At 32.8% G+C, this 288,358-nt stretch overlaps 2 protein-coding genes across 3 annotated transcripts; both read left to right on the top strand.

Moving 5' to 3' along the window:
• Positions 1-91,046: 91,046 nt before the first annotated feature.
• On the top strand, positions 91,047-92,660 carry LOC127553298 (kelch-like protein 1). The gene has a single exon (XM_051983903.1). The coding sequence runs from the start codon at positions 91,945-91,947 to the stop codon at positions 92,548-92,550; it is 606 nt and encodes a 201-aa protein (XP_051839863.1). The 5' UTR covers positions 91,047-91,944; the 3' UTR covers positions 92,551-92,660.
• Positions 92,661-98,150: 5,490 nt separating this feature from the next.
• LOC127553299 (kelch-like protein 1) lies at positions 98,151-276,310 on the top strand. 2 transcript variants are annotated; one of them, XM_051983904.1, is made up of 4 exons: positions 98,151-98,207; positions 98,584-98,689; positions 265,083-265,265; positions 275,984-276,310. In XM_051983904.1, exons 2-4 carry the CDS (start codon positions 98,661-98,663, stop codon positions 276,000-276,002), a joined length of 231 nt encoding a protein of 76 aa, XP_051839864.1. In that variant the 5' UTR covers positions 98,151-98,207; positions 98,584-98,660; the 3' UTR covers positions 276,003-276,310. The 2 variants fall into 2 exon arrangements, with proteins under 2 accessions (XP_051839864.1, XP_051839865.1); XM_051983905.1 differs by lacking the exon at positions 265,083-265,265 and adding an exon at positions 257,074-257,256.
• Positions 276,311-288,358: the final 12,048 nt, after the last annotated feature.

The following is a 288,358-nucleotide window of genomic DNA, read 5'->3' as shown; positions in this document are numbered from 1 at the left end:
AGATTACTCAAATGTGACTAAATAGTCATTTCTATTCCACAGACATTTATTAAATATTTGTTATATATGAGCACTGAGAAACATATAAAGATTTAAAAGTTTATGAATAAAGACAGAACATTGTGAAATGTTAAATGCATGATTTTGATTACATTAAAGTAATGGTTCAGGTATTTAAGAGAAATGACAAATGACTATTAAGTTTTTATCTTGTTACCACAGTGCCCAGCATAAAGTAGTTAGTAAATGCTTTTGGATTGATTCATAGTTACAAAGCATTTCACAATGTATAAAGTCCTTTTCTCAAAATTATAAGCTAGGTGGTAGAAAAATTATAATTTCTATTTTACAGATTTGACTTGCCCTTGGTCATTCATTACACATATGTGTCAGAACTGGAATTTCAACCCAGGTACATATATATATATATATATATATATATATATATATATATATATATATATATATATAATTTATATATATATATATACATTATAATGGAAACTGAGAATTAGTTGATAACCATTATAATTTTATGTTTTCTCACATGTCATCAATCTCCCACCTATAATTCCAACTTCTAATAACCCATTGCTATACATCAGGGAATCAGCCAGCTCCTGGAAGTCTATATACTATATATCAGTGTTATCTCAGGTGTTGTTATTTCAGAAACTTAATGGAGAACCAATGGACATAGAATTTGCAAATCAGAATTTAAAATTGCATCCTCCCCACCTGCCAACTAGAAAATAGTATCTTGACATTAAAAGGGGTTCAGTTATGAAGAGGGTGACTTGTCTTTTTTCACAATAGTTGAAACCACTAGATGAGTGAAATTTGTTCTTGTGTCAGAAAAAACTATATTAGTAAGAAATAAACTAAATCAGGAATGCAACATTTATTTGCTTAATTGGCAATACTTATCTTATTAGGTATCACTTACTTAGATATCTTAATAGATATCATTTACTAGTTGTGTGATCCTAGATAAATTTCTTAACTTTGGTCTGCTTTTTTTTTTAATTAATTGTTGTACCTAATACTCAGGGGAGTTGTAAGGATTAACTGAGATATATTTATAAAACATTTAATGACCTCTTGATATAGAGTAGGTGCTTAATAAATGCTTGATTTCTTCTTCCATTCTTTCTTGGAAGTTAAGGCCTTTATTTATCCCTTGTAGCTTCCAGAGACTATTTTTCTTCATCTGCCATTATCTCATAGATTCCCTGATTTCTGAATCTATCACCAGAAAGTCCACTGGGGACTTGGAAAATGCTTAATCCAATTGTTTTCTCTTTGCATGTGCATATTTGATTTATGATTGATTTTTTCAGATGTATGGCAGATTAAATTCCTCATTAAAAGAAAATGTTTGATAAATCAGCATTTCTTTTGAGCTAAAATCCCTGAAGTATGAATATGCATTATATTCTCATATATGGGATAAATATATTCTCCTGGCTCTGAAATGAAATTTATGTCTGTGATTTATTGGGGAGTAACATATAAAAATACAGCATTGCAAGGGCTGAAAGAACCCAGTCCTTTTAAGAATAATTCTGATAAAGCATTTCTGACATGACAGAAAGAAATCAGATGCAATGGAGTAAGTGGGAAGAACATTTAATGTATAATTAGAAAGTAGCATTAAATCCTCTTGCTACTATTAGTACGACAATTCTTATCCCTTATCTTCTTGTTCCTCCTTTTTCTCTTCTTTCTGCTTCTCTCCCATCACTAATACTTTTACTGCTAAAATACCTTCTACTTGCTCACATAATGCTCTAAGGTTACAAAAAAAGATTTTCATTTATTATCCAATTTGACACTTTAGACAAATCTATGAGGAAGTCATTATAGCTATTATCCACATTTTACAAATGAGGAAACAAAGACTCAAAAGTTTAATTGGCTTGTCTATAATGATGAATTATTTAACCTTTCTGGGACTGAATTTCTTCATCTGTATAAGTAATCAGTGGTTCTTGATAAATCAATTTCTTTCTGACATTCTCATGACCTTTATAAGATTCTTTTTGGGGTACTCCAAGAGTAAACATGTTGAAGAGGCAGGAGAGATGATACCAAGGTAAGAAGCAGAGGGCTTTGCTTTTTTTTTTTTCTGAAATTTGACCAAATAAAAAGAAATGAAAATACTATTGAGGGGATGAAGTAAATTGAGATATTGAATTGGGGTTAAGAGGAAACTCATAACAGATAATATCCATTTTCTCTGTAAACACTATAAGATACTTTACTGATATAATATGGTTTTAGATGGCTTGACAAGTTTTGTAGCATATTTTTATAAGTGTGACAGAAGCACAATCAATAAAGAGGGAGAGGACTGCCCAGTTTGGAGGAGTTAACAAAATCATGGCAGAACCAATCAGCATGGCAGTATGATTTTTCTTGTGGCGTTATAGCAGCATGGGTTAGCAGTAGCAGAAAAAGTAGATGTGAACAAAAACATAGGTTAGCATTGTAAGATGAATGACAACAGAGGAAAGATGTTGAAGGAAGACTAGAGTATAAATATAGGATTGACATTGTGAAAGTGGTAAAGCCAGGGTAAAGCACAGAGATAAAGATAAAAGACATGAAGGGATAAGATATAGGCACAATATGATAGAATGTAAATTTTAAAAGTTAAGGAATAAGAGGCTCACAATATTTGAGGAGATATCAATATTTAAACTGAAGTTACAAAATGAAGGGTAAAGGTTAACAAGAGTGAGAAGAAGACCATGAGACTAGATTTGAACTCTTTCAAAAAGAATGAAGAATGATCTGGGGACCAATATATAGAACTAATTAAGCTGTATATACACTGTGAAATAGATATATAGAATAAAACTCAAAAGAGAAAAATTGTTCAATAGGAGACAAGGGTTGTACCTACTTATTATTCTGGAACAATCAGATAGAGACATGAAAGAAGATGCATAATTCACTGAAAAAAGTGATGCAATGTGGGAGATAGAGATTCAATGAGAATAGAATAAGCATGAGAGTAAGAATTCTGAATTAAGAAAAGTTTGTTAACAAGAAAAGGGGATTTCAGAAGGTTTAATAGGAAAGGAAAGAGGATAGGGACACAGTGGTATCAGTGATGAGTGTGGATTTGAAAAAGAAAAAGAAAATTGAATTAACACCTTAAAATCTATCACTTTAAATCACAGGAATTGATTAAATATAGTGGTTTATTAAGCTTAGTGTCAAGATATAAGGAGTCACCCTGTTTTTCAGAGCTAAGACTCAGCAAGCTAGCTATGCCCTAACTTTGGCATAACAAGAATTCTTTGTACCCATTCTCTGGATAATCTCAGCTACAACAAAACCTGAAAATTCAGACTTAGCCTTATTTCCCAGGGACCCTGACCTCAGAGCTAGAATTACAACTAGTATAACACACAGAAAGTGATCAATCACATATCCTGACACTATACAATTCCTGTGGTTGTAACAACTTAGTGAACTAAACCCGGTGCTGCATTACTATTCCTAATACACTAACTCTTTTTTTTTACCCTGCTGAATGATTGTTAGGTTCAGCAACTCTTAAAACTTGAAACAATCCTAAGAATCTATGATTCTAATAACTTAGAGACTGTTTACAGAGGACCCAAGAATGCCTATATTATTCCAAAAAATGTTAAACTGATGGACTGTTTGCTCAATACTTAAAAATGATTGTGTAGGTTTCCATTTTTTTGTGGTTTTTATGCTTAAAAATCCTACCCCTACCCTCTGCCATAAAATCGTCATCTCAGGCGTACTTTTGCTTGAAAGTGTTTTCCTCACTTTAAAATTATACTTATTTGATTCCTGACTCTCCTGTCTCTGGCCTGCTTTGGTTAGCTTTAGATATCCACAAGTTAGTGACTAGTTCTGGTCCACTTGACATTAGGATAGTGAATTATAATTCCTTTCCTAATAAAACTATTTCTGATCCTGAATCCTAGCTCAAAAGTAATAATATAATCCCCTATTCCCACCCCTACAACCCCACCAGAATCCACATTTGCCTACTTTCTGAAGGACTAATCTGTATTGCTGTTATCTATGTCCCTTTCTATTTATGGAAAGCAGAAGCATGGTTAATTTACTTACCAATCTTTATTTGCTATTTCCTTATCTTAAATTGATCACTTTAAATCAGAAAAAAACTTTAGCAATAATATTTGGACAAACAGGAAACACAAGATTTAGCTGATTTTTTCATTAAATAATCAGAGAATATAATATTCTGAAGGGCAAAGAAACTAGGATTACAACCAAGAACCACCTATCCAATAGAAATAAGTATAATCCTTCAGGGGGAAAATGGATATTCAGTGAAATAGAGTAATTCAAATCGTTTGATGAAAAGACCAGAGCAGAAAATTTGTTTTTCAAATACAAGCTTCAAAAGAAGCATAAAAAGATAAAGAGGAAGAGGAAATAATAAGGGACTTTATAGACTATTTGCCTTCCTAAGAAAAGTTCCATAAGAACTTTCATATTAGTGGGTATAGAAACCTTTCTTTATCATACAGAAAAATAGGAGAGAAAGGATGTAATGGGGGATGGGATGACAAAAGGGAGGGCAAATTGGAATGGAGTATGTAGTGTTCTTCTCTAAAATATAATGTTCTCTGGGAGCAGGTTTCTTGGGGGGCTTCTGGAGGCAGCCTTAGTTTCAGTTTTATGTAATAATTATCTCAAATGCAGCCAGCTGTTAAAGTCCAAATCCTTTATTGCCTCCTTCAAAATAGCCCAGTTAGTTTTCTTAGAGGCCTATCTCTCTCCTTGGTTCCGAGAGTTCTTGCAGCTAGTCCTTTGTCTCTTCCAGCCTCTGCCTCCAGCTCCCTCTGAATCAAAAGCCTGCAGCCAGCACAACGTTGGAAAATGGAATGAATCTGACTCTTCCTCCGAGAGTGGGCTTGTGGACTTCTGACTTGTGAATCTCATGGACTCAATCCTGGTTGAGGTTCCTAACTTATATATGTGCTATAAAAGGTATGAATCTTAAAGGTTTGAAAGATGTGAACTCTAATAAGTATTAAGTTCATTAGTGAAGTAGAGAACTGTAAATTAGATAATTATTGTTTCTATCAATTCCAGTGACTTAGCACCTTGTAAGAATCCTAACAGAAGTAAATAGAAGCAAAACACTTTTGAGGAGGTACAGGGTAAAAGAAAATAGAACAAATGGAATGTGAAGAAATAAGATGAAGGGAAATAGAGCTAGCAATAGTATCTAAAAAAATTAAGCTTTTTTTTTTTTCTGATAAAGGCCTCATTTCACAAACATATAGAGAACTGAGTCAAATTTATAAAAATAAGAGCTAGTCCCCAAATGATAAATGATCAAAAGATATGAACATTTTTCAGATGAAGCAATCAAAGTTTTCTATAGCCATATTTTTAAAATGATTTAACTCACTATTGACTGGAGAAATGCAAATTAAAACAATTCCAGGTTACTACCTCACAGCTACGTATTAGCTAATATGACAGAAAGGGAAAATGACAAGTATTGGAAGGGATGTGAGAAAAATTAGGCATTAAAATGCATTGTTGGCGGAATCCTGAACTGATTCAATCATTTTGTAGAACTATTTGGAACTATTCTTAAAGGACTAAAGAATCATGCATATTCTTTGACCTAGCAATACCACTATTAGGTCTATATTCCCAAAGAGATTTAAAAAATGAAAAAGGGAAATAATTTATATATATATATATATATATATATATATATATATATAGTTATATTTCTGGTGTCAAAGGGTTGGAAATTAGGGAACTGGCTCTACAAATTGTGGCATTATGATAAAAAATGCTATGTCCAGAGAAAGAATCTATCATTTCTGAATTCATGTTGCAGGATACTTCTTTTTTTTTTTTCTTGAGGTTTTATTTTCTGTGTTTTGTTTCATAATGACTAATATGGAATATTTGCATGACTACACATGTGTCAAATTGTTTGCCTTCTTAATGAGAGAGTACGGGAAAAGAGGAAGGGAGGGTATTTGCAACTAAACAGTTGCAAAGCTGAATGATAAATTGTTTTTTTCTAGGTAACCAGTCCAAAATAAAATAGTAAATAAAAATAATAACCTATCCTAGATTCAAACAATGATATCAAAGTGCACTGTAAGTTTTTTGAAGTAACATAGGTGCCAATAAATACATTCTGTAGAGCCATAATTATTTAGAAAGTATTTAATCATATTGTTTCCATTAATCATCTTGGAATTTCTTGCCAATAGGAAGAAAAAAATCATACATTATGAATAGAACAAATATATTAAATTTTCTGTGTGTAATTTCCATTTGTCATCATTGATCAAGTCTTGTCTAAATTGCTTTCAGTATTCTTAAACAAAATCAACCATGGCATCATGGGGTTTGGTGAAAATATGAGAGAAAACAGAAAAAAACTATACATGATCCTATTAAAAAGAAAATTTCTGAAACTTGGCTGTCTACAAAGGGAGCTATGTCTCCATATGGTAACGGCATGCCTGATGTAAACATCCTTTATCTTAATCAAACAGCTCATCATCAAAATCAGTGTTATCAGAAACAATTGTTAATCACTTTCGTTTAAAATGACATAGTTCCAGATAATGGTAAAACAGCAACACAGATTTGCTCTGCCTTCTAATATGTCAGAAATTAAGATGCTGTAGTCTAAATCATGTGTCTATACTATTTAAAAACATTTTAGAAGTGGGGGAAAGGCATGAATAAGAGATCTGAGAACTATTAATACATAGTTATCATTGATTGAAATTTTTAATGGCTTCCTTCTGACAAGTCCATTTATTTTCTGATAAGCATAAAAATGGGTGTTTTAGAATCACTATATGATAAAATTGTCAATTCTACCTTCAAAAAATCTCTCATATCTATCCTCTTATTGCTCTCATAAACACCCTAAATCAGGGAGCTCTCCATTCTTGCTTAGATGTTTATGGCAAGCTCCAAAAGGAATGTCTATAATTTTATCCTGCCTTTTTCCAATCAGTCCTATACACAGCTGTCAACATAATGTGTTGCCCATTAGTCCAATTATGGTCATGATGCTGTCCTACTCTATTATCTCAAGTAACTCTTTTGTTCTTCTGAAAGACCTTAATTTAAAAAGGCCAAGGTCCCCCACTGCATTCAGAGTAATAGCCTATTGTCCTGATCCATATCTTGTCAGTGGACTTAGATCGCTCTGGAAATTAAAATGAGTCTGATGACTTAAATCCAGGTCACTTGTATCTTATGCTATCATTTCCCTGAAGTCATAGTTTATTTTGAGAATGTACAACAAATGTCAATTTCCTCTAAGATCAAATAATATGTTCCCAACTTTTCATCTAAAATCCTTTGTATTTTCTATCAATTCTACATTTCAAAGTCATTTTTTGCATATTACTCCTCTTCTCACTCTATATTCCAGCCAATTTGGCCTACTTGACATTCTCTTAACAATCTTTCTGCACCTACCATGCCATGCCTTGCAACAGTACCTTTGGGCAAACTTCCCTGAGTTTTGAGAAGGCTTCTTCTAAAACTTCTAAAATTAAGATCTTAGAAGTATTAATTTCATTTACAACTTAATTCATGAGCTATCTCTGATTGAGAAGCCTTTCTCAATTACCTTAGGAATTAGTAGTGTCACTTTCCTTCTCAAATCATATTGTGTACACGATTATGCAATATTTTCCCCCATATTTATTTTTTTTCATTCTGCCTTTATATTCTTTGGCTCTAACATGGTAATCTCCTCATGCAAAATGCCTAAAATGCTTTTTGGTACTCATTTTCATTGGAATAGAAATGATGAAATATAAATCTTTAGTGCAATATTTATTTTAAAACATACAGGTCAGTGTATAAAATGTGAAGAAGTTCACTTAAAAAATTATAGTGTTGAATTAAATTGTTTCTAACATTTATTCTGGGCTGTAAGTTGGCATAGTAAATAGAATTTGGGGACCAGATTCAGAGACTCATTTTCATGAATTCACATCAGACTTCAGATGTGTACTGGCTGTGTGATCCTAGGCAAGTCACTTAACTCTCTTTACCTCAATTACCTCATCTTTAAAATTAACTGGAAAAGGAAATTGTGAACCATCCCAATGTCATTGCCAAGAAAACACCAAATGGTCCCATGTAGAGTTGGACACAATTGAAAATTACTGAACAACAATATTTGTTCTAACTTCAAAATTCTGGTTTAATGACTTTAATACATATCAACCCAATTCTGTAAATTATTTTAAAAAAAAAAGCTCATATGCTAGAATCAGCAGAGTTAGTTGTCTATAATGGTTTAGTACTTTTGTTTTCCCCTAATACAGAGATCACTTTGAAGGAGCTATTTTTCTTTAATAAGCATTTATCATATCACACTAATTATCACTTACTCTTTTGGTGAACATTCTTTCCCAAAAAATAAGATGATCAAAAAAATTCAGTAGATAAAGAGGACCAAAAATTATCACCTAAGTTAGACTTTCCCTTCATTCTTTATCACATAATACAATTAACCTTTTGAGAACTAAAAGGTGAATCTTATATTCTATGCCTCCTCCATATCCCACTTTTCTTTCTTGGTTCTATGACCGGATAGTTGCATTTCTTTATTTTCAATATTTTATTTTTCCCTAATTGAATAAAAATCATTTAATTTTTTTTAAATTTTGTTTTGCATTCCAATTTCTATCCCTATCTCTCTGGCCTTCTTCCTGCCTAAGAATATAAGCACATATAGATTATCCCTATGCAATCATGAAAAACATTTCTATATTAATCACTTTGTAAAAGAAAACTGGAACACAGAAGTGTGAGAAACAGAGAAAAGGAAAAGATAGGGAGTGGAGAAGAAAAAATACTATGCTTTAATCTATATTCCTATACAATCAGTTTTTTTTTTCTCTAAAGATGGATAGCATTTTCAGCATAAATTCATTGGAACTGTTAGATTACTGTAGTGCTTAGATCATTCATACTTGTTCATCATACAATATTGCTGTTTCTGTGCTCATTGTTCTGGTTCTGTTCACTTCACTTCATGTCAGTTCAAGTAAATCTTTTTTAGGTTTTTTTTTTTTCTAAAATCATCCTGCTTATCTGGAATTATGCCCAAAAAGTATCAAAATGTGCATACCCTTTGATCTAGCAGTGCTACTACTGGGCTTATACCCCAAAGAGATACTAAAGAAGGGAAAGGGACCTGTATGTGCCAAAATATTTGTGGCAGCCCTGTTTGTAGTGGCTAGAAACTGGAAATTGAATGGATGCCCATCAATTGGAGAATGGCTGGGTAAATTGTGGTATATGAATGTTATGGAATATTATTGTTCTGTAAGGAATGATCAGCAGGATGAATACAGAGAGGCTTGGAGAGACCTACATGAACTGATGCTAAGTGAAATGAGCAGAACCAGGAGATCATTATACACTTCGACAACGATATTGTATGAGGATGTATTCTGATGGAAGTAGATTTCTTTGACAGAGACCTAACTGAGTTTCAATGAATAAATGATGGACAGAAGCAGCTACACCCAAAGAAAGAACACTGGGAAACAAATATGAACTATTTGCATTTTTGATTTTCTTCCCGAGTTATTTTTACCTTCTGAATCCAATTCTCCCTGTGCAACAAGAGAACTGTTCGGTTCTACAAACATATATTGTATCTAGGATATACTGCAACATATCTAACATATATAGGACTGCTCGCCATCTAGGGGAGAGGGTGGAGGGAGGGAGGGGAAAAATCGAAACAGAAGCGAGTGCAAGGGATAATGTTGTAAAAAATTACCCTGGCATGGATTCTGTCAATATAAAGTTATTATTAAATAAAATAAAATTTAAAAAAATAAAATAAAATCATCCTGCTTGTCAATCATATGCAGCTTGTTCAGCAATTTCCCAATTGATGGACATTCCCTCAGTTTTCAATTCTTAGCCACCATAAAAAAAGGTATGAATATTTTTGTACAAATTGGTTATTTTCTTTAAAAAAATCTTTATGATACACATCTAATAGTGAATTTCTGGAAAATATTGCCATGTGCATAACAGAATATGAGAGTATTCAAAGTTTGAGAAAATAAAATTTCATTTCAAGTAAGCTTACATAATAAATATTGTATTCAGAACTGTCCATCTTTTCTTTGCTTCTTTGTAAGCTTTCTTTTGTCCTCTGATGTGCACATTTTACCTTATTCTTTTTTCTCCTTTTCTTCTTTCTCCAATCTCCCCAAGAAGTCTACAATTGAGCAAAGACATAATCATTTATGCATAAATATATACACATACATATACATAGATATCTATAATCACACACACATATATATACATACATATATATATGTATGTATGTATATACTCATGTATATTGATATACATCTATATAAGGTTTTATTACACTTTTTGTATAATCCACCATTCATCACTTCCTACAATATAGCAATATTCCAATCTTATGCTATCTGGTTATTTTAAATAGTCTAAAACAATATTGATTAATATGGCTGACTGTTATGGGCCAGAACTCACTTAAAACAAGGATTTTTACAAGGTGCTAGCTCAGTGGAATTGATAATACAATGGTTATCTAATTTAGCATGATGATTAATAGTTCTCCAATTCAGTACATAGTACTTAATATAGTTCCACAAGATTGATACATATTCTACAAGATTAACACCTATGATAATGTAATTAGAATACAACATATAAGCTGGCACAAACTCAACCAGGATCAGAGCCAGAGAAGACAAGAAGACTGGAGGTGAAAGCTCTTGGAGCCAAGGAGAGATGGTCACTTCATCTGACACCACTGTGGTGGCTGGCCTCCTGCATTTCCCCCACTGAGACCAAGGCCAGTCTGAAAGGCTCTTCAGAAAGCTGCCCAGACCCAGGTAAGGAGACAATAAAGAATTTGGGCTTTAACACCCAGCTATTCTTGTGATGATTATTTTACTGAAATGAAGGCTAGTCCAGAGACCTCCAGAAAACCAAAAAGAACACTACATTTTGGCACCCAATGTGGGGCAGAAGATAGAAGAATTAAAAGAAGAATCAGAGCTGTTCATGAGAAGAATCCTTCCAGAGTTAAGAAAGAAGAGCCCCATAAGACTTTGTTAGTCAGGGTAATTAAATGGGCCAGCACATAAAAGGGCCGAGCCAGGAGACTGATGAGAGACTTAAATGCCTGTTCTGACTACAGTCATCTTCTCCATTTGAAAGTTTGTCTCAGTCAACACCTGCTAAAACCATCCGCTTGCCTTCCTCGATGTTCAGACTAGGCTGTGGGGGAGAAATAAAAACAAAAAAACAAAAAATGGGGAATTTTTAAGGGTCAATTCTCTGAGAATCTCCACAGCTGTAGATCATGACATCTGAAGAAGTTATAGGGCAGTCTTTGCTGATACAGGTGTTGTCGACTAGGAATGAGATAAATTGGAGGCAGAGGAAAGAGCAAAGAGGTCAGACAATGCAATAGCCTCTCAGGAGAGAGGTCAGAGAAGAGCAACTGCCTCTCAGTCTCCTTGTATCATCCTCTCACAAGAGGAGATCCATTCTGCAGGTCTGGGTTGGATCTCCAGCAGCCACTGTCAGGTGGCTCCTGTGTATTCCAACAGCTCCCAGTAGAACCCTACAGCTGACATATAGTGTGATTTCCTATTTATTTTCCTTTTGATTAAATCTAGTTTACCTTAAACTTAGTCCAAGGTCAATAAATACTAACCCTATTTTTTTCTAATAATTTCGATTCCCAATCATTATTATTTGTTGTGATCTTTTTCTTCTTGAAACACTGCCAGGTGATGAAAGTTCAGATCTTTTATTATCTCCAATATAGCCCGGTTAGCTTAGAGGCCTATCTCTCTGCTTGGTTCTAAGAGCTCTCTCCAAATGTTGCCAAATCCAAAGGTCTGGTCCTTCAGCCTCTACCTCTGCTTTCTTCAGCCTCCAGCCAGCTCCAACTCTTCATGTCATTCCGGTGAAATCTCGACTTGTAGCGTCTTCACTCTGAAGAACTTCTTTGACTGGCCCATTGAAGCTCTATTTATGCTCAAGAGAGGGATTGTGGGTTTTCTCCCATAGTGCTCTCTGGCCCAAAAAGCTTCAAGGGAGGTGTGAACTCATTGAACTCCAATGAGTAAAGGTGTGAACACAAGCCTTGTATTAATTAGTTCTACTTAGTACCTTGTTTCAGGTTCTGCCCAAAACATCTTCTTGTAAGATTAGATCAAATCTAATTAGTTAGCAGTTAGTAAGGATTCCAACATCTCCCCCTTTCTTTTGTTAGATGAAAACACCAAAGGAAATAGGAAATCTAATCAGATTAGTGGGTTTCTGAAGGGGTACACATAAATCCATCAATATGATATACATGGTATACATAAATCCATCAATATGGGAGGCATTATACATAATTTACATAAGCACATAGCAATATAACACAGGTTAGTAGTAATGTAACAACATGAATCAACCTGAAGATTTACATGTGTCCATAAGTCCTAGAAATAGTCCATAAGCAATCCATTGTCCACTTGTTCATGTGCCAGGAATCTAATAATTCTTGTAAGCTCTGAAGTACTGCAAAAGGTCTCATCAACAATTTTTCATCTCAGGGAACCCAATGATTTCTGAAGATTTTAAGAGTCCTTTTGTCAGTCTCATTGTCAGCCATCTGATTCTTTCTTCATCTGTGGAAATATAAGCAGATCCTCTTCCCCAAGCAGTTAATCTAATTCCCTTCTATTTACCAAATTTGGGATTTCTCCTCATCATCTGGTAATTACATTGGAGCTGTTTGCACTGGATATTGCCTTGTTGTCTTAAAAGGCCTGTATTCTTCCCAACTGTAATCCTGATTGCTTTTCTGTTGGTTGATGACATCAGAGTCCTGAATTTCTAAAGGCTCTCTGGGTGTAACCTCAGCTGCTATCATGCCCCACCTGTCCTTTGATTGATACTTTAGAGCTGGGCCCTGCCTCTTATTCCTCTGGGTCAATATACATTTAGAGGCCCAGTGAAAGCCTCCGTTACATTTTGGACACGGGGTTTTGGGTTTTCTCTCACCCTGTCTTCTCACTCTATCTCCATATCTACAATGAGCTCTCAAATGTCCAATTTTTCCACATTGAAAACATCGACGAGTTTCTCTATAACTCCTTTGCCAAGAAGGACCTTGTCTTTCCATGTTCATCATAGTCTGGGCATAATAAGCATTTGTGCCCACTGTGGCACAGCATCTTATGATTTCCTCTAAAGGAGCATCTTTGTCTAGCCCCCATATAATTCTTTTGCAAACCTCATTGGCATTTTCCTTAGCCAAATGTTTAGTCATTATTTCTGTTGCTGCATTGTCTCCAATGGTTCTTATTACAGCTGTTTGTAAACGTCCCACAAAATCTGCAAAAGTTTCATTGGGACCTTGCTCTATTTTTGTGAAAGCATTATTTCCATCTTTCTGTCCAGGGAGAGAATACCAAGCTTTTATTGCAGCCTTAGAAATTTGCTCATACACTGTTATGGGATAATAAATCTGTTCTGAACTCTCTGCATACTGACCTTGACCAGCTAGTTGGTCAAAAGTGTTTTGTCCAATAGTTCCTGTTTGCCTATTGTGTTGGGCTTGAATCCTACATAATTCATGAAACTCCGAAAGCCACAATAAATTTTGTTCCGGTTCTAGACAAGTTTTCGTTATGGATTTCCAGTCATTCGGGGTTAGGATTTCATAAGACAAATTATCTAGTAACATCTTCACATAAGATGATGTAGCCCCATAAAAGAGTGCAACCCTTTTTCAAATCTTTAATTTTTCCCAAATTAAAAGGAGTGTATTTTCTCTCTTTTTGACCTGAGGAGTTGAGCTCTTCAATCACAGGATATGCATTTATAAAATCAGATATATCTTCTCCTTCATTTTTTGCCTTAATTAATGCTTTTTCTAATCTTGTTAAATTCTGCTTTACAGGAGAAGCTGACTGTGTTTCTGTCTCTCTCCCTCCCCCTTGTTCCACCCATGAAGGGTTAATTGCGGGGGAAGGGTCATGAGATGTGGAATCACCTAATTCCTCCTGCTGTGAAGTATCATGCTCAGAATTGTAATTAACTCCATTCTCATCTGATTCATCCTCCTTTTCACCTAGTAAAGTTGGCACTTCTTCCTCCTGTACTTTCCTTTTCATCATTCTATCACTTAAATAACTTCTTATAGCCAATTGTATTACATTATATGTATTAATTATTGAGTTAGGCCCATTTTTATCATAGAATTGACAAAGATCCTCTCCAACCAATTTCCATTCATTTAGATCTAATTCCTTATCAAGAGAGAAACAAGGACATATGTCCTTTACAGTTTGTAAAAGTTCAGTGATTTGCTGTAAACTTATAATTAAACCTTGGCTTTCCATAACTTTGACAATGCTCTCTAAACATTTTCCTTGAACAGAAACAGGCTGTTTTCTAAATATCTGTCCCATCTTAGATGAAATTATACTTTAACTCTTCTAACAAAATTTCTTTGTTGCACTCACCCTAATTTCTGGGTTGAAGAGTCTTTTCCATTGGATCAGGATCAGAGGCTTTTCCACTTGAATCAGGATCGTAGCTTTTCCACTGAAATCCACTGAAGGGTCTGTCAGCCCCACGTTCAGGGCACCAAAATGTTGTGATCTTTTTCTTCTTGAAACACTGCCAGGTGATGAAAGTTCAGATCTTTTATTATCTCCAATATAGCCCGGTTAGCTTAGAGGCCTATCTCTTTGCTTAGTTCTAAGAGCTCTCTCCAAATGTTGCCAAATCCAAAGGTCTGGTCCTTCAGCCTCTGCCTCTACTTTCTTCAGCCTCCAGCCAGCTCCAACTCTTCATGTCATTCCGGTGAAATCTCGACTTGTAGCATCTTCACTCTGAAGAACTTCTTTGACTGGCACATTGAAGCTCTATTTATGCTCAAGAGAGGGATTGTGGGTTTTCTCCCATAGTGCTCTCTGGCCCAAAAAGCTTCAAGGGAGGTGTGAACTCATTGAACTTCAATGAGTAAAGGTGTGAACACAAGCCTTGTATTAATTAGTTCTATTTAGTACCTTGTTTCAGGTTCTGCCCAAAACATCTTCTTGTAAGATTAGATCAAATCTAATTAGTTAGCAGTTAGTAAGGATTCCAACAATTATTATGCTTATATGTATCTCTTATTTACTATCCATTTTCTTCCTCTGCTTTACTTCTACCTACTATCTTACCGTGCTATTACTTAACCTATTTTGCTTCCACGAATCTCTCCATTATCCTTTCTCCTGATGCTTTTCCTCTGTTAGCTCGTTCTCATTAATCTACACACTTCATCTCATCCTTCTTAATTTACACAACTTTTTATACCTTCCTTATCCTATTTCCTCTTTCTCTTATTTCTTTATAAATTTATAAGGCTTTTATATCATTCTAAATGTATAGGTATTGGTCCCTCTTTAACTCATTCCCAATGTGGGTAAGATTCCAGAACTACCAGTCCCCCTTCCCCATTAAATTTCTGTGTCAGTTATTGCTTTTGCATCTCATTCATCTTACATAATTATTCTATTACCTTTTCCTATGCGGTTTTGCATTTTTAAAAATGACCTCATACTCAGCTCTACACCAATTTCTCGTTTGATCTACCCAATTACTAATGGAAATCTTTGATATATGGCTTACATGTCTGTCTTCTTATAAAACATACACATTTTGTCCTTCTTGGGCCCCTTGAAATTAGTCTTTGATGTTTATCTTGTATTTCTCTTTGATCTTATATGTCAAATTTTCTGTTAAATTTAGGGTTATTTGGCAACAAAATCTTGAAAGTCTGTCAATTCACTGAATATTCTTTGTTGTTGTGGTTCAGAATTATGCTTAACTTTTCTGAGTATGATATTTTCATCCATAACATAACCCCAATTCTTTTGTTTTTCAATAGTGTTCCAATATCTTCAGTCTCTTAACATAGCCACTGCTAGATATTGTTTGATTCTAACCATGCTCTGCCATATTAAAATTGCCAGTTTTTTTCTCATTGTTTGTAATATTCTTTTTTTCATCTGGGGGTTTTAATATTTTTTTCATTTTATTATAGCTTTTTATTGACAAAACATATGCATGAGTAATTTTTCCACATTGGTCCTTGCAAAAACTTCTGTTCCAATTTTTCCCCTCCTTCCCTCCACTACCTCCCCTAGATGGCCAGTAGTGCCATACATGTTGAATATGTTGAAGTACATATTAAATACAATATGTGTATACATATTTATATAGTTATCTTGCTGCAAAAGAAAAACAGATTTAGAAAGAAGGTAAAAATAACCTTAGGGAAAAAATGCAAGCAAACAATAACAGAAAGAGTATAAATGCTATGTTGTAGTCCACACTCTTTTTTCATTGTTCTTTTGCTGGATGTAGCTGGGTCTGCTCATTATTGATTATTTAGAACTGATTTGAGTCCTCTCATTGTTGAAGAGAGCCACTTCCATTAAAATTGATCCTTGTATGTTAGAGTTCAAATGTTGGAGTTTGTTCTCAGAGGACAGCCGGTTTAGAGGCTTAGAGCCCTTCGGATGTCTCCAAATCCAAAGGTTCTGTCCTTCAGCCTCTGCCTCTGCCTTCTTCTGCCTCCAACAGAGATGGAAGATCTCTCTTATCTCCTTCTGGGGGGCCCAGCCACCAATTTGCCGCGGAGAGAGGGCTTCTGGCGTAGCTCCACTGAAGTCCGTCAAAAGTGTTCTCTGCAGCAGAGTCGTTTCTCTCGAGTCTAGCGCGATCAGCCAGCCAAGAGGAAAAAATGTATTCTGGAATGGCTGTCTCGCCTTATATCTGAACCTTCTGAGAGAATGGGATTATGGGTTTTCTCCCATAGTGCTCTCTGGCCCAAAGAGCTTTAAGGTGTGGACTTTGAGTAAAGGTGGGAACACAAGCCTTGTCTTGATTAGTTCTACTTAGTACCTTGTTTCAGGTTCTGGCCAAAACAACTTCTTGTAAGATTAGATCAACTCTAATTACTTAGCAGTTAGTAAGGATTCCAACACTTGTATAGTATTGTTGTTGAAGTTGAAGAATGATCTCTGCTCATTTCACTTAGCATCAGTAGATGGAAGTCTCTCCAAGCCTCTCTGTGTGGATGAATACATCCTGCTGGTCATTTCTTACAGAACAATAATATTCCATAACACTCATATACCACAATTTACTCAGCCATTCTCCAATTGATGGGCATCCATTCAATTTCCAGCTTCTGGCCACCACAAAAAGAGCTGCCCCAAACATTTTGGCACATACAAGTCCCTTTCCCTTCTTTAAGATTTCTTTGGGATATAAGCCCAGTAGTAACACTGCTGGATCAAAGGGTATGTACAGTTTGATAACTTTTTGATCATAGTTCCAAATAGCTCTCCAGAATGGCTGGATGTATTCACAACTCCACCAACAATGAATCAATGTCCCAGTTTTCCTGCATCCCCTCCAACATTCATATTATTTTTTTGTGTCATCTTAGCCAATTTGACAGGTGTGTAGTGGTATCTCAGAATTGTCTTAATTTTCATTTCTCTGATCAGTAGTGATTTGGAACACTTTCATGTGAGTGGAAATAGTTTCAATTTCATCATCTGAAAATTGTCTGTTCATATCCTTTGACCATTTATCAATTGGAGAATGGCTTGATTCCTTATAAATTAGAGTCAATTCTCTATATATTTTGGAAATGAGGCCTTTATCAGAACCTGTAACTGTGAAAATGTTTTCCCAGTTTGTTGCTTCACTTCTAATCTTGTTTACATTAGTTTTGTTTGTACAAAGGAAAATGTGCCTAACCTTTAACCCAGCAGTGTCATTACTGAGTCTCTATCCCAAGGAAATCATAAAGGAGTGAATAGAATTCACATGCCCCAACATGTTTGTAGCAGTTTTTTTTTTTTTTTTTTTTTTTTTGTGGTAGCAAAGAATTGGAAAATGAATTGATGTTCATCATTTGGGGAATGACTGAATATGTTATGGTATATTAAGATAATGTTATATAATGTTCTATAAAAATGATGAACAAGCTGATTTTAGAAAAGCCTGGGAAAATTTAAGTGATGCTTTTTGAACTGATGTTCTTTGGGAAATGATAAGCAAGATGCTCTCAGAAAAACCTCCGAAATATTCCACTAATTCAAGAAGAGTAAAATGTACTAAGTACAAAATAATGGTAATGTTCTGGGATGAACAATTATAAATGATTTTGTTATTCTAAGCAATACAGTGATCCATCACTATTTTGAAAGATTTATGATGAAAAATCTTATCTGTATCGAGATAAAGAACTGATTGTGTCTGACTATAAATTCAAATATTCTCTCTGTCTCTGTGTCTGTTTGTCTCTTGATGTGTGTCTCAGTCTTTCTAACTTTATTTTTTAAAGTATTTTAGGAGGTAAAGCTATCTATATCTATCTATATTTATAGCTATCTATCTATCTATATTTACAACATGACTTTTATAGAAAAAATCAAGTTTAATAAATCCATATTTTTATGACCTAAAATACTGTTTGTTGCTAAGCAAGATATATTAATATAATGCTTTATAAAATTTGCACTGATATCTTTTAATGTAGCCGACCACTAAGTTTCTTCTGAATTGTAATACAATTGATATGATTTATATTGGAAACCAAAAGAATCCGAGTTGTATCCCTACTTTGATTGCCCTTAATTGATATAACATAAAAAAATTTAGTTGAAATGGTTCTCAGAAATATTTTGTCTTTGCAATCAACACTTCAAAGATAATAATGCCCCAATTGGGACCAGATTAATAGGGAAGCATGTATGCTTTCCCTATGTACCTAATATACTATCACAGAAGACCTTAGATCAATGAAGTAAAAAAAAATCCATATATTTAATATATGAAGAAATACTTTAAAAAACTTTGACAGGAACTGTGGAACAAAGAGAGTGGCATACCAAATGTTAACATTTGTTGTATCTATGTTAGACTCTTAAAATTATGAATTACTTTCTGAATCAATAATTCTTAGCTTTTAAATTTTATATATTTAAATTGTAGCTTTTTACCTCGTCAATAAAGAAATATGGTTCCATAAATCTTAATGATACTTCTGAAGTGAAGCACTTTACATTTTTCCCCAGCATGAAAAAGTCTTAACTATTTTGATTTTTTTATCACTAGCAAAATGTCAAAGAAAAAATCAAAAGATTTATATTACAGTAGACAGCTATAAAGTTCTAATCTTCACAAAGAACAGTAGGTTTGGCTCATCATGCAGTTTTCCAACTCCTAAAAATGGTTTTCATTAAGTGAACTACAGCTGTTTTACTCCAGATGTCTGTTTTAACTTAATGACCATTAGGCACAGACAAGAAAGCAATTAGGAGTTCCCACCTCAGGAAAAAGAGATGAGTAAATAAAGACTTCTAATGGCAATTCTTGTGAGATGATATAAATAATATCTTCAATGAATGTTTCCCCAAGGAAAACACTTAAAGAGATTTTTTTTCCTTCGATTCCTGTGACAAAATTAGCTTAAAAATATTTATAAAAACACAAGATCTCCAAGTGGCAATAACTTATTATCTATTACAATGAGATCTGGTAATTGTATTTTGATATCTAATATTTTGGCTTCATTCTTACTCCAATGTAAAGGAATCCACCTTGTTTTTTGCCTATATGATTTGTCAGTTTGCCATAATGTACACTTGAAAAGAAATTGACAGTGTCCAGCAATTCCTAGTTCCTAGCACAGGCAGTACCATGGACCTCACTGGACATTTTCAGGGATTCTTAGCTCAAAATTAGACTTGTAATTAGAGGACAAATAGAAGGATACAATAGGAGAAGGCACTGTTTCTTGGTTATATTTCTATCTTCTTTGTAAATATCTCAATGAGTGTCATGTCTGGTTTTTGCCTCTTTGCTTTTATTTCATTATAGTTTTTTTTTCTTTTTTCCCCTATATATGGGGTAAGATTCTTCATGCAAAATAATAATAATTATTATTATTATTTACAACAATGATAATAATAAATCATCTAACCAACTTAACTACTGTAAGAATTCTTTCTATAAAATATCTGAAAATAGTCAACCAGCCTTAAACCAATCCAGTAGACTCTTTGAAGAGCATTTCAGAAATGTTTTCAAGAGAAACAAAGGTCAGGGTTAAAAAATGGAATCACATAATATGTTTTAAAAGTTGCTATTTGCATTATGAATTTATTTTACATCTATATTCTATTTTAGGGCTTATGAAATATTAATCAATAAGCATTTTAGAACATATCATTTAAGGCATATTTAAGTGTAGATAGCAGATAACTTGAAGGAATTTCTCTAATGAAACATATCACAAATTGTCCTTGTCCGCCACTGTTCAAAATTATTATCAGTGACTTGGATAAAAGTATTCATGGCACATTTATCAAATGTGCCAATGATATAAATCTGAGAGGAGTGATTTTAATAGACTATGAAAAAAATTTTAACTATCTAAAACAATGATCAATTTAATAAAAATAAAAATTTTATTAGGGCAAATGTAAGCCTCGACATTTGTGTTTTTCTAAATTCATTATACATAAAATGAGAAAGCCATGTTAAGAAAAAAGTTTGTATAAAACGTAACAGGTTTTTGGGGATTCCAAGTTTTATATTCAGATCTTAATACTGTAGCATTGAAGTTCCTATCCTCAACATTCTCTGCCCCCCCAAAAAAAGTGGGAACTTGGACTGCATTCAAATGCTGTCCAAAATAATGTAAATAATAGATACATTCTACCCTGCTTGGATCTTTTCTGGAGTGTTGTGCTGTTTCATGTACCATATTTTAGTAAGACCATTGATTAGCTGAAGAACATAATCCAGGAAGTTGATATATGCTTTATGAAATTAAGCTTAATTTCATAAAGCATATATCAACTTCTTGGCTTATGAAATTAGTTGAAGACACTAAGGATGATAAATCTGGAGAAAAAATATGATATGCCTTGGGTGTATATTTGTGTGCACACAAATGTGCAGCAATATGTCTAGGAATGATATGATGCATAATACTTCTATTGAGTTTTTGAAGATGTCAAAGAAAAATACATTAGATTTCTTCTTTTTGATCCCAGAGAGCAAAATAAAGATAAATGAGTAGAAATTACATGAAGTAAATGCAAATTTGATTTAAGGAAAATTCCTAAGAATTAAAGCTTTTTAAAAATGAAATGGGCTGCCTCTTGAGGATGTTAGTTTTTTTTTTTTAATCAATGTTAAGTTTTACAGCAGAGTCTCAATGATGACCTGTTAAGAAAATTATAAAAGAATCAGTTTCTAATAATTTACTGGTTTACTTCTATTTTGTCCTTGATTTTATTAGAAAGAATTTTCAGATAAAATCAGATCATATTCTTAAGACTGGAACTATATTATGATTTGACAAACCTCTTCTCCATATCAATGAAAAATAATATGGTGATAGAAAGGGTCAATAAAACAAGCAATTATCAAATATTTGCTTTGTGGCAGTCTCAGTTGAAGGAAAAAAATATAAAAATGAAGTATTCCATTCCCTCAAGGAATTTACATTCAATTGGGAAATATATGTGAATACATATAGATATTCAAAATAAATACATGTTTGATTGGGGAAAAAATTCTTCAAATAGTAGGTATTACTTAGAAAGTCATTGTGTATAAGGTGATACTTGAACTGAACCTTTAAGAAAGCTAGAAATTCTAAGATATGAAGGGGATAGTATAACACAGTGGGAAGATAAAACAAAAGAAAATTAGAGACCTTGTTCTGAAGTCAAAGAATCTAAATTCAAATCCTGCCTTAGATAGTCTTCTCTTTTGTTACCTTGGATAATTTAATTAATTTTCTTAGTCTTGTTTTCCTCAAAAACAAAAAGAAGAGGTTTGATTAGAAAAAAGAAACAGGAGATTTTTTTTTTAAATGATACCTAGAATTTATATAATACCTACTGTGTGCTAGATATCATCCTAATTGCTTTATCAATATTAGCTTTTTTGATCCACGCAACAAAACTGAAAGTTAAGTGTTGCTCTTGTTTTTATCCTCACTTTACAAATGAGAAAAATGGGATAAACAAGAATTACATGATTTGCCAAAGATAACATACATAGAAAGTATCTAAGATCAAATATGAAAGGTTTTCCCATCTCCAATCCTAGTCATCAGCCCATTTTGCCATTTAGTTACCATTTTGTAAATCAACAATACCAACCTAAGAGTTATTTAATTGTTGTTGTTGCTGTGTTATTTTTCTCATTTTATAGATGAAGAAACTGAGAAAATTGTTAAATGATTTTTCATAAGTCACATATATAGAAGTATTTAAGGCCAAATTTGAATTCAGGTTTTCCCACTCTGTCCACTTATATACAAAATTTTTATATGAAAAATAACAAGACCAGTTTTGCTAGATCATAGATTATGCAGGTAAAATAAGCTTGGATAGGTAACTTGGATACAGTTATTGGAGAGATCCAAATGCTAAACTGGGAAATCTACATTTAATTTTTTTATGAAATAGAATTACTGTGGTGGAGCTTATTGAGCAAAACAGATTGACACTAGAATATTGACGGCTAATCTACAAGTCTAGATATCCAATAGGTGCTGAAACCATTTACTTTTATTGTATCCATTCTGCTCACAACAATAGTAAGGAATACTTAATCAAAAGCTTTATTACAATCTGGCTAAATAATGTCTACAAGCACTCCTCATTTGTAATTTTACCAAAAATGGATGTTTAGTCTGCCATGAACTTTTCTCACAAAGCCAGACTCATTCTAGTTTTGCTTTCTTTTTTACTTTAATATAAACCATCTCTTGATCTGTTATAAACTTTCATGCTCAATGGCCAAAAATATCCACTTTCTTCCCTTTTCTTTTTAATATTTAGTTGGGTGGGTCTTCCCTGACTTTTCATGATCTTTCAGATATTTCTGGCAATACACCAGCTATTATGTCTGCCATCTTTTATGCTTACTATGTGATATTATTTACTTTTACTTTATTTTAATAATTTCTTTATATGACCAAGATTAGACAAGATACAATGTATTTGCATGTAACATAAACATTCTGGTGGGCATAATTTTTTTTCACTAAGTTTGTAACTCAATGTCAATGTAATACATACTTTTGTATATTATATAATATTTAATATTCATTGAAGTTCCATATATGTATTATTTAATAAATTTGAGGGAAAGATAAACATTAGGTGATAATTACATGTAAAATGATCATTATCATTCATCAATATAGCTACTATTATCATAAAAATCATTTTAGCAAAGCCTAATACAAAGTTATGTTCTAGTTCAATTCTAATTTATTCACTGAAAGATTTATTTAAACTATCATTGCATAAATAAAAATTTCGTAAAATGTTTTGTTTAAATTCAAATAACTTTAATGAGTATCATAAGTTCAAACTTCAGACTATATTTTTACTTTTCTTTCTTTTTGCTTTTTTAAGGCAATTGTGGTTAAGTGACTTGACCAGTCTCACACAGCTCATAAGCATCAAGTGTCTGATGTAATATTTGAACTCTGGTCTTCTTGATTTCAGGGGTACTACTTTATCTACTGCAGCACCTCATGACCCTCGAATTGTATTTCTCTTAGAAATCAGTAAAAAAAAAAAAGCAAAGTTACTTAAAATGGTGTAATATTAATACTTTGATCTAGACTCGCAAAATTATATAGTTGGAAAGAAACTTCAAAAGTAATGTGGACCTATGATACAAATGATACATGAATATATTCTATAACATTCTCAATAAGTACTTGAGAATTTTTATAAATACCTGCATTCATTGAGAATTCACTATTCCCAAAATAATCCTTTTCTATTTGGCTATAGTTCTGATAATTAAGCTGATTCTTTTAAAGTTCCATCTCTCTACCACTACACACTTCTCAGATTGGCTAAAATGACAGAAAAAGACAAGGACGAATGTTGTAGAGAATGTGGGAAAACTGGGATACTAATACATTATTGGTGGAGTTGTGAAAGGATTCAGCCATTCTGGAGAGCAATTTGGAACTATATTCAAAAAGTTATCAAACTGTGCATACTCTTTGACCCAGCAGTGTTTCTATTGAGCCTATATCCCAAAGAGATTTTAAACGAAAGAAAGGGACCCACATGTGCAAAAATGTTCATGGCAGCCTTTCTCGTAGTGGCAAAAACTGGAAATTGAGTTGGAAAATGGTTGAATAAGTTACGGTATATGGATGTTATAGAATATTATTGTTCTATAAGAAATGATCAAGAGGATGATTTTAGAAAAACCTGTAGAGACTTACATGAACTGATGCTAAGTGAAAGAACCAGGAGATCATTATACACAACATTAATATTATACTATGATCTATTCTGATGGACATGATTCTTTCCAACAATGAGATGACTGATGCCAGTTCCAATGATCTTGTGATGAAGAGAACCATCTACACCTAGACAGAGGTTTGTAGGAACTGAATGTGGATCAAAACATAACATTCTAAGTTTTTTTATTGTTTGCATTTTATTTACTTACTCATTTACTTTCTTTTTTGGGATCTGATGTCTGTTGAGAAATGTATAAATATGTTTATATATATATTGAATTTAACATATATTTTAACATGTTTAATATATTGAATTGCTTGTCATCTAGGGGAGGGGATGGAGTGGAAGAAGGAGAAAATCTGAAACACAAATCTATGCAAAGGTCAATGTAGTCAAATTATCCATGCATATATTCTGAATAAAGAAAAAAACTTTATTAAAAAAAGAAATATTAGCATTAGTAATGAGAGAAAAAAATAAATTAAAGCAATATAGTAAGTAATAAGGAACTAAATTATCATTCTTTGCAGATGATATGATGGTACACTTAGAGAATCTAGAGAATCAACTAAAAAAAAAAAAAAAACTACTAGAAACAGTTCACAACTTCATCAGAGTTTCAGTATACAAAATAAATCTGCATAAATCACCAGTATTTCATTACGTTACTAAGAAAGTCCAGAAGCAAGAGATACAAAGAGAAATTTAGGTAATATAAATATAGGCAACATAAAATATTTGGGAGTCTTACCTGCCAAGGCAAAGTCAGGAGTTATATGAACACAATTACAAAACACTTTCCATACAAATAAAGTCAGACCTAATCAATTGGAAAAATATCAAGTGCTCACGAGTAGACTGAGTTAATCAAAAAAAATTACAATACTACCTAAATTAACCTACTTATTTAGTGCTATACCAATCAAACTCCTAAGAAATTATTTTATAGAGCTAAAAAATATAATAATAATAAAGTTCATCTGGAAGAAAAAAAATATTGTCCCACCCGCAAAGTATATACATATGTTATATGTGACATACATGTGACATTTGTACTGATTTCTGAATATCTATGTGGTATATGTTGTATATGTATCATATAGGTTATATATTATATATGTAATGTTTATATTTATATCATATCTCCTTTTCCCCTTTTCCCCTTTTCCCCCATCCCCACTTTGGGGATAACTTTGTATGTCTGTTTGATAACCTTATCCTTGACCTTCATAATTATGCCAGACTCATATTTTTCACAGTCCATTGCATACCCAGCATGTATTTATTTTTAATAAAAGCAGAAATTTCCTTGGCATGAAGCTTTTCAAACTAATTGTTTGGAGTCTTATATTTGAAAGTCAAATTTTCTAGCCATCTTTGGCCTTTTCACTGGGAATATGTTTGAAATTCCTCTATTTCACTGAATATCCATTTTCCTCCTAAATAATTAAACTCAGTTTTGTTGAGTGGATGATTCTTGGTTGTAAAACTATCTTTCTTTTTCTCTCCAGAACATCATATTCAAAGTCCTTTGATTGTTTAATAAATAAGCTTCTAAATCTTATGTTATTCAGACTGTGACTCCATGATATTTGAACTGTTTTTTTCTGGTTCCTTGCATGACTTTCTCCTTCACCTGGAAGCTCTCAGATTAGGCTACAATATCACTGGTAGTTTTCATTTTGATATCTTTTTCATGAGATGGTCAGTGGATTCTTTTAATTTCTATTTTGCAATCTGATTCTAGAATATCAGGACAGTTTTCTTTGAAAATTTCTTGAATGGTGATGTGTAGGCTGCACTTTTTTTTTTTTTTTTTGCATTTTTGTTCATGGATTTCAGGTAATCCAATAATTCTTAAGTAGCTCTCCTTATTCTGTTTTCTAGTCATCTGTTTTTACAATTCACATTTTCTTCTGTTCTTTTTTTCTTATTCTTGATTTTTTTTATTGCTTTGTGATTTCTTGATGTCTCATAGAGTCATTATCTTCTTAATAAATTGTACTTTTAAAAGTTCTCTTCACTGAAATTTTGTGCACTTTTCCCCCCATTTGGTTAATTTTGCTTTTTATGTAGTAATTGATTTTTCCCATGATTTTCTTTTATCTTGATGATGCTGTTTCTTGATTTTTCCTCTACCTCTCTCATTTGATTTTTTAAATCACTTTTGAGCTCATTCAGAAAAGTGTTTCCTTTTCTTTCTTTTTTTTTTTCCTTTTTTTGGCCTAAGGCCAATTTATTTTTGAAAGCTTTGGCTATAGCAAAGTTTTTATTTAGTTATTTTTAATACGCATTGCTTTATGAATCATGTTGGAAGAGAAAAATCAGAACAAAAAGGAAAATATGGGTGGGAAAAAAAAAAGAAGTGAACATAGAATATATTGATTTGCATTCACTCTCCATAGTTCTCTCTCTGAATGCAGATGACATTTTGTATCCAAAGTGTATAGGGTTTTTCTTGAATCACTGAACCACTGAGAAGAACTAACTCTTTCATAATTGATTATCGCACATTCTTGCTGTTACTGGGTACAATGTATATCTGATTATGCTTATTTCATTCAGCATCAGTTCGAGTAAATCTTACCAGGTCTTTCCAAAATCAGTTTGTTCACCATTTTTATAGGACAAGAATATTCCATTAAATTCATATACCAAAATGTATTATATCCTGCAACTTTGCTAAAGCTCTTAATTGTTTCCAGAAGTTTTTTTAGATGATTTTCTAGGATACTCTAAGTATATCATTATATCATCTGCAAATAGTGAAAGTTTTATTTCTTCATTGCCTATTCTAATTTCTTTCATTTCTTTTTCTTATTGCTAAAGCCAATATTTCTAGTACAATGTTGAATAATAGTGTTGATAATGGGCATCCTTGTTTTACTCTGATCTTATTGGGAATGCATCCAGCTTCTATCTATTACATATAATGACTGCTGTTAGTTTTAGGTAGATACTGCTTATGACTCAATGAAAAGCTCTGTTTATCACTATGCTTTCTAATGCTTTTAATAATAATGGGTGCTGTATTTGGTCCAAAGGTTTTTTTTTTCCTGCATCTATTGAAATTATATGATTTCTTTTATTTTCTTAATAATATGGTTAATTATGGCAATAGTTTTCCTGATACTGAACCAGTTCTGCATTCCTGGAATAATTCACACTTGTTCATACTGTATTATCCTTGTGATAAGTTGCTATAATCTCTTTGATAATATTTGATTTAAAATTTTTGCTTTAATATTAATTAGGAAGATTGAGCTATAATTTTCTTTCTATGTTTTGACTCTTCCTGGTTTAGGTCTCAGTACTATATTTGTGACACAGAAAGAATTTGGGCAGGACTCATTCTATACCTATTTTTCCAAATACTTTATATGGTATTGGAATTAGTTGTTTTTCAAATGTTTGGTAAAATTCACTTATAAATCCATTTGAACCTGAAGAATTTTTCTTAGGGAGTTCATTAATGGTATGTTCAGTTTATTTTTCTAAAGTGGGACTATTTAAGTAGTTTATTTTTTCTTCTGTTAATCTGGGCAATTTATATTTTTGTTAATATTCATCCACTTCAGTTATGTTGTCAGATTTGCTGCCATACAGGTGGGCAAAATAGTTCCTAATTATTGATTTAATTTCTTTGTCATCAGTGGTAAGTTAACTCTTTTCATTTTTGATGTGAGTAACTTGTTTTTGTTTTCCTTTTTTTTTTCAAATCAAAGTAAACAAAGCTATTATCTATTTATTTAAATAAATCTATTTTTCATAAAACCCATTCTTATTTGTAGTAACTAGTTCAATAGCTTTCTTATTTTCAATTTTATTAATCTCTCCTTTGATTTTCAGAATTTTGAATTTTAGTGATTAATTTAAGGGTTTTAATTTGTTCTTTTTCTGGCTTTTTTAATTGCATGAATTCCAATTCATGGAATTCTCTTTCTCTATTATATCCATGTAGCATTTTAAAGATATAAAGTTTCTCCTAAGAATTGCTTTCGCTACATCGTATAGGTTTTTGTATGTTGTCTCATAAGTGTCATGGTCTTGGATGGAATTATGCTTTGTTTCTGTGATTTTTTGTTTGTCCCACTCAATATTTAGAATCAGATTATTTAATTTCCAATTGCTTTTTAGTATATCTTTCCCTACCCTTTCATTGAATATAATTTTTATTGCATTGTGGTCTGAGAAGGAAGCATTTACTATTTTTGTCTTTCTGTATTTGATTATCAGGTTTTTATGCCCTAATACATTGTCAATTTCTATGTATGCATCATGTATTCCTGAGAAAAATATGTATTCCTTTCTATCTCTACTAAATTTTCTCCAGAGGTCTATCACATCTAGGTTTTATAGGATCCTATTAACCTCCCTAGTTTTTAAACTATAAAACTATAAACTAATCTTCCTTATATTGTGGATATATTTGTCTGATTCTGAGAGGGGAAGTTTGAGGTCCCCCACTAGTATAATTTTGCTCTTTCTTTCTGTAATTGGCTTATTATCTTTGTTAGGAATATGTATGCTCTAGCACTTGTTACATATGCATTAAATATCATTACCACTTCACTGTTTATAGTACCCTTTATCAAGATCTTTTCTTCTTTATCTCTTTTAATTAGATCTGGTTTTACTTTTTCTTTATCTGAGATAAGAATTCCTACCCCTGCTTTTTTTTTTTTTACTTCAGCTAAAGCATCATTTTTTCCTAGCCTTTTTTCTTTATTTTGCATGTGTCTCTCTGTATCAAATGTATTTCTTGTAAACAACATATTGTATAATTCTGTTTTTTAATCCACTCTGCTATTCAATTTTATTTCATGAGATAGATCATTCCATTCACATTCATAGTTATAAATATCAGGTTCCTTCTAGCCTATTTTTGCTCTTGTATATTCTTTTGTTCTGTCCTTCCATGCTGTTCTTAGTAGCATTTTGTTTTGTTTTGTTTTTTGAACCAACCTATCCATATTTTATCTTCAATCATTCCTCTCCCTTTCCTTTACCTTTTTTCCTAGTATTTCTGCCTTCCCTTCTATCCAGCCCCTCTTTTTTTGTTGTTCTTTCTCCTCGTTTTTTAATAGAGTTAGATAAATTTCTATAACCAACTGAGTGATTATTACTTTTCTAAGCCATAAGTAATGAGATCAAGCTTTAGACAATGGTCTTCCCCCTCACTTCTTTCCCTGAATTGTAATAGGTCTTTTGTGCTTCTTCATGTGACCTAATTTGTCCATAACACTTCCCCTTTCCTCTTCTCCTAATATTGTAATTTTTCCATTCTTTGATGCCTTTTTCTTTGATAATGTCACATCAGAATCCATTCACAACCCCCCCCCCTTTCTCATGTAATGCCCCACCCCCAGTATATCCCAGTAACAGATAAAGTTCTTCAGGAGTTACATATATCATTTTCCTACCTAGGGATATAAACAGTTTAACCTTTATTAAATATATATAATATATATATTGCATTAAATGTACTATTGCATTATATATACATATATATGAAAATGTTACATTTATATATATAAACATATATTTTTGTATATTTCTCTTGAAGCTTGTTTTTAAAGATTGGATTTTCTGCTTTGTTCTTTTTTTTTAATATAAATAATTTAAAGATTCTTACTTTATTGAAGATTCTTTGACATCCCTAAAAGATAATGCTTACTCTTTCTGGGTAGTTAATTTATTGTTGTAATCCCAGTCCTTTGCCTTCCAGAATTATTGGTATTTTAGGCACTGATCCTTTGCTGTAGAAGCTGTCAGGTTCTGGGTAGTTCTGATTGTTGCTCTTTGATATTTGACTTGCTTTTGTCTCATAGCTTGGAGTACTTTTTTTTTTTTTTTTTTTACCCTTGAGATTGTAGTTCTGGAGTTTTGCAACAATTTCTTTGGGGCTTTCCTTGTAGGATCTCTTTCTGGAGGTGAATGATGGATTCTTTCAATAACTGTTTCCCCAACTGATACTAGAATGTTGGGATTTTTTTTTTCTTTTTGATCTCTTGATCACTTTTTTTTTTTTATTTTGGTCATGGCCTTCAGCTAGACAAATCATTTATAAAAGGTCTCTTCTGGATCTATTTTCCAGATCATCTTTTTCCACTGAGGTATTTTTTTTTCATTCTTTCATTATTTTTAATTTCTTTGATTGCTCAATGATGTCTCATAGTCATTACCTTCCATTTACCCCATTCTAGTTTTTAATGTGATTTTCTTCAGTTTGCTTTTGTAACTTTTTTTCCATTGATCAATTCTACTTTTGAAGGTATGTTCAAGAAGTTATGTGTATGGATTAGGGATTTGATTGGTATTTTGTTTGTTATCATGTTAAGTTCTGTGGTGATTAGAATTCTTAGCATAGTTACAATTGGGGCTGAGAGTTTTGTTAAGGTAGGCATGGTTGTTGGAATTATTGTGGTAGGAGGAATATTTGCTGTTAGGAGCAATCCTGCGAAGACACTTCCAAGGGCCAGTCATATAATGGGGTTGATTAGGTTTGGGTTCTTTTTGTTTCATGGTGATATACCGCTGATTTTTTTTTTTTTTTTTTTTTTTTACATTTGGCCAATTGTATTTTTTAAGGAATTGTCTTCCTCTTCTAAACTATTGAATCTTTCATGCATACCTCTCATTTCTTTTCTCATTTTTTCTTCTACTTCTCTTATTGTAATGTTCTGGTTGGTTTTCTGGAGGTCTCTGGACCAGGCTTCATGTCAGTAGAGTAAAATTCTTTATTATTTCCTTGCCTGGGGCCCAGGCTAGCTTGGTCTCAGTTGAGGAAATGCAGATCAGGCCAGCCACCACAGTGGTGTGAGATAGAGTGAATCTCTCTCCTTGGCTCTAAGAGCTTGAGCTCCCACCTCTACTTCTCTTGTCTTTTTCGAGTCTGACTCTGGCTGAGTTTGTTCCAGCTTATATGCTCTATTATAATTAGATCATTAATAATATACTGAGTATAAACCAATCATTATGTCACTAGGGAACCATTATTTGTGGTAAGATTAAATCAATCATACTAAAGTAGAGAACTATTAAGCATCATGCTAAACTAGATAAGCATTGTCTTATCAATTCCACTGAGTTGGCACCTTGTAAGAATCCTTGTTTCAAGTACAGAGTTCAGGCCCATAGCATCTTATTTGCCTTTTGAAATCTTTTATGATAATTTCCAAGAAGCCTCTTTGTCTTGAAGCCAATCTATATTACTCTGATATTTCTTCTGTTTTCATTGTCCTCATCTGAGTTTGTGTTTTGGTCTGTCCTGTCACCATAGTAGCTTCCTGTAATAAAGGATTTTTTTTTCTGTTTCTTGCTTATGTTCTTTCCTTTTCTTTTGGTATTTCCTCTTTTTTACTTTTAAGGTAAGGCTGTGCTCCTGGAATAAAGAGGGTTTTGTACCAAGCTTCCTATGTAGCTCTGAACCTTGGCTTTGAGCACAGGGCCTCTTCTGTCTGTACAGGATAGCTGTGCCTGCTCTTTCAGAAAATAGCCTGGTTTCCTAGAAAGTGCCTTTTGAGCTGGGACTGGGGACTCCTCTATTGGTTTGCTCCACTTCTAAGCCAGGATTGAGAGTCTCATTTGCTGATCTGCTGTGATTAAAACTCTTTCCCTGGCTTTGCCAGACTCCAAATGAGCTGTGCTAAATAACCCCTTTACCCCAGTGAGACTGAACTTCTTGAAGTTCGTCCAATATATTTTGATCTGGAGAGTGGTTTTATTCCATCAGACTCTGTTCAAAGACTTGGTTATATGTAGTTTTTGAGGGAAACTGGGATAACTTGAAAAGCTGCCTGGCTTCACTCTGACATCTTGGTCCTGGCTATAGCAATTTTGATTTTGTTGGATTTTGCTGGTTATATCTTGATCTTTCTTCTCATTTATGATTGGGATTTTTTTTTTTTTTACTTTCTTATGAATCTATCTTATCCCTTTTATTAATTATATCATTAACTTTTTTTGTATCACATCCATCGATATAGAAAAACAAATTTTCTGTTTTTTTCTAATTCTTCCTAAACTGTGTGGGACATGGTGAATTTTTATCTAAGTTTCTTTTATAGTGGAAAGCATTTACATCATATGATTATTAAATTGAGTTTTTTCTGTGTATTTATTTTACATTCTACTCTTAGTCCATTAAGTTCTACTCATATCTTTTTCATATTTAAATTATTTTTAATATAGTATTCTAATGTCTGGCTAGTCTTGTTTCTCCAAAGGTCTTTCACTTAAGATCAGGAAAAAAAAAACATAGAAATATAAATGAAATAGCAATGTCATGTGTTCATAGCTACATGGCATAGGGATAATATTAGGTAAGAAAACTGAAATATTCAACTAAAACTACTTTTACTTAGAATTCCAAATGTAGTTATTATCTCACTTCATACTTAAGTGATTGAGAGTATTTGAAATTTTTCATGAACTCTCAGTTTTAATTTAGAAGCAAATTTAAAAAATTTTATGACTATAAAGTAAACTGATAGGAAAAATATATATTTACTCCTCTAAAGTGAGAAGGGAAATGTTCCCTCCATCACACAAGTGATATTTTAATAAAACATTGTTAGAGTGTTGATTTTTAAAAATCCTAAAAAAAAGAATATAAAAACAATACAAACAGATTAGAGGATACAACAATAATATTTTAAATAAGAAAACAAATGGAATGATAAATCTTAAATCTATTTACTGAAGAGTTGCAAGAAAAATAAACAACATGATGAAAAAGAAGAGCTCAAAGTGAAAACACTAAAAATCTAAAATAGAAAAGGGAAATAAAAATGAAGACAGAAGAAATTAAGAAAAATATCAGAGATGGCTATATATAGATGCATGCTGATAAACATCAAAATATAAAAGAAATGTATGATGCTCTATAGCATCATAAAATATCTAAATATTTAAAACAAAAAAATCAATAAAATAGGGCAATAACAAAAAGAGAAATCGAATCTATAAGGGGATACTGGCTTTACATGAATTAATAAGTGAATTCTACTTAATTTTTGAAGAATATTTAGTTTTGACCTCTATACAGTAGGTTGTTTCAAAAAATAGATGAAACATTTAATCCCTCTACATTTTTGTGAGGCAAATATTTCAGTGGTTCCTAGTTTGAATAAAGATTTAAAAAATGACAGAAGATGGATTTACATGTGAATTCTACCAAACATTTAAAGAACAATTAGCCCCAGTGCTATATAAACTATTTAAAAAATAGGGAATGAAGCAGTCCTACCAAATTCCTTTTGTGACACAGACATGGTACTGATACCTAAACCAGGTAGGTAGAAAACAGAGAAAGAAAATTATACACCAATCTCCCTAGTGAATATTGATGCTAAAATCTTAAATAAGATATTAGCAAAAAGACTACAGAAAATCATCCCCTGGATAACACACCATGATCAAGTAAGTTTTATACCAGGAATGCAGGGCTGGTTCAATATTAGGAAAAATATTAGTATAATTGACCATATTAATAACCAAATTAACAAAAACCATATGATCATCTCAATAGATGCTGAAAAAGCATTTGATAAAATCCAACATCCATTCCTAAGGAAAAAAAAAATTAGAGTATAGGAATAAATGGACTTTTCCTTAAAATAATCAATAGCATCTATTTAAAACCATCAGTAAACATCATATGTAATGTGGATAATCTGGAACCTTTCCCATTAAGATCAGGAGTGAAACAAGGTTAACCACTATCACCATTACTATTTAATATTGTATTAGAAATGCTAGCTTTGGCAATAAGAGTTGAGAAAGAGATTAAAGGAATTAGAGTAGGTAATGAGGAAAACAAATTGTCACTCTTTGCTGATGATATGATGGTATACTTAGAGAACCCCAGAGTTTCTACTAAAAAGCTATTAGAAATAATCTATACTTTTTGCAAAGTTGCAGGATACAAAATAAACCCACATAAGTCATGAGCATTCTCATATATCACTAACAAAATCCAACACTCAGAGTTACAAAGAGAAATTCCATTTAGAGTAACTATCAATAGTATAAAATATTTAGGAATCTATCTGCCAAGGGAAAATCAGGAATTATATGAGCAAAACTACAAAACACTTTCCACACAAATAAAATCAGATCTAATCAATTGAAAAAATATAAAATGCTCTTGGATAGGGTGAGCAAATATAATAAAGATGAAATACCACCTAACCTAATCTATTTATTTAGCACTATACCAATCAGACTCCCAAAAAAACTATTTTAATGACCTAGAAAAAATAATAATAAAGTTCATATGGAAAAAACAAATGGTCAAGAATTTCAAGGGAATTAATGAAAAAAAAAATCAAATGAAGCTGTACCAGATCTAAAATTATATTACAAAGCAGCAGTTACCAAAACCATTAGATATTGGCTAAGAAATAGATTAGTTGATCAGTGAAATAGGTTAGGTTCAAAGGACAAAATAGTCAATAACTTTAGTAATTTAGCATTTGACAAACCCAAAGACCCCAGCTTTGGAATAAGAACTCACTGTTTGACAAAAATTTCTGGGAAAAATGGAAATTAGTATGGCAGAAACTAGGCATTGACCCACACAACACTGTACACCAAGATAAGTTCAAAATGGTTCATGACCTAGGCATAAAGAAAGAGATTATAAATAAATTAGAAGAACATAGGATAGTTTACCTCTCAGACCTGAGGAAGAGGAAGGAATTTATGACCAAAGTAGAACTAGAGATCATTACTGATCACAAAATAGAAATTTTGCCTATATCAAATTGAAAAGTTTTTGTACAAACAAAACTAACACAGACAAAATTAGAAGGGAAGCAATAAACTGGGAAAATATTTTTATAGCAAAGGTTTAGATAAAGGCCTCATTTCCAAAATATATAGAGAATTGAATCTAATTTATAAGAAACCAAACCATTCTCCAATTGATAAATAGTCAAAATATATGAACAGATAATTCTCAGACAAAGAAATTGAAACTATTTCTAGCCATATGAAAAGATGCTCCAAGTCATTATTAATCAGAAAAATGCAAATTAAGACAACTCTGAGATACCACTATACACCTGTCAGATAGGCTAGAATGATAGGGAAAAACAATGTGAAATGTTGGAGGGGATGTGAGAAAACTGAGACACTGACACATTGTTGGTGGAATTATGAATATATCCAGCCATTCTGGAGAGTGATTTGGAAATATGCTCAAAAAGTTATGAAACTGTGCATACCCTTTGATCCATCAGTGTTACTACTGGGCTTATATCCCAGAGATTTTAAAGAAGGGAAAGGGACCTGTATGTGCAAGAATGTTTGTGGCAATACTCTTTGTAGTGTCCAGAAACTGGAAACTGAGTGGTTGCCCATCAATTGGAGAATGACTGAATAAATTGTGGTATATGAATATTATGGAATATTATTATTCTGTAAGAAATGACTAGCAAGATGATTTCAGAAAGGCCTGCAGTGACTTACATGAACTGATGCTGAGTGAAATGAGTAGGACCAAGAGATCATTATATACTTCAAGAACAATACTATATGGTGATCAATTCTGATGGACATGGCCCTCTTCAACAATGAGATGAACCAAATCAGTTCCAATAGAGCAGTAATGAATTGAACCAGCTACAACCAGCAAAAGAACTCTGGGAGATGATTATGAACCACTACATAGAATTCCCAATCCCTCTATTTTTGTCCTCCTGCATTTTTTGATTTCTTTCACAGGCTAATTGTACACTATTCCTAAGTCCGACTCTTTTTGTACAGCAAAATAACTGTATGGACATGTATATATATATAGTACTTAACTTATACTTTAACATATTTAACATGTATTGATCAACCTGCCATCTGAGGAAGGGAGTAGAGGAAAGGAAGGGAAAAGTTGGAACAAAAGGTTTTGCAACTGTCGATGCCAAAAAATTACCCATGCATATATCTTGTAAATAAAAAGCTATAAAATAAAAATAAATAGATAAAATGACAAAACCATATATCAGAGGTTTTTTTTATGAATATTGATACAATACATACCTCTCTTTTGGTTGTTTTTGGTGAGGCAATTAGAGTTAAACGATTTTCCCAGGGTCACATAAGAAGTAAATATTAAGTGTCTGAAGCTGCATTTGAGCTCAGACCCTCCTGCTAGAGGGCCAGGGCTCAATCCACTGTGCCATCTAACTGCTTCACTCAATAAAATACTCTCAAGGAAAATATAGCCATACATTTATAAATTATACATCATGATAAAGTGTGATTTATAATTTGAATACTTGAAAATTGATCAATATAATAAATTCTATCAATAACAAATAAAGAAACATGCATTCATCTTTTGTAACAACAACAACAAAAACCCTGGGGGAGTATTGCATTCATTAAAATGGAAATAAAGTATTTTTTAAATATTAAAAACAAACTCCTGATTAAAAATTTGAAATAATATATAAAATTATATGTCATTTGCCAAGGTTTACCAAATACCTTTGAGCTCATGCTGACTACGTTCAGATCTTAGGGGCTTGACTCTAAAGGCTCAGTTTCCTTATTTCTCCCCATGCCTCATGAATCTTAATGAAAGTTCTCCAAAAATATCACTCAACTATGTCACAACTTCTTTGCATACACCATAAGGGAAGATTTCCATCCTGATAAAAGCCTGTGCCTTGTGACTCTTAGTCACCAATTATCTTTTAAATAATTGAAGTATGTTTGCTTATCAAACAAATAAATTTCTTGGGTCTTCTCAGCAAAGGGTCATGAATCATTTGTATTTCTAAAATCTATAACTTAACATAAGTCCAGACTCTTTAATCTAATTACTCATCAGATTGATCAGTGGCTTCCTAGCAACCCACATTACACATGTAATCAGCTTTAGTTTGTTTCTATGAATTATGTAGAATCCATATTTCTTATATAGTAAATATGAATTTCTACTTACTCTGAACAGAATCACTTTGTTTTGCCTTTACACAAAATATATTCCCAGAAAAAACTCCTACCAGACTGTTATAAACTAATTAGCTGAAAATTCTAGTAAGCTATTTTTCCCCTACTCCATACATTACTTCTCTACCTCCATCACCAAGAAATATGCTTCTATTCACATAAAATGAGTCATTTGCAATAAGGCAAAATAAATAATACTTATATAACCTCCAGAGATGGATTTGAAAATTTAGTAAATTAATTCAAACAGATGATAAGTAAAGAAGTTTGAGCTCTTCAAGAAAAATTCAGAAAACAAACTGATGACTTGGAATAAATCTAGAAAAAAAAAAAAAACAAGCATTCTTAAAGAAAGAAAAACAAATGAAGAGAACAAAACTAAAAAAAAATTAATGAATACCAATTATACATTGATGCACATATGATTAGTTAATATCAAAATATGAGGGAAAGCATTTCATAGCTTTATTTTATTTTTGACCTACTGCTTTCAAAGGAGCTTCTGGTAGTTCTTTAATCTTTCTTCCCCTGACACTGATCCTGCTGGGATCAAAGAAGGATAAAATAATCGAGTCTTATACCATCCAGCCTCATATAAGTAGAATTAGGGGGTGCTGTAAGGCTAGGACAGTAAGAATAAGAATTTGATTCTAAAAATTATGAAATTTTCATAGAAAATAGGAAATACAGGAAAAATTAGGAAAATAGCTATATCTCCTATTTCCTGCTTTTTTAAAGATAAAAATAAGGTTATTATAAGAATAGTATTATACTTCCTCTCCTAACTCCTCTTCTGCTCAGATGCCCATGGTTGGGGAGGAATCATTGTAGCATCCATCCCCTTTTTCTACAGAGCTGCCCTATACCATCCATCTCTATTTTTGGGGATGTTGCTTCCTTCTCTATTTCTTCATCATAGTTTCCCAGTCTTCTGAAGATTTTTCTAATTCCAGAAGTTCTGTATCTTCAGGAATCACCAGTATTCTTGGCTTTCATATTCCAGTTTCTTCAGTCTTAATCTCAGGTACTTCTGGAAGAGTCAATAAAGATACACTGAATCTGGCATCTTTGTCATTTCAGAGCACTGTTTGTTATGATGATCCCCATGGTACGTGTGGTGAAGCATGTTTGGGACCTTGCTTATATTTGAGTTCTATAGGCTTTGCCTTTGGTTTCATATATGACTAAGGGTTTTCTCGAAAAAAGGAGGTAGGAAGTAAGAGCAGAACCCAATAGCAAGAAACCCCACAAGTTAGTCTAGTTCTGAGCAGCTATGTAATCATGACAGATGGCCATACCTTCCCCCAATTTGAACTAGAATGCAGCTTTTGGAGAGATAATATCAAAGTTAAACATTTGTTTCAGGTTTTCATTAACTCTGGTATGGTTGATTATAATAACCTCTTAAATATTTTCCCCTCACATGTCTATGTTATTCACCATCCTTCTCACAGGTATGAGATTGACATTCCTAGTGAAAAAGTGGGACATATTATTCTCTTGAACAATATACTTTGTACTGACACTGTATAAATGTTATTTATTCCAATGGATTTTATGCCACTTGGGAAAAGAGATATTACTTTTAGATCCTTACACAATAATTCTAAATGAACACCTAATCTACAACAGACATAACTTTAAAAAATTGAGAACAGGAAAGATGGATCCTTCCCAATTACAGATGGGGGAAAATCATCAGAAGGGATAATTGAGGAAAAATGTTTAATATAAGATTGCCTTCTAAAATCTGGCGAAAAGTGTTGCAAATTTATTTTCTAAATCAGTTTTTAACATTTAAGTGTTCAAAAATATTAGTTTTCAAAAATAGCCTAAACTACCAATCCTCATCTGAAAAATTTCAAAATTACTAATAAAGATATATGCACATTGAAACAACCTTGCATTATCTCATAATTAATAAGATAAAAAGACACTAACAGACAGAAAAAAAAAAGTCATTATTAGTGGTTAGTGGAAATGTTGAACTACTGATAATTGCTTCTATTATTCTATAGATAGTTTGAAATTATAAAAAAAATATTAAATTCTCCATCCATTTTGACCATTTTGAATCCCTCATGATATTTTATACTACAGAGTATATTTAAGTTGAGAAAAGGCATATTTCAATGTAAATATTTTACATTATCAGAACTATTGGATATAAAAATATGCATTGTTTTCAATAATTCCCTTGAAATTCTTGAACTTTTGTTCTTCCAGATGAACTTTGCTATTGTTTTTCTAGCTCTGTAAAATAATATCTTGGCACTTTGAGTAGTATGGCACTTAATAAGTAGCTATTACTTATTTTTATTATATTAGCTCTGCCTACACATGAGCACTTGATATTCTTTCAATTGATTAGATCTGAGTTGTGTAGAAAGTATTTTGTAATTGTATTCATATAATTTCTGATTTTGTCTTGGTAGGTAGCCTCCCAACTATTTTATATTATGTAGAGTAATTTTAAATGGAATTTTTTTTTTGCATCTCTTTTTACTGGAGTTTGTACCAACAAATAACATATAGAAATTCTTAAGATTTCTATGGATTTATTTTTTTCAGGTTCAGAATATCAGTTTCCTTTATTGTTTCTGGTAATTTTTAAAGAACAAAAGTGTTGTTAGAGGAATTTTTTTAATTATAGCATTTTATTTACAAAACATTTGCATAGGTAATTTTTGAACATTGACCCTTGCAAAAGCTTTTGCTCCAAATTTTCCCTTCTTTATCTCCACTCCCTCCCCTAAATGGCAGGTACTACAATATATGTTAAATGTATTAAAATATATGTTAAATCCAATATAGGTATACATATTTATACATTTATCTTGCTGCAAAGAAAATTTGGATCTAGAAAAGAAAAGTAACCTGAGAAAGAAAACAAAAATACAAGCAAACAATAAGAGAAAGAGTGAAAATGCTATGTTGTGGTCCATTTAGTTCCCATTGTTCTCTCTTTGGGTGTAGATAGCGCTTTTCATTTCTGAACAATTGAAAATTGGTTTGAATCATCTCATTGTTGAAGAAAGCCATGTCCATCAGAATTGATCAGTGTATAGTCTCGTTGTTGCTGTATATGATCTCCTGGTTCTGCTCATTTCACTTAGCATCAGTTCATGTAAATCTCTCCAAGTCTCTCTGTATTAATCCTGCTGGTCATTTCTTATAGAACAATAATATTCCATAACATCCACATACCATAATTTATTCAGCCACTCTCCAATTGATGGACATCCACTCAGTTTGCAGTTTCTACCCATTATAAAAAGGGCTGCCACAAACATTTTTGCACATGTGGGTCCCTTTGTCTCCTTTAATATCTCATTGGAATATGAGCCCAGTAGTGACACTGCTGGATCAAAGGGTATGCAGTTTGATAACTTTTTGGGCATAGGTCCAAATTGTTTTCCAGAACTGTTGGATTCGTTCACAGTTCCATCAACAATGTATCAGTGTCTCAGTTTTCCCACATGCCCTCCAAATTCGTCATTATCTTTTCCTGTCATTTTAGCCAATCTCACAGGTGTGTAGTGGTATCTCAGAGTTGTCTTAATTTGCATTTCTCTGATCAATAGTGATTTGTAATACCTTTTCATATGACTAGAAATAGTTTCAATTTCTTCATCTGAAAATTTATATCCTTTGACCACTTATCAATTGGATAATGGCTTGATTTCTTATAAATTTGAGACAGTTCTTTATATATTTTGAAAATGAGGCTTTTATCAGAAACTTTGAATGTAAAAATGTTTTTTTCCCAGTTTTATTGCTTCCTGTCTAATCTTGTCCACATTGATTTTGTTTGTATAAAAACTTTTTAATTTAATATAGTCAAAATTATCTATTTTGTGATAAGTAATGATCTCTCATTCTTCTTTGGCCACAAATTCCTTCCTCTTACACAGATCTGATAGGTAAACTATCCTATGTTATTTGCATTTATTTATAATATCATTCTTTATGTCTAGTTCATGAACCCATTTTGATCTTATCTTGGTATATGGTGTTTGGTGTGGGTCTATGCCTAATTTCTGCGTACTAGTTTCCAATATTCCCAGCAGTTTTTTTTTTCTTTCAAATATTGAATTCTTATCCCCAATGTTGGGGCCTTTGGGTTTGTCAAATATTAAATTGCTATAGTCATTGATTATTTTGTTTTGTGAACCTAACCTATTCCTCTGATCAATTTCTCTGTTTTTTAGCCAATACCAAATAGTGTTGATAACCACTGCTTTATAATATAGTTTTAGATTTGGTGCAGCTAGGCTACCTTCATTTGATTTTTTTTTTTATTAGTTCACTTGAAATTTTTGGACCTTTTGTTCTTCCAGATGAATTTTTTTGTTTTTCTTTTTTTCTAGGTAAGTAAAATAGCTTCTTGGGAGTTTGATTGATATAGCACTAAAGAAATAGATTAGTTTAGATAGTATTGTCATCTCTATTATATTTATTCGACCTATCCAAGACTTGATATTTTTCCAATTGTGTAGATCTGACTTTATTTGTGTGGAAAGTGTTTTTGTAGTTTTGCTCATATAGTTTCTGACTTTCCCTTGGCAGATAGATTCCCAATTATTTTATACTATCAACAAACAGTTATTTTAAATGGAATTTCTCTTTGTTTCTCTTGCTGTTGGATTTTGTTAGTAATGTATAAAAATGCTGATTTATGTGTATTTATTTTGTATCTTGCAACTCTGCTAAAGTTGTGGATTATATCTAAAAGCTTTTCAGTAGAATTTCTGGGGTTCTCTAAGTATAACATCATATTATCTACAAAGAGTGAAACTCTGAATAGGTGTACTTGAATCAGACAACCGAGCACTTAAGGTTAATTACCTATTTTATATGAGACAATGATTCTATTAGTATATGTTTGGATAAATGACTCTTCTCACATATGATGCTTGCTGAATGTTTGTTGTTAAAATAATCTTAGGCAAGGATTAGAGCATGGGATGAGAGAGGCCAGAGTCACTTTGCAGCAGAAGGAAGAGAAGTTTGTGACTTTGGATTTGAGAATCCAGGATACATCATTAGCAAGCCTCTTGGCAGTTTGTCTGCCTCCTTCACTCTCTCCCTAAAGAACAAAGACTTTAATTTATCCTGACTCTAGCTGACCCTGAGGCCCTCCAAGGAACTAGCTCTTACTCCAAAGAGTCATAATTTGGTTTCCTCATTACCTACTCTAATTCCTTTAATCTCTTTCTCAACTCTTATTGCCAAAGCTAGCATTTCTAATACAATATTGAATAGTAATGGTGTTGGTGGGCAACCTTGTTTCACTCCTGATCTTATTGGGAATAATTCCAATTTATCCCCATTACATATGATGCTTACTGATGGTTTTAAATAAATGTTACTATTTTAAAGAAAAGTCCATTTATTCCAATAATCTCCAGTGTTTTAATAGGAACTGGTGTTGGATTTTATTAAAAGCTTTTCCTGCATATATTGAGATAATCAGATTTTTTTTTGTTAATTTGGTTATTGATATAGTCAATTATGCTAATAGTTTTTCTAATATTGAACCAGCCCTGCACTCTTGGTATAAATGCTACTTCATCATGGTGTATTATCCTGGTGATAACTTGCTGTAATCTCTTTTCTAATATTTCATTTAAGATTTTTGCATCAATATTCATTAGGGAAAAAGTCTATAATTTTCTTTCTCTATTTTGCCCTAACTTGCTTATTATCAGATAATTTCTGTCTCACTTGGGTGAAAGAGGAATGCAGCTCAGCATAGGCCTGATACAGACAATCTAGTAGGAGGCTCAGATTAACAGTCAAGGCTTCTCCATCCTGGCTCATCAGGTAAATAGTACAGAAAGCCACTTGTGAGGCCTCAAGCTCCAGCACAGAATGCAAATTGCCAGTTCTGGAACTCCTGCATAACAGGTGTAATTAGGTCAGGACAACACAGTGCAATGAGCAAGGTACCAGCATCTCTGGCCCCAGTGTGAAAAGTCAATGATAGGGGCCCTGTCCTAAAGCAATAAAACACTTGGAGCAGTGCCCCATTTGCCTAGGAACAGATTTTAACTTTTAAAAATGAGCAAGAAACAAAAAAGATTCCTGATCACAAAAAGGTAGGTAAAAATACAAACTCAAAAAAGACAGCAATGGCAAATGCCTACATGTCAAAACCTCAAGGGTTATCATAAATTGGTCTCAAGCTCAAAATTTTCTCTTACAAGAGTTCAAAAATGATTTTGAAATCAAGAGAGAGAATAAAAATTGGGAAAAGAGATGAGAGTTATACAGTAGAACTATGAAAAAAGGCAACAGTTTTGACAAGGAAGTACCATAATTGATGGAAGAAAACAACTCTTCAAAAATAGAATTGGACAAATGGAAGAAAATAATACACTATGGGAAACAACTTCCTTAAAAATAGAAATGTTCAAATGGAAAAAGAGGTTTTGAAAGCTGTAAAGAAAATTCTTTAAAAATTAGAATTAAGCAAGTGAAAACTAATGACTCTATGAGTAATCAAGAATCAATCAAACAAAATTAAAAGACTGAAAAAGTAGAAGAAAATATAACCTGATTGGAAAAAACCTGATTGGAAAACATGTTTAGAAAAAATTATTGGACTAACTGAAAGCTATGGCCAAAAAAAGAGCCTGAAGAACATATTAGGAAATTATCATGGAGAAGTGCAGAACCAAGATGGCAATGAGTAGCCAGGTATTTTTCTGAGATCTTCCTGATTTCCTTCAGATGAACACCAGATTAAGCCTCTGAACAGGTTTTGGAATGATAGAACCCACAAATATTTAGAGTATAACAAATTTCCACAAGGTGATATTTTGGAAGAACTTCAGCAAAGGCCTGTCTCAATCAGGCAGGGGTGGAGGCATCCCAGTGCAGGTGCATGTGAGAATGAGGGGCAAAGGCAACTCTATGAGCCAAGGGAATCTCCTGGGAGACTCTTAACCAAAATATAAGAGCATTATTTACTCTGTCCTGGTTCAGAAGCCAGCAGATCAACAGATTAGCTGTGAGACCTACAGAAAGATTGAGCCTCTGAAATCCAGCATAATACTTGGGACTTGGCCACACCCACCTAGAATGGTAAGGAAGCCAGCAGCACTAGCCCAGAGTAGTGTCTAAACCACTGTGGTCTGTAGAACAAGCTTAGGACAATTTCTCTTTTACTCTAATAGCAGATCTGAAATGAGCAAAAAAACAAAAAGAGCTCTGACCATAGAAAGCTATCATGGAGACAGGAAAAACAGACCTCAAACCCTGAGGGCATTAAAGGCAAAACAACTCCAAATAACGTCTCAAAGGATGATATGAAATGGCCTTCAACTCAAAAGGGTCTCCTAGAAGAATGTACAAATTTTAAAAGAGAATTAGAAGAAAAGTGGGGAAAGGAAATGACAGATTTGCAGGAGAGTTTGAAACAGTAAACACAGAAACTTTCTGAAAAAAAAATTACTCCTTAAAAAAAGATTTGGTAAAATGAAGAAAAAAAAAAAAAAAAAACTTCCTAAAGATAGAATTGGTGAAATGAAAAAAAGAAAATCCAATGAACAAAACAACTCATTTAAAAGTTTTGCTAAATGCAAAAGGAAGTAAAAAAGCTCACTGAAGAAAATAATTCACTAAAAATTAGAATTAAAACATGGAAGTGAATGATTCAATGAGACATTAAAAATCAATCAAACAAAACCAAAACCAAAAAAAAAAAAAGAAAGAAAGAAAGAAAAGAAAGAAAGAAAAGAAAAAAATAGAAGAGAATGTAAAATGCCTCATCAAAAAAAAAAAAACAAAAAACAAAAAACAAAACAAAACAAAACAAAAACAATAACAACAACAACAACAACAACAACAAAAAAAAAAAAAAAAACAAAAAAAAAAAAAACACTAACCTAGAAAGTAGATGCAGGAGAGAAAATCTAAGAATTATTGGAACACCTGAAAATCATGGCAGAAAAAAGAGCCCAGAAAATATTTTTCAAGAAATCATCAAGGAAAACTGTCCTGATGTCCTAGAACCAGAAGGTAAAATAATAATTGAAAGAATCTATCAATCATCTCCTGAAAGAGACTTCAAAATGAAAACTCCAAAGAATATCATAGCTAAATTCCAGAGTTATCAGATGAAGAAGAAAAATACTTCAAGCACCCAGAACAAAAAATATTCACATATCAAGGAGCCACAACCAGGACTACCTAAGACATAGCAATTTCTAATTTAAAGGACCAAAGGACCTGGAATATGATAGTCCAGAGAGCAAAGGAACTTAGACTGCTGCCAAGAATCAACTACCCAGCAAAATTAAGCATTATCTTTCAAGGGAAATGATGGACACTTGGGAATTTCATTTATTTTTTATGAAAAGATCAGAGCTGAATAGAAAAATTTGATCTTCAAATACAAAAGTCAAGAGAAACCTTAAAAGGTAAAATGGGAACAAAAAGATCTATGTTTTTCTTGAAGTTAAAAAGTTGTGGGAAGATGATATACTTAACTCCTAAAAACAGTATCTTTGTTAGTGATATATTTAGAGGGTGTAGGTAGACTTTATTGTGATGATATAAAAAAAAAAAAAAGAAACTGAGTATGTAAAAGAAATTGAACTGGTAGAAGAGGAAAGAAAAAGTAAAATGGGATAAATTACAAATCACATGAAGTGGTCAAAAAGACCTATTACAATCATGACAAAGAAGGGAAGGGGATGGGCATATTGTAACCCTTAATCTTATCATTGGCTCAAAATGAGAATATCAGATATGTTTAGTTTGATAGAGAAACTTGTTTTACTCCATAAGGAAGTATAAAGGAAAAGGATAAAGAAAGATGACAACACAAATAGAAAGGAGAACAGATATAGAAGGGGAAAGGGAAAAGAAAGGGACAGAGGCTGTAAAAGAGGAGGGCTGATTGAGGGAGGTGATGGTTAGAAGCAAAAATCTGCGGGGCAGAGTGAAAAGGGGAAGGGAAAGAGAAAAGAATAACTTGGGTAAAATAAGATGGCAGGAAATAGAGTTAGTAATTTTAACGTTGAATGTAAATGTATGAATTCTTCCCTAAAATGGAGATAGTAGACTGGATTAAAAGCCAGCATTCCATAATTTATTGCTTATAAGAAACACATCTGAAGGAGAGAGAAACATACAGAGTAAAGTTAAAAGACCAGATCAAAATATATTATGCTTCCCCTGAAGTTAAAAAATAAACAAACAACAACAACAACAACAATAAAAAAAAAAAAGGAATAATCTTGATTTCAAATGAAGAAAAAGCAAAAATAGATCTAATTAAAAGATAAAAAGGAAACTGCATTTTGCTAATGGGTACCCTAGATAATGAAATAATATCAATATTAAATATACATGTACCAAGTGGTAGAGTGTTAGAGTTCAAATGTTGGAGTTAGTTCTTCTCAAAGGCACAGCCGGTTTAGAGGCTTAGAGCCCTTCGGATGTCTCCAAATCCAAAGGTTCTGTCCTTCAGCCTCTGCCTCTGCTTTCTTCTGCCTCCAACCAAGACAGAGATGGAAGTCTCTCTTATCTCCTTCTGGGGAGCCCAGCTACCAACTTGCCGCGGAGAAAGGGCTTCTGGCGTAGCTCCACTGAAATCCGTCAAAGTGTTCTCTGCAACAGAGTCGTTCCTTTCGAGTCCAGCGCAATCAGCCAGCCAAGAGGAAAAAATGTATTCTGGAATGGCTGTCTCGCCTTATATGTGAACCTTCTGAGAGAATGGGATTATGGGTTTTCTCCCATAGTGCTCTCTGGCCCAAAGAGCTTTAAGGTGTGGACTCCCTTGAGTAAAGGTGGGAACACAAGCCTTGTCTTGATTAGTTCTACTTAGTACCTTGTTTCAGGTTCTGGCCAAAACAACTTCTTGTAAGATTAGATCAACTCTAATTACTTAGCAGTTAGTAAGGATTCCAACATCTACCCCTTTCTTTTGTTTTAAAACATAGGGGGTTTCTGAGGGGGTACACATAAATCCATCAATATGGGCCAGAACTTTGTAACAGATATACATGGTATACATAAATCCATCAATATGGGAGGCATTATACATAATTTACATGAGCACATAGCAATATAACACAGGTTAGAAGTAATGTAACAAATAACAAGAATCAATCTGAAAATTTACACATGTCCATAAGTCCTAGAAACAGTCCAATAGGATTCCATTGTGCATTAGTTCATGTGCCAGGAATCTAATAATTCTTGTGAGCACAATCAGCAACAGAATCACCCGATATTTCTTGGGTGTTCTCCTTTGTTTCAAGGGTCTGCTCCATCTTTCTGCGATGGACAAGGCGAATGCAGCTCGTAGGCACCCATCTGATTCCTTCTCCACCTGTAGAGATGCAAGCAAATCCTCTCCCCCAAGCAGTTAGCCTATCTGGTCCCTTCCATTCACCACTTTCTGGGTCTCTCCACATCACCTGGCGATTATCTAAGGATAGTGGAGCTGCTCGCACTGGACACTGCTCTTCTGGTGGGTTATAAAACCTGTCTGCTGGAGCCAGTGCATCTTTATCAAAGATTAAAAAATTAATGGTATAGAGAACTAAATTTAGAAGTTCTCTAGGGTTACCCGTGTACAGGAGCAGCTTGAATAAGGGCATTTACAACCTTCTCTAAGTCCTTGGAATTCACCAGTGTTCGTTGTAAAAAAGAAATCGGGAAAATGGAGGATGCTCACTGATTTAAGAAAAGTGAACGAACAGATGGAAACTATGGGAACTCTTCAGCCTGGACTTCCATCTCCTACTCAGCTTCCTAGAGAATGGCCTCTTTGGGTTATAGACATCAAGGATTGTTTCTATTCCATTCCTCTGGATAAGGAGGATATGAAGAGATTTGCCTTTTCAGTGCCCAGTGTCAATTTAGCTGAGCCTTATAAAAGATATGAATGGACGGTTTTGCCACAGGGAATGAAGAACAGCCCCACGTTGGGCGCCAAATGTTAGAGTTCAAATGTTGGAGTTAGTTCTTCTCAAAGGCACAGCCGGTTTAGAGGCTTAGAGCCCTTCGGATGTCTCCAAATCCAAAGGTTCTGTCCTTCAGCCTCTGCCTCTGCTTTCTTCTGCCTCCAACCAAGACAGAGATGGAAGGTCTCTCTTATCTCCTTCTGGGGAGCCCAGCTACCAACTTGCCGCGGAGAGAGGGCTTCTGGCGTAGCTCCACTGAAATCCGTCAAAGTGTTCTCTGCAACAGAGTTGTTCCTTTCGAGTCCAGCGCGATCAGCCAGCCAAAAGGAAAAAATGTATTCTGGAATGGCTGTCTTGCCTTATATGTGAACCTTCTGAGAGAATGGGATTATGGGTTTTCTCCCATAGTGCTCTCTGGCCCAAAGAGCTTTAAGGTGTGGACTCCCTTGAGTAAAGGTGGGAACACAAGCCTTGTCTTGATTAGTTCTACTTAGTACCTTGTTTCAGGTTCTGGCCAAAACAACTTCTTGTAAGATTAGATCAACTCTAATTACTTAGCAGTTAGTAAGGATTCCAACAGTAGAGCATGCAAATTTCTAGAGAAGAAGTTAAGAGAGCTTAAAGAAGAAACAAAGAAATCGACAGCAAAACTATACTAGTGAGGGATCTCAAACATGCTCTCTCAGACCTAAGTAAATCAAACCACAAAATAAATAAGAAAGAAATTAAGGTGGTAAATATAATGTTAGAAAAGTTAGGTGTGATAGTCCTTTGGAGAAAATTGTTTGAGGAGAGAAAGAAATATACATTTTTCTTGGTAATACCTAGAACCTATACCAAAATTGACCAGGTATTTTATGCCCATGTGTTTAGGGCATAAAAACCACAAAATCAATTGCAAAAAGACAGAAAGAGAAAATTCATCTTTTTCAGACCATGAGGCAATAAAAATTAAATATAATAAATGGCCAGGAGAAAATAGATCAAAATTAATTGACAATAAAATAATTTAATCCTAAAGAATGAGTGTGTGAATTAGCAAATCTTAGACCCAATTGATAATTTCATCCAAGAGAATGACATTAATGAGACAACATATCAAAATTTATGAGATGCAGCCAAAGCAGTTAGTAGGGGAAATTTTACATTTCTACAAACTTACTTGCATAAAATAGAGAAAGAGGAGATTGATGAATATGGCATGCAACTAAAAAAGCTAGAAAAATAATTTTACAACCTCAAATAAATCCCAAATTTGAAATAATTGAAAGTAAGAAAACTATGAAAAAATACAATAAGAATTCATTTTTATGAAAAAGCCAGCAGCATAGAAAAAACCTTTAGTTAATTTGATTAGAAAAATGAAAGAAGAAAATCATATTGCTAATATTAAAAATGAAAAGGCTCAACTTTTCACCAGTGAAAGAAATTAGAGCAATAATTAGGAGCTATTTTGCCCAAATATATGGCAATAGACCTGATAATGTAAGTAAAATGGATGAATGCTTATAAAAATATAGATTTCCCAGATTAACAGAGGAGAAAAAATTAGTTTAATACCATTTTAGAAAAATAAATTGAACAAATTATTAATCAAATCCCTAAGAATAATCTCCAGGACAGATGGATTAAATGTGAATTTTACCAAACATTTAAAGAGAAATTAATTCCAATACTATGCAAATTAATTGGAAAAATAGGGGAAGAAGAAGTCCTACCAAATTCCTTGATTGACACAGATATCCTATTGATATTTAAGGAAGGTAGTTTCAAAACACAGAAAGAAAATTATAGAACAATTTCCCTAATTAATATTAAGATTTCTATAAAATGATGCTAAGTGAAGTGAACAGAATCAAGAGAACACTGTGCACTGCAAAAACAAAATTATGTGTGATGATCAATTTTGTTTAAAGAGTTATAAAACTGTGAATACTCTTTAATCATTACTAGGCCTGTATCCCAAAGAAATAATAAAAAAGGGGGGAAAGGAACCATATAACAAAATTGCTTTTAGCATCTCATTTTGTTTGACAAAAAATTGGAAATTCAGGGAACAGCTTTCAACTGGGGAATAGATGAACAAATTATAGTATATGAACGTAATGGTATACTATTGTTCTATAAGAAATGATGAAGAGGCAGATTTCAGAAAAAAAAAAGACTTAAATGATTTGATGCTAAATGAAGTGATCAGAACCAGAAGAACATTGTACACTATAACAGCAACAATGTGTGATGATCACTATGAAAGCTTTTCTCAGCAATAGTGATCCAAAACAATCACAAGGGACTATAACTGAAAATTCAATCCATATACAGAGAAAGAACTATAAAGACTGAATGCAGATCAAAGCATTCTATTTTCAATTTTTTTTTTGAAAAAATGTTTTTTTCTTTCTCATAGTTTTGACTTTTTTCTGATACTTCTTTTGCCACATGATTTATGAAAATATGTTTGACATGATTGTGAAAGGAATATTTAGAAGACATCATTTCTCTAAAAAGTAAGTATGCTTGCTGTTAAATCATGCTCAGTTTTTCAAGATATCATTCTTAAATACAAGCTTTTTTTCTTTCTTTTTTCAGACTGTCATATTTCCTCTTTTTAAATTGTATTTCTAGAACTGTGATTCAGACTAATGTTTCCTAATATGTGGTATATTTTTCATAGCTATTTAAAGTGAATGTTCACATCTTTTATATAGGATGCTAGACTTAAGATCACATAAGTTTGTTTTACTTATAGGGTTTGTCTTCTGGTGAATTATGACTTACATCTCTCTTCATTGTCTTTTGATTTCTAAATAGATAATTTTCTGATTTCTAAAAATATTAAACAGATATTTTATTTCTTCAAAATAGAGTCTCTGCTCAAGGCTATGCCTCCAATTCTCACTTATGGGTTGGGTTTCACAAGGTATGACTAGCCTAAGTCCAGGGTATATTGGTCCCACCACCACCAGTGTCTTTATTGTCAATTATCCATCATTTGGCACAATCAGGTCAACAAAGATATTTACTGAAATTATATGGCATAAAAAGTAGTAGCAAAATATTTCTTCTAAAACCTAGTGCCCATTTACCCATAAAGCATCAGTGTAAAGACTAGATACACGTGGAGAAGAGATAGCAGAGAGGAATATAGAGCATAAATTGGACAAGGCATCTCACATCTCCATAATTGCAGGGTCGTATGGCATTATTTTTTTAAAAATCTTATGGCATTTTAAATTTCCATCTCTGGTAGCACTGTCTTTTCTGGAACTGATACTCTTTATTATGTCCTTGGGTACTCTTCTGTGTACTTCAACTTAATTGTATAATTGGACCCACTAGGTCAACTCCCTGGTATTCTATCAGGCAAATTGTTCCATCACAAAATTTTATTATTAACCTCAAGGGGAAAAAGAAACATATTTCTTTTTCTCCCCATCATCATAGTATGGAAGAGATGCAAAAGAAAAGGCTAGAACTCTGTTCTTACATAGTGGCTCTCTTCTCCATTGCCAGAGACTCTCTGATTCTTAAGTTTGCACTTAATAAGCTTGTTTTATAAAGGTCCTCAGATTGATATTTCAATCAGAAAACTTTTACTAGCCCTATAGTTCAATTAAATATGATAGAAAAGTTTCTGTGGTGATCTTTTTCTTCTCAAAACACAGCCAGGTGATAAAAGTTCAGATCTTTTATTGTTTCCAATATAGCCCGGTTAGCTTAGAGGCCTATCTCTCTGCTTGGTTCCAAGAGCTCTCTCCAAATGTCTTTAAATCCAAAGGTCTGGTCCTTCAGCCTCTGCCTCTGCTTTCTTCAGCCTCCCCAGCTCCAGTCTTCATGTCATTCCGGTGAAATCTCGACTTGTAGCGTCTTCCTCTCAAGACCTCTCCGACTGGCCCATTGGCCTATTTATGCTCCTTCCAGAGAGAGGGATTATGGGTAGTTCTACTTAGTACCTTGTTTCAGGTTCTGCCCAAAACATCTTCTTGTAAGATTAGATCAACTCTAATTACTTAGCAGTTAGTAAGGATTCCAACAAGTTTCTGCATACCTTTTGAAGAGGCAATAGAGGATAAACACTTCTTTTTACAACTGTGAATATGCTTTGCCCAGTTTCATGATCTTTATAAACTGGAATAGTCCACTAAGGTTGTGAACCAATTGATGTTTTATAATCTTTTACAACTCAGATATTGTGAAATAAGAAAAACTTCAAATTTTGTGAACTAAAAGAAAAAAATGATGCGTTCCATCTGAGACATCATACAACAATTTAAAGGAATGAATGAATGTGCTTCTGGCCACAAAAAACCAAAAATTTTAGATCAATGTTTTTCTGGTAATGTTTCTTGACTATAAATCATGGAATATCACAATTTTTAAAGGATGAAAATTACAAGTCACCCTAAAAAGTGGTAAAATCGGGCATTAGACTTAGAAGGGCCTAGAGCTCTACTGATAGGAATTTGGATGCAAGAAGCTACACTAAAAATATTTTTAAAGGCATGAATGATCTTTAAAAAAGTTTAGTAGCCATAAAGGAAGATCAAGAGGTTCTAAATAGAAGGCTGGCCCGCATGCTTCATTGATATCCCAGAAATATTAAAAAGTTCGAGAGGTAGGCTACCAGATTGTTGGCTGAATTTTCTAAAGAGGATTGATGGAAGGAAAAAGGTACAAATGTTCTAGCATGAGAAAATGTGGATAACATGCAATTTGCATTGGTAAGGGAAAACACTCACAAAGGGTATCCTAAAAATCTTAGTGTAATTCTGTTGGAATCCTTACTAACTGCTAAGTAATTAGAGTTGATCTAATCTTACAAGAAGTTGTTTTGGCCAGAACCTGAAACAAGGTACTAAGTAGAACTAATCAAGACAAGGCTTGTGTTCCCACCTTTACTCAAGGGAGTCCACACCTTAAAGCTCTTTGGGCCAGAGAGCACTATGGGAGAAAACCCATAATCCCATTCTCTCAGAAGGTTCACATATAAGGCAAGACAGCCATTCCAGAATACATTTTTTTCCTCTTGGCTGGCTGATCGCGCTGGACTCGAAAGGAACGACTCTGGTGCAGAGAACACTTTTGACGGACTTCAGTGGAGCTACGCCAGAAGCCCTCTCTCCGCGGCAAGTTGGTGGCTGGGCTCCCCAGAAGGAGATAAGAGAGATCTTCCATCTCTGTTGGAGGCAGAAGAAAGCAGAGGCAGAGGCTGAAGGGCAGAACCTTTGGATTTGGAGACATCCGAAGGGCTCTAAGCCTCTAAACCGGCTGTGCTCTGAGAAGAACAAACTCTAACATAATTCTAAGCTATAGTAGAATAAAATACCACTAAGACTTTTAGAATTTTTTAAATCTTTTTAAAGAGAGATACATAGTATATAGAAAAGTTGCATTTTGAAGTTGAGAATGGATGTTCATACTTCCGGCCAAGATGGCGGAGAGGAAATACACTTCTGTGTAACCTCCGTGTTTTTCTCTCACTATTCATTTCATTTCATGCCTCTGAATTAATGCTCGACTGAAAAAAAACCATACAATTACTTACCAAGAGAAACCATCCTTGAGACTCGTCAAGAAAGGTCTGTTTTTGCGCGAGGGCGGGGACGGTATTTGGAAGCAGTCTGCGGGCAGCAGCTGCAAGCCACAGCACAGATAGCAGCTCAGAACCGGGTAGAGCAGAGAGGGGGTGGGGCGCGATCGCAGCCGTCTCTGCGGGGAGAGCTTTGCTACAGGAGCAAGTCAGCAGCCCAGCAGAGAAGCTAAAAACACCGGGGGTGAAGAATACAACCCCAAACAGCTGGAATCTCTCGGGACCTGGCCACCCCTCCCCCACAGTGTCTTACCCGCTCGGATCTCAGAGCGCTTGGATCTCAGCGCGCAGGCGCCATAGCACAGTAGGACCCGTGTCTCACGAATATCCTGCCCCTCCCCCAAAGAAAGCAGCCTCCATTCAAGGGGTTTTTTTCCTTCCGTTTCTTTGATAGTTTGTCTTTGATAAATAGACAGAATGAGCAAGAAACTGAAAAAGAATTTAACCCTGGACAGCTTTTATACAGATAAAGAGCAGACTCCAAATCCTGAGGAGACTAAAAACAAACAGTCCCCAGGTGATTCACCAAAGGAGGAGACCATATGTCCCTCAGCACAGATGAATCTCATGGAGGAAATTAAAAAGGCTCTCACAAGGGAGCTAGAAGAAAAATGGGAAAAGGAGAGGGAGGCTCTGCAAAAGGAGAGGGAGGCTTGGCAAAAGAGCCTGGAGAATTCAGTTAAAGAGAGAGTGGATAAAGAAACCAAATCCTTGAAAAATAGGATTGGTGAACTGGAAAACAAAATTGGCGAAATGGAAAAAAATTCCACAGAACAAAAGAACTCAATTGGACAACTAGAAAAAGATCTTAAAAAAGTGAGTGAAGAAAATACCTCACTGAAAATCAGGGTCGAACAATTGGAATTGAATGACTCGAGGAGACAAGAAGAATCAGTCAAGCAAATCCAAAAAAATCAAACAATGGAAAAGGATGTGAAATACCTTCTGGGGAAGACAACAGACCTGGAAAACAGATCCAGGAGAGACAACCTGAGAATCATCGGACTTCCAGAAAAGTATGATGAAAAAAAGAGCCTGGACACTATCTTCCAGGAAATTATCAAAGAGAACTGCCCAGAAGTCATAGAAACAGAAGGTAAAATAGACATTGAAAGAATTCATCGATCCCCTACTGAAAGGGATCCTAAAATCAAAACACCAAGGAATATAGTGGCCAAATGCCAGAACCCTCAGGCAAAGGAAAAAATACTGCAAGCGGCTAGAAAAACCCAATTCAAGTATCAAGGAGCCACAATAAGGATCACCCAGGATCTGGCAGCATCCACATTAAAGGATCGAAGGGCCTGGAATATGATATTCCGAAAGGCTAAGGAACTTGGTATGCAACCAAAAATAACTTACCCAGCGAGACTGAGCATCTTTTTCCAGGGAAGAAGATGGACATTCAACGAAATAAGCGAATTTCATCTATTTCTGATGAAAAAGCCAGAACTTAACAAAAAATTTGATCTACAAGCACAGAACTCAAGAGAAATCTAAAAAGGTAAAGATTAATCTTGGGAACTATATTTTGGCTGTAAAGATGTATAAAGAATACATGTATACCTTGTTCTAGAAACTAGATGTGGAAAGGACATTGTACTAGAAAAAAGGGAAAGTGGGGGTACTACATTTCATGAAGAGGCAAAGAAAACCTAGTATATCTGAGAGAAAGAATGGAGAGGAATGAATATAGTGAGTATTTTACTGCTTTCAGAATTGGCATTAAGAGAAGAATTTTAGACATATTCAATCTATGGTGAAACTTCTCCCACCTCATTGAAAAGTGAGAAGGGAAAAGTGAAAAGGGAAGGAATAAGCTAAGCGGAAGGGAATACGGTAACTGGGAGGGAAAGGGGCAAGTTGGGGAGGGAACTTTAAGGGGGTGGGGAGGGATACTGAAAAAGGGAGGGCTGTGAGAAGCAAGGGGAGCTCACAAGCTTAATACTGGGAAGGGGGGTAAGGGAGTAAGAAGGGAGAAAAGCATAAACCGGGGTTAACAAGATGGCAAGTAATACAGAATTGGTCATTTTAACCATAAATGTGAACGGGGTAAACTCCTCTATAAAGAGGAAGCAGTTAGCAGAATGGATTAAAAGCCAGAATCCTACAATATGTTGTATACAGGAAACACACCTGAAGCAGGGTGATACATGCAGGTTAAAGGTAAAAGGTTGGAGCAAAACCTACTATGCTTCAAGTGAAGCCAAAAAAGCAGGGGTAGCCATCCTGATCTCAGATCAAGCTAAAGCAAAAATTGATCTAATCAAAAGAGATAAGGAAGGGCACTATATCTTGCTAAAGGGTAGAATGAATAATGAAGAAGTATCTATATTAAATATATATGCACCAAGTAGTGTAGCATCTAAATTCTTAAAAGAGAAATTAAGAGAGCTGCAAGAAGAAATAGACAGTAAAACTATAATAGTGGGAGATCTCAACCTTGCACTCTCAGAATTAGATAAATCTTACCACAAAATAAATAAGAAAGAAGTCAAAGAGATAAATAGAATACTAGAAAAATTAGATATGATAGATCTCTGGAGAAAATGTAATGGGGACAGAAAGGAGTACACCTTCTTTTCAGCAGTTCATGGAACTTATACAAAAATTGATCATATATTAGGACATAAAAACCTCAAACTCAAATGCAGTAAGGCAGAAATAGTAAATGCATCCTTTTCAGACCATGATGCATTGAAAATTACATTCAATAAAAAGCCACAGGAAAGTAGACCAAAAAATAATTGGAAACTAAATAATCTCATACTAAAGAATGATTGGGTGAAACAGCAAATTATAGACATAATTAATAACTTCGTCCAAGAAAATGATAATAATGAGACATCATACCAAAATGTATGGGATGCAGCCAAAGCGGTAATAAGGGAAATCTCATATCTCTAGAGGCCTATTTGTATAAAATAGAAAGAGAAGGTCAATGAATTGGGCTTGCAACTAAAAATGCTAGAAAAGGAACAAATTAAAAACCCCCAATCAAACACTAAACTTGAAATTCAAAAAATAAAAGGAGAGATCAATAAAATTGAAAGTAAAAAAACTATTGAATTGATTAATAAAACTAAGAGTTGGTTCTATGAAAAAACCAACAAAATAGACAAACCCTTAGTAAATCTGATTAAAAAAAGGAAAGAGGAAAATCAAATTGTTAGTCTTAAAAATGAAAAGGGAGAACTCACCACTAACGAAGAGGAAATTAGAGCAATAATTAGGAGTTACTTTGCCCAACTTTACGCCAATAAATTCGACAACTTAAATGAAATAGAAGAATACCTCCAAAAATATAGCTTGCCTAAACTAACAGAGGAAGAAGTAAATATCCTAAACATTCCTATCTCAGAAAAAGAAATAGAACAAACTATCAATCAACTCCCTAAGAAAAAAACCCCAGGACCAGATGGATTTACATCTGAATTCTATCAAACATTTAAAGATCAATTAACTCCAATGCTAAATAAACTATTTGAAGAAGTAGGGATTGAAGGAGTCCTACCAAACTCCTTTTATGACACAGATATGGTACTGATACCTAAACCAGGTAGGCTGAAAACAGAGAAAGAAAATTATAGACCAATCTCCCTAATGAATATTGATGCTAAAATCTTAAATAAAATATTAGCAAAAAGATTACAGAAAATCATCCCCAGGATAATACACTGTGACCAAGTAGGATTTATACCAGGAATGCAGGGCTGGTTCAATATTAGGAAAACTATTAACATAATTGACTATATCAACAACCAACCACACAAAAACCATATGATCATCTCAATAGATGCAGAAAAAGCATTTGATAAAATCCAACAGCCATTCCTAATAAAAACACTTGAGAGCATAGGAATAAAAGGACTTTTCCTTAAAATAGTTAGGAGCATATATTTTAAACCTTCAGTAAGCATCATATGCAATGGGGAAAAACTGGAACCTTTCCCGTAAGATCTGGAGTGAAGCAAGGTTGCCCACTATCACCATTATTATTCAATATTGTATTAGAAACACTGGCCTCTGCAATAAGAGTCAAGAAAGAGATTAAAGGAATTAGAGTAGGCAATGAGGAAACCAAACTATCACTCTTTGCAGATGATATGATGGTATACCTAGAAAACCCCAGAGATTCTACTAAAAAGCTATTAGAAATAATTCATAATTTTAGCAAAGTAGCAGGATACAAAATAAATCCCCATAAATCCTCAGCATTCTTATACACCACCAACAAAATCCAAGAGCAAGAGATACAAAGAGAAATTCCATTCAAAATAACTGTTGATAGCATAAAATATTTGGGAATCTACCTACCAAAGGAAAGTCAGGAATTATATGAGCAAAATTACAAAAAAGTTTTCACACAAATAAAGTCAGACTTAAATAATTGGAAAAATATTAAGTGCTCTTGGATAGGCCGAGCAAATATAATAAAGATGACAATACTCCCTAAACTAATCTATTTATTTAGTGCTATACCAATCAGACTTCCAAGAAAATATTTTAATGATTTAGAAAAAATAACAACAAAATTCATATGGAACAATAAAAAGTCGAGAATCTCAAGGAATTAATGAAAAAAAAAATCAAATGAAGGTGGTCTAGCTGTACCTGATCTAAAATTATATTATAAAGCAGCAGTCACCAAAACCATCTGGTATTGGCTTAGAAATAGATTAGTTGATCAGTGGAAAAGGTTAGGTTCACAAGACAGAATAGTCAACTATAGCAATCTAGTGTTTGACAAACCCAAAGATCCTAACTTTTGGGATAAGATTTCATTATTTGATAAAAACTGCTGGGATAACTGGAAATTAGTATGGCAGAAATTAGGCAAGGACCCACACTTAACACCATATACCAAGATAAGATCAAAATGGGTCCATGACCTAGGCATAAAGAACGAGATTATAAATAAATTAGAGGAACATAGGATAGTTTATCTCTCAGACTTGTGGAGGAGAAAGAAATTTGTGACCAAAGATGAACTAGAGACCATTACCAATCACAAAATAGAAAATTTTGATTATATCAAATTAAAAAGCCTTTGTACAAACAGAACGAATGCAAACAAGATTAGTAGGGAAGTAACAAACTGGGAAAACATCTTTACAATTAAAGGTTCTGATAAAGGCCTCATTTCCAAAATATATAGAGAACTGACTCAAATTTATAAAAAATCAAGCCATTCTCCAATTGATAAATGGTCAAAGGATATGAACAGACAATTTTCAGATGAAGAAATTGAAACTATTACCACTCACATGAAAGAGTGTTCCAAATCACTATTGATCAGAGAAATGCAAATTAAGACAACTCTGAGATATCACTACACACCTGTCAGATTGGCTAAGATGACAGGAAAAAATAATGATGAATGTTGGAGGGGATGCGGGAAAACAGGGACACTGATGCATTGTTGGTGGAGTTGTGAACGAATCCAGCCATTCTGGAGAGCGATCTGGAATTATGCCCAAAAAGTTATCAAACTGTGCATACCCTTTGATCCAGCAGTGTTTCTATTGGGCTTATACCCCAAAGAGATACTAAAAAAGGGAAGGGGACCTGTATGTGCCAAAATGTTTGTAGCAGCCCTGTTTGTAGTGGCTAGAAACTGGAAAATGAATGGATGCCCATCAATTGGAGAATGGCTGGGTAAATTGTGGTATATGAATGTTATGGAATATTATTGCTCTGTAAGGAATGACCAGCAGGATGAATACAGAGAGGCTTGGAGAGACCTACATGGACTGATGCTGAGTGAGATGAGCAGAACCAGGAGATCATTATACACTTCGACAACGATATTGTGTGAGGATGTATTCTGATGGAAGTGGATTTCTCTGACAAAGAGACTTAACTGAGTTTCATTGGAGAAATGATGGACAGAAACAGCTACACCGAAAGAAGGAATACTGGGAAATGAATGTGAACTATTTGCATTTTTGATTTTCTTCCCGAGTTATTTTTACCTTCTGAATCCAATTCTCCCTGTGCAACAAGAGAACTGTTCGGTTCTGCAAATATGTATTGTATCTAGATATACTGCAACATATTTAACATATCTAGGACTGCTTGCCATCTGGGGGGAGGGGAGGAGGGAGGGAGGGGAAAAAACGAAACATAAGTGATTGCAAGGGATAATGTCGTGTAAAAATTATCCTGGCATGGATTCTGTCAATACAAAGTTATTATTAAATAAAATAAAATTTAAAAAAAAAAAAAAAAAAAAAAGAGAATGGATGTTCATTTTCCAGATAAGTGAACATCTCATTCTAAAATTGAATAGCTGGTATATAAATGTGCCTTAAAAAATAGGACTAGTCAGTCTCTTTAAAGCTTCGTAGAAGAGCCTTCCAGGTAAGTTTCTGCTAAGGAACTAGTGTTGGAATCCTTACTAACTGCTAAGTAATTAGAGTTGATCTAATCTTACAAGAAGTTGTTTTGGCCAGAACCTGAAACAAGGTACTAAGTAGAACTAATCAAGACAAGGCTTGTGTTCCCACCTTTACTCATTGGACTCCACAAGTATGCTAGCTTCACAAAGTACACTTTCTAACTTCAAGAGAGTTCACACCTCCCTTAAAGTCATTGGGCCAGAGAGCACTATGGGAGAAAACCCATAATCCCATTCTCTCAGAAGAGGCAGATAAAAAGCCAGCGATGAAGGATCTATGGCAGAATACACTTTTTTCCTCTTGGCTGGCTGATCGCGCTAGACTCGAGAGAAACGACTCTGCTGCAAAGAACACTTTTGACGGATTTCAGTGGAGCTGCGCCAGAAGCCCTCTCTCCGCGGCAAGTGTGGCTGGGCTCCCCAGAAGGAGATAAGAGAGATCTTCCATCTCTGTTGGAGGCAGAAGAAAGCAGAGGCAGAGGCTGAAGGGCAGAACCTTTGGATTTGGAGACATCCGAAGGGCTCTAAGCCTCTAAACCGGCTGTGCCCTGAGAAGAACAAACTCCAACATTTGAACTCTTAACATTTGGCGCCCAAGCGTGGGAATCAAGGACCCTACTTTCACAAGAACTCTCCAGTGACCAGGAACTGAGTGAGTACAACCTTTTTTGGCTGAAATGGGACAGATCCTAGGTAAAGATTCTCCATCCCCCACCCCAACCCCCCCAACCCCAGACCCACCCAGGAGTGGTGCTATAGAAAGCCTGCTTAAGCTGATAGAAGATCAAGGGCTACTTGTAACTTGGGGACAAGCAGCTAGACTTCTGGCTACATTAAAACGCACCTCCCCTTGGCTCTTAGAGGAAGAGAAAATCTCTCTAAAAAACTGGGCATTGGTTGGTCAACAGCTCTCCGCATATTACAATGAAAACGGTCCTCGTTCAGTTTCCATTGAAGTATTCTTTTTATATAATACGATACAGATGGCCTTAAAATACCGTACTTGTTCTAGGAGAAAAGGAAAAAACTCTAGGAATAGCCAAAGGGGGAAGCCTGAGATAAAGGAGGAAGACAAAGAACAGATTAATGGCCATATCCCCACAGGGCAGGGAGACTTAAGTGAGGCTCAAGGGTGGGGTGAATCTGAGGCAGCCTCAGCCCCACCTGAGGAGCAGGTAATTGACTTTCCTTCATCAACTCCATCCTCCTGGATGGAGGGAGGAGGGGTAGTGGGGGGGGCAGTGACAGCAACAGCACCTCCCCCCCAGCATCCAGCACCTCCCCCCCAGTATCCAGCACCTCCCCCCCAGTATCCAGCACCTCCTCCCCAGCATCCAGCACCTCCCCCCGGCATCCAGCACCTCCCCCCCAGCATCCAGCTGCTCCTTTGACTAGATTGCAAAAGGGACTAATTAAGGCCAGAGAAGAAGGGAAAAATGTAGCAGAATTTCAACACCACATTTTTCCTGTAATTCAACAGTTTAATTCTTCAGGTCAAGAAAGTAGAAGATACTCACCTTTTGATATAGAAATCCTCAAAGACCTGAAAAAAGCTTGCACTCTTTATGGGGCTACATCAGCTTATGTTAAGATGCTATTACAAAATTTGTCTTTTGAAATCTTGACCCCTAATGACTGGAAATCGATAGCAAAAATATGCCTAGAACCTGGACAGAACTACTTGTGGCTTTCTGAATATAGTGAGCTCTGTAGGATACAAGCCCAACAAAATATTCAAAGTGGAGTTCATACTGCAATCACCTGTGACCTACTAACAGGTACAGGTCCTTATGCAGATGTCACAGCACAAATTAGTTATTCTGTAGCAGCATATCAGCAAATTGCTGATAATGCTATCAAAGTGTGGGCTTCTCTTCACAATAAAGACGACAAGGGGGGGGCCTTCACAAAAATAACACAAGGGCCAAATGAACCCTTCGCTGACTTTGTGGGACGCTTGCAGACAGCTATCATAAGAACAAATGGAGAAAATGCAATAACAGACATCTTGATAAGGCAACTTGCTAAGGAAAATGCTAATGAGGTTTGCAGAAGAATTATACTAGGACTGCGCAAGGATGCTCCTTTAGAGGAACTCATAAGACGCTGTGCCACAGTGGACACAGGTGCCTTTTATAGCCAGGCTATGATGCAGACTTCCCAAAATCCAAACATGAGAAGACAGAATCCCTCTTGGCAAGGGACTTCCAGAGAGACTCGTAGATGCTTTCAGTGTGGAAAAGTAGGACATCTGAAAGCTCAATGTTGGTATAGAGATAGAATGGAAGACAAGGTGGGAGAACAAGACCCCAAACCCCATGTCCAAAATGCAACAGAGGCTTCCATTGGGCCTCAGAATGCAGACAGATTCAGGGAAACGGGATGAGGGGCCCAGCCCCAGGGCCCAAGGCAAAAAATACTTGGGGCATGATGGCAGCCAATGGTGCACCCAGAGAGTGCCTAGAAGTCCAGTACCCAGACATGACCAATCAGCCAGAAAGCCATATGATGGGAGAAGGGGATTACACAGTCAACCAGCCAGGAAGCAACCTGATGGCAGAAGGGAATTACAATTGGGGAGAATAGAGCTATATGCAGCTGGGACAACTGAGATACCCCCTGGAGAGGTGAAATCTGTTCCTCTCCAGCCTATGGATCCCTTACCTCCAGGCACAGTAGGCTTGACCATTTCACCTTCTTGTATGTACAAAACAGTGTCCATCCACACACTGATGTGGGAAACTGGGGAATGTGTAGATAATATCCCAGTCACTAATATAGGTAGTCAATGTGTGACTTATCACCCAGGAGACGTAGTAGCATCAGGGTTACTCATACAGAATCCTAATAAGCAGCCTCGTGATAGTCACCCAGGTTCTGACTCCAGACCACAAAAACCAGAAATATATTGGACAGCAGCAGTAACGGCTGACCGACCTATGCTCACTATCTATATAAATGGCCTACCATTGGAAGGATTGGTAGACACAGGTGCGGATCGTACAGTTATTAGAGGTGCCAGTTGGTGGCCCAGTCACTGGCCAAAGATTAAAGCAGATACCTATATGTCTGGAGTAGGAGGATCAATAGCAGCTGAAGTTAGTGCTGCCCCTATGAGATGGACTTTTGAAGGCAAAACAGGAGTTTTTACTCCTTTTATAGTTGAAAAAATCCCCATCAATCTGTGGGGAAGAGACGTTTTACAACAATTGGGGTTAAAAATGAGTACTTCGGTTTTTTTAAGCAGGGCTGCTGTTGAAGGCCTGCCAACACTTTCACCTATTCCTATCCAATGGAAAACTGATACACCAGTGTGGATAGAACAGTGGCCCTTAAGTAGCAATAAAATTCAGGCCTTATTAGATATAGTACAGGAGCAGCTTGAACAAGGGCATTTACAACCTTCTCTAAGTCCTTGGAATTCACCAGTGTTCGTTGTAAAAAAGAAATCGGGAAAATGGAGGATGCTCACTGATTTAAGAAAAGTGAACGAACAGATGGAAACTATGGGAACTCTTCAGCCTGGACTTCCATCTCCTACTCAGCTTCCTAGAGAATGGCCTCTTGGGTTATAGACATCAAGGATTGTTTCTATTCCATTCCTCTGGATAAGGAGGATATGAAGAGATTTGCCTTTTCGGTGCCCAGTGTCAATTTAGCTGAGCCTTATAAAAGATATGAATGGACGGTTTTGCCACAGGGTATGAAGAACAGCCCCACTATGTGTCAAATGTATGTTGCTGCTGCTCTTGCTCCAATAAGAAAAGCATTTCCAAAAGTTATGCTATTACATTATATGGATGATATATTGGGATGTGCACCTGAGGAACAAATTCTAGAAGCATGTCTACAAAAAACCATAGAAACACTAAGATACTACAAACTTCATATCGCTACAGAAAAAATTCAAAGGCATGCTCCTTTTCAATATTTAGGATATGAAATATATCCTAAGGCACTTACTCTACAAAAACTGTCTTTAAGAACAGAGAGGTTGAACACCTTAAATGATTTCCAAAAATTAATAGGAGATATCCAATGGATGCGTCCAGTATTAGGTTTAACTACCAATCAATTGCAACCCTATATGACATTTTAAGGGGAGACGCTGCTTTAAATTCACCACGCCGGCTTACAAAAGAAGCTCAAGAGACCTTGAGAGAAGTTGAACTGGCTTTATCCAATGTAGTTGAGAGAGTAACTCAAAAACCCTTGGAAATATCAGTTTTTGCTACGAAAGAAGCACCCACAGCAGTCCTTCATCAAGGAGACAGTGTGATAGAGTGGGTGAACCTCCCAGCACAACCAGAACAAAGCCTTACGCCTTACCCAGTACTTGTGGCTAGAATTCTATTAAAGGCCATTAAGCGAGCAGTACAATTATCTGGGACAAGACCTGACAAGATATATACCTTCTATACAAATGCACAAATTAATGTATGCTGTGAAACCATCCCAGAGTGGCAGATTTTATTGGCCATGGCTCCAAATTTTGCACATGGATCTCCATTAAAGATAACCAGACTACTGCATAATTGGCAATGGATTTTTGAAGAGAAGGTTTCTAAGGTTCCTCTTGAAGGACCAATCATCTTTACAGATGCAGCCAAACAAAATATTTGTGCTGTATACTCTCATGATCTAACCGTAAAAAGAGTAGTCAGAACTCCTTTTCAGTCCACTCAGCAGAACGAATTATATGCGATCATGCTAGCTCTCACTTATTACCCAGGCAACATAAATATAATATCTGATTCAGCCTATTCAGTAGGTGTGGTACAAAGAATTGCCACAGCCCAAATAAAATTTGCAGCTTCTAATATATATCAGCTCTTTAAGGAACTTCAAGAGCAAGTGAGAAAGCATCCAGGAAAGATTTATATCCTGCATGTCCATTCACATAGTGGACTTCCAGGTCCTATTTTTGATGGAAATTCAAAGGCAGATAGCCTTTTAACTATGTTGGCCAGTACGCCTTTATTTCAAGAGGCCCAGGAATCCCATTCTAAATACCATCAGGCTGCTCGAGCTTTGCGTTTACAGTTTGGGATTACAAAAGAAGAAGCTAGGAGCATAGTGAAAAGCTGTACAGCTTGCCTTCCCTTCCAAGCTCCTACACTGCCTCCAGGGAAGAATCCTCATGGTTTGAGACCCAATGAAATCTGGCAAATGGATGTGACTCATTATAAATCTTTTGGTCGTCTGTCTTTTATCCACGTTGTGGTAGACACCTTTTCAGGATTCACTTTTGCCATACCAGCAGCAAAAGAGACAGCCCGAGTGGTCACTGAATTCCTCATTCAAGCATTCGCAATTATGGGTGTGCCACAAGAAATAAAAACAGATAATGGACCGGCATATACCTCCAAACATTTTGAACACTTTTGTGCACAGTATAAGATTTTACACACTACTGGCATACCCTTCAATCCTCAAGGTCAAGCAATAGTAGAAAGAAGAAACAGAGACATTAAGACACTCCTCCAAAAACAAAAGAAAGGGGGAGCCACGGGTAACCCTAGAGAACTTCTAAATTTAGTTCTCTATACCATTAATTTTTTAATCTTTGATAAAGATGCACTGGCTCCAGCAGACAGGTTTTATAACCCACCAGAAGAGCAGTGTCCAGTGCGAGCAGCTCCACTATCCTTAGATAATCGCCAGGTGATGTGGAGAGACCCAGAAAGTGGTGAATGGAAGGGACCAGATAGGCTAACTGCTTGGGGGAGAGGATTTGCTTGCATCTCTACAGGTGGAGAAGGAATCAGATGGGTGCCTACGAGCCGCATTCGCCTTGTCCATCGCAGAAAGATGGAGCAGACCCTTGAAACAAAGGAGAAGACCCAAGAAATATCGGGTGGTTCTGTTGCTGATTGTGCTCACAAGAATTATTAGATTCCTGGCACATGAACTAATGGACAATGGAATCCTATTGGACTGTTTCTAGGACTTATGGACATGTGTAAATTTTCAGATTGATTCTTGTTATTTGTTACATTACTACTAGCCTGTGTTATATTGCTATGTGCTCATGTAAATTATGTATAATGCCTCCCATATTGATGGATTTATGTATACCATGTATATCTGTTACAAAGTTCTGGCCAATATTGATGGATTTATGTGTACCCCCTCAGAAACCCCCTATGTTTTAAAACAAAAGAAAGGGGGAGATGTTGGAATCCTTACTAACTGCTAAGTAATTAGAGTTGATCTAATCTTACAAGAAGTTGTTTTGGCCAGAACCTGAAACAAGGTACTAAGTAGAACTAATCAAGACAAGGCTTGTATTCCCACCTTTACTCATTGGACTCCACAAGTATGCTAGCTTCAAAAAGTACACTTTCTAACTTCAAGAGAGTTCACACCTCCCTTAAAGTCATTGGGCCAGAGAGTACTATGGGAGAAAACCCATAATCCCATTCTCTCAGAAGAGGCAGATAAAAAGCCAGCGATGAAGGATCTATGGCAGAATACACTTTTTTCCTCTTGGCTGGCTGATCGCGCGAGACTCGAGAGAAACGACTCTGCTGCAAAGAACACTTTGACGGATTTCAGTGGAGCTGCGCCAGAAGCCCTCTCTCCGCGGCAAGTGTGGCTGGGCTCCCCAGAAGGAGATAAGAGAGATCTTCCATCTCTGTTGGAGGCAGAAGAAAGCAGAGGCAGAGGCTGAAGGGCAGAACCTTTGGATTTGGAGACATCCGAAGGGCTCTAAGCCTCTAAACCGGCTGTGCCCTGAGAAGAACAAACTCCAACATTTGAACTCTTAACAAACTAGCATTTATTACATATACAGAACTAGTTTTAGGAGTAAAGAAATATGCCTTCAACTGGGAATTAAGACTTTTGGAAAGCAAGACACAGAAGATGTTTACAAGCAACTCTGCTGCCTTTTCTGAGGTCAGTTCTAGAACATGAAGACCTTTCATTTCTTTATATAAATTTTTTCTCCCTAATCTATAATTATAATTTTTAAAATAAAGTTTTATTGATATTGTTTTTATTTTACAAACATTTATACAGACTAATCCACTTCATGATGGATATAACAAATCAAAGAGCATTTTTTTCAACTATCTATTTTTTTTAAAATAACATATCTATTTATTCTTTATTCTACTCCATAGCCCATTGGAGAAAAAGAAAGAAAACAAGAAAAATTTGTTTTAACAAATATCCATAGTCAAATATTTAAAATTAGCATTAGTACTTAAAAGAGAAGATTGATTTTGCTGTTCCCATACAATATGTTCTGCTCCCCAATAACTTCTCACTCCAAGAAATGGTTATTTCTGATATGAGAGGTAGGGGCAGGAGTACAGGATTAACAGGTACAGCTGAAATGCAGAGAATTCCAGAATTTCCCAAGGAAAAAAGATTTTGAACCTGTCTTGAGCAGAAACGTAGTCTTGATCAATGAATTATTTTGTGAGGGCTGGTATTGAGTCGTACAGGAATTACTTAATTTCAGAGTAAAGACTAAAGAAGTTAATGGGGCATGAGTCTCTTGGTGCATTTCTAGACATAACTCAAAGAAAAATATCACGAGCAGTCTTGCTTCTCCCTCCATTATGAAATGCCATATCAATCAATCAATAATTATTAAGTATCTACTATATGGGACATATTTTGCTGGCTACTTGGGAGGAAAATATAGAAACAAACCAGTCCTTGCCCTAAGGAAACATATACTTTTAGAGGAAAAAACACATACATGTATGAAAAGAAACAAACCATATACCAATTAAGAAGTGCTATTCAATCTAAGTTTTAAAAGAAATTTGACTTTCTACAACAACAAGTATTACAATTTTGTCAATGTAAAATATAAAATAAAAACATGGGAAGTGGAATGTTGTGGTCTAGAGACCTCAAGTAATTTGGTAATTTATAAGTATTTTAAGTATCATTTTATTTCAAAATGAATTACAAGGAAACTGATGGGTATGGTAATTTATGCCACTTGATACCAATTTTGGCTGATTGAACCCTGACAGTTTGATCTGTACTCTGGTTAGAGATGAATGGTTGACCTATATCTTTAGCACCAAATATGCTAAGCCTCTGCCACTTCAACATTCACTGTCTAACCAGGCTACCTACATTTGTATGAATCAGCTTGCTTTGGAAACAGAGAAGCTCAAAAGAATATACTCATGTCATTAGAGGGATCTGCCTTGTAAATGACCAGTTTTTGCAATTCCAGCATAGAAAGGACAGGTGAAAAATAGTCTCTCGAAACAACAACAAAGATTTTTTAAAAAAATTATAAATGTGATTTTTTTTCTCCAAAATAGAAAGTTTTGAGCTGCATTTTCTTTGATAATTCAACTTAATTCAATAAACATGGATTATATATATATTATGTTAAAAGCTCTGTGATAATGTAAAACATGAAGAAAAATAAAACAAAGCCAGCACTCAACTTCTTTAGAATTTAGTAGGAAGATGAGATATGTACACAGATCAGACTGATAAAAATAGTAACATTAATTTAGTACATGCTGAAGAGGGTTCAAAGCTACCTGAGAGATTCAAATAGAAAGGTATCACATCTACTTGTGGGGATCAAGGAGATCATGGTTGAGACAGCAATTCAGCAGAGCCTTGAAAGATAGCAATTTCATAGAAAAAGGGAGGAAAGGAACTATTGCAAGAATCAGTAATAGATGTGGGAAATGATATGATTAATGGGGAACAGGGAATGTGATATTACAAAACCCTTTCAATAAATTTCTTAAATGGATAAAGAATTCAAATGACAATTCTAGTCATTTGGGAAAGAAACATTTGTTATGTATGCATTTTGATCCAAGAAATGCAATAAAGCACATTAGCAGTAAAAATTTTAATGGGTGGAGGAAATTATGAACTGGGAGAAATGGATGATAGTCCATAAGTAAAGTCATAGGCAAGTAAAAGCAAAATCAGATATGAAGGTGTTCTGCTTCCTTTCTTCAGTAATCTCAAGAATAAAGTTTTTTTCTATGCCAAACCTCAAAAAAGTAAAATAAATAAATAAAATTACATGTAAGTTGCTTTTGATCAGTCAACATTTACTAATTGCTTACTATAAGTTAGGAATTTACTTTCCCAACTTTTTGTTGCAGTATCATACTCTAGATAATAGAATGGAATCGGAGTCAGAGAATCAAGTTCAAATTTTGTCTATGTCATTTAATATATGAAAATCTTAGAGCAAATCATAGCCTTCCTGGTCTCAGTATCCTCATCTATAAAATGAGGGGAGAGGGAACTAGGTATACTCCAAGGTTCATTCCAGGTTTATCTTCATGTCATGGCTTATATTTAGCATTTCACTTGTGTTGTAAATCAGTTATATTCATCATATATTGAAATTTTAAAGTGAATCACCCATCTCATGCTTACATAATTTAGAATATATTTTTAAAAATAAAGAGTATTTGTCTTCCAAATGATATAGCAAATGAATGATTAAAATGGAAAAGCAATACCGTGACTCAGAATTCTGATCTAAAAGCTCTCTCCTGATTAATTTAAAATAGGTTATGTGTATATATACACAGAGAAAGAAACATACAAATACTTCAAAGACTGAGTAACAAGAATGCCAAAATATTCTTGGAAAATCTGACATGACTCAGAGATGTGCCCTAGACTCCTATCTTTTCAGAATATGACAGCACCCAAGTGAATGGCTCAGGATCTTGCTGTGAAGAAGTAGTGAGTAGAGGAATGACAATTGTCAATCAAAAATATATAAACTAGCTTTACTGTAAATATAGGAGCTGGATTTCTATTCCTTCTCTATTTAATGAAGCCCTAGAACAGAGTTCCAGGTGATTTCACCTTTTATCTTCACCTGGAGATGTTCCCATTAATTGAAGAAAAGATAAGGGAGAAAGAATTCTCATGTTCTATACATTCTATCATAGCAAAGCCTTTGAAAATAAAGTTCAAGTTCTGTATTGAATTGAGAATGCACTGACAATAGAGCTTGCAAAGGAGATAGAATATGTTCAATTAATCTACTCATCAACTACACTGCACTTTCATTTTCATTTTTATCTTTTTTTTTCTTTCTGCCTATGCTAGACTATATTCTACTTTAAATTATACTTATTGGACTTTTCCCTAAAATTATAATTCCTGTAATTATCCTTTAAAAATATTTTAAGTAATATGTTAATTTGATTTCTATTACTCTAATCTCACCATTATTTCTCCTAAATGTTTAAAAAACAACTTAATTCTTCCTTCCCAGTTCTTTTCTTCATACTGAAATAGTTAACTATATTTCTTTCCCTTAAAGGGAATTTTCATTTTATTTTATGTTTCTTCTGTTAGTTGGAATCCTAGGCTATTGACACATATATCATGTAGTGTCATTTACTGAAGTTTTATCCTTGGATTAATTCATATAAACATCTATGCAAAGCCAAACTCATATTTAAAAGGAAAAGACCCTTTAGCATCAATTATCAATACTTATTTTATGAGCATAACACTCACAAAACTGATAATAAAAAGAAACATATTCAACATTTGAATATACCTAAATTAACAAAATAACCATTAGAGACCTTAAATATTCCAATTACACAAAAGAAAATTGAAATATTTATAAGATAAGTATTAGGGAGAGCAGAAAATGATAATAACAGTACAGAAGAATTGATGAGAGAATCTATCAGGTTAAAAAATCTATTCTACATAATGATTGCTAAAATTTGAGGAAAAAGATGTTATTTAACTCCTTTTATTAGAAATTTCCATTTTAAATTAATACCCAATTCAGGGAAGAGAGAAAAATAAAAATAAAAAACTAAAAAGGACAAAAAACTGAAGACATATCATTAATTTTGATTTAAAAATATTCAATACAATTTTAGCAAAAAGATTATAGTAGTTCATCCAAAAATATTCATTATATCTATGTTAGAAATGCACAATAATAAATATAGGGACAATATTTAAATGTTAAGAACTAAAAGACTTAAATAACTAGTAGTTTATTCAGTGCTAATGACTGAACTATGCCAATATTATAATAAATAAGTTTAATGCATATTATATAACAGTAATCATCGGCATTGGTTAAAAGTAGAAAAGAAGTTAAAATAGACAAGGCATAATCCTACAGAATTAAACAAAATAATGCAGGATTTTTTTTAAATCACAAAATAAATCACCTAAGCACCGATCACGGCAGCTAGGTAACACAGTAAATAAAGTGTTAGCCCTAATGTCAGGAAGACTCATCTTCTTGAGTTCAAATCTGGCTTCAAACCATTGATAGTTTTATGACCCTGGACAATTCACTTAAACCTATTTGCTTCAGTTCCTCATCTGTAAAATGAGTTGGAGAAGGAAGGTAAACTTCTCCAATATCTTTGCAGAAGAAAAACCCCAATAGGGTCATGAAGAGCTGATTTAATAATAATTATTGGGAATTTAAAAAGAAGTTTGACAGAAATGAGGTGAAGATTAACACTTTAAACCATATATGATGATAAACAATGTATTTGTGACTTTAATAGTAATTATACCATTAAAAACAGAATAAAAGATTGGAATATATACATTTTATAGCTAAAGACACCAGGTCTATTTTTAAACACTATAAGTTGAAATAATTAATTTTGAAAACACAAATTAAAAAGTTTTACACGAGTAATCATGATGCAATTACAATAAAAAAGGAAATGATTAAGTTGGAAAACATATTTCACAACAAATATCTCTGATAACAGTCTACTCTTCAAAATATGCAGGATGTTTCAAAATCTTAATGCAATTTTAAGAGGTTGAAACTAAAAATAAATATATGTGTATAATTACACAGATAGCTAATATCTATGTCTAAAATATTTAAATAAAAGTATTTATCTATAAATTACTATATAATTGATGTATATGTGTACATATATGCATATATGTGTGTCATACATGCAAACATGTTTAAATACACATATAGAGCACCAAAGTCATTAGTAGAGAAATCAAAAAACTTATTGACAATTAAATGAACAATTATTCAACTAACTAATAATATGAGAAATGAAAATCAAAAGCCCAGAGTTCATTGCACATCTAAAAACAAATAAGCAAAGATGACAAAAATGGGAAGAGTCAACACTTTATTGGCTGAAGAAAAACAGGCATGAGAATACCAGTTGGAATCATATGGAAAATGACTGTGATGTCTACAACATTTGACCTAGAGAACCCATAATAACCATGAAGCCATAATAGGTGATTTTAATACATACTCAATACCTATGACTATATAATGATGTTATACACTGAGAATAGGCACTATTATGTGCCACACAGTCTGGCAATTGAAACCATATCCATTCTCTCCTTAGCATGAACCTAACTTAGTTTTCCAAGCATATCCCTTAAGAATCAAGAGAGTCTGGTTCCCCCTAAATTTCAAGTGGGACTTGTTACCACCATCCCCATTCAATAATCTCAATAAAGGTGCATACCACCTCCAAAATTAAATGTAAAATTCTCTCTTCAGGCCTGGGGAGACTTACATGAACTGATGCTGAGTGAAATAGCAGGACCAGGAGATCATTGTACACAGCAACAACGGAACTATACAATGATTAACTCTGTTGGATGTTGCTCTCTTCAACAATGAGATGATTCAAACCAGTTCCATTTGTTCAGTGATGAAGAAAGCCATCTACACCCAGAGAGAGGACTGTGGAAAATGAGTGTGAATCACAATATAGCATTTTCACTCTTTTTGTTATTGTTTGCTTGCATTTTGTTTTGCTTTTTTCTTTCTCTCTCCTTTTTCTTTTTTTACTGGTTTGATCTGATTTTTCTTGTGTAGCACGATAATTGTATAAATATGTATGCACATATTAGATTTAACATATATTTCTACCATGTTTAATATATATTGGATTACTTGCTATCTAGGGGAGGGCATGGGAAAAGGTGGGGAATTGGAACACAAGGTTTTGCAAGGGCTAATGTTAAAGAATTGTCCATATATATGTTTTGAAAAATAAAAAGCTTTAATAAAAAATAAAATAAAATCCTCTCCTCCAGTATTCTTATACCTCACTCACCACATAGTTGGCGATCTGCAAACAATCTTGCTATTCCACACATGAGGCTTTTGACTTTCCAAATTTGGGTAGTACTGGCTATTTTCCATCTCTTGAATGTTTCCTCTCCTTGCCTCAGCAGGCTTGTTTTCCTGTCTTTCTTCATATCACTGGTTTAAACCCCACCCTTTACAAGAAGCTTTTCTTAATCATCACCTCTCCCCCCACACCATGCTAATACCTTTCTCTTTTTGATTAACTCCAATTTATCTTGCGCATATCTTGCTTTAATATAACTATTTTCATCTTGTCTGACTCATTAGACATGAGCTCCACGAGAAGACATTTTTAACTTTTCTTTTTTATTATTCATGCTTTGTACATGAACTTTTCCAACTCTACGAAACTCTTCACCCACTACTTCTGCAGAGTCTGTGTAGGGGTGAGTGTTTTCTCCTACTTATGCTAAAGGGTGAAGCATATTCTTTGTGGTTCTCCAACTTTTTAAATGTTTTGTAGTGATTGTGCTTTCCATTTATACTTTCCATGGTCCTTTCCCACTCATATTTTTTAAACTCAGGCAAAGTAATATTTTATAATTTCAAAATAACATAATTTGTTAGGCTATAAGCATTTGATGAATATCTATTTGGTTTCCACTTCTTAGATATCACAAAAAGTACTCCTATAAATCAATTGATGTATGTGAGGGCTTTCATTGTGTATTGACCTCATTTCTGAAAGAGGAAGACCTGTGTTCAAATTAGGACTCAAAAATTGCACCTGGATTACCCTGAGCAAGTCACTTAACTTGTTTGCCTCAATTTTTTTCATCTATACGATGAGCTGGAGAAGAAATTGAAGAAAAAATATATAATAGAGTCTTCCAAAAAACCAAACATTTCATACTGCAATATAAAAATACATCCTATAAAGCTCTGTGTAAACATCAAAAAGAAATATGAAGGTTTGACAATAAAAAAGTTTGCTAGATTAAAAAGTACAACAACACAGTAATTGACATAAATTTTAACCTTTCTCAATTAATTCTATTTTAAAATATAAATAAATAAATTTAAAACTGAACCAACTCTTAGAGGAATATAGAAAATTATAGAAGAGATGAAATTGCACATAAAATAAGTAAAGTTTATTGGTTAGAAATTAGTATACCATAAATAACTTGATGAAAGAAGAAGATATAAGCAAATAAATCTAGATAAAATACCACATAAAATTATAACAAATAGGGAAAAATAAAAAGAATTTTTAGAGCTTGCTATATATCCTTGAAAAAAATTGCAAAAGACAAGAAGTTAAAGGGAATTTTTGCCACACACAATATCTAACATCCAAGAAACAGATATCTTCAGAAAGCCAATATTAATAAATGGGGGGGAAAAGCCTACCAAAGCAGAGTAACATTTTGAAGTCTAGAGAGATTTAGAAATAGAAATTAATGAACTCATTCCCAAAAAGATCAGGGATGAAACAAGGATGCCCATTATCTTTACTATTATTCAATATTGTACTAAAATTTTGGCTTTAGCAATTAGAAGAAAAAAAAAGAAGTTAAAGCAATTAGGATAGGCAATGAAAAGAAAAAAAAACTTTATTTTTTGCAGATGATATAATGGATGTTTGGAGTTCTAGAAAATCATCCAAAAACCTAATTAAAGCAATTAAGAGCTTTAGCAAAGTTGCAGGACATAAAATATATTACTAGCAAAGCCCAGCAGCAAGAGATAAAAAGAGAAATTCCATTTAAGATAAAATATCTGAGGATCTACCTGCTAAGACAAACCCAGGATCTATATCAACAAACACACTTATAAAATACTTCTCACACAAATAAACTCAGTTCTAAACAATTGGGAAAAAATACCAATTACACATGGATAGGCAAAGCTAATAAAATAAAAAATGACAGTTCTTAGCAGTACCAAACTTAAAACTATATTATAAAGCAGTAGCCATCAAAATCTTTGTTACTGGTTAAGAAATAGACTAATGGATCAGTGGAATAAATTAGATATACATAACACAAAAATGACTATAGTACCCTTAAACTCCAGCTTCTGGAATAAGAACTCACTATTTCACAAAAACTGCTGGAAAAATTGGAAAATAGTATGTCAGAAACTCGGCATAGACCCATATCTCACAACACATACCAAATAGGGTCAAAAAGGGTATATGATTTGAACATAAAAGATGCTACCATAAACAAATTAGGAGAACAAAGGATAGCTTGCTTATCAAATCTGTGGAGAAGGGAGTTATTTGTTGCCAAAGAAAAACTAGAGAACATTATGAAATGCAAAAGGGCCAACTTTAATTACACTAAATTGAATTTTTTTTTTCACAAACAAGATTAAGGAAAGCACAAAACTGAGGAGAAATCTACAGTCATTATTTTTAATATGAATCTCACTGCTAAAATATATAAAGAACTGTGTAAAATTTATAAGAATACAAGTCATTCTCCAATTGATATATAAACAATTTTTACATAATGGAATTAAAGCCATCTGTACTTATATGAAAAGATGCTTTAAATCACAATTGATTAGAGAAATGCAAATTAAAACAACTCTGAGGTGCCATCTCATATCTCTCAGATTAGCAGATAACAGAAAAAGAAAATGATAAATGTTGGAGAGGGTAAAGGAAAACTGGGACACTATTGCATTGGTGGTGAAGTGATCTAATCAATCTTCTGAAGAGCAATTTGGAACTTTCTTATATATCTCATACATATGCTTTGACCCAGCAGTATCATTACTGGATCTGTATATCAAGTATTTAGAAAGGAGGAAAGGGACTCACACGTGCAAAAATGTTTGCAGCAGCATTTTTTGTCTTAGCAAAGAATTGGAAAAGGAGTGGATGCCCATCAATTGGGGAATAGCTGAATACTTATGTTATTTGAAAGTAATGGAATATTATTATTCTACAAAAATGATGAACAAACAGATTTTAGAAAGACCTGGAAGGATTTACATGAACTGATGCTGAGTGAAACAAGCAGAACCAGGAATACATTTTACACAGTAACAGCAAGGTTGTGCAGTGATCAACCATGAAAAATTGGTTCTTCTCAGGGGTTTACTGTTCCAAAACAATCCCAATAAACTCTCGATAGAAAACACCATCTGTATCCACGGAGAGAACTATGGAGATTGAATGTAAATCAACACATGCTATGTTCACTTCATTTTTCATTTTTTTCCTCACCTTGGATTTTCCCCTTTTGTTCTTATTTTTTTCTTTTTCAACATAATTCACAAAGAAATGTATATTACAAAAGTTAATATACATGTATAACAGAAAAAAACAATAAAAAATTAGAAATGGAAAAAAAAATTAGAAATGGGCGAAGGGAGGTCAGTGAATCTGAGACCAAGAAATAACAAAACAAAACATAAACAATGAAAAACCAGTATAGAATGTGAAATATCTTACAAGAAAAACAACTGATTTAGAAAACAGATCAAGAAGAAAAAGACAAACAGATCAAGACTACCTGAAAACTATTGATCAAAAAAATGTGTGACACAATATTATAAAATATAATCAAAGAAAGTTGTCCTAAACATATAAAACAAAATAAAAAATAGAAAGATAAAAATCCAGAGATAACCACCTCAAAGAGATCCTACAAGGAAAACACACAGAACAATTTTTGCTAAATTTCAAAACACTCTGATCAAAAAGGGAATGTTATAAGAAACAAACAAACTAAATTGAAATATGCTATATTTAAGAATTTTGTCTGAACCAAACCTGAACTCAGTAGAAAATTTAAATCTTAGACATGTGGATTACATTTCACATAAAAAAAAAATAAACATTTTGTCATTATTGAGTCCTTTGAAATTAGTCTTTAATGTTGGCTTTAATATGTTAAATTGTCTATTGAGTATTAACCATGATGGGCATTGCACTCTCCATAATCTATAAAGAAATATGGGGGAAGGGAACAGACTAAGGTGAGATAGAGAAGGGAGGAATTCAAGGGTGGGAGAAGGTTAAGAAATAGTAAGGCAAGTTAAGAAATAGAACTAAAGTACCTGAGTTAGCAGGGATAGGAAATAAGAGACATATACAAACATAAAGAAGATCAAGGATAGAATTTATTAGGGAAAAAAAGTCCTTCTAGTAATCACGGATCTCTGACAAAGTCAAACTTAAAAATATATATGTGCATATGTTCATGTATATATGTATGCATAAATATATCTTTGCTTAACTGTAGCCTGCTTGGGGAAAGAAGGTGGGAATGAAAGGGGGAAAAAAAAAGAATAAAGTAAAAAGTGCACAACAGAGAAGAGAAGAATAATCTATAAAGAAGCAAAGATGGATAATCTTGAATATAATGTCTTCAATTATTATATGTGCTTGCTTAAAATGAAAATTTACTGCTATATATTTTGAGTCCTCCCTGATTTTCTGCTGGGCACATGACAATATTTTAAATTTCTTTTTTTCTGTCTTTCCTTTTCTATTCCTTTTTACTTATTTTTTAAAAATAAAAGAAAAATTACAAAGAATTAACAACGAAAATATAACTAAAATGCTAGTGGTATTAATTATTCACAAAAGGGAAATATTAGATTGTGTACCAGTAAAGTAATGATGATTCTTCCTATTATCGTTTAATATGCTTCTAGAAATAACAGTAGGAAAGTACATGTATTAAAGGTATAAACACTGACTATGAGAAGACAAAATTACTACAATACACAGATAGTTTGAAGCTGGAAGATAAATGAATAATATCAATTAAGAATATTAATAGATTCAGTAGTTAATAATGATAGAAAATAAATTGAAAAAATAGGATGTCTGTTTAGCAACAATAAACACTATGAAAAATAATAGAAAATGATTTTTTCTCAATGTTCATAAACATGTAAAATATCTGGGAGTCAAAAAGTCATAAAAACCACAAGTAAAAGTCATTCTATCTCAATCACATTTGATAATTATGTAAATGCAATTAAACAATTTTAAGAATACAACATATATTAAATAACTGGCATACTATTAATTGGTTATAGTTCAGCTCTGTCAATATAATTTAAAATATTGATATTAATGAAATATATCTGCAAATTTAGTACTGCATAACTCAGTCTACCACGAGGTTACTCTACAGTACTTGAAAAATTAATAGAGAAATTCATTTTATGAAACCAAGGTGGAAGGGAAATATTGAAAAAATAATATGGTAGCATTGATAACACTTCCAGATTTGCTGTTTATCTGGCAATAATCATCAAAACAAAAACAACAATAAGGGAAAAAAAAAACACAAGAAAATTGGTTGGCTAGTGGAACATACTGCATGAGTTATAATTAGACCTATTCTGATTGATGAAAATTGATGAGATTGATGAGGCATAATCAGTACTTGATAATCTTATTTCAACAAACCTAGGTAAAGAAAATATTTTGATAAGGACTCTTTATTTTACAAAAATTTATGGGAAAACTACCAACATTTTGGCTAAAAAGGCACGTAGATGAGTATGTAACACCTTTTAGAATGATAATAAATTCTAAGTAGATGTTTAAAAATAAAAGGTCACATCATAAAAATACTGGAGTAAATAATAGTTTTCTTTTACAAGCAAGTCTTAGAGAATTACTAACAATTCCTTAGAGAATTATTTACCTGCCTCTCAAAAGTAAACAAAACAAAACAAACAAACAAAAAAAAACAAGAGTTAAAAGCATGATCATAAATTATTTTAACATATAAGTTTGGGAGTATTGTCATCTTTATTATATTTGCTCGGCCTATCCAAGAGCACTTAATATTTTTCCAATTATTTAAGTCTGACTTTATTTGTGTGAAAACTTTTTTGTAATTTTGCTCATATAATTCCTGACTTTCCTTTGGTAGGTAGATTCCCAAATATTTTATGCTATCAACAGTTATTTTGAATGGAATTTCTCTTTGTATCTCTTGCTCTTGGATTTTGTTGGTGGTGTATAAGAATGCTGAGGATTTATGGGGATTTATTTTGTATCCTGCTACTTTGCTAAAATTATGAATTATTTCTAATAGCTTTTTAGTAGAATCTCTGGGGTTTTCTAGGTATACCATCATATCATCTGCAAAGAGTGATAGTTTGGTTTCCTCATTGCCTACTCTAATTCCTTTAATCTCTTTCTCGACTCTTATTGCAGAGGCCAGTGTTTCTAATACAATATTGAATAATAATGGTGATAGTGGGCAACCTTGCTTCACTCCAGATCTTACCGGGAAAGGTTCCAGTTTTTCCCCATTGCATATGATGCTTACTGAAGGTTTAAAATATATGCTCCTAACTATTTTAAGGAAAAGTCCTTTTATTCCTATGCTCTCAAGTGTTTTTATTAGGAATGGCTGTTGGATTTTATCAAATGCTTTTTCTGCATCTATTGAAATGATCATATGGTTTTTGTTTGGTTGGTTGTTGATATAGTCAATTATGTTAATAGTTTTCCTAATATTGAACCAGCCCTGCATTCCTGGTATAAATCCTACTTGGTCATAGTGTATTATCCTGGGGATGATTTTCTGTAATCTTTTTGCTAATATTTTATTTAAGATTTTAGCATCAATATTCATTAGGGAGATTGGTCTATAATTTTCTTTCTCTGTTTTCAGCCTACCTGGTTTAGGTATCAGTACCATATCTGTGTCATAAAAGGAGTTTGGTAGGACTCCTTCAATCCCTACTTCTTCAAATAGTTTATTTAGCATTGGAGTTAATTGATCTTTAAATGTTTGATAGAATTCAGATGTAAATCCATCTGGTCCTGGGGTTTTTTTCTTAGGGAGTTGATTGATAGTTTGTTCTATTTCTTTTTCTGAGATAGGAGTGTTTAGGATATTTACTTCTTCCTCTGTTAGTTTAGGTAAGCTATATTTTTGGAGGTATTCTTCTATTTCATTTAAGTTGTCGAATTTATTGGCGTAAAGTTGGGCAAAGTAACTCCTAATTATTGCTCTAATTTCCTCTTCGTTAGTGGTGAGTTCTCCCTTTTCATTTTTAAGACTAACAATTTGATTTTCCTCTTTCCTTTTTTTAATCAGATTTACTAAGGGTTTGTCTATTTTGTTGGTTTTTTCATAGAACCAACTCTTAGTTTTATTAATCAATTCAATAGTTTTTTTACTTTCAATTTTATTGATCTCTCCTTTTATTTTTTGAATTTCAAGTTTAGTGTTTGATTGGGGGTTTTTAATTTGTTCCTTTTCTAGCATTTTTAGTTGCAAGCCCAATTCATTGACCTTCTCTTTCTCTATTTTATACAAATAGGCCTCTAGAGATATGAGATTTCCCCTTATTACCGCTTTGGCTGCATCCCATACATTTTGGTATGATGTCTCATTATTATCATTTTCTTGGATGAAGTTATTAATTATGTCTATAATTTGCTGTTTCACCCAATCATTCTTTAGTATGAGATTATTTAGTTTCCAATTATTTTTTGGTCTACTTTCCTGTGGCTTTTTATTGAATGTAATTTTCAATGCATCATGGTCTGAAAAGGATGCATTCACTATTTCTGCCTTACTGCATTTGAGTTTGAGGTTTTTATGTCCTAATATATGATCAATTTTTGTATAAGTTCCATGAACTGCTGAAAAGAAGGTGTACTCCTTTCTGTCCCCATTACATTTTCTCCAGAGATCTATCATATCTAATTTTTCTAGTATTCTATTTATCTCTTTGACTTCTTTCTTATTTATTTTGTGGTTTGATTTATCTAATTCTGAGAGTGCAAGGTTGAGATCTCCCACTATTATAGTTTTACTGTCTATTTCTTCTTGCAGCTCTCTTAATTTCTCTTTTAGGAATTTAGATGCTACACTACTTGGTGCATATATATTTAATATAGATACTTCTTCATTATTCATTCTACCCTTTAGCAAGATATAGTGCCCTTCCTTATCTCTTTTGATTAGATCAATTTTTGCTTTAGCTTGATCTGAGATCAGGATGGCTACCCCTGCTTTTTTGGCTTCACCTGAAGCATAGTAGATTTTGCTCCAACCTTTTACCTTTAACCTGCATGTATCACCCCGCTTCAGGTGTGTTTCCTGTATACAACATATTGTAGGATTCTGGCTTTTAATCCATTCTGCTAACCGCTTCCTCTTTATAGAGGAGTTTACCCCGTTCACATTTATGGTTAAAATGACCAATTCTGTATTACTTGCCATCTTGTTGACCCCGGTTTATGCTTTTCTCCCTTCTTACTCCCTTACCCCCTCCCTTACCCCCCTTCCCAGTATTAAGCTTGTGAGCTCCCCTTGCTTCTCACAGCCCTCCCTTTTTCAGTATCCCTCCCTCCCCTTAGAGTTCCCCCCCCCCAACTTACCCCTTTCCCTCCCAGTTCCCGTATTCCCTTCCACTTAGCTTATTCCTTCCTTTTTCACTTTTCCCTTCTCACTTTTCAATGAGGTGGGAGAAGTTTCATCATAGATTGAATATGTCTAAAATTCTTCTCTTACTGCCAATTCTGAAAGCAGTAAAATACTCACTATTTTCATTCCTCTCCATTCTTTCTCTCAGATATACTAGGTTTTCTTTGCCTCTTCATGAAATGTAGTACCCCCACTTTCCCTTTTTTCTAGTACAATGTCCTTTCCTCAACTAGTTTCTAGAACAAGGTATACATGTATTTTTTATACATCTTTACAGCCGAAATATAGTTCCCAAGATTAATCTTTACCTTTTTAGATTTCTCTTGAGTTCTGTGCTTGTAGATCAAATTTTTTGTTAAGTTCTGGCTTTTTCATCAGAAATAGATGAAATTCGCTTATTTCGTTGAATGACCATCTTCTTCCCTGGAAAAAGATGCTCAATCTCGCTGGGTAAGTTATTTTTGGTTGCATACCAAGTTCCTTAGCCTTTCGGAATATCATATTCCAGGCCCTTCGATCCTTTAATGTGGATGCTGCCAGATCCTGGGTGATCCTTATTGTGGCTCCTTGATACTTGAATTGGGTTTTTCTAGCCGCTTGCAGTATTTTTTCCTTTGCCTGAGGGTTCTGGCATTTGGCCACTATATTCCTTGGTGTTTTGATTTTAGGATCCCTTTCAGTAGGGGATCGATGAATTCTTTCAATGTCTATTTTACCTTCTGTTTCTATGACTTCTGGGCAGTTCTCTTTGATAATTTCCTGGAAGATAGTGTTCAGGCTTTTTTTTTCATCATACTTTTCTGGAAGTCCGATGATTCTCAGGTTGTCTCTCCTGGATCTGTTTTCCAGGTCTGTTGTCTTCCCCAGAAGGTATTTCACATCCTTTTCCATTGTTTGATTTTTTTGGATTTGCTTGACTGATTCTTCTTGTCTCCTCGAGTCATTCAATTCCAATTGTTCGACCCTGATTTTCAGTGAGGTATTTTCTTCACTCACTTTTTTAAGATCTTTTTCTAATTGTCCAATTGAGTTCTTTTGTTCTGTGGAATTTTTTTCCATTTCGCCAATTTTGTTTTTTAGAGAGCTGTTTTCTGTTTCCAGTTCACTAATCCTATTTTTCAAGGATTTGGTTTCTTTATCCACTCTCTCTTTAACTGACTTCTCCAGGCTCTTTTGCCAAGCCTCCCTCTCCTTTTGCAGAGCCTCCCTCTCCTTTTCCCATTTTTCTTCTAGCTCCCTTGTGAGAGCCTTTTTAATTTCCTCCATGAGATTCATCTGTGCTGAGGGATATAAGGTCTCCTCCTTCGGGGATTCACCTGGGGACTGTTTGTTTTTAGTCTCCTCAGGGTTTGGAGTCTGCTCTTTATCTGTATAAAAGCTGTCCAGGGTTAAATTCTTTTTCAGTTTCTTGCTCATTCTGTCTATTTATCAAAGACAAACTATCAAAGAAACAGAAGGAAAAAAAACCCCTTGAATGGAGGCTGCTTTCTTTGGGGGAGGGGCAGGGTATTCGTGAGGCACAGGTCCTACTGTGCTATGGCGCCTGCGCACTGAGATCCGAGCGCTCTGAGATCCGAGCGGGCTAAGACACTGTGGGGGAGGGGTGGCCAGGTCACTAGAAACTCCAGCTGTTTGGGATTGTATTCTTCACCCCCGGTGTTTTTAGCTTCTTTGCTGGGCTGCTGACTTGCTCCTATAGCAAAGCTCTCACCGCAGAGACGGCTGCGGTCCTACCCCCTCTCCGCTCCACCCGGTTCTGAGCTGCTATCTGTGCTCTGGTTGCAGCTGCTGCTACCCGCAGACTGCTTCCAAATACCGTCCCCGCCCTCGCGCAAAAACAGACCTTTCTTGACGAGTCTCAAGGATGGTTTCTCTTGGTAAGTAATTGTATGGTTTTTTTTCAGTCGAGCATTAATTCAGAGGCATGAAATGAAATGAATAGTGAGAGAAAAACACGGAGATTACACAGAAGTGTATTTCCTCTCCGCCATCTTGGCCGGAAGTTGCAATAAACTCTCGATAGAAAACACCATCTGTATCCATGGAGAGAACTATGGAGATTGAATGTAAATCAACACATTCTATGTTCATTTCATTTTTCATTTTTTTCCTCACCTTGGATTTTCCCCTTTTGTTCTTATTTTTTCTTTTTCAACATAATTCACAAAGAAATGTATATTAAAAAAGTTAATATACATGTATAACCAGAAAAAAAAAACAATAAAAAATTAGAAATGGGCAAAGGGAGGTCAGTGAATCTGAGACCAAGAAATAACAAAACAAAACATAAACAATGAAAAACCAGTATAGAATGTGAAATATCTTACAAGAAAAACAACTGATTTAGAAAACAGATCAAGAAGAAAAAGACAAACAGATCAAGACTACCTGAAAACTATTGATCAAAAAAATGTGTGACACAATATTATAAAATATAATCAAAGAAAGTTGTCCTAAACATATAAAACAAAATATCTTATTTCAACAAAAAATCTTATTTCAACAAACCTAGGAAAAGAAAATATTTTGACAAGGAATCTTTATTTTACAAAAATTTATGGGAAAACTACCAACATTTTGGCTAAAAAGGCACGTAGATGAGTATGTAACACCTTTTAGAATGATAATAAATTCTAAGTAGATGTTTAAAAATAAAAGGTCACATCATAAAAATACTGGAGTAAATAATAGTTTTCTTTTACAAGCAAGTCTTAGAGAATTACTAACAATTCCTTAGAGAATTATTTACCTGCCTCTCAAAAGTAAACAAAACAAAACAAAACAAAACAAAAAAGAGTTAAAAGCATGATCATAAATTATTTTAACATATAAGTTTGGGAAGTAGTTGCTACATTATGCCCAGTTGATGAAATAAAGTGGCTTACCCAGGGTCACACAGCTAGTAAGTGTTGAGAGTCAAATTTGAACTCAGGTCTTTTTGACTCCAAGTCCAGTGTTCAATCCAGTGTCACCAATCTGCCTTTACCTTCTATAAATATTATCCTAATCCTAATAAAAGAAAACACATTTTATGTTCTCTCAATTTAAGCATTCTACAGAAAAAATTTTTTAGGGATAACAGTGCTGGTAAGTGAAATACAGATTAACTTTGTTATGCGAGTATATGTAGGTGAACAGGATATTCATTGAATTATTGAATAAACGGGGCTTTACACAGTTTGATCTTAAAACCTTGACTTAAGTATGTGAATGTCTTAGCTCATTTTTGCCAGAGACAAAACTTCAAAGAAGCTAAAGAAGTAGAGTAGATTTCTAATATCCCTAGAGGTCAATTAACACCTACAAATGTTTATTTAAGCAGTCACTTAATGGCTATTTAACCAATGTGTATTTAAAATAAAGACTGATTAAAATCTGAACAAATTCCATCTATTCATTTCCTGAAAATGGGGTATCCCTTTATACTCTTCAGGGAATATTTTAAAATGAACACAGTATGGATACTATAGGCCAATCCCAATACAAAAAATAAATTATAATATAATTTCTGTATGACAAGTTAGCTATGCTCTAATTAATGTACCATTTTTCTTCTCTACCCAAAAGCATGCCCAATACATTAAAAATTTATATCATATTTGGAGTACTACATTTTTGACCTTTTTTAAAACTATAAAATAATTCCTTTTCCAGCTCTACTTAATCTGTGTGTTTCTCCTGAGACCACCTCAATTTATTCTATAAATGTGGTGTTCATACATAACTGTTTACAAGTTGTCTTCCTCTTTTCCACCATGAGACTGTGAGGTACTTGACATCAGGATTTTTTAAATTTAATTCATTTTTGTATTCCTAGGCTTGATGTTGTTTCTGGAATGTAGTAGGCACTTAAATTTGCTAGATGACTCACTATCTATCCATACATAGATCTGTTCATATTAGTTGTATTCTTTTTATTTGTCATTCTTTATAAAGATCAAAAGTCCCATTACTTAGATGTACTCTAATCTCTTTAGCTATTCTCCAACTACAAGGCATTTACATTTTTATCAGTTTGGGGTTCTTTTTTCCATTTAATATATATAAATCTGCAAGTTGTAGTCTTACTTCTATGATATTCTACTTGTGTAACTTTGGGAAGACTTTCCCTTTCTGATATTTGTTTTCTTCATCCACAAAATACATTGCAAACTCTTAGAAGACTCCACATGTCATCAAGCTCAAATAGTTTTGATTCTATTATTCTGCAATATTCTATCTTAATATATCATGATTATAAGGCATTGGAACAGAAAGCTTCACTTACTTTGGGATGGTGGGACAATGGTAAACCATATATTTAGAAGGTTTACTGTGTCCCCTATTCTGTTTCAGAAACCAAAGACCAAAGGGTAAAAAAAAAAAAAAAGCATACAACAAGTTAAAGACCAATGCTTACTGATGTAAATATTTTTACATTATTTGATTGGAAGAACTGATACATAAGATAATATTTAAAAGGTAGAAAAAAGTGAAATAATATAATAGAAAATGAACATACAAGGACTGAGGAGAGAGATGAAGTGTGAGGTTGATTAGGGAAAAAAAATTCTTGAAAAACTGAATCATGGAAGTGCCTCTTTTGGCAACAAGTATTAATCTTGTCCTCATTCAATCCATTCACTTTTGCTAGTAATACATTAATCATGGTATCATGCTTTATGTTTTACTCAAATTTTCTCATTTCACCCTTACATTTTTATGATTTAGGTAGTATAATTATTGTTATCCCCTATATACTCAGGTTCATTGAAAGGACTTGTCCAAGGTCACACAAGTAGAAAACAATGATTTCAAGGAGCAAATCCAGATGTCCTTACTTCTCTGCTCTTTTCTAAAATCAATCTTCCTAATGCCAGGTCTGTACATCCAAAGATTTTCAATGGCTACATGATAATATTCGTTGAATAAATTTAAAATAAAATTATTTACTTCCTGGTTCCAACGTAATTGTTTCCAATTGTGTTAAAGAAGAAAAAAATAAAACAAAAATAAACAAACAGCAACAATATAAAAGAAAAACAACAACAATAAGAACATCAATCTTGGTATTACCATAGGTTTTACTACCGGGGTGATTTTGAGAAAGTCATGTGACCTCTTTAAGCCTCAATTTTCTCATCTATAAAAATGAGGAGTTTGAACTAGATGACCTCTAAAATTTATACCAACTCTGCAACTAACATTCTATGATCTTTTTGTTCAGGCTTATCTATATTTGTTTCACATAATTCTTTCTCCAGTAAGCTATGCTCCAGTTAAACAAGAATAACTGAAATCCTTAAACATGTTCATTAATTTCCCAATTCCATGGCTTTTTTTTTTAACACTCTAATCATAGAATATTTTGCTTCTTTTCTCCCTAGTGATCCTTCAAGACTCAGGTCAAACATTATTTCTTCCACGCAGTTTTTCTCCAAAGTTATTTATTACTGAGATGTTTTATGTATTCTTTGCATTCACCTTGAGTAGTCATCAAAGTATGTTGAGAGCGCTTGAAAGCAAAGATATTAGTATCTCCCCTTAGAATCTAGTGTTGAGTTGTTCATTTATTTCATTCATATTTGATTCTTTATGACCCTATTTGGGATTCTCTTGATATAATATTGGAGTTTGTCATTTCTTTGTCCAGTTCATTTTACATATGAGGAAATTAGGGTGACTTTCCCAGACTCATATAGCTAGTAAGTGTCTAGTCTAATCCTTGATTTGAACTGAGGTCTTATTTACTCCAGGTGTAACACTATTTACTGTGTCACCTAACTACCCCATAAATGTAATACAGTGCATAAACATGTAGTAGGTGTTTGTTGAATGAATGAGGAAATGAATGAACATTGAAACATTTAATATGTTTATTACATAATCTTTTACAAAGTTTTATTGAATACCATGAAATGAATTATGTTAAGTCCTGATTTTTTTTTTCAGTAAGGAAATGGTACTTGCCTTCAAGGAATTTATATTTATCAAGAGAATAAATATCTATAAGTAAATAATAGATAAATACAAGGAACTACAAATTAATGAGAAAATGAGTTTCTACCAGTTGAAGGAATATTAATGGTTTCTTGCAGAAGAAAATGATGCTTGGTTTAAGGTTTGCAGGAAATCCTTAATTATGACAGGCAGAGGAGTGAAAGAGAGAGTGCCTTTTAGATATAGAGGACAGCCAGGCAAAGCATGAAGAGGGAAAATGGAATATTTTCTGTTAGCCACAGGAGAATAAAAGAGGGGAGGGAGGGGATGAATTTCTTTACAATAATGTCCATGAAGGGGAATAGTATGTAATATGAGTACCAAAAAAAATTAGAGTATATGTATTTTTATAATCCATACCACCTTTCATTGAAACTGCAAGTGAATACGACAGTATAGCTTTATCTAAGCCTAGGCAGCTAGGTGATCCAATACTTAATGAATTTGGAATAAGGAAGACTTGAGTTGAAATAAAATCTCAGACACTTTCTAATTGGGTGCCTTGGTCAAGTCACAACTATTTGCATGAGTTTTCTCAAATTTAATATAGGGATGATGATGATGATGATAATGGCATTTACCTCTTAAGGGTTTTGTGAGGATCAATTAAGACAATATTGGGCAGTTACGTGGTCCAGTGAATACACTACCCTTGAAGTCAGGAGGACCTGAGTTCAAATCTGGTTTCAGACACTTAAAACTTCCTAGATGTGTGAGCCTAAACAAGTCACTTAACCCCAATTGTCGCAGCCAAAATAAATAAATAAAAAATAAATAAATGAAATTATGATATTTCCAAAACACTTAATGTAGATCCTAGAACATAGTAGTGTATATAGTTTAGTATTAAATAATTATTAGGATTCCTTGCACATTTAACTGGTTTCTTAAAATTGTCAAAGGAAATAATGCTTGCAAACTTTTCACTTTGACATTTGGTTAGAGGGTTCTGAGTGCCAAGTCATTCCAATCAAGAAATCAGTTTGACTGGTACTAGGTAGGAATCCTACCTTCTTCCTTTGGAAGAAGAAAAGTATTTTGAAGCAACTATGAGGATGTTTAGGTAATTTTTGTGAAGCTGTGAGAATAGTTGCTTTTCTTTGTTTGTTTCCTTTTGGCCCTGATTTTCTTAGGTTTCAATGGAAGTAAATAACAAAATATTATTCAACAAACAAATTTCACTTGTGTGATCACCCTTCCCCCCAAAAAAAACCCAGCTAAGACATAGAACAAGGTCAGATTATAATAAGGAACAACTATTTCACCTTCTCTATATTACACAAGATGATCTCAAGACTTTCTTAAATGTCAGCAGAATACCCACTTTGTAAATTCCTCAGGGAATAGTATTTTCCTTTGGGTAATTCTAATTTTATTCACACATTTCAGGAATTTATTGATTAGAGCCCAAACCCATGTCTTTTCATGATTTTAATGAATTTTACCTTAATAAAGTACTTGTTAACATGGCTAGTTTTCTTAGCTAATATTTCAAAATCATTACTTCTATACATAGCTAAAAATGTTGGACTAAAGGATACTGGTAATACAAAAAAAAAAATCACTCAGCAATAGCCAAGTAGACATTAATTACCACCTGTCAAATGCTTGTCTTGTCATTTTTTTAAAACACATTTCCCTTTTGTAGGTAAAGCAAATCTTGGCTTTTTGTTTTGTTTTGTTCTCTGAATAGAAAGATTATAGCACATACAAAAACAATCCAGTGGAACACCTTTATAATACTGGTGTCAAGAGAATGCCAACCAGGAAGGCTATGAGTATGATAAATTTCTATGATGGTTTGGCAAATTCAAACATAATAAGATGTTAACATGACGACAATATTGCGATTTTGTGGTTTTATACTTTCTAAAAATTTTAGGAAAATTAATAAAAACTTGGACAACACTAAATTTCTAAACAACTAAACACAGCAGTGTGCACTTTAACTTTCCAAAATGACTATATAAAAGAGCTATATTTGTTCTAAAGTAAAATATTTACTTGATCTAACTCCTGGGTAAATACGATCAATGACTATTGTTTACTTGGAAAGACTTTTTGTCTTTTTCTTTATCACTAAATACTTACACAAAAATCAAGGCACAAAGGATTATGTGGCCAGCTGTTTTGGCATAAGTCAATATGTACAATGGTGATTTTTTTTTTCTTGAAAGCTAGGCTTTGAACACTGAATTTCCTGTTTTATTAAAATGTCCAACTTTGTCTAGGCCAGGCTTCATATTTTTTAGTGAGTTTATGACTAGAACAACTATTTAAGGAAAAAAAAATTACTCATTAGTAATGAATTAACTCTTTAATGTTTGACACCTGGCCTCCCTTGGGAGTGGCTGAGCCTTGAGATTTTCATGAATGAGAAACAGTATCTTTGTTGGAAAACTCAATGTTCTTTGGTTCTACTGTCCTTAATTTAGGCCTTACTCAAAGGTTAACTGGAAAAGATTCTTTAAAACCAAAGGCAAAACCAGCAAAATTAGTAATATTTAGAGAAGAATGACTTTTCCTGATTTTTTATGAGGAAAACGACATCCTCCCTTCTCCAAACTCTGATCAGCAAAGTAGGAGACATTGAATACCGATTTTTTGCTGCCTACAGCATCTCATGAATTTTTTCAGATTTTTTTACACTGAAAATGAATACTTTTTATTATGCTTTTGCCATTTTCTTCCATTTACTTTTCCCCAGAAAAAGCTTTCATTCTGTGCCTAGATCCCAAATGCACTGTGTGTTTGGCAAAACTCCTCCCATGTGGGCAGCTGTCCATCAGCCAATTTCTGTATTGTGACTACACCTCCCAAGGGTGCAGCACTGTCTGTGTGCATTAATGGCAGGATCAGAAGGTAGGAGCCAGGCGGGTGACAGCGTTCTCCTCTGACACTCAGCGCCTCTCAGTCTGGCATGTATTCCTATTGCCCGAAAACTAAGGCAAGAAGCTAATGAGTACCGCTCTCTAGACGCTCTAAGTCATTAACCTGCAACCTGCATGCTGATCCCAGTCTATTAAGTTTAGGCTGCTAAGATTCATGCTTTGGTGGGTCCCTGATGCTAAAGTATAAAATCTCTCTTTTACTTTTTATTGCCTTGGTAGCAATATCGTTAAGGAAAGGGGCCAGGATACAAAGGGTGACAGTACCCGCACTAGGGGACAATCAGACCTGCAGACTTACTTGCATAAAGAAGATTGAAGCCTTCCCTCCCTCCCTCTGCCTTTCTGTATAGGCCCCAGTGCACATCTGCGTCACTTACGGGGGAGGGGGAGGCGCAGAGGCAGACAGAAAATTGTACTGTGAGGACCTTAGAAGCTTTAAAAGCGTTCCCCTCTCTCTTTTTCTTTATCTTTTCTTCTTTCTCTTTCTCTAATTGGGGAGGGGGTGACGCAGAGGAAGCTCACTATAAAGAGCTGCCCCTTTCTCTTGTTAGCTATCTCTTGGCTAGCACAGATAACCTGCAAGCATGGGACTCCCCTGAGAGCCAGTGGAGGAAGGACCGGCGCACTCTGATGGAGGGGGGCAGAGCGCTCAGGCGACTTTTCTCTGGCTCTCGGCGCTCTTCCAGGCTTTGAACTCTGGGGTTCTGATTACGAGAGGAACTGGAGTCCCCACTGGTTTAGGAGAAGGCGGCCCAACGCGTCCGAGCTGGAGCTCTGGAGCTCCTGTGCCTTTGATTAGGGGTTATCTCGCTGCTGTCCGCTGCTTGCCTGCGCTTCCGACTGTGCGTGCGGGTGCGCGCACAGACCTCCCTCTCCCCTTGGCTCTCCAAGCGCATCTCTCCCGAAGCCTTCGTTTTCCCACCTTATCTTATCCTCCTTTCCTCTCCTCCCTTGCCCCTCGTGGATCTGTGCGAGTTCTCCTTTCTCCTCCCTCCAGACCTGGGCTTCTGTCTAGATTCCAGCTCAAACAGGCTGAGAGGGTCCTCTCCGGGAAGAAACAGCTTGTGGAGCCGCGGTCCCGCGGTACGCGGTCTTTTCGACAGGCGGCAGCTCATAGCCAGTGGCTGGACAGTCAATCCAGCAGTGACATTCACTCGGGGTCCGTGTCCGAAGAGGAGCGTGAAGGAGCAGACTGTCTTCTTCCCCTTGCCTTCTTTTACCCTATACCGCTAAGACTCTAGCCCTTCACTCTCCTTTCTCGCCTTATCTGCAGTCGGTTCTACTTCTCTCCTTCCCTTTGGAAATCATGTCAGGCTCCGGAAGAAAAGACTTTGATGTGAAACACATCTTGAGACTCCGCTGGAAACTCTTCAGCCACCCTTCCTCTTCCCCAGGTGGACCGGCGGGGGGCAGCTGTCTCCAGCAGGACAGCAGTGGAAGCTTTGAGCACTGGGGGCCAAGCCAGAGCCGTCTACTGAAAAGCCAGGAGAGGGGCAGCGGGGGCACTTTCTGGAAAAAGCCATCCTCTTCATCGTCCTCTTCTTCCTCCTCTTCCTCCTCCTCTTCCTCCAATCCTCTCAATGGCACCCCGACCCCTGCTGCTACCAGATTGCATCAGGGATTACCTGGTCAGAGTCAGCAGCATCCTCCCCGGACAGTCTTCTATGTGGAGTCCCTGGAGGAAGAGGTGGTGCCAGGAATGGAGTTTACTGGAGAACATGAAAAAACCTTGGTCCTTCAAGAGATGAAAGTTGAATCTGTGGATTCCGGTCAGGCAACAGGTGAAGGATGTGGACACAGGTACGGTAACTTCCTTGGGGCAACCAGAACATCCTCAAGTTTCCATAACAACATCAGGGTGTCTTCAGTTTTTGTTTGTTTGTTTTCCCCATTTAGCTTTTCTGGGATCTAAACTTTCCAAATAATCACTTTTAGCTCAGAATATCTTAGGCTTCATTTTGTCACCAAAATGTATTGTTATTAAATGTTTGTTTGTAAGTGATCTTGGTTGATGCCTGTTGTTCTTTTGTCAGATAATTTTAGTTAATGATTTGATAAACCGCATAATATTCAGGTATAAGGTTCCTGTGCTTGTGCTAGGTTACCACTATTTGTGTCAGATTCAGAAACCCTCTGCCTCTGGTGATGTATGCATATTTAGCAAAATTGGAATGGTACTGTCCAATTTTATTAATTAGTTATCTGAAATTTTAGGGTCCTGATTTGTGACTTATATAAAATTAGAACGGGAATACAGAGCAAGGAGAAGGGATAAGCATGTATATATTTCTTCAAAAGAACTGGAACTGGAAAGAGCTACAGTGAGATAATAGAAATGTCATATAATTACATAGGAAACTCATTAGAAAAAGTATTGTCAACACTAATATGCACTGATTTCTTCTTTGGTCATTAACAGAGTTGCTTGGAGTTGAAAAGGGAGGGGGGTTATTTGAGAAGTCACTTACTAAATTTAGGACCTAATGTGAACTTTATGGATACAGGAAATGAAGAGAAATTAATTTGCAATGAGAATTTGTCCTATATTTCTTAGCCACTCTAGAAACCAAACTTGTAAAGTCAGTTCACTGACTTTAAAGAATAACTCCTTTCAAATATAATCATATTATTGTGACATGCTCAAAGCCCAAGTCACTTTAGCCTTGTACCTTTCCCTTTCTAAACAGTTATCCCTGAATTTTGATACTGTCAATGTCTTCAGCTTGTCATGAATATTGAACTTCAAGTATTTGAAATAGGCATGCTTTAGTTGCTGATAAAGTACTTTGCCACAAAGAGGAAGTTTGAAAAGTTTCCATTTCTCCAGTACCTGGGACAGAGAAAATTAAAACTACAAATACTTCTGATTTTAAATGTTTAGATAACTGACTTAATATCATGGCATAGTAACTTATCTCTAGTTTATGTATATAGTATATGAACTAAGAGACTTAATTCTTAAATTTTCATTTGCTTCATAGAGCTTTTTCTCCTGTAAATTGTACTATAGAAATTTTTTTTTTACAACTTTTACAACTTTTAAACTTTTGGTATCTGTTTTATAACTGGAGGAATAATTAATGCCAAGACTTCATAAAGAACTTAGTGGGAACAGTGATAAAATTTTTAAAAGTTTACACTGTAGTTTGATGTTCTTTGTCAAGTCAATGGCACTGAAACATAAATATAGAATTAAATATATCATCATATTTTTACCTTTTTTGCTAAAGGCATTACAATAGTTTTTTTTCCTCTAATTACACATATTTTAATAGATTGTATGTATGTTTTATGCCAATGTTTCCTGTCATATAGTTTTATTTAAATAAGGTTTAAGATACCATATAAATATAAAGTGTACATTTTGCCATATAAATTTTGAATGATGTAGTAAAAACAAAAGGATAATTTTTTTCTTTAAATCATATTTTCACTCATTTCTGTTTTATTTTCCATTTTTTCTGTGTAAACTTTTAAAATCCAAAATGAGATAATAACATGATTTATATAAATATAGTTTTAGGAAAGTGAATTTAAAAAGCTTCTGGAGAGTGCTCAATACTAATTTTGTATTTGCTTTAGTTAAATCCATCCCCCCTTTTTATCTTTAGAAAATATTACTAATCCTTTAAAATCACATTTTCTGTTTAGTTGAATAAAATAAAAATTCATTTTTGTCTTGGTAAATCATATACTTTTTGAGACTTCATTTTAATAGTCCATGATGTAATATTACTTTTTAAAAACATTGGGTTAAATATGTTTTGTTGTGCATATTATTTGAAAATCAAATATCGCCCCTTCCCTCCCCTCCCTTACCCCCCATACAAAACAAAGTAAAAGTTAAGTCTGGTAAAAGATTCTTTTGATTCATCAGCTTGTGCCATGAACTTCTTTGACAATCTAGTTAAGCCCAGTAGACCTCCATCACAGAATAATGGTGGTTGTTTGCATTAATAATTGAAGGAAATATGAAATTGCAGTTAGAGGGTAATAGTAATAAAGATTTTCCTTTTTTCACATTCATGTTCATGCATCCTCTGAAAGCTCTTCTTGGACCCTTTTGGTACCTAAGAATCCCTGGTTAAAACTTGCTGTTCCAGGGTATATAAAATTAGGACATAAATCTAAATAAACTTAGTTAATCCGCTAGGTTCAAGACTTCAATATTTGAAAAAAATAAGATTGTCACTTTTGCTAATAATTACATCATTAAAAGTGGATGTACTTTACTTGAGGATAACTTTTTTTTAATAAACCTGAAAATTTTATAGCAAATATGGAGTACTTAAATTGAAGAACAGCTAAATTAAGGTAAATTGAAATGGATTACATAGTATATAACAAAGTTTTTGATGAGAAAAATCATATAAAATATAAAACATTTCCTAATATGAATATCAGTTTTACTGCTCTTCATCATAAACATCACTGGGTTATTTGCATTCTGGAAACAAATATAAAATTCTTGCTGAATAGACTTTTTTATCATAAAATGTTGAGAGTCCCATTTGATTCTGGATAATGAGTAATGAGGATTTTTTCAATGCTGGCTGAATTTAATTTGAAATTAGTTATTAATATTTATATAGATAATGATAAATCTGATTTTCTCATGAGACTATGTATTTAATACTGATTTTACTTGATGTCTTTTGTACATCCTTAAACTTCCATAGTGCATTGGCTCTTTGTTCTTGATTAATTACAGCCTCAGCACTATATTTAATAATATATTGTTTCAATTTACGTATATGTTAATTAGTTAAAATGGTATTCATTTGTCCAGGGGGGAAAAATAAGGATTTTTTTCCCCTAAAACTACTGAAGAGTTTTCCAAACATTCTCAAAGTAGAAAGTAAAAACTTTAATAGTAGAACAAGGAATTATCAAAATTTTCTATTTTGTGAATTTTTAAAAAGTTTTTGTCTTTGATTTGTGCCACAAAATATTCAATGAAACATCATTTTTATCAGTTTGTATAAGAGGAAAGAAACTATATAGGTTACAAATTATTGTTATGATTGATATAGAAATTTGTTTTCAGATTCAATTTTTCATTTTATATTTAGCAATTTTACTTTATAAAATTTCTATGTCAAAACAAACTAATTTTTAATAATAAATCATTAATCATTCTGAAGTCATATTTCTTCATTCATTCACTAGTTTATGAATGGACAAGATGATTTTGTTTGTGAGGAGACCATCAGGAAAAACCATTTAGTAGAAGCACAATTGGGATTTCTACCTCAGGGTCTCATCCAGAAAATGATACCTTGGAGGAGGACTATGGAGGAGTTCTGAGGAGTTCTAGGACTTAACTCTCCTATCCAATACATATTGTCCTTAGTGCCAAGACACTTTTTGTCATAGCCTGTCCTATATAATTTTATGCCTCAATTAATAATTTTATGCCTCAATTTTTATCCTGGAAAGTATATAGCTTCATGTCACTGGCATATCACTATCATATATATATATGTGTGTGTGTGTATATATATATATATATACATACACACACATATATATATGTATGTATGTATGTATGTATTTTATTTTATTTACTTATTAGCTTTAATCATGATATTTCTTTACTTAGGTCATGAGGCTTCAAAATGAGAGACTAGCATAATGCCATACCAATTAAACTTGTGGCTTTGTAATACCATCCTCCTAAATGGTCATTCTTTTTTACTACAATCTATAACAAAAATTAGCATACTGTACACACACACATATATGCATATATACATATGTATGTATATTTACATCTCAAAGTTATTCTAATTGTTCATAAAGTTTGACTGCTTGATTTTCTATAACTTATCCAAAGTTGTATTGAAAGAAGTAGAGTGAAGTAAAAATCAAGTGAGAGAGAGAGAGAGAGAGAGAGAGAGAGAGAGAGAGAGAGAGTGTGTGTATTCTGGAAATAGAAACACTACAAAAATTATGAAGTTAAAAAATGACGTTCAAAGACTAACCAAAATATATGGTTTGTAAGTGACAAATATAGTAATTCCAGAGTGCTAGAATAGCCAAATATGATCATAAATAATTTTGAATTATTTCTTATTATCTCATCTGTGAAAATTCCTTTGCTAATGTATTATCTTTGTTGATAGGATAGGCATCATAGCTGGAGAGCAAAAGGAAAAAAAGAGTAAAAAGATCAAAAGAAAGTTACAAAAATATTAGAAAGTAAGATCTATGAAAGATGAAATTCACTGTTCTCACTTATCCTACAGAAAAAAATCATTAGGGTTATTTAAGAAATTTATTAAATAAATTTAAATAATACATAAATAAATTGGTCTCAGAGAACACAAGGATTGGTCATAGGAAAGGTAGATTTTAACTCTTATTGTAACCCATTGATGTTAAAATCAAATTAAATAAGTTTATATTTTGTCTCTAAGGAAATGAGACTTTTCTTTCCTTGATGGTAATTATGTCTATTATTTGTGTCATGTTATTAAGGTCTTTTGATTTTTCAAACTGATAATGGTAATATTCTGCAAGGCCACTAACGGAATGTTGCATTTGTGACATTTTTAAAAGATTCCAGAAATAAACTTTCTGGGTAATTTCATCATTTTATTAATAATGCCCACATATAATAAAGAGATGATCATTTCACCATCTTTCTTTTAGACCAAAGATAGGTATGACAGCAGGTTCATAGTTTATATGCACTTGAAGAGCAGGTGTTCCCTGAGGATGTCAATCCACTTTGATTGGTTAACAATTAATCAGTTAATAAATTGTAGTCATTCAGGGTCTAGACATGAAATTTTCTTATTTCATTTGTTTATCCTAGCCTTAGGCAATCTATTTAAAGAATTTATCCTCACCAAATTGGGTGAACCTAATGGCTGTCCTTCCTGGATGGACAGAGGGGAAGACTAGCTCAACTATCAAAGACTGAGGTCTTAAAATAAGATAAACAAGAGAGTGTATGTGGTTATTAACAATCCTTTTTCCTAGATTTAAAGAAATAATTCTTATTTTCCTTGTGAACAAAGTTTTGTCTGTTATGTATGTTATTTGTTTTGACATTGTAAAGCTCTAATAATATTCTGGAAGCCCATACCTCAAGGGAGCACCTTGACCAGGCTTGATAAGCCAACAAAGAGAATCTGTATAGACTTCAAGAAAAAACATTCACTAGCAAAGATACAAGACTTCTGATAATGAGAGGGGTCCAATATTAGCTTAACTGGAGGCTTTAAGATTTTGGTCATGTCTCATCTATGAGTTAAGAGGTAAGTCCAAGATATCATTTGAGGCACTTAGAAAGAAAATGTAAATGGCTTGTCTAAGGTCAGACTACTAATTAGTATCAGAGGCAGGATCACAATCTTTCCTAACTTTGAATCCATTACATCTCCCTTTGTGCCATCACTAGTTTTGTAACAATTGTTCAGGAATATGGTTGAAAAAGCAGTAACTATGAAGTCATTGCACAGTGATTTATAACCTAAGAAGTAGTCATTGGGGTGAGGAAAGTGTCATTACTCCAGATCATATTTCAGGGAGCTTGTATAAGATTCACAACAACTATAAACTGTAGGTATTCCACAATTCTGGGTCATAGGTAAGAAATCTGAGGAGCAAAAGTCAAAATGTAAAACTGAGATGCCAGCTCTGAAGATAATTGTGATCCAACTAGAAATGAAAGTTGGGTCAACTTCACCTAGAATCAAAAGATAGAATATCTTTGTATAACATCTACTCTAAATTGAGCTGAGGATAAACGTTAACCATTAAGCTAATCTCTGTATCAACATTAGTTCAAAGTAGGATCAGAAATCCTTACTCTGCAGACTAATTTATGTCTATGTTTTTTTTCAGTCTTGCTTTCTTTTCATTTAGTTTCTTTGGAGATATTTTCCAAAAATGAACAAGGAAGCAAGGGGATTTTTTCCATGTTTTAAAATTATAGATCTGGGATTGAGAGGGACATATAAGGTCATCTGGTCAAACATCCTTTTTTTGAAGATGTGAACCTGAGGAAAAGAGATGCTGTGTGGTTTACCTAAGACAGCAAGGTTAGTATTTGAATTCATGTTTCTGGACTCCAAGTCTAACAACAGTTCTATTATGCAAGCTTAGATGGCCTATCAAAGTGACATGAATGCTTGGGGAAAGAGAAATGTTTTTGTTTTGAGAACCAGGAGAAAAATATTTTGAGTAGAGAAAAGGGAGGAATTTGAGAATGAGCATGCAAATGCATGGACTTTGGTTCCTTCTTCTCTGCCTATTTCCAAGTAAAAGCACAAAGAGGATGATGAAAGAAATAAACACTTATCTAACACCTACTGTATTCCAGGAATTGTGCTAGGTATTTTGCAAATATCTTGTTTGCACATTGAATTTATTTTTTATCATTTCATGATTGTTAATATTATTCTGAATGAATAGGAAATACACTATTTCCTTTCCAGAATTATTTTAAAATATGATGTATTATATTATAAATATGATTATCATGTAGTTTCTTGAAAGAAGGATATTTGTCTAGGAACTACTATCTGATTTAGTACTTCCCATCCCTAAGATTTGGTTAAAATAAATATATTTTAAAAATTTGATGATCATATTTTTATTGTTCTGTTAGGATATCTTTTTTAAGCATAAGAATTACCCATATGAATCTATGTTCATATTGATTTGGTTGTTTTTTTTTTTTCAAATGAAGCAGCAAGTAAGTCATTCAACAAGAATTGGAAAATAAATTGAATAATTTATATGATCATGGTGTGTATGCTAAGTTCTGGAAATATAAATAATAGCTAAAAAGCCAGACTGTCCTCAAAATGCTTACATTTGAATGGGGGACACAATGTGTAAATAACTAAATATATGCAAGAGGTACACAGAAAGTAGAGCATTCGCAACTGGGGATAGCTAGAAACACTTCCTATACAAGATGAGTTTTGGAATGAATATTAAAGCAAGCCAGGAAAACTAAAAAATAGCCAACATGGCAGAAAATTCCAATTATGTTGGATAGCCAATTCAATGGCACAGGCATTAGAAGTAGTGTGATGTTCAAGGAATTGCAAGGAGTCCAGATTTTGAACAGGATTAACTTGTAAGAAGATTGGAAAGGTAGGAAAAGTCCATAAGGAATGTTAAATGCCCAATAGAGAGTTATGGGGAAAATAAGAATTTAAATTCAAAGATAACACTAAGATTCTGAATCTGGATCACTGGAAAGATATGAGTATTCTTGATTGCAACAAGAAAGTTTGGCATAAAGGAGGGTTTGGGGAAAAATATTTCTATTTGGAATTTTCTGTTTGGGAATTGGAGATATCTAATGGACATTAAGATTGGACATATAGGAGAACCAAGAGAAAGCAATAACAGAAATCCAGAGAGGAAAGGATATCCAAAAGAAGTAAGATGATGAAGTCAAAATTTTGCCAACCTTGCAAAAAAGATAAGAATTGAGAAAGGAGAAGAATTTAGAAAATGGTTTCTACTTGAAAAATTAAAAGATCATTATTAACTTTGGATGATCAATTTCAATTGAATTATGATTGAAAGTCAGATCACAGATAGTTTAGAAGACCATGGGAAGAGAAGTGAAAGGAGATCCCAAGTTATCATAGACTGCCCAGCCTTTGCCACACTTATCCATGTGTCCCCATTATTTTGACAGAGTATTGACCCAATTGCTGCAGGTGTTGTTTACTTATTATTTGATGTAAAGAAACCAGTTATTGTTATTTTCTTGACATATTTGATGTATTATAAAATATATAAAAACAAAATAAAATTGTCATTTTAGTCATCTGTAGTTAATCATATTTGAAGTAACATTTTCATGTAACATTTTTAGAAATTGTAAATAAGATAAAAATTATGTGAACTACACAATGCAGTATTAACATCAAAGGAATAACTGTGATGTCAATGTAGATTATTAAAGAAACTTAAAGAGCATTAACTTCCTCCAAAGAAGTTGATTCATTTTAGTCCTCAAATATGGATTTGTGTTTCTATAAATTTCTTGATTGTAGCAACAATGAATTGGGTTTAATTTTACTGCTCTTGACCGAAGGTTTGTAGCAAGATTTAAACACTACAGAAGAGGTTCATTGACAACTTCAGAATAAGTTATGGACACAAAATGATTTTCAAAATATGAAAACATGTAACTTTAAAAGATAGTTTCATAAAAGGAATCAGACTTCTATATAACCATTTAGGTTATTGTACCATATTTTAAAAAATAAAACTAATTTTTAAAGTCAGTTAACAAATGATTCTCTAGAAGCTATATATATATGTCTGTGCCAGCTTAATATTTTGCCATTTAAAAAATAATCAGGGAATTTCTGGAATGAATACATGTTTGTAGGGCAGACATAAAAGTAACATGGAAGATCTTCTCCCTTAGAGCCCCAATAATGTAGAGTAATTCAACAATGTATACTTTGTGTCAAGGAAGTGTATGTGGTGTAGAATTAAATTACTAATAAGATTGGGGTTCTATTCTTGAAATGATACGAATTCTGAGAAATAGAATAGATGGCAGTTATACATTGACACCTAGTCTTTAAATTCTGCAGCTGCTACAGCACAAAGTTAATAATTCCTAAATTTCCAGGTGGAATCTTTTAACTTCTTGAATTGATTTTAACTATTTGGAAATGATTTCTAATTAAGGGGAAAGGATTACATCTATATCAGTAATGTGGGTATGCTAAACTGGAAATGAAATTCATTTTATTGTTCATTATTCATTATTTATTGCTTATCATTTAAATGAATCATACATAGTAACATAATACAGTACATATAAGAGATAACACTTAAACTTAGGTTTTCTGACTTGAAGGATTTTTTTCCCCTAAGCTGTCTTCAGTAGTACCTTATTGTCTTTGAGGGAGAGCATATATTCGAAATATTTTGTAGAATACTTTGCTTTATGATCTCTAGGTCACTTCAGCTCAGTCACAAAGCTAAGAAAAACTTGGGTTGCTGCTTTGCTTTGAAACAACTTTAGAAAAGGTTCAGTGAGGTGGTCATAAAAAATATTTAGGTTGAGCCCTAAATTTTGTTGACAATCTTGGTTATTTCAGCATATCTTTCCAAGAAGATTCCTTTCTTTTTAAAACAGAAGACTAAATATGTAAATTTATATTGCTGGTGAATCAATTCACTATTTATAGACCATTGAGTACTCTTAAATGTGTTTCCAAAAAGCCACCACTTTAAAAAAGATAATTAATATTTTACTACTCCTTTTAGCAGTAGTCACTGATTTTTCATTGTACCCTCTAAAAATTCTCTGAGTAGTAAGAGAATCATACTATCATCTTAAATGAGAGCAGAGATTTTATCAGAAACAGTTGATAAAGGAAAATTATGGTGCAGATAAACATTTAACTATTATTAAGATAAAAATTGAATACAGTTGGGAATAAAGACCCTTATTCATCCCATATTCAATCCAAACAATTTCTGTCAGACAAATTGGGTTTTGTTTTTTTCTTATTCTAACATCAAAAAAAAAAAATAGTAAAGTTCGGACATTTTAGAAATAATCCACCTCCATTTATGAAATGTTTTAAGTACATACATTGATAAAGGAAAGCTAGAGGTATAAATCTGGGAAAGGAGCCAGTCTCACATTAAATGCAAGCCAAAAAAAGGAAAAGAGAAATCAAAAAGTAACTTTTAGAGCATAAAACCCCAAATATTTTGATAGATATAATTCTGAATATTATACCCATTGACTTTACTTTGAAAATGATAATGACACATTGAAGTTTTATTAAAAAATATTTTTTTAAAAGATGGAGATAAACACTAGTCATCTTGATTTGTAATTCACCCAAATTAATTCTAGCCAAGGGAAAAAAAACATTCAGTGGAATAAATATGATTTTGAGATTCCAAGTAACAAGTAATTTTTATTGAAGCATATGCAGAAATTTTTCCACCTTTTATCATTATTGTATGTTATTTTCTTTAAGAAATTTTCTTTCCATAAAGAAAGATAAGTAAATCTGAAAAGTTTTCTTTCAGTTAAATTTTGCCAAACCAATGTTGTTTTGAAATATACTAGAAAAATCCACAAATACATTCACAATAATCAGAAGATGATTTGTAAATTGAATCACGTCCCTTTCATTTATTTTAGATATATAAATTTTCGTATGTTGGGTTTCAATAAAATGTGAAGCAATTATAACAACTTATGCTACAATGTTTTGTTTGGTTTGATTTGGTTTGGTTTGGTTTTTTCCCAAACCAAGAGAGTATGATAGTACTAGGAAACTTGATAATTGATTTAACTTAACAAATATTTACTATTTTAAAAAATTCTTTGTTTTTTTTTTTTTCCTTTTTTGGGGAGGAATAGATTTTTTTTGACTGACTTTTTGAATACTTCAATGATAAAATGATCTCTAAATTATTATCTTAAAGAACTTAAAATAATTGTTCATAGTCAAAGACAGTTGGTATATGTCAGAGGTATCACTTGAAATCAAGTCTTACTGGTTTCCAGGGTAACTTTCTATCTATTATAATATAAGTTATTGGGAAGAACATTTAAGCTCCTTCACAATCTGAATCCTACATAATATTCCAAGTCTCAACAATGCCCTTCATACATTTCCTGATTATTCTCTATTTCTTAACCTTAATATGCAGTGTCCTTACTCCATGCCTTTGAGCAAGTTGATAACAATGATTATAATGGAATTCCTTTTTATCTCTGTTTTCTGAAATCCTTTTCTTCCCAGCTGGAATGTTTTCTGTCCTTCTTCAAACATCCTTAGAACACTATCTTTCTTTATCCCTAGAGCCATTTCATTCCTACTTCTAATTATAATTATTTGTATATGTGTCCTATTTCCTCTCACTCCCCTTAGTAGGAATAAGGTTGTTGATGGCAAATAATGGATCATTTTTATCTCTAATACTGAGAGCCTTGCATGTTGTAAGGACTCAAATGTTTGCTAAATTAAGTTAAATTTTACCTGTTGTGTATGAATCTAGTGGCTTTAATGTATGACCTCAGAACTTAGATTATTTTAACATAAAAAAACATTCTTATTGGATTGTCCTTAGCCTTTTGATTACTTAGCATCAAAGTCTTCTCTTAACTTCTCAAAACTGTTAGTTATCTGGATCTAGATAGATGCATATAAGTGTGTGTATATACACACATATTCAGGTATATGCATAATGTATATGTATAGCATATAAGTGTCTTAATATGCACATACATGCATACACATAAATATATGCAAGCACATGACATGCTTGAATTTTTGATTTATACTTAAGACCTGTTACTTTACATTTCTAACCTTGTTGCTCTTCTCATCTATATATGCTTCATTCTGGATTAACTGGATTTCAATAGTGTTGTAGTCTTTGTGACTCAATTTGTAATTTTCTTGGCAAAAATACTGAAATAGTTTACCATTTTCCTCTCCAGCTCCTTGTACAGATGAGGAATCTGAGGCAAATATGATTAAATGACTTTTCTAGGAGTTATACAACTAGTAAATGTGTGAGGAAGGGATTTGAATTCCAGAAGAGGTTTCCTAACTAGGCAGGTCATTCTATCCACTGTACCACCAAGTGACTGGATTGATACACATTCTTCAGAGTTAAGCTCCATATTTTCACCTGTTTGTAGTAGCACAAATTAATTATCCTACCTGGATTCTATACTTTCTCATCTCGGCAACAACTCAACAAAAGTGCTACTTCTCCCATCAACCCTTTTCTGACCTTTCCAGTCTATTAATGGGTTCTTCATTCAAATTTATTTTTTTACTAATTTGTTTACACTTTATACAGCCACAATAGCTTTTAAGATCCTTCAGAGCAGAGAAGGTTTCTTTTTTTCTTTCTTTCTTTAATATTCATCCTAGAAAAATACTTTATACAGAGGAGCTTAGTAATTGTTTCCTGAATTAAATTGAAGATGGCAGAAAATAGAAATTAGTTCTACTTTCTATCTCTCGGGTGTCCCCGTTTTTCCTTATATAATTATATTTTGCTAATTCACCCAAATGAGGTCACATAATTGAACAACTACTACTAAGTATAAAGTTGATACCATTTATATTTGATTCTCACAAAAATTTTGCGATTTAAGTGCTATTAAATTAACTCCATTGTTCCAGATGGGGAAACTGAGTTGATTGACTTGCACAGGATCAAAAATCTAGTAATGTCTAAAGTAGAATTTGAACTCAGGTCTTCCTGACTGCAAGTCTAGCTCTCTATCCGTAGTACCACGTACCTGCCTTTATATATAAGCATCTGTGCATTCTACTCAACTTCAGGACCAATCTATCTTGTCCCAAGTTATTGTATACTTTGATATTATTATTATTAATTTCATATTATTCCAGAATCTATAGTAATCATTTTTTATAAAGGCGACTGATTGGAAAAAAAAATAAGAATGAAGAGAACATATATGTAAAACTTTCCCCTCTTTTTCCCCCTTTTTCTCTCTCTCTCTCTTTCTCTTTTTGTCTCCCTCTTCCTCCCTCTCTGTGTCCCAGTCCCATTGATTTAAAGATGCATCATTGGATTTATCCATCCATAAAATTTTAAGCACAGACCAGAAAGTCAAATCCATCCTTAATGTTTGTCATGATTCCAATTTATTTTGTTTTTATATGCAATGAAGTTATATGTAATAATACTTTCATTCTCTTATATTTTCCTCTCCTAATGATAGTTTATATCTTGCTTTGGATTTTCTGGAATAAATGTAAGACAGCAGACTAATGATCCTGTATTCCATAAGTTTCATAAGTGAATTAAGGTAGAAATGGCCCAGGGAGATTTCTAACGGATAAGAATTTTTTTGAATTAGAAGAACAGGGTCAGGTGGCAGAAGTTTAAAACTCACAAGAACTTATGCAGCCTTTTATTGCTACAAATCACATCCACATTCCTTGTCAGGCATAACCTCCTGGCATGGAACACTTGAAACATGACATTCAACTTTATTTCTCACCAGTCACCTCTGGAAATTTGTCTTGAATTCCTTGCTTTCTTGATATCTTAAATGCCTAAAAGTTAGTCAAGTTGCCTCCTGGTTCTTTTTTAAAATTTAATTAATCTTTTTGTGTTACAGTTTAGGTTCTGAACTACTTCTTTCTTTCTCTTCCTACTTCATGATAAAGAAGGCCACTATTTGATATAGATATATAAATTTATGTAAAACCATACTATATGTACTTCTTTTTACCAATTCTTTTCTTGGAAGTGGATACTATCTTCTTTCATTGGTACTTTATATTTGATGTGAGTATATATAGTACTAAGACTAATTGGGTTGTTCACAATTATTCTTCTAACAACATTGTTATTACCATATATAACATTCTCTTGGTTCTCCTCCCTTCACTCTTTATTATTTCAGGTAAATCTTTCCAAGTTTTTCTAAAATCAACCATCTCATCCTTTCTCAATGAACAGTAGTATCATCACAATCATATTCAAACAACTTATTTAGCTATTCCTCAATTGATTGACATGCCTTCAATTTTCAATTCTTTGCCACCACAAAGAAAGTAGCTATACATATTTTAGAACATATAGGTTATTTTGTTTTTTCCCTTATCATTTTGAGTCTCTTATATTTCAGCATGTTTCCTACCACAATCTGAGCTAGAATTTCCTCTTGTTGCTCAAAAAACAAGAAGGATTCAATCAGCACCATGAACATCACTTTCACTAAGTTTACATCAAAACTCACTCAGCTTTCACTCCCAGAGGCTGTACTGTATGAGCCATTATAATGTCCTTAAGATCACAGTAGATTTTTGCCAACATCTATTACAAAGAATGAAGAAGTAATGACTGCATTATGAGATGGGGCTCAATAGAAAATAGCAAAAACTTCCTACCCCCCCAAAAAAAAAGTTTTTCATCTTGCATCTTCTTATTCAGAGTGTAGATATCTGGTGCCCAGTAAAAAATGGTGAAACTCATGTAACTGGCACATTACAACAAATATCACAGATGTCAATTGTATAATGCAAAATATGCCTAAAGCAATTAGCAATTAAAATGCACTGCTTGATATCCTGGTCCCAAATTTCAGTTAGGAAATAAATAACATGTTTTTCTCTAAGTAACTCCATAATAATTATTCTATAACTTGAATTAACTTAGTGGTTAGGTACTTCTCAGTTGTAACAAATATAATTAAAAAATATTTTAGTTTATCATAGGATATTCTATTTTTTAAAAAGGATTGTTTTTGAATAATTTAATTTTATTCCTCTCCCAGTTTTTTTTTTATTTTACAAAAAGTTTCTTTATAGATGTGAATTATCTAATTGTCAATGAGTCAACTCATAAAGTAATAATATTTTCACTTCATTTTCTTCATTTATAAAATAATAAGGGTCAGGGTTGTTGCAAACTCATAACTGTTCAGTCTTCAATCCTGTTGCCATCATCAGTTTTCTTCACAGTTTGGATTGATTGGTTCCAGGCAGGAGGTATGGGGGAGTAACTCACCTTTAACTTTTAGAATTATTACTCTCCTCACACTTACCCCCCTGCTGGTTTTGGGAAAATCAAAAGTTGACTCTTAGCAGGGAAAGCTTGGAAATCACAGAAAAGATCAAGACAAAGTCCTAAGTTTGTGTGTGTATATAATATTAATTCTATTACTACTCCTATTTTAGGATTAAATATTGACTTGAAGTATTCATGCTTCTCTAGAAGAGCACACATATAAGCAAAAACCACATATTAATAATCATCCCATTCCTTCAACACTTAGCACTGAGTTATTTTATTGGTAGCCCAGAGGACCAAACCATTCCAGGGAAATGGTTTTTGGAGAAGAAAAAGCTATTGCATTATTTACAGGAAGATAGTAATTTCATAACTGGGGTAAGATCAAGTCTGTATACAAAGTGCAAAGTCCAGATGAGATAAATCAGGAGAAGCAATGCAAGATAGCAATAAGCAGAAATCATCTAATAGAACAAGGGATGTTTTAGTGAGACAGAGAATACAACTAAATTTGAATAGAGCAAAAATAAGTCAGTTTTCAAAACTGTTAAGTAGAGCAGTTGGTCAAGGATTCAGGGAAAGAAGATCAGAGAATAAGAGCTAAAACTGACAAGTGAGTAACATTGAAGCCTAAAATCACAGAGAAAATTGGGGCACTGAATGCAGAGAATGCCAAATTTGGACAGAACTTAGAACAAATAGTGGAGGAAACTGTTTCTTTCCTTATGCAGGTTATGTAATTGAGTGAGGATCTCTTCAAACTAGTCCAATTCTAGATCGGAAAGGACAAAGTCACTTTCAAATTCGAGTTAATTGAAATGATATCATGAGCACAACTGATGGAACACTCCACATTGAAAACATGCAACTAGATGCATGCTTATTCTTCAGAACCAGTCCTGCCTTGGATCTAGAAACTGAACTACAACTTAAATGTTAAGTTTTTTTCTTGGAAAAAAAAAAAAGTCCTATTGAGGATGAGCCATAGGGATTAGAGTTATGGATTTTGGAATTTTATGCTGAAGTAGAAAAGGGAGGCTGGATGATTTTACAATATTTACCAATATAGGTTAGGAAGACTACACTTTTGAATACATTGATAGTTTATCAGGTTTTACATAAAGATTTGTAGGATTTCTTTTCTATCAGACATATACTTGTGTTTTTTCATGTATTCTAGCTGTTACAGCTTGTGATTTCCCCTTCCTACTCTCCATTACCATCCGTATAAAGTATCATATGTACAGTGACTTTGGCATTGCATGGTCAAATTGCCTACATATAAAGATAACTAATGTACTCCCTGGTTCTACTTCCTTATTTCCTATTAATTTTCCAATCTCTACTAATTTGACTTCTGCCCAAGAAATTCAATGAAATCATTCTCTCCATGATTATTAGCAATTTCTTAAATTCTTATTGGTAGGATTTTTTGAATAACTTATCCCTATAGAATTCTGTCAATTTTTTTTCCATATTGTCAATTATTCCCCTCCTGAATATTCTGTTCTATGTTTGACTAGGTAATAGTGTACCTTTATAGTATTATCTCTATAGCTCTGATTGCTCTGCCACAGTCTCATTTGCTGTATCATTCATCCCCTGCCTTTTTAATGCAAGCAGACCTATAATTAGGGATTCTAACATGAAAGTAAAGCCACACAAAGCAACAGAAAATAGTGACTCAAATCTTTTAAGACAAATTCAATTGATAAGGGTTGAGATATTTAGAAGACAATGTGAAAGAAGGGCAACTTTGGAGAGAGAACAAAAGCCAAGAGTGAAATATCTCCAGATACCCTCAGGGAATAAAGTTTGACTGGTCTAGAGAAGCAGTTTTTACTGAAAAACTTTCAGATGCTGTACTGGTTTATAAAATTTAATAAGCCCAAGATGGAATTCATTATCTTGTCCCCAAAACAGCCCCTCCACAAAATTTTCTTATTTCTGTTGAGACCATCATTATCCTCCAGATTCAAAACCTGAGTATTCGTTTTACTTATGCATATGTTTTATATTCATAAAATTCTCTATATTCATGAAGTTACAATTCTTGTTCATGTTTTATTCTTATTTTATGACCCTTTTCCTGGATTTGCATAACAGCTTTTGAAGTGTCCTGTATCTTCTTGTTCCTCTATCTAATCTATCATTCAAATAGTTCATAAATAATTTTCTTAAAGTATATGCTTCACCCTATAATTTTCTTGTTATAAAATTTAGGGGCCAAATAATGCTTCTGAGAGGTATTTGTCTATCTATTTATTTATTTAAACTCTCCAGCCTAGTATTTAAGGTACCATATATTCTAACTCTACCCACTACTTTTCTAGCCTTATTATATTCTATTTACTTACCTCAATAGTCTATATGAACTAGTCAACTAACTTTTCCCTTAACTTATCATTCCTTTTCTATCATATTGAATTGCAATAGGTCATCTTTTATGGATGAATGAGTACAAACCTGATTTCTGCCTCAAAATTCTTTTCTTCTCTGAAGATTCCTCTCAAGGGTCAACCATTATCAGAAAACTTTTCTAATCAGAGTTCTTAGGAATGATTTTTTGCTCAAATTATATTGGATTTAATTTATTTATGTACATGTTGAATCCCACCTATCACCATTGCTTATTGAGGATGGCACTTTCTGGTATTTATATTTCCATGGCTTACCAGAGAATATTTCAAATTAATAAATGCATAATATTAAAAGAAAAATTTCATTCAAAATGAAGAAAAGTGGGGCCTTTATTAATTTTCTTCTCACAAGACTTTTTTTTTCTATTGTAAATACTATGTGATTACAACTACTGATATAATTGATAAAAGTGTGTTAATTGTTCTAGAAAGTTAGTTATCAGGGATGTGGAATACAAAATAACTAGAGAAAGGAGAATAATAGGATCTCATTCACAAAGCAGAAGAAATTTAGTAATGTGAGTTCTTCTTTTAGAGAATCCAAACCCTCAAGGGGACCTAAGGTCTCAATCTATAATCAATAGACAATTATCAGGTCAATATATGACAAAGATACATAGAGAAAATAAAGAAACAGGGCAGAAAACAGGAATTGGAATTCCATGATGAACCAAGAGTGTAGTCAAATTGGAATTATAAAAGAAACTGTAGACAATTGACAGAACTACTTAGTAAAGCAAAGAGTCACTAAGGAAATCCTGACAGGACAAGAGGGAGTATACAAGTCCTGGCAGAGTTACCTTTTAACCTGAGAATGTAAATTGATGATACCCACTTCCCAATTAGGAACAGCTGCTCTGCACTGGGGTTTATACAATACTAAGTACTTACTGAATGTTGAATGGATGAATATATGCATGAGTAAATGAGTTAACTGTATAAACAAATTAGATAAATTGGATGTCTTCCAAAGAATTCACTGATAGAAATATGCCATAAAGAGCTAATTTATATTTTCCCAGTCTACCGACGCCCTTCCACTCCACAAAGTGTTCTTCAATGGTTTTTCATAACTCCAGTAATATAATCCCATAGTAAATCTGCTTTTGCCAAAGAATTCCTTTTCACTCCATTTTTTAAAATTGTATGAACTAATTGATCCAAACTAATAAAAAATTTAGATAAGAAAGCTATACAGTCCAATGCTCTCATAGATAGAAAAAACGAGGCCCAGAGAAGTGACACAATTTACCTAAAGCTATATAAGTGATGAGCAGGTATTTGAACACAGTTTGTTTGCCTTCAAATTTAATGATCTTTATCATATAAATCAAAGGATTATAGTTGAAGGGTACTGTGCATTAGACAATTATCACATGGATAATAATTTCCAAAATCAGTGTCCTCATTGAAAACATTTTTATGTTTTTTAATAAAACTTTCCATTGTTCCATCACAGGTAATTATGCATATTATATATGAATACATACAAATATATGTTTGTATCAACTTCAGAAGTCAGATTTTTTAAAGGTTCATGTGTTTACTGTTGTGTAATTCTACTCTCATTGTATAATGTGGATTTTTAGAGCATCAACTAGCCCCGAAGCTGGGAATCCAAGCCTGAGTTTTTCATTTAGCTAATTGGTGTCTAAATCATTTGAATTGAGTTGCCCTCATTCAGTTCTAGTAATTAAGTGGTAGAAGTTTAGATTCTTAGAATCTAAGGTCTATATCTTTTCTTTCAAATGCTCAAAAACACACTACAAACTACTGCTTAAGAGCTTTTAACGTACCCCATCCCCTTGTTCACATGACCATCCTATGAGAAGTCTTTATTCAGAACCATACATTCATGAGAAACTGAACTGTTTGGGATCTCTCTCTATTTCTCTGTCTCTCTCTTTGTGTGTGTGTCTCTGTCTCTGTCTGTCTGTCTCTCTCTCACACACACATATTTTCTCTCTTTTTAAATACAGACAAGAATAATATATATTGCAAACTTAATTGCCATTACCATCACCACCACCAATCACTACAATGCTCATTTTTATAGATGCTGTGATATATTGTTGACATTGTGCTTTAGTTGGCCTTAGAAAAAGGGATTGCCAGGTTTTAAGTGCTGTCTCTGATAATAATTGCCTGAGGCACCATTAAGAATCACTTAATTTTTTAAAATCTAAATTCCTCATGTCTGAACACAAGGATTATAATATTAAAATTGTGAAGGTGTCTTGAAGATCAAGTAAATATACAAAAAGTGTTTTGCTATAAAATGTTTTGTAAATTTAAACTATTATGCGACATTCATATCATAGGATCATGTCCTACTGATATAAAAATTAAAAAAAATGAAACTGACAATTGGCTAGCTATTCACTTGCAACTTTAGAAAAAAAGTGAAACAAAGCTGCATAGCATTTTATCTGCTTACTGGATTGCTTTTGTGGGTTTTGTTCTTTTAATAAGTTGTCTGCTAAAGCTGGCACTGTCCCCATTAGCATGCTTGCATGTCTTTGGAAAAATGACTGAATAAAACATTTGTAAGGACCAAGCCACTAATTATTAATAACCTTTTTATTACAAGAAAACTATGCCAATTTTCAAGGAACACAATTGTTTTTCTGCTGATATGTTAATAAGACAGAAAGATCCTGCCATAAGATAAATTCATAATAATCTTGACAAACTTCCAAGAGATTTTCTCCTATACTAAAGAGAAAGAGTTTGGTTGATCAGTTGAATGAGAAAAGTGCTGAAAAGTTTGAATCCAGCTTCTAGATGCATGAACATGAAGACCACTTAGGTTTTCAGAGACCCAATTTCCTCATCTAGAAGCTGTGGATAATAATAACAGAAACTCTTATTGCAGAGTTATAAAGAAAAAATAAGATTAAGTATGTAACCTTTAAAATAATATGAACTGTTCATTATGATTGATATAGAAAAATACCAGATTTTCTGAAAGCATGAGTAGTTCATTGTGTTTAAGCAAGTCCTTCCTATTATAATTTTTTAATATCCTCCCTGAACTATGAGGTTAACTTAGAATATGAATTGTGTACTTATGATACATTAAAATAATATACTTACATAATTATATAACATTCTTATGAAAGTAATAAATTATAAAATACTCTATTGCATATACTATGTGTTAATTCTCCTAGTAGTTTTATGTGTTTAGAGCTCTCAGAGTAAGAAAATTCCTCCAACCAATGGGGGTCAATAACTGTATTGCAAGTTAAAGTTGTACTAGGGTCGCTGAGAATGTTGAGTTACATCTAGTGTATATTAGAGACAAGACTTAAACCCAGTTTGTCCTATTAGACCAAGTTTCTCTTATATGGTTTAGTAAACCTTCATAAAAATATAATATATGCAATATGCTATTGATTTGCATTAAGGAATTTTAGAACAAGTTCCTCCTTAGAGTTCCCTAGATAATTTTAATAATATATGTATATTGATATAAATGTAGATAGATAGATACACATGTATATATAAATATATATGTATATATTTGATATATATATATAGATATAGATATAGATATAGATATAATTTGTTGTTCAGTCATTTTTCAGTCATGTCCAATTCTTTATGAACCATTTCGAGTTTTCCTGGTAAAGATACTAGAATAGGTTGCCATTTCCTTATCCGGTTCCTTTTATAGATGAGGCAACAGAGGCAAATAGGATTAAGGGACTTAAACAGGATCACAGCTCCTAAGTGTCTGAGACTGAGTTCAACCTTATGAAGCTTCCAAGTCCAGTGTTCTATTCACTATGCTACCTCACTGCCCTCACATATATAATAGAATAGTCTAAATTAAATTAATATATGATAGATTTTCGATAAAAATAAATTACTAATTCAAAACGTTGTCAGTAAAAAGGACCCAGGATCTTTAGAAGTAGAATAATCAAGGAAATACTGTTGTTTTTTAAGGAAAAAAATAAGAATATTTATAGGCATAAGGTAGGAACCAAGGCAGAAGGAAATATGAACAGGTATGAGAAAAGCTTGACTGGTGGGGAAAATCTCAGAAAAAGCTCAGCAGTAAGAGAAACAAGAAAACACAGAGAAGGTTAGCTATGGCAAGAAGTTGTGATAACTTTTCTCTGAGACTGGGCAGGAGAGAAAGAGAAATGAAAACAGAAGAATTTTGAAGGGAACTCATATTGATTTCCTGATAGGGGCAAACAAATCAATGAAAAGAGCCATCATAGGGTCCAATCTTGGTACAGGGTCAAATGAAAAGCAAAATTTGGGCAAAGCAAAAAAAAAATTGAATTGGGATTTATGATAAAATCAATAGAAGGTTCACAGAGCATAGGCAAATAGAGGAAACTATATTTTAAAATGTGGGGCTCTAATGCAAACACATTAAAACAATTCTATCTTATGAACTTTGTTAATTATAAAATGGATAGATCACAGATTTATAGTTAGAAGAACCTTAAAAGATCATTTAGTTCAGCTTCCTATACACACATATACACATAAAAATGGACACATTCTCTCTCTCTCTCTCTCTCTCTCTCTCACACACACACACACACACACACACACACACACACACACACACACACACATTTTAATATGAGACTAAGGCTTAGAGAATTTGAATACTTTGGCCATATAGTAATTGGTATACATGAAAGTAGAACAAAGATCCTCAGACTTCAACTACAGTGTTGTTTCCGTTATAACACTACCATTCATTTGCAATTTGAGAGGTGCTTCAGCACTGTATAAAGAAAGAAAAGTATCAAATTAGTAAAATTAGCATTTTTCCTATAATTCTCATACCCTTAATGCAGCTTTCTTTTACTCCTTTGCTCCCTTTGTAGTCACTGTGTGGAGAGTCATACGAGTAATTACTCTTTGCAAACAGTAATAATCAATGTGATATGGACCCCAAATGCCATCCTTTAGTTCTGTGCCTTGAGTTCTATTTTCCTTAGGCTTACGAGAAAATAGGATATCACAATGTTACTTAATCAGTAAGAAAGTTTAATAAGCTGAGTGCAATATATGAAATGTCTATCATTTGACACTCTACTACTCTTCAGTCCAGGCCTTATAACTCTTCTCTGACACTTATGTGAAGGATCACACTTTCCTAAGAGTTTGATCCATTGAAGATGACCACAAGGGAGTGCTTCAGCCTATACATACTGAAGCTTTCTTTCCTGTCATAATATCACTGTTTAATTAATCACTCACTGGCCAAATCCCAAGTGAATTTAGGGGATGGGACACTATATTGCTCAGGTTTTCTTTTTAAATTATTAACCAATTTTCATGCATTTTTGTAGCCAAGGTGATAATTTGCCTCTTTGAAATCAGATGGTCTGGTCTTTGGAGAACAAACATATCCTTACCTGAAGCCATTCTTCAATTCTTTCTACTTTTCTAGCACATGTATGACCATGTTCTTTACTGGCATAATCTTTGAAAACTAAAGGCTATCTCCATATCATGTTGAGGTATCAGAGAAATATTTTGTTGGAATAATTATGTTATTAATACATTACCATCATCAAAGGGTGCCATAGGAAATAAAAAGATGCTATAACTTTTGTGTTGGTGGAAATGGTTCTTTAGCTTTCATATAAGGTGATTATGAGGAAATGTTGTATACCCTTCAAAAACTATATTTAAGAGACATTTTTATAAAGTATATAATGTATATAACATAAAGGGACATATAATATACTGAGGAGTATTTGAAAATTACATGAATTTCTTATTTCGCCCTTCTGCTCAATTTAATTCATTGTTTCCCTCTTCAATGCTTACCTCCTCTTATCTTGTAAAAAGAGTTTTCCAAGATAAGAGGATATTAAAAAAAAAAAAAACCTAAGATAATCTGCTAGAGAGTTTTTGCATTGTTGTTGTTGTTTTTCATGACTTTTCTGGATAAGAGGAGGTAACTGTTTTGGTGTAAAAGACCTCCTGTTGGGTGCCAGGCAGCATAGAGAAGTAGAAGTAAATGAGAAAGCTACTTAAGTCAACAAGTTATATTATAACCTCCTTCACCTAATTATATCAATAAATCTGAAAGTAAGATGTGCCAGAGTAATTAAGACATACTTTTATACCTCTCTTTGTTTTTCTTCTGTTGCTTTTATTGCCTCACATAAATGTCCCCAAACTTCCTCTCAAAGTTCTCTGAATTGTACACATCCCTCATTCCAATTCAAATCCCAGCTTCTCAGTGTGAGTCTATTCCTGATCATGTCAGGCACTAGTGATCTTACTGTACTTTAAACTCATAGCTCTCACAGTCTATATAACACATTTATCATGTTCTTTCTACCTTATACATTTTAAAATTACCATTCAAATTGTTATTTTTTTTCTCATGGAGACTTCCTGACTTACAAATAATTGTGTTATAAAAGTCCATTTTCAATTCAGGTGCTTGGAATTCATAATATAATTTTTCTATACATATATTTAATAATTGGATACTCAACAAAACTAATGATCTTAGTTTGACTTTTAAATTTTATTTTTTTTGCATTTGTTTTTAAAATTTTGGAGCTTCAGATTCTCTCCTTTATCCCCATCACCAGCCTCTATTAAGAAACCACATGTGAAGTAATACAAAACATTTCCATAAAAGTCAAACAACTCATCATTTTAGATATATCACTGATTAAATTGGACTTATATTATCATCTTACTACTTTGCTACAGCTTATCACCATATTTCCACTGGAAAATAGATTATATGATTCATAGATGTAAAGGGCCAGAAATCTGGAAAAGTATTCTTGAATCAGGGAAAGCAGGGTGCTTATAGTTAAGCACCTACTCAATGAGATTGATGGGATAACAGTTCTTTAGTTAAACAAATTCTTAATGTGATGTAATCACTCTAGTTGGCATATACTTAGTGTGATATGGTGATGTAATGATTGCACATGCTCAGTAGCTGTGGTGACATCATCACATCATACTGAGGTATTTAAGGGCTGAGAGGACTGAGAATTGAGAGTCTCTCAGCCACAGACACAGAGAAGACTCGGGTCTTCATCTTTGACCATCCTTATGGCTCTCCTGCCTTCATCACTCCTCCTAAAGAGCAAGGCTCATCTAGAGATCCTCCAGAAAGCTAGTCTGGATATTACAATAGGGAAGAAAGTGATCTAGTAGAATTCCCTCTTTTATCCCTATCCTCTCCTATTGCCAACAAGTCACAAATATTTGACTTACAATGAGAATAAAATAGATAAGTGTCTCCAACTATTTTCTCTCTTTACCATATATTCTAATTTAATTCAAAGGGAAGATAATTTTGTGACTTTCAAAATCATTATTTTGTTTTAATAGGAGAAAAGAAGAGAAGGAAAAAGTAATGACAATGAACTCCAATAACTTCAACAATAAGTTACATAAAAATAACCTTATTTCTTTCAATATTTGTGAAGCCAGTTGAGAATGATGCACTCACTATATTTTAATAAAATCCAATGATTTTATTATAGCATTTTAGATTTACATGAGTGCTATGATTACAAATTAGATATATTTCAAAGGACCTGACAGGCAAAGCCAAAGAATAATCATTAATATTGTGATGGACTGGATGGCTACATCATTCACTATTTCTTGGATTTAGCCATTTAAACAGCTGAAAGAATTCGTCTAGTTGTGCTATTAATTAACTCACGTATATTGCTTGGACTACAAGGGACAATTATAAAGGACAACACAGAATGCAGAAATAGTAAATTCATATTTTGTTTCTATGTTATCCTCTAAGAAATATAACCTCTTTGAAACGAAAATGGTAGAACAAAAATAGCTACTGGAGTTCAGTGCCAACATAACAAGATATTAAGGATTTATTTAGTCTCCCTTAGAAGATGTGTCACCTGAACCAGCTTAACTATATCCTTGATTATTGAAAGAATGGCAGAAATATTTACTTAATAATTGTCATAAATCTTTGAAAAGTTGTAGGGGTACATGTGCAAGGATGTATGTGGTAGCCCTCTTTGTAGTGGCAAGAAATTGGAAAATGAATGGATGCCCATCAATTGGAGAATGTCTGAATAAATTATAGTATAAGAATGCTATGGAGTATTATTATTCTATAAAAAATGATCAGCAGGATGATTTCATAGAGGCTTGGAGAGACCTCCATGAATGGAGCAGAACTAGGAGACCATTACATATGGCAACAACAAGACTATACAACGTTCAATAGCTCTTTTCAATATTGAGAAGATTCAAACCAGTTCCAGTTGTTCAGTGATGAAGAGAGCCATCTACACCTAGAGAGAACTGTGGGAGCAGAGTGTTCTTCTTGAACTGATTTTTCTTGTGCAGCAAGATAACTATATAAATATGTATACATATATTGAATTTTAAATGTATTTTTGACATATTTAACATGTATTGGATTACCTACCAGCTAGGAGAAGGGGTGGGGAGAAGGAGGGGAAAATTTGGAAAAAAAAGATTTTGTAAGGGTCAGTGTTGGAAAAATTACCCATGCATATGCTTTGTAAAGTTAAAAAAAGAAGAAGAAGAAAAGAAAACACCAACTGGAGTTATGAAGAACCAAACCAAAAACTGTAGGCATTAAAGGCATTAGAATATAAGACCATGTGCAATGAACTGTTTTAGTTTTATACTTGCATCTTAAGTACTTAGCAGTGCCATCTGTGGGGGGGGGCGGGTAGGGAGAAGGAAAAAAATCTGAAACACAAGGCTATACAAGGGTCATTGTTGTCCAACTATCGGTACATAAGTTTTAAAAATAAAAAGCATTATTTTTTTTTAAAGTTGTGAAGGTAAAAATATCTGCTGAGGGGCTGAAAGAGGGCACATTTGCCAATTTTCTTTTTTTATTTCTTTTTATTATTATTATTATAGCTTTTCATTTACAAAACATATACATGAGTAATTTTTCCAACACTGACCCTTACAAAATCTTTTTTTTTTTCCAAATTTTCCCCTTCTTTCCCCCCCATCCCCTCTCCTAGATAGAAGGTAGTTCAATACATGTTAAATATGTTAAAATATATGTTAGATCATATCTATATATGTATGTATGTATGTATATATAAAACTTAAAAGGAAAACAAAAATGGAAGCAAAAAAATAACAGAAAGAATGAAAATGCTATATTGTGGTCCACCCTCATTTCCCATAGTTCTCTCTCTGGGTGCAGCTTTTTCTTCATTGCTGAACAATTGAAACTGGTTTGAATCCTCTCATTGTTGAAGAGAGCCATGTCCATCAGAAGTGATAATCGTATAGTCTTGTTGCCATGTAAAATGATTTCCTGGTTCTGTTCATTTCACTTAGCATCAATTTCTGTAAGTCTCTTCAAGCTTCTCTGAAATCATCTCATTGGTCATTTCTTACAGAACAATAATATTCCATAACATTCATATACCATAATTTATTCAGCCATTCTCCAATTGATGGGCATCCATTCAGTTTCCAGATTCTTGCCACTACAAAAAGGGCTGCCACAGACATTTTTGCACATGTGGGTCCCTTTCCCTCCTTTAAGATCTCATTGGGATAGAAGCCCAGTAATAACAATGGTCGGTCAAAGGGTTATGTACAGTTTGATAACTTTTTGAGCAGAGTTCCAAATTGCTCTCCAGAATGGTTGGATCCCTTCATAGTTCCACTAACAATGTATTAGTATCCCAGTTTTCTCACATCCCCTCCAATATTCGTCATTATCTTTTCCTGTCATCTTAGCCCATCTGAGAGGTGTGTAGTGGTATCTCAGAATTGTCTTAATTAGCATTTCTCTGATCAACAGTGATTTGTAGCACCTTTTCATATAACTAGAAATAGTTTCAATTTCTTCAACTGAAAATTGTCTATTTATATCCTTGGGCCATTTATCAATTGACGAATGGCTTGATTTCTTATAAATTTGAGACAGTTCTCTATATATTTTGAAAATAAGGCCTTTATCAGATTTATATAATTTATATAGTATTGGGGTTAATTGTGCTTTTAATGTGTGGTAGAATTCCCATGTAAATCCATCTGGCCCTGGGGATTTTTTCTTAGGGAGCTGATTAATAGCTTGTTCTGTTTCTTTTTCTAAGATGGGACTATTTAAACAATTTACTTCCTCCTCTGTTAATTTGGGCATCCTATATTTTTATAGGTATGCCTCCATTTCACTTAAATTATCGAATTTATTGGCATAAATCTGGGCAAAGTAACTCCTAATTATTGCTCTTATTTCTTCTTCATTAGTGGAAAGTTCTTCCTTTTCATTTTTAAGAATAACAATTTGATTTTCCTTTTTCCAATCAAATTTACTAAAGGTTTATCTATTTTATTGTTTTTTTCATAAAATCAACTCGTTTATTAATTCAATAGTTTTTTTTTTTTTAGTTTCAATTTTATTCATCTCTCTTTTTATTTTTAGAATTTCAAGTTTGGTATTTGATTGTTTTTTTTTTTTTAAATTTGCTCTTTTTTCTAGCTTTTTTAGTTGCAAACCTAATTCATTGATCTTCTCTTTATTTTATGCAGGTAAGCCTCTAGAGATATAAAATTTCCCCTTATTACCACTTTGGCTGCATCCCACAAATTTTGGTATGTTGTCTCATTATTGTCATTCTCTTGGATGAAATTATTAATTGTGTCTAATATTTGCTGTTTCACCCTTTCATTCTTTAGGATGAAATTACTGGTAGTTTCCAATTACTTTTTGGTCTATTTTTCCCTGGATTTTTATTGAATGTAATTTTCATTGCATTGTGATCTAAAAAAAATGCATTTACTATTTCTGCCTTTGTGCACTTGATTTTGAGGTCTTTATGACCTAAAATGTGGTCAAATTTTTTTATAGGTTTCATGAACTTCCTAAGAAGAAAGTGTACTCCTTTCTGTTTCCATTCAATTTTTCCTAAAGATCTATCATACCTAACTTTTCCAGTATTCTATTTACTTCTTTCTTATTTTGTGGTTTGATTTATCTAGTTCTGAGAGAGAAAGGTTGAGATCTCCCACTATTACATTTTTGCTATTTCTTCTTGCAGCTCTCTTAACTTCTCCTTTAGGAATTTCCATGCTATATAACTTGGTGCACATGTATTTACTATTGATATTTAGTATTGATATTGCTTCAGTATCTATGGTACCCTTTAGCAAGATATAGTGTACTGCCTTATCTGATTTAATTAGATCAGTTTTTGCTTTTGCTTGATCTGAAATCAGGATGGCTAGCCCTACTTTTTTTTTACTTCATCTAAAGCATACTAGATTCTGCTCCAGCCTTTTACTTTACTCTGTATGTATCACTCTGCATTAAATGTGCTTCTTGTAAACAACATATTGTAGGATTCTGGCTTTTAATCCAATCTGCTATCTACTTCTGCTTTATAGGAGAGTTTACCCCATTCACATTTACGGTTGAAACTACTGATTCTGTATTTCCTGCCATCTTACTATATTTAGATTATACTTTTCTCTTTCCTTTTCCCCTTTTCCCCCTCCCTAGTATTTAATTTATAAGCACCACTTGCCTCTAGCAGCCCTCACCCTTTAGAATCCTTCCCCCTTTAGAGTCCCTCCCCATTTCTTATACTTTTCCCCTATTATTTCTCTATTCCCTTCTATTTAGCCAACCCCTCCCCTTTTTACCTTTCCCCTTCTACTTTTCAATAAGGTGAGAGAAGTTTCTCTGTAAACTAAATATGTCTAATAGTTTCTCTTCTAATCTAGTGAGATTCTAGAGAGAGTAAGATTCACACAGTGTTTATCCCCCTCCCTTCTTTCCCTCAAATATAATAGGTTTCCTTTGTCTCTTTGGAGATGCCATACTTCTTTTGAGTCCTATATTTGAAGGTCAAATTTTTTGTTTAGCTCTGTTCTTTTATGCTAGTCCAGAGTTAATTTAGAGGATGGATTTTGTAATTAATGTGAGTGTAGAAGGAGAAGGTCAGAAATAAATGTGTGTCCTCTTTGTCATCTTGCCTTTGGCACCCCCTTTTTCCCCTCCACCCCACACACACTTCCTAATTTTCAAAAAAGAGAAGAGAATGGACTCTACAAGTGCTATGGTAGTGAATATCAATTTCTGTGGAATTCTAGAAGAGTTTATTAAAGAGATGGTTAGTGAATCTCTAGAAATGGACACAGTAATTATAATGAACCTACACAGTTTCATCAAGGATAAGTCTTCCTAGACAAGTCTTATTTTCTTTTTGACAGGATATCTAAATTGTCATATAATCATTGAATTAATTAGTTTCTCACAGTATTTTGTGGGCTAGATGGTAATGTAATTTGGTTGGTTCAGAAATGAATGAATGACTAAACTGAAGGAGTAGTCAGTAGTTCAGTGTCAACTTGGTAGGAGAGCTACATTGAAGGGCCTTGGGGATCTATGCTTGACCTGGTGCTATTTAATATCCTTTAAAAAAAGATAGCTTGAAAAAAGGTTTAGATGTCATACAAATCTGATTTGCAGATGGTATAAAGCTGAAATGTATTTCTAATGTGCAATATGACAGAATCAGGATCTGAAAAGATCTTGACAGCCTAGCATTAGATTAAATTTAATAAGAAATAATTCAATAGGTTTAGGTATGCAGGCTTACATTTGCATTATAGTACTCTGCACAAGTATAAAATAGGAGGATAAGGGTTAGAGAGTGATTTATCAGAAGAAAAAATATCTTTATAGAATGGTAGTTTTGGCAAGGGAAAGAGGTTTTGTAATCTGAAGCCTAAGTATTAGTCAGCAGTATTATATAGCAGCAAAACAAAACAAAAACTAATCAAAATTGGACTACCTTATAAGAAGTATTTCTTTCTAGAATTGAGTGCTTAATGAGGCTCGTTCTCAAAGATCTTCATACCAGAATCTGGATGATCATTTTATTTCCTTTTTTTTTTTTTTTAGCATGGGGCTGATGGTCCTTTTCAACTCTAAATTTTACATGTGGGGTAAATTGTTTTCAATTTTCAATTTCAATAACTATCCCAGCTTGAAGAATATTAATGAGAGAAAGAGATCAGAAGAACGAAATTAGAGTATCCATATTTTGTGAGAGAATGTTGAAAGAACTAGAAGTTTTTAGTTTTGAAAAGACATAGGAGTAAATTATAATTGATTTTAAATAGGTAAAGTGCCATATATGTGAAATTTATGACAGCTATCCCAGACTAGTACATGTTAGCATGTTCCCCTGAGCCTTAAGCTAATGACTAATCTAATGAAAGGAGACATTTGTGTATTATCAATGTCATATATGACTTTTCCATCTATTAAGTCTCAAATTAGCAATATGAATGGAACACTTCCTTTAAAGAAAAATGGCATCATTTATATTAAGAATTTCAACATGGATGTGGTTAAGTTCTTCAAGTTATGTTACCTCATTGGTCATGACAGTAATATCTTTTCTTAAGTGTGCCAACAATTAATAAAGTTTGTTAAACACTGCAAGGCAAACTATGTGACAACTGTGATTCTTAGTATTTCCTGTATCCTTTAACAATGTTACTCTCATGACAAAATCTCAGTGGAAATCAGATTGGATGATAAGAAAAGAATTCATAAGGAAAAAAAAATCCAAAGATAAATATCTTGTTTTATGTCATCTTCATTTCTGAATATTTCCCTGGTTATATGCACATTATCTCTTTTAACAAAGACACACAGAGGCAATAAAACAGATCAATAAAACTTACTTATATATATATACACAAACAGATTGACAAAGTATGCACAATTATGTGGCCTTATTTCCACAATGAAAGGAAAGAAGTCCTTTGTTTTTTTTTTTTTTTTCTTCTTATATAGTATGACTTTGCAGGAATTAGAGACAATTTTTATTTTTTGCCTGTTTTATGGGTCATTTGAAATGATCATTGGCCAAGATGATATGACCTAGTACTCAGCAGCAAAAACAAACAACAATAATACTAATATCTAGTATTTTTATCTTTTTTAAAATTTGCCAAACCACTTCAGAAATTTTATTTTATCTAGTGATGAAATTCTCTGAAATTTAATTTCTAGATACATGTACTAGGTTTGAGGGGGATAGTCACAGATCCTAGAAAAATTACTTATCTCTCTTTTTCATTCCCCAATCTTTACCAGAAAAAGTTTTTATTTTTGTTTTGGTGAATGGAAGGCTATTTGGAAAGCAAAGAGATTTGATTTAAGTTAACATTCTAACATAACAAATGTTTTGGAAAAAAAAAGTTTTAATATCTGATATCATAGGTCATTTTATACTTTAGGGATAACTCTTTAGAAATACTTTGATAAACAAATAAGCATTTTTGATAAAAGTTATGATATAAACATATTATTAGTTATTTAACTTTTTTCTATTCTAGCAAAATAATGTGAAATATGCATTTTAGAAATATTCGTTGGCATTTGAATATTTTGTACTACAAAATGTATCTAGAGAGCAGCACATGCTTTGTGTCCACCATTTAGCAATATATGCTCTTTTATTATTAATGGCATTTTAATAGAATTTGTTTAGCTACATTAAATATTAAAAAAAATAATGTCAAAATATATAGCATTTCTCTTTGCTCCCTATTTTACATTTTTCTTTGGAACAATAAACTGTCTCTCTCTCTCTCTCTCTCTCTCTCTCTCTCTCTCTCTCTCTCTCTCTCTCTTTCTCTTTCTGTGTGTGTGTGTGTGGCTCTCTGTGTCTGTCTCTTTCTCTCTCTCTCTCTCTGTTTCTCTCTCTCTCTCTGTCTCTGTCTCTGTCTCTCTTGCTCTCTGTCTCTTTCTTTCTCTTGTTCTCTTTTTATCTCTCTTATCTTCCCTTTCTCTGAGACAGGTTTAATCCCAAGAATATGCTCAATATAGGGCTGTCCTTGAAGACCATCTGGAAGCCTCATCTGGTGTAATGTGCAGCTGTCTCTATTCTGAGTTGTATTGGCTTATATGAACATACAGCATCTGGTCTTGCATTTCTGAACTGGTTCTCTCCAGATGCAATTTAAGATGGTGGTATTCATACTTCAAGTTCCTTAGTGGCTGCAACTCAGCATGATAACATTTTTTATCTACATCTGCCTAATCTTAAATTGTTTTTGATGCTCTTGCCACTTTTAGTAATGCTTTAAACAGTCAAAATGAATAGCATCCATGATCTCTGCAGCTTTGGTAAATTTGTGCCTGTTAACTAAGTTCAGCTCAACTAGAAATTCTATTCCATATGTAAGTATCCATATAGAATTCTTTAGTAAATAGTCTTTCTTGATTGGTAATGCTATTTCATCAAAAATAATCCTCTTCAATAAATAGTTCTGTGTTTCACTCTAGTTTTGAATTAACTCAAGAATCTATGAAATAAATCTCAGGAAAAGAGCAAAATCAATCAAATAAAAGTTGCACAGTCACATATCATTGAATTGAGAAATTTGTTTTCATTGTGGACATTCATTTATTAAATACTGATCAAATATATGCTATGTACATGCAGAATGCTATATTGGAAGTGAGCAGAGGTTGTTATATATGAACAATGCATAATCTTTCCTCGTGGAGTTTTTGTTCTAAAAGACACCTAATATCCATAGATAAATATAATCCAGAAAATGTGATACACACAGGAGAAAAAATCACAAAAAAAATATTTGAGATCCAAGAGAAGCGATCATTGACAGGTTGCATTATGAAAGGATTCATGTAGGAGGAGGTGTTTTTTCATTTTCATTTTAAAGGACATTCAGGCAATAAGAGGAAAAAGGGGAAGTCCAAGAAGAGGAAATAGTATAAGAAAGAATCTGGAGATAGGAAAGCACAGGATACTTGAGGCAAATATTCTGATTTGCCTGAAGAATAGAGGCAAATTTACTTGGAAGAAAAAAGAATAGGAGATTAGTAGGAGTAATATGTAATTTTTTACATATTTTTCAAAATTTGTGCCACCAAGAAGCAGTTAACTTAAGACACAATTGGTATTCCTTTGTTTCTTTAAGGTTTGTGTGTGTGTGTGTGCTTTGCAAGTGTAGAACTTTTGTAATTAAAAAAAATCATAAAACAGGCCTTGTTTATCACAAAGAATATTATATGTTCATGAAGCAATTATTTTTGAAAAATATGTTATGAATGAGACTCAGTCTTAAGCTCAATTTTAGTCATCCTGTAAACAAGTTGTATTGAATACCCAATATGAGCAGGAACTGAGAGCAGAGGTCAAAAGAAGCAGAAGAAAGTTTTCTATCTTTAAGAATCTTATAATAAACACATTGATGGTTTTGTAAAGTTTATAATTTTAATTTTCTTCTCTCAAACAATGGTTTTCCTTTTGTGGAGTATAAATAACTCTCTGGTCAGTTAACAGCTGCACTATCTGAACAACTGCCAGGTGTCGACAGGTGTCTAGACCTAGAGCCAAGTGCTCTTTGGCATGTCCATCTGATTCATTCCCCAGGCCAATGCACAGACCTTCAGTCTATCAGCCTGAGATAGAAAGTTGAGGTTTGTGCCAAAATGTACCTGGTCACGTTCTGGCAGTTACTTGCAACCTATCTGATTGCTTGCCAGAGAGTGGACAGCACATTATACCCATAAGTGTAGCAGTTATAATAGTAGATGTATTGGATCATGTTCACTAAACAGAAATATATTCTTTGATACTATTATAGGTACTAGCCCAAGATTCAGGGGAATATACTAACATATTCTGGTCTATGAAAATCTATATATCTCCTATGGGACAAATCACAAAAAATTACAAGAAACTGAACTGAAACCAAGATGACATCTTGTGATGCTATGAAATCATGGGCTTAGAGATCTCCATAAGGTTTAGGTGTTGCCATGTTTTTTTTTTCTTCCAGCTGCAAGCCTCTACCCACATTTATTTCTATGTGGATGGCTACAATGAGAACTTTTGAAAGGCTGTGGATCTTGTTGGGAGTATCTTGCAAATTTGTGGCAACTCAATGTAATAAACATAATGCCACCAACAAAGAAAACATTTGGAGGACCATTCAATTTATTGGGAATTCTTTTCCTTTATTTATCCTACATGCATAATATCTTCTAATACACTGGTAATGCATGTGTGTGTTGTGTGTGTATGTGCACATGTTTTATGCCATATTTGATTCTTATGTTCACAAAATTATTTAATAAATGGCATCTCTATGATTGACTCTATCAAAGAATTTTGTACAATCTTTATAGACTCATGGGATATGTGTGTGTGTGTGTGTGTGTGTGTGTGTGTGTGTATGACATATATTTATTTCAAAAGTCAAAGGATTTTTTTATTATAGCTTTTTATGTACAAAACATATGCATGGGCAATTTTTCAACATTGACCCTTGCAAAAACTTCTGTTTCAACTTTTCTCCTTCTTCCTTCCACTCTCTCCCTTAGATGGCAGGTAATCCCAAATATGTTAAATATGTTAAGGTGTATTTTAAATACAATATATGTATACATAGTTATACAGTTATCTTGTTGCACAAGAAAGATCGGATTTAGAAAGAAGGTAAAAATAACCTGAGAAAGAAAAACATGCAAGGAAACAATAACAGAAAGAGTGAAAATGTTATGTTGTGGTCCATACTCATTAGCCAGTGTTCTTTCTCTGGTTGTAGCTGGTTCTGTTCATTACAGATCAATTGGAACTGAATTGGATCCTCTCATTGTTGAAGAGAGCCATGTCCATCAGAAGTGATAGTCCTGTTGTCTTCTTACTGCCATGTAAAATGATCTCCTGGTACTGTTCATTTCACTTAGCAGCACTTCATGTAAGTCTCTCCAAGCCTCTCTGTATTCATCCTGCTGGTCATTTCTTACAGAACAATAATATTCCATAACGTTCATATACCACAATTTACTCATCCATTCTCCAGTTGATGGGCATCCATTCAATTTCCAGTTTCTAGCCACTACAAACAGGGCTGCCACAAACATTTTTGCACATACAGGTCCCTTTCCCTACTTTAAGATCTCTTTGGGGTATAAGCCCAGTAGAAAAACTGCTGGATCAAAGGGTATGCACAGTTTGATTACTCTTTGAGTATAGTTCCAAATTGCTCTCCAGAATGGTTGGATCTGTTCACAATTTCACCTACAATGTATCAGTGTCCCAGTTTCTGATCTTATACTATCTTAAAAATCAAATCCTGAGTGTCTTTAGAATTGCTTTCTCCATGACATATTTGTGATGTGTGTGTGTGTGTGTGTGTGTGTTGTGTGTGTGTGTGTGTGTGTGTTGTGTGTGTGTGTGTGGGGGGGGGAGTATAAATGTTCTTCATTGTGAGCCTTTCAAGGAAAGATAAACTCAAATGATACAAAGAAAAGTAAAAACATACTCTTCTCTCTAGGAGCTTACAGTTAATTTAACTTTGTTAAAGTTTGAAATTTAAACAATTTACAGCATCTTTCACCCACTTTTCTATTAGTCTACTACTAATAATAATGATGCGGAATTTTCTGACAAAAAAACTGAGAATTATAAATTTCATCATTCATTGGGGAACCTGATGAGATTTTTTTTTTTTTTTTTTTTATTAACTGGCTTGGCTGAATATTAGACAAATGATTCAGTTGCTTTGGTACAATTGACTAAAGTTTATACTTTACTTCTAAAATCTTCAAATAAACCATTATCTCTCTGCTGCAATAAAACATTAGCAAGGATTTTTGAAACTGGTTAAAATAATAATAATAGTAACATTGATAATGATGTTGATGATGATGATAATGATGATGACTGAGACTTAGATTTGTTCACAGAAATAGAAGGGTTCATGAAAAAAATTCAACATTATATGTCATTACCTCTTGAAATTATATGAAATTTCTCCTTAAAGATCTAAAACTTGTAATCAATATAAATTATTTAGGAAATGGCAGAAATTGTCAACAGATCATTTGCTGATGCAAAAATTTAGCACCTATCAAATTCCTGTTAAAATATAAACTGATGGCCACAATTTTTATATCAAAATTTGCTTTTATTCTTGAACTATTAAATTCCTACATCACAAATATTGACTGAATATTTTATATTTTATATTTTAATCTTTTATATTTTAGTCATGACCACGTCTTCATCACCCCATTAAGGTTTTCTTGGCTAAGTGTGGTGAGCTTTTTCTTCTCAAAACATAGCCAGGTGATAAAAGTTCAGATCTTTTATTATTTCCAATATAGCCCGGTTAGCTTAGAGGCCTATCTCTCTGCTTGGTTCCAAGAGCTCTCTCCAAATGTCTTTAAATCCAAAGGTCTGGTCCTTCAGCTTCTGCCTCTGCTTTCTTCAGCCTTCAACCAGCTCCAGTCTTCATGTCATTCCGGTGAAATCTCGACTTGTAGCGTCTTCCTCTCTCTAGAACCTCTTCCTTCCAGAGAGAGGGATTATGGGTTTTCTCCCATAGTGCTCTCTGGCCCAAAGCTTCAAGGGAGGTGTGAACTCATTGAACTCCAATGAGTAAAGGTGTGACCACAAGCCTTGTATTAATTAGTTCTACTTAGTACCTTGTTTCAGGTTCTGCCCAAAACATCTTCTTGTAAGATTAGATCAACTCTAATTAGTTAGCAGTTAGTAAGGATTCCAACATCTCCCCCGTTCTTTTGTTTTAAAACATAGGGGGTTTCTGAGGGGGTACACATAAATCCATCAATATGGGCCAGAACTTTGTAACAGATATACATGGTATACATAAATCCATCAATATGGGAGGCATTATACATAATTTACATAAGCACATAGCAATATAACACAGGCTAGTAGTAATGTAACAACATAAATCAACCTGAAAATTTACACATGTCCATAAGTCCTAGAAATAGTCCATAAGCAATCCATTGTCCATTAGTTCATGTGCCAGGAATCTAATAATTCCTGTAAGCTCTGAAGTACTGCCATCTGTGGAAATATAAGCAGATCCTCTTCCCCAAGCAGTTAACCTATCTAATTCCCTTCTATTTACCAAATTTGGGATTTCTCCTCATCATCTGGTAATTACATTGGAGCTGTTTGCATTGGATATTGTCTTGTTGTCTTAAAAGGCCTGTATTCTTCCCAACTGTAATCCTGATTGGTTTGTTCTTTGTCAACACCCAGATGAATTCCTTGTAACTGGCCCAGTCTGTTTTATGACATGGTTAATTTGGGATTGAGATTTCAAGGAGAAAGGTATGTGGAATGGAACATCCCTCTGGGACTGAACAACTTAGGTGGCATCCTGGATGGAGTTGGGACCAATACTCATCTTCCTGAATTCAAATCTACCTTTGGATACTTCCTAACTGAATAATTCTTGATATACCATTTAATCCTATTTGCTTCTTTTTTCTCATCTATAAAATGAACTAAAGAAGGAAATGTCAACTACTCCAATATGGTTGCCAAGAAAACCTGAATTTGGGATACAAAAAATTGGATAGAACTGAAATGATTAAAGAATAACACACACCTATGGTAGTATTCCAAACATACACACAGAGCTATTCTCTGGTACTACTGAGAGGGGTGTGTCACCTTCAATCACTCCTAAATCTTAAGTAGTTTTCTTCATGACTTCCTTCTTTGATATACACACGCCCAGTGGTATTTCTAATTGTTTCAACCAATTCTAATTTCTTTATCACAAATTAACTTGTTTCAGGATTTTTTTCTATATCATCCTCCTAAGAAACTTATTAGAATAAGATGATAATAATGTTTTATTCATGTTGATTTGTTTATTGAAATGGACAGACTCATGATATTGATTCAGAATCAGATGATTGTCATAGATAATAGTGAAAATCTGTCCTTAATTCTACTCTTATTTATTTATTCTTTTTTTTTTTCCTGAGGCAATTGGGGTTAAGTGACTGAGGGCAGATTTAAACTCAGATCCTCCCGACTTCAGGACTGGTGCTCTATCCACTGCACCAGCTAGCTGTCCCTAGTTATTCAGATTTTGCAGTGAATGAGCGGAATCTATAAACTAATCACTGCATTTTGTTAAAAAAAAAAAAAAAAGAAAGAAAGGAAGGAAGGAAGAAAGGAAGAAAGGAAGGAAGGAAGAGAGGAAAACAGGGAGGGAGGGAGGGAGGGAAAGAAACAGGGAGGGAGGAAGCATCTAATCCACAAACACTTTGAAAAACACAATTAGATGGTTAGATTCTATTCCAGAGGTTTGATAGCCTTAATAGACTGATACAAAACAAACCTGTATACTTCACAGAACACTCCCTTAATATCAACAAGAAGTTAATAAACTGTACTTTAACCAAAGCATCATTCCAGAGAACTGTTGCCCACAATCAACTAGAGCTAATATTAATTCACAAAAGTTGAAGAACAACATTTTAGTAGAAGTCACTGCTCCAATAAATATTAATAATCTTCATCTTACACTAGATGAGTTTTCAAAATATTCCATTACTAGTTATGCAAATATTCACTTAAAAGTTTAAAAAAATTGTAAGCAACATAGCTTTGTTTTGTCACAAGGTCTATTGACTCATGTTGCAGTGACCTGTGTATTCATTATTGGGAGAAAAACAAAACTAAAAACTAAAAAAATACTGGCTGGCAAGAATGCTCAAGCTTCCTTTTTAGTTTTTGCTAGCTGCATCTTCTTCTCTCTGCCTAACTTGGGATAATTATGTTCTATTAGAATAGGCTAGACAGACCCAGAAAATTTAGCTATGCCAGCAGAGTAAACATTCACTTCTTCTGTCTCTGACCAAAAAGGGAACAGATGCAGAGAATCTGCCAAGGAGAAAATGACGGCATGGACCAGCACCTGAGCACTAGACATTACAAGTGTAGCCTAATACTTTCTCTTCCAGAACAGTATTTTTCAAAGAAGAGTAAATATAAACTAAACTTTACTTGACCTTTCTGCTTAATGAGAAAAAGGTTGCTTTTAAAAAACAACTCAACAAAGTAAATATCACAGAAAGGGCAACAGGCGATGTACAACTCTTATGCATTTATTACTGTCTTTTCCATTGTGTAAAATAGTATCCTTTCTTAGCTTCTGTCACTCATCTGTAGTTCTTAAGTCTTTTAAAGCTAAGTACACATTGTTTGCTTCTTAAAAAGAATTAGGTTCTGGTTGTGTTGGCAAATTAAACTCTTAATATAGCTATCATAAATGGATTTAATATCAAACATTTATTTTGGATTTTGCATAAGAAAATTTTAATAAAAATATTCATACCTTTCTCTGAAGGAACAGAAAGGGCTTCTCTATTTTAGTTATGGAAATATAATTATTAAATATGGAAAAAAATCATTATTAACATGTACAATCTTCACCCTATAGAGTTTTTTCGGGGGTGGGAGGAATGGTTAAGGATACTCTTCTAGATGCAGTTACCTAGAATGAGGATACACATTTCAAAATTTTGCTTAGATACCCAGAATTTAAACTGAGGTAATGGCACGAAAGATTCATAGCAACAACAAAAAATACTTTAAAATTACCACTTCCCAAGGTGATATGTTTGACATTTTAAATGTTTTAACCAATGGATTTTTATTAAATTAATTATTAATTTATTAAATAACAAATCTGTTATTCAATGAATAGTGATTTCCATTATGGATTATAGAAAAATAAAAGAAGAGCAAATGGCAGATTAGGGTAAAGTAGCTTTCTACCTAAACCTAATTTCTTTCCTCCTTTTCTTTCTTATCTTCCTCCTCCTTTTTCTTCTCCTCACTGTGTCTTCCTGTCTTGCCCATGCTGGAAATACAGGGATTATTCATAGTTCTGATCTGAACAGGAGCTTTGCCCTGCCAAGTATCTGACCTAGGCCAGTTCAACTCTCTTTAGGCAGCCCTCCCTACTTCCTGTGAGCTCACTGTATTAATGCCAAACCTAGTGTGGACACTTGGTCAGTTTAGCCAACTGTAGTTCAGCATTCCAGAGCTTGAGATCAGCCATCTGCAGCCTTTCTGGCAGCTTTGATTACAGGTGTGTGTGGTAGACCCAATGATCTGTTTCTGAGGATAAAACACAACTATATTTTGGAATACATCAAGTCACTCAGGTCTAAATCTGGGATTTAATCTGCACTAAATTCAGTTTGAAAATTCTTTCCTAGTGAGCATCAATAAGCTTTGAGAGTTTGTTTGAGTACTAAAATCACTTACCTAAATGACTTACCTTTGATTATACATCAAGTACATGTTAGAGATAGGATTGGAACCTACATTCTTCTGCCTTCATCCACTGTACTATGCAGACTATTGTAATAAAAATTACCTGTTGTGAGAATCATTAACATTTATGTCACACTTTAAGCTTTGTCAAGTGCTTTTTCTGCTTAATGACAACCCACTCATTCAACAATTAATAAAAATCTTATTTACTCATTTTACATAAGAAAAAAACTGAGAACTTGGGAAGCTATGGTCACAATACCCATTTTTACTGTGGGATTCCAACCTGACTGTAAATCTGGGAATTTTAATATATCCTATTGTTATCCATGTACAAAGAACTGTGCTACAAATTCAAGATACAGTGATAAAAATTAAACAGTCTCTGCTACTGTTTACAAAAAGCAAGATGAAAATACTTTCCTGTTATAAGCAAGGGAGCCATGATGAGGCACTTAAATTGTGTTTGTATGTGTACCTTAGTATCTTTAAGCTTTGATGCAAACTTGTGAAATCTTATAAATAACATCTATTTGTGAATATTATCCATTTCTGGTATTAAAATATATCTATTTATAAACATATTATTGATCATCCGTCACTCTGTTCCTGTCTCACAGTTTATTCCATAAGTAGCCCATTGTCTTTAAGTATGCTTAATCTCCATTCTAACTGAATTGCAGGCACTAAGGAAGACCTATTCAGTCTCTTGAAAAATTGCTGTTTATTTTTTCTTTTATTCATTCATTTTTTTTTATTCTTTAATTAAAATCCATGTTTGTATTTTGGAGACTAACCTATATTTGCATTTTTAAGTGCTATTTCTTTCTTGATTCTTCTCCAATCCATCTAATGTTCTTCCTTAAAATCATTTTCTGGGAATTAATTGGCTCAAATAGGAAATAATATATATACTTAAGAGGGGTATAGAAATCTATCTTACCCTGCAGGAAAATAGGAGGGGAATGTGATATGAAAATGGGGATGTGATAAAAGAGAGATCATATTGGGGGAGGGAGCAATCAGCAGAGGGACAGAGTGAAAGGAGAGAGAGAAAATAAATGAGGTGGAGGAAATACAATTAGGAATAGTAGTTGTAGAAAAAATTTTAAAAGCAAGTTTCTCTGATGAAATATTATTGGTCTCTGGGAAATGATGAGCAGGAGACTCTCAGGAAAAAACAAAACCTGGAAAATCCTCCATGAACAAAGTGAAATATACTGTATACAAAGTAACATCAATGTTCTGGGGTGACCATTTATAAATTACTTTGTTATTCTCAGTAGTACAACCTTCCATAACTACTCTGAAGGACTTAATGAGGAAAAATCCTATCCATACCCAGAGAAGGAACTGATTGAGTCTGAATACAGATAGAAACATTCTCTTTTTCTTTATCCATCTTTCTATTTTAAAAAAAAATTTGAAGGTTTTTACTTTCACTAACGTGGGAAATGTATGTTTTCTTTCACAACTTAACTTTTATGGAAATGTTTTATGTAACTTCATATGTTGTTTCTTAATTGAGGATAGGGACAAGGGAGAGACCCAAGAACTCAAAAATCTTAAAACCAAATAAAAAAATGTTTTTAATGTAACTGGAGAAAAGATATTAAGTAAGTAAAATTAGAATAATAAAATAAAAAAATAATTTTCTGGATTGTTATCCACTTCAAGCCCTCTAAATGGAAACATTTTTCCTCTTTTCTTTTTTCTCTATTTCTTTCCCTTGCTAACTTAACTTCCTCAGCTCCCATGGGTTCAGTTGTCACATTATATAGATGACTCATAACTATACTATATAGCTCTCTCTCATCTTTGGACATTTCAAAATGGATATTTCATAAGCCCTTCAATCTCTGCATGTCCAAAATAGAACTCATTGTCTTTCCTTCCAAACCTACTAGTCTTCCAAAATTCATATTCACTAAAAAGAGTATCATCCTTATAGTCACATAAGTTCACAAGTGTCAATCTTGACTTGCCATTCTCACTCACACGACATATGCAATCAGTTGCCAAATCTTATCATTTTCATTGCCATAATATTTCTTGCATACTTTCTTTTCTCTTTACTCAGAGAACAACCACCCTAATTCAAAACCTCATCACTTCTCGGCTAGATTATTGAAATATCTTCAATACTTCCTTTGCTTCAACTATCTTTGAACTTTAATCTATCCTCCATTCTATTTGTTTTTAAAGTACAAGTCTTACAGTATATACTTTGTCTATTTTTATGGGACTTTATTATCTTAAGGATCAAATGTATACTTCTCAACATTAAATTTTTTATAAGTTGTTCCCATTTTATGTTACCTAGATTTTTTTTTCATATTATTCCTCTGTTTTCACTTCATGTTCAAGCTCCTTACAATTCAAATTTACATTCTCTCTCCATCCTTGGTGTCATAGTATAAACTGTCCCCCATGTTGCTCTATTCTGCCTTCTCCCTCTTCAAATTCCTAGTTGCCTTTAAGAAGTCACTCTTGGGTTGTAGTTATTTTAAATGATCAAAAATAGGGGCTGGCTTCCCATCCTGTAACTGTGGATGGGGATGCTATTATCTATTTAAAAGGACACACTTTTCTTTGTCTCTCCCAGGATCTTCTGGCCATTTCAAAAAGTCTTTTATATCACACACAGGAATATAGTATAGTGATCCAGAATTCTTTCAAGTAATCAGGAGTCATGTATTTTACATATAAAGCCGGTCATAGGTCTTTCCTTATGGGTGCTCTGCCTAATCTAAATTGGTAAAAATATTAGAAATGTTTTTATTGGATTGAATTGAAATAAAAACTGATGGGGAGAAAATTCAGGGAGAAAAACCTTAGTTTAAGAAAATGAAAAACTTTTCTAAGAGAATTTTCTAAAAATAATCTGCTTCTTGTCTCAATGGTAAGATAAATGACACCTTAAATATTTCATACTTCTACAAGGTAGATAATAATTGTGGGGACTGAAAGAGTTGGTGGAAGAGATATAGCAAGGACAAGTCTGGAGATGGTTACTATTTAAATCCATAATATAGCAACAAAGTATTAGTGATAATCTATGACATGTGGAATCTAAGCCCCATGGGAAACATATGCTTGGTGACTTAGGATATGGCTAAGATAAAGGTCTGTCATATTACAGATGCAAAGAAACATGGTGTGAGATAAGTAGTAGATACTAAAATATAGGGACAACAATTCAAAAGACTACAACAGAGTAAAAGTACATTCCTATAGGTTAAGCTCCCAACAAAGAATTCGATTATTTTTATATGGTGAAGAAGTATCTGAAACAAAAGAAATTCTTAGTAAAGGCTTATTATACAGAAGAAGGAAAAGATAATTATTTATATAGTGCCTTCTAGATCACAATCACTGTGATATGTGCTTTTTAAAACTACTATATCATTTGATTCTTACAAAAATCTTATGAGCAGGTGCTTAAACATGTGTGTACATGTGTGCATGCATGTTTATGTACACGTGTGTGTGCATGCATTGTGAGTAGGTGTGCATGTGTACATGCATTGCATATGTGTTTCAATGCATGCATGTGGATATGAGTGTGTTTTTCCATGTATATTAAAGGAAATAATGCAGATTGAAATATTTTGAGGCAGTTAAGAAATCATGAAATTGCAGTTTCTCTAGTCATACTCCAGATACTCTCTGAACTCCACTTAAAGACCAAAAACAGTTTTCTGTTAATGTAATTGTACTCAGCCTCAGATGGTTTACACAGAGGAAAACAGTAGTTATGCATTCATTCATTTTCCTTTTAAAACTTGCTTCTATTTTTTATCACCTCTTGAGAAGAAGACAAGATTAAATTTACAGGTAGTAAAAAACACAGCTGTTAAACCACGGGGCAAATTTGCAAACCCTTATGTTACTTTATTTAGTTCAGTTAATTAATGTTTATTTTGAATAATTACAGTGTAGTCAGTTGTTGAATAAAAAATATCTAAGTCAATTGATAGAATTATTTATCATTAACTTGATAAAATATGTCTTTCCCCCAAATAAAGTAGATTCCTAAGTTTAACCTAAGCTTCTCCAAAATAGAAGATAAAATATGCTTTAGTCTTTTAAGTATTTTTGCTGTCCCAAATTTGATGAAGCAATGAATGTTAGTAATAAAACTGGGATTTCTGCCTACCATCTGTCTAATCCACCTGCTGAGCTGTTAAGTCAACTGATGCTCAGGTGTCAGAGAACAAAGAGCTGCTCCTAGCATTAAAATGAAGGTTTAAAACTCAAGTCTTTAATACTCTATTTCTTTCTTCACTTTCCCCTTCACCACGTGCACATTTGAAGACAACAAATTTCCCCAAAAGTATGTTTTTTTCCATGATTTCAAGGTTTTATCATTATTAATTTCAGATAGTGCTGTCAGTAGCAAAATTTACTTTATCTCTGATGAAATACCAAAGAATTAAGTTGAAAGTGAAGTTGTTTCCTAGATAGGTAGCATAGGATGTGGAAAAAATAGTGGACATTCAAATTCCTTTCCTTGTCCAATTATTTCTTGTTCATTTCATGTTTTTTTTCTACTTTGGCTATATCACTTAACCTCTTTATTAAATGGGAGACTTGGAAGAGATGATATGTAAGCTTCTTTCCAAACTGAAATCTATTATTCTATTATCCAATGAATGATGAACGGCTTATCTGTTCCAAGTGTTAATGAACCCAACTCCTTGATGATCCCTAAGGCAGGAACTGGGAATGAAAGAAGTGCCTGATCCTTCTTTTTGGAACAAAGGGATTCAATTCCAAATTTTGAAACATGAAAGAAAAGAAAATCATAAATAATTGGAGTTATTTTCCTTATTTCTTAAAAGCATATATAAGCATATCTGATTTTCAAAAACCTTTGTATCTAAGCCCAAAGGAATTGACAAAGGGGGAGGGGGAACTGATGAGCTCTAAAATTTTCTACTTTGATTTGCTGTGCAGCTCAAGGTGATTCAGTGCAGGGTTTGTGTGTTTTGTTTTTGCTTTGTTTTCCTAAATAGTATTGAGAATATCAAATATTAATGAAAATTGTGGGTAATGGGAACCATGATAAGGACCTAGATTCATGCATAATCTATTTATATTCTCATAATGAGCATCTGAAAATAAAATCATTAGTTCTTTTCATCTCTAATAAGTCCCATGAAGGAAGATTCTTGGATATATCAAGAAACCAAGCCAGAATTTACTAGGGATAAGTTGAAATAGCAAGTGGACAAAACAAATGGAAATATCAGCATTAATTTGAAAGGTACAATGATGATGCATCAAATTAGTATCATGTTTCCACTTTATCTAAAACCCAAAGAATGTATTCCAAAATCAGGGAATCTATGAATTGTTGACAAATAAAGCAACCACAAACAAGAAATGAGAAAATACCATTATATGGAAACATGATAGATGTGTTAGTTTTGATCTCTAATTGTCAGGTTTTATGTATGCCTGTAGCTAAATATAAGCAAGTTAACCTAATATTTACTAGAAGAAGAGGCTTAAAATTAGGTGAATTTGACTGAAATAGATGAATAGATAGATGTAACAGCAATTTATTCGAGGCAAACTCTGTCATTCATGAAATCATTGAATGTTCAAGTGGGAAAATTACATTAGAGATCATCCAGTTCAACTTCCTTACTTTACAGATGACAATTTCATTTCAGTGCTACAAAGAAATGCATTATAAGAAGTTATTTGTTCATTGCTATCTAGTTCATGAAAAGTTAATCAATAAAAATGGCTTTATCTTTTCCATATATGATTATCTGCTGACCCAGAGTACATATTCTTCCATATATTTATAGTGTTGCATATTTCTCATTTGATATTGTTCTTTAGGTACCAAGAAAGGCTTAAAAATATTGTTATTCACAAACATTCAAGTTATAAATGATTTTATACCAGTGATTAGAAAGCAATTCATAGTGCTCAAGAGAAGTAAAGAGACTATTCAAACACATATGTCATCTATTAATCTAAACTAAACAGAAATTTGATTTTTAGAACTTTTTAAAGTTAGCTACACAATTTTTAATGAGTTTATTTAAACAATAATTGAGATTTTAAAAATTCTACAATGGGTCAATTCATATGAATTCTATAAAAACTTGAGGAAAAAAGAATATAATGTATCAGCATCTAAAACAACAAATAATCTATCTCATAAATATTTGTAAGATTATAGCAATTTATTTACATTATCAATGTCAAATTGGCAACTTATAGAATCATACCTACAGAGTTGAGAGAAAATGCAGTAGTGATATAATCCAAACTCTAGCCAAAGCTTAGACCTTGTCTTCAATATTGGCAACCAGTATCTTATGGTCTTTATTTAAGATCATTGGTGAGGGCGAGACAGGTGGGCAAAATGGATAGAGCACTAGCCCTCAAGAAGACATGAGTTCAAAGCTAGCCTGAAACCCTTACTACCTCTGGGATCCTGGATGAAATCACTTAATCCTATTTTGCCTCAAAAAAAAAAAATCTTTGGTGAGAGTATATTAATTAATCCAACTTCCCCTCCCTTAAAGGAGCTTGTTCTACTTCTGGCTAATGCTCAATTTATAGGTTTTCTTTAAATAGAATCAAAATAGATCTCCTATTAATAACATACAATTAGTTCTAGTTATAAACTTCACAGATCAAGAAAAACAAACTGATTTTTTTTTCCCTAAATATCCTTCTGTTATTCAAAGTCTGCTATCAAGTCCATTCTCGGTTTCCTTTTCTTTAAGTCAGACGTTTGTAAATGTTCCAAAAAGTCATAAGGAAGTATGCTTTTGATACACCCTCATGCATCTCAGTTAGTCTTCTCTAAATGAATAACACTTTTTAATGTCTATTAAAATGTTATCTGAAAAGAGCAGAATATAGAATTATCAACTTGTTTTGGACTTTGTGTATTTAATAATATCTATTTACTTGTCAGTATTTTGGAGCGCCATGTCACAATTCTTACCTTAGATACTGTGCTATTTTTCACAAGTGCTGCTGCTTTCTGGTCACATCAAGTCCTTCCTTGATGGTCACATCAAGATTCCTTTTGAATCTAAAATCATTATTTTACATTTATTCCTGTTGAATTCATTTTATTAGATTTAATTCAATCAGTCAAACAGCAAACATTTGTAAAGTACCCATGGACCACTGTTCACTGGTCAAACCCTGAAGCTAAAGCTTAAATATGTTGGTCACCCAATAAGAAATCAGGACTCAATGAAGGAGACATTGATGTTAGGAAAGACTGAAAGTGAAAAGAAACATAAATGGCAGAAGGTGAGATTTATCTGATGGAAGCAGTGAACATGAACTTGGACAGAATCGAAAAGATAGTGGAGGATAGAATGGCCTGGTATATTATATTCCTAAAGTCTGGAAGAGTAAAACATGACTGAATGAACAAAACCAATAATATGCCAGGTACTGTGCTAAGCACTGGGGATACAAAAAAAGGACCAAAAATAGGCCTGCCTTCTAGAAGCTCACAATCTATAGGGGAAACAACATGCAAACAAATATCTAATATACAAAGGAATTGAACAATATCCATAACAAATATGAAATAATTAAAAGAGGAAAGAAACTAATTAAAAGAGGAAAGATAAATGGGTAAGGCTGCCTGTAGAATATGGAATTTTATTGGGACCTAAATAACATGGGAGTTTTCTTAAGAAACAAATGTTTTCTGGCTCATTGCCTATAAAGATCATGCCTTGCTTCTGATTCTTCATAATCTGTCTTAGAATTATCTAGAGTTAATGCTAGGGAGCCACAGTAATTTATATGTCCATAGTATAATAGAGAAAACATTGGCCCTAGAGTGAGAGGACACATTTTCAAATCCATTACTAATGCTCATTTAATCATAAGAGTCTGGTTGTTATTTAACCTCCCTAAGCCTCACATTTCTTGTAAAAATAAGGAGTTTGGACTAAATGATCTTTGAGTCCCTTCTAACTATATTTATGATTCTATTACCTTTAGGAACATCATTTCAGCCATATTGTAGAGGATGAATTGCAAAAGATAGATATTTGAAACATGAAGAAAAAATAGGTTGTTGTTTTAATAGTTCAGTCAATAATGATGACTTGAACTAGGGTGGCAGTCTCACAAGCAGAAATGAAATACATACCAAAGGCATTTTAGAAGTAGAATCATTCTTAGCAAATGACTGAAAATTTGAGGTAAAGTTTAAAGTTGAAAATAACATTCCTATTTGATCAGAAGATTCAGTGCCCTCAATACAAATAGGAATATTTGGAAATGGGGTAAATTCCAGGGAAAATACACTACATTTTCTTTTAGATACACTGAATTTGAGATGTCTGTAGGATTTCTAGTTCCACATGTCCAATAGTTGAACTGACTACTAAAAAAAAAGAGCTTTTCAAATATGTTGAAAGAACCAGAATTTCTCACCCCTATCTCTATATTCCTTTTTTCTTGATTATATGGTACTGAATCTAAAGTCAGGAAGATCTGCATTCAAATCCTACCTCAGACATATACTAGGTGTGTGTACCTAAGAAAATTATTTAACTTCTATATGCCTTGGTTTCCTCCTTTATGGTTGTTATTGTGTTTCAGTCATTTCAGTCTTGTCAGGTTCTTTGTGATCCTACTTGGGGTTTTCTTGGCAAAGATACTGCAGTGATTTGCCATTTCCTTCTTCAACTCATTTTACAGGTGAGAAAACTGAGGCAAACAGGGTTAAATGACTTAGAATTATACAGCGAGTAATGTCTGAGAATGGATTTGATATCAGTTTGCATGATTACAAGTACTCTCTCCACCACACCACTTAGCTGCCTTGTTCTCATAGATAAAATGGGGTCAGTTGTTATACCTACTTTCCAGAATTGCAAGAAGAAAAATGAAACCATATTTATAAAATATTTTACAAACCTTAAACTATTACATAAGTGCTAGCTATTGTGTGTTTTAGCCCTTAATTCTTCTACTGTCTAGATCATATACGCTGTGAATGCTGGATTCTGCTTTTCTAAAATGTAGGATGTATATCAGTATGTGTCAACTACTTCTCTTCCTCTGCATCAGAAACTTAACATTTCATCCAATTATATGTTACTGAGTTCAGATCAATTCAATTAAATTTATCATATATATATATATACTGTGTCTATAACAACAAAGGTACTGAAATGGTAATTTCAATAAATTTTTAAAGTTAGCTACACAATTTTTAATGAGTTTATTTAAACAATAATTGAGATTTTAAAAATTCTACAATGGGTCAATTCATATGAATTCTATAAAAACTTGAGGAAAAAAGAATATAATGTATCAGCATCTAAAACAACAAATAATCTATCTCATAAATATTTGTAAGATTATAGCAATTTATTTACATTATCAATGTCAAATTGGCAACTTATAGAATCATACCTACAGAGTTGAGAGAAAATGCAGTAGTGATATAATCCAAACTCTAGCCAAAGCTTAGACCTTGTCTTCAATATTGGCAACCAGTATCTTATGGTCTTTATTTAAGATCATTGGTGAGGGTGAGACAGGTGGGCAAAATGGATAGAGCACTAGCCCTCAAGAAGACATGAGTTCAAAGCTAGCCTGAAACCCTTACTACCTCTGGGATCCTGGATGAAATCACTTAATCCTATTTTGCCTCAAAAAAAAAATCTTTGGTGAGAGTATATTAATTAATCCAACTTCCCCTCCCTTAAAGGAGCTTGTTCTACTTCTGGCTAATGCTCAATTTATAGGTTTTCTTTAAATAGAATCAAAATAGATCTCCTATTAATAACATACAATTAGTTCTAGTTATAAACTTCACAGATCAAGAAAAACAAACTGATTTTTTTTTCCCTAAATATCCTTCTGTTATTCAAAGTCTGCTATCAAGTCCATTCTCGGTTTCCTTTTCTTTAAGTCAGACGTTTGTAAATGTTCCAAAAAGTCATAAGGAAGTATGCTTTTGATACACCCTCATGCATCTCAGTTAGTCTTCTCTAAATGAATAACACTTTTTAATGTCTATTAAAATGTTATCTGAAAAGAGCAGAATATAGAATTATCAACTTGTTTTGGACTTTGTGTATTTAATAATATCTATTTACTTGTCAGTATTTTGGAGCGCCATGTCACAATTCTTACCTTAGATACTGTGCTATTTTTCACAAGTGCTGCTGCTTTCTGGTCACATCAAGTCCTTCCTTGATGGTCACATCAAGATTCCTTTTGAATCTAAAATCATTATTTTACATTTATTCCTGTTGAATTCATTTTATTAGATTTAATTCAATCAGTCAAACAGCAAACATTTGTAAAGTACCCATGGACCACTGTTCACTGGTCAAACCCTGAAGCTAAAGCTTAAATATGTTGGTCACCCAATAAGAAATCAGGACTCAATGAAGGAGACATTGATGTTAGGAAAGACTGAAAGTGAAAAGAAACATAAATGGCAGAAGGTGAGATTTATCTGATGGAAGCAGTGAACATGAACTTGGACAGAATCGAAAAGATAGTGGAGGATAGAATGGCCTGGTATATTATATTCCTAAAGTCTGGAAGAGTAAAACATGACTGAATGAACAAAACCAATAATATGCCAGGTACTGTGCTAAGCACTGGGGATACAAAAAAAGGACCAAAAATAGGCCTGCCTTCTAGAAGCTCACAATTTATAGGGGAAACAACATGCAAACAAATATCTAATATACAAAGGAATTGAACAATATCCATAACAAATATGAAATAATTAAAAGAGGAAAGAAACTAATTAAAAGAGGAAAGATAAATGGGTAAGGCTGCCTGTAGAATATGGAATTTTATTGGGACCTAAATAACATGGGAGTTTTCTTAAGAAACAAATGTTTTCTGGCTCATTGCCCATAAAGATCATGCCTTTCTTCTGATTCTTCATAATCTGTCTTAGAATTATCTAGAGTTAATGCTAGGGAGCCACAGTAATTTATATGTTCATAGTATAATAGAGAAAACATTGGCCCTAGAGTGAGAGGACACATTTTCAAATCCATTACTAATGCTCATTTAATCATAAGAGTCTGGTTGTTATTTAACCTCCCTAAGCCTCACATTTCTTGTAAAAATAAGGAGTTTGGACTAAATGATCTTTGAGTCCCTTCTAACTATATTTATGATTCTATTACCTTTAGGAACATCATTTCAGCCATATTGTAGAGGATGAATTGCAAAAGATAGATATTTGAAACATGAAGAAAAAATAGGTTGTTGTTTTAATAGTTCAGTCAATAATGATGACTTGAACTAGGGTGGCAGTCTCACAAGCAGAAATGAAATACATACCAAAGGCATTTTAGAAGTAGAATCATTCTTAGCAAATGACTGAAAATTTGAGGTAAAGTTTAAAGTTGAAAATAACATTCCTATTTGATCAGAAGATTCAGTGCCCTCAATACAAATAGGAATATTTGGAAATGGGGTAAATTCCAGGGAAAATACACTACATTTTCTTTTAGATACACTGAATTTGAGATGTCTGTAGGATTTCTAGTTCCACATGTCCAATAGTTATTTAAATAAGCAGAACTGACTACTAAAAAAAAAGAGCTTTTCAAATATGTTGAAAGAACCAGAATTTCTCACCCCTATCTCTATATTCCTTTTTTCTTGATTATATGGTACTGAATCTAAAGTCAGGAAGATCTGCATTCAAATCCTACCTCAGACATATACTAGGTGTGTGTACCTAAGAAAATTATTTAACTTCTAAATGCCTTGGTTTCCTCCTTTATGGTTGTTATTGTGTTTCAGTCATTTCAGTCTTGTCAGGTTCTTTGTGATCCTACTTGGGGTTTTCTTGGCAAAGATACTGCAGTGATTTGCCATTTCCTTCTTCAACTCATTTTACAGGTGAGAAAACTGAGGCAAACAGGGTTAAATGACTTAGAATTATACAGCGAGTAATGTCTGAGAGTGGATTTGATATCAGTTTGCATGATTACAAGTACTCTCTCCACCACACCACTTAGCTGCCTTGTTCTCATAGATAAAATGGGGTCAGTTGTTATACCTACTTTCCAGAATTGCAAGAAGAAAAATGAAACCATATTTATAAAATATTTTACAAACCTTAAACTATTACATAAGTGCTAGCTATTGTGTGTTTTAGCCCTTAATTCTTCTACTGTCTAGATCATATACGCTGTGAATGCTGGATTCTGCTTTTCTAAAATGTAGGATGTATATCAGTATGTGTCAACTACTTCTCTTCCTCTGCATCAGAAACTTAACATTTCATCCAATTATATGTTACTGAGTTCAGATCAATTCAATTAAATTTATCATATATATATATATACTGTGTCTATAACAACAAAGGTACTGAAATGGTAATTTCAATAAATTTTTAAATTTAGTTTAATTTAAATATATTTGTTTATTATATTAAATCTAATTTATTTAAAATAAAGTAATTTAATTCTTAATAATAATTAAATTAAAAATAAAAATAATTAATTAAATTCATAATAAATAAAATAAGAAAAGTTTTTCTAAATTGGAGATGAGATGGTCATTATATTTCAAGATTCCTAATATGTTTATCAACTACTTTCTTAATATTTGTTAAAATAAGGCTCATGTTAGTAGTATCCTTTTTCCTGTTGATTTTCTAAAAGATGAAATTATTGGTGGGGAATATGAAATACTTTGTTGATTGCTTGATTTTTAAAAGGAATTGATAGCAACCAGAAAGATAGTCAAAATTTCAATTTACAATTATATGCTGCTCCTTTAACAATTGTTTAGCATATTGTTTCTTTTTTTTTTTTTTAATAAAGGTCATACTATTGCTGGTAGCATACAATCAATCAAATATCACCTTTCTTTCTTTGTACTTTAATCCATCATGTTTTTAACAGATTTATGGGATTCTCACAGAGTTGAATATATTTTTGATGTTCAGTGTACTCTTGAGGCCTCTTCAGTCTGATAGTTTTTTTGGGCAAGTTATTTCAATTGCAGTTATTTAAAGTGATAGTAAAATAAAGCCATTTTGTCATTTTTTTTGGGGGGGAAGGAGAATTTAAATCTTTAATTCACTTTATTGCCCTTATCAAAAATTGTTATTTTTTAAAAGGATATGTGCCCTTGTGCTCCTCCTTTATTATTGTAGAATGTGAGATGCTTCCCTCGAATATGAGGGCAATTTTGATTCTCCATGAATCAGTTTACAATAGATGACTACTTATACTTAATTCTTGATCATTGCTATATTTTAGAAAATCTGAATAAGTTTATTAATCATATTTAAGTAGTGAAGTGTGTACAATTTAGTATCATGATTATAGAATTACTTTCTATAGCTACATAAACAGTTTGGTGTCAGTTTTCCTTGGAGTAATTGTAGCAAGTATCAGCAGGAATTAAATACAACCCTGTCCTTAAAAATGAAGTTCATTTTTCTTCTTTTTTCTTCCATTTTTATTTTCTTAAAAATGAGTCATTTTAATACTTTTCTTCCCTATGACAATATTGCTTTTTTGCTGTAATCTCCAAAGTATCAAAAACTCTACTCTGCTCCTAGTAGATTTCAATAAATAAAAGTATGATGAGAAATGGAATGGAAAAATGAAAAATGATGAGAAAAAAATAAATGAGTCTGAAAATGAAAACAATCTTAAAAGGCTTAGATTAATTGCAATGAACAACCTTGCAACAAGAAGAAAAATATAAGTATTTCTATTTGTATTACAGCTTAAAATTTGGAAAGTTATACATGAAGACACAAACATGTACATACACACACACACACATATATGCTTCTGTGTGTGTGCATGTATAACATCATTTGATCTTCCAATAATCTTGTAATAACATGCTATGTTTCTATGTTACTGATATAGACACTAAAACTCAGTCACTTAAGTAACTTCCCAAAAACATAGTTAATAAATCCCTGGGACATTTAAACTCAGGTCTCCTGATTCTAAGATGAGAAGAGATGTATTGAAAGGGAATACCAAATTTATCTCTCAGGAGTGTTCTCTTCCCGTTGGTACCTCTTATCCTTGCAATCACTCTCATTGTCTCTAAATTCTCAATAAAGTTTCTCTTCTTCTTTATCCAACTTTTTCCTTAAGACTCTTAATGTTTTTATATCCAACCCTTACTCTGTTAGCTTGGTGCTTCAATGTCAGGATTACACCAAATAAAATTTTGACACAGACAACAAATATATTGCTTAAAAATCTTTAAAAAAAATCTTTTGGTCTACCCTAGAAAGTAATTGAAATAATTTTATTATTTTGAAAGAGTGTAATTAATCTTAATAATTTCAGATTAAAGTGATTTAATTTACTTCATAAGAACTGCAAGTTATTGAAATGTTATGCTATTATTATTATTACCACATAATTTTAGTATTATTATTGCCACAAATGCTTTATTTTACCATTCTGATTTTTACAGAGATGCTTTTTTTTACTGATTTAAAAAATGCATGTTAGTTTATATTTGAATACCCTTTGATACTGTTTTTTTTTATTCTTACTGATTTTTCAGATGAGGAAACTGAAATACCTAGAGATTAAACCAAGAGAGAAACTTTTTTTCTGAATTTAGCATATATACCTGGATTTTGGGTGTGGAGTGGCATAAAATGTAACTCATTGTCCTTTGGACAATAAATGAGGATAAGGAAAGAGTAGTTTGAAATATAAACATAAAGAAATATTTTTCATAGAGGTGTTTACTGAAATTCTGAAATCCAAATCTATGCCACTAGGTTGACTTTTAGTCATTTTTATACTAATAAATAGAAAGTGACTTAAACTATTAAATCATTGTAAAATGTGTAATTTGTAAGGCTAAAGGAGGGTATCAGAAATGAGAATCCATTACCTGTTCTTTTGAAGCTGAAAAGTGCTCAAGAAAATTGAATTGAAAGATTATACTTTGAGGTCAAGTTTACATAGAACATAAACATCGAAAACAAGAAAGTTGTTATTCAGTAAGTACCAAAAAAGTACATAGTTAACATAGCAAATGCAGAGATGGTTCCATGATAATTAAAAAATAAAATTTAACAAGTCTGTAGGTAATATGAAAAGACAATATGAAAATGTTCTTTAGTGATATAAGACAAAAGAGATCAAGAAAGTGTCATGTCTCAAATAGACAGAACCAAAAATTATAATTGTGAAAAGCCAAAGGAATATAATAGGATGTCAAAAAAATCTTTGGCTTTATGAAAAAGTTCTCACATGATCACAGAAAACACCTGTGACACAGAGTACATTCATGGAGGTCAATTGTTCCTTTTGCCCTTATTCATGACCATGGTAGTATGGACTATAATACTTGCCTCACACAAGAATAATATACTAATAAACAGCCTGCATATAATCAGTAAACATCTTTCATTTGTCCTCATAGTCACCAGCAACTTTTGATTCTTGTAGAGTTGCTGTGCTCCATTGTTTACAATCATATAGCATAACTGGGAGAATATTAATATTGAAGACATATAGGCTTCTACAGCAATGAACAGCTTAGAACATTGAATATATGTTGTGCTATGTTTCTGAACTGTTATTTAGATTGACCAACCTAGCTACCTACCTATTCATCTATTTATAATAGCATATAAATTAGAGTCAACCAAAAAAAGGTTTAATTTGGCTGAAATTTATCATATATGTTAATATTTCCATGCATATTTCAGTGTGCCTCAAAGCAATTAGCATAGTGCAATGTATAAACAGAAACATTTATTGAACAATGAATAAGGAATCATTCTTTTGTTTAATTTTAAATGGTAGAGCACTTAAATAACTCATGTCACCCTATTATAAGTTCTAACTCTTATTACTATTTGACAAGTAAGTAAAAAAAATAAATAAAATATAAATAAAATAATTATTTACATAGATGTATTTGTCATACAATTTTTATAGTAGTTTAATATATAGTGGAGAGAGACGTTATATTCTGGGAGCTTTTGAAGTTTTATCCTATTATATGAAGCTTAATGTGTATGTGTATTTATATGTTAATCAATAAACAATAGAATAGGATGTTATTTTTCTCTCCATCTCAGTTATTTAGATAAGTGAAACTATATATTCTGTTACAGAAATTTTTCAAAATCCTACCTTTTCCCATCTCACATATTCACTGGGACTATTGATAATTTTTATAAAGACTGTATAAAGATGATAAAGTAGGTATACATTCTTGTACATCTTTTTAAGTGCCTCTTTGGTAACATTTGAAATCATCACATCTTTTATATATCTTTAAAATCATTCATCTAGTGCCTTTAAAATTGCATTACCTCCAAGACATTGTTTTTTTTTTTTTTTTTTTTTTCTGTATGTTCTGGTTATGTCTAGGTACTTTCCTCAAGATAATATTTTAAAATTAATTCTCCTTAAGTATTACATTGAATATTGAAGTGTAAAAGTCATAGAGTCACAAAAATTCATAGTTGTAAGGTATCAATCTAATTTATACCTGAATGCTGTAATTTTACCATTCACTGAATATAAAATATCCCAATAAAAATGTCAGCAGATCTGTTCCAGTTTATGTATATTTGGCGTCTCAGAATGATTTTCTTGGAAGATGGGTTAAAGGTGGAAAGTAAATGCAATGGAAATTCATGTGAGATTATTTTTTTCTGAAACACTGTGTTTTTATTCTTTAATTCTTTATTCTTTATGAAAGAAATAAACAAAGACAGGTACATTTGTTGAGTTAACAAAAACAAATGGAAAAAAAAGCTGTAGTTATAGCAAACTATAGCTTGTTTCTTTTAAACTGAACATATCAGAATCTCAAACATCAAGTTAATATTTTATGTGTAAGCCTTATAAAAGTTTAAATCTAGAGATAAAAGTTTGATACACTAGTAGAAGCTAGCTTCTGAATAAGAATTCTGTGAAAATGTTCCTTAAGAAGAGAAGAGAAAGGCATCAGAATTCTAAGAGAATATTTCATGTAACAAGGACTAGTTTCAATGAAAAGGCTTCTTCCAACCTTCCAGCATCCAGAGAATCAAAAAATTACTTATAATAGTTTGGAAAAGTTCTACTGCTAATGTGAAACAGATAAAATATCAATTCACTTTCAGGTTTTCACTCTTTTTATTTATACATTATATTATTTCATCCATGAGAATTATCAATGCAAGGCAATTATTTTCAAATATCTGTTTTCAAGTCATGCAGGAGTATTTCACTGTGCTGCAAATTGGAAGAAAACAGTTTGAAATAAATATAGCAGATTTAGAATTTTTTCCTAATTACCTATTCTAGATTGGATATCTGTCAATCATTCCTTTCCAGCTTCCAACTTTTTCTGTCTTTTTATTCAGTAACTTACAGTTTTATGTACTTATGTTAGGTATATTTTTGTGGTGTTTTGTTTTTTTTTTCATCTGAATTAATGGTACCTTTCTTACCTAGGAAAATTATAAGATCCCAAATTAAAGAAACAGGATATATGAATTGTTTGTGATGGAATTCTTCTGCCTTGTTTGACTGTAAGTCATAGCACCTATCATGCAGATAGGTACTAAAGATGATAGAACACAGGACCTGTAGTGAAGAAAATTCACCTTCCTGAGTTCAAATGTAGTCTCAGACATTAATTCCATGTGTGATCCTGGGGAAATCATTTAAACATATTGGCTTCAGTTTCCTTATCTGTAAAATGAGCTTGAGAAGGTAATGGAAAACCACTCAAATATTTTTGCCAAAAAAACTCCTAATGAGGTCATAGACAGAAATAACTGAAGAACAACAATACGAGTTCCAGATACAGTATAATATGAGTGATTGAGAAATGCTAGTACAGATGATGATAACAGCAGTCTTCAGTAGAGTAGGGTTGTAATTAAAATTTCACAGTTCCTGTTATGTCTTGATTGAGGATTGATGACAGAAAATACATGTTTTGAAACATAGACAAATTTGGTAAACTTCAAGATACACTGGTAAATCCTAGGAACTCCTTTCCCTCAGATCTCTCCTGTGTGCACATGATCGTCTCATAACTTACACTATTGTTATTGATGGACCCTTGTGTGTGTATGCGGGGATGGGGAGGAGAATGGAAGTGTTAGGGAATGTAAAGTGATTGATTTTTTGTCAATTTAGACTTGCACACATAGCTCATTGAATTTAGTAAGCATATTCTAATTGTTTGTTGAATTGTTTTCATTTTTGTGTGAATATCTTCAACTAAAGATATATGTTCAGCCAAAAAAAATTTAATCAGAGAATTTTGAACAGAAAACTACAAAAATACATCATGCCTTGATGTATTATTTTGTTGATTGCATAGCATACAAGAGATAGAGGAAATTTTAATAATGGAGAGTAAACTTAAAATTCTGTCATGCATCATGTTTTATTGTTCTGGAGATCTGGTAGTTGAACAGCAGAACATCATTGATAATATTATATAACATCTAATGTTCTTTTTAATTTTAAGATCTTGTTATATTATGCATAATTTGTTTTACCATAGATATGTATATACAAAATTAGTTAAAATTTATTTACCCTATTTTTTCTCTACATATTTTTATATAGAGTGAAAAGGTATGATTAATCAAGGAAAATTCTTAGCTTCTATATCTGACTAGCTGAAAGAATGGTATTGTCTTAAATTTGAATATAGAAGGTTTTGTTTTTGCTAATGTTGTTGGTGGTAGGGAATAGGAGAGGGTAATAAAGGAGCTAGAATATCTGTTTTATGCATGTTAAGTTTGAGAAGTCCATGTGACATCTGATTTATCATCTACATTAGGCAATAATAGATTTGACTTTGATCAAGTCACCCTTTTTATGAATCTTAATGTTTTCAAACCAATGCTATTTTTTCCCCTAAATTTAATTTCTTCATACTAGTTGATTCTAGCATTAACTCATTGTCTATCTGAAATGGTGTTACAAATATATTTCCTTATATCAATTTGTTGATTAGGTATTGTCTTTTGTTCTCAAAGAGGACCAACATGATGTACCAATTCAAGGTATATTAACTGTCTATCCAACTCATGTGATCATTTCAATAATAAACATTTCTCATTTATTTATTTTTTCTCTGTATGGATTGTTAAGCTGATTTCTTTTGAGGAACAAAGATTTTTATTAAAGATATTATAATTATCTAAATTTTGACTTAAATTTGGTGTGATCAGAATAATATTATCTGTCAAATTGGATATAACCAGCAATTAGTAAATAAATGTTGATTGACTTTACCTTATTTAGGACATCTTCATTCCATTTAGATTCTTCACAGGACAAATTGCATTATATAGAGCATATGGGACCCCATTTTTTCCTTCACTTTAAATCAAAATTACAAGGTTATTGGAAAAGATTTTGGTGGGATTTTTAGTTCTGAGAATATGCTGTTATAAGGATTTCTTACCATTGTATTTCACTTTTGATACTAGAAAAATATCCAATCCAATATTTCCTTAACATCAAACTATAATTCAGAACTGAAGACATACTTAAAGATTTATTTCAAACTGAAAGCAGAATTCCCATTAAAATCCTATTATAGGAAAATTCACTCAGTTTTGCCTGATAGCCCAATACATCAATTACTTATTTATACATGTGAAAATGTGAATGCTTCTTGCCAACAAGAAATCTCATACCCAGGAATAAAACTCATTCCTAGAAGTTGAAATAGAATTTCTTTTGTATTTAATGCTTCATAGACTGGAGCAACAAACTTCTTAATAATGTAAAAACAATATTATATTCATCAAGCAAGATTTCCTGTCTAATTTTCGTTGGTAAACCACTTACCTACATTGACATTTCAATTTTATAACATTTCACTGATATTAAAAATGCCACCTCAGATTGTCTACTTAAATTACAACTTTGAAAAAACAGACTTTTATAAAAACCTTCAATTATGATTCCAAATATTGTACATAATCAAAGTATATTGCTAATTCTTGAGGATTTTTTCTTTATATGGGTTTTTGTATTAGTTATTTCATAAATGCAAAGTGAGTATTCTTTTATGAAAAATAAAACCAAAAATATAGGCCCAGTAATAGTGTATTTCCAATCTAATGATCACCCAATCAAGTATGGAACGTCAGGTCACTAGAAGGTTGGCTGGAGGAGGATGGCTTGTTTGACAAAATAATAAATTAAACCAGTCAATAGTATAAAATGATTTTCAGTCTTAGCAACCATTTTGTTTCTAGGAGTGGAATACCCCCACTAGGGGAAAGTCACTAAACTATACACAGTTCATAGATTTTACAAACTTCATTTAAGTACTGGTCTCAGTAGAAAACCTTGAATTGGCTTATTGCTAAAGAAACTAATCCACATCCATATTCATAGTATATATATCCATAAATATCCTCAATGTAAAAGACATCATAGACTCTCAGAATCTTAGACTGGGAAGGAACTTATACCAAAGGAGCCAATACCTGAATATAGGGGATCTCTTCAATACACCCTTAAAAGGATAAATTATATATTCCTTTCAAAGAATTCAATATGACTTTTGAAAAGCTGTGATTGCTAGAAAGTTTTTTCTTAGATTGTCCAAAAAATATATCTCTTTGTATCTCTATGTTGTCAGGTACAACAAATTACATTTGATTTCTGTTCCACAGTATATATCTTGAGGTACTAAAGGCAACTGTTTTAAAATTATTTTATTAATATATTTTTATCTTTACATTGTTGACAATCCCCAAGGTATTCCTTTTCTCTCTTCCTCTTATAAAAAAGAATTTTAAAAAAGGGAAAAAAACTACAGTAAACCCAATCTACACATTGGAAACTAATAAAAATATATTCATTAATTCAAAAATGGCAAAAAGTAGGGCTTCATTCTTATATCATTTCTTTAAAGTAATACTGATAATTATAATTTCACAACAATTTAATTTTATTTTAGGAGGTTATGATTTGATTGACATTGTTGTAATTAGTTTGTGCTTTTTTGACTTTTTCTTTATATTAGTATTTGTTTTCATATAAATATCTAAATTCATATAATTGTTCTACAATTAATGTTCATCTGTTTGCAGTTATTACTATTTTAAAAATGCTGCTACAATTATGTTGGTATATTTTTAAATTTTGTATCACTGAAATTCTTGAGAACATATATAGCAGTGTGAACTATAAATAAAAGAATATGGACATTTTATTCACTCTCAATAATTCCAATCAACTTTCCACAATTTTTAGACCAATTAAAAACAATGTATTAGTCTATGCAACTTTCTACAACCCAGATATCATTAATGATTCTATTTTTAGTTATATTTACCAATCTGCTGAATATAAGGTAAAAACTCACATTTTTCTTATCATTGCTAATCTTGAAAATTCCTATCATTGGTAATCTTGAAAATTCTTTAACAAAGTTGGTAGTATAATAATGCTTCATTTGAGAGCTGTTTATTTATATCATTCAATTTTTTAATCTCAGGAGAGTGATGTTTCATGCCTTTGTTGGATATATTTTCTGCCCAGACCTCTACCCCACTCCGACTTCATTCAACTACTTTCCTTCTACTTCATGTAAACAAATTATGGTATGATTTTTCAGATTGAGATCACATATCCCATCATTTATCCCATTTTGAAATGCTGTGTTATATGATTTAAACTGTCATTATAAACCTAATTCATTGTAGTCTGTTTTCTAGGTTTCCCAGAAATTCCTTGCCAATCATAAAGTTTCCCTTAAGTAATTTTCCTTTTTACTATTTGTTGAACTCTAATTTATTAGATTTCAGGTGCTATGATAACTAGTGCTAAATGATATAGATTATTATCAATTTACAGAGAATAATACTTGAAGTATAGAAAGGCTTATTTCTTAATTTTTTTTAATTTCCCCTTAATATTCTATATTGTTTCTTTTAAAATGAATTTTGCTATAATTTTGTCAAGTTTTGTAAAGTATCTTCTTGGCATTTTTAAATTTGTAAAACACTACATCTCTACATTAATTTATATATGTGTAATTTTTATAATATATGTATGATCCAGCTAGCACAATATCTCTCTAAATACTTAAGTTGTCCTCTATTTCATTATAATGTGTTTTGTAGTCATATTTATACAAGTCTTGAATATGCATTAGTATATCAACTTCCAGATATTTTGTTTGTTGAAATTTTTAATTGTTGAAAGTAGTCCCTTTCTATTATTCTTTCTAGATTTTGTTATTGCAATATAGAAATATTGTTGGTATCTGTGTTTATGTGCCCTATTTCCCCCGAAGCTATTAACTGTTTCAATTAGTTTCACTAATGTTTCTCAAGGGTTTTGCATGGTAAAGGCATATCTTAAACAGGTATAATTTGATTTCTTGTTTGTCTAGCTTTTTGCTTTTAAATTCTTTCTCTTATCTTATTGCTATTGTTTTCATTTCTATAACTGCATCAAATAGCATCAGGGAAATATATTGTTGCTAATGTTTGCCAATATTTATTTGGAAAGTTTCTAGTTTTTTTTTTTTTCCTTTTACATATATTGGTTACTATAGGTTTAATGAGATCAATGTATTATGTTAACAAAAAAAAATTCTATGACTGCTTCATAGAATAAAAAGATATTCTTACTAGGTGTTCTCTTCTCCATTGTTAACAAATAAAGACACTCTCCAGATCAATCATCAATATCTTTTCTATCCCTGATTGTTAAATGATCAAAGAATATCAACAATTTTAAGATGACTAAATTAAAGCCATCTAGTGTCACATGAAAAAATGTTCTAAATCACTATTTACTAGAGAAATGTAAATTAAAACAACTCTGAGGTACCACTGTCAGATTGGCTAAAGTGACAGGAAAAGAAAATGATAAATATTGAAGGAGATATGGGGAAATGCCATACTAATGCAAAGCTGGTGGAGTTGTGAAATGATCCAGCCAGTCTGGTGAGCAATTTGAAACTATGCCCAAGAAGCTATCAAACTGTGAATACTCTTTGACCAAGCAGGGCCATTACTGGGTCTGTATCCCAAGGACATCATAAAGGAGGGAAAAGAATCCATGTAAGCAAAAATGTTTGTAGCAGCTCTTTTTGTGATAGCAAAGAACTGAAAAATGAATAGATGCCCATCAATTGGGAAATGGCTGAAGAAGTTGTGATATATGAAGGTAATGGAATATTATTGTTCTACGAAAAATGATGAACAAGCTGAATTTAAAAAGATCTGGAAAGATTTACACAAATTGATGCTGAGTGAAACAAGCAGAACTAGGAGTACATTGCACATAGTAGCAGCAATATTGTGAGATGATCAATTACAAAACACATGGTTAATCTCTCCTTTGAGTTTAAGAATTTCTAATCTGGTATTTAATTAGGGTTTTTAATTTGTTCTTTGTCTAGTTTTTTTTGTTGTTGTTGTTGGTGGTGGTGGTGTTGTAGCTGTTGTTGCATGCCCAATTCATTGATTTCCTCTTTCTCCATTTTAGTCATGTAGCTATTTAGAGATATAAAATTTCTTCTAAGAACTGTTGTGGTTGCATCTTATAAATTTGGTATGTTTTCTCATTATTATCATTCTCTTGGATGAAATTATGAATTGTTTCTGGAATTTATTTTTGACCCACTCATTCTTTAGAATTAGATTATTTAATTTTCAATTGGTTTTTAGTCTATATTTCCTTGATCTTTTATTGAATATAATTTTTATTGCATAGTGTTCTGCAAAGAACCATTTAATATTTCTGCCTCTCTGCATTTCATTCTGAGAGTTTTATGCCCTAGTATATACATGATCAATTTTTCTGTAGGTGTCATGTACTGTCAAGAAAAATGTGTGTTTCTTTCTGTCCCTGTTCAATTTTCTCCAGAGGTTTACCATTTCTAGGTTTTCTGGAATTCTATTATTCTCTCTAGTTTCTTTCTTATTTATTTTGTGGTTAGATATGTCTGATTCTGAGAAGGGAAAGATGATTTGCCCTATTGATACAATTTTGATATCCATTTCTTCCTATAGATATCTTAATATGTTCTCAAGGAATTTTTATGCTCTACCACTTGATGCATATCTATTTAATATAGTTACTACTGCATTATTTACAGTACCTTTTTATAAACATGTACTTTGCTTCCTTATCTCTTTTAATTAGTTCTATTTTTACTGTTGCTTGATCTGAAATCAAAATTGCTACCCCTGTTTTTTTTTTTTTTTAACTTCAGCTGAAACATGATAAATTCTGTTCCAGCCTTTTATTTTTACTCTGTGTGTGTCTCACTGTGTCAAATTATTCAATGTTCGTTCAACAAAATGGTGGAATAGTGGAAGTAATGGGGCCTGATTCTTTGAGCTTCTTAAAAGTCTCATGCATCCCAAATGAACACATTACCACTTGAATTAATATTTGAATTTCAAACATCTAGAAAACCTTATATGAGACAGAATTCTATTTAAAAAGGGGTACAGCAGAGGGAAGTTTTTTTTTTTTTTAATAACTATGAAGTGTATAGTACAGTATTTAAAGAAAGACAGAACAAATTCTTTACCCAAGAAAAGACAATAGCTTCGATAATTACAAAATGTGATTATTTTTAAAAATGCCTATTCATCTTTTCTTCTTTCTCTCTCTCTCTCTTTTTTTTTTTTTTTTTAGGGTAAGAATAAGGAAACTTTTCTGTCTCCAATAAGAGACAATTTTCTTAGCCCTGATCTTATACTAGCAATGATGCATAGATATGTTGTTGTCATGGCAACTGTTCCACAAACTTGAAGGCAAACACTGCAGATGCCCTAACTGTTTGTGTTTTAGTGTGTAAGAAAAAGTATGCTCTGAAGACTGGTACATAGAGGTGAGAAGTGCATATTCTTAGTTTTTCTTTATTACTGTCTCTAACCTGAAGAAACCATGTAAGCATAGGTTATAGATCTCTTTCTGTATATGACTTACTGGCTATGATATTTCTTTATAATTCATAATTTTTAAAAATTGGTTCTAAAATGAAAAAATTCTATAAGTTCTTCATTTAAGTATTCAATGTAGATTTTCTAAAGAATCGTTCATAGTATAGTGAACTCCAAATTGATCAGGTAAAACCATATTATTTTTTAATAAATACAATCCTTGGCTGCTAGGCAATTTTGAAAATTATTTTAGAAGCATTCTTAGTAACCTGATATGACCTTCAATACCTTGGGGAATAACTCTATAGATGCATTAATAATGATCTCCAGTTATTTCACTGGGATCTCATGATTCATAGGGACGTCTGGCCAAGGAGTCAAGGGGTGTCAAGGGGTAATCTTGTCTCATTGATGAATGTAGCAGAATGGGAAAAGTCCACAAAAAAAGAAAATTTCAAAGTGACTCAACACATAGAGATTTAGAGTTAGGAAAATACAGGCATTAATCCCACTTCTGAAACTAGCTATGTAATTTCTGGTAAGTCCTTTATCTTTGTGTATCCTCAGATATTTTTTAACTAAATTCTAAGTAGATTGAATTTCATACTCCAGTGAAAGTCTCTCTCCCTCAAAAAATCGTTGATCCTTTCAGTTGTACTTAAATATGAGGCAAAAGAGGACATATTTCCAGAAATTCCAGGATTTCAAAATAGCATATTAATCCTACTTTTTTTTTTCTTAATCAATGTATCAAATACTTATACTTCCATAATTAAGGGGTTTTTAGATATTGCTCCTACTTTTAGATTTCTGTTGCTTTTGACTCTTGCAATCCCAGATATCAATTTAAATTTTTTTGGAATGTTTCTTCCGACTGCATTTAACTTTATCTGTTGGCCAGCGAGATGGTATATAAAATATATGTTTCTATTCTTATTTCAGAAGTGAGTTCTGGCTTTGAAGAAAATAGAAATCAAAAAAATTTATATTAAAATGGGCAATCTTATAGATTTTCTTCAATATTGTTGTGATGATGGCAACAAGAACACTTTATATTTCTATAGCATTATAGAAGTATTTAGCATTTCTATAGCACTTTAAAATCATTTGAACCTACCTGACCTAGTTTTGTTTTCAACTCAAAGTTTTTAGGAGAGCCATTATGATTCCAATTTTATAGATCTGGAAACTGCTTCATAACATTAATTACCTCGGTAAAGGAGAATAGTAGAACTCTCACTGAAATATTTTCCTGAGCACTTTCTAATTACTTCATTATTTCTCTCAGGATAGTATAGATTATATACTATACACTATCTATATCTACATAATTTTAGATAGCCATTTTCAGTCTATACTACAATTATGCAAACATTTTTATTGGTAGATCTTTAATAGAAACATTCAGGGAACGTTCAGGAATAAAAGAGATATTTTTACATATTGCTTTTGAAAATACTCAGTCAGAGTAATTTCATAGGAACATGGCTGTCATGTTGTAATAAAGATGTCTTGTTGGGGGATGAATGACTCTCACCTGCCAATATTTTAATAAAATGGACTCTCAACAGATTCCTCTAGTAAAGACTTTCTCTTTGAACCTTTGTACCTTTCATTGTTAGGGGTGTCCTTGTTTTCTATAGAGTTTTAAACCTTTTAGACAACAGAAAAAATAAAAAGTTAAGAGAAAGTCTCCCTATAGCTGTGCACTTCATTTCTTAAGGTTTGAAAAGCACTTTTACATATTTTATCTTATTTCTTCCTCACAAGTGAGGAAGTAAAGAAATTGAAATTTGAAATGTTGAGGTTTGGGGGAATCTTACCCCAAAAGTATGTTGAGGTTACAGGCAGGTGTTGTTAAATATCTCAAAATAATTTGTGGACCTAAATCTCCAAAACAAGGGGCAGACATTTTATTACACTGCTAAGAGTGGGATCAATTCTCAGAGGAGTTAGTGTCAATCTTTTTTTCCCCAGAGTTCTCTCTAAGAAAGACAAAACAGCTGAATTGTACCCATGGATTTATTCCTCCTAAGTAAGCAGACATTTATACATGGAAGCACAGTTAGACCTGAGCTCCAGGTGGGCATAGGCAGCAGGGGGTATAAAGACAGAAATCACAGGGGGTGGATATAATTGCATAGTGGTCTTTATCAGGTCATCTCTGGACTTGTTTTATAGAAGTGGAAGTTTATATGAATGTCTGAGCTGGTTATATAGCAGGGAAAGCTCTCGTTTCAGCGTGCCAATACTGCGGGAAACCTCTGATAAACTCAGCAAAACATATTCAGTTTTATCTGATTCCCAGGTCAGCCTTGCCTCTTCTGGATAGTAAGAGAACTTGAGCAAATCAAGGTGATTAATAAAGTTATTAACATTACATTTTCCCATGTAAGAAAAGAAGAAAAAAGGAAAGGAATTTTAGTAACTAATAAAAGGAAAGACATGTTCTCTGGTGAAATTCACAATTAACCTGGAAGAAGACATCACTGAAAGAAAAGTGTCATGAGCTGGGATTACATTATTGGTGGCTAAATGCTTAGAAAAGTTAGCTCTAATAAAAGCTATGTTAGTAGCTGAACTCATAGAGAAGTTAGCTATAATAAAGAGTATGCTATTGACTGGCAGGATAGACCAAAAAGGGATTTAGTACCTTAAAAAGAGTTCCTGAGGTTCTACAGTAAGAGCAGATCTTTTTAGGAGACAAATATAACCTCAAGGGTTTTTCAGCATGACTTGGCTTTAAAATTGGATTCCATAAAGGTGGAGTTAAAATCAAAAATCCACTTGAACAAAGGGCCTACTTAAAAACACACACACACACACACACACACACACACACACACACACACATACTTAAAACTGAGATTATCCTAACAATGCTTCTCCCAGTCTGCCTCTAGGAGTATTATAATCCTATCTGTGCTCTTCCCTGCTTTCCTTAGAGAGGTAGCTAGGCTAAATTGTTTACAGAGACTCCGTTTTCTCTGTTAAAGCCCAGCTAACTACCCAGGACCTCAACAGAAATATTAATTGAAGTCCTCAGGATTGAAAACTAAGTAGAATTTGAATCCCAGGACTTCATTAATTCCAAGCTTATTTTTTTTTTTTTTAATGCAACACATACTGCCAGAATAAGGAACTACATTTGATTTGGAACTAATTTTGAAAGGTTTAGCTCATGGCAAATAATTTGGGTTTCTGTTTCAGATTAGAATTTTGTCTTTTGTGAAACTAGTAACACTAAAATTTGCTAGCATTTGTATAGTTTTAAGATTTGTAAAGCATTTTTCTTTTCTTATCTCAATTGATTCTCACTATGTTTCTTAAAGATGAGTACTATCTTTTACTTAAAATTTTAAGTAATTTAAGCAATTTGTCCAGGATCACATAGCTAGAAAGCTTCTGAAGCAGAATTTGGATTCAGGTCTTCTTGATTCTGAGTCTAACATCAGGTCACATAGCAATTAGGCTTATACTGTGGCAGAAAATTGAGTTTCAAATAAAATTCAACAAAAGTGAAATTCTTTCTGGATAAAAATAGAAATATTAAGAAGTTTTAAAAAGAGCACATATATATGCAAAAGAAGAATTCTACATTTGAGAAAGGATTCATGTGCTATATAGCTCAAAAACATATGGAAAAAAATGAAGAGACTTGAACTTGACTCACCACACAAACTATTTCAATGTGTTGGTTGATCCACTCATTCATTTGCCAAAGACCTGATGGAAATGTAGGAAATGTTACTGTGATGATCTTAGTAAATAAAGTTGTAGTCTTTCACTGAGGGAAATACATATGACCCAGGAAAATATTTTGTATAGAAAAGGCTAGAAATAGCCCACTTTCTACTTGGTTTCTGCTTATCTTAGGCTAAAAGGCTTTGCCATTGCAGAAAAAAAACACATAAACATTTCACTTAAAAAGAGCAGTCTTATCCTACACTAGAAGAAAATGCAATAATATTCAACCATACAAGAGGCTAAAGGTGGCAAAAAATTGCCCTTGCCTATGTAAGAGCAAGTTCAAGTGTCCAGTGCATTAATATGCCTAGAAAAGACATCAAGCTCTATTAAATCAATAGCTGAGTGATCCGCTTGGGTCAGTGAAGCAAGACCTGCTAAGAGCAGAACAAACTTTCTAGATTAGTCTGGCAGAAGCAGCTGAATGATCTGCCTATACTAGCCTATTTCAGCAAAAATTGTGTCTAACAGCTAAGGTAACCTTAACCAGACATGACCAAGTCAGCTCTATACCTGAGTAACCTATTTGGCTAAACCTAATAAAAAATTAACATGTGTGACTAAAATGTTGATCTCTCAAAAAAATAGCACAGTCGAATGACTCACATCACAAATGTCATGTAGCACAGATTTAGAGATTCTCTGATAAAAAAAAAGGGAATTGAGTTGTGTCCTTGACCTTCCATATTTCCTATGTGCACGACTCACTACAATTAGATTATAAATTTGTGCAGTTCTTTCCTCCATGGAATCTGTATTTTTTTGTGGTTGGGAATTGTTGGCAGTATATAGAAATGTTGATGGTCAATATAGATTTGTTGTATATTCTGCAACTTTGCTAAAGTTGTTAATAGTCCAACTAGTTCTTTAATTTATTCCCTAGGGTTCTCTAAGTATACTACCATATCATATCTGCAAATGTTGTGCTAAAGTTCCCTTTTGATGTCCTGACCTGTTTCCCCATTGTCCTATTTAGTTATTCTGCCTCAGGTTGTAACCTTTCCCTGTTAATGTTTGATGAGATAAAGGTCTACCTCAGCTGCTCTGCCCCAAATCATTCCCTCTTAAATGGTTGATGAGATATTTTATATCTTTAGGTTATAGACATTCCTTCTTAATGTTTGACAGGCTAAAGGTTTATTCATTTTAGATGTCATTAGAATATCAGTAACCTCCCTCCATTGTGTCATCCTAGGTGCCTCCCCCCCAATTAGGTTATTCCCCATCCAGATACCTCACCCCATTATGTCATTGTTCTTGTTATCCTATAAAAAGCTTGCCCTCTGATACCTGAGGGCTGGACTCTTTGAGATGATAGTCTCCTCTAGCCCTGGGACCAACCATGGATCCATTGGTCCCAGTATATCTCTCCATTTAATAAACTATAGAATTGGTCTCTAATCTCTGTCTTGCTCAGTTTCTCCAGCATTACACAAAGAATGGTGATTTTGTTTCCTCGGTTTCTATTTTTATTCCTAATATTTCTTTTTTTTTTTTCCTATAGCTAGCATTTCTAATTCAATATTGAATAATAGTGGCATTCCACCCCTGTTCTTATGGGGAAGACTTGAAATTTATTCCCATTACAAATAATAGTTGCTCTTGTTTTAAATAAATATGAGTTATCAATTAAAGAAAGGCTCCACTAATTCCTAGGCTTTATACTGTTTCAATAGGAATGGGTGTTATATTTTGTCAAAAGTTTCCTCCACAATTATTGACATAATCCTATGATTTTTGTTGTTATTGACATGATCAATTATGCTCATACTTTTCTTAATCTTGAATCAGCTTTTCATTTCTGGTCTGAATCCCATGCTGTCATTATATAGGACTTTGCTGTTCTCTCCTTGTTAGTGTTCTATTTTGAATTCTTGTATCACTGTTCACTAAGAAAATTGATATATTTTTCTTTGTTTTAGCTCTCCCTGGCTTATGTATATATTTGTGGCATAAAAGGAATTTGGTAAAACTCCTTTACCTATTTTGAAGGAAATATTTTATATGGATTCAGAATTAATTGTTCTGGTTGCTAGTTGGAACTAGCAATTTTTTTTTTTAGGGATGTCATTGGTGGATTCTACAATTTATTCTTCAATTAATCTCTGTTTTAATTTTTAAGATTACCATTTTAATTTTTAATTGGGAATTTTCAAATTTTTCTTTTCCTAGTTTTTTTTTCTTTAGTTACATGCCCAATTCATTAATCTGCTCTTTCTTTTATCCATGTATATATTTAAAGATATAATTTTTACCTGAAGTATACTTTGCTTGAATTCTACAAAAATTTTGAATGTTATTTCATTGTTGTCTCAGTGAAATTATTCATTGTTTATATGATTTGTTCTTTGACCCATTTATTCTTTAGGATTAGATTATTTAGTTTTCAAGTAGCTATTAATCTATGCTACTATGCACTTTATTAAATGTGATTTTTATTTCTTTATGACCTAAAAAGGGCAAAGTTAAAATTTATGATTTGTGTGGGGGCATTGGGTGTATGAGGATGTTCTGTGAAGTTTCCTTGCAGAGTTTTTATTCCCTTTCAGTTTTCTCCAGAGATCTATCATATCCAAATTTTCTAAGATTCTCTTCAACTCCTTGACTTTCTTTATGGTTAGATTTATATAGAGGAAAAGTTTTCCCACTTATATAGTTTTATTATATCCTCCCAAAATTCATTTGACTTTTTCTTTAAGAATTTGGATTATATGTTATTTGGTATACATATATTTAATATTGATATTATTTCATTGTGTATGGTTCTTTTAAACAAAGTGCAGTTTCCCTGCATATCACTTTTAAGTTCGATTTTTGCTTTTGCTTTTTCTGAGACTATGTTTACTACCCCAATTTGTTTTTACTTCAGCTAAAGCACAATTGATTATTTGCCAGTTACTTATTTTAACTATGTATGTGCCTCTCTGTTTCAAATAAGTTTCTTCAAACAAAATGTTGTTTGATACTGGCTTCTTATCTATTTTGCTAACCATTTCTGTTTATGATTAAACTCATCCCATTCACATTCATGGTTAATATTATTAATTTTGGATTTTTCTCCATCCTATTTCCTTCTATTTTTCCTTCTCTCCCTTCCTCCCTCCCTTCTTCTCCCCCCTTTATCCCAGTACATCTCTTTTCCCCACCTACCATTGTTTCACATCATCCCAACATAATCAATTTATTCCCAAACCCTCTTTCTTTGTAGAATTCTTCTAATTGTCCTAATAATGAATAGTGTAATTGTTGTTGCCCTTTTGTCTTTGCATGAATTGTGTGTGAGGCAAAGTTGTGTAAAGTCATGTCTCACAATTAGATTTCCTATTCAGCTCTGGTCTTTTCATCAGGAATGCTTGCCATCTTCTATTTCCCTTAATATCTATTATATATCATCTATTTTTTTCCCTTGAAGAATTATGCTCAGTTTTGCTTAGTAATTTATTCTTGATTGTAATTCCAGTCTTTCGTATTCTGGAATATCATATTCTAAGCCTTCCACTCCTGTAATGAGATAGTCCCTAAATTTTGTGTGATACTATGGTTCCCTGAAACTTGAATAGTTGCTTTCTGAAGATTTGAAGTATTTTCTCTTTGACTTGGAAGTTTTGGAATTTGGTAAAGATATTCCTGGAAGAGTGAATTTTAGCTTCTTTTTATGTAGGGATCAAAAGAAGCTTTCACTTTCTATTTTAGCCTTTGCTTTTAGGATTTTGCAGTGATTTTCTTCAATAATTTCTTGAAAGATGATGTCCAGGCTCTTTCTTTGATCAGGACTTTCAGGTAATATATTCTTAAATTATGTATCCTTGATCTGTTTTCCAAGTCAGTTGTTTTTCTAATGAGATATTTCATATTTACTTCTTCATTTTCATTCTTTTGACTTTATTTCTTGTTCCTGATGTCTTGTGAAGTTATTAGCTTTCATTTCATCAATTATAATTTTTAAGACATTATTTTCTTCAGTGAACTTTTGACCCCTTTTCATAGTTGGTCAATTCTACTTTTGGAGATGTTGTTTACTTCAGTATTTTTGTTCCTCATTTACAAAATTGTTAATTGCCTCTTTATGATTTGCTTCTTTTACTTTCATTTCTTTATCTATTCTCCCCTCCCTCCACCACTTTCATTTTATTTTGAAAATAATTTTCCTGGAATTCTTGTTGAATTTGTAGTCAATTCATATTTTCTCTATGAGGCTCTGCTTATACCAGTTGTGACTTCATTTTCTTCTGAGTTTGTATCTTAATTTTCCCTATCACCATAATAGCTTTTTATGGTCAAGTTCTTTCTTTTTTTTTAACTTTCCTCTTTTTCTTTCTTTTATTCTATATGACCTTCTTCTCTTCCTTCCTTGCTTTTTTTCCTCTCTCTGTCTCTGTTTCTCTTTTTCTCTCCATCTCTTTCTCAGTTTCTTTGTTAATTTTTCTACTCTATTTTTGATTTGGAATTATATTTTAATTTTAGACTCTTTTTTCAGCATCAGATGTCAGAAGGACTTTGTCTCAACCTTCAGGCTTTTCTGCATTGCTGATTTCATATTTAGTTTTGTGCTTTGGGGGAGATTTTCGATGCTTTTAAGGTGGAAAGATCTCAGGAGAGACATGGTCACTGCTTTCTTAGTCTGCACTCTTATTTTTACCCAAAAAGGTCCCCTGATTCCTTGAAATTGCAATCAATACTTCTCAGGACTCAAAGGAGACTTTGAAACAAGAAGTGATATTGTTTCTTAAGGCACCTTTCCCTTCATACCAAAAATCATAATGCCTCTTGAGGGTTCCACTTCCTCTTCTTTAAAGTGATCTTCTTTTCCTTGGAACTATATCACAGAATTGGGTTAGGCAATGTAATAGCCAAATAGTATCTGGTATTATGTATGGTGCTATCACAGGGGATCTCTGTAGTCCTTTTCTGATCAGTTGCCAGGTCTCTGTACCACTTTTGGCTTGAGACCTACCAACATAGTAGCTGATTCTGTCACCAATACTTAATCTCATCACTGGTGTTTTATCCACGTGGAATCCAGGACAATCTTGCCCTACTGTGTTTTCTCAATATGTCATATTGGTTGTGCCCCATAAGCCTCATTAATATTCATTCTTTCCAAGCATCATAAGACATTATTGCCTTTTTCTGTTATTTAGCCATGGTTATCACATAATAGTTTTTAAATAAATGTTTATAAATTTATTTAAAAGGCAAAGATTTGATATAGATTGTAAATATGCAGTCATGCCAAACATTCATATTTCAATAATTACATGCAGACTGCAAAAGAAATCACAGATCTCCTCTGCTCAAAACACACATAAATACACACACACACACACACACACACACACACAAGAATAATAAGGAAAAATTCTAAAGTATATTTTAATCTATGTTAATATACCATCAGTTCTTTTTCTGGAGGTAGATGTCTTCTAGAATTGTTTTACATCATTATATTACCAAGGATAGCTAAGTCATTTATAATTTGTAGTAATACAATATTGTTATTGTGTATAATATTCTTTTGCTCATTTAACTTTGCTTAAGTTTATGTAAGCCTTTCTAGACATTTTTTGTTGTTTTTGTTTTGAAACCATCATACTTATCATAATATACTATCACAATCATATACCACTACATCTTCAACCATTCCTCAACTGATTGACATCAAGGGAGATATTGAAAAATCAAGAATGTCACAATCAAAGAAATATGTTTCCCATTTACTTTATTATTTTGCTTGATATTTCAATTATGACAAATCTTATATCACATTTGAATCATTGCTTTCAGGGGTAGTTCTTGAATAAAATTAAAATTTCAATTGAGTTTGTACTTACTCTATTCTTTTAATTGGCTATACCTGGATGATTTTTTTGATGGGTTATGATGGCTCAGCTATAGCTGAGTAAAGAAGACATTTAAGGAGGAAAGTGACATAGCTATTAGACTTAGGTCTTTTGTGTTTTATTATTATATTATTTTCATAGATAGTTTTATTTTGTCATTTCAAGTTTCCTTTCATATTTTCATCTTTCCAAAATTTCAAATATCATGGAGATATCAGCCAAATAGTGGGTGGATTACCTCATATACACACACAGTTTATAGAACAAAATAGTTCCTTAAATACTTGAATGCTTTTTGGTGTTCAAGTGGCTTCTTAAATACATGAAGATGCATAATAAATAGGGGTTTGCAGAGAGTAAGAGGAATTAATTCTCCTTAAAGTTATCTTTAATTCAAGTAATCTTTTTCATAGGGTATGCATTGAATTGGAATGACTTACTTGAAATAAATCTGAATTTTCTTTGATAATCTTTCCAGGATGAAAAGAGTAATGACTATAGTTCAATTGTCAAGAATTGATATTGGGTTCTGAAAGCTGATGAATGTCTCAGTGACCTGGTTAGCCATACTTAGTACTCCCCTTCACCTTGTTTAAACATAATGTTTTACTTCTTATACAAATCGATGACATTATCTCTTGGCTCCATTTCAGACTGATAGTCACTTTAATTTAAGAATATTATTTTCTGATCATCTTTCATGCCCTTGTTATTATGAGATCCTGAAACCCTTTAGTCTTGAATCATTTTCCTTTCATTACCACTTTTATAGCTACCTTTATGTCTGCTTCATTTCCCATTTCCTTGGTATTCCACACAAACTGATTTCACTGAAATATTGCAGATCCCCTCTGAAATAGAAATATAGAAATACATACATACAATTCTAATATTTTAAGTGTTTTAAATAATTTTAAATATATACATATATTTACATTTCTGTTCCTTTCAAATTGGTAAGTGGAAGAGAAAAGGGAGAGATGGATGAAATCTATTACTCAGCCATTCCTCCAGCAATTTAGTAATGAGAATCAATTAATCAACAAACATTGATCATACTTACTGTGTACTAGGCAGTATATTGAACATTGAGAATACAAAAAAATTTTTTTTTAATTGTTACTGTTTTCAAAGAAATTGCTTTCTAATATGGGAATTAGATAGATAAATAGATAGGTATAAAGTTTAAATGGTAAATGGAAGCAAACCTTAAATAGGAACCACCAAGATATTAATAGGAAATAAATAAGAACACTAACTAGAGTCAAAGCTTATGTTGAACACAGAATGATTTTTCAATGTTTTCTGCAATAGGGACCTTGACATTTATCACTGTGTAAGATACATAGTTAAAATATGAATCACACATTTTTCCTGTTATAATCATTCTTGAATTAAAGATAGGAAAATTGGTCAAGGGTCCTTATCTGTAATTTTATGATACAATTTATTTCAGTGAATATTAATAGGAAATATGATTTTTAACTCCATAATAAATAAATACTAAGGTCTTTTCTAACTTGAAATCTATCCCTTTTTCTAGTTAGGATCCATGTAGCCTAAGACCCCAGTGTTATAGATATGGAAACAGAATTCCTAGATAAAATAAATGACTTGCCAAAGTTAAGATCAAAGAATAAATTGTTGCAAGTTGCAAAGAGGTAAATTTAAACTTGATGTAAGGAAAAACCACCTAACAATTAAAATGTATTTGTTTCTTGTTACCAAAGCTTTTCCAAAAAATGGCTACATGATTACTTGTTAGGTATATTGTAGGAAGAATTCTTTGGGGAGTAAATTTGGAATAGATGGCTGCCCAGGTTCCTAACTCTGAAATTCTATGACTTGTGACATAGTTAAGAAATTATGAGAATCTGAAACATAGTTTTCCAAATCCATTTTAGGTTTTTTCTTTAAATTTTTGACTTAGCAAATATTAACTAAGTGCCTACTATTTATAAGCCAATCTATTAAGAGCTAGGGAGACAAGAATGTATGTGCAATAGAAAATATAGTGAATATGATACTGAATTTGGATTGCAATACCTGTTTTCATAATTGGTATTAGTAGTCATAGATAAGACAAAAAATTATTGCATTTGGAGGTGAAAGAGACCTTATATATCTTACCATTCATCCATTTTGTTTTATAAATAAGGAAACAGGACAACAGAAGTAGAAGAGTTTTAATCAATATCCTAGAAGTAGCACTGAAATTATTGTTATTACTAAAATTTCATTGTTCTTTCTCATAGACTTCGAGATTGAAGGGGCCTATTAGGTCATCTAGTAAAAGCCCCTTATTTTCAGATTAAAAAAAAAAAAAAAAAAAAAAGACCCAGAGAGATCAATCAGTTTATCCAAGGCTTTATTGCCAAGAAGTGACAGAACTGAGATTTGAACTGTGGTCCTCTGACTCCAAATCCAAAATTCTTACAGATCTGTCTCTTCAAAGAACAAATTCACTGCCTCTTACATTTGAAAGGAAGATAAAAGGGCATCTAAGTCAATCTGTATATGAAGAACATCTCTGTTAAGAGGACAACTAGATATCACTTGAAGAGCTCTAGTGAGGGCAAACAGTACTTCCCAGGCTATACTATTATTTTTTAAGACATAAATAATTTTTTAAAGTGCTTCTTCTTATCAAGCTCATTTGGTCTGTTCATGACATCTGCTTTTCTTTTCATGTATAACAATCTAATACTTTTCTCAGGACTTAAAATTGCTTTTCATGTTCTCCTTCCCATGCCCCAAGTTTTCTCTTATTCAGGTTTACTTTCCTAATACCCTTATTCAATTCAGTAATTTGCAGTCTTATGTTTTCTCATTACCCTGACAATTGCTTTTAGATATTTCAGTATCCTTAAAATGTAGCTTATGCGAATCCTCTACTGCCTAGTTTCCTTACTTTGGAACAACTCATGCCAGATTTCCTGGGATGGGCAGTTAAATGATCATATATACCATCAAATAACCTGGGAATTTGTACTCAATCACACAAACCAACTTAATATTTCTTTTTAAAAAATAATATCTCTGTCAATACTTTAGTTATTCACCCACTGATTTCTCATCTCTACATATAAGAAATTGTTGTTCCACCTTCTATCACAGACATCTAGTATCTGGCTTGCTAATTGACTTCTTCCAACAATTGCCAACATTAGGAGAATATACTGCAAGTCATCTTTATTGTGAGGGTAGGGATTCACAACTATACACAGCTATTTGCCCAACTACATTTTGGCTTAGAATTATGGGTACTACTACAAATCTATCACTAATGCACAGAAGTGTACACAGCACTCCAAATATAAAATATCTCATCAAAGAAATATATGAAAAGAAAAGAAATGAGATAGGCTTGTAATGAGGCCATAGAATAGCAAGTACCAGCCACAGGCAGGCTCATGTTACCAGAAAAAAAGTGAGGAAGCAAATTGGGTGAGCCCCCATTACAAATTTGTGGAAGAATATGGATAAGAATCTAACAGAAAAAACAGGAATGTATTATATGTATCATTGGAAAGGTTCACCCTGATCAATGAAATCACTGATTCATTTGAATATTTTAAAAATAATTTTGCTTTTAATTATATGTGAATATACTCTATCTGTCAATAGAATATAACTTCCTAGAGGTTTTTTGTTTGTTTGTTTGTTTTTGTTTTTACCTTTGTCTTCTCACTCCTTGACATATAATGCCTGAGGAAATAGTAAGTCCTTGGTAAAGGGATTTAATTGATTAATGCCCTGGAATAGTTTTTTTTTTTTTTTTTTTTGAGGGGATCTAATCACTCTCTCCATTCTCATATTCATCCTCTGCCTTGTCTGGCTTCTTTCATGTCTCAGCTGAAATATCATCTTCTACAAAAAGATTTTCCTGGTTATACCTAATCTTTCTTCTTTTGAATATCTCCAATTTTGTTCTGGGTATATCTTGTTTGTACATAGTTGTCTACATGCTGCCTTAGCCATCAGAGTCTGAGCTCCTTCAGACAAGAACATATTTTGTCTTTCCTGTAGCCAACACTTAGCACAGTGCTTAATCACATAGATGATTAATAAATGTTTGCGGATTTGACTAATCACTGAGAGAAATCATCTACTTGCTTAAGATTGTTACATATTGCACAATTCAACATTCTTTTAACCAATTTTGTCCTATTTTCCCAATCCAAAGACTAGCTTATATAAGAGAGAAAATGTAAAAGAAAATAGTTCTCCCTTCATTCCATCATCAATTATGGATAAATGTCCCCATTCATGCCAAATAATATTTGTATGTCTTTTTATCTTTCTCTTAGACTCAATATAATTATAACATCCTCTTTTTATTGTTCTTTGTTTTCACTGAAGCTTTAGTATTCCTTATACTAAAATTATAGAACTGGGAAAATTTTTGGTATTCATCCTCAGTTCCTGTCTTTGTAGTAGTACTTTAGAAATATCGTTAAAATTCCGTGGATGTTTTCTACATTTCGGTTTCTAAATAGCTCATACATTTCTTTCACATTGGAATAATTTGTATTTAGAGCTTGAGCTTTCTATCATTATTGGATGACTTTACCTGCAAAATTTATGAACATGGCCTGGTGAAAACATCTGGGAGCCAAGGTGATGGATCCTTGGTGTAATTTTCCATATTAAACTCCAAATAAATATAAAAGCACCCCAAAACAATTCCTGGACCATTAGAACAAATAAAAAGACAAGATGAAACAGTTTGTGTCTTAAGAAAGTTGGAAGATTAGCAAGTAATCTCACTTGTGTAAAAGGAGAACTCAGTCTAAAACAGGAAGCATCCCAGAAAGAAAGCAGCAACACTCAGCAAACCAGTGGGAGATCCTAAGCCCCCTTGCAGGCAAACAACACTAGCACCCCCTCCCCAAATGTGCCTTGGCCTAACCAGATGAATGGAAGATTCAAGTTGTAAGAAATACCTATGAGCTTCAGAATAGCCCTAGGCAAACAAGCAGCCAGAAACCATCAGCCAAACCATAAAATGCTGGAGAGTTGCCCCAGGGAAATTCAGAAATACCCTCACTGACCTCAGCATTTGCCAGACTGGAAGACTAGGACTTTGATTCAGCCCCAATTAAACTGCCAGGCCCTTTTTGCCTTCAGAAACACCAGCAATCTCCCACCCTAGTCCCTCAGTGCTCCCCTGTGAGCCTCTGGATATCAGTGCTACACTAAATAAATAGGCAGAAACCATAGCATTTGGCAGAAGAAACCTGAGGCAGGTTGCTTTTAAACCTAAATGTTTCTTTTAAAAGAAAGGAAAAAGGTCAAAATGATGACCAAGAAACAAGCAAACAAACAAAAAAGAATGTGACTGTACAAAGTTATTTTGGTGACAAGGAAGAGCAAGCAAACTCAGAAGAAGATAATAATGTCAAACACATGTGGGCAAAACTTCAGAGAAAAATAGAAAATAGTCTCGAATCCAGAAAGAATTCATGGAATTGTTCAAAAAAAGGAACTTAAAAATCATATAAGAGAGGTAGAAGAAAAATTAGTGGGCAATGATAGGGATGAAAGAGAATTTTGGAAAAAAAAAAAGAATCAGCAGCTTGGAAAAAGAAAACAACTCCTTAAAAAGTATAGTTTGTCAAATGGACAAGGAAGTACAAAAGCTAACAACTTCTTAAGTTAGTATTGGACAGCTAATGACTCAAAAATTAATCAAAGAAATTCAAAGGAAGGAAAAAAAGAAAATGTAAAATATACCTCATGAGAAAATCAACTGAGTTGGAAAACAAAACCAATGTAACCAAGATTAGAAGGGAAACAGAAAACTGAGAAACAATTTTTACATCAGTATCTCTGATAAAGTCCCATTTCTCACATATATAGAGGACTGAGTCAAATGTAAGTCATTTCCCAATTGATAAATGGTCAAATAATATGAATAGGCATTTTCAGATGAAGAAATCAAAGTTATCTATAGGCATAGGAAGAAATGCTCTAAATCACTTTAGATTGGAGAAATGCAAATTAAAACAACTCTGAGATTACTACAATCAAATCTATCAGATGGGTTACTATGATATAAAGACAAAAAAAGAAAAATGATAAATATCAGAGTGGACATTGGGAAACTCTACTGTTTGGGAACTGATCCAACCATTCTAGAGGGCAATTTAGAACTAAGCTCAAAGGATAACTAAACTATGCATATCCTTTGTCCCAGCAATATCATGACTAAGTCAGTATCCAAAGAAGATCATAAAAAGGCAAAAAAAATATTTAAAGCAGAGCTTTTGTGGTGGCAAAGTATTGAAAATTGAGGGTATGCCCATCAGTTGGGGTATGGTTGAACAAGCTTTGGCATATGAATATAATGGAATACTATCTGCAGTAACAATGATAAACAGCCTGATTTCAGAAAACAAACAAACAAACAAACCTGGAAAGACTTGTATGAACTGATGCAAAGTGAAATGAGCAAAATCAGGAAAAAACTGTATACAGGGTTTGTCACATTGTGTGATGATCAATTAGGAATGATTCAGCTCTTATCAGCAACACAATAATTTAAGACAAGTGCAAAGGAAAATGCTATTCACAACAGATAAAGAACTAATGGACATTGAAGGCAGATTGAAGCATACTTTTCACTAAATTTATTCTCTTTCACATTCTTTCTTTTGATCTACTTCTTCTTTCATAATTGTGAGTAATATGGAAATATGTTTTATATGAAAGCACATATATAGCATATCAAATTGCCTATCATTTTGGAATAAGGGAGGAGAGAGAGGAAGGGAGAAATTTTTGGAAAGCAAGATTTTATAAAAATGAATGCTAAACAATACTATGTGATGATAAATTCTGATGGACAGGCTCTCTTCAACAATGAGATGAACCAAATTAGTTCCAATTATTCAATAATGAAGAGAACTAGCTACACCCAAGGAAAGAACTATGAGAAATGAACATAGCATTTCTACTCCTGTTTTTGTCCGCTTGCATTTTTGTTTTGCTTCTCAGGTTATTTTTACCTTTCTAAATCTGATTTTTCTTGTGCAGCAAGATTACTGTATAAATATGTTATTTCATTTAACATATACTTTAACATATTTAACATGTATTGGGATACCTGCCATCTAGAGGAAGGGATCGGGGAAAGAGGGGAGAAGTTGAAACAGAAGGTTTTGCAAGGGTCAATGCTGCAAAATTGTCCATGCATATGTCCTGTAAATAAAAAGCTATAATAAAAAAAAATAAGCCAGAAAAGAAATGCATGCTAAAAATTTTCTTGACATGTAATTGGGGAAAAATAAAATACTACTTAAATTTTTAAAAAATGAACATGGGATTTATCTTCATGGGAATCTACTTCTCTCAAGTCAGTGATTCTGTTCGGACTCTGTTCAGACTGTGTGCAGATTTTCTCTCTTCTTGATTCCAGATTTCAAGATGGAGTATTTACCTCTCCCAATAATATATGCCATTTTGATTTAAATTTAAAAACCAATTAATCATTTAATATGTCAAAGGCACAATACTATCCACTTATGATATAAAGATTAATGAAAATAGTCTGTGGGCTCAAATAGATTACAGTGTAGTATGAGATAAAATATGTATATAGATAAGTTGAAATAAGCTCATTTGAAGAATGAGAAAGCATGAACAACTGGCAGGTAATAGAAAGCCTCTAATAGAAAATAGCATCAGAGCTGAGGCTTGAGAAATGGTTAATAATTTCTTCCTTATTAATTAGAGCTAAGTCTACAGTAATATTGATTCATATAATAGCTAACATTTATATATCATATCAGGGTTCACAAAGTAAATTGAATGCATGCCCTCATTTGATTCTTGCAGAAAGCCTATGATATTTCCCATTTTACAGATATAGAAACTGAAGTAGATGAAGTTTGAATAACTTTTTCTGTTATCATAATTATATCAATTAGTCATTGAACCCATATTATGAAGGATAATTTTAAAGCTAAGTCTTTGGAGAGTGGTTTTCAATATTAGGAAATAATTTTTTACATACATAACGTTGATTATGCTACTTTAGGATAATCTCTTAAAACCTTTCCATTATGGATTCAATGACTAATTGATATAATATTAGGGTAAAATAGAAAGAAAACTGACTCTGTGTTCAAATTTCCCCTCTGATGAGAAGTTTGAATATTACTTTTGAATAATTGAAGACTATTTTAGGTGTCTTAAACAAGCACTTAATTTTGCTTAGCCTCAGTTTTCTCATCTGTAAAATGAAAGAACTGAATTAGATAGTCGTATTTCAGGCCTAAATTGATGATTCTGTGATTGTTTACATGGATTAGGGTTCTTTGATCTAGTACTTTAAAAGAAAGAAAAAAAAAATGGAAAGACTTCTCTTTGTATTTGGGATTTAGTATCAACTTCCTCCTTTACCAACAATGGCTCCAGAACTAACTAATTCAATCTTATATTTTCCTTAATTGTTGCTTTGTGAAAAAAGCTACTTATATTTTGCCATAAGTATACATAACATATATTCTTGCCACATGAACATTTTCCCTTCTGAATTAAAAAAATATACTTTTTTTGATGTATCACTTATTGTCCCCACAAAAATTTCCCAATAGAAGACATTGCATGTAAAAATATCTCTAATCAAATAATACAAATCAACATTCTGGGAAATGTCTGAAATTGCAAGTTTTATTCTTTATCTCTAGTCCATCACCTTTCTGCCAAGAAGACAGAAGTACTTGCTTCTTTAGCCTTTTGAAGTAATGATTTGAATGAATTTCTGAGATCATTCCATTTTCCCCTCCACATTATTTTTATGGAAATTGTTCTTTTGCTTCTATTCATTCCGTCCTACAACAATTAATTTAAGCCATTCCATATTTCTGTGATTCCATTATTGTCAATCTTTCTTGTGGAACAATAAAATTCTATTTCCTTCATATAACACAATTTGTCCAGCCATTCTCCAGCTGATAAATGCCAACTTTTTTCTAGTTCTTTGCTAACACACACTCACACATACACACATACACACACAAACTGCTGCTATTAAAATTCATAGTTAATTTTGTTAAAAGAAAAATTCTTTGTGAATTCCCTCTTTTCCTCTACCTTACATCTTTTTTATAGCTACTCATCCTTTCTCATTCTTTCTTCATTGAGTCCAGTATGATTAACAAATCTTTTAACCAAATGCTTCTAACCAAAGTCAGTTCCCCAAGTTATCCTTAGGCCATGTTCTCTTGTTGAGCAAAATACCTCAATATTCATTTTCTCTCTTCTCTCTAATTTTTAATTCATAAATTGGCTTATTCACTGCTACCTACAAATTAATCTAGATTTTTCCTAATCTTAAGAAATACTCCTTTCATCCCGCAAAGCCATCTTTCCATATTCCATAGTTTTAATTTCTCTTTCCTTTCTTCTCAATCCCTTGCAATGGAAATTACTCCCTCCAAAATTACCAATGATTTTTAATTCATCCAGTCAATTGTCTTTCCTCAAGCTGCATTTGTCTTGCTTTTTTTGCAGCATTTGAAACTGTTGACAAAACATATCCTCCTGGTTATTATCTTTTCTCTGTGGTTGTTACTGTTTTGTTCCTTACACATGACATTCCATGTTTCATTATCATGACTTTGCACAGCATTAATTGTTCCCTGTACTTAATATATGCTGCTTTCTTACATCTTAGAATTTCTTGTTTCTTTCAAATCTTATCTCAAGCATCAGCCACTATGTATGACTAAATCATAATGACCAAAATTATTTATATTTGTTTTTGTGGACAAACATATTTGTATATCTTATCTCCTCGATAGGATGTTAGCTCCCAGAGTTTGGGATAGTTTTTTTTTTTTTTTTGGTTACATCTCTCACTGTGTCTGGTACTTAGTAAGTTCTCAATAAATGTATTCGTTAAATATTCCTTTGAGAATTTTAAGGATGAAAAGGTCATTATTCTCTAAAATATAATCAAGGAAAACTTCACTTAAAAAGTGGCTAATATCTTCTCTACTTACCTGACATAAATAGAGGTATTATCAGACTAAAATTGTGTGCATGCAAATACATACACATACACGCATACACACATACATGTATACACACACAATACATATATACACATCTTGTTTTAAACAAATGTGTTCCAAACCTTTAAATTATTCAAATTTAATGATGTTATTATTTTGTGGACATGGTCCAAGTCTTTTTCCAATCCCATGATTGTTATTGATTATCCTTCATTCTCAAAGACAATCATGACATCAGGGAAGTGATTCCCTGCAAGTAGATTGAATTTAAATGAGAATAATTTTGCAAGGTCACCTGCCTCACTTTCCCCTCTAGAGCCATCTAGTCTAGTGTCCAGCTATAGATCAGGATAGCTGGAGATGGCTCTGGATGTAGTGGGAAACTTTGGCCTTTCTAAGATAAGGTCTTTAAGACATCTTAGTTTAATTGAGATAATGTCCAATCAGTGATTAGTACTAGGTAAGAAATGATGCAGAGAATAGCCTTTTTAAACCTAATTTTAAAAAATCAACCTGGGAGGGAAGCCCAGAAGGTTTTTAGCCAAAACAGAAGCAATTACTACTCTCATTCACATTTAAAGAATCATATCTGTTAAGAGTTCAAATGTTGGAGTTTGTTCTTCTCAGAGCACAGCCGGTTTACAGGCTTGGAGCCCTTCGGATGTCTCCAAACCCAAAGGTTCTGTCCTTCAGCCTCTGCCTCTGCTGTCTTCTGCCTCCAACCAAGACAGAGATGGAAGGTCTCTCTTATCTCCTTCTGGGGAGCCCAGCCACCAACTTGCCGCGGAGAGAGGGCTTCTGGCGTAGCTCCACTGAAATCCGTCAGTGTTCTCTGCACCAGAGTCGCTCCTCTCGAGTCCAGCGGGATCAGCCAGCCAAGAGGAAAAAATGTATTCTGCCATAGATCCCTCATCGCTGGCCTTTTATCTGCCTCTTCTGAGAGAATGGGATTATGGGTTTTCTCCCATAGTGCTCTCTGGCCCAATGACTTTAAGGGAGGTGTGAACTCCCTTGAAGTTAGAAAGTGTACTTTGTGAAGCTAGCATACTTGTGGACTCCAATGAGTAAAGGTGTGAACACAAGCCTTGTCTTAATTAGTTCTACTTAGTACCTTGTTTCAGGTTCTGGCCAAAACATCTTCTTGTAAGATTAGATCAACTCTAATTACTTAGCAGTTAGTAAGGATTCCAACACATATCCATCAAAATCTTCTTATTAATGTGTACAATATAAACCTTTTTCTGTAAGCAGAAATTTCTCATTGTCGAATTCAGGGGTCTATCCATTTTCAGAACTCTGGATGAATGATCTTTAGATCTGATAAAGTAATATATTTGAAGGATTGTTCATATATACCTAATACAAGGAGCTTCTCCAAATAAATCATATCATAGGTTACCCCTCCTATTCCTAACAAAATGAGCACATGTTGGAACCACTAAATATAATGTTGACTTGATGCTTTTATTAGAATTTTTCTGGGAGTTCATAAATCATCAACAACAGCAGCATTACCATTGTTGTTGGAATCATCATCATCATCATCATCATACTTTATATTTCAGAAAAGACTTTCATGGACATTCAAGTTCAGCAAAATCCTTGTATCTACTGTAGGCTTGTTATGAATGTATATTCCCTTTTTAATGTTTTTTGTTTGCATTTTATTTTCTTTCTCTTTTTTTTCCTTTTTTGATCTGATTTTTCTGATGTGGAAAGATAATTGTATAAATATATATGCATATATATATTGGGTTTAACATATATTTTACCATGTTTAACATTGATTGATTGATTGATGGATTACTTGCCATCTATGGGAAGGGGTGGAAAAAAGGGAGGGTTTTGCAAAGGTCAGTGTTGAAAAATTATCCATGCATATGTTTTATTTTAATTCTTTATTCTTTTTTTTATTAAAGCTTTTTATTTTCAAAACAATGATCTCCTGATTCTGCTCATTTCACTTAGCATCAGTTCATGTAAGTCTCTCCAGTCCTCTCTGAAATCATCCTGCTGATCATGTCTCACAGAAGAATAATATTCTATAATATCATACATATGTTTTCAAAATAAAAAGCTTTAATTAATTAAAAAACAAACAAAAACCTTATCTGTATCATAAGTAAATATTACATAGAGACTTAAGTTTTATATGCCTATAATATTGTATATGACATTTAAAGCATTTATTATTTTGGGAGATTTGTATGAGTATGTGTTTGTGTGTATGTGTGTGTGTATGTGTGTGTGTGTGATCAATGGTATGATTGTATTTGCATAACACTTAGTCAGACTATAATAATTTTCTATTGTATTTGAATGTTATATATTGCAACCTTATAAATTTGAGTTTTGACAAGTTTCAAAGCCTTGTCAATTTTTTAAGTACAAATAAGCCTAAAATGTTCAATTGGGCAGCTATATTTCATAATCTTAAGATGATTTATTCTTTTTGTATATAAAGTTTGACCTTACAGAAAATTGCTTTCAACCAAAGAACAGGTACAAACTATTAACACACACACACACACACATACACACACACACATACACACACACAAATACATAAGCACATTCTCATATATCATCTCTTTAGCTCTAGAAGATTTCTTCAGCAATAAAAAAAAAATTAAGATGAGTATACCCAACTAATATCACAATAGCATCTTCCCCCAATACACACATACATAAATACACATACACATACTCACACACACACACACACACACACACAAACATAACCACAAAGTAATAGCAATCTAAATGTCTAAATAGTAGCAGTCTACCTAAGGTGAAGCAACTGGGAAAGTTGCTGTCAGACTGTCACATCAGGCATTTAGCTCAAATTGCTGTGATATTTAATAATGATCAGAATTTATCACTTTCTTGTGTTCGGTTCATTCTCTTTTTCTTTTTTGTTATTTTAAAATATCTTATCTCATTTCTTACTTTCTTTAGTATTTTGAAGTTCAGGACTGATCACAGTTCCTCAGGACCTATTTTTCTATTTTTATTTCATTTTTCTATTGAATTCTCCTTTTTATTTCATCTTTGAAGTGACTTTTCCATATTCTCTCAAATTAGCAGTTCCATAAGTTTTTCTGTATTTGACCTTCAACTTTTGTGTCACATATAACTCTGGTTTCTAATGCTTTTTTTCTGACTCCAAAGAAAAATAATGTCTTTCTACCTTTGTGAAACTAAAGTAGCCTCTTGGCTTTGGAATCCCATGATACTCTTCTTAATTTAGTCCTATGTTTCCTTAATATAATAGTTACTATTATAATTTTATTCAACTTCTGTATTTTTTCTTTCATTCATCCATACAAATTCACTTCTCCAAGAAGGAAAACAAATTAATAAATAACAAGAATAGCAATAAAATACCTTTGAACTAGTCTATCTTCTTGAAACATTATCTATTTATCCCCTTTTCACAAATTCTTAAATAAAGTAAATAAAAGATCTATCTCTGATGTCTACATTTCACAATTTTACTTTTTAACTAATCCATCCATTTCCTTTCTCTTCAATGGATTGTTGCCAGATATTCAAAGGTTCTAATAGCATTCCAGTCTTTAAAATCAATGGTCTTTTCTCCGATCTCATCCATTGTGATCTTTCTATATTTGAGCTCCACAATTTAAAATTCACTGCTCTTGTCTTTCATGACAAATTTATCAGCTTTTTTCTCCTATGACTCTGATTGCTTTTACCTTTTTTTTTAAAATAACTTTTTATTGATAGAACCCATACCAGGGTAATTTTCTACAGCATTATCCCTTGCATTCACTTCTGTTCCGATTTTTCCCCTTCCTCCCTCCAACCCCTCCCCCAGATGGCAAGCAATCCTTTACATGTTGAATAGGTTACAGTATATCCTAGATACAATATATGTGTGCAGAACCGAACAGTTTTCTTGTTGCACAGGGAGGATTGGATGCAGAAAGTATAAATAACCCGAGAAGAAAAACAAAAATGCAAGCAGTTTATATTCATTTCCCAGTGTTCTTTCTTTGGGTGTAGCTGCTTCTGTCCATCTTCGATCAATTGAAACTGAATTAGCTCTCTTTATCGAAGAGATTCACTTCCATCAGAATACATCCTTAAACAGTATCATTGTTGAGGTATATAATGATCTCCTGGTTCTGCTCATTTCACTTGGCATCAGTTCATGTACGTCTCGCCAGTCCTCTCTGTATTCATCCTGCTGGTCATTTCTTACAGAACAGTAATATTTGCTTGCTTTTTCCTAGTGTCTCTCACTATTTCCACTCACTAACTATGGCATTCCTCAGGGTTTCATCTTCAATACACCATAGTATTCTTCTTCTCAAGTTATTACCCCTAAAAATAAAATCAACACTGCCAGTAATTATGACTCTCATTATGATGTTTTCATCCTTGAAATATCTATTGAGTCCCAGTTCTTTGTCATCAACTTCCTATCATACTTATTTGCTTACTTGATCCATGATAAAATTAATTTAAACATATCTGTAACTGAATTTTATCCTGTTTATCCCTAGAAGCTCTAAATTTCTTCCTCTCATTTTACCATCTGTGAGACTACTGGGTAATTAGCAAACTTGGAGGGAATAAATAAACATGACAAAAAGGACTTGTTCCAAGCCAGAATTTCTAGAAAGATAGAAGTCCATGGAATTATAATATATAGGAAAGAAGTAAAGCAGAAAAGAGTCATAAAGATCAAAACCCAGAATGAAAAGAAAAATATAGAAGGAAAAGTCCATTTGGAATAAGGTCAGGAAAATAACATTAAAGAAGAAACTTATGGATTTAGTGATTGACATATAACCAGTTACCTAGAGACAGAAGAGATATGCTAATGAGCTTTTCTTGTGCATCAGAGTAACACAGGTATTGCCTTGGACACTTCCCACATGCCATATATGTCAGTAAACAATATGAAAAAAAAAATCTCATCACTCAGACTTAAAACTTCAAGATCATCTTTGCCCACCATAATAAGTACCAAGTGTTTTAAATTCTTCCCTCATGATATATAGCACACCAAATCACTGTTATTGCTGTTGCCATTACTTCGTCCCTGGGCATCTTTTCCAATTGCTTCTCCCCTCTTCATTTTATTTTATATAGTGAAATAGAACTTAGAATTGGGTGGGATCTTAGAAAACTAGTATTACTTCTTTCTTTCAATTTTACAAATTAAGAAATAGGTTTAGTAAGACTAGATGATTTGCCAAAGATTTCATAGACAGTGAATTTCAAAGATGGAATTGAAATCATGTCTTTAGATGCATTTCTGCTTTTTCCATTGGCAATTAATCCTCCAAATACAATGCTTTCAGCAGTCATTAACTGTTATTCAGCATAATTCATCCATTCTAACTAGCAAACTTATTATCTTCCAAATATACTATAAAGAAGTAATGGGGCAGCTAAATAGAACAGTGGATAAGACCACCAACCCTGAAGTTCAAAAGGGGCAAAACTTAACTATTTACTAGGTATATGACCCTGGAACCCAAATGTCCCCCACCAAAAAAAAAAAAAAAGAATAATTATTCCTCAGTAATCTAGGGAGGTTTCTAGGTAATTCTTTAAAATAAACTACATTCATAAATGAGATAATTAATGAAAACCCTTTTATGTGTTTATTATATCAAGTAGAGAATTAAGCACTAAAGACAAAAATACAAATGTGACAATTCACATTAATTATTTCTGCCTTACAGTAGAACTAGATTTTAGAACTAGAACCAAGGTCAAAAGAGCCAGGAGATCTAATACTGAGTTGGTGAAAGTTTCAGCAAATAAGGTATTATTTTTCTGCTAGTAAAAAAAAAAAAAGTTAAAAAATCATTTCATCCTCCATTTGTTCTTTCTTCTCAAGTCTAAGACTGGGCTCTGGTAGCAATAAAATACGTACTGTTTAAGAATCCTTCAGAATATTAATGGGCATTTCATAGTTGATGACTTTTAAAAATATTATAACTCCACTACATCAAAGTATATACATCCACTACAAATTACAATATGCCAAGCTCATACATTATTTTTCTATTGCTATCCAGTATTCTACAGAAGCAAAATGAGAAAGGAAACATTATCTGGCATTACTTGTCTGGCACTCTTGACTCATAAAGATATCTCTAAAAGCAATTTTATTTTGAGAATATACAGTAGGTAGGACTGAATTGCAAGTACTTTTCAAAGTAATTGCCTCTTGCATCCCATAGCCAACTAATTTAAATTGTTTCTTATTACTTTTATTTATGTTTTCTTTTACAGAAAATAGAAAAGAGATAATAATGATATGTTCTGGTACATTTTTTTCCTTTCTTTTTTTTTTTAACATGTTTTTTTGTCTTTTCTTACCTGTAGAAATTCTTTCATGATGATTGGTTGTTAAACATTCAATTCATTCCTTGAGGGTGTGAAGCATATCTTTCATCTTGATAACCAAGCCAGTGGTTCATTTTTCAGAGCATTATACTTATAGCTTTCAAAAAACAGATAATAAAAGTGGGTAATAGAGGATAGGATGAGAAAAAGAGAAATATTAAATCACCTATCTTGTGTATCTTTCAGTTTTTAAATTTGGAATATTTAGGGCTTAATCCTCTTAATGAGAAAAGAAAAATTCTTCTCCTTAAGGCACCAGAGAATTATGTAGATTGCTTAAATGGAGTTCTAAGAATTTTTAAAGTGGTCATTAGCCACCATACTCTGTATATCCTTTCTTATATTTCTTGTATTTTGGTCTATATGAAACCTAAATTGTAGGAGATTTTCAATTCATTATTTTGCATATGGACTTGAGTAAAAGTAACTAAATGTCCATTTAATTAACATAGGGAACAAAAGCACTAGTAAATTTTGTAATATTGTGTTGTATATGTAGATTATGTATGACAATATGGATTTTCTAAATATGTCTATAAGGCATTGAGAGATATTTTTATAATCTGTCCTACTCATCTCCAAAGTAGATGTTGATCCCTGCTTTGAAAGGAGCAGGAAAGGGGCCTTATTGTTAACTACTATGTTTTACTGAGTCTGAAAGGGTGTTAAAGTATTGCTGGTTTAGTGACCCAATTTAGATTTAAAGCAAAAAAAAGTATATCTTCTTTGGATGTTCTTAAGAGGAACTGGTTAACCCAAGCTTATATTCACAAATTTAATTCATTTCCACCAAATTCTACTTATAGAAAAGGCCATCACAAATAATGAACATACCCATTTATTCAAGTAAATAAAAACCTAAAAAATTATAAAAATTAGAATATAACTGAAAATAGACACAGTGAATGAGCACTTTATGTTGGAACAAGATGAGATTGTCATTCATCTAGGACCCAATCTAACTTAATGAAAATATACTCAAAGTCTCTAGGGAGACAAACTAGAAAGCAGGACAAGTTTGGAACTAATTAATTCTACAAATATGCTCCCTGCCCACTTTCTTTCCCTCTTGTTCTCTATCTCTGCTTCTGTATCTGTCTCTCTGTCCTATCACTCTCTGTCTTTGTCTTTGTCTTTGTCTCTCTCTCTCTTTCTCTCTCTCTCTCTGTCTGTGTGTGTGTGTGTGTGTCTCTCTCCTCACAATACTCTCTTTTTGGATTTGATTTTAGATTCATGTCTTCCTGACTCTAGAACCAGAACTTTATTCACTGTGCCACAAAACTTTCTTTATTAGCTTAGCATAATATATAAACTTCATCTATTATTTAAAATTCTTAACTATCTTTTCATACTTATTTCATTCTACACCTGATAATTCAATGGACATTTTAGCCAATATTCCATAATATCTCCATGTCTTTATCCATGCTACTACTTTCCAGAATTAATATGATTTACTTTTTTACCTCTACTTCATGTGCTACCTTCTATAGCCAGTCTTTGCTGATTTGCATAGTTATACTTATTTGTTTAAATGTTGCTTCCCCCAAGATTAATGGATGAACTCAAAGAATAGGAATAGCTTTTTCCTTTAATCTTTCCTGGAATGACCCAAAAAACTACAAGAACTGCCCCTCCCCCCAGAGATACAGTCAAGGATAAAAACTATAGTGGAAATATTATAGTCTTCATTTTTATATATGAAAAGATATTTTGAATATCTTAGAAACATATTACAAGTATTTATTTTGAATAAAGAGCCTTAAGAAGTCTCATGAAAAATTGAGAAAGCAAACATGGAGAATATCCTTTTAAAAATATTACAGAGAATCTAGTCTTATTTGTGTGTGATTATTTTTTCCCTAAAAATCTTCTGAATGATCATCATTAATTTCTTCATCCATAAAATGAACTCCATATTAACCTGACATCTGTGAGATCTGATATCCAAAATGCATTTATATTACCAGAAATACAGTGATACAAAATAAAGGAAATATTATCACAAAATCATACAGCATTAACATTAGAAAAGGTCCTAGAAGTTATTTGTTTCAACCTGCAGTAGAAGTATAAATTTTCCTCTATAACATCACCTACAAATGGCCATCCAACTTATGTTCAAATTTTTCCAGTGAAAAGAAATTCACATCCTTCTATACCAACCATTAAAAAATGTACTGCTCTAATTATGGGTAACATTTTCCAAATGTTTATCAAAAAAAATGTCTTTAAATCTTTTCCCCATTCATTGTGGTTCTGGTCTTTGGTGTTAGTGAAGAATGAATAAATTTAATAAATAAGAAACAAAAAGAGGCAATAAACTGAGATGAATATTGCAGTCCATATAGATGGTCCTTAGGTGTAACATGGAACAGATAGGTAAAGGAAACATGAGAAAAATATCTGGTGTGGGTGAACACAGAATTATCTTGAATTATGAAAAAAGAGATTCAAATTGTTAATAATTTGCTAGATTTGCTTTGGAGAATAAATTCATCATATTTAAATACAAAATGATTAAATAGATAAACACATTTTTAAATGAAAAAAACAACATTTTCCCATTAGTTTTATTCTTCTTTTAGAATTCAAGTGTTTGATGGGAGGAAAAACTTATAAGTAAATAAAGTCCAGATGTTAACTTCAATATTTGAATAGGAAAACAAAGGATACTAACCAGGCCCCAAGTAATGGAGTAGGGTAGAGAGATAAAGTAAAAAGACACAAAAAAGAGAAGAATTAGACTCATAGAGACACAGGGATAAATGCAGAGTGGGAGGGAGAAAGAAGAGAGAGATAAAGAAAAGAAAGGGACAATATAGAGATAAAGAGACAAGAGAGACAGAGAGACAGAGAGAGATTGTATTGTGAAAATAATATATTTAATACATTTTCCAGATTATTGACAATTTTATTTTTAGTTTTAAGTGCATTTAAATTTATCTCTAAAATTGGTTTTATATTCACACAAATGATGCAAATATGTATTCATATATACATCATGGATTTCTGATTTATATTTATAACACATAAACTGAATTTTTAAGCATAATAAGTAGCTGTCACAGACAACATACCATATTTATAAAGAAAAGAAGTATGTTGAGGCTGCTTACTTGCCAGTGATTAGGAAAAGAACAAAGTTTAGATCTGGGCATAGCAGAAATTCACAGGTGTTCACTTAGTCATGTATTCATGACTATTCAAAATAGAACCTATGAATTATAACATGATAGCCACATGTTAAATGCAATAAATCTTAGATGTAATTGAACAAACTGACATTATAGAAAATCATATTTTATTTGTAGGACTCTAAAATAAACACTGCTCCCACACTGAATGTATCTGCTAATGAAAAAATGTAGACTATGCTAAAGCAATTAAATAAAGAACAAAAAGAAAAGATAAAGGCCATACACTCAGAAAGATTGATTGCTATAAACTCAAAACATTTTCATAGCCCTGCTCTAAATATTAACATCAGAATACATTCATCTTTGAATATTAAATTACAGAACCTGTAGAAGTACAATGTTAGAAAAGTTATTTTTTGAGAATTAAAGAATATAAGGGAGACTTTTCTCTTTTTTTTAAAGGCAAATACTTGCTGACTAGCTCAATACAGAATGGTTTTATTAAATGGCATTTACTTTCAAAATCTTTATAAATAAGGAAAATTTTTTGATTCACAAGCAATTATTCAGAACTTTTACTGCATCATTTATTATGGTTAGAGGATATGCTGATATTGCAATGCTTATTTCATTAATAACAGTTGACATATAAATATATATGTTTTTATTTATGCATATATAACTATTCATTTGCTCCTTACAATAAATTCTTTGAGTATGAATATTTTTACTGTTCTTTGTATCTCCAATGAAAAGCACGTGATAGATACTTAATAAATAATCATTGATTGACTAGATATTATAAGAATTATTATGCACTTTTACAGAGGAGGAAACTGAACATCAGTGACTGATTCACAGCAACTCATGTGGTAAATGTCAAAAGTGACATCTTTATCAAAATACTTTATGAGTCAGAATGCAAACTCTGGATCATGCATTCTATACTACCTATGCAGAAGTCAATTAAAACAATTTTAGAAATAATTGTATTTAGAATGCATTTAGAATGATATAAAGCATAAATGCATTCTAAATGCAATTATTTCTAAAATTGTTTTGTAGAAAAGTTGCACAAATATTTTAGGAAATCATACTTCAGTAGAAGCTGCAGATATTTAAGAATAGAATATATAAGGTATCCCAAAAGTCTCAGTATGACTTTAAATTATTAACTAGCTATTAAGAAAAAAAGGGGTATTTGGGGACAACCAAAATAACTTAAGTTCAATGTTAGGTGCAAGTTTTTTTTTTTTTTTTTAATTTTTCTTTTTTGTTATAGTAAATTTATTTCTTTTTAATACGCATTGCTTTATGAATGGTGTTGGAAAAGAAAAATCAGAGGAAAAGAGGGGGAGAAAGAAAAAAAAAGAAGTAAACATAACACGTGTTGATTTATATTCAGTCTCCTTACTTCTTTTTCTGGAAGCAGATGGGGATTTTCTGCCCAAAGTCTGTTGTGATACCTTTGGATCACTGAACAACTGAGAAGAACAAAGCCTTTCATGGTGGACGATTCCACATTCTAGCTGTTATTGTGTACAATGCTCCTGATTCTGCTTATTCCACTTATAATCAGGTCACATAAATCTTTCTAGCCCTTTCTAAAATCAGCTTTTTCATTATTTTTTATAGAACAATAATATTATATTATCTTCATATATCACAGCTTATTCAATCATTCTCCAATTGATGTCATCTATTCATTTTCCAATTCTTTGCTATCACAAAAAGAGCTATTACAGACATGTTTCCACATCTTTCCTTTATGATTTTCTTGGGTTACAGATCTAATAGTAGCAATGTTGGGTCAAAGGGTATGCACAGTTTTATAGTCCTTTGGGCATAGTTCCAGATTGGTCCCCAGAATGATTGGATCATTCACAACATTTCATATGCACCAATAATGCATTAATGTTCCATTTTTCCCACATCCGCTTCAATGTTTATTGTTATCTTTTCCTATCATCTAAGCCAATATGAGAGGTGTGGGGTGATATCTCAGAGTTATTTTAATTTCCATTTCTCTAATTAATAGTGATTTAGAGCATTTTTTCACATGACTAGAGATGGCTTTAATTTTATCATGTGAAAGTTGTTTATTCATATCCTTTGACCATTAATCAGTTGGGGAATGATTTGTATTTTATAAATTTGACAGTTCTTAATATATTTTAGAAATAAGACTTGTACTAGAAATACTGGTTATAAAGATTTTTTCCCAAGTTTGTACTTATCTTTTAATCTTGTATCTGTTGGTTTTATTTGTGCAAAACCTTCTTAATTTAATGTAATCAAAGTTGTCCATTTTGCCTTTCATAATGTTCTCTAGATCTTCTTAGGTCATAAATTCCTCCCTTCCTAATTTGCTTTTGGTATCATCCTTTATGCCAAAATCATGTAATCATTTTCATCTTATTTTAAAATGGAGTGTGAGATATGAGTTTCTGACACATTATTTTCAAGTTTCCCAAAAATTTTTGTCAAATACTGAGTACTTATTCCAGAAGTTCTAGTATGGTGTTTTATCAAATACTAGATAGGTATAGGCATTGATTATTGTGTTGTTTATCTAATCTATTCCATATATTCACCATTCTATTTTTAGTCAGTACCAAATGGTTTTGATGACTGTTGCTATATAATATATATTTTAGGTCGGTATTGCTAACTTTGTATTATTTTTTTCATTAATTCCCTTGATATTCTTGATTTTTTGTTCTTCCAGATTAATTTTGTTATTATTTTTTCTAGTTCTATAAAATAATGATTTGGCAGTTTGAGTGATATTGCACTGAACAAGTAGACCAATTCAGGAAGAATTGTCATTTTTATTGTATTACCTCAGCCTTGTCATGAACAATTGATATTTTTCCAAATGTTTTTATCTGATTTTATTTGTGTGAGAAGTATTTTGTATTTGTGTTCATATAGTTCTTAGGTTTGTCTTGGCAGGTAGATGCCCATGTACTTTATTTTGTCTACAGTAATTTTAAATGGAATTTCCCTTTCTATGTCTTGCTAATAGAAATAATGCTTATTTGTGTGGATTTATTTCATATTCTACAACTTTGCTAAAGCTGTGAATTGTTTCCAGTAGGTTTTTGGATGATTTTCTAGGATTCTCTAAGTATATCATAATATCATCTGCAATCAGTTATAGTTTCTTTCTTCATTATCTATTATAATTACTTTAATTTCTTTTTCTTTTCTTATTGCTAGTCAACCTTATCTCTGTTAATAAAATATATATTTTAGTGTACACACACACACACACACACACACACACACACACATTTCTCTTGAGTCCTGTGTTTGTAGATTAAAATTTCTGTTTAGTTCTGGGGTTTTTGTTGTTGTTGTTATTTGTTTGTTTTGCTTTCCTTTTCATTAGCATTGATTGAAAGTCTCTTATTTCATTGAAGCTCCATCTCCTCTCCTGAAAGATAATGCTGAGTCTAGCTGAGTATTTAATTCTTGGTTGTTACCGCAAGTCTTTTGACTTCCTAAATATGGTATTCCAGGCCCTCCAATCCTTTATTGTAGAAGATGCCAGATTCTGGGTAATCCTAACTGTTGCTCCTTGACATTGGAATTGTTTTTTATTGTCTGATAGCTTGCAGTATTTTTTCCTTGAGGTTGTAGTTCTGGAGTTTTGCTACAATGTTCCTTGGGGTGTTCCTCATGGGATCTCTTTCCAAAGGTGATGGATAATTTTTTTCAGTGAGTATTTCCCCCTCTGTTTCTAGAATACTGGGGCAATTTTCCTTAATGATCTCTTGAAGAATGCTATCTAGGCTATAATTTCAGGCATGACCTTTAGGTAGCCCGATAATTTTTTAAATTGTCTCTTCTGGATCTATATTTCCAGGCCAACTGTTTTTCCAATAAGGTATTTCACATTTTCTTCTATTTTCCTCCGGTTCTTTTTTGTTTATTTGACTGATTCTTGCTATCTCAGGGAGTCATTAGCTTGTCATAGCTTTCATATTTCTTTTTCCCATTTGCTTAATTGTACTTTTTTAGGTGTTTTCTTCAGGCCTTTTTTCTTCTTTTTCTAAGCTGTTGACTCTCTACATCACACATGCAATTTCCTTTCTCATTTTTTCTTCTATCTCTCTTATTTACTATTTAATGTCTTTTATGAGCACTTCCAAGAAGCCTCTTTGGACTTGAGACCAATTCATGTCAGTCTTTGATATTTCTTCTGTGCACATTTTATCCTCATCTGAGTTTGTATTTTGGTCTGCCCTGTCACCATAGCAGTTTTCTGTGATCAAGATTCTTTTCTGGTTCTTGCTTATTTTTTCCTTTTCTTTTGGTATTTCTGCTTTTTTTTTTTTTTTTTTTTTTTTTTTTTTTACTTTTACACTTGAGCTCTGCTCCTGGGGTAAAGAGGACACAGTGTCCCAAGCTTCCTGTACAGCTCTCGGCCTTGGCTTTGAACACAGGGGTCCCTTGTATTTGCAGGTGGTAGTTTTGAGTGCTCTGTTCAGGAAACAGCCTGGTTTCCCAGAGTTTGCCTTCTGCGACTGGAAACTGCCCCACTGATCTGCTCTTCTACTGAACCAAGACTGAGGGTCTATTTGCTGATTTGTTCTGATTAAACTCCTCTCACATGCTTTCCCAGAGTCTCTCTGAGCTGGGCCTAACACCTTTCTCTCACCGGTGAGACTGACTTTTCTTGAAGTTTTTCAAATCTATCTTGAGCTGGAAAATAGTATCATTCTGTCAGAATTTGTTTCAAGACTTGGTTTTGTGTGTTTTTTAAAGGAAAGTAGGAGAACTGGAACAGTTCTCTGAATTTACTCCACCATCTTGGCTCTATCTAAAAATTGCTTTCATTTCTGTATGCTATTTTTTAAATCATTTTTATTTCCCTTTGTTATTCCTGCCATTAGGGACCATTCTTTTTAACAAAAAATTAAAGCAAATCACAAAAAATCCAGAAAAACCAAATATCAATTGCTTCTGACATTATATGCCTTTTTCCACATATATAGCCCCCTATGTCTATCAATACTAAGCCTGGTAATTATAATTACACAGCAATTGGTTTCTTCATTTTGTTTGTCCTTTTAATTTACATTGTCATCATTATTGCATATAGCATTCTTCCCAGTTCTGCTTCCTTCCTTCTGTGTACTTCACTATTACTCTTCCCATGCTTCAATGAATTATTCACATTCTTAATTTCTAATGCCAGAAAAACATTGCACTACAGTCATTCACAACAACTTATTTAGGTATCGTTTTTCAATTAATTGGCACCTAATTTATTTGCAGTTCTTTGTTGCTACAAGAAACTATATAATATAATATATATATAAATATATATATATGGTTTTTTTTTTCTGTCTTGGATGGTCCTAGGTGTATATGTCTAATATTTCACTAAGTATATGTCTACTCTGGATCAGAGGTATATAAAATTCCAAATTGCTTTCTGAAACTATCACACTAACAATATATTTGTATTCTTCTCTTTTCACAGCTCCTCCCATTTTGACTATTTGTATTTTTTGTCTTTAGATTAAAACTCCATAGTTGTTTTAATTTTTATTATTCTTACTAGTAATTTATAGCAATCATTCAGGTTGTCTGATATTTTCAATAAATCCTTGGTGATCTGTGTTTGTAATTTCATTATATTGGTGGATGTATGTGAGTGTGAGAGTATGTGTAGGCAAACTCATTCAGTTTTATATCAAATGCTCACCAGAAGAGCTTGTAAGATCTGGATATTTTCATCAGACAGCAAAATATTTCATTAAAAAACTGTTTTAAGGATTTTTCTTCTAGTGGATTTGGAAATCTTCCACTGAGGGAAAATGTAATTTTGATAAATGCACTGATGCATTGAGAATCAGAATTGTTCCAAAAAAACTGAAACCCCAAAATGGAGATAGAATACTGCAATGTGTTATAAAAGATTCAGAAATCATGGAGATAAACATTATTCAGTGAATACAGTCAGGAAAATAATATGTTAAATTTATTATATTATTTTGTTAAAAGAGCAGACTGTTTGTAATCAAAATTAATGATTTCATATACAGGATGCCTTATAGGTTTTAGTGTATAAGAAGTAAAGCTTAAGATTTTTGGGATACCATGCATAAGACTTTTTTTCTAGAGTTCAAATATTGAAATGTTTGTGCTAGATGGTGTTTATCAAGTATAAAGTACCAAAAAAATTTGATGCATATATAAAAATATAGGTAATTGTCAAAACAACTTTAAAAATGACTACTAATTGAACACATACTTGATTTTTAATATTATAAGAATGGTTCCAAAGAATGTATTTCACAATCTTGAGAAGTAAATGCTAAATTATATTTAAAAAAGGAAATGATGCCAATATTCATATTAGATATTATAAAACTATAAAAAGATTTGGAAGATGTATTATTTAAACTAATAAATCAATTACTGTAATTTATCTTAATTAATTTGCATATTATATATAAATTGCATTAGACATTTTCTTCTTAATATTTATATAGTAATTATGGAATATAGACACATTTACATCTCTTCAAATCTATCTAAATCTATCTAAGCTATCTAAAATTATCATGTTATATCTACATAGATTTCCAAGAACATATGAAGCACACATTTTACTTTCACATTATAACAATAAAATGAATTAAAAGAACTTTATTATTTATTTAATTATTATAAAAATATTATTTTCCTCTAAGAAAAAGGAATGTGTTCATTAAAATCATGCTTTAATTATGAATCAGTAAGATTTTCTAAAATTAAAAACATCCTATTCTTGCTATGTAGTACATATTGCAATACCACAATGTACTTATTATAAATGCCATGTTTTATATCAACATCCCAACAGAATATTGATATATGATACAAATTTGTTCTCTGATCAGATATTTTTCTAACTTTATTACATTTCTGAACAAGAAAAACTTGAAAATATGGGAACAAAATGAACAATATGGATGCTAAATAATAAAATATTTGGTTTTCATTTTATTTAACTTAAATAAAATTTTAAAGAAGTAGTTAAATAAACAGTCATTTCTGGATTGGTACATGTTGGGAGTCAGATTGTTTAATTTTAAATGAGACTTTATAGAGATTGACTTAAGCTTTACAAAAGGCTGAATATGTTACCTCATTTGATCTCATTTCTGTTTATCAAGGATTTATATTTTCATTGGTCTTGGATCTGCTTCAACAATGCAGTTTGCACAAGACATCTATAATTCATGTTTTTGGAGTTGCCTATGGCTCAGAGAAATTCAGCCAGACTTATGAGATAGTTCTTTAACCCATGTCTTACTGACTGTGGTTCAACCTACTACTGTATTTTTCATTGCAATGCTTCTAGCATAATCTACCAGTACTAATAGTTAAGATAAACCTTGAAGATGGAAGGAGAATTTTCTCAAGTTCTATATTAACCAGATTCCCTTGGATCCAAATTACTAGAAAGTTTTTCTTTCTAACTCTTATTATTGATTTTTTTATTGACAACATATTTTCACACTGTACCTTGGATGTCTGCATTCATCAACAGCATGATAAGCCATAGAAAATTAATAGGGTCAATTCTGTTATTATAAAGTAAAATGTATACATTCTCTTTTCCTTAACTTTCTTTAAAACCATAATTAATAGTAACAACACTGGTTTAGAAGTTTGTTATTCTTAAATTTTTGAAATTTCATTGAAACATATAATTAAATCTGTGTAAAAGAATTAGATTATTTTTCTTCAGTTTGAATATATGTGTGTGTATGTGTATATATATATTTTTTTTCTATGATTTGCTTTTAATGTCACTATCTTTTTCATCATATATTCACTTTCAAGCCTTTACAAAAGACCATAATAAAAATGGTCTTAGCAATTAGGTCTAAGCTAATGGGCTTAGCAACAATGCATTAGTATGGCTCTATTTCCACAATTGCTGCAAGATTTCATTTTGTTATCTTTGTCGAGTTGTTGAGTGTTAGATGAAACTACATGGATATTTTTATTTTTTATAGCATTTCCCTTATTTCTCTTTTTATATATTTTCTCTTCTGTATAGGCTTATGTAGCATCCATTTTTATGGATACTAATAGATTGTAATTATTCTTTTGAGAACTACTTATCCCTAAACTTTGATTACTCTCTACTGAGTGAATGCCTTTTGATTTATATTTTTTATATTAATTGTTTATATAGCTTAGTCAAACTTACCAAAAATGTTTGATACAAAGTTTTCTTTTTTCTTTCTTAGTCTCAACTATTTTTCTTCTTCTAATTTCATTAATTTTGTTTGGCAAAAATTTTGAATAACATATAATTTTATATTTTGGAATTGATTTAATCCCCTGTCTGATTGACAGTTTATCCTTATTCAGAACTTTGAAATAAATATTATATAATTGTTTTTCTGAAATATTTAAATATGATCTTTAATATGGAGATTACATAATCATCTTGAATTTGATTACTTTTTTCCCTTCTAAACTGTTCTCCATTTTTCTCAGAATTATAATTATTTTTTTAAGTAGGAAGTTCTTCAGACAATTCTCAGACGAAGAAATTGAAAATATTTCTAGCCATATGAAAAGATGTTCCAAGTCATTATTAATCAGAGAAATGCAAATTAAGACAACTCTGAGATACTACTACACACCGTCAGACTGGGTAGAATAACAGAGAAAGATAATGCAGAAAGTTGGAGGGGATGTGGGAAAATAGGGACACTAATACATTGTAGGTGGAGTTGTGAACAGATTCAACCATTTTGGAGAGCAGTATGGAACTATGCTCAAAAAGTTATCAAACTGTGCATACCCTTTGATCCAGCAGTGTTACTACTGGGCTTATATCCCAAAGAGATCATAAAGAAGGGAAAGAGACCTGTATGTGCAAGAATGTTTGTGGCAGCCCTGTTTGTAGTGGCCAGAAACTGGAAACTGAGTGGATGCCCATCAATTGGAGAATGGCTGAATAAAGTGTGGTATATGAATATTATGGAATATATTGTTTGATAAGAAATGACCAACAGGATGATTTCAGAAAGACCTGGAGAGACTTACACGAACTGATGCTGAATGAAATGAGCAGGATCAGGAGATCCTTATATACTTCAACAACAATACTATATGATGATCAATTCTGATGGACATAGCCCTCTTCAGCAATGAGATGAACCAAATCAGTTTCAATAGAGCAGTAATGAACTGAACCAGCTATGCCCAGTGAAAGAACTCTGGGAAATGACTAAGAACCATTACATCGAATTCCCAATCCCTATATTTTTGCTTGCCGGCATTTTGGATTTCCTTCACAAGCTAATTGTACAATATTTCAGAGTCCAATTCTTTTTGTACAGCAAAATAATGGTTTGGTCATGTATACTTATTGTGTATCTACTTTATACTTTAATATATTTAACATCTACTGGTCATCCTGCCATCTGGGGAGGGGTTGGGGGGAAGGAGGGGAAAAACTGGAACAAAAGGTTTGGCAATTGTCAATGCTGTAAAATTACCCATACATATAACTTGTAAATAAAAAACTATTTTTAAAAAATAGAAGTTCTTCTTAGAATGTTTTGTGGGTATATTAAAACCTGGATATCTTAGTTCAACTTTTTAAATTTTTTTTCTCTATTCTATACTCTATATATGATTTGTTTTTTTGCCTGTATCAGAGGGTCTTAATTATAACATTTATAATATAATTTGTTTTTATTTATTGATTTTTATTAAAGGTTTTATTCATAGAGATTTTTCAACATTCACCCTTACAAAACTTTGTCATTCAGTTTTCCTCTCCTTTCTCCTTACCCCTTCACTAAACAGCAAGAAATCTAATATATTTTAAACATGTGCAATTATTCTATACCTACTTCTACAATTATGCTGCATAAGAAAAATCAGATTAAAAAGGGAAAAAAATGAAGAAAGAAAACAAAATTCTAGCAAACAACAATAAAAAAGGGAAATAGTATGTTGTAATATGTACTCAGTAACTTCAATGGGTAAAGATGGCTCTCTTCATGACAAGATCTTTGGAACTGTCCTGAATCACCTTGCTGTCAAAGAGCCATGTCCATCAGAATTGATCATTGTATAATTTTGCCATTGCTTTTTACTATGTTCTCCTAGTTTTACTCACTTCCTTTAATATCACTTCATATAATTTTCTCCAAGCCTCTCTGAAATCATCCTGCTGATCATTTCTTACAGAACAACAATATTCATAGCATGCATATACCATAACTTGTCCAGTTATTCTCATAACTGATGGACATCCACTCAGTTTCCAGTTTCTTGCCACTACAAAAGGGACTGCTAAGAACATTTTTGCAGACATAGATCCTTTTCCCTTCTTTATGATCTTTTCAAGATACAGACCCAGTAGAAACACTGCTGGATCAAAAGGTATGCAAAATTTGATAGCCCTTTGGGCAATAGTTCCAAATTGTTCTCCTGAATGGTTGGATCTGTTCACAATTCCACCAACAATGTTTTATCATTATCTTAGACAATCTAATAGGTGTGTAAGTGATATCTCAGAGTTGTCTTAATTTAAATTTCTCTGATCAATAATGATTTATAGCATTTTTTCATGTGACTAGAAATGATTTTAATTTCTTCTTCTGAAAATAGTCTATTCATATCCTTTGATCATTTTTCAACTGAAGAATGACTTGAATTCTTATAAATATGTGTCAATTCTCTATACATTTTAGAAATGAGGCCTTTATCAGAGCACTTGCATGTAATCCCCTCTCCCCTCCAGTTTATTGCTACTCTCCTAATCTTGTTTGCATTGGTTTTGTTTGCAGAAAAACTTTTTCACTTAAGATAATCAAAATTATCAATTTTGCATTCCATAATTTACTCTAGCACTTCTTTGGCCAATAATTCCTTCCTTCTCAACAGCACAGAGGGGTAGACTATCTTTCTATCTTTCGTCTTCTAATTTGCTTATAAGTATCAAACTTTATGTCTAAATCATGAATCAATTTAGAACTGATCTTGGTATAGGGTTTTGGTTGTTGGTCGATACCAAGAGAAAGTCAGGAACTATATGAACACAATTATAAAACACTTTTCATACAAATAAAGTCAGATTTAATCAATTAAAAAAATATCAAATGCTCATTGGTAGGCCAATCTACTATGAAAAAAATGATAATACTACCTAAATTAATCTCCTTATTCAGTGCCATACCAATCAAACTCCCAGAAAAATATTTTACAGAGCTAGAAAAAAATAATAACAAATGGATTTCAAGGGAATTAATAAAAATAAGTACAAATGAATGTGGCCTAGCTTTAGCAGACTAAAACTACATTACAAAGCAGTGGTCATCAAAACTATTTGGTACTGGCTAAGAAATAGACTAGTCAATCAAAGGAATAGGTTTGGTTCACAGAACAAAATAGTCAATCTAGTGTTTGATAAACCCAAAGACCCCAGCTTCTGGGATAAGAACTTACTATGACAAAAATTGCTTGGAAAATTGGAAAGCAGTATGGCAGAAACTAGGCATTGACTCATATCTAACACCCTATACTAAGATAAGGTTTAAATTAGTTAATGATTTAGATATAAAAAGTAATATTATAAGGAAAAGCTGAAGACATTCTCAATAAGATCAGGGGTGAAACTATGATTCCTAATATCACCACCGTTATTCAGTATTGTATTAGAAATGCTGGCTTTTGCAATAAGAAAAGAAAAAGAAGTTAAAGGAATTAGAATAGGCTATAAGGAAATATAACTATCACTCTTTGTAGATGATATGATGATCTACTTAGAGAATCCAAGAAAAGCATCTAAAAATCTACAAGAAACAATTCACAGTTTTAGCAAGATTGCTGGATATAAAATAAACCTACCCAAATCATTAGCATGTCTATATATTACTGACAAAGCCCATCATCAAGAGATAAAGAGAGAAATTCCTTTTGAAATTATAGATAAAATTAATACTTGGTTCTCTACTTGCCAAGACAAACCCAAGAACTATAAGAACACAAGTATAAAAACACTTCTCATACAAATAAAGTCAGATGTAAATAATTGGAAAAATATCAATTGCTCGTGCATAGGCCATGAAATATAATAAAAATGACAATTGTACCTAAACTGTTCTACTTGTTCAGTGTCATATCAAACTGCCAAAACATTATTTTATAGAATTAGAAAAAAAATTAAAGATATTTGATAAGACTACTTCTTTCCCTATTTTTCCAAATACTTTGCATAGTATTGAAATTAATTGTTCTTTAAATGCTTGGTAGAATTCACATGTAAATCAATCTGGCCCTGGAGAGTTTTTCATAGGAAGTTGATTAATAACTTGTTCAATTTTTTGTAAGAAATCATCCATTTCACTTAGTTTATCAGATTTATTGGTATATAGTTGGGCAACATACATCCTAATTATTGCTCTAATTTCTTCTTCATTGGTGGAAAATTCACCCTTTTCATTTTTGATACTAAGAATTTGTTTTTCTTTTTTACTTTTTTTATTAAAATTAACTAAAGGTTTTTCTATTTTCTGTTTTTTTTTCATAAAATCAACTCTGTTTTGTTTATAAATTCCATAGCTTATTTTGTTTTATTAATCTCCCCTTTTATTTTCAGAATTTCAAATTTGGTATTTAATTAGGGATTTTTAATTTGTTCTTTTTCTAGCTTTTTTAGTTGCATTTTATTGATCTTCTCTTTCTCTACTTTATGCAAGTAAGCATCTGGAGATATAAAACTTCCCTTAAAAACAGCTTTGGCTGCAATTTTGGTATGTTGTCTCATTATTGTCCTTCTCTTGGATGAAATTATCAATTGTATCTATATTGTTGTTTCATCTACTCATTCTTTAGGATTAGATTATTTAATTTTCAATTCATTTTTTATCTGTTTTTCCCTGGTCCTTTCTTTTTCTTTTCTTTTTTTTTTTTTATTAAAGCTTTTTATTTTCAAAATATATACATGGATAATTTTTAACATTCGCCCTTGAAAGACCTGTGTTCCAAATTTTCCACTCTCTTCCCCCATCTCCTCCAATATATGGTAAATATGTGCACTTCTTTTTCTTTTATAAATATTTCTACAAATATCATGCTGCACAAGAAAAATCACATAAAAATGAAAAAAGAGAAAGAAAACAAAATACAAGGAAACAACAACAAAAAGGATGTAAATACTGTATTGTGATCCACATTCACTTACATAGTAAGTGCAAATGGCTCTCTCTGGATGCAAATGGCTCTCTTCATCACAAAATCACTGGAACTGAATTGGCCCTTTATCATATGTAATTTTTATTGTAACATGATCTCAAAAAGATGGATGCAATTTTTCTGCCTTTCTGAGATTTTTATGCTTTAATCTATCTCAATTTTGGTGTAGATTGTATGCACTGCTGAGAAAAAAAATTATTTTCTTTTCTGTCTTTTTTCAATTTATTCATGTATTTATTCAATTATCTCAATTCTTCTCTATTATACCTAACTTTTAAAAAAATTCTCTCCGTTTCCTTATGTATTTTGTAGTTTTATTTATCTAGTCCTGAGAGCAAGTTTGAGATCCCCTACTAGTATAATTTTGCTGTCTATTTCTTCTTGCAGCTCTCTTAACATGTAGAAATTTGGATGCTATATCACTTGGTGCACATATATTTAATATTGATATTGCTTCATTATCTATGGCATTATTTAACAAAAGGTAGTTTACTTCCTAATCTGTTTTAATTAGATCTATTTTTGCTTTTGCTTGACCTGTGATCAAGATCGCTACCCCTGTTTTTTTTTTTTTTTTTTAACTTCTGTTGAAACAAATAGATTTTGCTCCAGCCCTTTTACCTTTACACTGAATGTATCACTCTGCTTTAAATGTGTTTCTTGTAAACAATATATTGTGGGTTTCCGCCTTTTAATCTGCCTGGCATCTTCTTCTATTTTATGATAAAATTCATCTCATTCACATTCACATTTAAAATTACTAACTCTGTATTTCCCACCATAATATATTGTGGGTTTCCGACTTTTAATCTGTCTGGTATCTTCTTCTGTTTTATGAGAAAATTCATCTCATTCACATTCACATTTAAAATTATTAACTTTGTTTTTCCCACCATCTTATTTTCCCCTTTATACTTTTCTCTTTCCCCCTTTCCCTCCTCTCCAGTGTTTTGCTTCTGATCAACACCTTCCTCAAACAGCCCTCCTTTTTTATAGCTTCTCCCTTTATTATCCCTTTCCCCCTCTACTTCTGTTCTCCCTTTTATTAACCTCCCCCTTTCCTTTTGCACTTCCTCATAGGGTGAGGCAAGATTCTATATGATGCTAAATATGTCTAATATTCTCTCTTTGAGCCAAATTCAGTGAGAGGAAGGTTCACATAATGCTCATTGCCTTCCCTTCTTTCTCTCAATTGTAATAAATATTTTTTGCTTCTTAATGAGATGTAATTTGCCCCATTTTTCCTCCCCTTTCCTTTTTCAGTACAATCCCCTTTCCACTTCTGATTTCTTTTTTATATCATCGCAATAAAATCAAATTATATCTACACCCTCTAAGTATACCCATGACAAAGATATAATTCTCAAGAGTTAAACATATAATCTTCCCATATAGTGATATAAAATTTTTAACTTTAAAAGAAACAGTTATTTTTTCCCTTTCCTTTTTATCTTTTTATGCTTCTCTTGAGTTCTATATTTGAAGATTAAATTCTCTGTTCAGCTCTGGTCTTTTCACCAGAAATAAATGAAATTTACTTGTTTTGTTGAATGTCCTTTTCCCCTGAAAGACAATGCTTAATTTTGCTGTATAGTTGAATCTTGGCTGCTATCCAAATTCCTTTGCCTTTTGGGATGTCTTATTCCAGGCCCTTCAGTATTTAAAAGTGGAAGCTGCTCAGTCCTGAGTAATTTTGATTGTGGTTCTTCTTGATTTGATAATTTCGGAATTTAGCTATGATATTCCTTGAGTTTTCAATTTGAGATGTCTTTCAGGAGGTGATCAGTGCATTCTTTCAATGGCTATTTTACTCTCTGGTTTTAGGACATCAGGTTTTCTTGGTGATTTCCTGAAAGATATTGTCTACGTTCTTTTTTCGTCATGGTTTTCAGGAAATCCAATAATATTTAGATTTCCTCTTCTGCATCTATTTTCCAGGTCAGTTGCTTTCCCAATGAGGTATTTTACATTTTCTTCAATTTTTTTTCTTTTTTTCTTTTTTTTTGTTTTGGTTGTTTGATTCTTGATGTCTCGTTGTGCAATTCACTTCCATTTGTTCACTTCTAATTTTTAGTGAATCATTTTCTTCAGTTAACTTTTATTTTCTTTTTCATTTGCCCAATTGAACTTTTAAATGAGTATTTTTTGTTTTCGTTCATTTTTTTCCTTTTCATACATTCTGTTTTTTTCAATGAGTTGGCTTCTTTTTTCATTTTGTCTAATCTATTTTGTAAGAAGTTATTAGGTTTTTTTTTTTCCATTTTTCTAAATCTATTTTTAAGGAGTTTTTTTTTCAGAAAAATTTTGTTTCCTTTTGCAAACTCTCCTGAAAAGTTCTCATTTTCCCCCCATTTTTCTTCATACTCTCTTTTAATATCCTTTTTGAATTCTTCCAAGAGAAACTTGTGAGATGGGGATCAAGTCATATCACCCTTTGGGGCTTCATCTGTGATATTTTAGTGTCCTCAGGGATTAAGATCTTAATCCCTGTCTCCAAAAAAGTTACCTATGTTCAGAACTCTTTTTCCTTTTTTCTTCATTTTTAAAGGTTGAGGTTTGCTGTCAGAGCAAAGGGGAGATTGTCCCAAGCTTTCTCTGAAGGAGACAGCAGCTTCATGCTGCCCTAGGGTCAGTGCTGGTCACTTCCTTCTGATTCCGGGTAGTCATGGCCACATCCCACCTTATGCTGGGGTTCAGAGGCTCACTATTTTGCCTTCTGCAGTTGGCATTGGAAGCCTCACAGCTAGTCTGCGGATCCACTCTGGGTCCCTGCTGCACCTGGACTCCTGTATCTGATTTCAACAGACATTTTCTGAAATTCTTCCAAAATATCTTCTGCTGGAAATTTGTTACACTGCAAATATTAGTGGATCCTGTCACTCTAAAACCAGTTCAGGGGCTTGATCTAGTATTGATCTGAGGGAAGCCAGGAGCTCAGACAAAGACCTATCTGCTCTCTGGTATATTGTTTTCAGCCTCTATAATATAACTTGAAGTCTAAAAATATTATTCCTCTTTGCCAACATATTTTATAAGCTAAAAATTTACTGAAACTGTTATCTTGATTAGTTTTTTGCTGATTACCCAATGCTTTCTAAATAAACCTCCATGCCATCAAAAATAGGTATGATTTTTATCTCTTTACTTTTATTTAATGCCTTTAATTTCTTCCTCATGTTATTACTGGCATTTTCTGCCAGTAACTATAAAGTGCTTGTGAGGATCAAATGAGGTAATATATATTGTACTTTTCAAATCTTAAGATGTTATCATTGTCAACCATCATCATTTTCAGCATACTATTTGAAAATAGACAAAGTGGGCATCGTTGCTTTACTTGCATTACTTAAGAAATCTATTGTTTTCATCATGGCACATATTAGTTTTTGATTTTATAGTGTTATACAGCATTCCTGAAACGAGATAAAATATTGAAAATTATGAATTTACATGATAAATTTTAGCCTTACATGTTTTTCAGTAATTAAACTAAATATGTCTTTTTTTGCTGCACTCTTTCAGATCAGTTCTTCAATATAGCCCATGTATGTTGTGGTTTGTTTGGATTTGTTTTGACTAAACTTTGTTGTCCTACCCAGGTTGAAAATATAACTATCTCAACTGTGTGTACTTAACATTTCACATCTCTCAAATTGGTAAGATAACAGAAAAATATAATGATAAATGTTGGTGGGGACATTGGAAAATTGAACTCCAATACATTGTTGGTGGAACTGTGAAATGCTACATTCCCAATCTAGTTTATTTTACCCCTTTAATCATCCTGTTGCACTCTTTTCTGCCTCCTGGGATATTGTCATATTGATAGTGGTCTTAGTGTGGGGATCACATTAACTCTGTTTAGCTCAAAATGTCCCAACTCAAATGGCCACTAATCTCAAAAGCCTCAGAAAAGGAAGTAAGGGGATATACAACCATACTTGCTAGCCACAGATTTTCTTTCTTTTTAATTTATGGAATAAAATAATCATTTACATAAACATAGTAAAATTAAAGAAAAAAATGATTGTGCATGAAACTACAAATCTACTCTGCACAATTTTCTATTCCTTTGAAATAGATTTTTTTCTTTTTTTTTGTTCTCTGCTGCCCCCAACCTTGAGATGCCTACCATTACATAAGTTGAAATCATGTGAGTTCATGCATATCCTCATTTCTTAGATTTTTTTCCTCACTTTTGATACCCTTTGACATATTATAAGATCATGTTGCAATATTTAACCAATATTTGTAAATTTCTATAATCCTTAATGAATTATATTTCATATAGTATCATTAATTTTATTCTTTTTTAATGAGGATAAAATCTCCAACTTCACTGAAAGCAAAAAAAAATCAGTTTTAGTGCTAAGAAAGTCTATATGTTCTTTAATTTGTATCTATAATTTTTTTGTTTATGCCATTTTTAAAGTAAAAGCTCTGTCCCCCATGATAAAGAAGTCGAAGTGTATCAAAAGTCTCAGAAGTATGAACCACTATGGGCTCTAGGCCCAAGTTCTTTGCTGTGTGCATCTTTATCAAAGCATGAAATGTGATGAAAGTGAGGTATTAAATAAATGTTTCAAAGAAAAATATTTTCCCATCTTAATCTATGAGAAATTTAACTTATTGAGAAATTTAACTTATTGATATTTTTTCCTTTTTTTTAATCTCTATAATTAAACTGCAAATTACCCTTCATTAGAAACATCATTCTCTTTGTTTCTGTTTTTGTTTTTATATATTTCTTTTTGGAGAGTGGGGAAAGTATCTGCTTTTCCATGATTACATTCCCTGATACATTCTCTTCTATATCTAATACTGAATGATTAAATCTAATAAAATTCAATGCTTGTGTGTGTGTGTGTGTGTGTGTATCTATATAAATCCTTTAAAAAAAGCTTTTAGAGGGTTAGCTAGTTGGTGCTGTGGATAGGGCACCAATCCTGAAGTCAGGAAGACCTGAGTTCAAATCTGGCCTCAGACACTTAACACTTCCTAGCTGTGTGACCCTGGGCAAGTTACTTAACCCCAAATGCCTCAGCAAAACAAAACAAAACAAAACAAAAAACAACAAAATAAAGATCTACAAAACTAAAACCCTCAATAAACAGTCATTATTCAGCTGACATTCCAACTGCGATCAATTTGTAAATGACAAATATTTTCTTATAAAAAGATCTTTTGAATTATTACTGAAAACCATTTACTCAGCACTATGACCTGGGTGGGGGAGGCACAAATGATAGTTTTCATTATATCACCACAGTATGGAAAAATTAAAATTTAACCTACATCTAACATATGGAGTATTTTAATTCTTAAATAACAATATAAACAACCTCTATCATTTTTATATTTTTATATAGTTTTGTTGTAAATATATGTATAAACTTAAAATTTCATTGGAAATATATAGTCAGTCTTCAAAGAGATGAAAGTATTAGATCATCGTACTTGTCTCCTAAGGAAAAATGATAAAAAGCCAAAGTTCGAACCAAATATGAAACTACTGATTCTTTTAAGATTGAAAAAGGAGTAGAAAAAGGCTCTATGCTGTCACCTTGTTCATTTAACTTATATGCAGAGTACATCATGACATTTGCCAGAGTGGATGAATCAAAATGGGGGAATTAATGTTGATAGGAGAAATATGAACAATTTCAGATATGCAGAAAATTCCACTCTAATGGCAAAAGTAAAGAAGATGGGGATAAAAAAGTGAGTATAAAAGCTGGTTTGAAGTTTAACATCAAAAACACTAAGATCTTGGCAACTGGTCCAGATATTTCCTGGTACATAGAGGGAGAAGATATGAGAACAGTGTCAGATTTTGTATTCTTGGGTTCAAAGATCACTGCAGATAGTGACTGTAGTCATGAAATTAAAAAAAAGATTGCTCCTTGGAAGAAAAGCTATGGTATATCTGGAGAACATTCTACAAAGCAGAAACATCACTTTGCTACAAAGGTATGTATAGTCAAAGCTATGTTTTTGTTTTTAGTAGCTATGTATGCTGCTGAAATTTGGACTATAATGAAAGCTGAGTACTTCAGAATCAACATCTTCAAACTGTGATGCAAGAAGACTTTTGAGAGACAGTCCCTTAAATAGCAAGGACATCGAATTAGATAATATTTAAGGAAATTAACCTGTTTATTTACTGGGAGATCAAATAATGAAGCTTAAACACTTTGGTCATATTATGAAAAGACAAGGCACATTGTAAAAGATCATGATGTTGGGAAGATTGAAGGCAAAAGGAAACAGAGATGGTAAAGGATGGGGTAGATAGACAGTGCCATGAAAGCAATGACCATTAGCTTGGCCAGCATGCTTTATTCCATGGGATCACAAAGAATCAGACATGACTGAATGACAGAACAACAACAAAATATAAGTATCATTCTTTAACCATTAGAGAGATTTGAAGGAAATATTCTGAAGAGAGAGGGAAAGTAATTGACCCACAATTTAGGGGACTAGAGAAACAATTCTACATAATGTAATAAGTACCTAACCCATACCCAAAAGGGTAAAACTGGCATATTGTGGATTGAATGTCAACGTATATTTTGGAAATAGTTGTCTTGTATCGTCATGAGCTCAGACTCCTGTTATGTGTGTATGTGTATATATGTGTGTGTTTACCAATTTATTTGGATTGGACTTTTTATTATTATTAATGAAACTCAAACTCTATTATTTCTTTAGTCGGTTGTTCCTTCTACTGATACATATTGCAAATTAGCAAATAGCTTTTAAAAGTTTCTGTGGCCTCAAAAATTATTTATAGAGGGAAACCTGTTGATGTGTTCTACAAACTAAGTAAACAAGTTTTAGGCCAAGAGACATATAATCTATCACTAACTCCATAGTCAAGACTTTTCTAGGTCAATAGCACCAGGAAAAGTTTATACTTCATTGTCAAGGTCTTGGGAGCTGAGACTCACCTTTGTGCTTCAATGTCAGTTTAAAAAATTATGAAATAAATCAAGCATTTCCATAACTTATTATGATTAAAAAAAGATGTTTGCACATGCAACTGTAAATCTACTATGCATAAGTTCCTATTCCTTTCAAATAAGCAACACATTTTTGTTGTAAATTTCTCTTTTTCTTCCCTTTCCACCACCCTACAGATAGCTACTATCAGACATAAATGGATAAATAGATAGGTATGTGGATAAATAGATAGATTGATAGATAAATAGATAGAAAAAACAGACAGCCAGATTGTGTATGTGTTTGTGTAAAATTATTCTATATAATTTTCAGTTCTTTCTCTGGATACAGATAGTATTTTTCTTACTATGTTCTTTATGGTTAATTTGAGTGAATTTGGGTAAAATAAACAAGATAACTTATTGTTCAATTCATTCTTAGAACAGTATTACTGGTCTTGTATACAATTAGTTCTGCTCATTTCACTCTTCATTATTTTGTGCAAATATTTCCATGTTTCTTTAAAATCAATGAGCCTATCATTTCTTTTATAACACAATAGTATTCCATCAAACTCATATACTACAACTTGTTTAGCTACTCCCCAGCTGATGGGTATCTCAGCAGTTTCCAATTCCTTACCACTATCAAAAGGACTGCTATAAACATTTTAGAATATATAAGTTCCTTTCATTTATTTCTAACTATCTTTTAAAATAGACCAAGAAGTGGTATTATTGGATCAAAGTATAGAGATAGTTAAATAATTCTTTGTTCATAATTCTATATTTCTCTCTAAAATGGTTGGAACATTTTACAATTTCATCAACAATGAATTAATATCCCAATTTTTCCACATCCCCTTTAACATTTGTCACTTTCCCCTTCTATCATTCAAGGTGATAGGTATAAAGATTCTCAAGATTATTTTCACTCTGAATTTCTCTGGTCAATAATTATTTAAAATATTTTATATGACAATATATATTTTTTTTTAATTTTTTCATTGGAAAACTTCCTGTTTATAAGATTTTACCTTTTATCCATTGGGGAGTGATTCATATTTTTATAGTTTTGACATATATATATGTATGTATACTCACCTACACACCCACACTATATATATGAACTTGTCAATACATATACACACTCTTTAAAATAAAAGATAAACTGCCCTTAAATTTCTCCTCCCCCAATTTACTGCTTTCCTTCACATCTTAGCTATATTTGATTTCATTTGTACAAAAAGTTTTCAATTGTAATTACAATTTTTTATTTTCTATCTTATACTGCTCTCATTTATCCATACATCTAATAAGTAATATGCTCCATGTTCTGGTTCTCTTATAAAATCTCACTTTAGATATTGGTCATGCATCCATTTTGACCCTATCTTGGTAAATGGAGTGGGATACAGGCCCATTACCAGTCTCTGCCATACTGTTTTCCAGTTTTCTCAATAATTTTTTTTTATTTTTTACTAATGTCATTTTAAAAGATTTCAGTACTGTTATCTTGATCCTATTCAGAGTTAAGCACTTCTATGCTCAGGAAAAAAATCAAGATATGCGTGTTCCTTTGTTCATCCTAGATGTCAGATTCATTACCCACCCCTACCCAGGAAGAAGGGCTAAAACAATCTTAGACTCTCTTTTTCTTTTTGGATGCAACAAGTGAACAGAATAGCATTTATATAATGCTGACTATGGACCAAACACTTTGCTAAGTGCTTTTTACAAATATTATTAACAAATATTATTCCAATAATCCTCAAAAGAACCCCATAAGTGCTTTTCTTCCCTCCATTTGACCATTGGTTTGGTCTATTGCCCAGAATCATAGGAAATGTCCAAGACTGAATTTTAAGTCAGATCTTTCTAACTTTAGTCCCAAAACTCTTTGTCATACCACCTGCTGCCTGCAATTTATCACTTTTTTCTTTGAGATCCATGTTTTATACCGAAGTTATCTAGGAAGTATAGAATATTGTTCATTTACCCAATCAGAAATGGGCTTTCAAGTCCTCATCTTTGACAAATCTTGCATTTTCACTGAGATTATTATTTGCTGAGTCTAAATCTTCTAATATTAATACCATGGAGCAAACAACCATAATATTGGCACAAATATGCTACTAAATTATTTTTTGCTATTTGAATAAATTAGTAAAATAATTAACAATACATTGACATAACAAATAAATGCATAGTTTTGTCTCAATAAAATATATGCAATCTACTCTCTAAAACCTATCTTAAAAAAAACAGGTAATAAAGAAGATACTGCAAACCTGGGAGATTAAAAAAAGTGTTTTTTTTGTAAAAGGTACTCTCTTTTCTCTCAATATTATTTTACTTTTTCAAATACAAGTAAAGATTCATTTTTGTAACATTGTTTTTACAATTTTTTCTCTTTCCTCCTCTCCTTTTCCCTTCCTCAAGACAGCAAGCAGATATGTTATACATATCCAGTACTTTAAAACATATTTCCATAGTTTTCATACTGTGTAAGAAAAATTAGACCAAAAGAGGGAAAACATGAGAAAACAAAAGCAAACAAACAAAACGGTTGAAAATACTAGGCTTTGATCCATATCCAGTCTTTATAGTTCTATCTTTGGATGTGTTTTTTTCCCAAAAAAAAGCCTTTTGAAATTGCCTTGAATCCCTGCATTACTGAGAAGAGCTAAATGTATTATATTTGATCATCACCCATAATTTTGCTGTTTCTGTGTATGATATTTTCCTTATTTTGTTCACGTCACGTAGTTTATGTAAGTCTCTCCAGGGCTTTTCTGAAATCAGCCTGCTCATCATTTCTTATAGAACAATAATATTCCATTACTTTCACATACCATTTATTCAGCCATTCCCCAACTGATAGTTAACCACTCAATTTCCTGTTCCTTGCCACTACAAAAAACAAACAAACAAACAAACAACAACAACAAAAACAAAACAAAAACAAAAAAACCTACTGCAAATATTTTTGCACACATTGGGGTCCTTTTCCATCTTTTATGATCTCTTTGGAATACACATACACTAGTGACACTGCTGAATGAAAGAGTACTCATAGTTTTATATCCATTGTAAAGGGCTACTCTTAGCAGTACTTAAAAGAGAACTCATGAGTCTTTATCTCTTAGGCATGACTCATAACCAATAGGGCCAATCTTTAGCTGACAGTACAAAATCCTCAGACTAGAGGGTATAGCTCCTCCTTTAGTACAAGGTTTTGATCAAGAAGATAAGATTCCTCCGGGCAGGTTTTTTGTTTAATTTCCTGTTGCAGGTAAAAATATGTATCTTCTTCTTTCTGCTAGCATATCACATAGAATCACAGAATAAACATTATTGTTGTATCTTCTAAAAATATAACTCACACACTATTTCCTCAGCATCCTCCTCCACCAATCAACTCAGGTTGTTTTTGTTGTGATTGTTGTTGAGCCAATCAGGTAAGAATGGCATCTATCTTTTAGGATTATTTTGTTCAGTTGTTCAGTCATTCAGTCATGAACAACTTTTGGCAGCCCTATGAACCATACAGCCCACCATGTTTTCTTGACAAAAATGCTGGAGTGTTTTGCTATTTCAAGGCAAACAGAAATTAAATGATTTGCCTGGGCTCCCACAACTGACAAGTATCTGAAACTAGGTTTGAACTCATATCTTTCTGACTCCAGGCCATATATTCCATTAACAGAGCCACCATGGTCAAATAAGATAACATATAAAGTGTTATGCAAACTTTGAAGCACTGAATAAATGCTAATTACTGCGTAGTCCTATTACCACTGCGTAGTGGTAATAATAGTAGAAGTAGAAGTAGTAGTGGTAGTGGTGGTGATTGATGGTGATGATGGTGGTAGTAGTAAGAATAATGGTAGTTGTAAGAGTAGTACTTAGGAGTTGACTAGCTATTTTTTCCTTGTTTTCTTTATAGCCATTTCTAATTCCTTAGAGACTGGAATACTGTGAAAATTGCCATTGATCGGGGAAACTATTTTCTTAGAAAAATGTTGACAGATTTTTTTTTCTTCCATTTTCATTCATTTCTTTTCTTTGAGTTTTATCCCTGAATTTTCTTCAGGTAGTATGACATAATTGAGGCTTTCTGGAATTTTCTCTTTCATACCATTTTTCATTGTTTTATTCAGTGATATTACATATAACCTTTTACTAGTAGTCTATTGTAATTTTCTTCTCTAAAATTTTACAGATGAGGAAACTGAAACTGTTTTGCTTGGAGATTGTCAACTTACTGGTCACTGGACAATGATTTCATATTTAAAACAATATTTATATCAATATTTGTGCATGGTCTAAAAACTATGATTCTCAAAACCACCTGCTCCCTTTTCTACTACTTTGACATTTTTGGTGCAGAAATTAAAAAGGTAGAAGTAGAGAATTAAAGATTATGTTTTAATTAATTGATTCTATCTCTCTCTCTTTCTCTCCATCTCTGTCTCTCTGTGTCTCTTTCTCTCTGTGTGTGTCTATATGTGTGCATTTCTCTTTCTGTGTTCCTCTGCATAGGTACATGATGTGTGTGTTTGTCTGTCTCTATTCCTCCCCATTCCTCTATATCATTTTAGGGGTATAAGCTATTTTTTTAAAAATAGCCAATAATCATTTACTGGTTACAGATATGAATATTTGTAAACTATAGATTAAAATATCTGCATCACCAATTGGTGTTTAAAACGTGAAAACATGTGTAAAGACTTTCTGGAATGTTTACAGTTTTCTCCACCTGCTGTGTTTAGTTTAATCTTGCAATAAAAAGCTTGGCAACTGCAATTCTATTTTCTATTCCCCAATTGATGGATATCCCCTCAATTTCCCATTTTTGACTACCAAAAAGAGCTGCTTTAAATATTTTTGTATACATAGGTTCTTTTTATTTTTTTTCTTCTTTTTGGGATGTAGACCTAATAATTGTACTTTTTGGTCAAAGAGTATGTATGGTTTTATAGCTGTTTGGGAATGGTTCCAAATTGCTCTCCAGAATGGTTGAATCATTACACAACTTCACCAAAAATATGTTAGGGTTTTAATTTTTTCACATTCTCTCCAACATTTTTCATTTTTCTCTTTTGTCATATGAGCTAATTTGACAAATGTGGAATAGTAGCTCAAGGTTGTTTTAATTTTTAACCAATTAAGGCTTGGAACATGTTTTAATATGACGAATTAGATTTGATTACTTCACCTGAGTACTGAATGTTCATATCCTTTGAGCATTTATCAATTGAGGAATTACTCTTATTTTTACAAATTTGAATCTTTTTTCTGTAAGTTTGAGAAATAAAATCTTAATCAAAGAACTTCATTGAATTTTTTCATAGTAATGATTACCAACCATATGTTTCCCTTCATTCTTCTATCATTCTATTTATCCACAATTTATCCTTCTCTCTCTCTCTCTCTCTCTCTCTCTCTCTCTCTCTCTCTCTCTCTCTCTCTCTCTGTCTCTCTGTCTGTCTTTCCAAGTCTCCATCTCTCTCCTTTTACCCTGTACATTCTCAAAAATATTTGTTTCTGACTTATACCTCTCCCAAACTTCTATCACTTCTATCAGCTCCCGCTTCCCTCTCTTATTCTACTCCCCTATTATTTTCTTATATGATAAGATAGATTTCTGCAACCAATTGAACATGCAAATTAATCTTTCTTTGAAGCAATTCCCAAAAGTAAGGTTCATGTGCTTCCATCCCAGCTTCCCCATTTTTCTCACCAGTATAAAATCTCATTCAGATCTTTTTTATGTCTTAAAATTTATCCCATTCCATCTCTCTCTTTTCTTTTCTTCCAATGCATTCTTCTTTCTGTTCCCTTAATTTTATATTTTTAGGTAATAGTGCCATCACATTCAACTCACATCTCTGCTTTCTGTCCATGTACACTTTGTAATAAGAAAGTTTTTAGAAGTTACATGTATCATCTTCCCATATAGGAATGTAAAAATGTAAAATCTTATTAAGTTGCTTATGATTTTCCTTTGCTTTTTACCTTTTTATGCTTCTCTTAGAGTTTTGTATTAGAAAGTCAGATGTTCATTTCTGGCTACTTCATTAGGAATGCTTGAAAGTCCTTTCATTGAATGTCTATTTTACATCAGAAGGTTTATACTCGATTGTGCTCATTGTAAATCTAATTCTTTTGACTTGTAGAATATCATACACCATGTCCTATGATCTTTTAGTGTAAAATTGCTAAATCTTGTGTTATCATGACTGGTTGCATATATTTGAATTGTTTCCTGTGGTCTTTTTGTAGTATTCTCTCCTTGACCTGAATGCGCTGGAATTTGGCTATAATATTTCTGAGAGTTTTCATTTGGGAAACTCAGGAGATGATGAGTAAATTCTTTCAGTTTCGATTCTACTGTCTGTTTCCAGAATATAAAGATAGGTTTCCTTGATAATTTCTCAAAAGATGATACCTAGGCAATTTTTTTTTGATTATCACTTTCTGATACTCCAGTAATTAATAAATTATCTCTCCAGAATAGATTTTCCAGCTTAGGTGTTTTTCCCAATAAGACATCATATTTTCTTCTATTTTTTTTCATTCTTTTGATTTTGTTTGATTGTTTCTTGATGTCTCATAAAGTCGTTTACTTCCATTTGCCTAATTCTAAACTTCTAAGAAATTATTTTCTTCAGGGAGCTTTTTACCTCCTTTTCCATTTGGCCAATTTTCTAGACATTCTTTTCTTTGTTGTATTTTTGAGCCTCTTTTGTCATTTGGGCTATTGTTTTCATTAATTAATTAATTATTATTAATTAGTGATTACTTTATTTGTGTGTTTATTTTAAATTATTTAATTCAGTATTTTTCTGTGTCTCTTTTACCAAACTGTTGATTCTTTTTTTTTTTTTTCATGATTTTCATATATCACTCTCATTTCTCTCCCCATTTTTCCTCTAACACTCTTACTGGAATTTTAAAATTCTCTCCTAGCACTTTTATTACTTGAGACCAATTAATAGTTTTCTTGGAGGCTTTGGATGCAGAAATTTTGACTTTGTTGTTTTTTTCTGAGTGTATATTTTGCCATCTCTTGTCACAATAGTAGCTCTTTATATTTAGGGTATTTTTATGTTGTTTGCTCCATTTTCAGTCTATTTCTTGATTTTAAACACTATTAAAATGGTCTTTGCTTCCTAAGTGGAGAGTGCATTATCTCAAATTTTAGGGTTTTTGTGTAGCTCTTTTCTGAGATAATTCTGGGGACCTATAAGTTGTTGGCTCTTCCAAGTTGATATGACATAAGTAGAGGTGTGTTTACTACTCTCCTGGACTCTGCACTGCAATCTTTTCAAAACTAAAATTGTGACCAGGGTCCCTTTTCCCCTGCAGCTGCAAGCAATGCTGTGCTAGTGCTTCTTGCACTGGGACTAAGTCACAGGATTATAACCCAGATCCAAGCATAGGTAACATTACACAGACCTTCTTCTGGTACCAGAAAAGTAATTCCTGTAAATCTTCTGATGCATTGCCCATTCTGAGAGGTCTGGAAACCCCCACTACTGCCACTGATTCAGTCATCCTGAAATCTATTCCTAGTTTGCTGAAGCCTAGTCTGCACTAGCCAAATAGGCACTGAACTGGGTTTCTCTCTTATCCTTGTGCAACAGACTTTTCCTGCTGACCTAAGTTGTCTGGGACTGGAAAATTTTTCTTAACTCTGACTTTTCTGTGGATTCTGTCCATCTAGAATTTGTTTAGAATCATTATTTAAAGAAATCTGGAAGGGTTTGGGGGACAGCTCAGGTGAGTTTGTGCCTTTACTCTGCCATCTTGGCTGTGACTGGCAATGTAATTCTAAGATGCCTTAATCTAGGATTATCTAAAAATTAATAGATGCATATATATAATATTTTTTCTTTTCTTTTTTTTGCTTGTATATAATTTTGATGCAAATATATGCATCAAATTCGATTCTCTATTCTAAAATATTTTTCCTTTCCACTTTGCTTGTTGAATTTCTACTAATTTTTTGAAGTATAAGTAGATGTCACTATGCTTATTAGTAATAACATTCTGATTTGTAATACATATTACATAAATATGTTTCTTCATATATTAATTGAACATAGGAATAGGAATTGTATCTGTGATTTTACAGATTTAGGGAAATTTCTTTTGAGGACTTTCCTTCTACCATTGTGGATTGGTATCGTCTCTTCAACTTATAGTCTTAAAGATTTGCTAGAATCCAAAGAAAATAAGTGATTTATCCTAGGTCAAGAAATTACTATGTGTCACCTAAGGTCTTTTTAAATTCAAGATCCCTCTCTATCCATTATGTCATATTGATTCAACTATACTTACCACCCTTTCTATTAAATTGTAAGCTGCATTATTACTAGACTATTACTACATACTGCTTATATAATTCTTTTCTTTTCCTATTATGTTATATATTGTTTTATACATAATTAGTGCTCAATAAATATTTTTGAATGAATGATTAGCTATAGATGTGACTTTTAGGAGGGTCATTTTGATTTTCATTTTATTTTATATTATTTTCTCAGAAACTATTTATTAAGCAATAATTGATTCTTTCATGCTTGAATTCCTCTACAAAGAGAATTATAAAGACTATGTTGACCCCTAATCTTGGAGAGATATGATGACATAAATATACATATAAAAAGGAGACAGTCGAATAGAAACATTAAGTGATAAAGGTCATGAATACATATGTGCTATGACATTTTAAAGGTTAGAATCAAGAGCAAGTATATAATTGGAGTAGACAGAATAGTTTTGGGAGGTCACTGTATAAACTGCTTTGAATCACTACAGTCATTAGCTTGTTGCTGATTGATCTCAGCACATTACATGAAGATGTGATCCTTATGGAGTCAATACTTGGGGTTCAGAAGAGTAAAGTCATTATCATTATTTCTTTCTTTTGTGCTATGAGTGATAAAACAACTTCTTGTAGTTTATGCAATGAAGAAGTTATATTATGTCTCTATCACCCTGCATATACATAAATTTCTATATATGAATGTTTATGTGTATTTTAAGATTTTTATTTTTTTTAATTTGCAGAAATCTGTTCTCTCCTTCCCAATTCTCACTTTTTTTAAAGGAGAGAAAATCTTGTAACAAATATAATATCTGATATCCTATAAGGAATATGTACAATCAAAAAAAAACTTTCATATTGATTATATCCAAAAATGTATTTCTCATTTCTGCATTTAGAAATTACTTCCTTTTCAAAGAAGTGAGTAAGAAACTTGATCAGTGGTATTCTGGAAACTTAGTAAATGTATTTTTTTATTTAAGCTTTTTATTGACAAAGCATATGCATGGATAATTTTTTCCAACATTGACCCTTGCATAACCTTTTGTTCCAAATTTTCCCCTCCTCCCCATACCCCCTTCCCCTAGCTGACAGGTAGTCCAATACATGTTGAATAACTTGAAATGCATGTTAGACCCTACACACAACACACACACACACACACACACACACACACACACACACACATATATATATATATATATATATATATATATATATATATATATATATATACATATTTATACAGTCATCTTCTTGCACAAGAAAAATCAGATCAAGAATGAAGAAAAAGAAAAACTGAGAAAGAAAACACAATGGAAGCAAACAGAGAGAGTGAGAATGCTATGTTGTGTTCCATACTCAGTTCCCATAGTTCTTTCTCTGGGTGTAGCTGGTTCTCTTCATCACTGAACAAGTGAAATCGGTTTGAATCGTCTCATTGTTGAAGAGAGCCACGCCCATCAGAATTGATCATCATATAGTTTTGTTGCTATGTATAATGATCTCCTGGTTCTGCTCATTTCACTTAACATCAGTTCATGTAAGTCTCTCCAGGCCTCTCGGAAATCATCCTGCTGGTCATTTCTTACAGAACAATAAATTTCCATAACATTCATGTAACATAATTTATTCAGCCATTCTCCAACTGATGGGCATCCATTCAGTTTCCAGTTTCCGGCCACTACAAACAGGGCTGCCATTTCGTGCACATACAGGTCCCTTTCCCTTCTTTAAGACTTCTTTGGGATATAAGCCCAGTAGAAACACTGCTGGATCAAAGGGTATGCAGAGTTTGATAACTTTTTGAGCATAGTTCCAAATCGCTCTCCAGAATGGTTGGTTTAGTTCAGAATTCCACCAACAATGTATCAGTCAGTGTCTCAGTTTTCCCCACATCCCCTCCAACATTTGTCAATCTGAGAAGTGTGTAGTGGTATATCAGAGTTGTCTTAATTTGTATTTCTCTGATCAATAGTGATTTGGAGCACCTTTTCATGTGTCTACAAATAGTTTCAATTTCTTCATCTGAAAATTTTCTGTTCATATCCTTTGACCATTTATCAATTGGAGAAGTGCTTGAATTATTATAAATTTGAGTCAATTCCCAATTTTTTTAGGAATGAGGCCTTTATCAAATCCTTTGGATACAAAAATGTCTTCCCAGTTTAATGTTACCATTCTAATCTTGCCTGAAGTAGTTTTGTTTGTACAAAACCTTTTTAACTTAATATAATCAAAATTATCTATTTTATGATCAATAATCCTCTCTAGTGCTTCTTTGGTCACAAATTCCTTCCTCCTCCACAAAACTGAGAGATAAACTATCCTATGTTCTTCTAATTTGTTTATAATATCATTCTTTATGTCTAGATCATGAATCCATTTCGACCTTATCTTTAGTGTACTGTATTAAGTGTGGGCCCATGTCTACTTTCTGCCATACTAGTTTCCAATTTTCTCAGTAGTTTTTTGTCAAATAGTGAATTCTTATCCCAAAGCTGGGGCCTTTGGGTTTGTCAAATACTAGATTGTTACAGTTATTGGCTATTTTATTCTGTGAACCTAACCTATTCCACTGATCAACTTCTCTATTTCTTAGCCAGTACTAAATGGTTTTGATGATCACTGCTTTGTAATATAGTTTTAGATCTGGTATAGCTAGGTCATCTTCACTTACTTTTCTCTTCATTAATTCCTTTGAAATTCTTGAGTAGGTCACTGTATTCATCAAAATTCAACAACCTTTCACAGTTATTTGTCTTTACAATCCTGATAATTAGAGAAATGTTGATTAAAGCAACTCTGAAATTCTATCTCATATGTATCAGACTGGCAAAGTAGACAAAAAAAGGTAAGAAGAGAAAAGTAGATGGTGTTGTGGAAAAAAGACATATAATGTACTGATTGGAGTTATAATTGGCCTAGTTATCTGAAAAGGAATTTTGAATTTATCTTTAAAATTATTAAATTACATATACCCAGTGAACCCAGTGAGTTCTATAATTCAAATTGAGAAGGAAAGAAGAAAATTTCCTGAATGTACAGAAGTATTTATAGTAACTATTATTGTTGTTGTTCTTATTTTGGGCAAATAAGTAGAAATTAAGGAAATGTCCATCAAATAGGAAGCAGCTGAGCAAATTGTGTTATTGAACCTAACAAAATATTCATGTTATAAGATGTGTTTAAAGGAACAGTTTCAAAGAAATCTGGGAAGACTTGTATGAAATAATATAATGTGAAGTGAGCAGAACCAAAAGAAAAATTTATATAACAATAATAACACAATTTTTATTCTTTATCACAGCTAAAGTGTTGCTAAAGGATGCTTCAGGTGTTGCCTTAAGCTATGCTCATTAATAAGCAGTATACTCCAGATTCCACAAATAAAAGATGTATGTAGGGTAAAGCCCATGAACTGGCAGAAAGAGACCAGAAAATGTGTCCCAGAAAATATTATACAGAGCTGAAATTAGGGATAATCAATTGACTTGGTTACAACAGTGAAAACAGCGTGGTATGGTAAAATTTGTGGATCTGTGAAGAAACCCTGATTTTGGAAAGCCTTATTTTTGGTGTCTCAGGCTTTGCTAGCTCATCTGTGAAGTGAGAGACTAGATGGTCTGTAAAATGCCTTCTACTTCTCCAAATGTGATTCTATGCAGACTATGAAAGCTAAAAATATGGATATCATAGAAGGGAATGAGTGATTCCTTGAAGGGTCCAGATGGTAACCAGCCATGCTTTCTCATTCTGTGATACTTTTATCCATTACTCTCATCAATCCTCTGTGCTCATTTAACATACCTAGAGCCTTCCTCTAAATCTTTTGAATATTTATCACCGTTACACAATCAATCCATTGGTTCTATCTCTGTCTCACTAATTAATAGGGTACTATCCTTTTCTGGCAATACATTCTAGCTTTCACTACTTGAGTTATCTTGGCCAAGTCAATTAATCATTCTGAACCTCAGTTTCTTTATGTCTTTTTAATTGCTAAGGGTGGAGCTGGAGTAAGTAGGAGGATTTATATCTTAAATACCTATTCCATGATCCACAATTCCACAAACATCAAAAAATGAAAGCTAGTGTATAAAAAGGTATCTTTTATATCATGGGGAACCTGGGAATAATTAGCTTTAATATTATATTAGTTCCCTAATTATATGTAAAATCATTTTTAGCTTTCATTTTAAAAATTCTTTAGAATTTTTTTGAATTTTTAATAATAGTTTTTAACCTTCAAAAAGCATGTAAAGATTGTCCCCAACTAAATGTAAATATTCCCTCCCTCTTTCCCCTCCCCTTTCCTATAAAGGCTATATATGTGCAATTATGTGAAGCATATTTCCATACTAGTCCCAGTTGTAAAAGAAGAAAGAGATAAAAAGGAAAATGAAAGGAAAAAATAAAGTAAGTAAAAAAAACCCATACCAATCATGGAACTGATCTATTTGTAATATTTTCCAGCATTGTGTGTGTCTATGTTTTCCATGTAGATATTTATTTTGTAATAAGTAAATTTGCATTTTTATATATGGATTCCAAAGATCCTATAGATAGTTACTAAAAAGGAACACAATTTTCAGATTTTGACAGGGTATAGAAATGAAGCATTTGTTTATCATTTTGAAATCTTTCCTAGGACAAATATCTGGGTCATGATTACTAAAGGATGTCAAGCTATTTCTTTTCTATGTCCTGAAACATAATAGGGAAGGAGGAAAAGTCACCTTTCATTGTAAATCCCTTAAAGGAATCCTAAATATTTTCATATTCTGCACATAATGCTCTATAGGCCTTTAAAGGCTTTGCTCATTTAAAGAACAAGGAACTAGAATTCTATTTTTATTAAAGCATAATCATCTTTCATAGAGACAGCTACATGGTAAAATGGATAAAGTGTTTGTTCTGGACTCAGGAAGACTTTTTCTTGAATTTAAACCTAGCTTCAGACATTTTCTAGCTGTGCTACACTGGAAAAGTCACTTAACCTCTTTAAGTTCCTCGTGTGAAATAAGTTGTAGAAGGGTATGAGAAACCACTCCAGTCTGTGTTCTGAGAAAACTCCAAAAGGAGATCCATGGAAAGTCAGACGTGACTGAAATCTACTAAAAAACAACAAACTATTTTTTATGTCCATAGACTCCTTCAAGTATTACATACTAAATAAACTCTACAAATAGATACCTAGTCACAACTTCATAAGTTAATTTTATAAATAATTCCTTTATCTCAGATCCACTATAAACTTAGTAGTAGTCTCAACAGTCCTTCATAATTCCTTATAACAATTCCCCTACTGAGCCCTCTAGTGGCAGATATAGACTTTTCAAGAAAAAATGGAATATTTAAAAAGTTTTGTTAAATAAGTAATAACAGACAGTGTTCAACTCCTGGATGCCCTTTAAGCTCTTCTTTAGTGTGCTTAGTACCAAAGTAAACTGATCCCTCCCATGCTCCAGGATATTCCATCTTCCCTAAGGGTACTCTCACAGACTATTTGATCAATAGATATAGATCAATAAATAGAAAGAAAAGAAAGATAGATTGAGAGACAGAAAGAAAGAGAAAAGTGGAACTATAAATATAGTTAGATAGCTAAAGATAGAGATAGATAAATATAGATACAGATAGAAAGATAGATAATAGATAGCTAGATAGATTCAGATATATAGACATAGATATGAATCAATAAATGAGTATATACTAAGTGTTTGCTATTTGGTGTTTTGTAATCTTCCAAATTTGTCCCTCTTATGAGTCACAGAAGCATATAGGAAAATCACATTTCAGTAATAGTCCTAGATATTCTCCAATATGCAAATTAAATTTCATTAAAGACTCTGTTTTACAAAAGTTATGCAAATTAACTTCATTATTCAAAGCTCTAATATCACAACACTGACATTTTAACTCAACATTGAAGAATTAAAGTATGAAATAAAATCTCATTTCCAAAGGGAAACATGAATTGACCAGTATTGGGGACATTTAAAAATGTCAGTAGCTGCAAGGGTTTCTTTTCTCATCATCAATTCATAAAATCAATGTAACAAAAAAAAATGCTAACTGAGATCATTTAAATTTTGTCTACTTATATGGGTAGAGTGACATTTTCTGTTAATTTCAGACTGGACTTGGGAAATATGGTATCATCTTTTTTTTATTTAATTCTCTATTTAGATTTTTAAGTTGTTTGTAATATATGAAATCACATATTAGAAAATGCATCATATTTGGCTTCTGTAGGGGATTATTTTGATCAACACAAGAATGAATTATGTTCTATCATTAGGAATTTTAGAAGAGATTTATTTTAACACAACATTTCAATAATATACGTATGTATTGCATTTTATATTATGATAAAGAAATATAGCATTTATGTATGTGTGTATATATACACTGCTTTCATTATTTTAGAGACTGAATGCAGGAAGTGCAATAGTTTGAAGATTAAAGATAAATATTGCATTTGGAGTAATTATCATCAGTTCTTCAAACACAAGTATTTTACATTTTACTTTAGGAAGAAAAAAACTGACTATATATAAATGACATAAAATGACATATATACATGTGTTGTATGTGTGTGTGTGTACATATATAAATGACAAATTTCCTCTGGATATAGTATATTCTTTAATCATGTTTTGGAGAAAATACATGTGTGTATGTGTGTTGGTATGTATATATTGTGTATATGTGTGTATATATTTGTGTATATGCATATATTTAACATTGTTATTGAGTCATTTTTTTTCAATTCAATTCAATTTTCAATTTCAAATTTCAATTTTCAACTGAGTCATGAATTTTCAATTCAATTTTCAATTTAAAACTAGTATGAGTCAACATTTTTTCAATTTCAATTCAATTCAAAACCCATTTGGGGTTTTCTTGGGACAGATATCAGTGATTTCCTATTTCTTTCTCCAGCTTATTTTACAGATTAAGAAACTGAGACAAAGAGAGTTAAATGACTTGCCTAGAGTCATATCACTATCAATTGTCTGAGGCTGGATTTGAAGTCAAGAGCTCCTGACTCCAAGGCCAGCCCTCTATCCACTGTGCCACCCTAATTGCACCCTTTCATTATAAACATTTAAAAATATCTATTGTTTTGGACATCAGCTTTATAAGTACTTTGTTATTAGATTAATGAGCTAATTTCCAAAGAAATGATTACAAATAATATGTAATAAAATATTCTGTATGAAATAGTAACTCCATTCAGACCTTTTGAAAATATTTAAATAAAATATATTTCATATACTTTAGATGAAGAAAAACTCCTTAATTTTAATATTTTTTCAGAGATTGTTTCACTATCAGCATGTGTTGAAACATTTTTTAAATTAGCCATTATATTGAGATCTAGCTATTCCATTTAAATTAAAAATTAGAACCTTTATTTGAGACATACATAATTGAATTAAGGTAAATATATATATTTAAAGTTATAAATATAATAACCAAATCAATTATTATTATTTTTGTATTGAGTATCTAAATGGGAAATTAATTCATTTCATTTATATATATTAAAATTCAGATGAAAACAGAAAAGCAAAGCTTATGACATAGTATAAGAAACCCTCCAAAATATTTATTTCTAAAAATTTTTTAATTTTATTTAAGATACAGAATTTAAATTCTTTATGTTTAGAAAAATTGAAATTACACATATTTAATCTCTATTGGATGACTTGCTATCCAGGGAAGGGGAGGAGAGTAAGGAGGGAAGGAGAAATTTTAGAACGCAAGATTTTGCAAGGGTGAATGATGAAAACTACCTTTGCCTGTATTTTGGAAAATAAATAAATAAATGAATGAACAAATAAATGATGTGTGTGATTGTGTGTGTGTGTGTATAAAATTTCTTTTAAAATATCAGTCCTAAGGAGTATAGAACTCTTTATAAGAATGTACCTATGGTCATTATCCTCTTAATGATTTTAATTTAGAACCAGAAAAATTGAAAAAGGGATATGGGGTGTGTGTGTGTGTGTGTGTGTGTGTGTGTGTGAGAAAGAGAGAGAGAGAGAGAGAGAGAGAGAGAGAGAGAAGAAAAAGAAGGAGGAGGAGGAGAAGAAGGAGGAAAAAGAGGAGGAGGAGGACGAGGGGGGGGAGAGAGAGAGAGAGAGAAAGCTTTAATATTGAAAGTTTCTTCTTCAAATAAAGGCAGTAGTGTCAATATAAGATTTAAAAGATATAAAATTGAGCCCTCTTCATAGCCATGTCACCTCCCATTTTCTCTATTGAAATAGTTTCCTTTTCTCACTTCCTTTATTCAACCTCTCTCCAATCCTTTATTTAGTTTCCAAGTTAAATTTCTAAAGGAACCAAATCCAAGATCTCATACTTACAGACTTTCAGTGACTTCTTATTTCTTGTGAGGAAAAGTGCACATTTGTTATCTTGTCACTCTAAAATTTTCAAACATTGGATGATTCTGAAGTGTCCCTCCCAGGTCTAAATTTTGTGTTTGTAATTATTCAATTTAATTTGTCATTTTGTACTTTTTTTTTGAACCCAGCACACTTTACCCCATGTTATAATCTGTTTATATGATCTTATTGCCTCCATCTAGTGGGTCCCCTAATTCCCTTTAAGGCACAAGTCAGTTTTTCCTCATCCAACAGGCTTTCTCTTATTGGCTCCAACTATTGACTCTCTCTTCTAAAGCACTTTCAATTTGTTTTTATCTATTTACTTCCTTTATCTCCCCACACTTTCCCACAAAGCTTTTTAGGGTCAGGGATTATTTTGCACTTTTGTCTTTGTTTCTCTAAGACTGTATCCTTCCTTGCATCCAGAAGGCACTTAAATGTTTGTTGTATTTTCAATTCATCCAAGTAAAATAAGCTACTCTAAATGTTATTAACTTTTTATTCAAAGAAAAGAAGATGTAAAAATTTAGTGACTTTCTACCACAGTGGCAGAATATTGATTACCTAACACCCACTGCTCTACTTAATACTCTAAATTCCATTTAATTCATAATGTATTTATGCTCTAGGCCAGGCACTGTTCTAAATTCTATGAAGGATTTCAGAAATGATGGGAGGCAAGAATATTAAGTGAGTACATGACTAAGTATGCCATATAGGGCTACTCGAATGAGACTGTTCTGCTGGTTGAATGAGTTATATATTGTAATGACATTGCTATATATTTTTGCAATTTATGAAATCATTCTTCTCTTTCTCCTATCCTATTTTAATTTTGTTTTCCTTAAATTGTAAAATGCAAGGATCAGCTGTAGACTGATTTTGATTCTTCACATTTGAAGCTTTCATATTCAGTCTGAAATTCAGTGTAATGAGATGGACAGAACCCTGGATTTGCTGTCAGAGGAATCAAGTTGACATCCCAGCTTCTCTACTAATTTTTAATGTCACTTTGCACAAGATAGGATGATTATATAAGAATACTGGTTTTATATCATACCAATGATATTTACTGTCCATGGAATTTGAAAAATAAAGGGGATAGTTGGGGAGATTTAAGAACTCTAATAAATTCATTGACCAACCAGGATTACAGAGGATGATACAGTGATGTTCTATGCTACCCAGCTTCTGACAAAAGCATTAAATATGCAGTATTCACCTTCTGACAGAAGTATTAAATATACAAAATGTGACATAGATTTTTTGGCATGACCAATGTGAGAAGTTGCTTTGCATGACCATACATATTTGCTCTAAAATTTTTTTTAACTCATCACTAAGACTAAACTGTTAGATTCATACTTGGTTCCCCCCCCCCTTTTTTTTTGTCTCCTGAAATCATCAACAATTTCCATTGAAAAGTTCTTTCCTTTTTTCCCTCTAAGTCAGCACCATAACACAGAGCCCAGGACTAAGACTAAGGGGTATGACAAAGACAGGAAGTGGTAAACAAGAAATTTTTAAATATTCTTGTCAGGTGTTTCTGTGCTTGATTATATCCAGTAATTGCTTAAGGATGCTTAGCTGATAACTAACACTGAAAGCTAATCAGGCTTGTGCTAACTGATAATTACTCACACCTGGGCAGATCATTTGGCCCTGGCAGAGAGCTGGGAAAGAGGAGTGGATGGTACACTTAAAATGGCTCTCCTAAGAGTCTCTATCTATGAGGGGGTGACTTCAGTTTGGCAAGAATAAATGGAAAGTAATGAGTGACTAACTTGTCACATAGTAGGTACTTAAAAATGAATTCTAAATTGATTAGTCTTTTCTATCTCCTTCTTAGCTCATGCAGACACTAGAAATAATAATCTTTCATATTTTGCCTACAGTCCTTCTCTTCACTAGCTTCAACCAAATCAGTCTTGTTTGATCTGGGTCTCCTTGCTACCCTCAAAAATGCTTCCCTGATTACTAAATAAAATCTTGAAAAAGCATATTTTTCTAGCCTTGGCTCCTATTATTGTCCCATGAGAAACCTTTGTACAAGCTGAACTGGTTTATTTATCATAACCTAAAATGCAACACAGGCTGTAAATAACCTTTTGTTCTTCCTTTACTGCTGGAATTCTCTCCTACATCTCTTCCACTAATCTAACTCCTTTGGAAATGTGCCTCTGTGGGTAGCAGCAGGGTGGCAGGATTATTGGCGGAGTTAATTGTTGTTGTTTGCCCATGGCATTGGGGAGGTAACACCTTGACATGCAAGTGAATTAGATTTGTGATGGAGGACTGTGCAAGGTCACCTGCCTCACTTTCCCCTCTAGAGCCATCTGGGTCCAGTAGCCAGATATAAATCAAGATAACTGGAGATAGTCCTGAATACAGTGGGAGACCTTGGCCTTTTAAGCTAAGGTCCTCCAAAGGTCTCTTATTGAAGGTCTAAATAAATAAATGAATGAATGAATCTGGGAAGGGAAGACCCCTAAGGTCCAGAAAGGATTATTATTTACATCTAATCTGAGTCAATCAGGAACCAAACAATGATCAAATGGGGCTTGGCCTTAGAAGCTATTGGTGGCCAATTAGAATCAGACTAATTTGGTTTGAGATCAGGTCAAGTAGAAAGAAATGTAGCCAATAAACCCCAAGATGTGTTGGGAGGGCTCAAAAGTGCAAAAGGAAAAAAAAGTATGTATGATACCTCATGTGAACAGAAGTATAAAAAGTGGGAAGGAGGGAAGGAAGGAAGGGAGGAAAAAAGGAATGAAGAAAGAGAGGAAGGAAGGAAGGAAGGAAGGAAGGAAGGAAGGAAGGAAGGAAGGAAGGAAGGAAGGAAGGAAGGAAGGAAGGAAGGAAAGAAGGAAGGAAGGAAGGAAGGAAGGAAAAGGGATAGAAGGAAGGAAAAGGGATGGAAGGAAAGGGATGGATGGAAGGAAGGAAGGAAGGAAGGAAGGAAGGAAGGAAGAAAGGAAGAAAGGGAGGAAGGGAGGAAGGGAGGAAGGGAGGAAGGAGGAAGGGAGAGAGACAAGGAGGGAGAGAGGAAGGAAGGAAGGAAAGAAAAGAGAGAAGGAGGGAGGGAAGGGAGGAAAGAAGGGACAAAAGGAGAGAGGGAGGAAGGAAGGAAAAGAGAGAGGGAGGGAAGAAGAAACTGACTAATTCTAGTCTGTGGGCCAGCTTTACTCACAGAGGTTGTTATTTATCCTTCATTCTTGGAGTACTGTAACATCAGGGAGATGATGCAGAATGAAAAAAAAAAGCATCAAAATGACATCACTGTGTTAAAATCAAGTTAGAGTGTTTCTGACTGACTGGTCAGACCAGTCCAAGCTCGGAATGCTCTGCCACAGGTCAGGCACAAATTGTCCCTATGAACATTTGGGATAGCTTCTCTAACTTTGCACTGAACTAATTCCCTTCTGCTTTGCTCATTGAGCACAGCACCTTCTCTGATGAGGGCACCCCATGCTGGGCAGTCCTGTGCCAGTGTGTCCCGTATCATACAATCAATTCTAAAGTTCTTAAGGGAGACCTTGAGAATGTCCTTTCATGACTTTTTCTGATCATCATTTGAGCGCTTGCCCTTTTTGAGTTATTCATAAAAAAGTCTTTTTGGCAAGCGTGCATGTGACATTTGAACAGAGTTGTGTTCTCTGTAGTAGAGTTTGAATGCCTGGAAGTTTAGTGAGAGAAAGGACCTTAGTGTCTTATTCTGTCAGATCATCTTTAGAATATTTCTTAGACAATTCAAATGGAAGCAATCCAGTATCCTGGCATGGAGCTATTATACTGTCCAGGTTTTACCTGCATATAATAATGGGGTCAGCACACTGGCTTTGTAGAGGTTCAGTTTGGTAATCAGCCTAATACGTCTCCTTTCCCATACTTTCCTTTGGGGCCTCCCAAACACTGAATTAGCTCTATCAATGCATGTGTCAACTTCATTAATAATATGGACATCCCTGGAAATGATAGTCAACATAAGTTCACTTACGCATAGCCTTCAAAATTTCTACGTTTGTTGTAATCGATGGTTCTACACATAGTGTGGTACTAGCTGATGGAATACTTATATGTTCTTAGTGTTAATTATTAGACCAAAATTAGCACAAGCTGCAGAGCATTGATCCATACTTTGCTGCATCACTGCTTTGGAGGCTGCATTGAGTGTACAATCATCTGCAAACAAAAAGTCATGTACCAAAACTCCCTTCACTTTTGTTTTGGCTTGTAGTGTTTTCAAAGTGTAGGGGGTGTAGAGAGAAATAGATATAACAGTTTACAAGATAAGAGGTTCAAGGTATGTTTTTTTAATCAGTAAACATGAAGTCAACATGAGTTGAATAAATGAAAGGTGAATAATCAGCAATTTGACTTTTAAAACATTTATTAAAAGCCTTCAATAAACAAAGACCTCTGTTATAGGTAACTGCTCATGGACACACCATGCTTGAGAGTATAGTTACCTTTATCTCATGAAACTATTTTGAATTCTAAGAAACAAAGCAAATCTAGGTCCTGCAACTTTTCAAATCATCAACTTTACTTTTCAACATTTGCCAGAACCCCATGTCCATTTGCTATGGCAGGTACCCTGGGGTCTAATTAATTTATCATCTGTGTATGACCCAACCTAAATTTTTAGTGGCTCAATTTCCCTGCCATCTTGACTGGGTAGGTAAGGAGAGATAGGTGACAGAAAGCCTTTCTATTGGAAATAATCATTGAATTGACTCTATGGATTGCTCATAGTTTTGTAGAATCACTTCAACAGCTGCTCTGATTAGTATGAATAATCAAGATTTGATTCCAAGGGGTGGCTCATAGGAGAGAACAAATAATTTCCAAGAGATGCTAATGTTCTCCCAAAATATTTTAATAGCCAAGGAATGACCAATTATTTCTTTTCTATTTGTGTCTAAAAATGTTCTTGCTGTTGGGTTTTAGCATATTTAAGTAAAACAACCAGGGTCTGATGTGACCAGTTAATATCACTACTATAATTATTGTGAACTACTGTGCTTAGAGAAATGTTTTGATAATTAGAGGTCCATACTTGCCTGAAGTCTTAGGAAACCCCAGCATGCTAGAAATTTTCATTCAGAGTACAAAAGAAAAATCATGCTGACAGGTTCACGTAACAGTGATATTTATAATCAATTCCTAATTACCTAGCTATAAGTCTCAGTGACTCTGCGCTGATCCCAAGTTGTACTATTAAAATGATGTCTGGAATCTCTGATGCTGATCTACAAATTGTGGGGTGGGAAGTAAGGATAGTACTACTGGTGTGATGAGTGATGCTGTTCCCATCCCCAAATAACTGCCCACTATACTTTGATGCCTGTAATTTACACATTAGTCAATCCTTTAGGTTAAGACTTTGAAAATCCCTACTGGAATGCTGTTGTGCCATTTGAGAGGAGATGAAACACTATCATTTGTGAAGACATGGGCACTAATTATCTCATTAGATTTTCTACCTAGTTACTAGAACTCTTTAGATTTTAATGAAATTGGGCAAAAGTCAAGCAAGTTATCAAGAGTCAAAACATTGAAAGTTAATTCAGAGGAAATGTAGTAAAATCTAACCAAAAATTCCCTCCCCCATATCTCAAAGAAAGTGCATCATTCAGAATGAGCTTGAAGATATCCAAAATATTTTGTCAACTACCGTTTCCTATTCTATTTTTGAATAGTTCTATTTTTCAGGAAGTTTTTCCATACATTAAATTTTAATCTGGGTATCTATGACTTTTCCCTACATTTGCCATTTTGCCTTCTAAAGCCCAGGAAAATTTAATATCTTTTCTAGAGCAGAAATTCAAATATTTTAATTTTTGATGATTTTTCTCTTACAGTGATTAAATTATATTATAAGATGCTCATGTAATATCTTTTCAAATTCTTTCACCATCATCCTTTTTCTGAATATGCTTATTTGTCTATGACTAACTATGGCATCTGGAAATCAATTCAATACTCCTCTTGTGGTATATGAACAAATCAAAATAAAGCAGACTATTTTATTTTATTTTTTTTTGTCCATATAATTTTCTTGACAAGTTTTTTTTTTTTAATTTTTATTTAATAATTACTTTATATTGACAGAATCCATGCCAGGGTAATTTTTTTTTTTTACAACATTATCCTTTGCACTCGTTTCTGTTCCAATTTTTTTCCCCTCCCTTCTTCCACCCCCTCCCCTAGATGGCAAGCAGTCCTCTATATGTTAGATATGTTGCAGTATATCCTAGATACAATATATGTTTGCAGAACCGAACAGTTCTCTTGTTGCACAGGGAGAATTAGATTCAGAAGGTATAAATAACCTGGGAAGAAAAACAAAAAATGCAGATAGTTCACTTTCGTTTCCCAGTGTTCTTTCTTTGGGTGTAGCTGCTTTTGTCCGTCATTTATCAATTGAAACTCAGTTAGGTCTCTTTGTCAAAGAAATCCACTTCCATCAAAATATGTCCTCATACAATATCGTTGTCGAAGTGTATAATGATCTCCTGGTTCTGCTCATTTCACTTAGCATCAGTTCATGTAAGTCTCGCCAGTCCTCTCTGTATTCATCCTGCTGGTCATTTCTTACAGAACAATAATATTCCATAACATTCATATACCACAATTTACCCAGCCATTCTCCAATTGATGGGCATCCATTCATTTTCCAGTTTCTAGCCACTACAAATAGGGCTGCTACAAACATTTTGGCACATACAGGTCCCTTTCCCTTTTTTAGTATTTCTTTGGGATATAAGCCCAATAGAAACACAAAGCAGACTATTTTATCCCTTATTTTCAACCCTCTAACTTTTAATGTGGCCTCAGATAGCATTAATGTTTTTAGAGGTTTTTTTTTTTTTGTTGTTGTTGTTAGCTCTTGACAGAAAGAATTGGTAGACCTCTAAGAACTTTATGTCATTCTTATAAGAACAATGTATTTGTCTCCAATCATTCCTTATGCTAAGTGCCTTGAATTCTTTGTTCATTATTTATTAGCTATCCTCACAAAATGACCAGTCTAACTTCTTTTATGTTCATACATGTTTTTCCCATGACATCCTTTATATCACACCTTTAGGATTCTTTGCTTGTAATATATCATAACCTACTACACTCAGTGTAGTCACCCTATATTTCTCCATTGCAAAATATCATTATCATATGTCATCCACGGCCTGAAGGTTTCTCAAATTCACAGCATAGAGAATACAATGAATTTAGTAGCATAGTGTTACATAAACAGAAATATCCCTACTGGGATAAGAACTTATTATTTGATTAAAAAAGAAAAACCTGCTGGGAAAATTAGACAACAGTATGAAAGAAATCAGATTTAAACCAACTTACACCTTAAATTCACCTAAAGCTAGAACTTATGCCAAAATAATCTCCAAATGGATAGGTGACATAGCTATAAAAATCACATCTTAAAAATTAAGAACAAAATAATTACCTATTAGATCTGTTAAGAGATAAAAAATTCATTATCAAATTGTCCATTTAGATCCACTAAGCCTTATATTGTTGAGTAGGTCTTATAGAGTAGATATAGTAAAATATATAAAATGGAATTAATGTAATCTATAGTCTACATGGACATGGTAGAAATTCCTGGTTGCAATAAAGTGCCTCTGCCTCTGCCTCTGACTGCACTTCTCAACTGATTGAATGAGAGAAGTTAGCAGAACATAAATAATTACCATTTCTGTAAAGAAAACATAGGTTTCTATTATACTTCTTTAATAGATGAAATATAACCAAAATCACTCAGTTATTTTCTAGAATGGATTGTATTGCACTTGGAACAGTAATATATCTTTGATAACAAAATATTCATATTAAAAATCAAAAATGTTGCCACTTCTCTCTCCTTTCCTTTATGTGAGTGGTAGGGGGAAATCAAATATTACATTGATTGTGGTAAAGCCATAAAGCTAAAGATCATGAAATAAAAGTTACCCCCTGTGTCTTTCACATAATTTTATTTGACATCCAGTTGCATGAAATCTATTTGATGATAAAGAAGGAAGAAGTGTGGGACTTAAAGAGTACCAGTTCATAGATGAGTTGTTAACAGCAATTATTAAATATGTCATGTATTTCTCTGCAATTCTAAAATCATAAAAATCAGTGAGGTACATGTGTTGAAAATCCTAGCACATACTTTACCTGTACTGCAAGAAAACCTTATTGTCTTAGGGAAAGGTGTTCATGGGGTGATGAAAGCAGAGTAACTTGAAAACAAAACAAAACCACAAACCTGACAAGAGAAAGCATTTCTGCTAGTAGCTAAAAGAGTTCTCATAGTTTCAAATGCCATGAGGGACCTTCAGTGAAATTACAGTTCTGTAATTCACAGTGGCTTGCTTTTTATTCTATGTAGAAATTTATTGAGATTTTTTCAGTGTCCATACCCCTGGATGCAACTGTTGCTTTAAAATTACATTTTCTTTGTCTCTTAAAAGCCTGAGGTAACTTTTTCAGAAATTCCATACTAAATTTAGTATTTTTGAAAACCACTTCTCCTTCCCACTCTATTTCATAGATAGAATATATTGAAACTCAATTAAATGTAGATGGCACAGGGACAATTCTTTCATTGTTTTAATTAAACAGGAAAAACGACTAGAGGAAATGTGCTAATTTGTTTGGGATTGTGTTTTAATATATGAAAAAGTTGAACACAATTATTTTATGTTGTAAGGGAAAAAAATGTGCATCTTTTCTTTTAGAACTAGAATACCCTTATTTAAAGCACCAACTTATAGCAGTTTAGGTAAATGGTAATATAGTCACTCCACTTTTTAAAAATTCAATTTTGCAAGCATATATTAAGGTTCTACCATGTTCATGGCAGAAAGCCAGGCATTCAGGATATAAAGGCAAAAAGGCAAATCATTGACATTATGTCCTCATGTAGAACTGGCATTTCAGATGAATCTTGGAGGGAATTAGAGGTTCCAAGATGCAAAAGATAGAAATGCAAAAGATAGGGAATCCCAGACATGGGGAGATAATCTATGCAAAGGCAAAGAGGAAGGATAATGTCTAGCACATAGAGTAAACTCTAAGTCGGCCAATGTGGCCACAACATAGAGCTTTTGAAATAGGAAATGTAAATTAGTCTAAAATAATAGATTGGAGTTAGAATGTAAAGGGACTTTACATATTTTTCTCTCATAGCATTTCATTTTAGCTTTTTAATCTATATGTTTGAGAATATGGTGTTTATAAGAGAAACTTGTCTCAATTTTTTTTTTCACAATTACTATTGCTAATTCTCTCCTCCTGTTTATTCTTTTCTCTCTTTTCATCCAGTCCCTCTTCAAAAGTGTTTTCCTTCTGAGTACCCCTTCACCCAATCTGTCTTCCCTTCTATCCACTCACTCTCCCCTGCTCTTATCCCCTTCCTCTCATATTTTCCTGTAGTTAAAAAAAAAAAAATTTCTTTACTCATTTTATTCCCTCTTTGAGCCAATTCTGATGAAAATAAAGTTCCTTCATTCATCCCACTGCTACCATCTTCCCCTCCATTATACAAGTTTTTTCTTTCTTCTTTTATGATAATTTACTGCTTTCTACATCTTCTTTTCCCTTTCTCCTAGCATATTCTTCTCTCATACCTAATTTTATTTTATTTTTTTTTTAGATTTCTTCCCTTTACATTCAGCTCACACGTCTTCTTAGAGGTCTGTTTACTCCTCTCCTGGCTTGTGCTCTTGTTTATAAGTGACCACTAGCACTCTTTTCTGCCCTGGAACTATGGGGAGAGTCCCTGTTGCACTGCAGCCACAAGCTCTGTTGTACTAGTGCTCCTCCTCAGCCTGGGACTGCTACCTGGACTCAAGCACGGGAAAGTAACCGAGCAGAGAGATTCCTGTCATCTCCTTCTGATCATTGTTGTCTCCTTTACCAATTGTTTGCCTCCTCCCTTTTTTTTTTTTCCTGCTGACTTTCATGGTTGCCTTTGGTATCTGTGGGCTGAGAGGTTTGGAAACCTCCACTGCTACCATTCATTGATTCATCAGAAGGCCCAATTTTGCTTTGCTGGGTCCTGGTCTGTTTTGTTCTGGCTCCAGTTTATTTTATGTGTGCTTAAGCTCAACTCTGTAATGACGTTTCTCTGTGGAAAATAAAATATACAGATGAACAAAACAGGAGAATTAATAGAAATGGAGCTTCTTAAGTCTTTTTACAATATGCTTCTCCAAAAATATTAATACTGGTAAATATGTTTTTTAAAAATTATATGTAATGTCATAGAAGCAAGTTGAATCATGGTTTTATTCAGGGGACACAAGTGAAAATTAGAAATAGGAGAAGCATATTAATTGGCCAAATATTAGATGCTTGAAACTTTTTGTAGAGCTCCTATCTGGAAATTGTATAGGAGTAGCAACTAAGTCTCCCTAGTTAATAATTCAAAATATAAATATATGGGAAAGTAATATACATGTGTAAGCCATTTTTAAAGTGACTATAAAGAGTCCTCCTTTGACTGGTGCAACTTTCTTGTCAACCTTTTAAATTACTTTGGGATGAAGTTTTTCACTCCAACTTTTTGTGGGTTCTGCCAATCTAGAATTTGTTTAGAGTCATTATTTAAATGTATTTGGAGAGTCCCTGCCGTTACTCAGCTATATTAATTCTGCCTTTGTAAAGAGGCTTTAAATGCAATACAGACTCAATTGAATACCAAGTGACCATATTGCATGATATGATAAGACCTGTACTTTAGTAATATCACTCTCGTAGTTATAGATGATGAACTGAAAAGGGAAGAAGGTTAGAGTATTGAAATCAATTGGGAAACTATTGCTATAGTCCTGGTGAGAGATAGTAAAGGTGATGGACATTTGACTAAAGAAAGAGGTATTGATGTTAGAGATATCATGGAGGTATAATCAACAGAATTTGATATATATATATAATGTGGGGGATGTTGATCAGAGAGAGAAAGAGTTGAAGATGACTTCATTGTTGCAAAGGTAAATGACTGGAAGGATAATAGTGTCCTTGATAGAAATTGAGATGTTGATGTAAGAGGATGAGGAAACTGATTTAAGGGAGAAAGAAAATAAATTATATAGATGGGTTCAAATACTAAAAATGTTTAAGATCTGTACATTTGGAAATCCTTTTAGAGCCATTTTTCCAATATATTTATGACAGTGCTGACCCATGAAACCATTGAAATATACAGTACAGCCATCTTAAGGATCTACAGGGAGATTTACTTGATCTATTTTCTAATGGCAATTGAAGTGAATAATAAAGTTGACTGAAATTAATGGGTTTGTTGTAGAAAATTTTATCCTATGTATGCATACAGGTATCAGCCAAATTAATGATTAGATAATTTTTGAGAAGTATATTTAAGTAGTTTAGAATGAATTTTCCTTTCTTAGAATGTATATATATACATAATGTCCATATATAAATTACATTAGAACTGAATTCAATATATAGAAAAGGAAACCATTTAATACCTTTTCAAAATTTTATCTATGCATATATAAATATAATAATAAATATAGATAGATATGTATTATGAAAGGGTACTACATATTTTCTTTTTCTACATATGGAATTCTATTTGAAAATAATTCAGCATTTGCTGAAAGCTAATAGTGAATAAAGGGAACTCTTTTAAAACATGAACACACACACATGCACACATACAATGTGTCTCAAACAAATTTAAGAAGATATGTTGAATATATTGGAAACATAATTCTAGAGCTCACACATGGACAGTCACATAAAACTGTCAAATAATTAATGTATAAATGATAAATGAAGAGAGAACTTAAAAGTAATTATATATGTAGAGTATAAGATGACCAGATAAATAACCACAAAATGTTATGTATATACATGATAGAAAGTTCAATTTTCTCAACATATTTGAGATATCTAATATTTGTTTGGGATTTTAGAAATATTATAAAACACAATATTCAATGGGAATTACCATCAGCCTGCCATAATAAGTAAATGTATTTTGAAAATAGTGCATTTCCACAAAATAGGCATTTAATAATTGCTTTTTGAATGAGTACTGCAAAATTGATCAATGCAAAAAGATGGGGAAGAGATGCCCCCTCTCTATTATAAATTTCCATTTGATATTATACACAAATATGTTAAAGGAATCATACTAACTACAATTTAATTTTGGCATGATAGTCGTCTTTAAAAAAATCAATAATCTAACAGACTGAAAAACAACTAGAAATTATCATTCTTTCCCTGTACATTTGTTAAATAAAAATGAGCCATCTGATGATAGTACCAATAACAAATCTAGTCAAAGCTCATTATAGATCACTGAGTTGCTGTAATTTTGCTTTTGAAGAACATCCTCCATCTGTCTAACCTCCTTGTCACAATCTTTCAATATCACTTGACTGTTACCTAGAAAGAAGCAGACTGCACAATAGGTCACTGGTGACAAGAGAACCCTTTCATGAGACAATGAATTGAAACAACAGAACAAGGAACAGATCTACAATTGAGGGGCAGTGTCTTTTAGGTTATTTGGCTCTACCAATACTCTCTGTGCTTGAGTATCCTAGAAAAATATCAATATTTTGAATAATCTCTATATGTGTAGAGGTAAGAAAGTTCCTAGAAAAAATAACAATCAGAATTTACTAGTATAGTGAGAGGACAATATTATGAATTGAAATTCCTATTTCATAAATTTAAGGAACTTCTGAGTGAGACAATTCCATCAACCAAGGCAAACTGTTACTTTGCATGGTTTGTCAACTTCATGATTTGCTGTGGCCAAAGGGGGTGGGAGGAAAGTGGGAGAGGACATTATTGTTTTTAATTAAAGAAAAGTTCATCTGCTTCTCTAGGGATGAGACTTCAAAGCATCACTAAGTTAATCTTCAGGCCTGTATCATTGGAAGCATATGAGATGTGGGTCTATACAATAAGGGAAATGTGATTTCAGAAAAGCCTGGAAAGACTTATATGAACTGATGCTAAGTGAAGTGAGCAGAACCAGGAGAAATTGTACCTGGTAACAACAAGATTATGTGATGACCAAATGTGATGGACTTGGCTCTTTTCAATAATGAGGTAACTCAAGGTAATTCCAATGGATTTGGGATAGAAAATGCTATCTGCATCCAGAAAGAGAAAGAACTATGGAGACTGGATGTGGATCAAAGCATAGTATTTTCTTTTTTCTTTTTTTTTATTTTATTTTTTTTTATTTAATAATAACTTCGCATTGACAGAATCCATGCCAGGATAATTTCTACACGACATTATCCCTTGCAATCACTTATGTTTCGTTTTTTCCCCTCCCTCCCTCCTCCCCCCCCCCAGGATGGCAAGCAGTCCTATATATGCTAAACATGTTGCAGTATATCCTAGATACAATACATATTTGCAGAACCGAACAGTTCTCTTGTTGCACAGGGAGAATTGGATTCAGAAGGTAAAAATAACTCGGGAAGAAAATCAAAAATGCAAATAGTTCACATTCATTTCCCAGTATTCCTTCTTTGGGTGTAGCTGTTTCTGCCCATCATTTCGCCAATGAAACTCAGTTAAGTCTCTTTGTCAGAGAAATCCACTTCCATCAGAATACATCCTCATACAATATCGTTGTCAAAGTGTATAATGATCTCCTGGTTCTGCTCATCTCACTTAGCATCAGTCCATGTAGGTCTCTCCAAGCCTCTCTGTATTCATCCTGCTGGTCATTCCTTACAGAGCAATAATATTCCATAATATTCATATACCACAATTTACCCAGCCATTCTCCAATTGATGGGCATCCATTCATTTTCCAGTTTCTAGCCACTACAAACAGGGCTGCTACAAACATTTTGGCACATACAGGTCCCCTTCCCTTTTTTAGTATCTCTTTGGGGTATAAGCCCAATAGAAACACTGCTGGATCAAAGGGTATGCACAGTTTGATAACTTTTTGGGCATAATTCCAGATCGCTCTCCAGAATGGCTGGATTCGTTCACAACTCCACCAACAATGCATCAGTGTCCCGTTTTCCCGCATCCCCTCCAACATTCATCATTATTTTTTCCTGTCATCTTAGCCAATCTGACAGGTGTGTAGTGATATCTCAGAGTTGTCTTAATTTGCATTTCTCTGATCAATAATGATTTGGAACACTCTTTCATGTGAGTGGTAATAGTTTCAATTTCTTCATCTGAAAATTGTCTGTTCATATCCTTTGACCATTTATCAATTGGAGAATGGCTTGATTTTTTATAAATTTGAGTCAGTTCTCTATATATTTTGGAAATGAGGCCTTTATCAGAACCTTTAATTGTAAAGATGTTTTCCCAGTTTGTTACTTCCCTACTAATCTTGTTTGCATTAGTTCTGTTTGTACAAAGGCTTTTTAATTTGATATAATCAAAATTTTCTATTTTGTGATTGGTAATGGTCTCTAGTTCATCTTTGGTCACAAATTTCTTTCTCCTCCACAAGTCTGAGAGATAAACTATCCTATGTTCCTCTAATTTATTTATAATCTCGTTCTTTAAAAGCATAGTATTTTCACTTATGTTGTTGCTGTTGTTATTTGTTTGCTTGCTTGTTTGTTTTTTTCACTTTTGATTTGGTTTTTCTTGTGCAGCATAATAAATACAGAAATATATTTATAAGAATTGAACACTGTCTAAACTATATTGGATTGCTTGCTGTCTTGGAAAGGTGAAAGAGAAAGAAAAGGGAGAAAAACTTAGAACACAAGGTTTTGCAAAAGTGAAAGTTTTATATATATATAATACATATATATATAGTATAAAAATAAAGGAGCTGTGATGAGAAAAATGCTTTATAAAGATTAAACTGGCATATATATGAGTTATTATTACTGTTATTTCAAATAGATATCATGCTGTGGTTTCATCAGTGATGGGAACCCAGAAGTGAGGAAATTATTTTTACCAAAGAAATCAGCATTTCCTCTGCTGTCTAGAACACTGAAAGATTAAGTGACTTGATGAGTAATAAAGTCAGTCATAATGTAAACCCAGGTCTACTTTACTTCTCTATTGTCATTATTTTTATTAGTATTATTAATAGAAAGATACAAATCATTCAATATCATTATCATTATTAACAGTATAAGCCACCATTAATATGTGCCTTGTATATGCTATTTTTAACTAATTTTCATTATACCCATATTGGATAATTTTTTAAAATTACATTGATTTCAGTGATCTAGAAAATTAGGTTCCTTTTGCAGAATTATCTTGTTATACCTTTTTATGGTAGGCTGTATAGAACTGGATCTGTAATGACCATTTTAGTAACTTGACTACCTTTGAACTTTGTAAAACCTTGAGAGCTCATTTTAATCAAGTTCTATGCAATGCTTTTTAGCACAATCACTACCATTTTTTTATAAGACACTAAGCCATGGGACCTACTGCAAACACTATTCTTAAAACATGTGTTGCCTCTTTTGATTTTACTCTGTGCTATATTAGCAGATTGATAATATTCTAAAGAAATAAATGAAAATTTCCTCTGTGGATAAAAAACCATTTAAAACAATTCATGTGTCCAGAGTAGCATTTGTCTTCTTTTAATTAAACTCAATCCCGAGCTATTTGGTATATTTAACAGTTAACATTTAACACTGGAGAACCGTAATTGCTAACTAAATCACAAGGAACTAAAAGGTTTTCACTACATTAACTCTTTTTGAAACAGTAAACTTCCTTAAAGGGCAATGTCAAAAGGAAAGCGAAAATGTAAATCAAATGAAGTCTCCTTAAAAGAGTCATGAAGAAAAAAAAAAAAAAAAAGGATCCAACTAACTTTAAGTCTAATTTACAATTAAAATCTATTTCTATGATCTTGGCTTACTTTCATTTTTTTCATACTTACTTCATTTTTGGTAATGAAAAAAGGCAGATTCATTTGTTTTATAGAATTTGTTTGCAGTTTAGCTCTTCAACATATATGTTTTTTCCCCCACATCTATTGAAAGTAGTGGTAGTCATAGTAGTAGGAATGGAGGTAATATCATTTGATTCATCAACAACCATTTATTACGTGTCTGTTATATGTTAGGCAGTGTGCTAAGGACTCAGAATATAAAGAAAAAAAAATCAGTCCTTATCCTCATGTAGTTCAAATATTAATGGGGAAGATAAGCATGAAAATAACTAGGTACATCCAGGATATATTCAGAATAGAAGGGAGGTAATCTCAAAGGAAAAGACATTAGTAGCTAAGAGGATTTAAGAAAGTCCTCATGCAGAAGGTAGAATTTGAGATGATTCTCAGAGAAGTCAAAAAAGTTAAGAGTTGAAGTTAGAGAGCAAGGATATTACAGGCATGCAGGATAATGAGTGCAGAAACTTAGAGATGGAGGTGGAGAATCATGTACTATATTGGAGTGAGTAAAGGAGAATAAAATGTAAGAATACCAAGAGGGTCCAGGTGCCAAAGAACACTTTACATATATTATTTTTATTTTATTCTTATAACATCTTTGAGCAATTTTTGTCACTGATCAGACATTTCAGTTTTATCTAACTCTCTGTAACCTCATTTGGATTTTCTTGGCAAAGATAATGGAGGAGTTTTGAGATTTCCTTCTCCACTTCATTTTATAGATGAGAGAACTTAAGACAAACAGGGTTAAATGATTGCCCATGTTCACACAGTTAGAAAATATTAATATTGAATTTTAACTCAAGTCCTTCTGATTCCAGGTCTGACACCCTATCCATTGCACTGTGTAGCTATTTTTGAAATAGATGTTATTATTTCCATTATTACAAATAAGGAAATAGAGCCTTAAAGAGAGTAACTGATTTTGTCATGTGCAAAGTAAAGGGATAAAAAGAACATTTAACTAAATTTAAAATTCTCTTTTCCATAGACTACTGAAACAATACTAAAATACTCTTAAGCAGCTATTTTTAGTAAATAAAAATGGAAATTATTATCGGCTTTACAATTAATAATATAATAAGATAAATTTTTTCTTTAAAAATAATCATTTTATGTTGTTTGAAGGCATTTAACATTTACAGAGCTATGTTATATTTGAAACGCCTACCTTCAATAATTTTCTTATATTGAAAATGTCATAATGAATAATTATTAATAAAATAAGATTATTCACAAATTAATTTAATTAAAATAGGACATACCTAGGATGACAATATTCTTTGGAAAGCAATATGCCATTTTCACTGTTATCAGTATTTTGTTTTTATATGGCAATTAATACTTTGGTTTTTATTTTGAATACATAGATTTCTATCTTATTAAGCAAAGAGTAATCAATTACATTAATATAAACATTCAGATATCATAATAATGATGCACATCTTTAAAATTTCATGGAAATCATCTATCTTTAATTTTGTAGATTAGACAATATACTTATCTCAAAAAGTCAAATAATACAAGAAGCTTTGTTTTGTATTTTGGAAGTAGGTCTCAGTTCTCAAAAAAAAAAAAAAAATCCATTCAACCAACTGGAAATAAGGAAGTCAGGAAAGACTGATTGTTAATGACCAGGCATGTAGAGGTGCTAGTTTTAAGTTCCTCCAGCCACACAACAATATCTGTAAATGAGTGGGTCCTTAGCATTTAATGCTATAAAGGTTTATTAATCAGATTTTCCCAGAGAATGGTTATGGCTCTAGCTGCAAACTCTTTGGTACATCCTTTTGGAAGAGTGTTTCCAGTTTTCCAACATATTTGTTCCTCAAACAGATGGACTTTGGCTGTAATGTGGGGATTAAAGATGGTGTGATTGAAGAAGGTAATAAACATAGAGGAATCACCGATATATATACTGATGAAAATTTAACTTGAAGTTATATTATATACCTGAAGTGCCCTTCAAATGCTATGGTCATTGCTACAGTAAATTTATTGCAGCTACCTATGTCCTTCCCCTGATTCTGTTTCTATTGACTCCTATTATTTGATGGAGTCCTTATTGATATAGCTTTGATGACAATCAATATCACATTGATCTTCATTGCCATCTAGGAGTTTACACTGCAGGGACTAGATCTATTGTGTTTTTTTTTTTTTTTCTTCTGTTTGTTTTTGTACTTGTTGTTTTGTTTTGTTTTAATTTTTAGTTAATGATCTGATACCATATGCATGCAAAACCTCCTCTTGGTGATTATGCTGGCACTGTCAGGAAAGCCTTCAAGGAGAAATTGGGATCTGCATTGAGCTTCCAATTAAGAGTTATTTTTGGAGCATTATGATTTTCCTATTTTTGAAGAAAGCATTGCCACAAAAGTGTAAGTGGGAACATAAACTGTAGTTTCTGCGTGGAGTTTTTCTGCATGGAGTTTTCCTGCACCACTCTTTGCTCTAAACTTGAATCACTCTGATTTTCACTGATTGGTCAATAATAGATCTCAGCCCAAACATCATTTACTTTTTGTTTAGGTTTTAATGTCTCAAACTCCAAGGGGCTTCTCCCAAATGAATTCTTTTATGAAAGCAAACTAGACCATCTCTTGCTTCTTACCTATTCTTTAATTAATGAATGAGTTTTGCCTGAGACAAACTGAAAACTGAGAAAGACCTTAACCTAGAAAGGCCAAGATTTCCTACTGCATCCTGGACCATGTGTCAATTATCTTTGAGTTATAACTTGCCACTCTCCTCCTGAAGGAGTAAAGCTGATGTTTTTACACAGCTCTGCCTTTTTTTTAATTCAAATCACTTGCAAGTTAAAAAATCACCATCTAGATATCTTTGATCTTCTTCTGGAACAAAGGAAAGAAAGGACAACAGCAATCACTTTCTTAAAGTACATGCATTTGAAAAGGGAATAATTTCAAAATAAAAACAAATAAACAATTCACTCTTACTTGCAAAGTTAGAATTGTATCAAATAAAGGAGCCACTATGTTGACGGGACATCCAGGCCACTCTTCCTAAACTAAATGTTTATGCAATGAATGGACCTCGATACATTCTGAACTTGATTATTTCTTTGGAAAGCTCAAGGGGAAGGCCCAGCTAATAGTAAGTTCGTTTCTAATTTGTGCCTTCTAGTTTGATATTCCATGATTGAAGAACATTTGTTTTATTAGGATATATAGTTTGGATTACAAGAAAAAAATACATAATTAAGACTGTAGTTTTAACTGGGTGCAAAACAAAGTACTGGGAAACTGGGGTAGCATTTTTAGAGACCTTATATGCAAGACCCTCCATATGATACATAAAATAACCAATTGTAAATTCTTGATCTGAGAAATCTGGGACATTAATATTATCATCAAAAGTGCCTACAAACATAACAGGAAATATACCAATCATGCAAAAACAATGAGAATAACTGATGGTTAGCCTAAAGGTTCTCTATAATCATCTGATCTTTTATGGAGAGTGTTTTTAAAAATATGAGAATCACATGAATTAGAGGGCATGTGTGGTTTCAGAACTATATCAGTGGGGGAATTAGGTGGATAAATGGATCACTTTTCTAATCTGTATATTATTGGCTATTGAAAACACTGTTTAAGTACAGAGCTAAAGTAAAAAGAAAAAAAATAAAACAGCATATTTCACCCCAAAGAAACTCATGTCAGATAATTGAATTTCTGGATGACTGACCATTAATAAAAAGAACAGGGGAGGGAGTTATATACAAGTGGGTAGATTGTTTATTGCAGTAACACAGGGTCTGTGGCATTCTTTGATTTAAGAGTATTGGACTGTTTAATCGAAGTCTTAACACAGTGAATAATGCAACCTGCTCATTCAAACCAAGTACAAGTAAAACAAAATGTAATATAGATCATTCCTGATTCTCTCCCAAGCATTTGATTTCTCCTCCATTTTGAAGTCAAATTTCAAAGACTTGCTCTAATCCATGGTTAAGAGATATAAGTTGGAAAATAAAAGTACAGTTTAACAGGAGTTAAACATTACATTTCTAATTCACATTACAACACAGAAGTGCACTGATAAAGTTAACTCAAAAAGCAATCATATTTTCTTCTTGACTTTCATTATAAAATCAGAGAGACCTTCACTTAAAAATATGTTTGGTAGAGAAGGGCATAAGATTATATATAGATGTATTGTCCTTTCTCCAACAAATTTAATCAACAAGCATGGATTAAGCACCTTCTAAAGGACAGACAAATGTGATTGATGCTGGTGATCCAAATGCAATAAATGAAACAATCCCTACTGGAAAGGAACAAAGATCTTACATGCTAATTTACCTTCCTTCCTTCCTTCCTTCCTTCCTTCCTTCCTTCCTTCCTTCCTTCCTTCCTTCCTTCCTTCCCTCCTTCCTTTCAAAATCTTAAGTCTAATCAAAATTAAAGTTAGATGGGCTCATGTTAATTACTCAGCATAAATTCTTATTTTATACATGAAAAAGTTAAGACCTAGAGAACTGAAATGGCTTTTCCTTAGATAACATCATAACATAGTGGCAAAAATAAGACTAGAATCTATATCTTCTCAGTCACAGTCAAGAATATTTCCTATATATATTTGACATTTCTTTTTTAAATACAACTCATACTGAAATAAATTAAAATACTAAAAAAAAAGATTCTTGAATAATAAATAAGGATGCAAAAAAAAATACAAAAAGTTCAAAATGCTAGTCATTGACTTGAGTAACTTAAAGAGATGTAAACAATATATACACTATTCATCACCTTAAAATTCAGTATTCAATGGTGCTAAGAAAAGATTTCACTTCTTTCCAGTCTAATTACTCATTTACTTTAGCTGTTGGCCAGTTACTTTCCAATTTTATTTCCCCATTTTATATATACATATATGTACATATATATATAATCTTACCAATTTTTCTTGTCTTACCAAATGCAGGAGTCCCATTTAATACAAAAAGAAAAAAATGTATAATGTACAGTTTGTAGAGGAATAAGATCACATACCTCCTCCCCTGCTTTTTTGGTGGGTCAATGTGTAAATAGAATGAGACAAATGGCACTGTACTTTCTTGAGTTTCCAAGAATCCTTTATGGCATAAATCATCGTGGGTCCATATGTATGACATTACAGAGATCAGTTAGATCCTTAGGGATAATTACATAAATGGTTCACTTGTTGCTCTTTCCTATTACCAAGGTTTTCCTTTCAGGAATTTTCATTCTTTGTCTTTTGTATGACTATTTACTTGTTTTAGAATTTCCCCTTCCCTTCTCTTTCACATACATACTTAACAATTTAGGAAATAGTTTGGGACAGCATCTCTGGAAAATTATATATGATATATAAACATACACATCCCCAAATATGTTTGTATGTGCATATCTTGTCTGTTTCTGAGTGAGTGTATGAATGCATGTGTGTATATGTGTGTATACATTCTTCCATGGCTGACCTAGTGAATGTAGATAGAAAGTAAAAAAACATGTATTAAATCTTATTATATGCCAGACACTATGCTAAGTGTCGGGGCAACAAAAAGAAAAAGAAAAGAAAAGAAAAATTAAACAAACAAAAAAAATCACATTCTGATTGGGAGAAAGCATAATATGTGTCTAGGTGCATACAAGATTGATAGTTAGGTTGGCAGGTAGTTAGGTAGAGGGAAGGCAGTCTAAGAGATGATAATACTAATGAGTTGGATGGGGAAAATATCTTGTAGATGATGTTCAACACAAGATGTGAATAAAGAGAAATCAAAAGATGGAAGAGAAGGGGCAATGTAATCTAGACTTAAAGGATAATCCATGCAAATACACTGAAATGGAAAATATAGTGTCATATCTGAAAAATTTAATAGACCATAGCTGGAGAGTAGAAGGTTTGGAGTTGTGTGGAAAGGAGTAAAATATAATAAAACTGTAAAGATAGGAATGATGGATAATAAAAGAGATTCAAATGCCAAGCAAATATATGGAAATTCATATTTTCTATAAATATGATATATTATAATGTATTTGTACATATAAAACACACATGCATATATAGATATATTTGTATAGATATACATATGTAGATATGTGCATGTGTGTGAGTGTAAAGATAATAGAAAGTCACTGGAGATTATTAAACAAGGTGGTGACTTGCCCAAAACTATTTAATAAATCATCTTGTCAGCTTAAGGAAGGATGGAGAATGAGGAAAGGCTTCAGGTAGGGAGATAAGTAAGAAAACTATTTCAATGGTACAGACAAGAGGTGATGAGGGACTGAATTTGGGTTGTGATTTTGAGAAGAGATGGGGACATATATGAAACATGTGGAGAAAGTAGAAACAAAAAGACGTGACAAATTGAAATGTGGAGTAAAAGTAGTGAGCAGTCAGGATGATGTCAAAATTGAATTGACTAAAAGTGTTGCTGTTGGCAGTAAAAGGAAATTTCCAAAGGAAGGAGGATTTGGGGGAAAAGGTAATGAGATCTGTCTTGGATATGCTCACTCTGAAATGCAGCCAATGAACATTTAATAAGCACTTATTATAGACTATTTATAGTAACTGTAAGAAGCTCAATTCAGGATATCTAAGATGCATTTGGTAATATGGTACAGTATCTCAGAACGGAGATTAGGATTCACTCTCTCTCTCTATAATTTTAAATGAGCTAAAACTACAACATCACAATTTGTTAGCATGTGGCTCATCTAATTGATTATACATTTTAGCCTGAAAATTCCTTACGTTTGAGGCCTCAAGATTTTTTAAAAAGTTATGCCACAGTTCTCTTTTATTGACCTGACTCAGTTTCTCTAATTATCCTGACCCAGTCCTGCCTCAGTTTCCCTGCTTCTCAGATCTGCAAAACCTCCCCTCCCTCTTTATTAGAATACTTGATAGAACATCAGAATGCCTCTCCCCATCCCAAGCTATTAGAATACTAGATACTGTCTTATCAAGATGCCTCTCCCCATGTCCGGGGTGCCTCCCCCTGATTATATCATCCCTTCTCCAGAGGCTCACCCCAGCCTGTCAGAATCCAGTTCCCATCTCAGTACCCTGACTCCACCCTGCCTCAGTCTACCCTCTGTGTCTGAGCTACGTGTATATATGTCATTGAGAACTCTGATTGTTTGCTGGATTCTTGGAGACAATAGTCTCTTTTAGCCCTGGGACCAAACATGGATCCATTGATCCCAGTAAATCTCTCCATTTAATAAATTATTACATACTCTTTAATCTCTATCTTGCTCAGTTTCTCCAGCATTACAAAAGAACTAGTGCCTAATTTGATTAATTTTGTACATTAAAAGTCTGTTTGAAAAAGATATAGTTAAGATACAAGATGCCAGCTAACACGTTTACCTAAGATTAAGTGCTTAGTCTTATTTATAACAGAAAAAAAATTACCATGACAATTCTGTTCTAATTTATGATTATATTATGATATTAGCTCTTTGTGTAATAGGATTTTGTGCCTATATACTGGTACTTGTAAGGTAAACATTTTTATTTCCAGGATATGGAAGTTTGAATTTTTTTTTTGTTTCATACCATAAAGGAAGGGTTTTGAGATACTCTCATGTAGAAATAATTTCAAACAAAACAGAAAGCTCTTATTAAACTAGGAATTAACATTAGTAGAAGTGTGTATAGTAGCAAAATATATTAGTTTTTAATTTGTTGGTTTCAATAGATCAAAGAGTTATTTGCTACTACTGATTTTTGAAAAATATGGAATTCAGTGGGTTAAAACATGTAATGCATGTACTTATTTTTATCAACAAAATTTTACATATATATGTATGTATATATATATATATATGTGTGTGTGTATATATATATGTATATTCTACTTTATAGAGGCAAGAGTACTAGTTTCTTTATCCTCATTGATTTGATTTATGGATAGGTCAAATATTTTGTTAATATATTCCATGGGTTTCTTGTTTATTCTTTTACCATTCCCCAAGGCTTAGGTTATTGTGGGTTAAACACATCCTCAGAGGAAATTTGTTTTTCAAAAAGCAGGATGGATATAATAATCAGAAAAGCCTCATAGATAGTTGTTTTCCCTGCCCTCCTAAAATTAAATGTCAATCTATCCAAATTGGGTTGAGTTACTTATCCAATGTAAAATTAACTCTTCTCCAGAGTCTCTTCGATCCACATAAAACTGTTTTACTTTCTTTTTTGAAAAGGATGAGCTTTTATACATATTTGACTTTTTAAAACAGAGGAAGGAGGATGCTTATTCAACAATTACTGAAGTCATTGAAAAAGAGCTAGTAGAAGAAGGGTCAGATTTGGATAAAGGGATGGGGAGAATTCAGATATGATTTAAGAGGAACAAATATATGAAAAATGCATAATAGAGAGAAAGAAAGTGGTATAGAAAAAAATAGAAATAAAAGTTTAAAATCAGGCACTGTAAAGTAAAATTCTTTGAAGGTAAGAACTACTTTTCTCTTTACTTGTATTTTTAAAATTTAATATTAATAATAATATTTAATTCTTAACATTTAGTATAGTGCCTGCCTCATACATAGTAAACACTTATTAATCGCTTCTTACTTTCCTTTTTTTGGAAAGTTCCAGTAAAAAATAAGATATCTTATGCATATTTTGAAGGAATATTATGATACTTCTAAGCTTTCATCATTTTGTTTTATTTTGGTTTTGGAAACTATGGCTTCCTATTACTTCCAGGCAAGAAGAAAAATGATCATGTACTGACCAGAACTACTACTGATTAGGACAGAAGTTTTCTCTCTCTTCAAGAATTTCAGCTAGTTTTCTCCTCATTAGGCAGTCCGGTAGCCCCTTGGTTCCTAGAGATTTTTCATACTGGTGCCAGACTTAATGAGTTCACCTAATCAAGCTTTAGTCATATTTTAGCTCAGATTTCCCGAATTTAAGTGATACACCAGTCTCAGCTTTTCTTAACAGGAGATATTGCAAAACATGCCACCTCCTATGGATAAGTTTATATGGTTTCAGAATTTTTAATTACTAATTGAAATTTTCTTTATTGTTGTTATTATTGCCTAGGTAAAAGTCCTTTTTTTGAATATCTTACTTATCAGGTACATATTAATGATTTTTGAGTATCAATTTTAAATTATTAAAATTGACATGACTGAGATTTATTTATCTCAAGTTATGGACTTAAATGTAATGGACAAAATATAGCTACTATTTAATATTAAATGGGGTATATCAGGAGGATAATCGTTTTATTTTTAAAATACTTAAAGTAAGCATAATAGTAATAGTATCATTTACCTAGATGTTCTCTAGTAAATATTTAACAAGCAGCTCTCCAAGAGAAAAAAATGTACTTTTGACGTATTTTAAGCTTAATTGGACCATTAATATTTTCCCCTCACTTTTTTTGCAATCTTTTTATTTTATTAAAAAAGTAGAATTAAAAAAAGGAAAGCAGAAAAGGAAAACAAAACAAAAACAAAACAAGATAAAACAAAATATTGTCATGTGCCCAGCAGAACTTCAGGAAGGATTCAAAATATATAACAATAAATTACCTGAAAGTATATCTAATATATCTGAAAGGCTATCTGATATATAAGAAAGGATATCTAATAGTAGGAAAATTTATTCATGAGTGTCCATTTTTTTTACTTCCTTGTAAGTTATTTTTCGTTCTCTGATGCACATTATTTTTACTATATCCTTTTTCCCCCTTTCATCTCTCCTACCTCCTCCAAACAGGTAATAGTTAAGTAAGAATATGTTTATTGATAATACAGATAGATAGAGTTATAAGCATACTTTTTAAGCATAGACAATTAACAAAATCCTAAGTCAAGTTTAAATGTTCTTTCCCATGATGGAGATGTTACTCCATCTATGCCTTTATCCATATTGTACAATACTTTCTTCTCCTATAAATTTGTCACAACGTATCACTCCAATATACAGAAAGCCTTCACTTTCTCCTGACATCCTGAAGGCAGCAGTAGGGCATGATGGCCTATCTTCTCTACTTACCATAGGATTTTTGATAACTTTTTTACTCCTGTTCTTCAAAGTTCCTTATTTTTAGCTTACCATGAATATCTTTATTGTCCTTTAAAATATTCCTGCAAGCATTTAATTATGTTGGCACTGAAGTATTTCCTTTTTCCAGTCATTCTGTTTTGCCCAAACAGGTGAATTTCTTCAGGGTTTTTTTTTTTTTTTTCTGTTTGTTTGTTTGTTTGTTTGCTTTGAGATGTTTTGTTTTGGGATTTTCTTTTCTTTCTTTTTCTTCTCTTTTCTTGTTCTTTATACTCTCGTTGCTGCTATTTGTCTCATGTAATTGTGTATCATTCTCTTTATAGAAATGCATTGCATATAATTAAGAACTTTAAAAATAATTTGTTTCCATAAATACAATAAGGCTTTTTAAAATTTCTTTTATATTCTCTATTTTCCTCCTGCATGTCTTATAAACAATGAACTTTATTTAATTTTATTTTTGTATTTTGTTTATCTCTGTGTGTGTGCTTATGTGTATCAATGACTTAAAAACAGATATTTTTTAAAATGTGGAAGGAGATTTCAGAGAGTTAAGCTATGTCTTGTTCTCTTAACAAGCTTTATTTAGCCTTTAAAACTAAGGACAGGAACCATACTCTCTAGTTTAACTCTTTTTTTTTTTCAAGTGTGTCCTAGAAGTAGTAAATTGGTAAATGTCTTTGATGATGATTTAAGCTTTTGGAGCCCTTGTTTCCTCAATTTTTTAAAAATAAAGAGTCTTCTTAAATGTTACCTCATATTAAAAAACACTAGGAGGATTTGTGAAGAAATTTGCAAACACTTAGGAAATGGCAGATGATGGGGATGGGGAGCCCGCAATGGCATTGAGAGAGCAAATCAAGTCAAGCTAATCTAATTTCATTCAGTGACAGAGAGAATGACCTTCAAGAAAAGTGACTGCTTTTTCAAGATGTAATATGGCATAGCTCAAAGGCTAGAATTTTGTGAATGTAAAAATCTTATAAATACAGGCTTAGATATTAGAAAATGACCTTGATTTTGGAACTCTTTCTATTCAACCCATTGTGCCTCCAGTCATATTTTCTTCTGAATTTTAATAATGAAAACATTGATGTCTATTATTTATAGCTTTAAAGTTTGAAAATATTTTTCAATAGATTCATGCCAGCCTCACAATAATCTTATCAGGTCTCTTTTTAAAGTTGAAAAGCTGAAAAAAACCTCCAAAAAAACAAACTAAGGTATAGAGAATTTAAGAAACTTATCTATGGTCACACAGGTAGCAAATATCAGAGATAGAGACAGAACTCAGGCCTTGCCGACTATACTTTCTATTCGGAAGAGTATCATTAAAACTGGGCAAATTCAGGATATCTGTTTCTTAAGGTTCATTAATAAGAAAAATAAGAAGAAAGAAGAAAAAAAATGAGAGAAGCCATTCCTTTAACTTCAAGCTGTATTTCTTTTTAAGTACCTCAGAATTTTAGAATTGTAAGGGGCTCAAAGATCACTGGATCTTTACAAAATACTGCAGAACTTAAGTATTTTAGCATTTTTTATCTTTGGCAAATCATCTAATAAAGCCTCTGGACCCCTTCTCAAAATATTTTTTTTAAATCATAAATTGAATTATATAGAATTATAAAGGAAAACAATTATATTGAAATATAAATATCTATCTTTTAAAAATTGTGTTTCTAATCACCAGCTTAATAATCACTGCAACATCTGTTGTACTACTTCTTGGTTCTATTTGCTGAGAATCTATGATTTCTCTCTTTTTATTATCATATATTCCATTAATTCATTACTTCAATTACTATTCTTCAAAAATAAACCTTGGACATAGTTCTTGGTCCTAAGTTCTTTAGAGACCACAAAATATCTAAGACACAATTCCCATCCTTGTAGAGTTTATAATCTAGTAAAAGTAGCCCATTCATTGCCTAGTAGTTCATTATTAATCTCCCTGGTCATTTTTTTTTCCATTTTATCTAAGCATAGTAAGTTCTTATTCCAATCCCCTCAAGTGATACTAGTATGCTCAAAAATAGCAGGATAATACAAAAGGAGAAGATGTTGAATATCTTGAACCCCGGTCATAATTTTGTCTGAAGTCAATCTGTCATCAGGGAGTTGGCCACAGAATTCTGAATTTTTTTAACCATAGCAAGTTGAGAAGGTGATAAATTGATGTATAATAGTTGTTTAGAGTGCCAACAATCTGTTAAGGGAAGTAGTTTAAGGGGTTGACAGTTTGGAAGAAGTTCATCTTCTTGCCAAGAAGTTCCTCTCCCCGTAAACATGGGAAATGGGCTCTTGGCAGGAACCACGACCAAAACCAAAATAGCACTTGGGGAGAAGAGTTCTTGTTCACCTTCCCTTAATATTCTTGTTGCTTGGAAGCAGGATGGGAATAGTATTATCATTTGCAATTTCAAGGACAGCAGGCAGAGAAGTGGTTTACCTATTTGGCCTAAGTTATAGGAAGATTATGCTCTGTTGCTGCAGCTAGAGATGGGTGGGAAGTTCTAGTCAGAGAAAATGCCATAAAGAGAATTCAGTGATAATGAACTGAACTGTCTCTATCAAACTGCCCTCTCACCTCCACTGGCTTCTTTATTAACAAGGATTGGTTTTCAATTAGTTTTGTATTATAAACTAAGCTCTTTCCTTTATATTGACTTTTGTCCTTTCACTCTATAAAAATGTTATTTTGCTTGTGTCCTTTTGTCCATGGTCTGAATAGGCACTAGGAGTACTCTGGTAGTTTTGCCAAACAAATGGATATTGAATGGGAAGTTTCTTTCTGATTCCATTGCTAGATTTCTCTCAAATTAGCAACATATATTTCGAGCCATTTGCCAAGTTTTATTTTATTTTTCATTTTTGATAAGCTTCCCAAAATAGAAACTTGTAGGAGAATATATGATTTTTCACTCCATAAGACTAAATGAGCCTGAAATTTCTTGCAGGAACTAAAAGGAGGTTTTGGAAGGAAAGAAAGAGAAGAGACTGATTTGTTTCAAGTTTCTTACACTCCTAAATCTAGCTCTACATTGACCAGCAGTGTTACAAATCCCTTCAGGGATTTCTTTCAAATGGAAAAAAAAGATTCAAAATGATGAAATCATGGATACTTGAAGTTTAATGTTTGCAAAGTGGTTCATACAATCTTAAATACTATTAGATTTTCTTCACCATTAAGAAACCTTGCTATTACTATTATATTTCTAATATACTATTCTCATATGAATTGAAACATGTCCTAAAATATGCTCTCCTTTCTTAACTATTGTTCTTTCTCCTTCAACATCCTGTCTTATCTATAATTTAAGACCACCCCCCCCCATGGAAACAGACCCATATTCATATTCCCTCTTTGTTAGACATATTCAAGAATATTTTCCTTGAAAGGGACCTGTATGTGTCAAAATGTTTGTGGCAGCCCTGTTTATAGTGGTTAGAAACTGGAACATGAATGGATGCCCATCAATTGGAGAACGGTTGGGTAAATTGTGGTATATGGATGTTATGGAATATTATTGTTCTGTAAGAAATGACGAGCAAGATGAATACAGAGAGGCTTGGAGAGACTTACATGATGCTAAATGAAATGAGCAAAACCAGGAGATCATTATATACCTCAACAACGATACTGTTTGAGGATGTATTCTGATGGAAGTAGATTTCTTCAACAAAGAGATCTAACTCAGTTTCAATTGATCAATGATGGACAGAAGCAGCTATACCCAAAGAAAGAACACTGGGAAATGAATGTAAACTGTTTGCATTTTTGTTTTTCTTCCCAGGTTATTTTTTACCTTCTGAATCCAATTCTCCCTGTGTAACAAGAAAACTGTTCGGTTCTGCACACATATATTATATCTAGGATATACGGTGACATATTCAACATGTATAGGACTGCTTGCCATCTGGGGAGGGGGTGAAGGGAGGGAGGGGAAAAGTTGGAACAGAAGTGAGTGCAAGGGATAATGTTGTAAAAAAAATTACCCAGGCATGGGTTCTGTCAATAAAAAGTTATATAAAAATAGAACATTTTCCTTGTCCTTACATTTATAGATAGCCATTATAAGCCATGCTCCATGAGTGTAACAACTTATATATTCATTTATAAAAAATGACAAGAAAAGTTCAATCACTCTATTTTACCTCTGAAATTGCCAAGGTACAAAGAACATCTACTTTATAAGTAGCTCAGTTTCAGAACAGTACTAACATCACAAAAATGGAAACTCCTTAAAGATCAAATTATGAAATGGAATCATATAGAAGAAGAAACATTCTCAGTAGTAATAAGAAGCCCCCAAAAGATGGTGAAACCCAGGAATGGAATCCAGTTCAAGATGACTTAGAATTAGTAGATTACTAGTATTATTAGTAGATCATTAGTAAATAATAACTAGATTATAGAAATGTAATACCAGAAGTTAGTGGACTGCACTCCTCTGGAGCTACAATTAAAGAGCAATTACTGTAGGATTTTTTAGTGTTAAACTTAGGAGAGTTTAAAGGGCAGAACTCTGGAGAAGTATACTTGAAACAAGGTGTTAACTCAGTGGAATTAAGATAATGATTTTCTAGTTTACATGTACTTAGTACTTAATATAGTTCTACAAGATTGACACCTATTCTACAAGATTGATACCTATGTTGATGTACTTATAATAGAGTATATAAGAGCCAACAAGGACTGGGAGAGAGATATTTCATCTCCCACTATTGTGATGGCTGGCCTGTCCTTCTTCATTTTTTCCTCTTAGACCAAGGCCTTTTCCCTCCAGAAAGCTAGCCAGGCCCCAAGTGAAGGAGACAGATTGTGAAGAAGATAATAAAGACTTTTGGACTTTATCCCTGGAGATTCTCAAGGTGATTATTCTGCTAAAACGAAGGCTGGTCCCAAGATCTCCAGAAAGCTAACTAGACCATTACAGGAAAGTCCTTGAAATTTTAAATTCCATCATTAAAGCCTGGCACCTAGAAAATCTTCTGTATGGAAGAGGGAGTGCCTTTCTTTCTATAATATCTGTGTCATTTTAATATAACACAGCACTTAGCTATAAGTACTCAAGATATAAAAAATATGTTAGATATGGATATAATTACAAGGGATATTATATAGACATCTATCTTTTGTTACTATTCAGTAAAAAAGTTAATAAAAATAAAAAAGTAGTTACATAGACTTTAAATTATTTGTGCTACATAAATATCTAGAATGTAATTTTGTATTTTGATTTATCTTAGTTTACATTGGATTTATATAGTTTCTAATTTTTAAGTAGCTGATTTTAGTATCAGCACTCAGAGTTTATTCAAAGTCTGTATAATCTCTGCACAATTTTATGGCTATAAATAAAATCCTATAACTAGATTAGATCAATTTTTAAATATCTCATATTAATTTTTATTTATTATAATGGTGTCTTCTGTTGATATTTAGTTGCTACATAGAAACTTCCTTTGAAAAAGTTATTTTGCTCAGTTTTTCCTTACCTATCATTTACAAAATATTTCTTGTACTTCCTTGCCCTTTTTTCTGACCTTAATGAGATTAAATGAGAAAATCTTGAGGAGTATTAAGGAAATTGCCTTTGTTTCATTTGACTTTGAGAAGTGAAAGTATATCAAATTCTACTGAATCTGCAGGAAAATTTTCATTTTTGAAGGTTGCCTTTCTGTTTTCTAGTCAACATAATAGAATTATCATAGTACAAAAAAGTTGCTTCTTTATATTGTTTCTTTTTTAAATTCTAGAAAGTTTTTTTCACACCTTTCAGAGAGTTCTAACACTTTTAATATTATAGACAAATGGAAGCCTATCTGTTAAGTACTGATAAGTACTATTAATATACTGGAACCAATGAGGTTGTTCTCAACTTAAATCTCTTTATCCATTTATTGAAGTATAAGCTACTTCAGCTGTTTTACCTGCCTTATTTAAACTTGATAATTCTCTTAGCACTTAGTTTTATATGCAGTGGGTGCTTAATAAATATAATAAATACATTAAAGTATTCAACATAGCTTTAGAGCTCCATGATAGTTTTTAAGTATAATATTTATAATTTTTCCCAAAAGATTCTATATCTTTCCAGACTTTTTAAGTCTGTACCAATATTAAAGTTTATTCCAAGGACTAGATGTTGCTTTTTAACAGTATATAAACATTATTTCAAATTCCCTTATATTTGATATAATATAATGTTCAAAGTTAACTTGGAGAAAGTAAATTTTCTTAAGTTTTTACAATTTGCTTTAATGTTGGTGCCAAAAGTTTACTTCAAAAAGATAAATTAGTTGGAAGAGTGAGTAGAATTACTCTGCTAAATATTCTAGCTTACTTTCTATGCATCTTATATGTATATACATGTTTGTCTCAATAGATTATAAGTTCCATGAAGCCAGAAACTGTTTTTTGGCTTTTTTTCTTTGTATCTCTACTTCTTACCAAAATGTTATAGAGTAGGTGCTTAATAATTGATTATTGACTGATTAGCTGTAGCCAGCCTGTGTTAAAATGGACAAATCACATAACTCATCTGAGCCTCATCCTTAAAGGGTATGCTGATATTTGCACTACCTATTACATGTTTTTTTTTTGATTTGTTTTAGTGAGGAATGCAGTTTATAAATGTTAATCATGATTATAGAATCTGAGAGTTGAAAGTGACCTCAGAAACCATTCAGTTCAACCTATGCAATAATTGGACGTGAATTCCTTCTAAAGCAAATTTAGGGGAAAAAAAAGAATATTAAGAGCTATATCAAACTAGAATTCTAAGTCTTTCTTATTCCCTCCCTCATCCGACAAAATTAAACAGAATTATGTGGCTGAGTATAGAGTCTAGAACCATGTAATGGCTGGACAATCATTTGGCTAGATTCTAGCTTGTCAGCAGATTTGATTCTTGGGGACAGTTGAAGACTTTTAAAACCTTGAATTTTAATTTTGATTTGATTTGCTCTGGGTGGCACCAATAGTATCAGAGCAATTCCAAACTCTAATTCTCTCAGTTAAAAGTTCCTACTTTTGTAAAGCAGCACTTTATACAATAACCAATAAAATTGGTATCTCTTAGCACAATTATGAGAAGTATATTGAAATTAACTGTTCCCAATAACACATGAGACTAACATTAGCAATTAACTTTAGGATAAGCATGCTAATTGCTTATTAGTTCTTTCAAGCTTAATACATAGTATTTCCCTATAGATAAGCAGAACCAATGTAAAAATGTGTTGTTTCCATCAACCAACAAATATAGATCTTTTACAGGCCCTTTATTGCTTACTCAAGTTAATCCTTTGAACTGTAAAGAAAAAAAAAATCTGCCTTGTGTTAGCAGTGATGAAAGCAGAGAAAATGCATTGATTTCTCCTAACAACCTGGAGAAATCAGTGATTAGATCTGGACAATTGGTGGCACTTGATCAACACTACCTTATATTTGTGATTCACAGGCTGACAACTACTAGTCATTCTCTGACACCTCAAAGCGATATGGACTCCAGTAGTTCTGAGGAATTCTATCAGGCAGTACATCATGCTGAACAAACCTTCCGAAAGATGGAAAGCTATTTGAAGCAACAACAACTCTGTGATGTGATCCTGATTGTGGGTAATCGTAAGATTCCTGCTCATAGGTAGGTGGTTCTTTCTTAATCATAAATGTATCCCCAAGTCATTTTCCAACTGATAAATGATCAAAGAATAAAAACACAATTTTCAGATGATGAAATTAAAGCCATTTGTATATGAAAACCTGCTCTAAATCACAATTTCTCTATTCAAGAGAAATTCAAATTTAAATAACTCTAAGATAATACCTCAAACCTCTCAAGATTGGCTAAGAGGAAAGAAAAAGATAATGACAAATTTTGGAGGAGAAGGGGGAAATTGGTATACTGAGATGGTGGAGTTGTGAAATGATCCAACCATTGTGGAGAGCCATCTGGAACTATACCCAAAGGGCTATGAAACTGTTTATACCCTTTCATCCAACAGTGCTGATATTGGGTGTGAATCCCAAGGAAATCGTAAAGGAGGATACCCACATATGCAAAAATGTTTGTAGCTGTTCTTTGTTCCTTTTATGGTAGCAAAGAACTGGAAAAGGAGTGGATGCCCATAATTTGGGGAATGGAGGAACAAGATATGGTATGTGAAGGTAATGGAATATTATTGTTCTACTAAAAAATGATGAAGATGATTTTTAGAAAGTGAATGATTTACATGAACTGATGCTGAGTGAAACAAGCTGAACCAGGAATACCTTGTACACAATAACAGCAAGAATCATCTATGAAAGGCTTGGTTCTTCTCAGTAATTCAGTGATACAAAGCGATTCCAAAAGACCTTGGTCAGAAAATGTCATCTGCATCTAGAAAGAACCAAAGAGACTAAATGTAAATCAACACATGCTATGGTCCCTTTTTTTGTTTTTTGTTAGAGTTCAAATGTTGGAGTTTGTTCTCAGAGGACAGCCGGTTTAGAGGCTTAGAGCCCTTCAGATGTCTCCAAATCCAAAGGTTCTGCCTTCAGCCTCTGCCTCTGCCTTCTTCTGCCTCCAACAGAGATGGAAGATCTCTCTTATCTCCTTCTGGGGAGCCCAGCCACACTTTTGCCGCGGAGAGAGGGCTTCTGGCGTAGCTCCACTGAAGTCCGTCAAAAGTGTTCTCTGCAGCAGAGTCGTTTCTCTCGAGTCTAGCGCGATCAGCCAGCCAAGAGGAAAAAATGTATTCTGGAATGGCTGTCTTGCCTTATCTCTGAACCTTCTGAGAGAATGGGATTATGGGTTTTCTCCCATAGTGCTCTCTGGCCCAAAGAGCTTTAAGGTGTGGACTTTGAGTAAAGGTGGGAACACAAGCCTTGTCTTGATTAGTTCTACTTAGTACCTTGTTTCAGGTTCTGGCCAAAACAACTTCTTGTAAGATTAGATCAACTCTAATTACTTAGCAGTTAGTAAGGATTCCAACATCTCCCCCTTTCTTTTGTTTTAAAACATAGGGGGTTTCTGAGGGGGTACACATAAATCCATCAATATGGGCCAGAACTTTGTAACAGATATACATGGTATACATAAATCCATCAATATGGGAGGCATTATACATAATTTACATGAGCACATAGCAATATAACACAGGCTAGTAGTAATGTAACAAATAACAAGAATCAATCTGAAAATTTACACATGTCCATAAGTCCTAGAAACAGTCCAATAGGATTCCACTGTCCATTAGTTCATGTGCCAGGAATCTAATAATTCTTATGAGCACAATCAGCAACAGAACCACCCGATATTTCTTGGGTCTTCTCCTTTGTTTCAAGGGTCTGCTCCATCTTTCTGCGATGGACAAGGCGAATGCGGCTCGTAGGCACCCATCTGATTCCTTCTCCACCTGTAGAGATGCAAGCAAATCCTCTCCCCCAAGCAGTTAGTCTATCTGGTCCCTTCCATTCACCACTTTCTGGGTCTCTCCACATCACCTGGCGATTATCTAAAGATAGTGGAGCTGCTCGCACTGGACACTGCTCTTCTGGTGGGTTATAAAACCTGTCTGCTGGAGCCAGTGCATCTTTATCAAAGATTAAAAAATTAATGGTATAGAGAACTAAATTTAGAAGCTCTCTAGGGTTACCCGTGGCTCCTCCTTTCTTTTGTTTTTGGAGGAGTGTCTTAATGTCTCTGTTTCTTCTTTCTACTATTGCTTGACCTTGAGGATTGAAGGGTATGCCAGTAGTGTGTAGAATCTTATACTGTGCACAAAAGTGTTCAAAATGTTTGGAGGTATATGCCGGTCCATTATCTGTTTTTATTTCTTGTGGCACACCCATAATTGCGAATGCTTGAATGAGGAATTCAGTGACCACTCGGGCTGTCTCTTTTGCTGCTGGTATGGCAAAAGTGAATCCTGAAAAGGTGTCTACCACAACGTGGATAAAAGACAGACGACCAAAAGATTTATAATGAGTCACATCCATTTGCCAGATTTCATTGGGTCTCAAACCACGAGGGTTCTTCCCTGGAGGCAGTGTAGGAGCGTGGAAGGGAAGGCAAGCTGTACAGCTTTTCACTATGCTCCTAGCTTCTTCTTTTGTAATCCCAAACTGTAAACGCAAAGCTCGAGCAGCCTGATGGTATTTAGAATGGGATTCCTGGGCCTCCTGAAATAAAGGCGTACTGGCCAACATAGTTAAAAGGCTATCTGCCTTTGAATTTCCATCAAAAATAGGACCTGGAAGTCCACTATGTGAATGGACATGCAGGATATAAATCTTTCCTGGATGCTTTCTCACTTGCTCTTGAAGTTCCTTAAAGAGCTGATATATATTAGAAGCTGCAAATTTTATTTGGGCTGTGGCAATTCTTTGTACCACACCTACTGAATAGGCTGAATCAGATATTATATTTATGTCGCCTGGGTAATAAGTGAGAGCTAGCATGATCGCATATAATTCGTTCTGCTGAGTGGACTGAAAAGGAGTTCTGACTACTCTTTTTACAGTTAGATCATGAGAGTATACAGCACAAATATTTTGTTTGGCTGCGTCTGTAAAAATGGTTGGTCCTTCAAGAGGAACCTTAGAAACCTTCTCCTCAAAAATCCATTGCCAATTATGCAGTAGTCTGGTTATCTTTAATGGAGATCCATGTGCAAAATTTGGAGCCATGGCCAATAAAATCTGCCACTCTGGGATGGTTTCACAGCATACATTAATTTGTGCATTTGTATAGAAGGTATATATCTTGTCAGGTCTTGTCCCAGATAATTGTACTGCTCGCTTAATGGCCTTTAATAGAATTCTAGCCACAAGCACTGGGTAAGGCGTAAGGCTTTGTTCTGGTTGTGCTGGGAGGTTCACCCACTCTATCACACTGTCTCCTTGATGAAGGACTGCTGTGGGTGCTTCTTTTGTAGCAAAAACTGATATTTCCAAGGGTTTTTGAGTTACTCTCTCAACTACATTGGATAAAGCCAGTTCAACTTCTCTCAAGGTCTCTTGAGCTTCTTTTGTAAGCCGGCGTGGTGAATTTAAACCAGGAGATCATTATATACCTCAACAACGATACTGTTTGAGGATGTATTCTGATGGAAGTAGATTTCTTCAACAAAGAGATCTAACTCAGTTTCAATTGATCAATGATGGACAGAAGCAGCTATACCCAAAGAAAGAACACTGGGAAATGAATGTAAACTGTTTGCATTTTTGTTTTTCTTCCCAGGTTATTTTTTACCTTCTGAATCCAATTCTCCCTGTGTAACAAGAAAACTGTTCGGTTTCGCACACATATATTATATCTAGGATATACGGTGACATATTCAACATGTATAGGACTACTTGCCATCTGGGGGAGGGGGTGAAGGGAGGGAGGGGAAAAGTTGGAACAGAAGTGAGTGCAAGGGATAATGTAAAAAATATTACCCAGGCATGGGTTCTGTCAATAAAAAGTTATATAAAAAAAGAACATTTTCCTTGTCCTTACATTTACAGATAGGCATTATAAGCCATGTTCCATGAGTGTAACAACTTATATATTCTTTTATAAAAAATGACAAGAAAAGTTCAATCACTATATTTTACCTCTGAAATTGCCAAGGTACAAAGAACATCTACTTTATAAGTAGCTCAGTTTCAGAACAGTACTAACATCACAAAAATAGAAACTCCTTAAAGATCAAATAATGAAATGGAATCATATAGAAGAAGAAACATTCTCAGTAGTAATAAGAAGCCCCCAAAAGATGGTGAAACCCAGGAATGGAATCCAGTTCAAGATGACTTAGAATTAGTAGATTATTAGTATTATTAGTAGATAATTAGTAAATAATAATTAGATTATAGAAATGTAATACCAGAAGTTAGTGGACTGCACTTCTCTGGAGCTACAATTAAAGAGCAATTACTGTAGGAGTTTTTAGTGTTAAACTTAGGAGAGTTTAAAGGGCAGAACTCTGGAGAAGTATACTTGAAACAAGGTGTTAACTCAATGGAATTAAGATAATGATTTTCTAGTTTACATGTACTTAGTACTTAATATAGTTCTACAAGATTGACACCTATTCTACAAGATTGATACCTATGATGATGTACTTATAATAGAGTATATAAGAGCCAACAAGGACTGGGAGAGAGAGATTTCATCTCCCACTATTGTGATGGCTGGCCTGTCCTTCTTCATTTTTTCCTCTTAGACCAAGGCCTTTTCCCTCCAGAAAGCTAGCCAGGCCCCAAGTGAAGGAGACAGACTGTGAAGAAGATAATAAAGACTTTTGGACTTTATCCCTGGGGATTCTCAAGGTGATTATTCTGCTAAAACGAAGGCTGGTCCCAAGACCTTCAGAAAGCTAACTAGACCATTACAGGAAAGTCCTTGAAATTTTAAGTTCCATCATTAAAGCCTGGCACCTAGAAAATCTTCTGTATGGAAGAGGGAGTGCCTTTCTTTCTATAATATCTGTGTCATTTTAATATAACACAGCACTTAGCTATAAGTACTCAAGATATAAAAAATATGTTAGTAATGGATATAATTACAAGGGATATTGTATAGACACCTATCTTTTGTTACTATTCAGTAAAAAAGTTAATAAAAATAAAAAAGTAGTTACATAGACTTTAAATTATTTGTGCTACATTAATATCTAGAATGTAATTTTGTATTTTGATTTATCTTAGTTTACATTGGATTTCTATAGTTAATTTTTAAGTAGCTGATTTTAGTATCAGCACTCAGAGTTTATTCAAAGTCTGTATAATCTCTGCACAATTTTATGGCTATAAATAAAATCCTATAACTAGATTAGATCAATTTTTAAATATCTCATATTAATTTTTATTTATTATAATGGTGTCTTCTGTTGATATTTAGTTTCTACATAGAAACTTCCTTTGAAAAAGTTATTTTGCTCAGTTTTTCCTTACCTATCATTTACAAAATATTTCTTGTACTTCCTTGCCCTTTTTTCTGACCTTAATGATATTAAATGAGAAAAATCTTGAGGAGTATTAAGGAAATTGCCTTTGTTTCATTTGACTTTGAGAAGTGAAAGTATATCAAATTCTACTGAATCTGCAGGCAAATTTTCATTTTTGAAGGTTGCCTTTCTGTTTTCTAGTCAACATAATAGAATTATCATAGTACAAAAAAGTTGCTTCTTTATATTGTTTCTGTTTTAAATTCTAGAAAGTTTTTTTTTCACACCTTTCAGAGAGTTCTAACACTTTATAGACAAATGGAAGCCTATCTGTTAAGTACTGATAAGTACTATTAATATACTGGAACCAATGAGGTTGTTCTCAACTTAAATCTCTTTATCCATTTATTGAAGTATATAAGCTACTTCAGCTGTTTTACCTGCCTTATTTAAACTTGATAATTCTCTTAGCACTTAGTTTTATATGCAGTGGGTGCTTAATAAATATAATAAATACATTAAAGTATTCAACATAGCTTTAGAGCTCCATGATAGTTTTTAAGTATAATATTTATAATTTTCCCCAAAAGATTCTATATCTTTCCTGAAGCTTAAAGTCTGTACCAATATTAAAGTTTATTCCAAGGACTAGATGTTGCTTTTTAACAGTATATAAACATTATTTCAAATTCCCTTATATTTGATATAATATAATGTTCAAAGTTAACTTGGAGAAAGTAAATTTTCTTAAGTTTTTACAATTTGCTTTAATGTTGGTGCCAAAAGTTTACTTCAAAAAGACAAATTAGTTGGAAGAGCGAGTAGAATTACTCTGCTAAATATTCTAGCTTACTTTCTATGTATCTTATATGTATATACATGTTTGTCTCAATAGATTATAAGTTCCATGAAGCCAAAAACTGTTTTTCGGCTTTTTTTCTTTGTATCTCTACTTCTTACCAAAATGTTATAGAGTAGGTGCTTAATAATTGATTATTGACTGATTAGCTGTAGCCAGCCTGTGTTAAAATGGACAAATCACATAACTCATCTGAGCCTCATCCTTAAAGGGTATGCTGATATTTGCACTACCTATTACATGTTTTTTTTTTTTTGATTTGTTTTAGTGAGGAATGCAGTTTATAAATGTTAATCATGATTATAGAATCTGAGAGTTGAAAGTGACCTCAGAAACCATTCAGTTCAACCTATGCAATAATTGGACGTGAATTCCTTCTAAAGCAAATTTAGGGGAAAAAAAGAATATTAAGAGCTATATCAAACTAGAATTCTAAGTCTTTCTTATTCCCTCCCTCATCCCACAAAATTAAACAGAATTATGTGGCTGAGTATAGAGTCTAGAACCATGTAATGGCTGGACAATCATTTGGCTAGATTCTAGCCTGTCAGCAGATTTGATCCTTGGGGACAATTGAAGACTTTTAAAACCTTGAATTTCAATTTTGATTTGATTTGCTCTGGGTGGCACCAATAGCATCAGAGCAATTCCAATATTGAAAGTACAGCCTTTGAGGACTATGTACTATTATTACTCTGTTATAAACTATTTGAGATATTTTACCTCTGATACATAATATTCAAAGCTGATGGTATGAAACAAATGATAGGAAATGAATGTCATTTGTGACTGCTTTTTAAAAACTTCCTCTTCGGAAAAGTTAAATTTTGGTTGAATTGGGCTAGTGAGGATACTAGTTCTAGTTAGTTTAAGTTAGTTAGTTTGTTTCATTTTATCTGGGAATATTTGCAATGTTAAGACTTTAAGGATAGGCTTATATGGTTTACTTAAATTAGTCATTTCAAGATTATGAAAATTACATTCCATCTAGAAACCATATCAGTTTGTATTGTCCTCTTGATTCCCATTTTTATCCATTTTTAGTTACTATTTCCATTTCCCTAAAATAAAGATTTTTTTTCTGCTATTTTGTTTCTATCTGCTCTTACTCAATAACTCAATAATGAGTTAAGGCAGAAGCTTAATTCTAAGATTGTAAGAGTGCTAAATAAGATATGGCATGAAGCTATAATATAAAATATAATTGTTAAGCTTAAAAAATAAAAAAAAACTCTAATTCTCTCAGTTAAAAGTTCCTACTTTTGTAAAGCAGCACTTTATACAATAACCAATAAAATTGGTATCTCTTAGCACAATTATGAGAAGTATATTGAAATTAACTGTTCCCAATAACACATGAGACTAACATTAGCAATTAACTTTAGGATAAGCATGCTAATTGCTTATTAGTTCTTTCAAGCTTAATACATAGTATTTCCCTATAGATAAGCAGAACCAATGTAAAAATGTGTTGTTTCCATCAACCAACAAATATAGATCTTTTACAGGCCCTTTATTGCTTACTCAAGTTAATCCTTTGAACTGTAAAGAAAAAAAAAATCTGCCTTGTGTTAGCAGTGATGAAAGCAGAGAAAATGCATTGATTTCTCCTAACAACCTGGAGAAATCAGTGATTAGATCTGGACAATTGGTGGCACTTGATCAACACTACCTTATATTTGTGATTCACAGGCTGACAACTACTAGTCATTCTCTGACACCTCAAAGCGATATGGACTCCAGTAGTTCTGAGGAATTCTATCAGGCAGTACATCATGCTGAACAAACCTTCCGAAAGATGGAAAGCTATTTGAAGCAACAACAACTCTGTGATGTGATCCTGATTGTGGGTAATCGTAAGATTCCTGCTCATAGGTAGGTGGTTCTTTCTTAATCATAAATGTATCCCCAAGTCATTTTCCAACTGATAAATGATCAAAGAATAAAAACACAATTTTCAGATGATGAAATTAAAGCCATTTGTATATGAAAAACTGCTCTAAATCACAATTTCTCTATTCAAGAGAAATTCAAATTTAAATAACTCTAAGATAATACCTCAAACCTCTCAAGATTGGCTAAGAGGAAAGAAAAAGATAATGACAAATTTTGGAGGAGAAGGGGGAAATTGGTATACTGAGATGGTGGAGTTGTGAAATGATCCAACCATTGTGGAGAGCAATCTGGAACTATACCCAAAGGGCTATGAAACTGTTTATACCCTTTGATCCAACAGTGCTGATATTGGGTGTGAATCCCAAGGAAATCGTAAAGGAGGATACCCACATATGCAAAAATGTTTGTAGCTGTTCTTTGTTCCTTTTATGGTAGCAAAGAACTGGAAAAGGAGTGGATGCCCATAATTTGGGGAATGGAGGAACAAGATATGGTATGTGAAGGTAATGGAATATTATTGTTCTACTAAAAAATGATGAAGATTTTTAGAAAGTGAATGATTTACATGAACTGATGCTGAGTGAAACAAGCTGAACCAGGAATACCTTGTACACAATAACAGCAAGAATGTACAATGATCATCTATGAAAGGCTTGGTTCTTCTCAGTAATTCAGTGATACAAAGCGATTCCAAAAGACCTTGGTCAGAAAATGTCATCTGCATCTAGAAAGAACCAAAGAGACTAAATGTAAATCAACACATGCTATGGTCCCTTTTTTTGTTTTTGTTTTTTTCTCTTTCTCATGTTTTTTGCTTTTGCTCTGATTTTTTCTCTACCAACACAATTAATAAAGCAATGTGTCTTAAAAATATAATTTAAAAATCATAAGTGTATATCCATGTACAAGACCATGGTCAGTATATAGATTTCATAAAATCTTGTTGCAAGGTAACAATTTACATTTCTAAAAGATATTGTATTAATTTTCTTCCTTCTTTCTTTCTTCTTTCTTTTGATTTTTCTTTCCCTTTCTTTTTCTATCTTCTTTCCTTTCTTCTTCCTTCTTTTTTCCTTCTTTCTTTTTTTTCTTTCTTTTTTTTCTCTCTCGTTCTCTCTCTGTCTCTCTCTTTTTCTCTGCCTTTGTCTCACTCTCTTTTTTGAGAATAACTGTGGAAATACTTTAAAAATCCCAAATATTTTCATAAAGCATTAAGATAATCATATTACATTTTTTCAGTCATTCAGGAATATTCATAATCTTAGACATGGGAACTGAAGTGGGATTAAGTTGATTTTTTTATAGTTAGTTTCTATGGAATATTAACTATATGGAAGTGTCTGGGAAATAACAAGATCTACATCTTAAAAACAACTATAACACCTTTTTTATGTGATCATTTTCATGCAATGAAAATTCAAACATATTTTCTTATATTTTGATGCATTTCATCCCTATTTAAAATTATTAATTATGTAAGTTGGCTCTAAAGCATTTTAAAGTAAAGATACATTTAAACTTTTCTTATTTCTTGATAATTATAATTCCAAAAGTAAAATGTAAATTGTCTTAGATTATAATAAAGTGATATCATTTGCATTAAGAATTAAGAATTATATTCTGTTTAGACCACATTCACTAAATTTGATTTGGGCTACTGCATTTATCTTTTGTAAAATTGTCCTTATGGTTTTAAGTTGGCAAGCAATTAAGTAACTTTAACTTAGGGAGCTTAACCTTTTCTGTCATAATGCTGTGTATTTAGGCCTACTTGGAAGTAGAATATTTTTCATAAGAAGGAGAATTTAGCGTACTGAATAAATATATTTTGCTGCAACCTTCTCTTTAGTTTCCAGGATAAGGGAGTACTCTAAGTTTATTTCAATAACTTTCAGAACCATAGTAAAAGGACAAAAAAGAAGATTATTGATGTAGTTTAGGGATAGGCTATAATAAGGAAAGCAGATATGGGTATCAGGAGAAAAGAATCACTGATTTTAAAAGACATACTACAACAATTTTTTTGTTCTTGTTTTTGTTTTGGTTTGGTTTGGTTTTTTTTTTTTTTTTTTTTTGGTAGCAGGGTATGCTATATTGCTATATATGCTATATGCTATATTTTTTTCTTTAAATTACTCACATACAATAATAATTTTTAATATTACCCTTAAGAGTTTTGCTATTCAACCAAAAGAATATTTAGGAAACAAATTTTTTGAAAGTAGGGTTAATTACGTTACTATCGGAGAGAAAACAAGCAAACCTTCCAAACTTGCATTTATTTTTCTTTTCTATTTTGCTGGCTAGTTAATAGAAGTTAGCTTTTGCCTAAAAAGGGACAATGCATCTATGTTGAGAAATTTGCTTAACATTGTGGATCACAATATTCCATGTGAATTCTTATTTGAGAACTGGGAAAAACACAGTAAAACTCAGATTACTTTCCCCTGAAAGTATTGTTCACCAAGGCAGAACAATTATTATTGGAGGCAGTTGTAAATTATTGCTAATTAGTTGATTATTCAGACGTAATATAGCCTGAGTATATTTGTCAAAAGAATTAAACTAAATAGTTCCTCCAGACCACTGAATCTTTCAACTAAATCCTTTTCTGGTATATTAATTAATATATTAACAACTTGAAAGAGGTAATAAGCCTAAAGGAAGAAAGAAAAGAAAACTCTTTTTTTATTGATAGAATAAGGCCTATAGTTTTTGTTTTGGTTTGTTTTTTAATAACAGCTGACCTAAATCTTAGCATTTCAATTTTTTTTTAATAATAGCTGATCTAAATTCTGACATTCCAAATTTTCTGAATAACTTTTGAAATGCAAATAAATTTGAAGCAAAAATGTTATACCATTGTGTTTTCTATCCAAAAAGATCAATGGCACTACAGATACTAATAAATATTTGAATAAAATGTTTTAAGGCTTGCAAAATTTTATGTAAACATATATATATATTATATATATATATATATATATATATATTATATATATATATATATATATATATATATAATGTTGCTGTCCAATGTATATATGTTGCTGTCCAATCATGTCTGATTTCATGACCCCATTTTTTTTTTGAGGGAGCAGTTCTTTGTAAAAATACTGGAATGATTTGTCATTTCCTTCTAAAGCTCATTTTATCAGTGAGAAGGGTCACATAGTTAATACAAGTCTGAGGCCAAACTTGAATTCAGGAAAAGTAGTCTTCCTGAGTCTAGCATTCTATCCACGTCATCACTTACTTACCCCTCACAAATGTAATATTTCTTCTAAAATTTAATCCTTGACTTCTCAGCAGCATCATGACATGGCTGATCATCCTTTTGTCCTGGAAAACCTCTCCCTTCTATGTTTTTATGCCTCCTCTCTCTTCCTTCTCCATTTTTCTGTCTGTCCATGACTCATTCACTTTTGTTAGATTATCATACCTATCAGAACCCCTTCCTAAGAGAATCCTGTGTACCTATGCAAGGTTCTTTTCTAGGATTTCTTCTCTCTATAGCTTTCTGAGTGAACAGCTTTTGTGGAATCAGTTATCTCCTTGAGATAATTCCCAAATTGATTCATTATATTTCACTAATATCCTGTCTTATATCACATTGGTATATTGAACTTAGCATTTCCCAGACCGATTAAATTTTCCTCCCAAATCCCAATTCTTCTCTACCACCAAATCTTCAGTCTCTCAAGTCAAATCTCAGTGACATGCTTGACCCCCCACTCTCCTTCCCTCCCTTCCTATTATCTGATATCAAAATGGTTACTAATTCTCATATTTTTTTTTCTCCATAATGTCTTTCAAATTTTTTTTTTTCCATAATGTCTTTCAAATTATTCCCCAAAATACATTTGGCTCTCACTCCATTGTCACTATCTGACAATTCCTGGCATTTATTCATGGAGTGAAACTATTAATTGAATATAGAGCTAAGTGTACTTCCCAAAATTGATAATTTGCCAGTTCTAATTTCAGTGACTTCATATTTGGTGTACTGACCACCTAATAGAAATTATATTTGAATTGGATTTTGTTAATAATTATCACATGGCGAAAGAAAACAAAAAAATAAACCTGCATTTGTAACACAAGCAACCGATTAGTCAACTAAATTTTTGTGGTATTTAAAAAAATATTCTAGTATTGGGACCATCATCTTTCCAGGTAACAAGTTTTAAAACCTGAATCATATCCCCCTTTTATGTCCTCCTATCTCTTCCAAGTCTTATTGAATCTGTTCCCAAAACATCTCACAACTATCTTTTCTCCATCTACACCATAATTGCCCTATTTCAAATCCCTGTCTTTCTACTATTAGAATAGTATCATCTTTTGGCTCTCTGCCTCAAATTTCGCTTATCTATAAATCCATTACTCAAAAGTTACCAATGTGATGTTCCCAAATCGCAGTTCTGACCATGGAATCTTGCCTCTCTAAATGTCCCAGTCATTCCTTATAATTGTTTAGAATATATACGTATTCCTCTGGATTTTAAAAAAGACCTTTCATGTTTTATATTGTTCTCAAGAATTATGTGAGGATCTTTATAAATTAATTACTGAATTCTAGAAATTCCCCTGATCTAGAAATCAATTTTTCTTTTCTTTTTTTTTCTTTTTTGCCCCTTTTTCTTCTCTCTGGTGTTAGTATACAACTTAATCAGTGTAGACAACTACCATTGTGGAAATGATCAGTACATTTCTATAATTTACAATCATAGAGTTAGCTGATATGGTGGTATGAAAATTTAAAGGGCTCAGACATTCATTGGCTAGTTCTTTTGGTATCTGCTTCATCAGACTGATTTATTATGCTGAGTCTTTCTTAAAAAGTTTATTTGTTCCTATTCCCTACTCCCTAAATAATCTATCTTTAAATTCCCTCTAGCATTAACATTCTTCTCTTGATTTTATAATAGAAAATTTCAAAATACTGAATGGCTATATAGCTAATACATATAGAGTTAGGTTTGGAAATATGTCTTCCTGATTCCAAGCTTTGCCTTTTGTCCACTTTGGTGTGCTGCCTCTTGATTTAATAACTATGTCAACAAAGACATGATGTTGGTTTTGTATAATCTGTTGTAGATGAAGTCCTGCTGATATTTGGCGATCACCACTTACTTTTCTAGATGTTCATTAACCATCTTTTAATATTATTTTAAATATTTTTTCAGGAACTAAATAAGTGAGCTGTATTTCTTTGAAATATTTTTGCAAACTTGAGTATTTGTTTTCCAGTCATGCAGCATTTTTCCTTTTCTCCAGGCTCTTTCAAAAGTCACTGGAAGTGGCTCAGCAGTTCTTTGGTTAGGTCTTTTGGTACCTGCTTTATGAAATGGACATTTATGCTGTCTTTTTAAAAAGTTTATTTGCTCCTATTCCTTACTCCCTAAATGATCTATCTTCAAGATCCCTCTAGCATTAACATTTTAGACTTGATTTTATAACAGAAATTTCCAAAATACTGAATGAATTATGTAAAGTAGCAATTTTAAAGATCACATTTGCAACTAAAATGTAAAAATCTTGTAAAAAAAAAGAATACATGTAAGGTTGTATTAAAGGAAATAGTTTTGTGTTATATAGTACACAGGATGCATTTATTAGCTAATTTTATTGGATTTTTTGTATTTGGAATAAAAGAAAAATGATCATCACTGCATTAGATTCCTCTAAATAAAATCACTTTCATGACTAATTAGTAATTTAAGGCCTTTCCTAAGTTAATACAATTTATTTAACTTGAAAATGAATTTACTGCCCTTCTAAAGTTATTTCTTACAGGCTAGAGAGACACATTATACTTCTGTGTAAAAATTACATTCATCATAGAACTGTCATCAGTATAAAGATGAGTAGTGCTTCTTAGCATAGTCAATAATAGATTTTTTTTATATTCTCATAATGACTCACTGAATTTTTTTTTACTAATCTTCAATAGTTTGTAATAATAAATTGAGTAAGCTTATAATGAGGTAACTCCCTGTTACTGACATCATTTTGTCTTTTTTCCCCCTCATTTCAAATTGAATAACAAAGGGAAGGAAAAAGGAAGAAAATAAGTATTTATATAGTGCCTTATATGCCAGATTTATAACTATAATCTCATTTGATAATAGATCAATAGATAGAAAAAACTTTTCTATCAAAGTAATTCTTCAACAATTTCTCAGGACAAATTTTGTCTTAAAAATAAATCTGCAGGATCTCAAAAGGAACTTGCATCATTGTACCTTCTAACATTCACCACATTTCTTTTCTTAGCTAACATCAAATTTTAAATGACAAGTGATTTGAGGCTGTCTGGTGCTTTATTAGTGGATGGAGAAATGTGATATGATTCCAATTCCACATTTACAGCTATTAGAGAAGAATGTCTGCTTCCTAGACTTTGTGACTTTCCAGTCTTCAGGCAATATAGTTGAAAGATTGATATCAGGTGACTATAGAAAAGAACCTTCTTATGGTCCTTCTGCATTCAACTCACCCTGGGAGAAATGTCCATTCTCAGTTTATCAACATGTTGGGATTTATTAGTCCATCTGTTTTCTATACTTTCTGTGATAGATTCAGTAAATGCCATTACAGTGACAGGAACTGAAATTGATCCAGCTCCATGGTTGTTGACAAATACTAATGACTAGAGCAAAAATGATTAAATGAATAGGTGAATGAATAGCTTCAGAGATGTTTATGTGCATATATATGTATGTGCATATGTGTATATATCATATATATGAGATACACATTTACATATGTAAGTTGTATTATAACTACATTTATCAGGCATTATATCTACATATATGTAGGTTCATGCTTATGTTGAATACACACACACACACACACATATATATATATATACACACACGTGGATATAAATTTGATGAAGATATTTTATGTCTATATATTCTTGTGTTGATCTGGATAAAAATATCTGAAGCAATCATTAAGACCCTATACTATTAACAATCCAATAGGCCTGGTTACTGTTGTTGAAATGTTTTGATTCTGATCAACCTGGAAAATTGCATTGAAAACCTATTTCACAATCTGATTCAGTTCATCTTTAATATTTATGCCACACTTTAAGCCTTGTCCTTTGCTACAGAGTGATTAAAGCATGACTATGAACATTTGTCTCAAATCCCTGACTCAAAAATGCTAAAAACTCTACTGAGGGAAATGTAGACCCATTATTTAAAAATGTACTGTTCTGGCTTGTGAATAATTAATGAAATGTTTTGATTGTTGGAATATAAGTTTGTTATGTAACTTATAAATGTTTGGATTCATTTTTATTTGATGAACCAAATAGATTTTTAAAAATTTGCCCTTAAATGTTTCTACACAATTAAATAAACTCAGTTAAATTAAAGATTTACTAAGTGACTATTATGGGCAGAGCATTATAACAGTTGTGGATTTTAGAATGATGAAAAATGTCATATGCTTACCATCAAATAACTTACAATTAAATAGAAGGTATATAACAAGTTATACTAATTTTATAAATAATATAGAGACAAAGTTAAAGGAGATAAGACACATTTTTCTTAGAAAAATGAGTGGAAGAAGGTAACAGTTTACATTGGTATGTTCAGGCGATGCTTTTTGGAATATGTTGTTGCTGAACTTGATATTGAAAGGGAAGAATAACTTAAATGAGTGAAGATATGTAAGCAGTATATTCTAGACATGGGGATTATCTTATGAATGTGAAAATGATAGGAGAAAGCAGGAAGAGGTCAGAGAATAGTTAGTAGTTTAAATTTTGATTGAACACATATCACAGAATATAGTGTCAAGTAATTCTGAAAGATATGGAGACAAGGTAGCCCAGTGAAACCTGAGTTCCAATCCAATCACAAACATTTACAAGCTGTGTGACCCTAGACTAGTCACTTACCCCTATTGATTTCATTTTATTCGTCTGGAAAATAAGCTGGAGAAGGAAAGGACAAATGATTTCAGTATCTTTGCCAAGAAAATCCTTAATGGGATCATGAAGGAAGCCACTCAATGAGTAGCCAGGCAGACCCAAGGAAAATTAGAAAAGAACTGTCACAAAATCCAAAAAGAGTTGTGGCTCTCAAGGAAAGGTGAGCGTGGGAGGGTTTGACACAGCCACAGTGTCAAATGACAGCAAAAAAAATATAAAAAGAATTATGACTGAGGAGAGGTTCATGTGCTTCTTAAGAAATCATGAGGGGAGCAGGGGGGTGCATTTTCAGTAGAACATTGGAAGCAAATAAGGAGATAGAACCAGTGAGTATAAACTATTTCTGGAAATTTATCAGGGAAGTAGAACTTGAGGGAACTGTGGGATGAAAAAAGGTTTGTTTGGGTTGTTTCTGGTTTTTAAAATGCAGAAAAGATATGAATTTGTTTATAATTAGAAATAAAAGTGCCAGTAAAGACCAAAAACAGCTATTTGTTTGTGTGTGTATGTGTGTGTACATATGTATGTGCGTGTATGTGTGTGTGCATTTGTACACACCAAGAGAGAGACACAGATTTGTTACTGATCAGTAACAAAAGATTTTAAAGGCAATAATCCAGTATGGGATTAAGAAGAAAAGTTAACCTTGCTGATAAGGAAATCTGTCTTATGCTCAAATACTAAAGAGAGAATTAAGAGTATGGGTGAGAACATAGATACATTCTGAGATATGGAAGAAGAGATCAGACCATTTTCAGCAAATGCCCGTGCAACATGGACCTTTAAAAAAAAAAAAATCAAGGCTTCTTGCTCATTTTTCACTGAAAAGGAGGTACCATTGCTAGGTTATATTAAGTCAACTAGAAAGCTTTTTTTGTAGTAATGTCACTTCAGATCAATTGTAAGACTTCAAATATAGTTGCTTCTTGAATATGAACAAATTATAGCTATATTATGTGTAATATGGACAAAATAATGCAATGATAGTATAATTTCCCCACAAAAATGTATCATTTATGGGAATGGGGGGAAGTATCTCATGGTTATAAAGAACAAGTGCCTGAATTCCTAAGGCATCTTTTCTTCTTATCACCTACTCAATTCAAGGTAACACCAATCTGAAATACTAGGCAATTGTCCTATTGATTAAACTAGAGACAGGGAGTCAGGATGCTATCTTAATAACAACAATGACAAAATCAAGTGCAAGTAACATTACATTTAATGTGGAATCTATAGTGACAATGTGAGTATTCTTATTTCTCACTTTTTTCCCCACAAAATTGTAGAGTGGGTTACTGCCACAGGCATTGAACAATAAAACAAAAAACAAACAAAACAAAACAAAACAAAACAAAATCTTTAGCTCTTGATGTAGCTACATAATACTGTATAAGTTTATAATTGGAAAAGAATTTCATAACAGACTTGATGTTGGTATAAACTGTAAAAACATGAGCATAAAGGTAGTTTTCTTTCTTTCATGGAAGGCCCTGCCTTTTCATGGATAGACAACTATAATTAGTTTACAGATATTGGTATGTATCCTGTCTCAAATATTTAATAGCAACATAATGATGGGCATGTTTTTAACTGCTCAGAATCTCAATTTCTTTAACTAAAGAATAATATGGATTCAGAGAAAAATTTGATATTTGAGGTCACAAAATCCGATCTCTTTACTTGGATAGAAGAAGGAATTTGGTGAAAAAAATAACATTCTATAGTTGATAGAATAATGGGCTTCATGTCAGGAGTTCTAATCTCATCTTTTACAATTAGCCTCAGTGTGTCTCTGGAAAGGGCAATTAATTTTCTGTAGCAATAAAGTGGGAATAATAATAAATTTGGTACCTATCTCACAGGATTGTTGTGAGACTCAAAGGAGATGAAGTAAATAAAGTCCTTTGAAAAACTTAAATAGCTTACAATCAGCTATTATTATTGATTGGAAACAACATTAATGCCTATTATATGCTAGACTTTGTCCAAGGAATATACATAAGCCCACTATCTAGGCTTTATGAAGCTTATATTCCTTTAGGGAAAATATGGCCTATTCTGATCTTTTCTAGATGCTATCAATGTTCCTACCTTCTCCTTAAAGTGCTTTAAGTGTCTGTGTGTATATGTTTATACATAATATATATGTTAATGTTTTTACTGCCCGATAGAATATAAGCATCCTGAGAGCAGGGACTATTTCATTTTTAGCCTTAAACACATAGTAGGTGCTTAATAAGTGCTTATTGGATGAATATATGGATAAGTGATAAATGGGAGATTTTACAAAATAAAGGGAAACTTTTTTAAAGTATCTCCTTTATTGGTGTTATGTTCAGACACCAGCAAATTATCAAAACACAAATGTAATCCTAGAAAATGGCATATTTATTAAGATACATGTTTCTGTAAAGGTATGTGCAAAAAAATAGTGGAAAACAAGGGGATAAGACTAACAGGTGAATATGGGAGATTTTTTTTTTTTTGAGTAAAACACAGTGTTACCTGTTTATTACCATATTTACTTTTTTTTAAAAAAAAGGCTTCTTAGAGCTTCTCCTGTTAAAACTAAAAGCTTCTGAGAGCTGCTCCTGTTAACTTAAAATTTCCTTCACCCCACTCACCACTTAAAATTTTTATCCATTTGAAGTCATAGTTCTTGAATAATGACAAATCTTCTGATTTAGCCTTTTCGATCAGATTGTTGACAGACTTCTATCTTTCCTTTTATATAACACAGGGTCAACGCACATGTGTAGCATAGCTGAGTCTCTTTACAGACCAACAAACCCATGATCAGGTCAACTTGGATGAGAAAAAAAAGAAAATGTCAAATATCTCCATAAAGCACTGGGAACTAGAGAAGAAAAAAATTCAGAATGAATGGTGTTTGCTTTAGAATAATCCTTAATAAAAAGCATTTGTTTGGATGTCCACAGAAGCATCATTAAAAATTAATAAGCCTTGGCATGATCAAGTGTTTTTCAAGGGGAAAAAAAATGTTCTTTTCCTCCAAAGAGAACATTGTAATGACTATTCTAGTTCCTTGTACCCAGCATCCATCCCTCTACTCTCTTAGCTTAGACTAATCTCTAGTTAAAAGCTTAACTTTCCTCTCTAAAGAATTTTAACCTGGGAACTAAAAACTTATTTATATTCCTATATGATTGATTTCTTTTGTCATTTTCCATTTTATTTTATGCATTTAAAAACATTATTCTAGGGGGCATATAGTGCAGTGGACAAAGCACAGGCCCAGGAGTCAGGAAAACCTGAGTTCAAATACTTGTTTCAGACACTTAATAGGTACTAGGTGTGTGACTCTGGGCAAGTCACTTAATCCTGATTGGTTCACCAAAATAAAAATATATGTATAAATAAAAATAATATTTTAAGATGCTGTTAAAGAGCTTCACTAGACTGCAGAAAGACTCTACCACATCATCAATGTTGGATATCAAGACAATGGATATCTTTAAAAATAATATTTATGATTTAAAATTACTTTCTTCTTAAAAACTTTAAAATAATAATAGCATTTTATTTTTCAAAACACATACAAAGATAATTTCCAGAACTTATCCTTGTAAAACCTTGTGTTGCAAATTTTTCTTGCTCCCTCTCCACCTCCCCTCCCCCCCTACAGAGCAAATAGGTTAAACATGTGCAGTTCTTTTAAAGATATTTCTACATTTATCATGATACACAAGAAAAAAATGTGATCAAAAAGGAGAAAATAAGAAAGAAAAAAGCAAGCAATCAAACAAAGAACAACGAAGTTGAAAATAGTATGTTGTGATCCACATTCATTCTCCATAGTCATCTCACAAATCTATTGGAATTTTCTTGAATTACCTCATAGATGAAAAAAGCCAAATCCATCATGGTTGATCTTCACATAATCTTGTTATTGCAGTATAAAATGTTCTTTTTCACTTAGCTTTATTTCATGTAGGTCTCTCCAGGCCTTTCTGACTGTTTCTTATAGAACAATAATATCCCATTACATTCATATACCATAACTTACTCAGCCATTCCCCAACTGATGGGCATCAACTCACTACAAAAAGGGCCGCTACAAATATTTTTTGCACATGCAGGCCCTTTTCCCTTATTTATGATCTCTTTGGGATATATGCCATGGATATCTTAATATTAATCACACATGCTATATATTCTAAGACTTCAATCCTTAGGTAGAAAAAAAAAAACTCTTGTATTTTTTCACAGCACAAACATCTTAGCATCATGTCACCATTGATGCTATTCTCACTATCTTTAATACCTAAGCCCTTATAGATAAACCTTTATTTTTTGACTCTATTACTGGCATACTAGCTTCTGTTTTTTTTTTTTTTTAATCCCCTTTTCCCTTGCTTCATTTATGTTAAGCAATTGAATATTCCAACTTGTGTCTAGTTTGCTTCCTCTGGTTTGAATAATACTAACATTATACAAGCTTTGTTACTGACAAACAGTAAATAAACTATTGATGACAGGAACTAAACATGTCTATTACTTCAATCATTATTAATAGCAAGCCTGTGGTATCATCAAAGTCATTTCTTACTATACTGGCTCAAATAGTATAGCCAATGAGTATATATAAATGGTTCAAGCCAGCAAGCACATTTGCTTCTAGTCTTTTCTTTTGATTTTATTAAAGAGTCTGGTCAAATGCCAGCCTATTACTTACATACACATATAATACCTCAAGGGAACAAGCCACTAATGTAATACAAACATAACAGATATAATTACAGGGAGAAAGTGACAACTTCATGGAAGTATAAACTGGATAAGCACAGGTAACAGTAGCCATCTGTTACCTTTAATGAGAAAAAAGTTTCACTTGAGAGCAAATAGAAACCAAGAGAGAAAGGTGATGACTGCAGCATTCTGCTGTGTAATCCCAGTTGTTAGTAGCACAGGGATATTTTGTTGGTGAACATATCATAAGTATAAGCATATAAATCAAGAATGGGGGTGTGTGTAGCATATGCTCTGCAACAAAGGAATTGAGAATAGTGTTTGTAAATGTCTGTATGTTTCTATGCAAAATACATTTTAGCTTCTACCTCCCAGCAACTAACTTTCCTCTTCATTGCAAGCTCGGAACTGAGTCAGCTCCTTATAGACTTAGAGATCCTCAGAGAACAGCAAACATATGGTATTTCATGCTTTAAAAAACAAATCAGAAATCGAATCAGTAGTTCAGTATATGAAAAATAAACTAGCAGTGTACTTGGTAATAATAAATTGAGTATTTTTGAGCAAAACAGGAAAAAATCCTCTTTTTAAAATATGAGATTTTACTATATACAATTGCTATATACAAATACAAGATTTACCATATACTATATATATTTCTACTTTTCTTCTCAAGTACATATGTTAATGAAATATAAATAATATTAAATGTGAAAAATAAATTGTCAAATTGTATCAATCCTTTTTTTTAATGTAGCAAAAAAAAAATTGTACCACTCACATTTCCTTTATTCTTTTGATTAATGCCTTAGACATTAAAAATATTTGGGGTCCTGAATATTCAGGGCACAGAACAACTCAGTGAGAGATAGAAAAAAAATCTAAAACCTTTCTAAGTCTGTTTATATTAATATTAGCTGCCATGGGTGAAATAAGAGAACCAAGCTGAACTCTGGGGACACATCTATCCTTTATATGACAATAATAGATCAAGATCACATAAGAAACACAGCTACTGGAACATTTTAATTGCTCTCACTAACAGAGTATCATTATGTGTCACCAATTTTTCCCATTCAGAGTCAAAAGAAATAAGATTCAATAGATGACAGACATGCAAATATTTGTTTATAAATCAACCTTAATTGTCTATGTCTTGCAAAGTAAAGAAAATAATGAATGAGGCTCCTGTAGATTAGAAGTGAGAAAGGAATTACTTCTCCAGAGGAAATCTATGACCACAATAGTAGTCCTAGAGTAATGAGAAATGACTATTCTTATAAAGATATATTTTATAACATTACTGCAAATTCAGATTGGGTTCTATATTGAAAATTATTTTAATGGTAGACAACATAGAATAAAGAAAAAAAAGAAAGTAATGATGTATCCATGTAAACCACAAACAATCTTTTTTTTTTTTAAATCAGCTATTTTCCAAGAAGTATGTTATTTGCTAGGGATATAAGTACAAGGATAAAGTAATCCCTACTCTTAAAAAGCTGATATATGTAAATTTTTAAATGTACATACATTTAATGTACATATATACATATAAATGTATGGGGACACACACATATATAATTATATAAGCTATAAATATATAATTGCAATATAACTATTTTTATATTGATATATTGATTGACATATAATAGTTATATATATATGTGTGTGTGTGTGTGTGTGTGTGTGTGTCTATGTACACAATAGTTAAATCCAAGTTAATTTAGCAAAGTGGTAATGTGCAGTTGGAGAATAAGGAAAGATTTCACAAAGAAGAAGCTATTTGAATTACATTTTTATTTATTTATGTTTTAATAATAGCTTTTAATTTTTGAAAATCATGCTAAGATAGTTTTCAACATTCATCCTTGCAAAATCTTGTGCTCCACATTTTCTCCCTCCCTTTCCCCATCCTCTTCTCTAGACATAAATTAATACAATAAATGTTAAACATGTGCAATTCTTCTATGCATATATCCAGCGTTATCATACTACACAAGGAAAATCAGATCAAAAAGGAAAAACATGAGAAAAGAAAAAAAAGCAATCAAATAACAATAAAAATGTTGAAAATACTATGTTGTGATCCACATTCAGAGTTCTCACAGTCCTCTCTCTGGATGCGGATGGCTCTCTTCCTCATAAATCCACTGAAACTGGCCTGAATCATATCAGATTTGATCATTGTATAATCTTTCTGATGCCCTGTATAATGTTCTCCTGGTTCTGCTTCTTTCACTTAGCATCAGATCATGTAAGTCTCACTAAGCCTTTCTGAAATCATCCTGCTGATCATTTCTTATAGAACAATAATATTCCATAACATTCATATACCATAACTTATTCAGTCATTATCCAACTAATGGACATCCACTCAGTTTCCAGTTTCTACCCGTTACACAAAGGGCTGCCACATTTTTGCACATATAGATCCTTTTCCCTTTTTTATGATCTCTTTGGGATATAAGCCCAGTAGAAACATTGCTGGATCAAAGAATATGCACATTTTGATAGCCCTTTGGGCATATTGAACTACATTTTTTAAAAGGGAAAGTATGAGATGGTAGTAAGGAGAAATACATTCTTACTCATAGAGCATGGCTAGTTGAACAATAAGAAGAAGAAGAGACCTAATGTTGTAAATGAGAAACCGAGAATAGTATGGAAAAATCATACAGCAGAGGAAAGGGAGTGATCTCCAATGAGGTTGGAAAGATAAGTTGAGGCAAGATTTTGTTGTGCTTTAAAAAGTAAATAAAAGACTTTGAATTTTTCCTACACATAATAGAAAGTCACTAGAATTAATTGATTAAGGGAGTTGCATGATATTTCTGTTTAAGAAATTGGGGGGAGGGAGGCACATATCAGTGGTTATAACAGGCTGGAGTAGGAAAGAGGCTTGACAAAGTGCAGGGTGTTGAAAGAGTCCAGTCAAGTGGTGATGAATGCTTGGATGTTTTATAAATGTGAATACTAGGATATGTCTAGTATTCACTAGATATTATAATCCAGATAAGGGGTGAGATACAAAAGATGAAAATAGCAACTGAAGGATTGAGCAATTGATTAAATATATGGATTGAGAGAGACTGAGGAATTCAGGGTAATGAAAGAAAAGATCATTTTGAGAAATTGTAAGGGTGGTGGGACAAACTGGAATACCAAAGAAATTGAGCAAGACAGAGATTAGAGACCAATTCAATAGTTTATTAAATGAAGAGAAATACTAGGACCAATGTATCCATGGTTGATCCCAGGGCTAGATGAGACAATCATCTCAAAGAGTCTAGCCCCTAGTATTGGGACAGCAAGCTTTTTATAGAATAACAAGAACAATGACATAGTGGAAAAGGCACTTAGATGGGGATAAACTAATGGTGGGGGAGGTTACTGATATTCTAATGACATCTAAAATGGATAAATCTTTATCTTGTCAAACATTAAGAAGGAATGTCTATAAAACCTTTACTTCAAACATTAAGAGGGAAAGGTTATAACCTAAGGCAGAATAACTAAATAGGACAAACTGGGTCACCACATTAAAAAGGAAACTTTGGCACAACATAACAATGAAAATAGTTTTAAGAAAGGAAGGTTTAGAGAAAAAGATATTGAGGTCAATTTTAGACAAATTGAATTTAGATCTTATCTAAGACACTGAGTTTGAAATGTCCAGTAGGAAATTGATTATATGGGACTAAAGCGCAGGTGAGGTAGACCATGACTACATATATCCAAAGGGAAATTAATGTTTCAACTGATGGGGAAAACCTTGAAGCTGTCCTCTGACTTTGGGGGAAGCTATTGAGGGTCACTCCTTGTACTCTGGAGAAACTCTTCTCTGGGACAGACTCGCCTCAGGGAATGAAGATAAAGTGGTTTCATTCTGTTATCTTGATGGAACTAGCTACTTCCACAGTTGAGTTGAGTTCAGGACCACTCCAAGCTGGAGATCTGGACATGATATATCTATTGAGCTGAAAATTGGCTCAGAACCACTCCCAGTAAGTGGTCTCCTTCTACTGGAAATCTAGGCTTGGGGGCAATAATCTTATTCAATTCATATCTCTTTTAAAGGGTAACTTTGGGGCTCATTTCTTTGCAGAGGTCCAAAAGCAGGATCATGCCAGGCCAAGGAACCCTTCTCTCTCCTTGCCATAGCTGCCTGCAAGGACCCTGCCTGCTGAGAAGACACCTTCTTCTCAGTGTTAACACCCCTCTTTATCTCTCTCTCTCTGCCAGGATTTCTCTGCTAAACTTTTACTTCTCTGTCAGGACCTTGCTACTGTCAGCCTCCTAGCAAAAAGCTGACTTCTCAGTGCCAATAAATTTCTTTTTGCCAGTCTAACTTCTAAGGTTTATGAATTCTTTCATGTTGGATCTGAGTCAACCAGAAGGGGTTCCCACACTCTCTGCCCTATGACAAATCTCATCACAACCATAGGGACTGCTGAGATTATCAATAAATAGCTTATAGATAAATAATAGAAGAGGGGCTAGTACACAACTTTAAGAAATACTAAGAAAGAGTGTGATAATTATGAACCGGGGAAAAAGATTGAGAGGCTTTGTTTATGTTATAATAACACTTCTTAGAAGAGCTAAAGCTAAATTTGAGGGAGCTAAGGTTTTTTGTTTGTTTGTTTGTTTGTTTGCTTTTTTTTCTTCACTCTTTCCATTATTGATGTTATTCCAAAGTACTCTGACCTTTTGGTAATCAGGGCCAGTAGTGTCTCCTTTAGTTTTCTTTAAAGCTGTACAGATTGAATCTAGTTATAATACTGCTCCATGTTTTCCATAAAAAGCTATGGGAAAAGCTCAAATCATCTGACTCTATCTAATAAAATAAAACTTTAAGGTTGCCTGAAAGTTCCTATTTCCACTGTTGGCGATGGTTAATATCAACTGATAGTTCCCCAAATATCCTCCTATCAACCCCCCCCCCCCATACATCTTTCCTAGAATAAATCAGTGCCAATCTCTGAATCTTGATCTTCATAGCAGATCCAGACTCCAGGCTCCATTACTCTCTACTCCTATTCATCATCCCTTACCTAATTTTGCTTGATCCAGATAATATTCATTTAAAAAATCATCAGACATTAAAGGTTTTGGTGCCTGCTTCCACCATTCTCATCAGAGTTCTTTTTATTATCCTTAAGTACCATCTTATTGTAACTATTTAATCTCAATAAAATTAATTTTTTTTATGTTCTCTCTGTTTTATTCTCTCTTGTATTGATCCTCCCTTTTAACTTCAACTTAGAATAAGGAAACTCCTTCAAATTCCATTAAAACAGTCCTTGTGCCTTCCTTATACTACATGGGACAACTTATAGGAAAGAGATGTGGTTTCCTTCATTTCTGGGCTTAGAATCTTAAAACAATTCTAATGGAAATACATGAAATATGTTTCAAAAATACCTACCTGTATGAAACATTGTTGCTATTGTTTTGATTATGCCCTTTGCCAGTTTTTGTTATCTTGTAAACTGATGTGAAATAATAGATTTCCATCAGCAGGGGAACATTTTGAATGTGCAGCCTAATTCATTAACAGAAGAGAATAAATATGAAACAAAGACATTTGGTAATAGAGACTCATATTTGAATGGATTTCTATTTAAGATAAATAAAATCAATTTAAATCATAATTTAAATAACTAGTGTTCAAATTTTTCAACAATTTGTTCATTATCATTTTTTATATGCTTGCTACACATTTCTCATCCATTCATACATTTAGGTTTCATAAATAGAAGGCATATAATATGCATTTTTGAACATTGATTTATGTTTTTTTTAATAAATTTTAGATACATCAGAAAATTTGATATGAATTTCCCAAAATATCTAAATAAATACCTCTGATAGAAGCCATCTCTACTCAACAATTCAATCAGAAGAATTTAGAAAGTTTGTCTTTTTATGGTTTTTTGTTGTTGTTGTTGTTGTTGTTGTTGTTGTTTGTTTCTTTTTTTCTTTTTTTTTCTTTTTTTTGTCATGCAGCAACCAGAGGACAATAGGCAGTAATAAATAAAACTGAGTAGGAGGTTTTGTTTTTGTTTCTGTTGTTGGCTTTATCCAGTTTGAATAAAATATTGAGTTTATTATTTATAATAAAGGGAGTAATACTAGGGGAGTAATAGGTTATAAATATTGAAACTCAGTGCTGAATAAGATTGTGTAGTATAATGAAAAAAATGCTCTGATGCTTACTTCTTGGAAGATGTTTGATAAGTCAATTCTCCTCCATAGGCTGTAATTTTTATATCTGAAAAATCGGGGGATTGGACTAAAATTTATCTAAGGTCCCTGTTGACTTTAATATAATTTGGCTGTGATTGTTAAGAAATATTTTATTTAGAGGTATAAAGGCAGGCTGTGGGAGAACAACCACTATATTAAGAGATTGGAAAGAGCATAAAGACACCTCATAGGAAACAGAAAACAAGAGATTAGGGATGAGGGGAAGCATTAGAAGATGGAACCTTTGCAACAAAGGTAAAAGTATCCAATTAAAGGGTAAGTTCAACAGACTCAAAAAGTGAAGACAGGTTAAAAAGCATTAGGACTGAGAAAAGACTTTTTGGATTTGACTTTTTAGATATCATTTATTACTTTTGAGGGAGTGTTTTCAGTAATCAGGTCATTAAAATGTTTCCTAAGTCTTAAAAATACAAACTTGAAAAAATTGGGTTAAAAAAAGCCATCCTGATTTTTGTCTTTACCATTCAAATTGGATACTGTTTTAGAATGACTAAATTATGAATATTTACCACCAATTGTAAGGTCATTAAATTGAGAATAATTGATCAGTATCCATTTGTAAAAGTGTTGTCACAATGGATCCACAAGCTAATATATTTTTCTAACATACATTGAAGATTTTAATAATATGAAATCTCTAAGGAGTTTAGAAAATAAATTATGTATTATTCAGTGTTGCATAAAATGACTTATTAATTCAAATGATAAGGATTATTCTGGAGTGGAATGATTACAATTCTTGAATGAATGGTTAATAATAACGTCACCTACATACCATGGGGGTTGTGAGGATAAAAAAAGATATTTGTAAAGCTCATTGCAATCACTTTATACTATTAAAAATGTTTAGGTAGAGGGAAACTGTTGGGTTTATATTTTTGCTTTGGAAAATAAAATTGCCATATTCCTTTTACCCCTTAGATAAATTACAACTTAACAATATGAAGAAAGGTTCAGGAATGTAACTAAGAGAGCATGGTACTCAGGACTGATAACTTTTCAGGTTTCCAAGAGAGTTCCACGAGTCCATGAGTATCCATGAGATACTGCCTTAAACAATATCATTTGATGACTGTTGTTTATTCTAATGGTTAGTGATTTCAGTGTATTATAGTATCTCAAAAGATGGCTTAAATCACACAGATAAACCCAAATGCTTAACTCTGTAGCAGGTGAATGATTTTATAACAGACCTGATAGATTGTTTCTGCTTCATTGATAATCAGAGTAAGGATGACAGGATGGATATTTGTGTCATTTTGACTCAATTTATTTTAAAACATTAATATTGAAAAAATGTGAAATAGATGAAAAGAAATATATTAACTGAGATTATTACTTAAAGAAATTTCTTAGAAAATTTTAATTAATATTTTCATCACATCAAGGAAATTTTAAAAAATCACAAACTATGTCAGTACTTAAACTCCTTTCCAAATGGAAAACAACAGCAACAAAACTCACCTGAAAGACAGAACTTAGAGAAGAATTTCAACCATAAAATACTTCAGAGAGAGAAAATTAATTATTAGGCTTTGTTTAACAGAAGAGAGAAACAATTTTATACCACAAAATACCACTTTCAAGATTCACTTCCTATATAATTTCAATAGACTTGGGATAGAAAATACTATCAGAATAGAGAGAATTATTGTAGATACTGAATGTAGAGACTGAATATAGATCACAGCATAGTGTTTTCACCTTTTTCATTTACTTGTTTGCTTTTTTGTTTCTCTTTTAGTTTGATTTTTCTTGCACAACATGACAAATATGGAAATATGAATGGAAAGATTGTACATTTTTAATCTATATCAGATGGCTTGCTGTCTTGGAAATGAGGAAGAAGGAGGGGTGGAGAAAAAATTTGGAATATAAAATCTTATAGAAATAAATTTTGAAAACTACCTTTACATGTACTTGAAAAAAATAAAATGTTACCGAGATAAAAATGACTCCTTTCCTTTAAAGTTTCTTCCATTTGTATGTTAAGATCTTTTGCAATTACTTTATGCATGCAGCCAAGGAAATAATTTTCTTCCTTGATCTTGTAATAAGCAAGTATTCAAGTAAGAAATAAAATACTTTATGTATATCTATTTGTATGTATGCATATACACACATAAATATTTCTATACAGGTAAGTATATGTATATGTATGTGTATTTAGCAAAGATTTTCACAACTATAGTGAAAAAAGGATTTTGTCCAGAAATCTACATAGAAGTGAACTTTCCTAGATGTCACAGTCTTCCAGATGAATCTGTTTGTAGGTGATATTTTATTGACTGCCAATAGAAAATTAGGTGACATAGTAAAAATAATTTACAGTGCACAGTCCGAAGAGAACTGAATTTTATCTTTCCTCTCAGTACTCTCTCCATAAGCAACTTGGCTCACTATATTAATTGCCAAATTTGCTGTAGATATGATTGTTTTTAGTACTACTTTAGTTCAAGGATATTCTGAATTCTAGCAATACACAAGACTTGCATTCTCCTAACAATATGGATTACAGATATATTCTGCTTCGCAGGGCTAAACTGGATATCAAGCAAGACTGAACATTTTCTGGAAAAGAAGAATGTATTCAAATTTGGATTACAAAAATCTCTGAATGGAAAGTTCCTCAGATTTAAAGTAAAATACTCTCTATCTGACTGAGAAATCCCACCTCCTCTAGAACAGAGATATCATATACACAGCCAGGTCCAGTGCAGTTTGAACAAAATTAAAATTTAATTGGGGAAATATTTAATAAAACAAATAAAAAACAAAATAGAACATACATAATGATGTGTAGTTTTCTAAGTCAAAATGAGGCCCAACTAAAATAGTTGTTTCTATTTTAGCTTGAAACCACTGCTCTAGAACATAGCCAAAAAATAGTCATCCAGCCAGCAAGTGAAGATATCCAGTGAGGAGCAAACTACTTCTTCTAAAAGAAGTCCATTTCATTTTATAGAAACTAATCATTAATTTCTCTAAAGCACATGGAGCCAAAATGTATTTCTTGGAAATGTCTGCCCATTGTTACTAGTTCTGCTTTCTGGGGCTAAGGAGAAAGAAAAAAAAAATCTTCATTTACATTTTCTTTTTTGCTGGCTGAATAGATGCAGCTTTTTCAATCTATATTTGAATGAAAGTCATATGAGACCCTTTCATTATGTTGACTGCCTTCCTCTGGATGCTCTATAGCTTATCAATAAAGATGACTCTCAGAACTGAACCTAATAAGCAGATATAGTCTCACCAGGGGAGAATGGAAAGGGATTATCAACTTCTTAATTATGGACACATGGCAGGTAGAAATAGCCCCAAGGAGAGCAAATATGGGAAAACCTGTTGGATTAGGTTACATAAATATAGATGAGATCTGTGCTGATGAGAATACCAATATGAAGTCACTGGGGGAACAATATAATAAAGAAAGAGATATCAAAGGTATGAGGGGTGGGGGAGGGGGGAGAGAAACCTCAACTTGAAAAGGCAGCCAAAAGAACATTACTAATTCTCAACCTATATATAGCATCTTACCCATCTATTGAACTTTGTTATCTATGAATGAAGTTGTCGTTGATGAAGTTGGAAACAATCAGGTATTCACAAATGGTACATTTCACAAATGGCCCAAATAGAGAACTATAAAAATAAAATGTCCATACAAAAAATTAACATGACTACTAGCAAAATGAACTTAAATTATATAAATCTGAATATGAACTAGAAGCTGAAAATCACAGATGAAAGCTATAAAAATTATTTTACAGGCAAGAAAACTGAAGCCCAGTTTCCCAGTTTAAAGAAGTGTCCACTTTCACCAAGGCAGTAGAGATCCCAGAGTCAGTATTAGAATGCAGGTTTAAAACCTCTAGGTTTTATATTGTGTCCTTTGAGTCACCCAGAATAAAAATTAATGTGAAAATGTCAAGGAAATGGTGAGCATATCATATAGGTAAGGGCTTTTTTTGAACTTCTATTTTCAAGAATAAAAAAGGTGTACTACTTTCATGAAATACATTAATAAATGTAGGAGAATTTTGGTACAACTTAAGAGATATGATGTGTATCAGATTAAGAGTCAGTCAAGAATAAAGCAAGGAAACTTTTCATTCTGGCCAGCCCAGAAAGA

Source organism: Antechinus flavipes, chromosome 3 (genome assembly GCF_016432865.1).
Source record: "Antechinus flavipes isolate AdamAnt ecotype Samford, QLD, Australia chromosome 3, AdamAnt_v2, whole genome shotgun sequence".
Classification (NCBI taxonomy): Eukaryota; Metazoa; Chordata; class Mammalia; order Dasyuromorphia; family Dasyuridae; genus Antechinus; species Antechinus flavipes.
This window is presented reverse-complemented; position numbering and strand designations above follow the sequence as displayed.

What these genes read in the sequence shown, in the direction of transcription:
- LOC127553298 (XM_051983903.1), top strand. Translation starts at nt 91,945, where the DNA reads ATGTCAGGCTCCGGAAGAAAAGACTTTGATGTGAAACACATCTTGAGA.
- LOC127553299 (XM_051983904.1), top strand. Translation starts at nt 98,661, where the DNA reads ATGCTGTGTGGTTTACCTAAGACAGCAAG. An exon ending in GGTTTACCTAAGACAGCAAG is followed by an intron (nt 98,690 to 265,082) that starts GTTAGTATTTGA and finishes TGTGATTCACAG; the next exon opens with GCTGACAACTACTAGTCATT.